This window comes from Passer montanus, unplaced genomic scaffold (genome assembly GCF_014805655.1).
Source record: "Passer montanus isolate IOZ18808 unplaced genomic scaffold, ASM1480565v1 scaffold18, whole genome shotgun sequence".
NCBI lineage: Eukaryota > Metazoa > Chordata > Aves > Passeriformes > Passeridae > Passer > Passer montanus.
This window is the reverse complement of record NW_024365381.1, coordinates 13,244,480-13,461,186: the sequence shown is the minus strand read 5'-3', so window position 1 is coordinate 13,461,186 and position 216,707 is coordinate 13,244,480. Positions and strand designations below refer to the sequence as shown.

General features: G+C 42.8%; 6 protein-coding genes and 1 non-coding gene across 42 annotated transcripts; 5 read left to right on the top strand and 2 right to left on the bottom strand.

Moving 5' to 3' along the window:
- Nucleotides 1–2,452: 2,452 nt before the first annotated feature.
- LRP4 (LDL receptor related protein 4) lies at nucleotides 2,453–86,191 on the top strand. 6 transcript variants are annotated; one of them, XM_039705417.1, is made up of 39 exons: nucleotides 2,453–2,653; nucleotides 42,976–43,122; nucleotides 53,761–53,877; nucleotides 55,471–55,584; nucleotides 56,027–56,143; nucleotides 58,550–58,678; nucleotides 59,023–59,142; nucleotides 59,273–59,398; nucleotides 61,649–61,774; nucleotides 62,224–62,358; nucleotides 62,523–62,648; nucleotides 63,680–63,910; nucleotides 64,161–64,317; nucleotides 64,668–64,885; nucleotides 65,798–65,974; nucleotides 66,492–66,617; nucleotides 67,321–67,529; nucleotides 68,145–68,226; nucleotides 68,842–68,947; nucleotides 69,729–69,930; nucleotides 70,312–70,501; nucleotides 70,752–70,883; nucleotides 71,546–71,686; nucleotides 72,387–72,473; nucleotides 72,679–72,850; nucleotides 72,933–73,095; nucleotides 73,331–73,556; nucleotides 74,912–75,215; nucleotides 75,474–75,692; nucleotides 75,989–76,123; nucleotides 76,369–76,477; nucleotides 76,809–76,953; nucleotides 77,443–77,556; nucleotides 77,866–77,989; nucleotides 78,997–79,064; nucleotides 79,688–79,775; nucleotides 80,302–80,443; nucleotides 81,004–81,072; nucleotides 82,865–82,993. In XM_039705417.1, the coding sequence occupies exons 1-38, from the start codon at nucleotides 2,569–2,571 to the stop codon at nucleotides 81,046–81,048; spliced, it is 5,454 nt and encodes a 1,817-aa protein (XP_039561351.1). In that variant the 5' UTR covers nucleotides 2,453–2,568; the 3' UTR covers nucleotides 81,049–81,072; nucleotides 82,865–82,993. The 6 variants fall into 6 exon arrangements, 4 of the variants coding, with proteins under 4 accessions (XP_039561351.1, XP_039561349.1, XP_039561348.1 ...); XR_005627101.1 differs by lacking the exon at nucleotides 81,004–81,072 and having other exon boundaries at nucleotides 80,288–80,443; nucleotides 82,865–83,000; XR_005627102.1 differs by lacking the exon at nucleotides 82,865–82,993 and having other exon boundaries at nucleotides 80,288–80,443.
- A 1,972-nt stretch (nucleotides 86,192–88,163) lies between these two features.
- Nucleotides 88,164–141,104, top strand: CKAP5 (cytoskeleton associated protein 5). 6 transcript variants are annotated; one of them, XM_039705080.1, is made up of 46 exons: nucleotides 88,164–88,292; nucleotides 96,974–97,065; nucleotides 97,599–97,792; nucleotides 98,883–99,089; nucleotides 102,168–102,339; nucleotides 103,269–103,401; nucleotides 103,982–104,085; nucleotides 104,457–104,570; nucleotides 104,765–104,869; nucleotides 107,451–107,540; nucleotides 107,643–107,807; nucleotides 108,590–108,718; nucleotides 109,471–109,653; nucleotides 110,563–110,676; nucleotides 111,874–111,984; nucleotides 113,126–113,218; nucleotides 113,773–113,958; nucleotides 115,626–115,720; nucleotides 117,050–117,107; nucleotides 117,189–117,314; nucleotides 117,639–117,778; nucleotides 117,939–118,113; nucleotides 118,636–118,749; nucleotides 120,835–120,963; nucleotides 121,562–121,756; nucleotides 122,394–122,529; nucleotides 123,239–123,327; nucleotides 124,142–124,252; nucleotides 124,536–124,658; nucleotides 125,490–125,639; nucleotides 126,026–126,229; nucleotides 126,891–127,026; nucleotides 127,803–127,996; nucleotides 130,140–130,312; nucleotides 130,523–130,546; nucleotides 131,416–131,589; nucleotides 132,027–132,147; nucleotides 132,835–133,014; nucleotides 133,447–133,634; nucleotides 134,026–134,101; nucleotides 134,898–135,086; nucleotides 135,197–135,331; nucleotides 135,601–135,684; nucleotides 135,778–135,937; nucleotides 137,570–137,724; nucleotides 138,741–141,104. In XM_039705080.1, exons 2-46 carry the CDS (start codon nucleotides 97,009–97,011, stop codon nucleotides 138,990–138,992), a joined length of 6,243 nt encoding a protein of 2,080 aa, XP_039561014.1. In that variant the 5' UTR covers nucleotides 88,164–88,292; nucleotides 96,974–97,008; the 3' UTR covers nucleotides 138,993–141,104. The 6 variants fall into 6 exon arrangements, with proteins under 6 accessions (XP_039561014.1, XP_039561012.1, XP_039561016.1 ...); XM_039705078.1 differs by having other exon boundaries at nucleotides 138,738–141,104; XM_039705079.1 differs by lacking the exon at nucleotides 88,164–88,292 and adding an exon at nucleotides 90,216–90,234 and having other exon boundaries at nucleotides 138,738–141,104.
- LOC120500561 lies at nucleotides 132,195–132,305 on the top strand. Its single transcript, XR_005627128.1, has one exon. It is a non-coding gene; the product is annotated as a small nucleolar RNA SNORD67 (small nucleolar RNA).
- Nucleotides 141,105–142,113: 1,009 nt separating the features above from the next.
- Nucleotides 142,114–151,806, bottom strand: F2 (coagulation factor II, thrombin). Its single transcript, XM_039705528.1, has 14 exons — nucleotides 151,651–151,806; nucleotides 150,606–150,769; nucleotides 149,683–149,707; nucleotides 149,436–149,486; nucleotides 148,851–148,956; nucleotides 148,634–148,764; nucleotides 146,734–147,030; nucleotides 146,257–146,370; nucleotides 145,856–145,979; nucleotides 145,216–145,383; nucleotides 144,712–144,885; nucleotides 144,417–144,595; nucleotides 143,136–143,206; nucleotides 142,114–142,408 (listed from the first exon to the last, which is right to left on the bottom strand). The coding sequence occupies exons 1-14, from the start codon at nucleotides 151,727–151,729 to the stop codon at nucleotides 142,265–142,267; spliced, it is 1,827 nt and encodes a 608-aa protein (XP_039561462.1). The 5' UTR covers nucleotides 151,730–151,806; the 3' UTR covers nucleotides 142,114–142,264.
- An 8,285-nt stretch (nucleotides 151,807–160,091) lies between these two features.
- ARHGAP1 (Rho GTPase activating protein 1) lies at nucleotides 160,092–189,559 on the top strand. Of its 3 annotated transcripts, none has more exons than XM_039704978.1 (14): nucleotides 160,092–160,225; nucleotides 164,521–164,704; nucleotides 165,483–165,575; nucleotides 170,713–170,742; nucleotides 175,913–176,000; nucleotides 176,238–176,369; nucleotides 176,836–176,922; nucleotides 177,522–177,620; nucleotides 178,321–178,428; nucleotides 179,682–179,758; nucleotides 180,148–180,225; nucleotides 180,773–180,901; nucleotides 181,052–181,155; nucleotides 181,569–189,559. In XM_039704978.1, exons 2-14 carry the CDS (start codon nucleotides 164,566–164,568, stop codon nucleotides 181,746–181,748), a joined length of 1,344 nt encoding a protein of 447 aa, XP_039560912.1. In that variant the 5' UTR covers nucleotides 160,092–160,225; nucleotides 164,521–164,565; the 3' UTR covers nucleotides 181,749–189,559. The 3 variants fall into 3 exon arrangements, with proteins under 3 accessions (XP_039560912.1, XP_039560913.1, XP_039560914.1); XM_039704979.1 differs by lacking the exon at nucleotides 160,092–160,225 and adding an exon at nucleotides 162,749–164,117; XM_039704980.1 differs by lacking the exons at nucleotides 160,092–160,225; nucleotides 170,713–170,742 and having other exon boundaries at nucleotides 164,456–164,704.
- ATG13 (autophagy related 13) lies at nucleotides 187,491–211,992 on the bottom strand. 24 transcript variants are annotated; one of them, XR_005627058.1, is made up of 20 exons: nucleotides 211,753–211,891; nucleotides 205,525–205,651; nucleotides 204,620–204,700; nucleotides 203,896–204,015; nucleotides 203,342–203,388; nucleotides 202,875–203,015; nucleotides 201,670–201,710; nucleotides 201,037–201,133; nucleotides 200,597–200,695; nucleotides 199,783–199,873; nucleotides 197,327–197,425; nucleotides 196,097–196,207; nucleotides 194,831–194,964; nucleotides 193,519–193,636; nucleotides 192,732–192,809; nucleotides 192,313–192,429; nucleotides 191,722–191,850; nucleotides 191,109–191,153; nucleotides 190,086–190,519; nucleotides 187,491–189,992 (listed from the first exon to the last, which is right to left on the bottom strand). XR_005627058.1 is itself a non-coding variant. In XM_039704953.1 (20 exons), the coding sequence occupies exons 3-20, from the start codon at nucleotides 205,591–205,593 to the stop codon at nucleotides 190,442–190,444; spliced, it is 1,695 nt and encodes a 564-aa protein (XP_039560887.1). In that variant the 5' UTR covers nucleotides 205,594–205,651; nucleotides 207,933–208,008; nucleotides 211,753–211,887; the 3' UTR covers nucleotides 187,491–190,441. The 24 variants fall into 24 exon arrangements, 23 of the variants coding, with proteins under 23 accessions (XP_039560887.1, XP_039560889.1, XP_039560888.1 ...); XM_039704953.1 differs by adding an exon at nucleotides 207,933–208,008 and having other exon boundaries at nucleotides 187,491–190,519; nucleotides 211,753–211,887; XM_039704955.1 differs by adding an exon at nucleotides 207,933–208,008 and having other exon boundaries at nucleotides 187,491–190,519; nucleotides 205,525–205,606; nucleotides 211,753–211,887.
- On the top strand, nucleotides 211,807–213,852 carry HARBI1 (harbinger transposase derived 1). Its single transcript, XM_039704981.1, has 2 exons — nucleotides 211,807–212,513; nucleotides 213,058–213,852. The coding sequence occupies exons 1-2, from the start codon at nucleotides 211,844–211,846 to the stop codon at nucleotides 213,432–213,434; spliced, it is 1,047 nt and encodes a 348-aa protein (XP_039560915.1). The 5' UTR covers nucleotides 211,807–211,843; the 3' UTR covers nucleotides 213,435–213,852.
- The last annotated feature ends 2,855 nt before the right edge of the window (nucleotides 213,853–216,707 follow it).

Below are 216,707 nucleotides of genomic sequence, written 5' to 3'. Positions count from 1 at the left end.
CATGGGCTGAAGTGATTTCTGACATTTCCATAATCCTAACGTTATTTGGTCTGAAAGAGGCAAGACCAAAGCATATGGTTAAATTTTACCAGCATTATTTAGCAACTATTCTGGTTTTACCATAAATATCCATTTTACACTGCATAAATCTACTTTACAATTATTCCTCAAAGATCCCACATGTAATCAGGGCTATATTCAAAGTATTTTTCAACATGTAGATAACTGAGAAGTTTATAATATAAATTTTCATCTGTTCAGTTGCAACCTATTTAGGAGATTTTTGGGAAAGATAATACTATGTGCTTCTCTAACATTTCACCAGGGCATTTAAATATTACTCATAAGACAGAGAGACAGTTTAAGGAAGTTGAGGTTAGAGAGGAAAGTGATTTGCCAGAATACAGTGCCGGATGCACAGGACTGGTAAGCACACTTTAACAGAGTGGATAAAAGCATCTATTCTCTGGGGAGAGAAGAACTGAAGAGCTAACAAGAGAATTTATTTGTATTTAGGACAACATTTTTCAAGAGGCTTTTGTTTCAAACACAGGGAAATACTCATCTTAATAGCTGACTGTTCCATGATCTAAGTAGATAATTATCAAGTTCTTGTCTGTGCTTTATCACACTCAGTACTTCAGCACCTAAACCTCTAAAAGCTTCTGTGAGCCTGAAGTCAGAAGGACTCCTCTGAGTTATACTACCTGATGATCTAGCCTTTGTAAGAATATAAACTTCAATGAATTTTGGTGATGTTGCTCTGTATTTTAGGGAGAGACAGTGAGGCTTTTGCATTCTAGTCAGTCAGCTGTTCAGTGTGAGGTTATTGTTTTCTCTTAACTTTAACCCACTATTCAGAATTCTTCCCCTTCAGTCATCTTAAACTCTGATATCTTGGAGTTTATTACTTTACCGTCATGGCATATACTTTCTGTGCCTCAGTCTGTCACTGGCTCCAAGTTAATATTAGAATAGAGAAGTTTTTTAATCTCTTCACCTCAAAAGCCTCTCTTGACTACCTGTATTTGTTGTTATCTTCTGCAACTTTGCACACATTTCCTATCTTGCACTAACATGGATCTATTCCTATCTTGAGGCAGTGGTTCTGCATATAAAGAAAAAGTCTGCTTTTTAAAAATTTTGGTGGCCATGTACAAAAGAATTTAAACATGGTTTGCTGCTTACTGTTTCTTGTGGTATTACTGCTCTTGGGAGTTCTCCTCAGTGAAGCTGTGTTGGATTATTTTCTCTTTTCACTGAGTACAATTTGTCAAGACTCAGTCCCTGTTTTAATTTTACGTTGACATTTTTAATAATACTCCTTGTCTTCACCATTTTACGCTTAATTAATAGGAGTGGCATAATTCAATCACATGCTGTGCCATTATCTTACTCTTGTGATTGTTTAAGAGATGGGATTAATTGCAGCTTCCTCTGGAGTCATCTATGGGAAGGCTTTAAATAAGACTATTTCTATTACTGGCCCTTTGGTGTCAATTTGACAAAATTCTCATCTTCCTCTGTGGTCCAGAATTTGGACTATCTGAGTCAGCTTTCTGTTCAAGTTAATACTTTGAAATAAACTGAGATTAATTATTTAACAGTTCCTTGCATTGTCAACCCTATGCATTAAAATGTCAAATCATACCAAAAGGATCATAAAACTGGCTCTAAGGGTGACCTCCACTGAAAGCCCGTCTGCTTTTTAATGCAGCACAGAACATAAGCCAATTGTCCAAGAGTTCGTTTCGACTCCTGCAGGAAACGACACAATCTTTTTGTAGGGTACCTGAGATTCATACATAGTTAGCTATCTTCGCCGCGGCTATTAGGAAAACACCAAATAGCAGAATATTGTCACGAACGGAGGGGAAAATCAGATGTTTCTCATAGGTAGCAACATGCATGCTACGCAAAGGGGTCGTGAACATTTCCCTTTTGAAGGGAGTTTGGCAAACGGGGACGGGACGGGGAGAAGGGCTCTGCGATTTGTCCTGGGTACAGCAGGCTGGCACAAGTCGGGAAGCGGTGGCAACGCGCTGGGATGGAGGATACCGGGCAGCCCTGCTGCGGGCAGCCGAGAGCCCGGAGCAAAGTTACTTGGCGATACTGAGGGACTTGGGACAGGGAGACACGACACCGACGGCCCCGAGCACCGGTGCCGCTTTAGCAAGGGCTTCTCCGTCCGCGGTGAGGGAACTGTACCGGAGGCTGAGGGGGTCTGGGGGCTCTGGGCGAGCCCAAGGGTCCCGCTGCGGTGACGGCCCGTCGGGGTGAGAAAAGGAGGTGCGTGCCTCGCCGCGGAGCCGCCGCCGCGGGGCCGCCTCTGCCGCGCCGAAAGTTTGCGAAGCGCCTCGGCGCTGGGGGGAGCGGGGCGGGGGCTGCCCCGGCGGAGCTCCTCCTTCGGGGCCGGGCCTGGGCGGGCGGAGCGGGGAAGGAGCCCCCGGCCCCGGAGTGCCGCGGCTGCGGACGGAGCGAGCGGCGGTCGTGCCGGGGTGCTCCGCGCAGGAGGAGCCCGCGACGTCGCTGCGGGCGGCCCGGGCACGGGGCCGGGGCGCTGCCACCATGAGGCGGCGCGGCGGGGGTTGTCTCCTGCCCGCGCCTCCGCAGCTCCTGCTGGTGCTGCTGGGAGCGCTGCTCCGCTCCAGAGGTAAGCGGCTGCCGCGGCACGCTCTGCCCCGCGGCAGCGCGACGGGGCGGGCGCGCAGGTTGCCTCGCAGGCTGCCGTGCCCGGCGTGTCGGGACAGCCGCCGCTCCGGAGCAGGAATGCAGCCGCGCACCCGCCGCGACGGGCCCCTTAAAGGTACAGCCCGGCTCCGCGGTGGCGCCCCGGGCTACCTGCCTCGTCTCGGCGGGGACTCGGAGTCGTCCCGCAGCGCCCTGGCACGGCGGGGCCGGAGCTGGAGTACCAAAAATAGTGATGAGGGGAGGGTTTCGCTGCGCTCTTAGCGAGCCGGGAGGTAGTCTCATGAAGTCTCGCCATGAAAACTTTAGCTTCGTGGTTGCTCTATCAACTGACATCTGCTGTTTCTTCGTCTTGTGCTGTGGTTCTTGATTTTACATGTGCGCCCGGTGGAGAAGAAAACCGCTTAGATAAACGGTTCGCAAAATTGTTTATAAAGAGTTACAAGGCTTTTGGGGGAGGAGTGTGAAGAGGAGATACGTACCTCATTTCTTTCCCTTCACTGCTTTGGCAGCTGCTGTATAATTTCACCCATCCGTTTTCTCCTGTGCTACTCTGAAATTACAGGAAGCATTTGCAGTAGTGCTGCTGACCTCCATCATTCTACAAGTATTGCCCCTGGGGCACAATCATAGGAAGTTTGGGTTTCAAGTAATATTATTTCTCTTCTAACAAAAAAAACTAATTGCAGGCAGCTTTGAAGAATGTGCTAAGCCAGCTTGGATAGACTGACTGGAGAGGGCTGTAGTTCTGCATATCAGAAAGCCTGCTTTTTAGGAGCCAGAAGTGCTCTTGAGTTCCCAAATGCCACACAGATACTTAACTGCCCTCTAGGAATGAGAAGGATCTAAAAGATAGATCTTGGTGTAGGTACAGATCTGGATGTGTTTTATTTTGGCTGTTACCCAGGTGTTCCTAGTTAATGTGTCTGGGCTGTTAACAGCCATGTGGGGGATGTCTGATTGTAAAATGCAAGTTTGCTAGTAGGTGGTTGTTCCTTGATGTCTCTAGGATGCTTTTTTTTTATGGCAGCTTGTTTCTCTTTCAAGTAGTTTTCCCATTAGTGCACTTTTGTGTATCCTCTTGTCAGATGATTATAAGTTTATGATTGAATGTGCCAGCTGCTTCCAGAAGTGAATATCCTCTTTCCCTCATCAAAATATGAGGAAGTAAGGACACAATTTTGCAATAAGGACACAATTCCTGAGCAATCTTTTTCCTATTTGAAGCAAGGAAAAACATGAGGAGAGATCGGGATGGAGGTGGCAGAGAAAATGCCAAAATTTGTGATGAGGCAGTGTTCTTTCACTTAGCAAGAACATTTTCAAAGTTGTCCCTTAGAAGTACCTGCAGGGGTGGTGTGCAGCTTAACTGTCAGAAAGCATTCACGGAAGTTGTGATGCCAAATAGGTAAGCTGTTAGAAACACTTGGTCATTTACTACTCTTCCTCAGAACAGGAGAGCGTAAAGCAAACAAGTCTGCAAGACTGACCTTTGACTCTTTTGTAGTGGATAGTGGCAGATCAAACTGGAGAAGTCCGTGCCAAAAAATCCCCCAAAGCAAACCAACAAAAGAGGTCTGCAAGTATCTTGAGCACTTGGAAAAGTGCATTGCAGGTAAAAACAGGTGTAGAGAGGGAATTTAATGCTAATTTCCTGCATTGCTGGTGGCTGGAGCAAAGAAGGACTTGGTGTTAAGGTGGTCTGTGTTAGTATAAATACAGAATGTCACAGAACCCGTCTGGCTGATGTGTTTGCTGTTTTGACTCCTGGAGCTCTGCCGGAAAAATACATAGCTAATATCAGAGCTTCACTTCTGAAACATCTTAACTATGTTTTATAGTTGGAAACCTGAATGTGTTACTTCTGTGGAAGTATATTTTGCAGTGGGAATCACAGTTTTGACTGCCTGTGCTTGGCATTGCTGTTGGTTCTGCAGCTATTAGCCAAGTGCAAAGCGCTTATTTTCTTACTCTCAACTTGGAGCTGATAATGTTGTCCTTCCTGGGTGTGCTGAGAGTGCCAGGGTTTGCTGAATCATCAATTTGGATGATATTCACAGATCTCTTGATCACACTGAATTATCTTGACTTTTTTTTTTCCCCAAAGTGATGATGGCACTGAGTAGCATTCCCTGTATTTCTAAAATGAGGAGCAGCATGCTGCAGGCAGTGACAAGTGATGGGTTTTTTGTTTTGCTTTTGACAATTCTGTCCACTAAAACATAGTGGAAAAGCATATGGCATAAATCTTCCAGTATGAAGTTAGCGTTATTGTTTTATTTAGTGTATATAAGCAATTTTCTTTTATATTCTCTTTCTAGAAGCTTTCAGTTGTGTGCTATAGTACTGTTTTCTGCAGTAGAGAAACTCTTCTTGTATTTTGGGAGTGTGGGTGTATGCAGCAAGAAAATTAATAGGTGCATAGTTGCATAAAGTGTTTGCATTTCCAGAATGTCTTGTGAACCTTGAAGAGGGATATTCTCTTCCTGTGGGCCACAAAATGTGATTGCAGAAAACTGGTAGTTGTTTTTCTACATTGTATTCCTTGAAATTACAGAAGGAAAAAGTGTTTAGAAGCAAACATTATGCAGTTGTTTGTAGTTCAAGCCAGAAAACAGTACATGCTGTATGTTAACTAGAAGAGAAATCAAAATGATTTGTATTTTGTTTTTACTTGTAAATGCTCTCCAGACTAGTGAAATTAACATTAAAAAATAGTTAAAACATTAATTCTATGAGAATGATCTGTAGTCTGATAGTGCTCTTGAATCTTCGTGCACTCTTGTGAAATAGGCAAATATTATCCTTGTTTTGTAAATGTGGGAAGTGAAGTAGAAATTGTCTTGCCCAAGGCCAACTCCATTTGCCCTAGAATGCAACTTACTGTCGAACACAATAGAATGTATGCTTCATAACACTTATAAAAGCTGATAAAGAGATATTATCTTAAAAACCAGTCAAGGTTTTAAAAATAGGTTTATATAGTAAGTGCATGTTCTGCAGCTTCATTGAATTCCTTTGCTGCTTGTGACTATTTCTCTTTTTAATAATTTATATTGCTCTTGCTGATGGTCAAAAGATCATAAAACCACAGAAATTTTACTGACCCTTTTGGAAAGGGTGAATTGGTAAATAAAGTGTTAATAAAAGAAATGTAAAAAAAGGTGGACACTTAATTTCTCTAGTCCTCTGTTATTTCTGGCTTAGCTACTCATCATGTTTTCTTATATGGGTTTACGTGGTCAGATGGTATAATGTAGGCTTAAACTGACCATCTTTTAAGACGTCTGGCTTTACCTGATAAAACTTCCAGAGCTGGAGCTCTGGCCTACAATAAACCCACTCCTTTAAATGCCATACTGTATTTAGCAGCTGTGTTTCACACAAATCATGGCAGAAAATACTAAATGTAATTGTCATCCACGAATCTCATGTCCTTGATGGTTAGGGTCTTATTTTGTGTCTGTGGTGTCAATAGTTCTTTGCCATTATTGTTAGGTTAGGTATTACTCTTTTATGGGATTTTGTTGTCTCTACTGAGTGAAAACTGGACACTGTAATACTCCCTGAATCTCTTTCTTTTTTCTTCTGTCTGTGGATTTCCATTTTCCTGTACTTTAGTAGGTGTATGGATGCAGGGGCTTGTTATTCTGTAGACTTGTGGTTTATTCATGCTGTATGTCTGGTTGCTCTGGGAATGTTACCTGGGAGTATTTGACTGCCCTCCTGTTGTGAGTGAATTCATGTTCAGGTTTTCAGCTTTCCAGCCATGTTTTTTTGCCTCTCTTGTGCAGAACTGTCTATTAGATGCTGAAGTGTTCCAGCTTTTGCGTTTAGTCGGGGGGACTCTTGAGCTGCAATCAGTCTTTCTGTGAGCAGCAGATCTCCTTGGCTGTTGTGACCCTAGATGACAAGAGACTCACTGTGTTAAGGGCAGGAAAATAAGTTTTCATAAAGACTTAATTCAACAAACATCAGCTCTATTTGATGTTGAATTTTGCAGTGCTGAATTGTGAATGACTGAATTTCCTCATATCAGGGAATTAGGTAATTTAATGTAGAAGACAAAGAAGAAAAGGGAATTGAAGTATCATGAGCCCAATTCTGATGGTATGAGATACATTAAGCATTCTGGTATAAGCATGTTAGCACACCTGTGGGTTGAAAAGTAGTAACAGAAGCTTTATCTGTCATGAGGTTCTTAGGTGATTAGGTTCTTCTCGTATTAGCCACCAGTCAGCAAGTCACAAACCATTAAGATTAACAGACAGTAATGTAGATGCATATTCAGTGTTTGCACTGCCAGTTGCAGTTTTGTCAAAAAGTGTATGGCCAAAGACAGCACAGATCTTGTTTCTCAAGCGTTTGTATGTTGATAGCAACTTTCTGGTGTTGCATTACTCAGAAGTAAAAAGCACCAGATTTTTTCCTTGAATAGGTTAGAGTTAGAATAGAATTCACCTTCCTGTACTGTAGTGATGGGGTTGTGTAAAGAACTGTTGTCCAGCAAAGCTTCCAGTAGATAATGTATTTGCCTGAAAACAGCCCCCATGGTCTGTAGTGTCAAGGTGGAATTTTATGCTTGGAGTTAAATCTACCTGCAGTGAGATGTTATCATGACTCCAGGCAGGGGAGACCCTTCTCCTGGCTACCAGCATGGTGACTTCCTCAGTATGCCCTAGCAGAGCATAGTCTTCTGTGTCTCTTTGTTACTGCCTGACAGCCCCTCCCAGCTGCTGGAGCTTTCTGTTTCTATTGCATAGCAGCAGTTCTTTAATCAGAAATCTTGTTAGTATTCAAGGATAATTGATCCGACTCCCTGGTAGGGGGTGGGGACCCAGCCTTGCATCCTTCTCCTACTTGCCACCCCCAGTTTGACCCCTGTTGTCTCTTTGTTTCCTCCTGTTAAGTTTGTGCCAGTGATATGTGTGTGTGCTGTTTTTCCAAGCAGCCTGAAGTTGGCTGTAACCAAGAGCAGCAGTTAAATAGAGCCCGATTTCCCCGCTTCCTGGCGTTCAGTTGTTCGGCTCCATTTTCTGGTCTTCTGTGTTTTTGATTTGCAGAGAAGGAACTTACTTGGTGCCCCCGGGCATCTCTTAAACCCATTAGAACAAACTCCATTATTTCACTGTACTTAGAAATCCTCCTCCTTTAGCCTCAGCATCCATCAAAATAATGTATCCTCTGTAAGGCCCTCTGGAAAATGTTTAATAGGATCTTTTCAAACTCAAGGAGAGTTCCAGTTGGAAAGGGGGAGGGGAGAAGGCTAATGGAAGATCTGACTGTGACTTGCAGTAAGCCTGAACTTGGCCTGTGTCAGCTCTCCCTTCACCTCCATGCTGAACAGAGCGGATCCAACACTGGGATCAAAGCTGGAAACAAAAGGCTTTGGGAGAAAAATTTCCCGTCTGGCCAAGAGGCAGCCACACAAAAGTGGTGCATAATTTATCACTCAAGGTTTATTTCTGCTGTGCTCCTTCTGGAGAGAGGAGGAAAAAAGAAGTGACTCTCCTGCTGTTTTGAAGTGGATAAGTGATGGCTTTGGAGATTTGAGGCAGGAAGGAGCTAGAGATACCATGGAAAAACCTTTTCAGTGCATTCTGTACCCAGCTCCTCTCTTCTCGGTCAGACATTTCTCTTGAAGGGAACCCTATTCTTGCATTTCGAAGTTTCAGGGAGTGAGGACTTCTAACTTCTCTGGTGATTTCCAAATCACAGTGGAGTGGTGTTGCCCTTGGCAAAATCAAGTTCTTTGACTTTCCAAGGTGTTTTTCTTAACTTAAGGATTGGTCTAGGTGCTATGACTCTGTAACATGAAGGAAGAGGCTACGTTTGCCCCAAAGGCTTTATAGTCTTAATTGCATCTGACATCGGATAAGGATCAGGGGTGTGATAATTCTACTGGGATAGATAAGGTCAATATTAAAATCATATTGCTTTCTAATTAAATTTCCTTTAGCTTTGATTTAATGGGAAAAGCTTCCAAAGTTTTTCATTCCAATCACTTCTTAGAACGAGGATAGAGAGAGATTTTGGGTAGGAGTTGGCATCAAAGACTCCTGAAAGCTGGTAACTGTGTAAATAAGGATGAGGAAGCAAATGCAAGAGTAGTGTAAACCATGAGAAGAAGGTAAAGGGATATAGGAGTATAGATATTAACAGAAGCAAAGATAGGCATTTTGGAAATGAGAGCCAAGGACTTGAGCTGGCAAAGGAACAGAAGAGTCGTGTAAGGAAATCCAAGTGGAGTAATTATGTGGGATCTGATGGCAGAAAGAGTTGTTAATTAGGTAGGATAAAAGATGGAAATTTTGAAAGTGAAGATGAGCATTGAGCATAATTTAACTGCTGAGACAGGGGAAGACTTATTTTACTAATGCTTTAAAGGAGGCTGTGACAAATTGTTAGGAATCCATGACAGTAGAGTCCCTGACCTAATGGAGTGATTTTATTAAATATTAGGAGCCTAGCGATGGAGTCAGAAATGGAAAGGGAGATTATTAGCAGAACACTGAGATGGTGAGCCCATGAGATAGCTCCATCACCACCTCTGTCTGCAGTGGTGGAATGTGGAATCTGTCAGCCTTGGGAGCACATAAGCTAGAAGGATTTTTGAGTGGGATGTCCTGGAAGGTATTTTGGCAGACAGTATTGTCTGGAAAAGTGGGAGGGCAGAACTGAAGTGAGAAGCTAGAACTTTGGAGATAATTGTTTGGACGAAAGCATAAAGTGAGAACAGGAGATTACTATGGGTTTGGTAAGAAGTCTGGATATAGAATAAAGTATAAGTCTGGTGGCAGAAAACTGCTCCTTTCCTGGAAAAGCAGCCTACTTCTCTTCCCCTTCCCCATTAAGAACTGCTGTGTGAAAGAGTGAGTTATTATAGTGAACAGTTAAAATGTAGACACCTGATGTTCTCAGCCTTCTTCTCTGAAAGGCTCATGAGAAGCATTCTGGGACTGTGCAAGGTTAGAGGGAAATACACACTCTGCTCCTTTAGCCTGAATCTCCAGCTCCATCAGTTCATTTGACTTGGTGACAGCTGGTAGTGCTGGGAGAGGTTCTTGCTTAAGGTGCAGCCATTCAGTGTATCAGAACTGTCTCGTGGGATCTCGGAGTGGAATAAAATAAAGACACACCTTTCCTTCTTTCTTTTTTTTCCCCTTAGTGCTCCCACCCAATTTTAGTTCTGAATTTCCATAACTGCTGAATAATCAAATCCTTTCTTTGCAACTCTGAGGGCAGGGGAAAAAAAAAAAAGAGAAAGTCTTGGGGTTGTAATTTCCTGCTTTTCTTCCAAGCTTCTGAGGATGAACCAGGAGGTGGGATAAGTCTCTGAATTAAAACTGCATTTGTTAAGAGGAAGCCAGCTTTACTGCTGTCCTTTCTTTGTTATTCAGACTTTGCCACTTCTTCAAGCTTGACAAATTTAAGAAATTAGGTTTTTGAGGCCTCAGAGACTGTATTCTCCTCATTGTGATTTTTGAAGCCTGCTACTCCTGAAAAGCCTGAATTGAGCTTCTTTTGGCTGAAGGACATGCTGCTAATTTGTGCTGCCTTTACAAAAGGGGCCTTGATCAGCACCTATTAGTACCTATTAGAATGAGGAAAAACATAATGAGTGTGTCTGTGAGAGAAATCTAGAGAGTTTGTGGTATGGAAAAGGGGAGATATATTGGAGGCTGTAATAGCTAAGAAACAGGAGAGAATAGTCATTGGTAAATAGGAATGCTAGAGAACCACCTGCATTTCTGTCATGGATCTCAAATAGAAGTATTCAATGTTTAAATCTTAAAAGCATGATGCAGGAATAAGTGAGAGACTGGGTAAGGAGTTCTTCAAGAGCAAAAGTCATTGCATTGCAAACAGACCCAAGTTAAATACAAGAACAGAGCCGGTTGAGCTCAGAGCTGTATTCATGCAGCGATGAAGTGGTGAAGGGAATTTTCTTGGGCATTGTCTTGGAGACTGGGAAGGACTCATTTGTCCAGTTGGTGTGGTTATGGCCCTTTGCTATCTTAGAGAAGGCTGCCTCTGCATCTGACTTCTTCCATGATCCAGTGACCAGCAGCTGCAGGAGGGTATTGACTCATGAAGAGCTGGTTGCTGAGCAGTTGTCTCCACCACAAGGGTGGCAACCTCATGTGTTCCAGGTTGAACTGTCACCACTCATGAATCAATACTGTCTGTAGGCCTTTGCTCACTGCATTGTTGAGTGTATGGAAGAATTCAGACCTGCAGTCAGCATTAGCTTAAATAACAGAAGACCTTCAGGCCTTTTGGGTGTTAGTTGTTGGTTTTAGGGGGTTTGTCTTTGTTGTTTGATTGTTTTGTTGATTTTTTTTTTTCCAGCCACAAGGTACTTTTATCTGGGAAGCAGGTAGATCCCCTGCCTGTGCCTCAACTCCTCCAGAAAGGCAGATTTGTCATCTTTGAATCTTTACAGTTATGCTGAGTAATTTCTATGCTACCAGTACTCAAGCAAGAACAACCCTGGTGTTCCTGGAGTTCTGCAACCTTCAACTACAAACTTTAGTTGAAGTAGCTTGCTCACTAACAGGAGAAGCCTGTTATTTCTCTGAGGTTTCTCTTGTTTGTGACCTGCCTTCTGTGAACTGGAAGAGGAGGAGCTGTAATCTTCTGTTGCTCTTAGTGCAAATTCTAGACTAGAACAAAATAAATTGCTTAGGATTAAGTTTTCTAGTCAGTTGTCCCTAGAAAATGTTGGGTGGTTTTTTGGTGTTTCTTTTGTTGCCTTGTTATGGTTAGTTCTTTACCCATAAGTCTAGAAGTTCGGGAGCAAACTTTTAAACTTGAAATGAAAGTCTAAAAAATAAAAAAAGGGGATAATTCCTTACTACTCTGTAGTAACCTTTTCTTGGTTGGTTGTGCTGGAGAAGCAAACTTGGTGATGGTAATATGGAAGAATAAGAGAAACTCAGATTTTTTTTGAGGAAGGACCCATGAGCGGTTTTTGTGATGAGATGCTTTAGAGCAGACTGGCAAGAAAGAGGGGGTGGCAGACACTTGCCTCCTTTAAATGCTTGGCAGAACCCCACTTAGCTTAATTGAATACTCAAGGTGAAACCTAACAGTTACAATATAGAAATAATGGGAGATACAGGGCAAATGAGACCTACCTACAGTTCATCAATTGCAGGATAAAAATAAACAGTACTCAGACAGTAGCCTTTGAGCAAGGAAGGGAGTGAGGCAGAGATGACATCTTTGGTATGTACATCTTGCCTTACCCGCTCAGGCGAAACAGCCTCTGAGCTCAGGCTTCGATTAAGTGACTGGGACAGCTGCCAAAACACCTATGTTAGCTGGCTGATACACTGCCGTGCATTGGTCCTGCAGGTTAATCTGGGAAAGGCGTGGAGTGTTATCTGGGTTTGTCTTGGGTCTTTTCTTGAGCAACATTGTAAACAATATGCTTTGCATCCTGTGTCAAGATCTTAAATGTGGTGGCAATGCTAAAATTGCTTCTTGAAGTGTTGTGAGGACAGAGGGCCGCTGGAATTACACCCTAGAAGACCAGGTAGCCTAAGGAGCCAGCTTTTCTGACTGTGCAGGCTGCATACCAAAGTCTCTAACGTGTGCTTTATGGCTCCATGCCCTTTAGAGACAAGCAGAAGTGGTTCACAGGAGCAGAGTGACAGTAAACTCCATAAGGAGAATATTATCTGTTGTGGGATGGAAACTGAGGTAAGGTGGGTAGACAGCACAGACCCTCTCCAGCCCCACCGTAATGAGCCTCAGGAACCTTGCATGCTTAAGGCTTTGTGTGGCTGTGCTGGCTGCGTTACTGGCCTTAGCAAGTAGGACATGTTTGAACTGTTCAAACCATTAGAACTGAATACACTGCTGAGATTTTTCTCCTATACTAATCAAGAGTAAATTAAATATTTGACTTCCACAAGAACAAACTCCAGAGCTCGGATGTTCTTCCATTGTAACCAAAGGGAAGTCAGTATTTTTATTTTCATATGTGCAAAGACATGAAGTTACTAGATCTAGAAATCTGTGTAATGATTGCTACAGAGTAGGACTGGGAGGATTTCCATTGCTGATCCTAACAGCAGCAATTCTTTTTATGCAATCTTATCCAAAGCAGCAAAAATTGTCTCTACCTAAAAGCACAGGAGAACCTAGGCTGAAGCCAAATGAAAATGCTATCCATGCCTATGAAAACATTGTTTCTGGGGTTTGACACTCCTTTTGAGGCTTGGGAAGCAAATAATTTAATTCGAAATTCACATGAGAAACTAGTCAGAATCTAAACCAGAACACAAGTTTCTATAGCAGAAAAAAGAAGTCCGAACCTGTTAGCCAACTAAACTGCCACAAGTTATTGTGCAAAGTTATTCTGCTGGCACTTAGTGCCAAGTGAAATGTGCAAAATGAAGTCAGACTTTTACGAAATTCAGAGCTGGCATGTGCAATTTGGGTTGCAGCTTGGATACAGGGAGAATACCATAAATGATAAATGTTGGAATGAGAAGTAAAAGGAGAGGCTGAGAAGAAAATTTTATAATCTTAGGAGTAAAAGACAAAATATATTAGAGCAAGGAACATTTATCTTACTAGAAATAAAATGTTATTCTTTGGAACATTTTCATTTCTATCCTTGGACTCCATGCCATGTATCCCTTTCTCTTCAAACCTCTGTGGAGACAGGCCCTTCATGTGTTGAATCTACTTCTGGATGAAACTCAAATGTGCTGCTTTTTACATGTGGGTAACACTTGCAGAGCTTGTTTTGCCAATAAAAGTGTCTTTGAATTGATTGTGGTGGGATGTGGTGCGAGTTCTGATGTAACATGAGGCTCTTTGCAAGTGCAGATTTTGATGAGAACTCATCTCTAAAATCTCTAGTAATTTTATTTTCTTGTTGCTGTTGTGAATTGGCTCCTTTCTTTCTGTGGCCCATTGTTGTATGGATGATGTTTGTAAATGAAATGTCTTCCATCTGGTTAAGAAATTTGATTTATCCTTGGAGGCCTGAACTGCAGGAAATAAGCAATGTTCCAACTGTCCCAGTTATCATCCACTTGCCTTTCTCCAGATCCATGTCTTTAGCAAGGATCTTAGAAGAGATGATTCATGGATCATGAATTGCATTTTGCCAGTCCTCTGTTCCTTCACATCTATCCGTTTAGTCCTCTCCTCCTGTTTAAACTTGGTAAATTAAACACACTGCTTAAAACAATTAAACAGTGGGCTGGTCTGTGGAGGTGTGGTTTGCCTGGACACAGTTGGCAGCTTGTTTCAGGTGGCACAAAGAATGCAGCTCAAAATGACTTACAAGGGCATGTTACTGGTTCAGAGTAGGGTTTAGTATAACCTTGCTTTATGGGAAATATTGTCATCAAAATACAGTTTTATGGTAATATATATAGCCCATGTTTTGGAATAGCAGAATTGGAGAAGATTTTGCTCCTGTTCCCCTTTCTTTTAGCTGAACTTGATTTCTCTGAGAGAAATGTTTTTGGCAGGGATAGTAGGATGTTGTCACTGCTGAGGGTTGTTCTTCTCTGCCTGCAGTGTGTGTGGCTTGGCCTCCAACTCCAGGGCTTCCTTGGCCCAGGGGTGTGGTTTCTTGTTGCGCCTAGTCTGGTGTAACTGTGGGTTGTCCCTGAGAGCAGTCTGACTCTCTTGTCCCTTTGATAGGTCTGTGTAGATATCTGCTGGATGAATCAGTCCAACTTGCTGGTTTGTCACAGAACTGGTCTGCAGAATGGTGAAACCACAGGTTGTGTGGTATTGGCAAACTGAAGTGAATTGCTCTTCATTGAGCTCATCAGTATAGACCTGATGGAAGGACAGAGGGAGGCAAGACCAACCATTTTTTTGGCACTGACTTGCTGCTTCTTTGCTTTCCCCTGATAGTAATTTGGAAAGGCTTTCCCTAGAAACAAGGAGAGGTGAGAATTCAAGCCCAAGATTAAATTTCTGTGGCTCACATAAGCATAGGCCTTTTTATTCTATTGTTACTTGTATGATAGTGCTGTATTAGCATCCAAGTGTGGTGAAAGATCAACCCATAGATGTTGCAACTGGTGCAGTACATTAATTGGTGATGCCCTTTGTGGTGGAAACTTCTATTCATTAGGGTTGCAAGAAAAGACTTACTATCTTATTTTAGTTGGGCTACCACAGACTAAAGTTGTGAGATGTTGCCAGAGAAATGGTCACTCTGAATATGAAAAACTTCATTGCCTTGCTAGCGCCTTGATTCTTCTTCCTTAATCTTACCTTTTAAATGACTGATTTGCAAGCTCTGGATTAGAGTTTTGCTTGCTCTCCCCACCACTCTCCACTGATGTAGTGTGATGATGTGGTTTCAAGCCCAGCCTGGGCATGCACACTAAAGAAGGCACAATCCACTCTCTTCCTGAGCCAACGTGGAAGTGGCAGTGGTGATGCAAAGTGTCTGGCTAGTCACAGGAAGACAGAGCTAGCTGTGGGAAAGCATAAGCTGTCTAAATGGCCATTCCTGTTCTCCCTGAATGAATATGTGGCAGGCTGAAGGGGAAGATGTACGTAGGATGAATCTTACACATGAATTGTCAATTGGATCACGTAAAGATTCACTCTGATGGAAATCAGAGCTTCACAGTGTTACATGCAGCATGTGCATACAATAAGAACAATCCCTACTCTGAAGAATTAATGATTTCTACATGTAGTAAATTGATAGATGTATGAAGTAATGAGAAAAAAACCCCACAATGAAATACTGATTAACATAGTAAATAGAGGCTCCACTTAAGCTTTGCCTTTTAGTCTGTACGGTGATGCTTCTTCCTGCCTTTCTGTTGAAACTGCCTTTCTCTAATTGTTGTCTTTCCTGCTCTGATACAATGCACGCAAGATTATCACAATTAGACATGTTTGTTGTGTCTGGGATATCATGTTTGATACTGGGAGAGTGAAAATTATTCTCAGATGTAATGTCTAAGAGGATTTAGTTGCTCTTTTTGCCCTGAATTGTTGCATTCCTCTGTTATCTGCCAGCATATTCAATAAACAGTTGGCACTAGTCTAATGAGGAGCATCATATCTAAACCCAGCTCACAAAGATCTGTTCTGCGTCCGTGACTCTTCCACTCTTTCCCCTATCCTGACTGTAGGATCTCTTAGGGTGGATCACAAAATGGTATTTAACCATGTAATCACAAAGGTCAAGAAATTTGAGAACACGCTTAACTTGGGTTAGAAATCCAAGTTTTAACCCTAGATTCCTGGCTTGGGATAGTTTAGCTGTTGCCATCTTTACCTAATAATTATTAAATGTTCATTTTTGCTGCTTTATAGCAGCAAGGTAGATTGCTGGGTAGAATTCTTAAATACATAATTAGCTGTATTATTAGTGGCTGTATTTACCCAATAGGTCAAGTGTTCTTCCCTGCACCCCCTGGAGATCAGCTGTACAGAACGTGGGTTGGGAGTGTCACCTTTGCAAACTGTTACATAAAGATTCCCTATGGTTGCTGGGCCAGGTGTGCTAATGGCTACGTCTGGGATTTTTTTTACTTTTCTCTCAGGATGGTTGACAACTTTATTTTGGAGTCTACAGACTCTTTTCTTTTGAGGATAAAGAAGTTAACCATGGTGACTGGTTGCTTAATAACTGTTGTTTTTTTCTACACACTGAACTCAGTGGTTTTTTTCCCAGATTAGAATGTTACATTTTTAAACATTTACTTACTCAAGTGTAGAATGATCTAATTCTGTGTGTTTATTCCTTTTCATAAGAATTTTCAGCACAGTAGCATGCCTATCCTACTGCCAAATGTACAAACACTTGGTAAGCAGACTGTAAGAAGAAAATCACGCATGACCCACTGTAGTAAATACATTTTTAAAGCCTTAAACAGGAAATGACCCCAACTACCTCTGTCAGTTTGCCTCTGAGGCCATGGTTCTGCAAGCAGTGAAGCAACAGAAGGAATCAAACTGGGCTGGCTTAGGAAGAGTTGGAAGATCCTTCAGGTTTGCATCTTTTGAAGCTCATTGCCTACTGCATAGCTTTTGCTTATCTGTTTTGTTTTTTTTTTAATCAGACTGCACAAAGCTATGGCAGTTTATGGGGATTGTAGGACTGGCAGGAAGAGAAGGAGGGCAAAGAGCTCCTGAGGGTGGGACAACTGATGGATGTAAAATCACCATCCTGAGGCTTCTTTCCCATTTTGAGCAAACATCATTGTGTTTCTAGAGAACCTGAGACTTGTGTTATCACTTAAATATAGTTTAATCAAGACTGCTTTCTGTCCTTTGCTTAGTGTGCACAGAAGCAGGTTTCTTTCAGAGGGATACCTGGAAAGAAATCAAGAAACTAGATTACAGTGTGACGGGCAGAACATTTTATCTTCTCCATGGAAAACAGACCTGTTCCTCTGCGGACTTGATACCTAAATCATTGTGTATGTATTCAGTCTGCAAACTGTTTCTGCAGTTTTAAGGAGGGGTATGGGAATGATTTCCCAAATGCTGTTGCTGTTTGTAGTTCCACATTATCAAACTGCATGTTTGATAATGTACAGTAAAAAAATGAAGGGAGGGTAATGAAACTCTAAGCAAGCTTCTCAGAATCTGACTTAGTGGACCACATTCAGTCTCAGAATAAAGGGCCAGGAAATGGGAAAGCTAACTGAGCTCAGCCTCTGAAGCTGAGATGAATGCTGTAATGACTGTAATGCTGTATAGCTTAATTTGGTGCTGTGACTTAAGCTGACCTGATCTTGACTCATCAAGGCTAAAGGTACCAGATGTTCTTACTTAGAGAATGATCCATTGGAATAAATGTCATGTTCTTACTGTGTCTGAGAATGATAGCATAAGGTACCAGAAAAATTCAGCAAATTTAGTCAACATACAAACTACACACTAAGGGTGTTTTTCCCCCCTCAGAAATACTTCTTTTTTTCTTTTTTCTTCCTGACTGAAAAAAAGGTAATTTTACTGCACCACTATTGAAAATAACTCCTCCACTTAGGAGTGGAAAGAGAGGGAAAAAAGCCTGTGTTCAACTGAAAAACTCCCAAGAACTTCTCAAGGTAGACTGTAATTACTGGAGGTAAAATTCTGCTACGAGTAGACAAGTAGCCCTGTGTTCTGTCACTTGTCTACTGTTATCCAGTCATTTTAGGTAGCATTTATAGCACTGATGGGCTTGGGTTGCTCTTTGATCAGAGGAAGTACTCTATATTTGGCTGAATAATATTGTGTTGCAATGCCCACAAATTGGCTCAAAAGCCTGATTCAACTTAATTTGTCTGTTGTACCCTACTCCCCAAAGTATGGTGGAATAACAGAAGGAAAATTGCTCTTGAGTCATTGTGGTAAGTGCATCTGTAAGACAGGAGACATCACACTGTCTATTCATGGGTTTTGGCCCTGAGATCATGGTTCTAGCAAAAGGAAGTATGCTTGCATAAAGGACACAGAAGAGTTTAAAAGGTTTTCAAGTAGGAAAAATTCTTCTTCCAGGGCTGAATGATGTATCTTCTTAAATGGTTTCTGAGCTTTATGAGGAATCATTTATTTGGATAAGCACTTCAAATCCTGGAACTTGGTCCAGGAAGTAATATCAGAAGCACTTCTTAATATTGTTAATACAGACTGTTCTCATGAGAAAAATCCACAGGCATCTTTAGCCTGCTTCTGTGTGGAAGCAGTGGTTATTTCAATATGTGTGCATATCTTCTCACCCAAAAAAACTGGTCCCAGAGAATAGAAGTTTCATGAAAACAGGCAGCACAATAAAGGGAAGGGACCACAGGAGCAACCTGGCTGTGGGTGAGGATTCTACATGAGTTTGCATTTTGTTAGACATGAAAGAATCCCCTCCCTCCATTTGGCAACAGATGCATCAAAATTGTCTGTTAAGAGACGAATCCATCTGAAACTGGCTTTGTGAATCCTGTTTCTCATGTAGCTATTGAGATTATTCAGGTGTGCAAGTTGAGGTCTTACTGGACATAAGCCTATTTCCAGGTCCCCAAGCAGTGGCAATGGTCTGACTGGTTAGTTCCTCAAGCCAGGAGATGTTTAGCCCTCTCTCATTGGGAGGCAAAGGCCTTTAATAGGCTTTAATTGGATTGCACTTCGGAACTCAAAAGCTTTGTTTGGTTTAGGATGTGGCTGCTTGGTTAGAGTGTATTATTTCTGGAAAGAAGCATGTTAAACCTGTGTTTTGAGCTAACTGGTTGCTGGCTATTTCCCAAATATGAATGAGGTTTTGGGTGTTTTTTTTAAGGTTTTTTTTTTTTTTGATGTTTAAACACGTGAAATTTTTGGACTGGATGTTATCAAGTTAATGTTCTGATAATGTGCTTATCCCCAAATTAAGGGTCCATGGAGGCTGTGCTCTCTTGTATACCAAGAAATTCTAAGCAGAATATCTGAAATAATTACTACTCCCAATGATCTGCCTTGTCCCTCTTGAGGGGCTGAATATGAAGTAAAATATTGCTGAATGTCACAGTTTACAGCCTGGCAACTTTAATTTATTTTAGCATGCTGGGTTATAACTGGAGCTTTAGGAACTGTGCAGAAGTGTCCTGAGGTAATGTATTGCCAGATAAGATCCTCTGGATTGCTGGATCTAGTCTGATTAAACTGGAAGGACGCTGCAGGCATGACTCTCTTTTCCCTCTGGAGATGTTCCTCCTGCTCTTCAGGCTGTGTTACAAGGCCTGCATGCCCCAGCCTGGCCAGGGCAGAAGATAGCTGAGGGCTTTTGCTGAGCACAGGGAAAGGAAGGAAAGGTGTCCTATTTCCCCTAAACATCCTCGGTGTCTTGAAGCACAAGAGAGACATTTTGTAATGCAAGTTGAACCAGTTCTGATGGTTTTTCCTAACTAGTTACATCAGAAAGGCCAAGGATCATTAATTCTTTTGCTGATTTTTTTTTTCTTTTTTTTCTTTCAGCCTTCCTCCCCCTCCACCTTTTGTCTTGCTTTTAGTTCACCCATCTGCATCTGGTCTTGCCCAGGCAGCTGCTGCTCTATTTGTATGTTCCCTGGGGGAGCTCTGGTGCTCCTTTAAGATCTCCTGTTGCTTTGGGAATTCACCTTTTAGACATGGTGCTTCATTAGCCTCTCTCATTTATTTAGTACTGTGAGAAAAGATTTCCCCTCCCAAAAAGCAGAAGAACGAGTTTCCAGCAGCATGTGCTTGAGAGAAGAGTGTCTCTATGTAAATAGAACAGGTTTAAAAGCAATTGGCAAGGGAGCAGCTGGAGAGGTTTTGAAGGAATATTGTTTGACCGAGTTGGCACTGTGAGGCCCTTAGGAGGCTGAGGCTGAAGAAATCCCCCCTGCTCTTTCTCCATGGGGAAGGTTTGTCCACTGATGAGTGACTGCACTGCCTCTGTGCACTGCTGTCTCTTGTCCCCTGCCTTGGTCTCAGCACGGTTGCTCCTTTTTGTTGCAGCTCGTTAGAGGAAAAATAGCCATTTGGGATTTTTTCAACCATTGGGTTCTGCATTTCCTCATCTGCCGCCCCTCTCCCCTGCCGGGCGTTGTGGGAGTCGTCCCCTCTGCAGGCGATGGTGGGAACGACTCCGGCCTCACTTATCATCAGTGACAAATCAATGGCAGCCTTCAAAAAGCTGGCCCCCAGGATCCCCGCTCGGCCCAGCTCTGGAGCAGTGGGAGGCTTCCCTGGTGGATAAAGGACTCCTTGCAGCCCTGACTTGTTGCCTTAAATCTAACTGAGGAAACCTTTTCAGTCTCTTCATCAGTGGCCCCCTCCCCTCTCGATTTGTCTTGGGGAAGGTGGCGGCTGGTGGAAGGGGGGCACATGGGGAGGTGGGGGGAAATGAGAGTGGGAGAGCATTGGGGTTTGTAACACTTTTTTCTGTTTCCTTTTCACAATAGCCTGGCTAGTGCATGCAGAGCTGGGCTCACAAAGCCTCCCCGAAGTGCCTGGAGTCCCGCAGGGCTCCTCACAGTGAAAGTTTGCTGTGTGTATTCCTACCAACAATACAGCTGGGCCCAGCAACAGGCTCCAGCTTTGGGCAAATATTTCTACAGCTTTTCCTTAATCGCTTTTGCGGGAAGGAGGGTGAGTTGGGTTTGAGAGGTAGGAGGGTGAAAGAAATTTTGTATATGCAAAGGGGACAAAAATGCTTATGGGTGGACGGATTCTGTGGTCTGGGCTTCTAAAAGGAACCTTTGTCAGCATCTGTGCTAAAGCTAGAGAGGGTTTGGGGGGCATCAGTGTTGGATCTGAAGAAGGGAGATTAAGGCAGACAGCGCGTAGTGGTTTCAGCTCTGCCAGTCTAGTTTTTTTGTTTTCCTTTAAGAAGGAAGCATAGCTGACAAGCTCTTTCTGTGTAGTTTAATCCAAAATGTTGGTGTAGACTGAAAGTACAGCCTTTTTTGTGTATGTCTAGTTTATTTCTGCTTTGCTGTTCTGTAGGGATTATGCTTGATTTCTTATTCTCTTTACCTGTGAATTATCTCTGTTTCTAGTTTATTTGATCTGGTTCACAGCTCAAGGCTGGAAGAAATCAGAGAAGTGATGTCCCTTTAAAACAAATTATTTCACCTACACAGTCTGAATAGGTTTTGGCTTTGGCTGTTGCTTGAACCCACTGCTATAGTCCTGGGATAGACTGGTAGGTTCTTATTGATGTGCTGGTTTTGTCTCCTGTTTCTAAAGCTGCAGTGGAGATACCTAAGCAGCATGAAACTGCTTGCTTGGGTCAAGAAGAGATCATGTGAGCCCACTTCTGTGCTGCATTATGAGGAAAAAATAGCCAGGACATTTCCTTTAAACATTGCTTTCCACCTCTACAGGGCTGGCAGCAAGCTTGGTGTTCCTACAGTTTGGAGTTACATTCTTACATTAGTTAAGCTGTGTTGCATATCTGTTAAAGGTTCAAATGTCATCTTAGACCTGATGTTTATATTACAATAGGAATGATACCAGAAGCATAATCCTTGTTCCAGGTGTGTTATGTCAGAAATTAAATTTGGGCAGGAGGTGCTTACCTGTGTCAGTGTTCTCCCAGAGCAGGGAATACTTTTGCTCTAAGATCATGGTTCCACAGATGCTTCACACTGAAAATAACTAGGGGCTGCACACATGGGGACTGAGCTTCCTGCACTCTCTGTCCAAGGCCATATGCAGGATGAGCGAGACTACTGTGCAATGGTAAAGCTGAGAGTAAAGTTCTTAGCATGGATATAACCACTGCTTTTAAATAAGGGATATCCTTGCCTTTCATTTGGAGATGAGCGCAGAATATGAATCCTTATTTGTAGGAGGAAATTCCTAATAGGCCAAATACAGATCTGAGGAAAAAACGTAGAATAACCCATCTGTCCTTTTGTAGATGTTCAAGCACCTTTACCCTCACTAGCATTTGGTGACTACACCTTTGTTTTCTATTACTGATGATATAGCGTTTGTAGAAGCATTCTATACATAGAACATCACAACTAGTAGTGAGGCAAGGTCTGTACGAAAAGAGAGCCACTTTAGTTAGGCCAACTAATGTGGCTGGAAAAACAAACCAGATTTATGGAGCAGTTTGTCCTGAGAACTAAAATAGAAGCCTAAGTCTTCAAATTAAACACAAGTTGAGAACAGTAGCTTTGAGTTCAGCTTGACTGTGTTAGTGAATTTGCTATTATAAAGTTCCTTCTGGAGCAGAAGGGGGATGATATGTAGGAAAGGAGTTAGCATATTAGGGTCCAAGCCTACTCCAATCCTTGCCTGATTCTCTCTTGCAGTTGATTAAGGTGTCCCCAATTTCTAACTTTCCAGGCTGAAACTTGAGGGACAGAGAGAAGAGTTTCTGCTTAAAACTGTCTAACTTAAGTTAGAAATTATTTGGTGAGTTTGGAGAATAAGGATGGAGAGTGCTTCCCCCCCTCCATGTTTAAAACCTTGCCATAGTACAGAAAAGTTGGAGGATATTAGGGAGCATCTCATACTCTAGAAATAAATTAAAAAAGGAAAGGAAAAAAACCAATCCAAAACCAGAAGAAGCTTAAGGATTCTTTGGTTTCTGAAATTGACCCATGAATAGTGGAGTTGTAAATATTTTGCAAATATTCAAATATTTCTAATATTTTAAAAACTCTCAATCAGTATTTGTATGTGCTGAATAGGAGTTAAAAACCCTGCCAGCAAAAGCCTCTTTGATGCTCACTGTGGTGGACATTGACTATCCAGTCACACAGACTCGAGTTACTCAGGAGCTCTGCTCCAGTTACTGCTCCCTGCAAAGGGCTCCGGAGGAACTCTGGTCCAGAGAATGCCTTCTGAGAGCTGCCCTGTGGGCTGAGGGCTTCTTTGCTGACCTAGAGGCCATGAGGAGGAGGAGGAGAAGGCAGCTGCAGGAGGCTATTTCTGTGTGCCACAAAGCGGTGTTGAAGATTGTGTTGCAATGCAAGAAATAGCATGGAGAGCTGAGTCTGTCATCCCACAAGGGATACATGCAAAACCAGTGCAGCTGTGTGCTGTAAAATATCAAATAATACGATCTGTCTGCCTGGTCAAATTATTCCAGGTAATTTTACAGGGTTAACTTTTTGGTAACTAAGTGATCTGGATGGAAAAGAGGTATTCTTTTGCCATCAGCATGCACCTGGCTTAAACTTGTATATTTGTATTCAGTGGGAATAGAGAGAAAAGTGACTGTGCTGGCATCTGATTTGCACCAAGACTGAATTTATGGACATTTTTCAGGGGAGGAAAAAAACCAGTAACATTTAGAACGAAGGAGTAGCAGAAGAGAATTTAGGATTATAGAAGTAGGGAAGCTTGTTAAGAGAGAAAGAAATGAGGGAATGTGGGTGTGTGTAAGGAGGGTTCTGGGTAGTAGATGTGAGATGGGACACTGCCTTGTGCTCTTTTTCTCCATCTACTCATACCTGTACCTCATCTCCCAATCTCATCTAGCCTGTACCTTTTACTCCCAAGTCCCACTTTCCTATAGTGGCTCACCCACAAAGCAACTTTTGTCTTTAACATTCTTTTCTGTAGCCTGTCCTTTTTCTTAGGAAAAGGGGACTTGCTGGTTTGAGAGGCCTGAGGCTGACCTGCTTGGCACAGTGTTTTACCTTCATATCACCTGTGTTACTCCCCTTTCCTTCTGTAGTGTTTTACAGGCATCCAGCCCTTCTGCAAACCATTCTTTGGCTTTTTGAGTTGGACACTTGGAAACAAGTTGAACACTTGGATTTCTGTCATGGGACTCTGTCAGAGGTCTAGAAAACAGAGCTGATGATACCGTTTAAAGAAGTAAGATGTGAAGGTGAATTTGGTGTTTATGAATTGCTTGACTGTCCTGGTGATGAACACCATATAATAATTGTGCATTGAATTCAGGAGTTTGTGTTGCAAATAATACAGATATTGTGTGGTGCCATAAAAGGGCAGAAGCTGTACAGGTGAACTTAATTCTGGGATTTCATTAAAGCTTTTTCGAACTTGTTTATAATGGATTTTAAATGTTCTGTGTAATCAGTAACAGCTGGATCTTTCTTCTGAAGTATGCTGCATAAGATACTGTCTTTGCCAGACTGTTGCTCGGTTCTGTGTACCAGGAAGCAACCCTTTTAAATCCACACCTCTGAAATGAAATTTACTAAAATCTTCCATGCCTTGGCCCCTCATTTCCTTTCAGTGGAGGGAGAGCTGGTGTTGGGGGTGTGTCTCCTAGTATGGTGTTTACTGCTACCTCTGGGTAACCTGTTCCTCATGAACCATTCAATGCATTCAGTTACACTACTGATTTCCTCCTCTGTTGAGGAGTATATTTGTATATAATACAATATTTTTACTTGGACTTGTCCCATAGCGGTTCCTTTCTCTTTCTGCTCCTGCAGGAAGAGAAGGTCCAGGTCTCTCGTAATGCTGTGCTTGCAGCCTCTTTCAGTCTCTTTTGACCCATTCCCTGTTGAATGAGAACGTTGAGTAAAGGCCACAGGTCTGCAGATGAAAAACACAGGGAACATGAGTTGAGATCCATGTTAATTTCCCTCCGGAAACTGCCTCTCTGTAATTACAGTTCCAACATCCTCCAGAAGAAAAGGGCCCTGTCCCCCACTACAGCCCCCCTGGCAAATTTGATGTTCCTTGCAGCAGGGAAACCAGGCGTGGAGCGGAGCAGGTCAGCTGGGGCTTGAGAACGCTCTCTTTTGGTGTCTTCATTGCTGAAGGGGGGTGGGGGGCTCTTGCTGTTCTCAACCCCCTTCTTGCCCCTTCCCTCAAACGTCCCAAGTAAATACAATTTTATTTTATTATATTGCTGCTGATCTGCTGTTGTTTTTGATACAAAAAAGGTGGAAGGGGCAAGAAGGAACGAAAGAGTCTGGCGACAGGAAGAGATGAATTGCTGAAGAATGACACTGGCAGGGACTATTGTTCATTTTAACGCTGGAGCAGGAGCAGAGAGAAACGTTCACACGCCATTCTTGGGCATCCTGCTGGGCAGGCTAGGAAAGGGGCATTCCAGCTGGTCGTGAGATTTGGCTGGACAGATTGAATTGGGCTGAATAGAATGCTCGCTGGTTTTTATTATTATTATTTTTTTCTTATAAAGAAACCCACTGATTAATTGCAATGGAACCCGATTAAAGGCAGAGTCTGAAACCCACACAGACATTAGACATAAAGCTGTCAGCCTACCAGCATGTGATGACTGGGCCTTAACCCTTTACAAGGCTAATGGGGGAGGGGGATCCTCACCAGAGTCAACGTTACTCAGTCTGTGTATACATGTTTGTGAGAGACAGAACTTCTGTCATTTGGGGAAGGAGTTGTGTGCACAGCAGGAGACCTGTAAACAGACTATATCTCATGAAAGACAAGGGACTAGAGAATGAAAATAGGGTTTAGGGTCATTTTGTTAATGGAGAGGTTGTATGTGGAATTGCTCAAATGTTACTGGCTATATTTTAATAGTTTTGCAGAATTCAGTAGCCCTTGTCCACCATATCTCTCCTTCTGTGCAATCCTGAATGTGACAGTAAGAAAAAGTCTCCAAAAAGACCTGTAAAGTTCCACAGATTGCATGGGGAATATTGCAAAAGAACTTGGTAGAAACATGAAGAACATAAAAACCAGGTGAGTATATACAGGAATGCTATAATGTGTGTGAGAACAAAGCTGTAGTTGAGCTCAGTTTGGGAACTGGTGTGGAAAGTGGATGGCAGCTTGGACATATATTGTGTCAGCAGGGATGGGATGGAATTTCAAAATGCTTAGAAACCCCTTTCTAGGACTAAAAACTCATTTCTATTATATATTGATTTTAGTTTTACACATTTTGAAAAAATTCCATGTTGTGATACTTGTTGTTTTCTTTAACCTGTTTTTTTTTTGCTCATCTGATTTAGTGTCTGTACATGGTTCAATGCTCTCTGCTCATTCTCTTCTTTAATACCCTGTTTGTAGCTTGCTTCTGTTGAGAAGCACAGATGATTTATTCAAATAGACTCTTCAAGCTTTGAAAGGGGTCTCTGTGTTGCAGTGTGAGGAGATTGGTGGGGGGGCAGATGCTCTTGCCCCCCAGCAATGCTCAGCTTCAAGTGTGGCACAGTAAAGGATGGCACATAAGTCCTCTAATGAGTGTGCTCTCCAGTCGTTTTATCTTTTTCTACAGCACCCTGTGCACATGTGTGCCCACTGGCTTGGAAATGTTTCTGTAGAGAAGTGGAAAGAGTGGAAATACGGTTGGAGCAAACAAAGGTCCTTTGTGGGTTCTGGGAAAATGACAGAGGGCTTGCTTTTTGGTCTCTAAAGCTCCTCATTCCTTCCAATTCATTGAATAGTTAAGGTTGGAAAAGGCCTTTAAGATCAATGAGTCGAACTGTTAAGCAAGTACTGCCAAGTTCACCCCTAAACTATGTCATTAAGTACCATGTCCATGTGCCTTTTGAATACCTCCAGGAATGGTGACTCTACCACTCCCCTGGTCAGCCTGTTCCAATGCTTGACAACCCTTTTGGAGAAGAAATTTTTCCTAATAAATCTGAACTAGGCCTTCCCATGTGTGACTTGAGACTACTTCCTCTTGTCTTATTGCTTGTTACTTGGAAGAAGAGACTGACCCCCATTTCACTATAACATCCCTTTGGGAAGTTTTAATGGTCTCCCCGAGGCTCCTTTTCTCCAGGCTAAATACCCCCAGCTCCCTCAGCTGTTCTTCATTAGACTTGTGCTCCAGAGCCTTCTCCAGTATCATTGCACTTCTCTGGTTGTGCTCCAGCACTTCCACGTCCTTCTTGTAGTGAGGGGCCCAAAACCAGACACAGCACTTCAGGTGTGCTCTCAGTGCTGAGTATGAGGTGACAATCACTTTCCTTGTCCTGTTGGCCACACTGTTGCTGATACAGTGTGTATCAGCAACAGTGTGTGTCCAGGTGGCCAAGGATGCCATTGGCCTTCTTGGCCACCTGGACACACACACACACTGGATCATGTTCAGCTGCTGTTGACCAGGACCCCTGGGTCCTTTCCTGCTGGGCAGCTTTCCAGCCTCTCTTCCCCCAGCCTGTAGTGCTGCTTGGGGTTGTTGCAACCCAGGTGCAGGACCTGACACTTGACCTTGTTGAACCTCATGCAATTTGCCTTGGCCCATGATGCAGCCTGTCCAGATCCCTCTGCAGTGCCTTCCTGCCCTCCCACAGATCAACATTCCCACCCAACTTGTCTGCAAGTGACTGAGGTGTGCTTGATTTCCTCATCCAAACTGATAAAGACAATAAACAGGACCAGGCCTGATACTGAACCCTGGGGATCACCACTGGTGACCGGCTACCAGCTGGATTTAACTCCAGGCACCACCACTCTCTGGGCCCGGCCATCCAGCTGGTTTTCTAGCCAGAGAACAGTGAACTCATGTGAGCCACGAGCAGCCAGATTTCCCAGGAGAATGCTGTGGGAAGCCGTGTCAAATGCTTTACTGAAGAGGATATAGATAATATTCAGAGCCTTTCACTCATCCACTAGACAGGTCTCATTGTCTTAGGAGCTTTCTCTTGGAAAGTTGCTTCTCTTCCCTTTTTTGTCCTAAATCTCTGGTCACTTCATTCAGAATGCAGGTTGTGCCTTCACTGGCTTGGCTTCACAAGAAGGAGCTGTCACATGGGGGAGTCTTCATGCTCAGTTCCTGTTGGGAAAAGAGAAAAAAAGTCAAAATGTCATCTTTAAACTCTTTCTATGTAGACATTTTTATTTGATCAAGGGTTTGAGTATTCATGGAAGACGGGCATTATGCTAAGTTCTACAATTCATCAGTAAAATGAAGAACAATGTGAACAGACAGGATCTTGCATTATTTTTACTGCATCCTATTCATGAAAAAGAGACTGCTTTAAAAGTTCTTCCTGCAGACAGCTATGTACCACTCCCTTTGAGAACATGGACCTCTTGAGATCCTATCAAGGGATACTGGAGATACTCACTCTCAACTGACCAAGGATGGCAATCAAATTTTGTGGTAACTCAGCATCAGTGTAGCCCAAGGAATCAGAAATGACAGTTTCCTGAGATTCTTATTCTGTATTTTGAACATGGAGATAGGAAGGTAGATGTTAACCACTGTAGTGAAAAAAACCCTGTGAGCAACTGGGACTTAAAATGTCTGCTGTTCATGAAGCTGAGTGTGGAGGGGAAGGATGGGGGAGTCACAAAAAAATCTGTACTAAAATCTCCTTACTCTTTGGTCACTTCCTATGTCTTATTGTTTCTTTTTCTGCTGTTCATCTGTGGCTTCCCTTCCTCTTCCCCACCACCTACTAGCCCTGCTGTAGTCCTTTCCTGCAGCTCTGTTAACGTTTAACAAATTTCCCTCCAGTTCCTATGTTTCTTTTGGCTGTAGCTCAAGGCAAACTCCCCAGATCCAAAACTAATTTAGGGCTCTGAGCAACAGTAGCATTTAAATGTTGGCTTTGTGCCATCAGGCGGGCAGCCTCTTCACTGAGAAGAAATCTAATTCCAGTGTTTATTAGATTAACAGTGGCCTCAGGACTGGACTTCCTTTTAATGTTGTCCTTTTAAGAATTGTAAGGCTAATACAGGAACTTGGGAACCCCCAGGAGGGTCTCAGGAGCCTGGCTCTGACCTCTTTTTTTGGAAGCAGGACTTGGATCTGACTTAATTTGGGTCAGATGGCATAGGGGAGCAGACTGGTGAGGTAGAGCAGGAGGTGTTGACTTCCCAAGCAGTGTGTGTAAATCCTTCCATGTTTGTGCAATAGTGGCTTTGATTTCCTGCAAGTTTGTTTCAATAAGCTCTCTGGGGTAAAAACCTAGGTATGGAAGGGCAAATTGTGCCCTGGTTAAGAGGTGGACTGGGACTGGGTAGGATCTGTTTTAATTTCTCAGTTTGGCCACAAGCTCTTTGGGAAGTCACTTAAGGCTCAGGTTTCCAAGCGTGAAGACTGCCTGTGGTGGGAGGTATGAGTATTTTGTAATACTCAGAGTCAGTTCTGAGGCTCTTTGGCCAGCCATGTAATGATAGTTAAATGTCTGATTTTCTACTGATTTTAATTGCCTTAGGCACCCAAATACTCACAGTTCTGTGCTGTTTAGCTTCCGTTTTTTGCTCCTGTTTTGAAGATAATACTTCTCTGCTTTTTAAGAGGTGTTAAAATTGCTAGAATTAGTAGAAAAAGGCAACTTGACACTGTAATAATAGAGACCACCCACACACCTAAAAAGATGTGGTTCCATGACTGGACCATTTTACTTTTTGTGTGTCTTCCTCTGCCTTCCTCACTGCTGTTGCTATTATTTAATTGAAAGTGAAACAGTATGAAACTGGCTGTAAGGGATTCTCTGGTGCTTTTTGCTATTGTGGTTAATTTTTCTGGAGTGTGAGTATAAATGAACTGTGGAACCTGGAGGTTTGTAGAAGCAGCACCTGAGACTTCCAGTTTAAACAGAGGAAGAGTTTGATGACCATGTTCTAAGTGTTGCAAAGCAGTCTGAAGTCCAGGTGCTGTGGGAGATGTAGGTCGGTGCTTCATGGGCTGCCCTAAAAGCAAACAAATGTGGGTGGGCTAAATAGGGGGTGATGTACAGTATAGCTGCCCTGCAGTAACCCCAACACTGACATTCTTGTTCTTCTTGTTGGTAGTTTTGTTAGAAAGAACTTATCCCACCTGAGCCCATAAAACATATTTGCATTAAACTTGTGTTTTTGAGTGCGCGTCTGTGTGTGTGTATGTGTGCATATATATATATTTTAAAAATATTACTGATAAAGATTTCTTTTTTACTTTAAAGTTAATCCAGTTCTCTGGTAGGCTGCACAGTTGCTGTGATGTCTCTGTGGTTGTGTGGTACCTCTCTTTGCCAGACCCAGCTCTGTTCTTCCAGCTCAATCTGGCCAGTTAATAATTGCCCATTTGCCCCTCATCCTCTGAGGGCAACATAATATCATGTGTGGAGTTATTTTTTAGAAAACAACATACAGAACAACTCTTTGTCCCAAGATAGCTCCATTTATCTTGTGGTTTGTGCTTTTGAAGTCCTCCTGCCCATGGGACTACAAAAACGATCTCCTGCCTCCTTATTGCCACAAAACCACATTGTGTATCCTATCCCTTCCCTGGAGGACTCCTCTGCTAGGCTGAACTCTTGTGGTTGGCTTCCCAGTCTCTCGTGTGGCAGAGCTGGAAAGCTACAAAGCTCAGATGCTCCACTGCTAACATGAGGGCCTCTTTAGAGAATACCAAAATAAACTCCTTAACATGCTCTCTCTGTAAGAAAACAGTCTCTATCTTGTCCAGGAACCTGGTCTTTTTTGTATCATGCTATAATGATGGGAAGAATCTGACTGCAGCCTGCAAAAGCCAAAATGTTTTTTTTTGAACTGGTTGATCTCTTTTTGTGCTATGTGCCTGTACAACTGCAGTCCTGTTAGAATCTAAAGTTCCTTGAAAAGGAAGACTTTTCAATGCTTCCACTTTTACTTTCTGAAAAGAAGTGTATGGCTATCAGTATTGGTGTGTTCTGGGACTGAACAGAACAGAAGTCTTGAAAAGGTTAAATAAATAAATGAGTTTTGGGTTTTGGAGAGAAGTTCTGGAGGGTAGAATGTCCTTACAGCTCTTCCAGTGCCTGGAGCATCTGAAAGATGAAAGAAGCTGGCTGATAATTTCCTGTGGGACTAAGTTACTTAGAGTAGTTCAGAGAGCCAGTGCCAGGTGAAGCCTTGAAGACAGAATAAAAATGGCTTAGAAATTGTGTTGAGCAAGGTTATGGGTAGTTTGTAAATCGAGAGAGCACTAGAGAAACACTGATGCAGTAATTAACAAAGATCATGAGTGGTGCGGCAGAAGAAGCTAAAAGCTCAAGGGGCTTTTAAATCAGAAGGAAAAGGATTTTCCTTTGTGGTAAGGAAGTGGCTGGATTCTGAATTTTCCAAAGCACATTTATCCTTGCAATCCAGATCGAAAAATGCCACTAGTTTTTCTTAGATCCCTGAAGCCTCTGAGCGCAACTTCTCAAGCAAAGATGGTAATGGTGCTGCCTCCTCTTAACTGCCATGTTTTGACTACTCCATTTCCTTTTGCCCCACCTCAAGGCACCTTAGCTGCTCATGACACTGCAGGTAAATTAGTGTAGTTTACCCAGTAGATTAAAACAAATTGGCATTAATTCCAGTTTTTGTTAGTGCTGTGACCTGTAACTGGTTCCTTAAATAGCCTTTGTCATGATTGGAAGCTGTTACTGTTTAACACTATGTGTGGACAGGAAGACGTATAGCTCTCCTGTATGAAACTGAAAATGAGTGAGGATTTTTTTTCTGCTTGTTTTTAGCTCAATTCATATTTTGTTAGTGGTGAGATGACAGCTGTGCCTTTCTCAGCTATGAAGCAAGGAATTCAGTGAAACTCAAGGATGCATACATCTTGGAAGAGGAATGGGAGCAGAAGCAGAATAGATGTTGGAAAAGCACTGATTGTTTGTTTGGCTTCAAAGTTAATACTTGTGTTACTTAAAATAAGAGAAGTGAAGTAGAAGAGGGATGAATGCATGTATTCAAATTAAATCTTTATTTTCTCATATTGTAGTTATGAGTGACAGATGCCAAGCTGGTTTTCATTAGGCCTTGTAGGTTGCTTGCATTCTTCTCCATTCAGTGAAGGGGAAGGATTGCAAAGTTCCAGAATTTCTGCAATAGCTCAGAGATTCTGATTCTTTCAGGTTGTTTCTTAGAAGTGACAGAGCGCATATCCTTACTGTGACTATTATAAACCTTTGATGATCATGTAGCTGAGATAGTGTAAGGATCACTTTAGGATAATTACTTCAAGGATGAGAGAAATCTGTCTATGAAGTAATGGAAAAGTCAAAGGAAAGCTCACAGAACTTAAAATGCCAGTGTTTTCTGCCCCATAACTGGGAAAATAAAGTCCAGTGTTTCACTTCCACGAACTTTAATATAGCAGAACATTTTCTGACTGTTCAGTGACCTTCATTTGTAAGTGCTGTCAGGCTAGTGACACTCATAGGCAACTGTACTAGGTGAAATGCATCAGAAGGACCCTTTTCCTGTGGATTATCTGCTTAAAACAGCAGGTTGCTTCTCTACCTGGCTCTTAGCAGTTGCTTCTCTAGCTGGCACGTAGTCATTTTGAGAGTCACCTGGTAATGTTTCTGCTATTGTGCTATTATTTTCTAAATTTTAGTGTACTGCATGATTCATGATAAATGAACAGTAAATTGTTTGCAACCTTTATGGAACAGGAAAGGGTAGAGGTTGTTAGTGTGTGGGTTAAAAAAAACACACTGAAAGAAATGGAAAGTTATGCGTCTCATTTTGCTGAAGTGACTAATTTTTGCAAAGCATGACGTAGGCTTAAGGTAGTATTTTAAAGTGTTTGTCTAGCATGTGTGTGTATTCTGAAAGGGCCTGAGTCCTGTAGTCCTGTGCCTGTCAGGCCCTTATGGTCCAACTAAACATTCCTGTAGTGTTTGAGCTTGGATGATGATGTCCTTAAGTGATTTATGTGGTAACAACCTTTTGTCATTCTATTTCTCATTGGACAGTATTTCATTTATGTTTTGATGTGCTTGAGTGGAGTGATCCTGCATGCCAGGTAATTTAGTGCTGGATAAGTCCCTTGGATTCTTTGTTGCAGTTCTCTATTGACATGCAGTTGCACAGGAGCCTGGAGCTATGTAAGAAAATGCTGCTTCATATTAAAATCAGCAAAGCATGTTTCTTGATGGCATCCTTCAGGTATCACTCTGCACTTCATAATGTAAAATGGATGACATGCTCTCTGCCAAAGAGAGAAAATCTACAGGTAATGAAATGCCAAGACTGAAGGGATGCTTTTAACAGTAACATGAAAAAAGTTCACATGGTGGGAAACCAAAATGTTCCTGCTCCTTGGAATCCAAGTAGGAAAAATTATTTGGTCCACAGAAAAAAATAGACGTATGTGGGTTAAAGGTATGTAGGAGGCTCAATCTCTTCCAGTTAGGGCCTTGAAGGTAAGAAGCAGAATGTCAGAGGTAGCATACTGCAGCTCATGGCTTTCTGAGGTCTTTGCACCTTCATGGATTCTTGGTAAAACAAACAGATGCTCCCACTATCTAATATTTTTGTCCACACTGTAGGGAGAGTGGGAGAACCATCATGCCAAATTCTGATCTTTTGAAAGGCTCAAAGACTTTTTTAAAAGGGCTATTTCTGTTAACATAGGACATGATGTTTGAAGTAGGCTAATATGGTGCTTGGTTTCTTGGATGTCAGCAGTGTTTGACAGATGTGTGGAGCTACAGAACAAAACCAGCATTTTCTACTCTCCTGCCAGTTCCAAATGTTTGGGGAACCTTGTAGTTACAGAAAGGACGTTTGCCATTTAATGGCTATTAAATATGCGAAATGTGCCACTGTATGGTCATATTTCAGCCAAAATATCTAGAAATTAGAGTTGAGGTGTTTTACCAGGTCCTTACAAAGTAGTTCTGGTGTTCCCAGGAAGGAGCTGCATAGGATTCTGAAAAGAAGGCTGAGGGAAAAAGTCACAGAATGGGTTGGAAGAGACTACAGCAGCAGGTATTCTGGTCCAACCCCCTGCTAAAGTGAGGTTATCCTAGATCACATGGCACTGGATTGCACCTAGACAGTTTTTGAGTACCTCCTGTGAGGGAGACTCTGCAACCTGTTCCACTGCTTGGTCGCCTGCACAACAAAGAAGTTCTTATGCTTGAGTGGAACTTTCCATGCATCGGTTTCTGCCTGTTGCCTCTTGTCCTGTTGCTTGGCACCACCGAGCAGAACCTGGCTCCATCCTCTGACACCTTCCCTTCAGATACCGACAGACATTGATGAGGTCCCCTCTCAGTCATCTCTTCTCAAAGCTGAACAGGCCCAACTCCCTCAGCTCATAGGAGAGATTCTTCATCCCATTAATCATCTTCATAACCCTCCACTAAACCCACTCCAGGAGCTCCATGTCTCTCTGGTGCTGAGGAGCTGAGAGCTGGAGATAGCACTGGAGGTGTGGTCACTCAGATACAGCTTTCTCCTGTCTAGCCTCATGTGTTAAAATTCCTCAGTCCATTTGAAATAGTTGTCATTTACCTGATACATCATGCCTGCTTTTGGACAAGAACTTAAGGTTGAGATTTTGATGTGTTTAACATCGTTTAATAGTTGAAAGGTTCCTGTTTCTGTACTGAGACTTCATGTGTTGTCCACTGTGAGCTACTTCCATAGGCAACTAAGAAGTTTCTCAGGAAATAGAGGGTAATATGTTTCCTATTCAGAAAAAAAACCTAAAACCTCATAGAATCGATAGTTGTTGCCTTTTGTCTGATTTCAAGAATTAAATAGTCAGCAGAGAATAAAAATATACCATGTTGGTTCAGGCTTCAAACAGAATCTTGAGTCTTGAGGGCCATAACACACTTTTGATAAACGTTTGGTTACTGTGGTTAGAATGTGATGCCTAATTTCCCTGTACAAGCCTCAGTATGGACCTTAATCTTGCATTCCACTTCTACAGATGGGGGGAAAGTTTCTTCCTCCATGACATGACATTTATGCATAATTAGCTTAAAGTATTATTTTTGGCTGCCATATTGTGTCATAGCAGAAACTAGTGGCTAGTCTTTTATTATTACTCCTTGATTTTTTTAGTCATTGCTACATCCCAGCCTTTTCTCTTAATTTGCTCAATGTGTTTCAAATTAATTTCCACCAGATGCACTAGTTTAAAAAAATATTTTTTTAAAGGTTGAATCTTAATTTCCTGCCCATAATTCTAATCTTCTAAGGTCCCTTCTGTATTATTTCTTTTTCCTCTGTTGTGTTTGGAGCAGAATATTTCCTATTTTGGTATCATTTGCAGGCTCCTTTAACTTGATACTTATTCTTTTTTCCAGATCATTAATGAAGTTATTTAATGGGACTGGATCTAATGCTGATCCCTGTAATACCTACTAGCTATCTCTATCCCCTGCAGCTTGACTTGCTGCCATTTCTCATTATCTTTTGTTTATGGTCCTTCAGCTGACTTTTTTGATCTGTGTTTGCTGGTAACCCGGCCAATTTGAATAAGATTTTGAGTAGGATTTCATGGCAGTAATAATGCACCTTCTGTTCAAAGACTCTGTATATGTAGAAACAGATTAAACATTAAGCCTCAGTACATTGTGGTGGCATAATAGTGGTGTACCTACTTGTAGAAAGGAAGAAGTAATTTTGTCAAGTTCTGTAGAAGATACAGTTAGGACAAGTACCTACAGACCTCAGTTATAGTCACATTGATTATTGCAAGGTGTTAATTTATGACTTTAAAATTTTGGAAGAAGGAACTGTAAAAATTGCTTCTTAATCATTGAGTCTCTTTGTGTTCAAATCAAATGCTTCTTCAGTGTATTTTTTCTATAGTTTCTGTAAATGCTTTCCTACTCCCTGGGTGCAGGTAGAAGTTTTCAGTGGGATTGCTGGTCTTTAATTCTGTGGGATCAGAATTAGGATCCAGAGATTCAAGCACATTTTTAAAGGCCTCCTATTTCTCTCCCCATGCAGTGTTTCTGAAAATACAGCTTCTGTTCCAGTCTCACTGTCAGTCATACACCCATTGCACCAACACTCGCCAGTTTGCACTTTGTTGTACCTCTACTTTTCTTCAAGTCCTAATTAGCAGATGCCCTGTGGAATTTATCTTCGTTATGCTTTCTATTCTTTGTGCTCACATTAAGTGTAACATTTTTGAGGTCTAAGGTGTGTAGTTGTGCAGTTTAATATGGTAACTGAAGGTGATTGTGCTTGATAATGTGCCTCTCCCTAGCACTTAGTGCAGTCACATGTTTAATTGAGAACAAGCTGGTTCAGGATTGGGGTTAGCCCTGCTTTTTCAAATGGAAAGGGGAACTTCTAGGACCAGGAAACTTTCATTCTCACTTGGAGACTGCCAAAGTAGGCACCATATTCCATTACCAAAAAGCTGTAACATCTTCAGTCTCTCCTCTGGTTTATGTGGTTTTGTTGAGGGTTATGTCTTTTTTTTTTCCCCTTCACCTTTCCCCTATCACATACTTCCTCAAACAAAACTGTAACAATTCTTTTTAAAGCTTTGAAAACTTTTGGATTGCTTTTCCTAGTGATGTTAACTTTAGTCTAGGCAGGCTTCAACAACTTGAAGACCATGTGGGTACCAAATCAAAACTGCTTCAGATGCTTCTGTAATGAGAGTAGAAAAGAACTGTTGGCTTTTATCACTGCATGGTGCACCTTCTGACATCAGGCTGTTGTGCTGTAATGTTGCCTTTTCTGTGTCTGCCAGCAGAGCTCTGAGTTTAAACAATGGTCAGCAAATCCTTCTTCTAAAGCTGGATTAACTGTACTTTTTCCTTCAGTGGAAACTGCCATTTGGATAAGACAGGAATCCAAAATTTTCATTTTCCTCAAGACAGGCAAGCAAATAAAGCCGAGGTTCTTTGCTGTAGGAATTTAGGGAAGTGCTGGACAAAGAAGGAAAGTGTATCATCTGAACTATGCTCAGGACCATCTGACATATCCCCTCATCAAGATAGATGTCTATGTGATGGGAATGCAAAGGAGAGCCTGGCCTGGATGTGGAGGAAGAAGGATAATTATTTTCTGACACAGACCTTCTAGCAGTAGGTGGGCAAGGTATTAAGAAGGCTATTAAAGGCTATACTGCAGAATTCACTAATTTTAACCCAAAGTAATCAGTCAGATGCTCGTGAGTTCTTGAAATACAGAAGAAAGAAATTCAGTGCATCTGTTGAAGCCAGGGCAAAAATTCTGATGCCTATTCCAGATATGTTCAAAAATGCATCTGGGGATACCCTTGCATGCTTTCTCTGTGGTAAAGACCCTACAGCGTTATACCCCATCACTATTAGGACTTTAGTTCTCGCCTTTCACCTTTAATGCCATTAATCACATTTTATTTATACCGTCCTAGATTTCTTTTTTTCCTCTTTGTCACTCTAAGTGTCAAATGTGTCCTGTATTTTCATCTTCATTCAATATCAACTTATACCTTCTGTTCTCACAACATTTTTCTGTGGTAGAGTTAAAATTATAAAATATGGTATTGTCATATTTTTGGTTCTGTCTGTTGTAATGATGAGGTTTGCAGAAAGATCTCTGCCTTCCATTGAAAGTCTTCTGTAGGCCAGAATTAGATGCTTCTCCATGGAGGGGGAGAAACCCAGATCCATATGTTACTCAGTGCTGGACCAAGAGAATGATTGATTGTTCTTTCCAGAGGCTTCTAATTCTGAGCTGAACAGTCTGCAACTGTAAATAATGCCAAATCTGTTTGTAGTTCTGGCTTTTCTAAAGCTATTGGTGCTGTTTTCCTTGCAGCATGGAAGCACTTAAGAGATACTTAGCCATGGTTTTAGCTGTGCTATCCAATGTTACAGGTACATGAGGAATTGGAGGGTGGTGCAAACAAACTGATGGCTGTGAACTTCTTACTGCTGATTTTAAAAATAACAATAAGAGGTTCTGTGTTAGGATCAAAGGGAAAAGATACAATCAACAGGGTGGTGTGGAGTGGGAGTCTCTTTTATGTAGCTGATTCTTTATACCTGGATAAAAGAAAATGGGAAGGCAGCATGTCATTGACCATTAAAGCAGCATGGCATTGACTATTAAAGCCAGATTCTTTTGCAGTTGTTCATTGAGGAAACTTCATCCATATGTGAATATAACAAAATTCTGATAGTGCTGGAATGCTACTAAAGACTGATAGAATCTGTTGTTCTCATCAACAAAAGATGTTTTTTACAGTGAGAACAATCATGCTACCTCCCCAGAGACATGACAGAGTCCCCATCACTGGAGGTTCTCAAGATGCAACTGTACAGGGTGCTGGATAGTCTCATCCAGGCTCCGTTCTCCACAGAAGGTTGGACCAGGTGATCTTTTGAGGTCCCTTCCAAATTGGGTTGTTGCATGGGTTGTTGCATGATTCCATGTTGTATCAACAGCCTGTCAATGGTTGAATTGCTGCAAAATAGTGTTAAGAACCACCATGTTCCCTTATTGAAGGGAATGGGTTAGAATCTTTCTTTTTGGAATAAAGCATGCCATCAGGATTTAAACAAAACAGTGTTTTCACTCTCCACTAGAGATTTACTGTTTCTGTCAAAGCAACAGCTATGGAGCCCAGTTTGGTAATTATCCTGTCTACTTAAGTTTTCTTTGTCATGTCAATATTTTTATCAATCTGTAGCAAATAAGGGGTTGCTCTGTAATAGCTCTGAGGGTTGCAAGTGACTTTATCAGCAAAATGAAGTTGTGTATATGATTAGATTTTGCTTTATGGGGCCATGTTGTTTGGCCTGATGGAAGAGTTGCTGGGAGGTGAGGGAAGCAGAGTAACAACCTATGTTTAAGCAGCCCTGCCCTCGCTTGCCTTCCCCCCAACCACCTAAGAAAAAAGAAAAAAAAAAGCCAAAAAGGCAGAAATAACAGAATGATAATTGACTTCTGCTTTTCAGCCAGAAATGACATAATTACTTTGCCAGCTTTAGACATAAAACTACATAGATGCTAACTATTGTTTTAAGAGAGGTGGTGGCAACTCACCCTTCCTTAGGAGGCATTTAATTTATCAGATAAATATGAAAATGTGGAGGATATTTGGAAGCAATCTGAAGAAACTGAGCATACCATGCTAAATTTAAGGTGATGGCAGATGTTAAGTATGAGGCCTGTGTTTAGACTGACTTCCTGTTTTTAAAATCTGGAGGTTGTTTGTATACTTTGCTAGAAAACTGTTTGGTTACTGGATCCTGCTGGTATACATCTGGAGGGAACCAAACTACAGACAGTGAAGATAATTTTTTAGTTGTTTGTACCCATGGGCAAGTGAGAGTAGGAAGTTTTTTTGTGATTACATGAGGGATCAGAAGAGGCCATGAAAATTGAGTGATATCAGCTCAGCATGTGGCAGTATCTCTGTTTAGCTTTTTTGTATCGTTTTGTATATATTCCATTGCTAAAATATGTCAGGGTTTTTCCTCCTACATAAGTGAAAATATTTTTGAATTTAGAGTTAGTAAAATGTCCAAGCCTGCCATGTGCTGTAAAGTTTCAGGAAAAATATTTGTCATTACTAAGCCCAGAGGTCCCTCTTGTTGTTCCTGCTCCAGAATAATGTGTAGAAGCACAATTAGATATGTCCGCTTTGATTGTTGGTCCAGTTGCCTGAACAGCAAGCAGATTTCCATCCTGTTCCTGGCCCACTGACTAACTGGGATTGAAATGTGACACTGGAGCTTTATGTGTGTTTGGTCAGCCTTGTATCTCACTCTTCCAGTGTTTAATGAGAGTTTGAGGTAAGAGAGTAGATCTCCTGCTAGGGCTTCTCACACCAAGTGCACCGTTTCCGCTTGGAGTTGGAAAAAACATGCTTCTCATCTTGATCCTTCCTGACCCTCTACTGTTACAGATACAGTTACAGGATAGTGTGACTGGAGCTCTGAGCACAGGGAAATATTCATGAGACACCAAAGGTGAAATATTATCCACAGTAAAATCATTGAGAAAATTCCTGCTACCTTCAGGTGTGCCAGCTTTCAGTCACCTCGTTCTTTTGGCTGGGAAAGATTAGCCATCCAGGATTTGCTTCTGAAACTGTTCATAGGCTGAAATCAGTGTACTTTCCCAGCAATCATGTGCATTACTTGACAAGTGCAAAACCAGGGTAGATCATGACTTATAAATGACTAGAAGGCTAGTTCTCCTCAGGGTCACAAATCACAAACCATTAGATCTGCACTGGTTGTAATTTGAAATAGTCGTGCAAAGTATGCTTACATAAAGGCACTACAGACACCAGCTATGAGAGAGAGTGTGGGTATCTGGGTCATAGCGTGTCCTTCAGCTTTCAACAATTTCAGTAGCATGGTAAAATCACAGAGCAGAGATGATGGAACATAGTAACTTTAATGAGGTGAGAAGAACAGATTTAGTGTGTGTGTGCTTATATGTAACCTAATATTAGTATCAACTTTGAAGAGTGCTGTGTGCTTGACAATACAGCAGATTAAATTACAGTTTGCAGACTGGGACAGCTGCACTAATTCTTTCCTTGCTGTTGCAGAGCTGTACTGCCATGTTGCTCACAGGGAAGGCCAGAAAAGCTGGTGAAAGGATTAAAGAACAAGTCTTCAGAGGAGGGGCTGAAGGAGCTAGGGTTGTTAGCCTGGAGAGGAGGTGGCTCAGGGAGACCCTGTCACTCTCCACAACTACCTTAAAGGAGGTTGTAGGGAGGTAGGTGTCTTTTCCTCCAGGTACAAAGTGACAGGATGAGCAGAAATGGTCTCAAGTTGTGTCTGAGGAGGTTTACTGGATATTAGGGAAAATTTCTTCACAAAAGGGTTGTCAGCAGTGGAGGACAGGCTACCCAGGGAATGGTAGTCTCCATTCCTGGAGGTATTTAAAAGGCGTGTGGACGTGGCACTTAAGAGATGCAGTTTAATGGTGGATCTGGCAGTGTTGGGTTCATGGTTGGACTTGGTGACCTTAGAGATCTTTTCCAACCTAAATTATAGTGGTCTTGTGTACTCCAGCAGGAAAGGGTACTGGAGTTTAAAGTAGCTGGGATGAGTGTTTTGGGGTGCTTTTGAGGGTAATGGTAGAAAAATACTTTGGAAAAGGTAGTTTAAACAGCAGCTACTTTGGTTACAATGTACAACTAGTTCTGCCTTTTTAAAAGGCAGAAAAGGTTGTAGCACCTACAACAGCAGAAGATGATTTGTCCTGAGTTTTCTGTGTTGTTGGTTTGCAGAAACCTGTTCGATTTTTGCAGGTGGTTGTGGTTCTTCTGAATTTCCATTCGTTTATTTCTGATTTGTCCTGAGTTTTCTGTGTTGTTGGTTTGCAGAAACCTGTTCGATTTTTTGCGGGTCGTTGTGGTTCTTCTGAATTTCCATTAGTTTATTTCTCCTAGTCTGAAATGTTGCATAGATGATGAATTGCTTTTCCTTAGGAATGTCTGTTGCTTTTTTTGCCTCTGGCTACATCACTCACTTGCTGTCCTTTTGAGCCAGCTGTTGCCCTGGCCATACCTGGTAAGTCCTCCGAAGATGTGACTGCTCTGGCCTCTTGCATTCCTTATTCACCTCCTGTTCTTTTAGCCTTTATCCCTCGTTACACCTGATGATGGTTGCTTTTCTGTTGTATGTAGTAATACTTTGATATGTATTTTTTGTACTAAACCTTTCAAAGGTAACTTATAGTGGACATGAGTGAAAGAATAAAAGGTTTTCACGCCCATGACAGACTGAACAGAAATCCCACAACCAATTTGTTGGGTGCACTTCAGCTTTGAAAATAGTTTGCAGTTAAGGCCTTGCAACCTGCAGTGTGGCATTTGCAAGCAGGCAGTGGAGGCTGGCAGAAATCTCTTCAGCTGGTTTTGTGCAGAAGAAACACAATGTAATCCTTTTTCAAGGAAGTGCATTCTCTCTGAAATTAAATCTTTGCTTTACTCGCACAAGTGGATGTCTTCACTGGAGGGAATTCTGCTGTTCAAAGAGTTGCAGAAGTGTTACATCCATTTTGCAGATACTGCTTTTTTCCATTAGAATGGAAAAGAAGGAAATTCTGGGCCTTGTTTTTTCTTTTTGCTTAATTGATAGAGCAATTGACTGTGGTTAATCACAGGTACACCAGATGCATGAGTGAGATCAGTGAAATCAAAAAGCCTGAAAATAGTTCAGTATGTATGTGATTACCACTTGGGGCAGGTATTTCTCTATAATTCTTTCCTTATGATCTGTTGTTTAATCTAAGAGCTTTAGGTTTGTTTGAATTGCAGAAAGAAGGAACCATGGAAAAAATCCAATCAGACTGGGTTGAGGGAGTTGATGATTGATAATCATTTGTTTCACAATGATATTGATTATATAGATTGTCTACATAATGTCAGACAGAAGTTCAAGCATGACCTTTTCCTTTTGGGGCTGGGGAGTGTTACAGCCTGTTCTTTCTCAAGGCAGAGATTTTAAGAGAATCTGTGGGATAATATCCTAAATAGTTGCATTTGCACAGGGGTGAGAGTCAAGAGTTATGTTAGAGTATTGTTCTGAAGGTGGAAAAGGAGGGCTGGGAGATCCTTGGGCTAAGTTTAAGGCTGGAAAAATATTCTGATCAGGTGGACTGCATTTCCAGTTTGTAAAGCTGAAAATCCTCTTGCTCTCATAAATGTCAGTTATGCACAGCCTAGTGTAACAGTTTAATGTTTACAGGTAAATAATAAAATATATTTTTCCACTTTCACTGGAATCTAAAATGTCTAAAATAGTGACATACAAAAGGTTTGCGTCTCAAAAGTTTAGGGTTTGGAGAAGACTCTTCAAATAGCAAGGATTCTACTTCAGAGAGTTTTCCCTTGTATTGTAGTGTCAGAACTAAATGAAGAGCAGCAGCAGCACTGTGGTTTAGGAGAGGACTGACTTTGTAAAATAAAAGGGTTGTTCTGATACCTGGCATTCCTTGAATATTTGTGATTATTTTTCAGCTGATTCCCAAGTCTCTTTTTGGCAGGTTGCACTGTGCTTTTGCCTTCAAAGACCCCCTTTCCAAGAAACTGTGCATAGTAATTGATCTCCAATTGCAGCATGTGAGGAGGGTGATTATTTTCCTTGGCAGTCCAGGATGTGTTCTTACACAGTAGTGTGTACACACTCTCTGTGTGTACACAGAGAAAAATTGATGTCACGTTGTATTTAATGTTTACTCTAAAATAGATGGGATTTCTTCAAAACATCTTTCTTTTTTTTTCTTCCTTTACAGGTGTTACAAGTAGCACTGAGTGCTCCTGTGGGCGTAACCATTTCACCTGTGCTGTCAGTGCTTTTGGTGAATGCACGTGCATCCCTGCTCAGTGGCAATGCGATGGAGACAATGACTGTGGGGACCACAGTGATGAAGATGGCTGCAGTAAGAATACCATCCTTGACTTGTGTTTGGGAAAATTGAATATCTTTTTCTCTGCAGGTGCTGCCCTGTTTTACAGGCACATCCTACCATTTGTGTGACAAAAGTTTTTATTGTAGATGACTGGCTCGGAGTCAAACAAAGCTATTGTCCACTGATATAAAACACAGTTAAAGCCCAACTTCAGCTTTTTTTGCAGCTGGTTTTCGGTGGTGGTTGGACATGAATATGTTAAGAGGGAGAGGAGAGACAGAGAAAAGCACCTCTTATTTTTCCACCCTTGCAAAAGCACTGTCTCTGAGTTAAGTTATAATTTTTTTTTTGCTGTAAATATTAATGGAAAATAAACAGTGTGAAGAGGCATATTGAGGGTGTCTGCCCTCTTAAGGAACATGCTAGTTTCTGTCCTTGCTGCCCTGTGAAGGGAGGGAAAGGCAAGCACCGAAATAACATTCACTGGTCTTGGGAAGTGCTGAGAGACATTACCTTGCAGGTACTGTGTATCTGCATAGGGTTGGCATCTGTGTAGCTGAACCCAGCTAGGTGAGAGTTGATGGGAAATGTCATTCTGAGTGGGTGTAGCATGACAGAGCTGAATAGAGAAAGCCTCTTTCCGTGGAGACACGAGTAAGTTCCTTTTTCACCTCATCTCTTTGGATTCCACAGAGCATGGTAGAATTGAAGAGTAGAGAAAGAGGCCTGGTTTCATGAAACTCCTGTCTTAAAAGTTGTCCTAGAGCTGAAAATTTAAGGCTCCTGTCAGTGGACATGAAAGAGATTTATCTTCCTCTGCTGGATCTTTCTCTAACCTTTTCTGGTTTCTGCTGTTGATTACCGTATGGAAAGGAGCTTTCCTAATATTTTAAATATTGTCTTAAGAAATCTCCCACATTTAAGGAAGAAGAGATGTCAACCCAGCTTCATGAAAGTTTCCCTCCTTCTCAATTCTTGTTTCTTAAAATTTTGTGAACGTTGAGCAACATGGAAGACCTTGAGTCTTGGGGAGGTGAGGCATATCCAATAGCTAAACTGGTTTTACTGGCTTTTTACTAAGCACAGAAGAAAATTCCTTTTTTTTTTTGTGGGCTCAGTAACGATTTAGATAAGAGATACTTTTTAATATGATTTTCCTAGTAATTCAACAACTTCCAGCACCAAAAACTTCAAGCTAAGCAGACATGGTAGGACTTAGGGATGGGAAAGATAATATCTTCCATAAGAACTAGCAGGAGGTGCTAATAAGAGTTGCTTCATACAACAAATGCTTAAACTGTGAATCTCCTTGCCACAAAACATTGATTCTGAAACTTCGAACCTTCTCAAACAGCAATCTGACAAGTTTATGGATGCATAATCCACTAAGGGCTGTTAAAGATGAATATGCCACCTCTTGTTTGGGAAGTCTTTGTGTTACAAGTACAGGCAGATTTTGTGTTTTGAGAACATATTTTTTCATGCTTTTTTCCACTCTTCTCCTGGTGTCTACTGATGCATCATGTCTCTCTCTATGGCCTCAAAGAGAAGAATCTATTGGTCTTGCACAGTAAGATATAATATATTAAGGAGATACAGTATATTAAGGGGCTCTGGCCTGTATCTATTTGAATGGAAGCTGTGCAAACTAGGAAACAGTACTGAAATGTGAGCAATCTGCTGATATTCTCAGGCACTGGAGGTTGGGAACAATATAAAATAGAGGTAGACATATAAGAGACAGAATATAAAGTGATGCAGAGAATGTGGAAACTGGGTTTGACTTCTGCCTTTTTTAATTTACAGTTTCTAAGAAGGTTGGCCTCTGCAGTTAAGACAACAGAAAAAAATCTCTATAAATACATTGGCAGCAAAAGGAGGGCTGAGCAGATTTTCACCCTTAGCTGAATGTAGAGGGTAGCGTAGTGTCAGGGAAATGAGAAAAAGGCTGCATTACTTAATGCCTTCTTTGCCTTAGTCTTTACTGCCAAAACCAGTTGTCCTCAGGATACCCAGTTCCTTGAGCTGGAACTTAGTGACAGAGAGCTGAGTGAAGCCCCCATAATCCAGAAGGAAATAGTTTGAGACCTGCTATGCTAATTAGACACCTGTAAGTGTATGAGGCCAGAAGGGATGCACCTAAAAGTAATGAGAGTGAAAGAACTTGCCAAACCACTTTCAGTCCTTTAGCAGCAGTCCCGGTTAACTGGAGAAGTTGAATGGAGATTGACAAATGAAGCACCGACCTACAAGAAGAGTTGGAAGGATTGTCCAAGGAACTAAAGGCCTGTTAACCTGACCTTGGTACCAGGGATGGTCATGGAGCAGATCATCCTAGTGCCATGATACAACATGTGCAGAACAATGAGGGGTCAGGCCCAGACAATGGTTTTACAAAAAGCAGGTCCTGCTTAACCAACCTGATCTCCTCCTATGACAACATGACCCATTTAGTGGATGAGGAAAAGGCTGGGTTGATGGGCTGAGATCAGTTGTGCAAGGTTCAACAAGGTGAGGTGTTGGATCCTGCCCATGGATCACAACAACCCCAGACAGCATTACAGGCTGGAAAGCTGTGCAGCAGAAAAGGACCTGGGGGTGCTGGTTAACAGCAGCTGAACATGATCCAGTGTGTGTGTCCAGGTGGCCAAGAAGGCCAATGGCATCCTGGCCTGTATCAGCAGCAGTGTGGCCAACAGGACAAGGGCAGTGATTGTCTCCCTGTACTTGACACTGGAGAGGCCACACCTGAAGTGCTGTGTCTGGTTTTGGGCCCCTCACTACAAGAAGGACACGGAGGTGCTGGTGTGTGTCCAGAGAAGCGCAATTGAGCTGGTGAAGGGTCTAGAAAACATGTATTGGGAGAAGCAGCTGAGGGAGCTGGGGGTATTTAGCCTGGAGAAAAGGAGGCTATGGAGACCTCATTGCCTTCTACACCTACTTGAGTGGAGGTTGTAGTGAGGTGGGAGTTGGTCTCTTCTACCATGTCTCAACTGAAAGGATAAGAGCAAATGGCCCTAAGTTGCACCAGGCAAGGTACAGATTGGACATTAAAAAAAAACTTTTCACTGAAAGAGTGGTCAGGCATTGGAATAAGCTGCCCACGGTGGAGTCACGGTCTCTGGAAGCATCTAAGAGGTGTCTGATGTGGCACTTGAGAATATGGCTTGGGGGTGGTATATGTTGGACTAGGTGGTGTTGACGGTCTTTTCAAACCTTCTGTGATCTTATTCAAGATACAACTTGTGCTGTAGGTCTCTGCAGTTTAGTGATAGAGGAAAGCTAGCATGTACAGAGGAGGACTAGGTTTGACAAGATGGAAGGGGAGATAAGGAGTGCCATTTATACAGAGTAAAGTGATTCAAGGGGGAAGGACTAGAATAGGGGCTGCCTTTTTAAATATTGCATCCTGGTAGAATAGATACAAAGAGAACTTTTTCAGCTGACAGCCAGCAGTACTTGAAGTGAAATTTAGTGGAAAGAAGAAAGCAGAAATAAAAGTTAACATTTCTGTAGCATCCTTCACCCTGTTTCTTAAGCGCGTGACTTCAGTGCACACATTCAAGGTTGCAGTGGAGGAGCCTGAGGAACACTTACTCCTTTAAGCTTGTTATATCTTGCTCTGAGTGGCTGCTCATTATGAATCCAAGAATGATACTATTCTTAGCTTGTACAAACTAGATCAGCTCTACAGTGTAGGTTTGTGGTAATTGTCTGTACTGTTTCGTGTCTTGCTTAGTTATTATAGCACCAAACATTTTTGCCAGAACAGGTTGTTTGCTAAATCCCTCTCTTCTGCTTGGCTTACAGGCTCCTGCCTTTTGAAGGTATACTCGTTTGTGGGGTTAACCTTCCATTTTCTCTGCTTGCTGACTGTGCCAAGCATAAACAGAGCAGCAGGAGTGCAAGAGCAGGGGTGGGGCTTGAGCCCCTTGGAACAGCAGCTTGAACTTTAAATCAATTTAAACTTCTCACAAATCAGCAGTGATGCACGCAGTACATGAGAACAGTTGGTTCACTAATTTTTCTTTCCTTCCCTGGCTGTTCGTCTGTGACATGCATAAAGTTTCCTAGTTGGAGTGAAATTTTGAGCTTCTCTGTTTTGAACTTTATTTATTGTTTTATTTTTTGACTGAAATTATTTATTATTTTTTTTAATACAAATACTGAGCTAAAGATTTGGGTTGTTCTGATGAAGTCATCCAGCAAGCCCTAGATATACTAAAGGCCTACTTTAAAAATTCCTCAAAAAACACAGGGCTAGTCTTCATGCTGGAGTGGGCCCAGTTGTTTTTTCTGACTTACAAACCGCAATCTGCATCCTCTTTATATGGAGTCTTCTGAGATGCTAAAGCTATTTAAATTCTTTTCCAGCAATTGTATGGATGTGCAGCTCTGAGTTTTACAGGCAGGAATTATAATATCAAGTAGATGTCTCTGACTGGAAGAGTGAAGAGATGTGTTTGCAAGGAATCCCACCTTTCCACTGATCTGCTGCAAGCTAGTTTTAGAGTTACAGGATTTTCTTTTTTCTCCTGTGAATGTCCAAACTTTCCAGAGAAATAAATCTGCAATCATACCTTTTTAGAGTGTGCTTTTTTTCAGTGTATCACATGCTCATATGTATACTCTAATCCAATACAATGAGAAGAAATGAGTTCTGCCTACTTCCTTGGAAAGAGGAGAGGAAAATGGGAAGACATTGGACTGCTGGACTCCTAATAAAGCAAGAGACTGAAACAGGGTGGGGGTTAAGGTGAAAATTACTTTAGCAAGTCAAGATTCAGTCTTGCACCTGTGTCTATACAGTATTGCATATATGCTTCAGTAGTTGACTGGAATTTACTAAATTCTGTATTAATGCAATTTTCTAGCCTTGAATTGGTAATCTGTAATTTTGGTTAAAGAATAACAGCTTGAAATGCAGTGTGTAGTGTAAAAAAAAAGAAAGTGAGATACTTGGTATTGAGTGGAGTTACAACTGTGAAAAACAGGCGCAGACATGGGGAAACTCCTTTTGAGAGATTTTCAGTTTAAAATATGGTGTGTTTTACTTTGTTTGTATTTTTAATATTGTGTTGCACACTATAAAAGAAATAAGCACTTCCTGAGTTGATTGCACTAATTTTTTCCTCAACTGTCACTGTTTCTGCACATGCCAGGCACTTTACATTTGTATCAGTGTCCTTGGAACATCTGCCTCTCCATGGGTATTTTTATTAGTTTTGGGAGAGCCCTGCCTCTGCTTACCTGTGACAGAAATGGTTCTCCTTGCAAATTTGAAGCCCTGCTGTGATTGAAGCCAATTATTCCGTGACATGTTTGCTTCCTGCTCTGGATCATGTTTACAAGCCAGAGTGCTGTAGTAATAATAGCAATAAGTAACCTGCCAGCTGTCATGCCAGCTCCATAGACTTCGCCTGGTGTCAGCTCTCTGGCTTGCTGACAGCGTCTGGCTTGGGAGCGCTCAGTGCACATGCACAGGGTAGTTCAGCTGCCTTCCTGCCTTGTGCCAGCAGAGACTGCTTTGGGCTGTCCCTAACGAAAGCCGCATGCAAGAAGAGGAATGGTTTTCATTCTGCCCTCCTGCATGCCCTTTGAAGTCCCCATGGTGTGAATGAGTCCTACTTCCTGTGGCAAGGGTGAAAGGACAACTGAGTAAACTTGGCCTGAGGACTGATACATAGTTCTGTTTCTCATAAGATACACCAAATCTCCCCTTAACCATCCTCCCAGAAGAGCTTTCTGGCTCTGAATTTTGGATCTGTATCATACATAATTAAATTGTAAATGTGTTATTTTTCTGGGCACAGATGTGCTTGCTTACCTCTGTGCACAGTTGTACAATACTCCTTCATTTGAAAGGACTGAAGAAAAATTTACTTTTTACGTCAAAGATTACTGAAAGTGATCTATTGCTCTCATCTCATGGAGAAATCTACACAGTTCCTGTTGAGCTGCAGCTCATTCAAGCCCAGTTGAGGGTTTCTTCCTTGCCAGGCAGGACTGTCGCTATCACCTGCTCATCAGCCTCACAGAAACATTTTTAAGGTGAGGTTAGGATAAAAATCTCACAGGTCTTTTAATAAAATTAATGGAAACTTTGAAAGAATAATTTTCCTTCTGCCATTCGCTTAAGCAGGAGCTCTGATGCAAAGGCTCAGGTGAAGCTTCACTTCTAAACTTCAAGTTTTAAAATCTAGGAACTCTTGTCACGAGTTCAGTATTCTGTTGAAAGCACACCAGTTCCCTATCTGCAATTTTGTCATGTTACTGGGTCTGGAGTATGTATGTTTCCTTTAAAAGGCACCAGAATTAATGCAATGCCCCCTCAGGCAGAGTGCTTCTGATCAAAGGACTGTGAAAGATTGGATGCTGATAGTCTTTACATTTTTAAAATTTTTTTTTTCTTTTGACCCACAACATCCTTAAATACAGTTCAGCAGTGCAATAACATTTTACATTAAACTGGAACTAGATTTTCCAAGATGTTTGTTAGTAAAATGCAATGTCTCCTTTTTCTTCCTGAGGGTGGACTAACCTCCTTTATTTTTGTCCCTGGACTTTTTGCCTGCTGTGCTGCAGATCTCAGCAAACAGATCTGTTTGAGGGTATGTGTGTGTATATATGCACGAGTATGAACATAGCTGGGGCTCAGGCTGCACTTTTCTAATATAGGTAGTGTGATTTTTTTTTTGTATTTATTTTTTAAATTGACTTCTCATTCTTGTGAGTGGGAGTTTGTCTAATTAAGCAGCCAGTATTGTTCAAGCCTCTCTGCGTTCCAGAATTTTGAGCACCAGTTGCTTGCTGTCCTTGGGTACAAAGCAACCTGCTCACCACAAGCAACAGGGATAAAGTGTTGAAAGGACAGTGGGACGTGATTCAGTCTGTGTTTCACCTTATAAACTTCCCTTTTCCCCTGCCCTCCCCCTTCTCCTTCTGCTTGGCAATAAAAGAGTGTCCTGTGTAATAGGAGTTGGGAGAGGGGGAGGAATAGCAGGCTTATGATAGACCTAGCTTTGCTGAACCATTGGATGATGTCCAGTGTGACCATGCAGAGGGATGAGCTCAGGGAAATGGTTGGAAGTTCAAAGGCCTTTTTGTATTGCTCACTGTCAGTTGACAGATGTGCTCTCTTTAGCTGTTGCTGCCCAGCCTAGTTCTTCCCACTGACTCCCCTTCCTTGGGTTTGCTCCCCATCCTGCCTCTGGCTCTGCCTGGAGAGGCAAGTTAGTACCTGTCTGTCTGGGCATTTGCCTGCTTTCAACTCCATCCTGGGACTTGCCTTGGCTCATCTCTCTTAGGGAAATATTGTTTCTTTGCATTGATAAGGAGAGATCAAGCTGGAATTGAGCAGAGAAGGGGGGTTGAGGCTTAACTGTGTTTACTGTTGGTATAGCCTAATCCTACTGTGAGTGCTGGTTAAAGCATCTTACTACAATCTATGATTCCTTTCTTATCAGGGGAAGCAATGCCTATGAAGGACTTGCAGCTGTTTCAGAAACTAATAGATATCCTTCATTTTACAGGTTGGAAAAGGGAGGACAAGAGGCAGAACTGTCCCAGGGTCATGCATCAATATCAAGATGGGATGAGAATATGGGGATTCAGTTTCTAGTCTTCTTGATGCTAATCCAGCTTGTTCCTCCAGCAGGATGAAGAGGTCTTATTCCACCTCTGTCAGTGAAAAGAGTTCTTGCTGCTTCATTTGTATTTCATGTGCCTACCTTGTGACTATGGCTTTTAAAGTTAGCTGTATGAGTAAAAGCAATACACTTACCAGACTGTATAGCTGCTCCATTATGTCAGAACAAGACATAGAGATGGTTGTTTGAGTGTCCTAAGTGTGACCTCCTAACTTTTGAATTTCCTCTTAACTTGAAATTTCCAAACACTTTGGATGTATTTACAACAGTATTAAACATTCACTGTGGGCTAGTGATATGGCCTTGGCTTTAACTCTATAGAAATAAAGGTCATCAAAATATGAGGTGATGAATGGCCAACAGAAGAACTGATTAGTAGCAACCCTAGAGCAAAGGGCTGTGCATTGAAACTGGAGCCTGATGTCCTTAGAACAAATAGAAGGAAACTGGAATGTTTTTGTGTAAGCATTGTGCTTTTTAGTGGGAAGAAGGGATTGAGAGGGCAGAGCTAGAAAGAGGGGGATTAGGAAGATTGCCCCCATGTGAAAGCTGCTCCCAGAATTTCTTGCATTTTCTTTTGAAGCATCTGTTTCTGACCATTATTAGATTCAGGTTACAGGTTTATGTGGATCCCTGCCCTGATCCCATTGGCAGTTCCTCTGCTCTATGAGACATCATCCCTCATTCATTAGTTTGGGTTTTTTGGTCTCAAGTGTGTTTGTGGTTTTTCTTCCTCCTTTAAAGGAGAGCTCCTGTAGAAGGAGATTTAATCCCACCCTGCCCCCACCCCAGTGTTGTCTGGGCTAGCACACACTTGCTCTCTGCTGGGTTAGGGAATTTGGTCCTCCTTTGTGTATGGCAGTTTGTGTTTTGCTCTCTTCCCCTGCACTTAAAGCTTGATTTTTATATCTAGGGGCAGTATGAAATTGGCTGAACTGTTCCCTGTAGGGGTGGAATTTCATTTTATGTTGTTAGCTCATGAAGGGATGCAGCAGTTCAGTGGGATAATGGTATCTGCTCTGAACCAGCGCTAATGGCTTAACCCTCTGGGAGCCTGAAGAATTCTCCCCTGGAGAGTGAGCATGCAAATTCCCTTCCAGGTGGCTCCTGTGCAGTCCTTTGGTGATTAGTCATGCTAAAGCATATGCTGGGAGGATGGTCTTAGTCCTGAAATTGTAGCTGAGGCCAGGGAAGGTTTTTCTCAGCGTGCAGTGTTTGGAAGTTGTTCTTAGGGGAGAGAGGTCTGATCTGTGGGACTGATCGTCTGAGTCCAAAAATGTCCTGGTTTTATTTGGAAGCAGAGTTTGGAAAGTGGAGAGTTTTCTACTTCTGGTTGCCCTGAGGAAGAAGACAAAATTCCTTCTTCATTTTGCTGCAGCAAACCTGAGAAAGTGAAATATAAGAAAAGGGGTCAGCTATTGGAAGATCAGGATGCTGTCAAACCTGTAGAGGGAAAATACAGATTTTTGTGCTTCCATCTCCTTCATACCCTTCTAGGGCCTAGAAGTAGCTGGATATGAGATGGATAGATGTCTGCATGGGGTAGCCTGGACCTGATGGGAAGGACCTTTTCCCAAGGGCCAGTGCCAAATTCTTTGAAGGTTGAGAACAATTACATCTGTAGTGATGTCCTCAGATACAGAAATGCCTGCCACACTACAGGAACAACTGAGAAGATGATCTGAATTTGTGGTTAGAAAAATACATGTTAGAGAAAGTCTGAATTTATCTGCCCTAATATATTCTTAGAGAGGGGGGCTTTTAGGACAGGCCCTTGGTGAAAAATGTTGGACGACTTCCCATGGAGAGCAGTGAATGATTTAGTGTGTATAATACATACTTCTTTAACAGGACACTGGTGGCAGTCCTGGGCTAAGGGGAAACTGAGGGTTGAGAAAGCTGTAAAAACTGAAAATGTGACTATTTGTTCACCTTATTAAATCATCCTGCTTTTGTATGTGGCTGCTGTCTTCACCTTCCTTTTTTACCCACCTCCCTCCACTCTCACTCCCACCTCCAGGATAGTGTTGGCAGGAAAGGGAGTAGCAGCATAGCAGAAAAGGGCTGGCCTGCCTGGTGACAGATGGGAATTGCTGTCGGCAGGCTGGGCTGGGATGAAAGGGTTTCAGGCAGTAGCCTTTCTAGCCCTCGCCCCGTCACTTCACCGAGCAAATGCTGTTCTTTGGAGAACACACCTGTCAGGAACAGTCTCGTGCAGCCCCTTGCTTACCACAGCTGGCAGCACTTAAAAGCATTCACCTCTCGGAGTTGAGTGTTCCTCTCATCTGTGGGGGAAAGAACAGGAATGATGTTCCCCCTTGAATTCCAGCTTTATGGCTCCAGGCCTCTTCAGACACTGTGGATTTTGTGGTTCCACTCCATTGCAAACAGACTCTTGTGTAGGCAAGCATCATCCCATGTCTGTCCCCTTCTTCCATCTCTTCTGGATGGAAACCTTGAGCAGGCTTTGGATTCTGTTGTCCACACCTGAGGTACAGAAAATTATCCCCATCAGTGGATTCCTGCTTCTCAGCTTCTCCTTGCAGATTTCTCAGGTAAAAAACCTGACAGAGTCCCTATGCTGAAACACACTGTAGCATGTTACTTCATAAAGTCAAAACATTGCTTCTGATAGTTCTCACTCTAAGGAGCTTGCTGTGTAATAGAAACAGGATGGACTGCCCTGGGAAGCACGCAGGAAAGATGTAGATAGTTTAATTTTGCTTGTTGTAAACCAAGTGCAGTTATGGGAGGACAGCAGGCTCAAGGATGAAAGAGGAAAAAGGAACTCAATTGTGACAGCTTTGTTGTGGAAAGGTCAGTGTTTCTCTGGGGAAGAGAAACTGCCAAGGTACAGACCTACCCTGATCCCCTCTCTAAGGAACAGCTCTTCCTGATGACTTGAAATTTTGTCTTTTGTTTCTAAGAGATTTAGCTTTATTCCCTCAGGAGGGAAGGAATTTTGTTTTCAGGAAGGAAGCTGGTTGCAGCTCCATGAGGTGTTTCTTTGCTCTTTCAGTGCTGCCCACATGCTCCCCCTTGGACTTCCACTGTGACAATGGAAAATGTATCCGCCGGTCGTGGGTCTGCGATGGAGACAATGACTGTGAGGATGACTCTGATGAGCAGGACTGCCGTAAGTCACCTGTCTGAGGGAAGAGGGTGGGTGCAGTGCCTGCCTGCTGTGACTGGGGAAAGTTGACCCTTTTTAAAACAGGAATGTAAGATTCTATCCACTGAATTGGACCACTGGCTTGTAATAAGCTATATTCTGCCTGTGACAGAGGTGTGTACCTGTAAGCCCTGCTGCCTTGGCACCTGGCTTGCTGTTCAGCTGCCTGTCTTGGGGGAGGGGATGCTTCTCCATCCAGCTGTAGAACCGTTTATGCCCTGCAGCCTTGCTAGTTAATGTCCCATGAAGCACTTCCCTGAGCTGGGCTCTTCATGCCCTCCCCTGTTAGTGGAAACACCTAACCCCTGCCAAATCCTACTGAACTGCCTGTCTGGCTGACTTCCTGTGGCCTCAGGTTCCACTGTCTGACTTTTCTGCGGTGCTGGCCTGTCACCAGCATCCTGTCCCTTCAAACAGGGCTCCTTGAGGAGAGGGAGGTGCTGTAGGGATACTGCCTACACAGTTGTGTGCATGGTGCTCCAGAGTGACTCTGTTGGAGGAGCCCCATCTGAAGAAATGTAGGAATAAAGCTCTTGACTGTAAAGTATTCCATGTCCACTACATGCATGGAAATGAGTTCACTTCCTGATCAGTTTATCCCTGATCTTTGCCTGCCTTTTTGGGCAAAGAACTGGGAAGTAAAGTTCAGGGGTTGACATCCTGTGTGATGCTCTGAAATGCAGGACTAAGCTCAGTTTTCCAGTCCATTCAAATATATTAATGAAGGAAAAGATGTGTAGGTCTGAGTCTCTTTGGTTTTCTGTTTTTCATAAAAACTTGAAATGCCCTCATATGTAAGACAACAGTTGAGAAGGGTGTGATCAAAAGATTTGGAGACCAATGAAAGGAGAAAGACAAGGTTCTGTGCATGAGAGATTCCTGGAGGGGTTATTCAGGCTAGCAGTAACCATAGGAGGGTTTCTGTTGGACTGGAATCCTCAGGTGCTAAATTTGCAGTCCCTTTCCTTTCCTTACTTGTCTGCAGACAAGCTTCCTTAGGAGGCTGGCAAGGAGAGTGGAAGTAGGCTGCAAATACTGAAGTGTTTACAAGAAGAAGTTCAAATTTTCTCTCTCCCTCTTCAGTGAACATGTCCTTTGTTTTGAAGACAGCTTTGACATTATTGTGAAAAGAGGGTGGAAATAGAACACTGCTAGCAGTTATCTGTTAGATAATGATAGAGACTATTAACTCATTTAAAAAGAGGCTTGGATTACCTTTTTTCTGTGTGGGATTATCTTGAGTCTGGCTTGGGACAGAGCTAGAATACATACCAGCATAGGATGGGTGGCTTCATCTCTCTGTTCCAACTACTTCCTTCAACCTAAACCTCAAGTTTTAGAGCCTGCTGTACTGTTGGTATATGAATGGAGTGGAAAAGAGACACTCAAGAAATCCCCCAGTGGCTCTCCTGGTATTTGTTAGGAGAATCAACTCTCCAGCATCACTGTGTCCTTGGAGGATGATGTTGCTTGACTTGTAACATGTCAGATATTTGGTGTTCTGCAAGCTAAATCCTCTTGCCTTGCCTTCACCTTATCCCTGTTATGTCCTTGCAGCTCCAAGGGAGTGTGAGGAAGATGAGTTCTCATGTCAGAATGGATACTGCATTCGCAGCCTGTGGCACTGTGATGGTGACAATGACTGTGGGGACAACAGTGATGAGCAGTGTGGTGAGTTAATATAAATACTGCCCTCACAGTACTTTAAAAGGAGTTGTCCAGACTGTGCAATTCTAGGATTCCCAGAACATGGCTAAGACTCCCAGCTGGCTTTTCTGGGCTGAACTGATGGGATATTCCAATCCAAGGGCTGGCTATTTAGGATCTTGGGCTATGTGCCTTACCTGCCAGGCAAAAAAAAAAAAAAATCGCTTGAGACCTTTCATTCCTTAACGTGGCATTGTGAAGTCCCCTTGGATTCCTGTTGAATCCAGCACTCTGTGTTGTTCAGTGAACAATGATGGTTTTGCTCAGTCCCTGCCTGACATGGGTATGTATGGTTTCATGAGCAGTCTTGTTTGTGGGTGCCCTAGGAGCTTCAGGAGCATGGTGTGGTGCTTTCCTGGGTACTCTGTGAAAAGCCAAGGCTTTGTTTGCATTGCTGTCTCTGCAGATATGAGAAAGTGCTCAGAGAAGGAGTTCCGTTGCAGTGACGGCAGCTGCATAGCTGAGCACTGGTTCTGTGATGGGGACACAGACTGCAAGGATGGCTCAGATGAAGAGAACTGCCGTGAGTGCTTTTCTTTGTAATCACAGGAAATAGCCCTTTGGACCTGCTCTTGCCTTGGGTTTTGGCATGTTTTCTGCAGCAGAGATCAAAAACAAGTTAGTTCTGCCTGTACTGGCAGCTATGCTACCTTCTGCTGCCTACCCCAGAGGGCACAAAAGAGTGGTGCCTCTCTTGTGTTACCTCGCAGGCATACGTCATCTGTGCTGTGCTGCTTCTCTTCCTTCCCATAGCTGTGACCTTGAGTCAGAGCTGGAGGTTTATGCTTTACTGAATATAGCTCTCTATAAAACTGGAGGCGTTGAAGGGCAGCTGGAAGGCGAGAATACTATTCCCTTCTTTTTCCTCTTGTCTGATTCCAGACTGAAATTTTGGAAGTGGAGGGGTACTCTGCTTATTGAAACCACCCTCAGGTACTGCATATTGAAGAAACCTCCTACCTGCCCAGTCTCTTTTCACTTAAATGCTTTTTGCAGAATGTTGCCCAGCAAGTGACTGATGCTGAAGGAGGGGGGTGGTTTTGGGGCAGGAAAACCCACAACAGTTGTTTCCTTCTTCACCTTCACAGGCTTGTAGCAAGTGGGACAGGAGTTTGTGTCCCTTTCTAATCCACACTGCCTCTCTCCTGAGTCTGTGAGCACTGTCCATGTCTCTGGAACTTGCAGTGGTCCCTTCCCCCTCCCTGCTCTCAAAGGCATTTTGCAGAATTTGTTCTAGATAGCAGGAAACTTCAAAAGGCTCTGGGAGGGGGATGAGGGCCGCCAGCTCCTGAAGGGCAGGGGGAGTGGATGCATGGGGGAGGTGTCTTTTATCTTTCCAGATAATGAGACTTGGCAGAAAGCCAGGGGCTGCAAACATTTCTGAGCCAGGAAAGGACTCTAAGAGGAAGCCAGCCTCTCTCCCTCTCCTTTCGCTCTCTGCCTTTCTCGTTCCCTTGCCTGTCACTTCAGCGAAGGCCATGAATAGACCCTCAGGAAGGCAAGAGAGATGTTCCAACGTTGCCTCCTGTGGGAGTGGAGGGGCACCCAGAAGTGGTGTCCCTGTTTCTCTAAGCTGAAATGCTATTTCAGTCCTAGCTGTCAATTGTCTCTATAAGACATTTTAAGTAACTTGCTAAGAAGTTCAGTTTGGCTACCTCCTGTTCTTTTATCTTCATCCATGTGGTTGTCATTTTTTTCTTATCTACAATCATGTTTGTCATTCATCTGGGACAAGGTGGGATTATACTCCTCTTTCTTGTCTGGGTTTTTTTCTTTTTGTTTCTTTTGGGGATGTGTGTGTTATAATTGAATCATATAGCATGATAATGTAAGTCACAGATTTAATTTTCTCAAGGAAACTGAAACACTCAGGCTCCTTTGATGAAGGACACATAAACACACATTTTCATATCAAGCCACTGACACTCACTGAATTAAAGCTCTTAGCTCATGCCTTCAGGCTGTGCCTATTTCTTCAAGTTGGACAGGCAGGTGTAGTTCACTTCCAAGACTACTCTTTCTTTGCAGTCTTTCTTTTCCTTTTTGTTTAATAGATTTTTATTCAGAACTCCTCAGTTGGGAGACTTGTATATCTGAAACATACAGTGCATTCTCCAGATAGTATGAGAATATGTGTCAGATTCTGTTGTGTGGGACTCAAAATATTTTTCATGCCTTCCCACTTAGTGTACTGTTGAACAGAAAACAGTAGGCAAATCCTTGACTATTCGTTTGTTTGGCTTTGCCCAGGGTCATCTCTCTGGCAGTGCTCCTTACTGAATAGGCATGGTTGTTTTGGCCAGAGTTTGAGAGGAAAGGGAGGGGGCAATCCTCAAAGGTCAGGTGCTGGCCTGGACACCCTGCTGCTTGCTTGCTTCCTTGGGTCTTCAAGTGCTTATTTTTGTTAAAATTTTAAAGCAATCATTCCCTAGTTTAACCTTGCATTCTGACATGCCGCAGTCCTTGATATGGAGCTATCCCTAAGGTTTCTTTATTTTTCTGTTTTTCCATCTACCTTTTTTCAGATTTATTAAACAATTTAAACAACTTTTTGGCACTAACACTTAGTGCTTTGAGCATAAGATGGAAGGTGACACTCTTGGGTCCTTTTTGAGGCTTTCCCATCAATTCTTCATTCATATATTTTTGCTTCTCTAGAATTTAACAGCTCTTGAAAAGTTCCATCTTTATAGCCTAATATCCTATGTAACTTTTTTTAAAAATTGTATTTGCTGGATTGTCTGCATGAGTGTCTTTATATATGAGTTTAACCTGCTTTTCAATGAAGCAAAACCAGCATTCCTCTGTAATACAAATCATGCAGAGATAAGCAGCAATGAATACTTGCCAATTCATTATGGGACTGAAAAGGTTGCCTCTAAACTGTGCCTTGTCACCTCACATATTTTTTCTTTGATTCCCTTGTTAGCATCAGATGTTCCAGCTGCCACCTGCAGCTTGGAGGAGTTCCAATGTGCATATGGACGCTGCATCTTGGACATCTACCACTGTGATGGTGATGATGACTGTGGGGACTGGTCTGATGAATCTGACTGCTGTAAGTTAGCACAGGGTGATGTCCATGTCCAAGAATCAGAGCTGCAAACCTAAATGCATTTTGAGTTGTCTGGAGAAGGGGTTACAGTGTAGATGGTAATCTAATGTTCACACATAAGCTGGCTCCTTCATTATTAGGGGTTTTGTTTAACTCTGGAAAGTGAGAATAGTGATGAGAACTGTGTAGTCAGTGAACTTCTGCTTACAAGAATTACTACAGTTTCCAGAAGAAATCTACTCAGGACCAAATACCTTAATAATGGGTGGTAAGGGTGAAACTGAAGAGCTTTGGGGATTATTACATTGGTCTGAGTTTGCTCTTTTTGTGTTTTATCATCTCTGCAGCATCTCACCAGCCTTGTCGCTCTGGAGAGTTCATGTGCAACAGTGGCTTGTGCATTAATGCTGGCTGGAGGTGTGATGGCGACTTCGATTGTGATGACCAGTCAGATGAGAGGAACTGCAGTGAGTGCTGGGAACTGGTGGAAACATTCTGTTTCTGTGGATGCCAAAGAGTGTTTGGGATGGTTAGCTTTGGAATTGGGTCTCTTCTGGTCCTTCTTGCTCATCTGATGTTCCTTTTTTGGGCCCTCAGCTACATCTATGTGCACAGCAGACCAGTTCCGCTGCAAGTCAGGACGCTGTGTCCGTCTGTCCTGGCGTTGTGATGGGGAAGATGACTGCTCTGACAACAGTGATGAGGAGAACTGTGAGAACACAGGTTTGGCCTGCTACTTTTCTGCTTAATAGCTAATTAAGTTTCCTACATCCTGACGGTAGTAGGTAGTAAAGTCTCTTTTGTATTGTTCCAGGGACTTGAGCCTAGAGTTTCTGTCCTTCCCAGAGAATGGGATCTGTAGGCTGTCTTATATGCTTGCCAACTTGTGCAAGTCTGTGTGCTTACAAGTTAGATGAAGGTGTTTTCTGGTCAAGTATCCTCCTGTCTTGTGCCTACACTGTGAATTACCACAGAGCTCTGGGACAATTCCATTCAGACTTGGAAACATCAATAATGTACCGAGTTACTACCTTTGTCACACGGGCTATACAAACTTATGCCTTCGAGGTAGTTCTGGATAGCTTTCCTGTTGCATTGTGAAGTTGCTGAACAATTCTACCAGACAGTGGAATCAAGAAGGGCATTTAATGGAAGAGAAGAACAAAACGTTTGTTTTAGAGGATTAAAGGTGTCATCTTCCCCCTTAGATTTTTGCTCAGGAGTTACTCTGTCTAGTATTCATTTCACATATTGCTGTTCCTTTGTGTGATAGTGGTTATGGGGAGCAGGAGGGTTTCAACACATCCTAGTGTTATGGTAGGATTCAAGGAATGTGTAGAATCTGCTCTTTTCCTTAAGGTCTTCAGGCTGCCTATAGGTTTTGTTAGGTTTTGTTGAGGACTAGAGTGTGCTGGTCCATGAATTCATCCTAGTCAGTGGAGCCCAGCCATGTGTACTGATCCTTCTGCATCAGTGTATTCTGAACAGTGGTTTTAGGGGTGACAAAATGGATTTTTGAAACTGTACCTCTTGTTTTGGGGCTGCTGAGGAGTGGAGAGTGGCTGTTCCATGAGGACAGCTGAGCTCAGAGGACCTGGAGAAGCACACTTTGTAGTCATTTGAGAGCAGCTGCTCTTGATCGGTCAGCTGTTGTGAGCATCAGTGTGGTGGTCCTGGAAAAAGCAGTTGTACTTAAACACAAGCTGGTAGCCCTGTTTCCTTATCCTCATAACAAAGGTATTTAGAGATACTGAAAGAAGCCAAGTCAAATTTCCAGAGCCACTGAAATTCACTATCTCCATATCAAACCAAGCACAATGTACAGTTACTGTAAGGTTATTTGTGCAGTTAGGTCTATGGTGAAAATTAAACTGTTTTTTCCCGGAAGTGTACTTGCTCATCTAAGCGACATAGTGTGGTGTTCCAATGTCTGAAGCAAGAGTTAAAATCCCCTTGGCCTTAGAGCAGAGTTATATTTTTATTGGCCATAGAGAAGATTCCTAAGATACTAGGCAATCAGCTGGTGTAAGGATCTTTATGTTTGATATGACAAATGAAGTCCAAGTTTCAGAATCCTTCATATACAGTATTCCTCTGCTCTGGAAAGTGAATCTGCATGTTGTCTGGTTTTATGTTCCCACTTGGTATGTCTGTAGTTCTTAACTGTACTTGTTAATCTCACAACTACCCTTTTCCACACTGTTTACAGGCAGTCTGCCAATCTGATTGTTTCTCTGCTGGGAACTATATTGTCCTATTATCTTTGTAAGATTATCAGAGGATGATGATTTAGGGACCGCTAATCAAGTTAGCTCAAGAAGTACAAGAAGTAAGAGGCAACAGGACAGTACAATTACTGCTGAAGAAACAATCAGATTGGCAAAGTCCCTACAAACAGTATTACTTTGCTTACAAGAATTCAGTACAGTCCCCTTGCCAACAGCAGAAGTTGAAGCGTGTAGGTCATGTGAAATCCTTTTGCCTGAACCTAGATTTCAGGGATGCATGAAAATCTTATTCCAAGTCCATCAAAGTACAGTTAGGGCTAGACAAGATGTTCCTTTCTAGGCAGGCTTAAGATCCATAGCTGTGCTGGTGTGACAGACCAGATTATGAAAGTGAGAAACAGACTCCTCATTTGCATATGCTGAGTAGGATTGTGGATTCTGGAACCGAAGGGAGCTAAGCCAGAACCTTCCAGTCATTTTAAGAGAAACTAGTCAGATAACTTCACAGTAAAGCTGTGGACGCAGACTGGCAGACAGTTTGCAGACCTCCAAATCAGCATAAAAATATGTGGAGCAGTAAGGACTGCTAGATGAGCTGAATTCAAAGGAAGAGGAAGTAATGGATTTGTGCTCATATGAAAAGTTTGTAGCAGATCTTGGAAAATGTTCTGTATTCTTTTCTTCATTGTGACTATTGTTCCATCAGTAAGCTGTGATGTGCCACTTTTCCCTTCTTCTATTGCAGGCACCCCTCAGTGTGCCCCAGACCAGTTCCTGTGTGGGAACGGGCGTTGTATTGGCCAGAGGAAGCTGTGCAATGGAGCAAATGATTGTGGAGATGGCAGTGATGAGAGCCCACATCAAAACTGCCGTAAGTCCTCCCAAGTTCAGTCTTAGACATAAATGGAGGCCCATTAATGTGTGGGAGTCTATCTGGTGTTACTGAAGAATGTGTGTAGGAAAGGAAGTCTGAGCTGTGATAGTGGGGACAAGTTAAAGATTGAGGAAAAAAACCTTGTTGGTTTTGTCAATTAAAGACTGCACATGAGGAAAGATGGGGAAAAAATTATGATCTCAGATATCACCATTTGTCTGCAGAGACACTGAATCCTAAAAACACGTTAATCTGAGCTCTGTTGTCCCATTCAGTTGTGGCCTGCAGAGGAGATCTCTGGCTGCAAAGAGGAAGCTTCCAGCACAGCTTGTGTCCTCCCCCTCTTGTTCAGCCTGCTTTGAAGGGTGACTGCTGCCTAACAGCTGAAGGCAAGAGCAGCTGCTTTGTGGTTTCAGCTCAGTTATCTTCACATGTTTCTTCCGCAGGTCCACGAACAGGGGAGGAGAATTGCAATGTCAACAATGGTGGCTGTGCTCAGAAGTGCCAGATGGTACGAGGGATGGTGCAGTGCACTTGCCACACAGGTTACAGGCTCCTGGAAGATGGCCGATCATGCCAAGGTGGGTTTTTAGAGCAGTAGCCTCCTCCCTGCTCATTTGGTATGTTTGAAAGTGGTGGCTATGATAGGGTGAAAATCAGAGTATGAAAGGAGATGCAATCTATCAGTGAGATTTTTGGGTTTGTTGATGATCTATCTAATGGTAACTTTCTCTGTAACATGCAGATGTGAATGAATGTGCTGAGGAAGGCTACTGCAGCCAAGGCTGTACCAACAGTGAAGGAGGCTTCCAGTGCTGGTGTGAGCAAGGCTACGAGCTGCGACCTGACAAACGTAGCTGCAAAGCTCTAGGTAAAGGGGAGTTCAACCTAACAACACAGCTGGTGTGTGTCTGTTGGTCCAGTTATCATAATTATGTCTTTAGTGCTTCACTGGCAGCATTGTGCTGTTCACCAAACAAACATGTGAAGGAAAGGAGGTACCTGGATTTGTGTTAGATATGCCCACGCTGTTGATAAATGTTAGTGAAAACTTTGTGTGATTTTGACCATGGAGAGAGGTACTACACTGTTTCCTTTCTCTGCCAGGGTGATAGCCCTTGCCTTTTCTTCCTAGTATTTTGTCATTCATTGTGACTCAGAACCAGGGCAAAACAAGCTTTCTGTCTCTGTTCAGGAAGTTTCTTGTCCTTTCCAATGAGTGAGATTGTATCACAGCTCCTTGTGGTTTGACCCTTTATGCTGGTCACTAATCCTGAATGCTGTAAATGGCTGCTGTATGGAGATCTGCTGGGTTTTTTTTAAAGATATCTGTACACTCTAACTTTTCCTCCTCTAATGTAGGAGGTGAGGAATTAGAAATTTCACTTAAAGACTTCAGATTTCATTAGGAATTCCCCTAGTGATATCCATAAAGGATGTTGATATTTTGGAGATGGTTTTTTGCAGTGGAAATACCTGCTGAGTTTATACCTGGCTGAGGCAGATTTCAACTGTGTCCTGTCTGTATTAGAAGGTGTAGTAGAGCATGTGTGTTTGCATGGCTAGGAAATGCATATAGGAAAAAGAAACTCTAGTCCAGCTGCCAAGTGGCTGTATAGTGATATGGCTTCAGAGGCTGAGGGGAGGCAGGCTTAGGTAGGATCTGGAATGATTGCTTCTTGCTGAGTTAATGTTTGCCAGGTTTAAAACTGCTCATCTTTGAGTTAGGACTATGTATAGAGGATGTAAAAACAGCTCTCTGAAGTGTTTTGCACTTGAGGGTTGATTTCTGCTGCCAGTACTGCAAAACTCTGTTCTGGGACTTGGTGCAGAGGGCATGGTAGGCAGGACCCAGTCAAATGCTGTCAAATACTCCAATGCTGTCTTCCTGTATTTTCTTAGGGCCAGAGCCTGTGCTGCTCTTTGCCAATCGAATTGATATCCGACAAGTGTTGCCTCATCGCTCTGAGTATACGCTGCTCCTGAACAACCTGGAGAATGCCATTGCCCTTGATTTCCACCACAGCAAGGAGCTGGTGTTCTGGTCTGATGTCACGCTTGATCGCATCATGAGGGCCAATCTGAATGGTAGCAATGTGGAAGAGGTGGTTTCCACAGGGCTGGAGAGCCCAGGTGAGTCACCACAAAAAAGGCAGTGGTATAGGGTGGAGGAAAGTGTGACCCAGCATTCAGAAAAAAGTGTATCTCCCTGAGGAAGGGTATAGGTTGGATGGAATGGGTGTTATGTGAGTGTTGCCCTGGAGTTAATCTTGGCTAGCAGGAGAAGAAACTGGGCCTCCTCTGAAGTGGACAGAGAAAGGGAACTATTTTTTCTGTGCAGATCCATGGTTTCATTCTGTGCTTAACTCTCTCTTGTACATAGGTGGGCTTGCTATTGATTGGATCCATGACAAATTATACTGGACAGACTCTGGAACATCTCGAATTGAGGTAGCAAACTTGGATGGCACTCACAGGAAAGTGCTTTTGTGGCAGAACCTGGAGAAGCCCCGAGCAATTGCCCTACATCCTATGGAGGGGTGAGTGAAAATATGAGAAACCAGGGGGAAACCCCAGTGGGCCCTCCATGTACATGCTTTCTGTTGAACATTGAAAACCCCATTCTTGGTCACAAAGGTTACCTTGGGGCTGAAGACTTGAGTTGGTACTGACAGTTTGGGAAACCTGGCAATGCTCTGACCCTTCAGAGCGTTAAAAATGCTCTGCAGTTTTCAGCAGGCTGGGTGTTACTTTTTACTTCTCCAATGGCTGTGACCCAGTCTCATGCTCGAGGTCACAGGACTGATGTTGCTTTGCCCTGACAGGGAGTGATGTTGAGTACAGTATGTGGGCCACAAGTTTTCTAGCTGTCTTTCCCTGTCTCTTCCAGTACTATCTATTGGACTGACTGGGGCAACACTCCCCGCATTGAGTATTCCAACATGGATGGCTCTAATCGGCGCATCATTGCGGATACACACCTCTTCTGGCCCAATGGACTGACCATTGACTATGCAGGACATCGAATGTACTGGGTGGATGCCAAACATCACGTCATTGAGAGGGCTGACCTTGATGGACGCAATAGGAAGGCTGTTATTAGCCAAGGTAAGTAACAGGCTTTCTCCAGGGAGTGCTTTCTGCAGTAAAGACCACAGAGTAGCACAGTGCTGATCTGAGTTTGAGACACTGGCTCCTGCATCTGTGCTTGTCTCCTGTTCTTCCACTGTGGTATGAATTCTCTCACTATTGAGGGATGGATTTTGCCATCTAGTCATCAGTGGCTGCATCAAAAGCAGGTTGAGGGTGGTGACTCTGCTCTTGTGAGACTCCACCTGGAATGCTGCATCCATCTCTGGGACTCCAAACATAAGAAGAATGTGAAACTGTTGGAGGAAGTCTAGAGGAGGGCCACAAAGTTGATAAGAGGGATTGGTGTACTCCCTTACAAAGATTGGAAAGAAAGTTGGAGCTGTTCAGCCTGGAGAGGAGAAGGTTGTGTGGAGACCTCATTTCAACCTTCCAGTATCTGAAGGGAACCTACCAGGAAGCAGGAAAGGGACTCTTCATCAGGAACTGTAATGTTGAGACAAGGAGTACTGGATACAAATTAAAAAGAAGGGGAAATTCAGGTTATGTATTAGGAAGACATTTTTTACTTGTGAGGATGGTGAAGTGGTGGAACAGGTTGCCCAGGGAGGTTACGAATGCCCCAGCCCTGGCACTGTTCAAAGCCAGGTTGGATAAAGCCTTGAGCAACCTGGTCTAGTGGGAGGTGTCACTGCCTGTGGTGTGGGGATTGGGGCTAGATGATCTTTAAAGTCTATTTCAGCCCCCTAATGTTCTGTCTATGATTATAGGACAGCAGAGAGGAATTGTCTTTTAAATTAGTGTGAAGTGTATTTGAGCAGCCTGAGTGTGGGGAAGCCTAAGGGGCAAAGAAAAGAGTATTCCTTGTCTCCCTGCTAGCCTGAGTCATGTTAGACACGATCATATTCCTGTATTGGATGTCTGTTGCAGGTCTCCCACACCCATTTGCTATCACTGTGTTTGAGGACAGTCTGTACTGGACAGACTGGCACACCAAGAGCATCAACAGTGCCAACAAATTCACAGGCAAGAACCAGGAGATCATCCGCAACAAACTCCACTTCCCTATGGACATCCACACGCTGCATCCTCAGCGGCAACCAGCAGGTAACTGCAGAGCGGGTAGAGACTCATTTGAGCCACAACCTGAAGCCATCAGGTGGACACACCCGTGCCTGTGCCCGGGGCTGTGGCAGAACTTGCTCCACCGCCCTCGCCCTCTGTTGAGGTCGCTCAGGCAGTATCTCGGAGTTGGGTGTTACCGCAGCTCCCCCTGCTGACACCGGGGCTGGAGGCCTTTCAGTAGGAAATACTTGGGGCTTGTTTACACAAGAGATGTTTTGGGATGGGGAAAAATCATAAGTGGACGTTGTAATGACTGACATCTCCCTTACTCCTCTTCAATTGCCATTATCTACTCTCGAAGTGCACTGAGTTAAATGTTCATTTTAAAATTGAGCCCTAAAAATGGAGTTAGTGCTTTAATTTATATGTTTCCTTATTTTCAATTAACTTCTGGGTTGGGAAGTTATATCCACGTGGTCTTGACACCTCAGCTAGTGTTTTTCCTCATTTCTTTACTCTTTGCTTTATGTGTGGTTGCTCTTGTCTTTGGCTACTTGAGCAGGGAGAAACCGTTGTGGGGACAACAATGGAGGCTGCACTCACCTCTGCCTGCCGAGCAGCAAGGATTACACCTGTGCCTGCCCCACGGGCTTCCGCAAGACCAGCAGCCATGCCTGTGCCCAGAGTAAGTGAGGTGGGACCACGTGCTCAGATGTTCAGTGGGTGGCAGAGGGCTGGCAGTGGGACTAAGCATCAGTGGTACTTGCTTCCAAGGAAATGCAGCTGAATAGACCGAGTTAGAAGTATTAAGGGTCCTGCCAGAGGATGCTTCACCTTTTAGATGCATTCCCCTGTTCTGTATTCTCACTGCCCTCACTAGGCTTCATGGATGGGGATGCAGACAAATTCCACCCTTGGTCCTTATTTCAGGGCTGCTATTGGGACCATGATACCTGGCACAGCTGATTGTTTTTCTGAAATTCCCACAATGGCTGTTTCAGTGATGAACAAAAAATTCAGTCCTCATCATTGCTGCATTTCTCTTAGTTTGCAACTATGTGAAAGAATTTGACCAACTATCTCCCAGATTCTCAAGAACTATTTTAAAGTAGCTATTTGATTTAGAGGGATGTCTGTGCCATCCTTTGAAGATTATGGTTGCCCTTGTTCCCTCAGCATAGGTTACACCCCAAGAGAGAGCTCACAACCACTCTGACCTCCCTTTCCTATCCTCTCCCCATGATATTTTGCTTGCAGTAAAAAAAAAGACCTGCCAGTGAGAGATGATGTAGGTGGTTAATGTTGTGGATATAGTAGGGAATTGTCTGTCTATCACTGTATTGTTGAACTTAGAGAAATTAAAAGAAGACCTTTCGACCTTTGATCAGGTCTTGACAAGTTCCTGCTTTTTGCCCGAAGGATGGACATCCGTCGGATCAGCTTTGACACAGATGACCTGTCAGATGATGTCATCCCCCTTGCTGATGTTCGCAGTGCTGTGGCTCTAGACTGGGACTCAAAGGATGACTACGTCTACTGGACAGACGTTAGCACTGACTCAATCAGCCGAGCAAAATGGGATGGATCGAACCAGGAGGTACAGTGTTCACTGTGGGTGGAGCTCATCTGGCCAGGAGACTCCTTGAGCATCAGATTTGAAGCCACTGGGATACACTGGCTTTTTAAGGCACTGCAGTTCATGGTGGATCTTTTGTTCATTAGTTTGCCTAGTTCTGACAAACTAATGAGATCACTGGACATTTCATAAACAATTTGGTGTATGAAGATCCTTGAATGGGGAGACATGAAGCATGGTGATTTGTGGGCTGTGGTCAATTCCTTTGTTGTAGCCCTAGAATCTGAAAGAAAGAAATATTAAATGCTCTGTTACATTAAAGTTGGAACAAGTGTCATGCTCTTTGGGAATGCTTTTTGCTCACAGTTCTAGGCTGATGGTACTATACATGAGGCAAACAGAGTTCAAAGTTTGGATTTGCAGTTTGAACAGGCACAAAAAACCCAGAAGCTTCTCCAAATAAAAGTCTTCTTTGGACTTCAAAGTCCTTAATGTTCTCTCTTTTTCAGCAGTGCTCTGCTCAGGCTTTTGCCTTTTGAAAGTTAACATCCTTTGTGAATGGCTAGTGCATTGGACAAGTACTTTCTCCCTAAGGTCTAATTTCACTAAGGATTTTTTCTTTTTGTTTTTATTTAGGTTGTGGTGGACACCAGCCTGGAAAGTCCAGCTGGACTTGCAATTGACTGGGTCACCAACAAACTGTACTGGACTGATGCAGGTACTGGGATCCTCTGCTTTGCATAGACTTCTGTCTTCCTTATTAGTCATGAAAACTGAAAATCAGCTGGGTAGTTCTGTCTGTTTCATTCCAAATTTGTCTAATTTCTGTGTAGCAGAAAGATGGAGTTTAATGTCATGTGCTTCTAACTGAGTGTAAATTGAGGCACAACCCTTAGTTTAATTCTCTTTGCAGTACCCCCAGTACTAATTCTATAAAAATATTCATCACTGTTGTCTTGCTGCTGAGCTTGTGATTGTGTGCATTTATGTATCTTCCAACAGTATATCTTGGTGTGCAGCAGGTCATACTTGGAGCATGTTCTCTGCTGGAGAGTCATAGTTTAGAGAGATGTAAGGAAAATTATTCTTTTCTAGCTGTTCTCTCATGGTATGGGGGCTTAGGTAAGATGTAGATTATATACAGGACTCCACATCAGCGACAGGCACAGAGCTGACTTGAGAGGATGGAATGTTTAAGCCAGATTTCTTACCTCTCTTCCAGCTAAGAACACAGATGGATATAGGGGAAGAATGCATTGTTGTATGGAGGTTTTTGTGCCCTAGCTCTTGCAATTCCAATTTCATCTCTGTTATTTTCTCTTGACTTTTGTAGGAACAGATCGGATAGAGGTGTCCAATACGGATGGGACCATGAGAACTGTTCTAATATGGGAGAACCTAGACAGACCTAGAGATATTGTGGTGGACCCTGTTGCAGGGTAAGAGAGTCTTTCTTCTGGGATGACTTAATGATTCTTGCATGTCTAAAGACTTTCTGGTTCTTTGGTTTTGTACAATTTTCTTTCTTACTGGTGCCATTGTTCTACAACCTGCTAGTGACTGAAACCAGAGAAGTGATTTTAGATGCTAATAGAACAAGCTAAGCAGAGGTAATTGCCTGTTGTGCTGTGGAGCTTGCAGGAGCTGGCTGGTGTTTTCATTTGTTTATCCTGAGGATGTAATAACTAAAGATGTGGTACAAAAATGTTGAGAATGGGCCCATCTAGTTATTTTCTATTTCTCTGTTGCACATATGTGTTGAATTTGTATTCAAGCTCCTGCTTATCAACTTGACTTTCAGTCAGAAGGATGTTCTCAGACCTTTTGGAGGTGGAGATAGGGTGGGTAGGAAAAAACTCACCAGTCATTGCTTTAGAAGTGTTGAATGAAAGAATGCTATTCTTTCCCTGAGTGGATTACTGGAAGACAAATACAGCAAGAGTGTAAAGGGCTAGTGGTGTACATTGCTAAATAATTTTTAGATCTTGACCTATTTTCTTGAATTTTTCTCCTACACATGGTAATTAGGCCAGCCCATGGGCAGTAGAAGGTATATAAATTTGAGCGTGATCTTAGATACATTACAAGAACTCAAGGCTGGACATGAGTACACTAATACTTTAATGCTTCTTCCTGCTGGGGCCTGAAGGTACCAGACTCGCTTGCTTCTCAGGCAGTGAAAAAGTGTGGGCATTCACTTCTGTCTGGGCTTCTTCTTAGGTTCATGTACTGGACCGACTGGGGAGCTAACCCAAAAATTGAGCGTGCTGGGATGGATGCCTCAAACCGCTTGGTGGTCATTTCCTCCAACCTGACATGGCCCAATGGCTTGGCCATTGACTACGAGTCACAGCGCTTGTACTGGGCAGACGCAGGCATGAAGACCATCGAGTATGCCAGTCTGGATGGAAGCCACAGGAAGGTAAGGAAGCTGTCTTTGAGGAGAAGGTCTGGGAGTCTGAACACAAAATGATGATGGTCCCTGCCTCTTTTTCCAATGGAAAGGAAAATTTACAAATCAAAGTACACAGTGCTTTCACTGAGACAAAAGAACTCCCTTTCAATTTGAAAGTGTGTGAGGGAAGTTTGAGGGCCAAGGTTGCCTCATCATTCTCCTTTTGCTGTGATTGTATGTTATGATGTTGAGAGGGAGCAGGGGAAGCCTCTTCTCCTTACTGAATTCATAGTCACTAATATATGTATAATTAATATATATAAATAAAATATATAAAATATATCTTTAAAATATTTTAATTTATATAATATAATATTTTTCTTTGGGTGATGGGGGTAATCTGAGCAGGTGCTGATTGGGAACAATCTGCCTCACCCCTTTGGACTTACTCTTCATGGCGAGAGAATCTACTGGACAGACTGGCAGGCCAAAAGCATCCAGAGCGCAGATAGGAGAACTGGGCAGTCTCGGGAAACACTGCAGGACAATCTGGAGAATCTTATGGATATTCATGTTTTCCACCGGCACAGGCCACCAGGTACAGAGGTCACACCCAAGCACCACTGAGCTGAGAGCTTGCTCAGGCTCTGCCATGTAGCATGTCTTTTCTTCAAGGAGCTGACCTGTCAGCCCCCATTGTCTTAAGTGTCTGTGTGGGGTATGAGAGCGTGAGAATTAAGTCTTGACTTGGTATTTGAGGGCATTCTAGAATGCATTTCTATAGCTGCTGCATTCCTTTTTTGTGCCAGTGCTACTAGCTCATGGATTTCTCATGTTCTTTTCTGTAGTACATACAGCATGCAAAGTTAACAATGGAGGCTGCACTCACCTGTGCCTTTTGGCACCACTTCCAAAAGGCTACAGCTGTACTTGCCCTACAGGGATCAATCTGCAATCTGATGGCAAGACCTGCTCCCCTGGTGAGTGCTCTCTGCAGTTTTTTATCAGAGCTACATTTTGCCTCTACTGTGTTAGAGAAAAAATTTCACTTTTATGTGCTTACTTGCTTTATGCCTTAAAAAACCCATTTGGTGCCTGTACCTTCAATTGAGTGGGAATTACTATGAAGAAACTTACTGATAAATGGATTGATGAAGGAGACATTTCTCTTGAAATTATGTTGGCCAAGTAAACCAAATGTCACATTTTTCCCATACTTTTGCCCTAATATTGAGGTGAATTCTTAAACTACAAGGTGATAATATTCTTTAATAGGTCTGTATACACTCCTCCTGTGGACCCTCTTCTGTGGATGATGGAAGGCACTTGGCTTGAGGCCATGATAATCCACTTTTCCTCCCTAGCAGGAAAAAAGATGTCTCCTAATTTCAATTTCCCACACATATTAGCAGAAGTAACTTTTCTGTGCGTCTTATGCCTTTCAACTTGGATGTAAAGAAGCATTAAGTGATGCTCAAAAAAGTGAGCTTTCTTTACACAGACTGTCCATAAGCCAAAATCTGTCTGAGACACTTTCCCTTTTCCACTGAAGTGGTTGTAAACTCTAGAATACTTGATAAATGATGCCTACAGTTGACTGAACTTGTTCCTCACTAATATCTGTCCATTGTCCACTCTGCAGGAATGACCAGCTTTCTGATCTTTGCTAGAAGGACTGACATCCGGATGGTCTCTCTGGATATCCCCTACTTTGCAGATGTTGTTGTCTCAGTCAATGTCACCATGAAGAACACCATTGCAATTGGAGTGGATCCTCATGAAGGTCTGAACTTCTTTCTGTATCTGACTGTGTTTGAAAGGCAACAAGTAACTTCCTATCTAAATATTTGAGTAAAGACCCAGGCACAGATCTTACTGTAGGCTGTGGATATGGGTAGGTTTTTATTTTCCTTGTATGTGCTGCAGATAATTTGTTTCCAGTAAGGAAAGGAATATCCTTAGAGGAAAAAAGAGAACCTAAACTGTGTGGAAAAACACTGCCTGCAATATTGAGTGGGGTCCCTGTGCATTTTGGATTTGAGAAAGTTCCTCTTCCTGAGGCCTTTTACAAATGTAGAGCTGAGACACTGGTTGTTCATGTATAGTAAACATCCCATGCTGTGCTGGGTGTAAACACTGTAGCACTGTAAGGTAGATGATCTCTTTTTGAGAAGTCAGAGGTGGAGCTCTACTATTAGTTGATGGTATTGGGTGTTCTCCATCCCTGTGTGAAGGTCAGACCTTGTGTAAATGTCCTACGTATTTTGGGGAAAATTGGAACAAGAAAATTTGCACTGTTTTTATCACTCTAGCTTAATAATCTTGTGCTGTTATTATTCCTGTACAATCAGATCCAGTTTGAATGGTGTAGCAGGTAGTTGGACACCTGGATCTGTTTTTTAAGGATTTTGCTATTTGGTTGTTGGGGTTTGGTTTGGTTTTGTTCTGGGCTTTTTCAAGTTTCTCTTTCCTCTTCAACCCAGGAAAGGTTTACTGGTCAGACAGCACATTGCGGAAAATCAGTCGCGCTGCCCTTGATGGCTCACAGTTTGAGGACATCATCACTACAGGTGAGGGAGATTTTGATCTCAGAACCTCTTGCTCCTTTGCAGTATGAAAAAAGAGATTCTCTGATACCCTGGTAGAATACATTTTTGGTGGAAAGGCAAGCAAAGACTAAAGCAGTTGCCTATGAGATGGACAAGAGAAATACTAGAAATTCCTGACTAAATTGGGAGAAAAAGCAGTGACCAAAATGTTTTGCTATTTTCTCAGGTCTGTTGACTACAGATGGGCTGGCTGTGGATGCTATCGGCAGGAAGATATATTGGACAGATACAGGAACAAACCGGATTGAAGTGGGCAACCTTGATGGCTCCATGAGGAAAGTCTTGGTCTGGCAGAACCTGGATAGCCCTCGGGCAATAGCTTTATACCATGAAATGGGGTTAGTGTTGTCAAGAGATTGTCTACGAGTTACACAGGACTTCTGACCTCCTTTTCCATAATACTTGCTCACTTCTCTCCAGGTATATGTACTGGACAGACTGGGGTGAGAATGCCAAGCTGGAACGCTCTGGGATGGATGGCTCTGCGCGTGTGGTGCTGATCAGCAACAACTTGGGCTGGCCTAATGGACTGGCAGTGGATAAGGCTGGGTCCCAGCTGCTCTGGGCTGATGCACACACAGAGGTCTGATTCTGTTCTTCAGTGTTGTTTGTCATGGGGTATTTGGAGGCTGCTTTAAAGCTCTTGAGCAAGTTGTCGAAAGAGCAAGGGGAATGTAAGCCTTTCTGAGAGTATGGGCTATGGAGAGAGGGGTGAACCTGAATAACATCACTTGCCAAGATTGTTTCCCACTTGCTACAGTAAGTGCTAGCAAGAGAAGTGTTTTGAGTATGGGCTGATGTTCTACTTCTTCCCGTAGCGGATCGAGGCTGCGGATCTCAATGGCGCGAACCGCCGCACCCTGCTGTCTCCAGTGCAACATCCCTATGGCCTCACTTTGCTGGACTCTTACATCTACTGGACTGACTGGCAAACTCGCAGCATTCACAGGGCTGACAAGGACACTGGTGCTAATGTCATCTTGGTGAGGGCAAACCTGCCTGGCCTCATGGATATTCAAGCTGTTGACAGGGCACGGCCCCTGGGTAAGTTCCTTCCCAGTTGGTGGGTGTCAGTGGTGGCAAGGGGAGTCCTTCAGAGCTGTCATTAGAAACAGTCCTTTGGTGTAAAGCAGGAGTGATAGAGTGACTTCTCAAAAATCAGCTTCTCTTATGATGCCTTCTTTTAAAGCATCACTTCTTCCCTCTTTAACTATTTTTGCACTCCTCTCTGTTTACCCAGCTCTGTAGGTCTAGTGCTGATTACTGCATGCTTTTTGACCCCTTTGTCCCATTTCCTTCATTGGATTGCACTTGAGAGCCTCATTCTCGCACACAGCAGAGCCACTTTCTTAGGACAACTGAACAAGTCATGCCTTATTAGGCTTCACCAGACTGTACTGACGTTGGACAGCTTCCCTTCTTTAACTCCAGAAGACTCTAATTCTTCTTAAACCGGTTGCTGAAATATTATTTCAAGTTCTAGTTTTGTTTCCCAATCACTGCAGGCTTCATCTTCTTGTCTGCCGCTTTGCTCTGAAAAATCTCTGCTGCTTTAGTTGCTCTTAATATATGTTATCCAACTATTCTGTGCCAGAGTCAATTCTTTGTTACTCTTTGGGGATCCTATAACACCCCATCTTGCCTCCTTGCTTTTCAGTGGAAGTTGTTGCTTTGTGCTGTGGTTTTATTTTGATAGAATTTCCCCAATACACACTTCTGTAGAAAGTTCTGCTGTTTTTACTGTGGTTACTAGCAGCATAACTTAAAGCTGACCAAAAGTCTAGCCACATTGTCTTCTTCCTACTCCCTGCACCTGCCTCCTGGGCTTTTTCCCTCCTAGTAAATGTATGCTGGGTTCTTTACAATTAAAAAGAAAAAAATTATATGACCCTAATATGTCAGGCACTTCCAGCAGGCTTCTCTGATGCCTTTGTTTACTTGCCACTGTGTGCAGCTAAGTTGAAACAGAAGCTTCTTTGTCAGCCTGGCCTCTGGTACTTTGTCACACTATTTCCCTACAGGGTTGGATCTTTCTGTCAGCATTACCATTTGTAGCAGTAATAAAGTTAAACTGCAGTTGCGTAAATCTGGGAGCACTTGGCTGTTTAGGAGCAGTTTTCCCTGGGAAAACTATGATTAGCAAGGAATGCAGGTTAAGATTTTTCTTCTAATGATCCCTCTTCTTCTGGACCCTCCTGTTCTCCTTGCCAATCATGCCCATACCTACCATGAGTCTTACAGAGGAGGGAGAGCGTCTCTGTACAAAGGGTTGTAGCTTCCCAGCAAGGCTGGGATGGTAAGGATGAACTCAGCTGCTAGTAAGTTGTGCATGTATGTAGCCTTTAAAGTAAAGCTTTGGTCTGTGAGATCCTAAAACTATGCTTTCCCTGTTTCTGAAGGCTTCAATAAATGTGGAGTTCGTAATGGTGGCTGCTCCCACCTTTGTTTACCTCACCCCACTGGTTTCTCCTGTGCCTGCCCCACTGGCATCCAGCTGAAGAGAGATGAGCAGACATGTGACTCTTCTCCAGAGACCTACCTACTTTTCTCTAGCCGTGCTTCCATCCGTCGTATCTCGCTGGACACCAGTGACCACACAGATGTGCACATACCTGTCCCTGAGCTGAACAATGTCATTTCTCTGGACTATGATAGTGTGGATGGCAAGATTTACTACACAGATGTATTTCTTGATGTTATCAGGTAGGTGCCAGTCAACTGCTTGGCCAGTGCCCAGGTCACCCAGTGACTTGTGCTGAGTGTGCCAGTAAACTGAGCACAGCAGTACTTAACACCTTGTCTTTGGTACATAGCATCATGCTGAAGGTGTGTTTAACCCACTGGACACGGGGGCAAAAAGTATTAGGGAGGTATTAGTATGCAGTGGCGATGGGAGATGGAGATCCCACTTTCCAGGAACTAGCAGTTCCTCACTGCTGTTTGTCATTGATTTTGATCCAGGCGGGCTGATCTGAATGGCAGCAACATGGAAACTGTTATTGGTCAGGGTTTGAAGACTACAGATGGCCTGGCAGTGGACTGGGTTGCCAGGAACCTCTACTGGACAGACACAGGGCGCAATACCATTGAAGTGGCTAGACTGGATGGAAGCTCCAGGAAAGTGCTGATCAATAACAGCCTGGATGAACCTCGAGCCATTGCTGTCTTTCCCAAGAAGGGGTAGGTATGGGGTTATTGGTGGGGAAGAAGAGGCAGGCTGGAAGAGGAGGTTGTGGGAGGAAGAAGACATGTGCCATGTGAATCTGCAAATACCAGTAAGGGGTTGACTCTGAGGACTTGTAGTAGTCAGGCAGACAATGAATTTGAAGGTTGGGCAGATAGCTGTGAGAAGCAGGCTACAGACAGCATTATATTTTTTAGACCTGAAGAATCTGGCAGTTTGATTCATAACTAAAACTTTCCTTAGGCCAAATGAAATGGTCTTTTCTTCTTACACTTGCCGTTTATCTCTTCAGGTATCTCTTCTGGACAGATTGGGGTCACATTGCTAAAATTGAACGGGCAAATTTGGATGGCTCTGAACGTAAAATCCTGATTAACACTGACCTAGGATGGCCCAATGGATTGACTTTGGATTATGATACCAGGAGGTCAGTGAAAGATTTTTTTACACTTGTATAGAGTTAAGGGATATAATGAATTTTTTAGCATTCTTATCTTCATTTTTTGAAGTAGCACTGTGGGTTTGGGTTTGGTTTTGGGGTGTTTTGGGGCTTTCTTCTATAGATTTTATTTCCTAGTCCATCTTATGATTCCATGATCTTGGTCAATGAATGACTAGAAAGTAAAGAGAGGTTGTATAGATGGAAACTCACCTCTTGCCCTGTGCCTTCAGGATATACTGGGTGGATGCTCACCTTGATCGGATAGAGAGTTGTGACCTCAGTGGGAAGCTACGACAAGTATTGGTCAGCCAGGTGTCACATCCCTTTGCACTGACACAGGTGAGAAGGTTTTCCTGCTGCCACCATTCTCCCTGGTGTGTTGATGAGTTTGTATAGTGGAGTTTGGGAACAGGGAATTGTTACAGTCTGAGGAAACCGAGATGGCTGAGGGGATAGTACTTAAATCTTCTCTGGAACTAACAAAGGAAGTTTGTCTGAACAGTGGGGTGTACACAGCCAACTTCTTTACAGTAAGAGGGTAAGGGTTTGAAAAGGCCTCTGTTTTGGGCCTTCTGCCACTGGGATATGTTTTTTATGGGTAAGGGTACCCATACATGACTAAATATGCTAATAATGGCTGTGATTTTTTTTTTGCTGTCTCCCTGAGCAGCAGGACAGATGGATATACTGGACTGACTGGCAAACTAAGTCTATCCAGAGAGTGGACAAATACTCTGGGCGGAACAAAGAGACAGTCCTAGCCAATGTTGAGGGATTGATGGATATCATTGTGGTTTCTCCTCAGAGACAGACAGGTAAAAAGAAGGACCTTGATTCAGGCAAATTCTGATTATAGACCAAAAGAACTCTAGAACTACTGCACTATTGTGGAATATCAAGTAAGGATGACATCCCTTTTTATCCTCAAACTACTAATGCATCTTCCCTTAGCTCATTCTTTGTCTACCTGTGACTTTTCAGCCAAGTGCATCTTAATGGTGTTCACCCAACATTGTGTTAAACCAGAAGAATGTGAGGTTTTTGGTGTTTTTTATCCCTGCAACTGTGTTGTCTGGGCTTCTGTCTAAAGATTTCCAGTACCTTCCTTTTAAGATTGCCCTAATCCAATTCAGTGTTTGGCTATTGTCATATTTTCTTAGCAATCAGATGGCAGGCATATGCCAAAAACGTAACTTACTGGATTTCTAGGAAGTATTTCTGGCTGAGCAGCAAAGAAGGTTGTTGTTCTGAGCCCCCTTTTTGTTCAGATGTAACATATTTAGAAAATTTTTTATTCCTTCCAGGTAGTAATGCTTGTGGAGTGAACAATGGAGGCTGCACTCACCTCTGCTTTGCCAGGGCTTCTGACTTTGTCTGCGCGTGTCCAGATGAGCCAGATGGGCGGCCCTGTTCTACGAGTGAGTTTACTGAGTGTCTCTTGGGTAGTAGCTTCCGTAAGTGAGCCACTGCTACTGCTTATGCAATGGCAACCAGAGCAGCTGAGGTTCTCCAGTGTATAGATCTTATGCAGTCATGTATTGGAACCAAGGCCAGTGGTTGTGAGTGATAGAGACTTCTTGTCCTTTCTGCTGGCAGACTGGGCTTGAGATGGGAAGGCTGCTCATATAAGATATAGAGAGTTTTGGAAATGGCCTAGACAAGCCTATCAGACTTGTTTATCTGCCCCACAAAATTGGAGTCCTACTCATTTTTCTCTGTTGTTCTAGTTCCTGGTGTGGTGCCCCCTGGTCCGGAACCAACCAGTGTAAGTGAGAGAAGTCCAACACCGCCTGGCAGGCTAGGTACTTCAACAACCAAACCTCTCACATCTCTGGAAACACTGGAAGGAAAGTAAGTGTTCTTGTTCTCTTGGAACAAGAGAGCAAGTGTTCTTGTTCTCTTGGGGTGTGAAAGTCCCAGCTTTTGCAAGGTTCCACATGCAAGCCCCCTCTGGTTACAATCATACCTATCCCTAGCCAAAAGAGGATATTCCAGCTCCAGACTTCACATTCTTAATGAATGAAACTATTATGACAAAGATGCAGTTGAGATGGCAAAGAGCCATTGTTGAGATGGTAAGAAACAGCTGGAGATCCTTTGTTGAAATGTGTGTGTAGTCTGACTGTACTGAAGTGTTAAAATCTGCCTTTAGTTCCTGTGTCATTAATTTGATTGATTTTTGAATTTCCTAATTTTGAGAACCTATTTCTGAGAGGAGGACAGAGGAGTCTGTTGCTTCAATTTAGTGAAACATCTCAGACTAGACCCACACAGCTGAGAAAATGGTTCTGTCCTGGGAAGGGGATAGCTTGCTTGGGGCAGAACAGAATCTTTGCAGCTCTAACATTTAATTTACAATGCAGGTTGTTAAGAGACTCTTTTCTGCTAATTCCCTACAGCCTGCTATTTATACAGCTCAGCAAAAGAGTAGCTCTATAGTATATGGCTGAGTTATTTACAGAGCAAAACTTGCACTTAGCTGAGTATGATTTATGGAATGGAAATGTCTTCATGCTGACTTTGAGACATTTTGATTTTTGCTTCTGCACTGATGCTGAAATTTGTTTCCTGAAAGATATGAGTACACTTACGTACCCAAGAGGCAAATCTAGAATGAATTGGATATAAAGATACTGCAGACCAGTAACTGATATATCCTTACACACCTCCTATATATTGTATGTATAATTGTCTCTTCTCTGGATGCAGAATACTGAAGAAGAAAAAGGAAGACCTGTGGTTTTTAACTGGAAAGGGAAGGGATATCAGTGCTAGCCCATTCCATCCTGTTTTTTGATACCTTTGTTACTGTTGATTCTGCTTTCAGTAAATAACTGAAATGTCCTTCTGTCTTTCAGCTGCTCTGACAAAGATGCCAGGCAAGGCTTGTGTACTCGTGCCAATGAGGCAGTGTTGGCCACCATGGGTGAGTTGCTTTTCTTTAACTCTTCTCCTCCAGGGTTGTTCCTCCAGTTGTGCTCAGGGCATTCCAGTCCATAGTGTCTGAAACTGAAATTTCTGAAACTCAGACTTGAATTACTCAAATGCCCTCTGACTAGAGCAAAATGCCTCTGTAGACATTCATTAACCTAGATGGGGACTTTACCAAGTGACTCTTTGGTCTGAAGAATAGTTGTGTTTTTTCTTTCATCCTATACCTCATCCACTGGGCTCTTCCCATTAATAGTACTCTATTTCACTGTCCCCTTTGTATTTAGTTGAAGATGGTTGACTGTAGTAATTGCTTCCCAATGCTGGAGTAACCTGCCAGCAAGGCGGGTGGGGGGGTCTAACTCCTCCATTACAACCCCGTTACAAAGATCTTGACACTTCTTGGTTTGCTGGGGCCTGGAAAAGGGAGGAAAGTTGACCATATGTTTGTTTCATATGAAGCCAAACAAAACCCTCTGCTAAACCTTAATGTGCTGACATTTTAGTTTACATACTTCTGTATGGGTAAAGCCCCAGCATCAGGCATTACACCAAGGTCAGTATTATCCAGTGAAATATAAAATGAGTACATAAATTACTCTTGGTATTCACTTTCAGGAGAAGGACTGCATGTCAGCTACATTATTGGAGGTCTTCTCAGCATCTTGTTTATTTTGCTGCTTATTGCTGCTTTAATTATATATAGGTAAGTGATCTTTTTTCCCTCTCCTGGCCATTTGTAAACTCTTGGGTTGTAGGAGAAGGTCTCCGAAAGCACTAAATCTTTCTTTATTGTCATTTACAGTCCTTTTTTCCTCCATTGCAAAGAGTGCTTGATGATTTTATTTGCAAGGTTTGAGTCCTGTTCCTCTAAAGTGTTGGTCATGCAGTTCTATTATTTAAAAGCTTATTGGCTATATTTTCTGCAGAGAGCTTATGAGTTATGGACAGGAATGTGAGATAATTCGTATCTCAGTAAATGTGTGAGCTCATGTGCTTTCTGACAGATAACTTCACAAGTTACTGCCATGATAGCCTTTGTGATTACATGGCAGTGCGTTGCTGTACTGGTAGCTAGTAAATGGACTCGTTGCTGAAGAGCCAGGTGAAGCCAGGATTCTGTCTTTGAGGGACAGTGGAGATGGCTGAAGCCATCCACTTGCTGAGCACTCAGGAACTTTGGATCCTGGCAGGGGGTTCCTGTGACTTTTCTGACAGCTCTCTCCCTCTAGACATAATAAGTCCAAGTTTACGGAGCCCGGCTTGGGGAACCTAACCTACAGTAATCCTTCATATCGGACATCTACCCAAGAGGTGAAGATTGAATCCATTCCCAAACCAACCATGTACAACCAGCTGTGCTACAAGAAAGAGGTAAGAACTGCTACAGCTGGGAGCCCAGCTCAAGCTGCTGTTGAATATTACAGGCCTCACTATGTGGAAGGATTGCAACTTGTGAGCATTTACTTTTAGGACACAGAACGACAGCTTCATTGAATTGTTCAGACTGCTATGGACATCAACCAGCAGCACTTCTTCCCCAGTGAGCTGTAGTGAATTTGACCTGTCTTTAGTTCTCTGCTTCTTACCCACTCTCACAGTGTCTTGTATTTCATTTGCATTGGGTGATGGCCCTCAAAAGTGCATGAGCCAATTGAAATTGTCTTCCTTGGATACAGGTCGTGGTTAGTGACTGTTGCACCAAGGCTGCTTTGGACAGTCACCAGGGGAACCAGGCAGCCAGAAGGGGTTTGGTAACAAGAAAGTGGTTCCTGGCTGTACATGGCCTGAAAGGGGGGGATAGGGGAAACAAATAGAGCCCTTATTAAACAGAGCATTTTAAAGGCCCTTCAGAGGTCCGTACTTTGTGCCACACGATGGAGAGAGTTTAATATATCTTGCAGCACTTAGTTTCTCCTCTCTTTTCTCCTCAGAAGCTTTCTTATCACTCAGATAGCTTCTCATCTTCCCTCTTCTGATTTCCGTCCACATCCTCATGTCAGGTATCACTACTCTGTGTGTTTGATCCTGCCTCACTCACTCAAGCTCTGTTGTGTGGCTCAAGCGCTGTCCATACTAATTGCTCTTTCTTGGTTTCCTCCTCTGCTTTTATGTCTTTAAACTAGCTCTACTGTCTGTCAGGAACATATAAGTAATTTTCTATGGCAGAATTTTTGATCTGGGCTTTGGCTACTCATACTCACTGATATTTTAAAAAGGCAATTTCTGTTAGGACTATTTGTGATTATCTGTTAGATCACTTGGTTCGTCTGGCAGGCATTGCAGACTTACAAAGGGAAGAGTTTTCCCTTACTGTTTTTCAAAGGTACTATCCAATAGATTCCCCAAATCTTCAAGCCATTTTAGCCTTGTCTATTAAGAATAAGCTAGGATTATTTATCTGGGCATCTAAATCCTTTCCGCTTTTTTCTTAATTCCGATGCTCCTTGATATATACAGATGTATATTTCCCCACTGCCTCCACTTTCTCCTCAGGGATAGATCAGGTGCTCCTTATTTCTTAGTGAGCCAAATTAGATTTCACTATTTTAATCTCAGTGTGGTCCCTTTTGCCTCTGTGTCCTGGATTAGGGCAAATCTGGGAGAAAACCTACAGAAGGGGCCCCCCAGAAAGCAAACCCACACAGCCCCTTCCCCCCTCCGGTTTGGGAAGGATTCCTCGGAGAGAAGTGGAAAGAACCTGTTTATTTGACAGGCAAAACACCCCCAGCACACAAAATGAATAATACCAGATGACAACACTTTCACCGATCTGAAAAGGATGACAAATTCAGAAAGTCTTTCCTGGGGGTGGTCGCTCTGTCGTTGCTCCCTCCGACGCTGGGGATGGCTGCTGCAGCCACCAGATGTAAACTCTTGGTGTTTCCCAGGTCCCAGTCCGGAGCAGGTTTGAATGGGTCCAAAAAGTGAAGGGAAAAAACAGTCCAGAGAAAAAAGGTCTGGACTGCTTAGTTAAACTAACTAACAGAAGAAAAAAAAAAAAAAAAAAAGCAGAAGCAGAGCAGGAGAGAAGCAGGAGCAAGAGCAAAGCAAGCAACAAAAAGCCAAGCAAAAAGCAAAAGCCGCACTATGTACTGCCCCGTCTCTCTGTCCCGCCAGCCGTGGGGGGAGCAGGCTGATAACAAACCTTGCTCTTCAGAGCCAGTCTTGAAGGCACAGTACATAATATCCAGCACTAACAGAACACACGATTGGGGATACAAGCATCATAATCTCACCCTAGGACACTCTGATAATTTTATTGTTTCCCTATAATCTCCTTCCCCCGTGCTGCTGTGAGACTTGGACTCAACAGTGGTATTCCAGCTGTGCTTTGCTGAGAGGTGAATCTAGAATGACTGACTCAGATGTAAAGATTTGCAAACCTAGAATTGATCTTCTGCCTACTTTTACAATGTTTTCTGTCTGTTTCTGCTTCCCATTTTGTTTGGTGGGGGTTTTTCCCTTCTTTTTTAGGCTGTGTTCTTACTCTCTTCTGTCAGTGAATATGTATAGTTGAATGAGAAGAGCAGTCTCATCCTCATTCTGCTTCCATGACTGAAGAATCATGGAGTTCGGAATGAGAGCCCTTGCAGGAAGGGCTCATCTGGGGGTGGTTCCTAAAGAACAAAGAAAGCTTAAAATGGGTTCTGTCATTGTGGCAGTTAAAGCCAGTGTCTGTTTACATGGAGGTCCAGCTCTTTGTCTGCTTCCCTGTCTTCATTCCAGCTCTGCATTGCTCTTTGCCATATTTTTCCATAGCCGTATTTTTTCATTCATCTGTCTTCTCCCTAGACCGGTCCTGACCACAGCTACACTAAGGAGAAGATCAAGATTGTGGAGGGAATATGCCTTTTATCCAGTGATGATTCCGAATGGGATGACCTTAAGCAGATTCGGAGCTCCCGTGGAGGGATCCTCCGGGACCACGTCTGCATGAAGACGGATACGGTCTCTATCCAGGCTAGCTCTGGTTCACTGGATGACACGGAAACTGAGCAGCTGCTGCAGGAAGAACAGTCTGAATGCAGCAGTGTTAACACAGCAGCAGCCACTCCTGAGCGGCGGGGCTCACTCCCGGACACAGGCTGGAAACACCAACGCAAGCCCTCCACAGAGAGCGAGGTCTAAAGTACACGTGACTTTGGAAACAGTCGTACCCTCCCTACCCTCTGCTCTGCACAAAAACCACAGGACTCTGCCTGCCTGGCAAGGAAGGGCACAGAGACCAGCCTCTCTTGCAAGGGGCCTAAGACTGGGACTGCCTTTCAGCAAGGAGCTTGGGCAGCTGTGTTGTTGTGTTTGGAGGAGGATGGGTGGGTTGGTTGGAACCCAGAGACCCTTTTGACTCATTTTCACTGTCTGTGGTTTATTTATATGTTCCCTTTTCCTGGAAGTTGCCACATTAACTTTTGCAGTGACTCGTCTGCCCTGAATCTGGTTCAGAGTGTCTGTTCCCTGGCAACCTGGAAGTCCTGTGTCATCCAGCTCACGGTCAATGCCCATGAAGAGAGCAGAGCTGCCTCATTGCTGGCTCGTGGTCACAGAAGTACCCCTGGTCATTCCAGCACTAGCAGCACTCTTTGAGGCTTTGTGTTGAGGGGTCTCTGACATGAGAGAGGTCTTGGTATAGATGGGATATAATTTGGGGCTCAAGAGGACACTGACACGACATCAGGTCACCTTGTAAAGACATAAAGAGGATAACCACAGTTGCCAAGACTCACTTCATGAGAGCATCACTGCTTACTTTCATATCTGCTACTAAAAACTTCAAGGAATGCTCAGAATGGAGCACTGTGTCTGTTGCTGGCAGTGGACACTGCTCCTGTTCTCCCCTTTCCTGTTAAAACATGTTTCTACTCTGGAAAAACAAGAGTCAGCAAATGCCCCTTTCAGAACTGTTCCCTGTGCGTACTGGAGTCTGAGTGCTGAACTTCAGACAAGAAGAAATTGGTATTTTACTTAGCTCTACAGAGCTAATGGGGGGAAATGGATCTCAGTAAGACCTAAATTTTACTATCTTTGCATAACTGATATATAAAAAAAGAAAAAGAAAATTTGCTAAGTCCCCACTAGTCCCAATTCTGCAAGGTCCCAATTATTTTGGCCTTTAGGACCTTTGATTACCATAATAAGGGAAAAGAGAAAATTCCTAGGTCGAGTCTTTCCCAAGGGAATGCTTAGTGCTGACAGTTAGGAGCTGCTTTATTACTAGGCTGAGCCCATTTGACCTAGAATGGGAGACAATAATCAGGAGCTGCAAGGGCCATTCTAAGTAGTTGTTTATCAGATAGAATTGCACTTTAAGTTCTTCTGTTACCACTAAATAGCTCTCCTTGCCAAAATAATTTTTCCCATCAGCTTCATGAGCTGTAGTTCTCTGGCCTCCAAGATTCTTACCCTTTAGGTGAATGTCATCCTACCCTTGCAGCCAAAACCCAGCAGCATTTGGAGCTGGGTCCTGCATGCTCCCAAGGACTATTACCACCTCTTCATACTCTTTTGTCATCTGTTTGTTCAAAAAGAAAAAAGAGAAACTATTGCTTGACACTTCTTCAAAAACAAAATGTATATTAATCCCTCAAATCACATGGTAAAATATTAAGCATTAAGCCAGATCCTTGGAAGCAGAACTTCCCTGTAAAGAATTTCTCACTGCAAACTTTGTAACCTCTTTTATCGTGTGGAAAGAGGTCAAGTACATTCCCATCCATGGTGTAAAGAGAGCAAAACATACACTGGGGTATGGTTCAGAGGTAGGGGGAGGGTACATCTCCCATGCAATATTTTTTTCAGCTGATTAAAAAGGAGAATCATCCTACTCTGCTTGAACCTTATTTATATGCTAACAGGCCTGCTACCCCTGAAGAACACAACAGTTGCCAGTAGTTTGCCTGTACTTTTCACAGTAGAGGTAGCTTTGGGATAGATAGGGGAAGGTTGCAGCTTCGACCTGGCTAGGTGGCTTGAGACTCTGTCCCTAACTGCACCATTGGGCTGACTGGAGTATATTCCTGTGGAAAATGAACTGGAGCTAAGGCTTGGATCTCCCTGTGTTAATGTGGGACTCTTCCCTATTCCCAGAGGGATTTATTTTTAATTTTTTTTTTAAATTAGATTTTTATTTAATTATTTATTTGACTCCAGCCTTGGAAGCATTGATTTTGTTGGGCAGAGGCACTTTTGGATTGAGGTGTGGACTTGACTGGGAACTGAGAAAGGAGTGCATATCACTGACATGGATGCTGCCCATCTAAGCCACTTCACGCAGGGACAACACCAGAGGGCTCAAGCATAAGCAGAAGAATCAATTTGAGCAGAGACCATGTGTAGGGGCAGGGGCATCAGGGCTGGGAGTGGGGAGATGGGAGAGGAAGGCTCTGACCTGTATGAGAGCAGGGTTTCTCTCAGGGTTTTGGAATGGGTTGTTCTCTTTTTTCCCGGTAGCTTATGTGACCCTGCACCAAAATCCTGAGGTGGGACAGGAGTGAAGGGAAACATCTGCCCAGACCTGTCACTTAAGTCAGCCTGTCAGAGTAATTGCTGTCCAAGTTGTAAGTGTGGAAGGGAAAGGAAAAACACAGTCAGTCTTTTCAATAACTCATGGTGTTTGTGATCTCCACCTTGATCAATATTCTCTGCTGCTTCTTAGGAGAGACCCTGTGCACTCCAGCCTAACAACCTTTCATAACTGCTCTCTGCTCCCTTCCTCAAATGATTATGGTGAAAAGGAGCAATAAAATGTCACACAGCCTCCTCTACCAGTGAGGTGGGCAGAAATTCGTGTCTTTTTTTCTAGAGACAGCCCCGGTGAGATGCTGCCTTGGGGATGCATCATGGTTCCCCATTCTGGGGAACAGAAGACCCTCATTGCACTTAGGATGTTAAGAATGTGGAAAGGCTACTGGAGGATGATCTCTTGAGCACTGATTTACTGTGTAAAAAGCAAACCTCTCTCCTGTCTGTCTCGAGCTAACGTCAGTGATTTCCGTGTGTTCCTGTGTAATGGTTTTAACGTTACTCGCTGGAGACATTGGATTTTCTGGAGTTATTTAACCACTGTGTTCAATATTTTAGGGGTTGATGATAATTTAATATAAATTTAGCTTTTCTTAACCACTCTGCCTGGCTTTTGGTTGTGAATCATACATGTTATTTGGACTCTCCTTTGAAGGAGGAACTCCCAAACCTGTTCAGACAGAACCTCAACTTTGCTTCATTTGAGAGGAGCAAGAAGATAGGAACAGATTTGGGTTCTTAGAAACTTGATTGTAGCATACACTATACCCCTGTGATTCTGAATCAAGGACACAATATCTGTACGCACTTCTGCAGATTCTTTCACACACATAATACCTCTCACTCTGCCCCAGCTTGCTTTTTCACCCCCTCTTTAACATTGCAACAGAAGGGGCTGTTCATTTTGGCATGTATTAGGACTGTAGAGATCTCAAGCCTCTGCTGAGTGGAAAATAAAGTTCTGAAGAAGGGCTGCTTTTTCATTCTGTAGGGGGTTTTGTTTAAGTTTCTGTTGCCTTTTTTTTTTTTTTTTTTTTTTTTATAACCAAGAGTTTAAGTAGTGCCAAAGGCTGAGTAATGAATGAAACATCCACTAATACCTGACACTGCAGTACAGGTGCTAATCTTGTAACACATTCTGTCCCTTTCTGATGAAAGAACTACCTAAAACATTTAAAACAACTGTGTTTCTGCTAATTTCACAACTGAAGCACAGTGCAGAAGCTATTTCAGTCAGGTCATGAAAAAATTGCCTCTCTTCCAAAAAACTGATGGTGCTCATGTGGCATGGTGGGGAGAGAGCAGTGTAAGATTAATTGCAGTTGCGTGCATGGCATTCTGCTGTCCCTTGTCTTCTATTCTGATCACCCAAAAAATGCTTAAATTTTTTAAGGTGAAATGAAGAAAAGGAGAGAAAACACACTGTGCTCCAAAACCAGTTCACAGAACAGGTCAGGGTGGAGAGGACACTGGGGGTCACCTGAGCTAAACTCCCTGCTCAAGCAGGGTCACCCCAGAGCACCTGGCACAGGACAGTGTCCAGACAAAACCTGTGATCTCCAGTGAGGGAGACTCCATAGCTGCTCTGGGCCATCTCCCAGTGCACGGTCACCCGTACAGTAAGGAAGTTCCTCCTATTTACAAATCCTGTGATCTCCAGTGAGGGAGACTCCACAGCTGCTCTGGGCCATCTCCCAGCGCACGTCACCTATACAGTAAGGAAGTTCCTCCTATTCGTGTGGAATTTCCTGTACATCAGTTTCTGCCCGTTTCCTCTTGTCCTATGGCTGGGCACCACCGAGCAGAGCCTGGTTCTCCTCTGGCAGCCTCTTCAGATACTGACATCTTGTCTCAACAGGGACCCCTTATGTGAGGACACGAGGCTTGACTCCATTTTTATCAGAAGGCTGATTTATTATGTTATATATTATATTAAAATACTACATTACAACTATACTAAAAGAACAGAGAGAGAAGGAATCAGAAGGCTACCAAGACAAGAATAGAACAGGAATCAACAATAAAATCCTGTGACTGCTCACAGCCTTGGCACAGGTGGCTGTGATTGGTCACCAATGGAAAACAATCCACATGGACCAATGGAAGATGCACCTGTGGCACTCCACAGCAGCAGAGAGTTATTGTTTACATTTCTTTCCTAAGGCTCTCAGCTCCTCAGGACAGGAAAAATCCTAGCAGAGGATTTTTTCATTAAATACCATGGCTACACTAACAGACATTGATGAGGTGCCCTCTCAGTCGTTTCTTGAGTTGCTGCTTTGCAAACTCACTGAGCACAGCAAAGAGCAGGCCCATTCCTCTGTAACAGGATCTTCCCCAAAGCCGAATCCATCAGCCCCGAGATGCTTTAGCCCTTTGCCAGCGGGTCCCGCGGCCTGACCCGGCTGCCCTAGGCAGGACCCGCAGAGGGCCCGGCAGCTCCCTCCCGCAGCCTCCCTGGGGGCGCGGCGGCAGCGCCCGGGCCGGGCGCGCTCCCACGGGCGGGGGCGCCGCCGCCTCGGGAGCACGCGCTGCGGCTGCCGGATTCAAATGGGCCAATAAGAGGCGCGGGCGCGAGCGCGGGCGGGGCCGGCAGCGGCCAATGGGCGCGGCGGACACTGGGAGGTGCGGGCGGTGCTGGCGATTTCAAACCCCGCCGAGCAGCCGCCGGACCGTGGCCGGCCCGACCCGCCGGGCCCAGGTGAGACTCGCCGTCCTTGTCCCTTCCCCGGTGAGCTCGGCCCCTTTTCTGTCCGCGCCCGTGGGAGGGTGGCTAGGCCTTCCTCCGCCGCCAGGCCCAAGCCTCCCCGTTTCTCCCGGGGTCCGTGTGGAGGCGTAGTCCCCGCGGTGCGGCATCTCCCCGCGGGGATGGCCCGGGCCCGCGGGCTGCGGCGGCATCCGCCCGCAGAGCCCGGCGGCGTGAGGACTGCGGCTGGCAGCGGCGGGAGGCCGCGGCCTGTGCGCCGCCGGGGGAGCGGAGCATCCCCTAAGGGAAATGCGGACCGAGCGCCTTCTGCCCCCTGAGGCTGCGTGCAGGATCGGTTCCCCCTCCAGAATGTCCTAAGCAAAACATTCTGTGGGGTGATGCTAGTCTTAAAACCAAAAGCGCGAGCTGATCTCTTATTTCTGCAACTGTGTTGTTGGGTGCGGGTGTTTAGATTGCCAGAGCCCCTCAGCAGGAGGTGCTTCCTGTTGAATTCTCTCTGGTATATGCGAAAAAGAGCTGGGTGGAAATGTGTGTCCCATGCTTCTGCACACACACCTTTCCCATATTTCATTTGATTTTGTTTCTGAAACAGATAGTCTTCTGATTCTTCCAAAGACAGTACTTTTCAAGTTGGTATGCAGAGGGTTTTCCTCCTGAATCTGGAAATTTTTGGGTCGGAAGACAGAGGCTGAGGAATGACACTTCTGTGTGCTTTAAGCAAACCAGGATTCTGTTCTAAGAATAAAAAAAAAAATTAAAAATCTTATGTGCTACAGTTTTCTAACTGATTTGTGTTTGTTGTATATCATCTATCTGATTATTCTGCGGTTTTTACTTTTTGCTGCTTTTAGTGTTTGATTTTCTGCTATTTCTGCTGAACTGCAGTGCAGTTCAGGTTGCTTTGTGCAGGTGAGAAAGGGATGAGTAGTTGTCGGGATGTTGAGCTACCAGTAATGGGAGCCCTTCCTAATATATTACTTTTGTATCAAAGAAGGTGATGCTGTAGGCTTTCAGTGACTCTATTAGTTTGAAATTGTAAAGCTGCTTAGTTCAGAATGCATGGAGTCTTGAGTGTTGGAGTATTCTAAAGGTATACTCACAGAAGTCTGTTACTAAAACTTTGAGACAGGTTCACCTCAGAAGGTAGAATAATTGAGTGTAAATTGCCTGTATAGTTTTGGCTCTTTAGTATCCAACATGAGATCAGTTGATTGTACAAAATTTAGAATTTGGTTTGGTTTTCTTGCCTCAGGCTTGGCCTTTCTTTAAACTTCACTGTTTTGGTAGCTTCCCCTCACGCTGAACTTCCAGATTCACAGTTTGGTTTTTTTTCTACTTCAAGAACTGTGATAGGGCTAAGCCTTATAAGCAACGTGGAGAGAGTGATCTATCAAAGCAGAATCACTGGCAAATGGCCTTTAGGTACAACAGACTGTCTCTGAACAAATGGTTGCAGATGTATTGAAAGTAATTCTTGAGCAATTATTCAGTGGGAAGCATGGCTGGTGCTGGCGGAGCCTGGAAGAGGCTTCTTTCTTCAGCTAGCTAAAAAGATGGCTGGAGAAATACAGCCTTACATCACATAGCTTGATGCTCTTCTGAGGAGGAAGCAAGTGACATCCAGTTCCCACCATACCAGCTTCTTCAGTTGCTATTGTCGCTATAGAAAAGGCATCTCAAAATGTCAGACGATGGGCTAGAGAGATTGCTGATGAATCAGCTCCACCAGAGTGCTGTCATTACACATCTTGCAGCAGCATGAAATGCGGGGATGGTGTGGTGCCAGGCTCTTCGTTCCTATCTCCTTTGGAAGGCACTGTTTCTCCTTCCCCACGGCTGGCCTTGTTCTTGCTGTCGGGTTTCAGAACCGCTCCCTCCTTCAATTAGGGATTGCTGGATGATTGGTGGCCTGGGATAATGTCTGCTGCATGCTCGGGTATGACCGCAGCTCCCTCTGTTAGAGTAGTAATTGTTCTGACGGGCATGGGCGTTCGGGTATGACTCATGAGGACAGCAGGCCTGGCGGGCCAAGCTGCTCGCCGGCCCGGCGGCCCCTTCTTTGCCGAAAGGCGGCACCGCGGCCGCCGGCAGGGCCGAGCGGCGGCGGCGGGAGGGAGCGCGATGTGCCTGGGGCTGCTGCGGGGTCAGCGCGGCGGGGCCGCCGCTGCCCTGCCCTGCCCGCCTTTGTCTGGCCCCGGCGCCGTGGGGCGGGGGCGGCGGGCGCAGACAATGCCGGGCGGGCGGGCGGCCTGCTCGCGTGCCCGGCCGCGGCCTGCGGCCACACAGCCGCGGAGTGCGAAACGCCGCCGGGCTGCGGGCAGAAGTGGAGGGGGTTTTCTTCGGGAAGGTGCTGGGGATGGCGGGGGCGCCGCTAGTTGCAGAGGGAAGCCGTGCTGGAGGGAGCTTCCCTTGGAGAAGGAGGGAGCTAGTGATGTCTCCGCGGGAGCTTTCCTTCATCAGCAGTTCAGGCCGTCCTTTTAAAGAAAATCACATGAGCCTTTTCATGCCTGAGCTTTATAAAACCTCTTGAGGGGTGGGGGCCTTTGCAGCTTACGAGCAGAGTCCCACTGACATCTTTCACTCCCAACTGCCCACCCTTAGAATTGTCAGTGCATGCCTGTGCACTTGCCCGTGTGTTGCCCTTTTCCCTTTTGCCCTTCTCGGCTCCCTAAGACTGGCTTCACTCCAGGCTTACCCATGCAGTTACAAATTGCTTTTAGTCCTAGCTGTAACAGAAGGTCAGTTTATTTTGCATTTTCTCTCACTTTCATATGAATGGAAAAGAACAGCCCTGGTTACTTTCAGAGGCCATGTATCAAAATGTATTTTTCCAGATAAGTATTTGTATATCTTACCAGTAGCTTTGTGCTATTAAAATTTCACTGAGTTAGGACATGCAAGTTAAAGCAAGCAAGAGAGAATTTAATGCTGTTTGTTTTTTAATGTAATTTCATTGCTGCTGAAACAGTAGCTTCCCTTTAGCATGCATTTCTCCTTTTTGTTATTCTGAGGTCTTTATTTTTTTAATCATGAGTGTATATTTGTAACTCACAATTCATCTGTCAATTGAAAATGCCAGCCTTTAAAATTATGTTATGATTACTTGAGTCTTCAAAATTTTTTCAGAGCTACTTTATGTTGTGTCTAATGGGAAGGTTTGGCTGGCAAATAAAAAACCGTGTTGGGCTAAACTTCTAAGAAAGTGAAACTTTGTCCTTTCAGAGACAGTGAACAAATGTGACCCAAAACTGCCATTAAACAAATAAACAAACAAATAATTCTTTCTGCTGAGAAAACTGTGGCTGGACTACCAGAGATCTGTCTGCCAAGAAGTATAGTTTTATCTGAAATATGACATCTAAGCTAGATACACTCCTGATTTGTGCCCTGCTGTATAAGAACATTTCAAACTGATTTTTCCTTTAAAAAGACCTGTCTTGATTTTTTTGAATTTATTCTTGAGTAATGCTTTTGAGAACCTTTCAAATTATGATATATTTGATTATGTTCTTGTGCAATATTAAGATTCAATAGGTGAAATAGGGACAATATTCATAGGTGAAATACTTTTCAATAGGGAGAAATAGACAATCATTATCAATAAACAGCTGGTTTTGTTTAGCATAAAATGGCTTCCTAGTTTGCTGTTGTACATCTTCTGTAGAAAATTGTCTGGAAGCTGACACTTCACAATAAAATACAGTGATAGGTGATCAATGTATGCTTCAGAAAAAAAAATCACATTTTAGAATGCTAATGGTGTAGGGACTTTTCCTTAGCATACTATAAGCTGTGATGTTCATGTGATTCAGCTCTGCAAATTGTAGCAGGAAAAGCATTTATTTAGAAGTTGAGTAAGAGCTGTTCAGAGTACTGCATGGTGAATCCAAACTTTGATGTTTTCATACTTTCTCACAATATTTTAGTGTGTTGATACATTTGTTTCCCGAACTTGTGTATATTCATTTGGGAATTCTCACTTTTACGTTTGAATTTCTTGCATTTGTGCTGCCTTGTACATGCTTTCCACTATTGCTGCAATTTGCATGATCTCCCTTCCAAAGATCCTCCTCTTTCCTTCATGGTCTTCATTTTCTCACTGCTCTGTAATATAAAGCTGCCCTGCCAAGACCTGTCAGGAAAGATTTGTTATTCATCTTCACTACTGATTTCTTGGGTGACTTGCTTTTGGAAATGTTGCATTGACCACTTTTATGACAAGTGTCTCTCACAAAACTTACTTTGGCAGTTAGGTTGCTTCAGTTGCTTGTTTTCTGGATTTTACCAAAATGAATGTTCTTTCTGAAATACCTAATTCTGTTTGTTCCAAGTTGTGGCAGAAAAAAAAAAAAATCTATGTAGGTCAAACACTTCATTGCTGAAAATTCAGTAGTAATAACAGAATTTAGCTGTGTTATTGTATAATGAGGCCACTTGCTATTTGGTTGTTGAGAAGTAATGGCTTGAGGTTTACATGTCTTTGCAAAGAAGCTTTTAAGAAAAACCTTTTGTCAAATGTGGGATACTCTATGATCACACAGAATCCACTGACTTAATTGAAAAGAGAAACAATTGTCTTTTATTCTGTTAAATGCAAGATGTAGACAGTACAAAATCTTGGCATCAGGGCAGACATGAGCAGTGATGAAGCTAGAAATACTGGTTTAAGAAGGAGCTTTCCCTCTGTGACCATGGAATACTTTCTGAGAAATTGTCTGTTCTAAAGGGATTTGTAAATTACTGGGGGGAGTACAATTTTATCACTATTTTTAGATGCTAGATTCAGTGCAGAAGGGAACTTAACCCATTGTGTAATTGAAGTATCGATTGTAGATCATCGATATATGTGGGGGACCTGAGTTGACCAGACTGAAAAAAACCAGGTGAAACACTGCTTCATGGTGATTCAACTCCCTTCCCTATGTCTCTCTTAGCGTGTGTGATTCCCCCCCAAGTGAAGCACATTGTGATGTGGGAAGGGAAATTTGAGATGCTGTAGTGTAGCTATGATATCTTATGAAAAATCCTCTGCTAGGATTTTTCCTGTCCTGAGGAGCTGAGAGCCTCAGGAAAGAGATGTAAACAATAACTGTCTGCTGCTGTGGAAGGCCACAGGTGCATCTTCCATTGGTCCATGTGGATTGTTTTCCATTGGTGACCAATCACAGCCACCTGTGCCAAGGCTGTGAGCAGTCACAGGATTTTTGTTGTGCATTCTATTCTATTCTTGTCTTGCTAGCCTTCTGATTCTTCTCGCTGTTCTTTTAGTATAGTTGTAATGTAGTATTTTAGTATAATATATAACATAATAAATCAGCCTTCTGATGAAAATGGAGTCCTCGTGTCCTCACATAAGGGGTCTTTGCAGAGACAAGAGCTGTAGTGTATCACTACTGTACAAGCAAGAGGTTGTACCTTGTGGCAGTGAACTGTTGTGTATGTGTAAGGATAAAACTAATTATAAATCAGTATCAGTCTGGTAATGGACAAGCCTTTTTAATGGAGTTGCTGTTGACTTTAGGGTTTGAACTGAATTGAGGTTTGTAGTACTTGATTGAGGACTGTCCTACAGTAAGGCTTCTTTCCTTGGCAGGGCAGGTCTCTGGAGAGAAATAATGTTTCTTTTTATTATTGAAGTAGGAAGTTCATGCTTTTGTCTGTTTTCTAAAAAAAAGTATAGATGTCGAGTACAGGTGCCAAAATTTTATCCTGGTGTTTCTGTTGCTGGCATGTGTTCATGCTTTCTTCCCCTTTTTGTTCAGAATAACTACTATCCTTGTATTGTTCCTTGTGTTTTTCAACAAAAAAAGTATAAAGAGGCAATAGCTTGAATTAGTTCCAAGTTTCTGTTTAAGAATCAGAGCTGCCTAATTTTCTATAGGGTTCATTCTGCTTGTTCTTCACAAAGGTGTGCATGACTTTGGGAAGAGACCACTGCATCTATTTATGTTGTCTGCATCCACACTGAGGAAGTACTTCATTATTTCTATATTGGTGCATTCAAATGAAGATATTCCTAATGCCAGTTTATACTGGCAAAGCTGTCTTTGCTGACAGCACTTGGCTGCAGAACTAACTTGAGGGATGGATAATTTTACTGCTGGAAACTGTTGGCTATAGGGCATGCCTGCATCCGTTACTAGGAGGACTGTTTGGAAAGCTTTTCATATGAGTTCAGTCTCATTTCTTGCTTTTGCAGAGAAGTCATTGTCTTCATAGAGTTAGATATGTTTTACTTCTGTATTTGCCATGAGCATCCTGCTTTTGGATGTGGGGTAGTGCTTTTTGTGTTGCTTCAGTGTGCTTGTTCGGCTTCTGTTTTTTGTTGGGTTTGGTGGGGGTTTTTTGTTGGTTTTTTAATAGGTAAAATGCATTGAGTTTGAATCAGGTGTCTGTTGATTTCTATTTCATTTTGACCTCTCAGTAGGCTGAAGGAGGCATAAGAGAACAAATGAGAGGTTGGGGCAGAGAAAACATAAGCAGGAGTTTCAGCACATGAAAGCAGATCCATTGCAAAAGGCTGATGGGGTTTGGATGCAGTAACTGGCTTGCCATTCTGACCTCGTATGATTGTTTGGGATTGGTATGGCCTTTGAGTTCTATTCTCACTGTAAATTTTAATTTGGAGTACTTTTTTGTCAATTCCTGACATGGAGGAATGCTGTGACTAGGGTTTTGTGTTTTTTTTGTTTATTTAGTAAGTTGAGCATTAAAAAAAGATAGTGAAACAGAATTAACAGTTCAGTAGAATGGGTTTTAGGTAGCCTCACTTCTGAGTACTTTGCTTCTTACATAATAAGCAGATTCTTTCATTCTCAGTGGTTTACAGTTGTTTGGCCCTCCCCAAAAAAGTGTGCTTCTTTAGAAGCACGCTTGTTACCACTGTGCTGATGTCAAGAAAATATATCCACACTGTTGTTTTGATGAGAAAGGGAATGAGAAAGGCAAACCATAATAACGCTTGGATACACTTGTTTATGTATGTAGTCAGTTTGTGTTCTGACATTGACTCTTGTTTTACTGCCATTGGGCAAATTAATAGTTTATGCAATTATAGGGAGAGCAGTATTAACATCCATAGGAACTTGTAAATATTTAAGGCAAGCTTTGTGTAATTTGCTGAGGCTGTGTGTATCGGTGACAGGTAGGGATTTTGGAGTTCTTTGTGTTTCTTATGGATTTTCTTTTGTAGTTATTGGGAGGTTGGGTTGTTACTTAAGTATCTTCTGACTTATGCAGGAAGGAATAAAAAAGATTGTTTTTACTGTATGCTGTTGCTGGCCTAATTTTGTTGTCAGGTTAGCTGTATGTCTTTGTGTTGTGTGGATGACAGAAGCTTTGAAGTACTTGCTTATATTAATTTATATGAGTGAAAATATGCCCCTAATTCTAGGGATTAATTGTCTACAGAGACCCTCTGAGTGAATTAGGTGAAATACTTTGTAGGCCAAAGGCTGAATTTCTGTTAGGAACATTCTGCTAGTGTTGTGTACTTATATGCTTGTAGTGATAAATTGTTGTGTATGGCTGGGTTTTGGCTTGGTCTATGAATTCAGACTGGTGTGTTGAAATGTGTTACTCCCTCTCTGGTTTGATATTGTGCTTATAAATAACACTGGGAGCCCTTTCTACTGCTGCTGCTATTTTCATTTTGCTGACCTCTCTGCATCAGACTGGTTCTCTCATTATTTTCTGAGCAGTCAGATTATTTGTACAATAAGTCTGAGATGGGCATTGAGCCTAAGATCTCATCTGTCATACCCTAATAGTCAGTGTTCTTATTTTAATCTAAAGGAAAGGGAGAAAGGGGAAACCACTAAAACTTGAATGACTAAGGATTTAAACCCTACATGTGGCAATAAATTGATCTCTTGTTGACAGTTGCTGACGCTGGCTATGTTAGAATTCGGGCAAAAATGGCTTTTGTTCCTCTTGGTGAATCTTCATTTCAATTGTGCTGTTTGTAAAGTTGTTAAAATGACTGTCCTTACACTTGCATCTGATTATTTTTTGACACTGATTCATGGCACCTGTTGCTAAAAGCATGTGTCAGTAAGAGCCAGTTTTTAGTGTTGATGGGAACTCATTTTGGTTTAGTGCCTTAACTGTAGTACATTCTTCCTCAAGCTTAGGTGAGGTTATATTCCACATGCCTTTTCAGCTTACTAAAAGTTTCACCTATTGAGACTTGTAGTGTGAGAAATACTACAAATTGCACCACTCTCTAATCTTTAATGGCTTCTGGTAATTTTCTGGAGCTAAAAAAATAGTCGTCTGGTCTTCAAAGTGTGCATTAAATATAATTACAACCTTGGATTGCATATTAGCGATGAGATTTGCTACAGAACTGGGGAGTCGTATTGGTTTTGGATTTTTTGTTTTGTTTTTTGTTCATTTGTTTTCTTCTTGGATTTTTTTGTGTGTTGTGGTTTTGATTTGGTTTGTTGTTTTGGTCTTTTTTGTTGTTGTTGGGGTTTTTTTTTGTTTTGTTTTTTGTTCATTTGTTTTGTTCTTGGGTTTTTTTGTGTGTTTTGTTGTGGTTTTGATTTGGTTTGTTGTTTTGGTCTTTTTTGTTGTTGTTGGGGTTTTTTTTTGTTTTGTTTGATTTGTTGTTTTTGTATTTTTAGGTCTAAATATGTATTCTTCTGTTTTCTAACTTGTCCTTATCTCCACAGAAATTACTGTAGTTTTAGAGAGAGTCTGATTTACAATGGGGGACGACAGTGAGTGGATGAAATTGCCCGTTGATCAGAAATGTGAACATAAGGTAGGTAATCATGAATTTGGTTTGCTGCGTATGTCTGCTCATGATGATTTTGTAGTGTTTCTGTAACTAAATACTCTGAAATTGGGTAATCTTGACAGCTGCACAGGGAGAATGTTAACAGATCTGAAACTGCATCAGCTCTATCCAACCTAGAGGCTGAATAACCTCTATTAAGCAGATTTTAGTAGCGTTGTATGGCGTAAGCTTGTGTGCTGACAGATAAGTACACTCATTCACATGGAGAAATTACTCATCTGTAGCTGAAACTGTTGCTGGGCTCCCACCTCCTCATTGGTGTTTGCTGGAACTTATGAAGAGCAGGGGGAAGACTGGCATCTTTCTATCCAGATCATTCTTGGCTGGAGAAAAACAAGCATTTTGTCCTGTTGCATGTCATTCATATAAACATTGAAGAGAAATCTGCAGGTGACAGCTTGCTGAGCATACTTTCAAATATGATTGAAGAGTTTTGTGAGATTGGCGAGTTAAGGTTGTAATAGCACAACATTTAAATGTCCAATTTCTGGTTCCAGCTATGGAAAGCCAGATTAAACGGTTATGAAGAAGCCCTTAAGCTCTTCCAGAAGATAGATGATGAAAAGAGTCCTGAATGGTCCAAGTATCTTGGATTGATAAAGAAATTTGTGACCGACTCCAATGCAGTGGCTCAGCTGAAAGGACTGGAAGCAGCGCTTGCTTATGTTGAAAATGCTCACGTAGCTGGGAAGTAAGTAGCCTTTTCTTGCTGCTCTTAGGACAGTTTTATATGCCTCTCTGAGAAAGGATGCAGCTGCATGTAAATCGTGCAGTGGCCACTATCAGGTCTGATCTCTACTGTTAGGAGCAGAACTTGCTAATCTAGAGAATTTGCCGAACGGCAGGCTTTCCTTGTGGATGGCCTCCATGTGCATATTAATTTATCACAACTTGCTTGCAGTGGTCTAAAAAACTATTGAAGGCACTAGTAAAAAATTCTGAAAGGGTGAAAAATGTGAATCACTAATGTGGTGGTCTAAATGCTGTGAACTGGAATCTCTGTTCTTGTTTGATTGAAATAGTCTTACCTGTACAGGAGGGAGCCTTTTTTCAATGGGATGTTTGTGTAATTCATACATGAAATGAGATACACTTACGTTTATGTGACATTGCATCCAGCATAACCAATATGAATCTTCATACCTGCCAATTTCTTCACTGGATGTGTTTTAGTTCTTCTGTGTTGTCTAGCTGAGGAAGTAGACCATACTCCTGAGGGTGAAATAAAAGAAATAGGGCAGGTTAGTGCTTTGGTCCACTGACTTTGTGACCTGATGAACTGAATAAAGGTCTTACTTAAAAACAAATGGACAAACCCAAAGCTTTGTTTGAAAATCTAACAATCTTGCACACTCCTTGATTTAAAAATGGTGTCAATGATTTAGTTTATGTGAAGGTTGGAAGTGTATGTGAAATACTGTGCTGGGATTATGTACTTAACATATTGCAACATATATAATTCCAGTACATGGCATTTATTTGTGAACCTCAACTAGGGAGTGTTAATGCAGTCTTGAGAATGTCTACTATTCACTGTTGTAGTCTGGTATTAGAATGATAATATAATTGTGATCTGTGTCCTTTTAGTAAACTACATGACAAAGCCATCCCTTAAAAATAGTTGGGTTTTTGTTTCAAGGTTATTTTAGGATGTAGTCCCTTTTATGTGAAGATGTGTTGGGTCTTAATCTGGATTTGGTGCTGTGGTTTTTTTGTGGCTAATGATGTAGAACACTTAATTCACATAAATGTTCCAAAAGTAATAGTCTCTCATCTTTCAGGACGACAGGAGAAGTAGCATCAGGAGTTGTAAATAAAGTGTTCAATCAGCCAAAGGCCAGAGCAAAAGAGCTCGGTGAAGATATATGTCTAATGTATATAGAAATTGAGAAAGGAGAGGCAATACAAGAAGAATTATTAAAGGGTCTGGACAACAAAAACCCAAAAATCATCGTAGCATGTATAGAGACACTGAGGAAAGCACTAAGGTAAGCTTTTAGTTCATGATGTTGTGGTTTTCTTCCTTGCTTTTTCCTCACTCCAGCAATATCTGGAGTTTAATTTTATTGCTATCTTTAGCAGGCCCTTGTTATTGTTGAGTAGAATGCATCTTTCCTGAACTGGTATTTTTTGACAGCAACAGTTGACAACATCATGGGATTTGTTAGATGTGAGGGTTGTCTGTGTTGTACTAGCCTCATCTGGATCTCTTTCATTCATAATAACTGTTTACCAAACTTCCAATTTTCCCAGCCTCTGAGAGAAGGGCAAGATTAGTGTGTCTTGTTCCAGACTGTGAAGCTTCTCTCCTGAATATCTGTAATAAACTCACTGATATGAAACCTAAAACATAGTTTAGTTTTTTGTTCTGCCTTTTTTTTTAACCACTGTTTTCCTCACTGTTGTGAGCATATTTAATTGGGTACACAGTGTGTGTTTTTAGAAGAAAGGAGAAAAAAAACAAGTTCATTGCACAGTAAGCTTCTATTGTCCATATAATAATTCCTTTATTGAAAAGGAGAGCTGCTAGTGCTCCCTAAAAATCAAATCCAATTTAAGATGATGTAGTAGGCTTCAGTATTAGATTATTGTATTTGTCTTGGTTTAAGGCAAGTTTGGGAGATAACCTTTAAAAGGGGCTTTTTTACAAAAGCAGATTTAATTTCTCTTCTTTCTTTTAACTGGTTCGGGAGAAAATATTTTCTTGGAGAAAAAGTGGAAAGAAATGTTTATTAAACAATAGAAACCAAACAATATTAAACAATAAAACTTCTCATTGCTCTAAAAAAAAAGCAAACTCAGAACAGTCCCCTCCCCGGGTTGCAGCTCGGCTCACTCAGTCTTTGATCAGTCTCTCTGGTGCTGGAAACGCCGCGGCCCAGGCCTGGCCAGGGGGGCCACAGGTGGAGCTGCCGGTGCTCTTCTGGGTGTTCAGTCTAGAGCAGGCTTGAACAGGTCCAAGTAAAAAGGAAAAAAATCATAGCCCAAGGAACTTTGTTTCTGCTAGATAAAACTAACTAAAAGCAAAAAAAAAAGAGAAAAAGGAGTTTTGTTTGGCTGTCCGTCTATCTGCAGACAACACAGTCCAGGAGCAGGAATGTGGAGGAGTGAGAGCAGTCTGAAAACAAACTGCGCGCTTCTTCTGTCCCCTCTTCACTGTCTGGAAGAGAGTCTTAAAGGTGTAAAACTTATTATTCAGTATAAACAGAAAAAGATGATTGGGGATAAAAGCATCATATAGTCAACTCAGGACTGTGGTGGTTCCATATGATGTTTGTTTGCTGCCTTTGAGTGAAAAATACTGGGGCTTTATGAAATTCTTATACTTGGTGTATATATCATTTACTGACCAATAGGCTTTTTTTAAAGGAAACAAAAAATTTTGAAATTAATGCACAGAACACTTCTTTCTGAGTAAAGCAGCTCATGTGAAAACTGTATAATGTATGTGGAGAGTGCCTTATGTTATACATATTTTGGAGAACTTGCTGAGGCATACATAGAGATGGTCTTTGTTAAACTGATGGTTTCAGGCTTTGGTAATATCAAAGTAAAGTTTTGGGCTTAACACATTACCTATGCTTCTGCTCAGTGAATTTACTGTCCTATATTTGAGAATGTATTTTAGCTATTTAAAATTGCTTATCTGGTTAAATGTCCTTTTAACAGTGCAGTGTAATTAGAAACCTGCATAACCTTCCACAGTATCTTTCAACTAACTACTTCTGTAAAATGTACCACATATGTTTATTACTTGCAGTATTTTATTATCTTCGTGATGTTAAGGTCAAATACTCGCATTCCAGCCTTTTTGCTTAAACTCCATCTTCTGCTTCTGAGCTGTGTTGCTACTTAAATTTTTCTTATGCTTTGGTAGGCTTTCTGCGTTGATAACAAAATTTGTCTGTTGTACCTAGGTGGGTAGCTTGAATGTATAACTAGTTTAATTTCTGGTGTTTTCTATCTTGTGCTAAGGTTTCTATTCTTTCTTGTTATGTAAATTAGATTATATTAATTAGATACAAATAAGCTTGCATAGGCATTTCTCCAAATATGCTCTCTTTTTAAGTCATGATAGAAAAATTGAATTATTGGGCAACTCATTTGTTAACATATTTAAATCATGTTACTTCCAAGACCAGTTTTGAAGGTGTTTATACTGAGTATTTTTTAAAATTGATGTGGAAATAAAATTATGTGCACTAGAATTTCTAGAAAGCGAGACATGTAGATTTTTGTTCTTGAGCAGGCTTTTTTGCTAGCTTTTTTATGTGGAACTTGAATTGGAGGGAACCATAAGAAAAAGTGTGATTGATAGAAAGACGGATTCAGAATTAAGAAATGTTTCTGAATAAAAAAAAAAATTACTGCTTTTGAGGTGATATATATATGATGCTTTAGTAAATACAGCAGCTAACTTTCACTGAGTTTGAAAAGAAAGTTCTTGTGTTCTCATTCATTGGTGATTGAAATAGGAAGTTTTGTGTATTAAGTGCAACAGCATGTAGAATCTTCTGTCAAGGAAGGGTGTTTGGCTGGGGAAGCTTGTTTTGTGTGTTCCTTCAGTGGCACATAATTCAGCACATGTGTCTTCTGTGAAGATGACCCAAGCTCACTATAATTATCTGGTCCAACAAGTGGAAAAGTGACTAATGCTTTTGCTGCAGTTTGTTTCCAAGGATAGACAAAGGAGATTCTATTCTGACTTAAAAAAAAAAAAGTAGGTCATACAAATTTTCATCTAAGGACAACTTCTTTCTTCCCTTGTCTTTTTTCCCCCCCGGCAAGGGAGCTGATTTAAACACTGGACTGGATTAAGTGCTTTGAAGTAATTTGAGAGGCCTGATTTTGTAATTCCAAACTGGGTGTGGAGGTTCATTTTGATAGGGCATATATTCTTTAAATTTTATGTTAGCATCTCAAAATAATATCTGGCATAATTTGAGTAGATGTAGAATGCTAAATGTGCACTGGAAGACTTTCATTGACTGTTTTTTAGAAAAAGAGTTATTTGTGGATCACTCCCTGTTCATGGACACTGATGCTATTCTCTGTTTCACTGTCAGTGAATTTGGTTCAAAGATAATCTCACTGAAGCCAATCATCAAAGTATTGCCAAAACTTTTTGAATCTCGGGAAAAGGCTGTTCGAGATGAAGCCAAGCTCCTTGCTGTGGAAATCTACCGTTGGATAAGGGATGCTTTGAGACCTCCATTGCAAAACATAAATTCTGTTCAGGTAGGCAGGAAGTATTTCTGTATCCAAACATTTGATGCTCATCCTCCCTGATTCTGTGATGTTGGGCACTCTTAACACCAAAACTGCAATGTATTTTTTTAGCTCCATTTAACTCCCCCCAAAGTGTTGGTCACTCCTAGTCATCTGTAAGGAAATCATAGCAGTGTTTGGTTGTTCTGAACATACATGAAGTTGTGGGGTGAACCTTCATATTGGAACTGAGGATGGCAATTGAGCAGTAGAATGTAGCAGAATGGTTGCCCTTATAAAAGACCCTTGCACTGAAAGTCTTTGAGTCAATAATTTTCAGTCTCAGTTTTCTTTTTCCCTTAAGTTTTTTCTTCTGTGCATCCCTTCATACTTATTCTGATGGTGCTCAGGTTGTGGCTGTTTCCCTTCAAGAAGGAGCATTGAATTATCATAGATAGACAATTTTAAAATTTTACAAGCTATGCATCCTTTCCTCCTACCCACTTGAGTTAATTATGTTCAGGTGGAAAGCAGTAGCTTGCTTTAAAAGGGCATGGTTATAAAAAACCAAACAGTTTCATCAAATGTAGCTCAGCATGTTTGTTTCATCTTAGTTTTAATGTGTAATAATAGCATGGCTGAAAAGGAAAGCTTCCTTCATGATAAGCCATTTTTATTTCAAAGTGTCTACAGAGAGGCCACACCATTCTGACAGGGGCCACTGTTCTGACTGTTCTACTATTAGTTCTTATGTAAATGCTTTGCAATAACATTCTCTTCTTTGACTAAGTATATCCACAGACTTTTGAACAGTGAATGTGAAGTCACTCCTTTAGTGGCAGAAAAAAGATAGTGAAAGGTAGTGCTGTCCTGGCTTTGAAATGGGAAAACTGTAATGGCTTGCTTGTCTTGGAGTATGTCCATAATGTCTCTGATACGATGATTTTCCCTTTTGGCAGCTAAAAGAGCTGGAAGAAGAATGGATCAAAGTGTCATCAGCTGCTCCTAAGCAGACCAGGTTCCTGCGTTCCCAGCAGGAGCTGAAAGCAAAATTTGAGCAGCAGCAGGGACTTGGAGGAGATGCAGATGGAGGTAGACTGTTTAATCTGTGAACTCTATTGGCAAGTATATTGTATATAGTTGGTGAAGGAATGCATTAAATTGTAAAGAAACTTCTACTCAAGCTGGTGCAAAACGTGGAGTGCACTACACAAGAAGAAAATGTCTGAGGCAGAAACTTTATATGAAAGAGTATCTATCTTTTTAAGTAGCAAATTCACAAGTGCTGATGGCACTTTCTGAGCAATGAGCCTTAGGTGGTGCTGAAGTCAAAATTTTGTGTCACTGCTTGTCACTATAGGACACAAGACAGCGCGACGCAGACACACTGCTGCTCTTGGGCAGGAAAAAAGCGAGTGCATTTTCTGACTCCTACATTTATAGATTTCCAAAGGTGACAGAGGATTGGAGGGTGAAAGTGCCACCTGTCAAGGGCACTGGACAAACTAACAGTCTATCAAGTTTTTCCTCCTCCATAAAAGAATGCAAAACAATAAGTTCTTTACAGGAAGTGTGTGAGAGTTTCATACAAGAATGCAAACATCAGAAGGCTTAGAAAATCTTAAAAGATCAGGGTGACAACTGCTTATATATTTCTGTCTCCTGGTTGCAGGAGATGATGATGAGGAAGAGGCGGTACCACAAGTAGATGCATATGAGTTGCTTGAAGCTGTAGAAATTCTCTCCAAGCTTCCCAAAGACTTCTATGAGAAAATAGTAAGCATAAACTTAAATACTACCTGTTAATTCTTTGTATCGCTGATGAGTCTTAAGACTTAGGGGCAGTTCTGCAATGTGTGCTTTAGTGCCACGTGGATAATAACAAACTAGTTTTAATAACATTTGGGCTATCAGAAGTAAGTTTTAAAGTTCGATTTAGCAGCAAGAAAGCTGTAATTTTAAGGGGCTGAGGTGTGTCCTGGGAAGGGACTGTATTTCATATTTCACTGCAGTTACTGATGCTCAACTGTAGGGAGACCTTGGTTTTCTCAGGATGGAATAAAGGGTTTTAATCTAAGGTCTGTGGCAAGTATGCTTCTCTAGAACTGTTTCTCTTTATAGATTAATGTAAATTATTTGCTCTGCAGGAAGCAAAAAAGTGGCAAGAAAGGAAAGAAGCTCTAGAGGCTGTTGAACTGCTAGTGAAAAATCCCAAGCTGGAATCAGGAGACTATGCAGACTTGGTGAAAGCACTCAAAAAGGTAATAAAACTCAGAGTGCACATATAATTTAATATTTTTATAATTTATTTGTATGATAGTTTAAAAGTTATAGTTGATATAATATAATGAGTAGAAAATTACTAATTGGAACAGTTGTGGAAATAACCCAATTTGTGGCCCACTGATTGCTGTAAGAAATTTTTCCATTTCTCTGAAATTGATTTTCTCTTCAGGTTGTTGGAAAGGATACAAATGTTATGTTAGTTGCTTTGGCTGCCAAATGCCTTGCTGGACTAGCTACAGGCCTCCGAAAGAAATTTGGACAGTATGCAGGGCATGTAAGTAACTGGCTATGTACTTTTTTCCTGATTTTATTTATGCTGGACACCTTTTTTCCCTTTCCCTTTTCCCTGTCAAGCCTTGGTATTTATCAAAGGTATTCTTTGGGACAATTGGGAATGCTTACCAACCCCTTAGAAGAGTAAGCATTGAAATACTTGCCTAGATCTTTGTAGCGTAACTCTGAAAGGACCTTTTTAATTCATATTCAGCAACATGAAACTTTCTGTTGCAATATAAGTCTTCTGTACTAGGAAAATTTAATTGTTTTGCCATTAAATGAACTTTATTTACATTACCTTGTCCTAGAGACACCCCTACAGGAATGCATTTGTAGGCCACAGTGGAAAAAACAGCTTCTAAATCAGAGTTCTACTTAGCACCTTCATGGTGTATGTTTTATATTGGTTGGGTTTTTTGCATGTTGGGGGAAGGTAGGTGGTGGGTGTTTTGCCTTGTTGCCTGGGTTTTGTGGGGGTTTTTGTCTGCCTTAAATAGCAAAAAATTCTGAGATTTTTGGTACCAAAATGTTCTGGTGCTCCAGTTTAGTGCTGTTTGTTCTCTCCTATGGTGCTCTTCTCTTACCAGTAGCTAAAATCAGGGAATACAGGGAAGCTTAACTAGTATTTGGAAGCAAAGAGAGCTTTTAATAAGTTGCAGTTCTCACTTGTTTCTCAAGCCTGTGTCACTGTGTTCTTTAAGCTGTTCAGTCAAATTTTTTGTGTGGTATGCAAGAGTAATGGGGTTAGAGAACTGATGTGCCTGGCTGCTGGTAGTGTTGTCTCTGAATTGGGAAGTTGCTGAATCTCACTGCTTCAGAAACTTTCAGGTCTCTTGAATGCTGAACAACAGTTTGCTCAGTCACTTTCATTCTGAAAGCTGTCTGTAGTTATAAAAATTATTCTGGCATTTGTTTTATAGTTGATTTCTGAAGGTTAACCCTTATTGCTACACAGTTAGTGTTGAAAAAGCCAAGCTTCTAAAACAAGGGTGTAGCTCTGTGTTTGCCAAGCAAATGGCATTAAGAAGATGACTTTTTCAGTAGTGTAATGGCAGCTCTGAATTGCATAATCTCGGTACTTATTTTAGCAGTTCACTTGATTTGTTTGCTGGATTTATTTACTTGTGAGGAAGATGCAGACTTCTGAGAGTGGGCATTGAAGTGTTACAAAACAGAAGTGTTGCTAGAATTGTATGATTATAAGCTGTTACTTAAATATAGGACTGCAATTCTAGTGTGCAATCTGTGTTCCAACAGGAGTGGTGAAATCATGCTTAGAATCATAGTCCTCACTATAATTGAGTACATATGTGCCACCTTCACCTCTGACTGCATTTGTACCCCTGGACTAATTTTTCTTCTTTCCCTCTCACATGGGCTACGGTTTCTAACTTCCATGTTAAAAAATTGTTCATTTTGCCTGGTAGTATTTTCTAAAACAGAGGTCTAATGATTTAAAATATCTCCTTGTGACCTTGTTCTCTGTGGGGTTTAGGGGTATCTAGCACCTGCAGTAGCATGTTTGTCTTTGTGGTGCCATCTGTATTATCTGAAGGTTTTTTGAGTGTTGAAGTCTGTGAACTGGGAATTTGGAGGTTGCAGTCCAAGATACCACCTGAGCCTAGGTCACAGTACGTCACAAGGGGTTGGGATTCCATAGTCAGCTTCTGAGTAGAAAGCAAATCTGTTTTTTGTTATGCAGGAGTGTATAACTTTCTGTAAAGCATCTGACTGCTTCCAGATGAACTGTTATATTTATGAAAATTTTGAGACTAGCCTGCTTTCCACAGTTAAGATCTGCATGTTTCTGGCTCAGTGACAGAAGTCCTTACTCTTACAGAGCCCGTACTAAAATGGACTTGTTCACATTACTGGCACATCTGCAGTGTAGTTATTTTTACTTTTTTTGAAGTTTTATTTGAATATTTTATTTGGTTTTATTTTGTTTGGTTGTTTTTTTGTTTGTTTTTTTTTATCAGTGACTGTCTGAGCACATAGACTAGGTAGAAATTGCTGTCAAATTCCAGTATGGCATAGTTTACTGTCAGATGTGATTTTTCAGGGTGGTAGATCTGAAAAATATTGCTGCAGAGAGGATTCCAGTTGCTTTAGAATCATGATCTTATCAGCTGTGGATCAGATGAGGACTTCTTTATGAGCCATGCTTAATGCTGTCAGAAAACTGGGAAAGAGGGGACAGGTTAAATGCCTTCTTGGGTTCTTAGAATACAACAGCATAGCACCCTTTATGTTGTGAAATCGTTCATTTCCATTCTATTGCTCTGTATTCCAGCATAATTCCATAATCTGTAATTTTTATGAATTTATAGGTCTGCCTTTGGTTATGAAATTTTTTAAACATCTATATTTGTTAATAGAGTGACTGGAATGAGTTTAATGTTGGAAAACAGCAAGAATAAACTAGTTCAGACTGCTGTTGGCTGTTGTGTACTTCTGGATGGGTACAGTGGAGATGTCTGAATTACAGGCTTCTCTGCAAAGTACTGTGTGGTAGACTATCAGGCTTTCCAGTTATGTTAGTGAAGAGGGATTTGACATTTTTGTTCCCTTTTCCATAGGTTGTTCCGACAATCCTGGAGAAATTCAAAGAGAAGAAGCCCCAGGTAGTGCAGGCACTGCAGGAGGCCATTGATGCAATCTTTCTTACAGTAAGTAAGAGTGAAAATTTCCCCACTGTCTGAGAATTGGTCATGAGCTTTGATTTACTTTTCTCTTTACTGAAATAATGACTTTTTTATTCAACACTGTAGACCACATTGCAGAACATAAGTGAAGATATTTTGGCAGTCATGGACAACAAAAACCCAACAATTAAGCAACAAACATCCCTTTTCATTGCAAGAAGCTTCCGACACTGCACACCTTCTACTCTGCCAAAAAGCCTGTTAAAACCTTTCTGTGCTGCGCTTCTCAAGGTAAAGCAGGAGGAGTTGATACTTCTCTGGCATTGACTTGGGCACTGTTGTTGTGAAACCTTGGATTGTTTGGGGAGAAAGACCTGAAGATAGTGCAGAGACCAGAGAGTTCTTGTGTGCTGTGTAGCCCTCAGAGTTGGTTTTGGTTGATGTCCAACTTGAAGGTGACTGTCAGAGGAACAATTTGGTTTCCTTTATCTTAGCTTTTTTGAAGCTGTAGACTCACTAAATTTGTAGTGGATTAAGACAGTGATTTACAACTATTATTCCAGACACTGTCACTTGCATCTTGCACAAATCTCTAAGTTTTTGTTGGAATGCTATTGTTTAGTATGAATAAAAGAACAACCATCATTGATTCATATATGGCAGTGACACTAAAGCATTTATCTATGTAAGTGACATTGATGTATATTTTTTTCTTATTGCAAACAGCCCTTTCCTTGGTGTAGTCAATATCCCTGGCTTAAAAAATTGAGGTTTTTACAAGATTACAGAACTTTAAACTCTTTATGAACTTTCGTGATGTTTAAAGCATGACTGTTCAACTTCTTGTGGAAAAAACCCACATATGAGAAAACAGTTGTATCTGAGAAAAAGTAGACTTGGTCAGTACATAGGAAAACAGAAGTGTAAAAGGCTGTTGCCTTTTTCTTTCTGCAGTGGAATGTCAAGGATTACTCTGTAGTAGATTTAGATTCTAAATAAGGGGAGGGGATTCGTATAGAAAATTTTCAGATATGAGCCACAAGTCACATGACATAAATTGTCTTTCTCTGTAGCATATCAATGATTCTGCACCTGAAGTAAGAGATGCTGGATTTGAAGCGTTAGGCACTGCCTTGAAAGTAGCTGGAGAGAAAGCTGTGAATCCATTTCTAACAGATGTGGACAAACTAAAGCTTGATCGCGTGAGTATTGTTATAAATATGGTAAAAAAGGCTCCATTTATCCATTTAAGATGCATCTTAGGCTAGAGAAGGTGAAAAATAATGCTTTAGCCTAGTTAATTTCAGCACAGGTTTTTGAATGTGTATTTTTTACTTAAATGTTACTGGTGTTGCAGGGAATCTGAAAATCTCTTCATTGTTACATAAAGTATCTGGCTGTATTATCTATGGGGTGGGTTGTGAGGTTTAGTTGTGGCTTTGGTTGGTGCTATATGGAGTTTTGTTTGTTTTTTAACACTTCCTTGTCTGAAACAAGATTTTAGGTCACAACTATATGGTCTAATTTTGTATTACTACATAGGATTTGGTATTAAAGGCTTGCTTCCCAACTAAGTTGTTATATTTTTGCATAGGCTGGCAGGTATTTTGATTGAATGAAAGGTTTTTTAGTTTGAGATGCTCAGACTTCGTCTTCAAGCATCTATGAGTATCAGTAGGATGTCACGGTTTTCTTAGTATATAAATGCAGTTCATTTTGAATTAGGAGAATTATTTTGGCAATACGGCGGTGGTTGATGCCACTGACTGGTTAACCTTACTTTTGAAGGAGCATCAGATAATAATATTGGAAAGTAAACTACTTACTCTTCACATTTTTTCCACAGTAGTCAAGTTTGAGCCACTGCTGGTAAAGGGACACTGTGCATCCAATTCTGGTAGCTAAACAGCTTCTTTCTACCCCCCCTTTTTTTTTCCCCCCCACTGCTTCACAGATTAAAGAGTGTGCTGAAAAGGTGGAATTGGTTTATGGTAAAAAAGCAGGAGGAGCAGCTGAGAAAAAAGAAGGCAAGCCTGTTACTGGAAAGACCACTGCTGTTCCAGGGCCTGCAGGAGATAAAGAAACAAAAGATGCAGCAACCAAACCAGGACCAGTGAAAAAAGCATCTGCAGTGAAGGTGAGAGGTTGTCTGACAATCACTGTCTGTGATTGCATCAAATAGTTACTTACTGCAGATCCAAGGTAGCCTGAACATTTGCCTCTACTGAGCTTTCACTGTCCTTTTGCAGGAGCAGGTGAGCCTAACAGCAAAAGGAATCTGTGACTTTCTGGGAATGTAATGAAATCTCAGTTTTTAATGATACAAACTGTCTTGACACTTACGTCTTAATACCAGACTTTTGATTTTGAAAGGGTGATAAAAGACTGGAGGTATTTAGAGGAGCCTCAGATGTTATAACATTGATGTGCTCTGTGATAATACTTGGCTGAAGTCAACATTTCTTGTAACTAGCAAAGTTACTGGTTAAGTATTGGGTATTTTTTCAGCATAATTTTTAGTTTTTTAGTTTGCTCCTTTGTATATTTTGAAGTAGTTTGAACTATTAGCCTGTATTTCTTTCATATTATTCTTTGGATTTTAAAAATTGACTACAGTAGATGTCTTTGTAATGTTACTTAGTTCTTCAGGTGGAATACCTGGAAGTGAATTGAAGAACAGATAAAATTTTTTTTTGATACTCAGATAACCTGAAAAAGAGACACCAGTCACAAGTTTAGTATCTAACCAGTATCCATAGGAAAACATACAGATTAAGTCATTATTTCCTGAACTTTCTCAAATATGTCATTCTTTCCTTTTTCATCTTCCATTGTCCTGTTTTGTTTTGTAAAGCCTGTAGTCTAAAAGCAATATATTAATTAAATAAGCTCTAGCTGATCTCGGCCTGCAGTTGTTATGCTATTAGAGAGATGTATTTTTCTGACATTAGAATATAGAAGTATAGTATAGGAAAGATAGCAGTTCTTTTGCTATCTGAGCTAGAGACCTATTTGATCTTGGCTAACTTGTCCATTTACTTTCTAGGCTGGGGTCCCACCGAAGAAAGGCAAACCAGCTGCAGCTGCAGGTACAGGAGCTGCTGGGCCTAAAGGCAAGAAGGGTCCTGAGACCAAAGAAATCTTTGAGTCAGAGCTCTCTGTGAGTATTCTGCTATTCTCTGAAATACAAAGCCCCCTGTAATGAAAGATGGTAGCTTTGGTTAGTCAGTTCTTCAGGTACCACAGAGTTTTTCACTGGGGTTTTTTGTTTTTGTTAGAAGGGAAAGCAGTATGTATAAATTTGTAACTGGTGAAATGGGACTGTGGTAAATACACCTGTTCTTCAGGCTGTTGTTGACACCAGGCCATTTAAGACATAAAGCAATAAATCATGCTTATACCCTGTGACAGGGGTGTATTGTTGTCCCTGACATAGGAAGAGATGATTGAAAAAAACAGCGATACTTCATATGTAATTTAGGACACGTGATTTGCTGAAGGAGTCTGGTATTAAAAGCCTGAGAATACATTATTCTGGAGTTTACATTGAAATCTGAAGTGAAAAAAAGTAATAATTAAATGAACTAATATGTTTTGTGCTGTTCGTACTAAGTTATATTTCAAAAAATTACTGAATTCTGCATGCTAGCTGACCATATACCTACTTTCTTGGTAGGGAACTGGACAAGCTCATGAATCTGTGGCTCAAACAGTACCAAAAAACCTATTAAAGCTTTGCTAGATGTATCTGCAATATATCTAGCATATGGTTTGGACTGTCAATCCAAGCCACAGTTATATTTGGAGTGTTGCTTAGAGTGAATAACTTGTATTGTGTATCCAGCTTATATTGTTAGTTTTACAGTAGAAAATGAGAATACAGTTCCTGAAGGTGATGCAGACACCAGTGAAACCACTAAATAACATTCATCTTCCATTTTGATAAAATGGAGACAGAAGATGGGTCTTTTGTCTGCCCTCATCAACTTCTGATTTGTTGTTGTCAGTGTCTACTCAGGCTTGATCCAAAATTACCTTGCAAATTTTAGATTGCCTCTGCTTGATTCTTTAAGCAGATAGTTGGTGTTCAAGATTAGTTTTAACTATCTGCAGAGTTTGTTATACTTTCCAGAGATTACTTTTCTGTTGCAGTACAATTTTAGCAGCTTTCTAAACCCATAAGACTCCTAAACCACAATCCATACTAAAATCTTTCAATCTGCAACAGAACCCTTTTCCTATTTTGTAAATGCACCACAGTACAAGGGTCAGTCCAGTATATTACCTGTCCTTAAGATTGCTGCCCCCCTCTGAAGGGACCCAGTGGAGTATTAACCTTGTTCTGATCTGGCTGCAGATAGAAGTATGTGAAGAGAAAGCTGCTGCTGTCCTTCCAGCTTCTTGTATCCAGCAGTTGGACAGTGGTAACTGGAAAGAGAGGCTTGCCTGCATGGAGGAGTTTCAGAAGGTATGTTTGGAACAGTTGATAAGAGAGGCAATAGGAGAAGGAGAAAACAAGTAATAATTTCTTTAGCTCTTTAGGCCTGATAAGTCTCCTGAAATACTGACTATTAGTGGTTATATGTCAGCACTTCAGGTGGACCAAACAATACTTGAAAAAGCCAAATGGCTTTTATGGTTTAAATTCCATAACATTGGTGTAGTAAGTATTTTACCTTAGACAGTTGTGCTTTTGTCAAAAATAGTTGTATTTTGATTGAGAATACTTAAAGGTATTTTTAAAACTCCAAATAATTGTAAAGCTTGGTCTCAAACACAGCTAGGTTTAAACAAAAAGTTTTGCAACAGCTAGGCCAGATCTATTGCAAAGAAGTTCCTGCCGTTTGTGTGTTAGGCGGCAATTGATTATAATCAACTATTTATCAGTTGAAATTTTTATGTTTAAAGGCTTATGAAGTACTAGCAGTCGTCACAGCTAGTGGAAAGTGCTTCATGTAGTCACAAACAAAAAAGAGCTTCAACTGTAGGTGTACAAGTAGTTCATACCATTATACCAGTACAGTAATGACTGAGCTTTTAGAATGACTGAGCTTTTAGTATTTTAGTGGGAAAAGTGACTAACTTCAGTTGGGAAATGGTGACTGGCTGCATTGAAATGCTGCTGCAGAAACCTGCTTTATTAAAATATTGCCATTTCTATTGAATGACTAAGTCTAACAGCTAAACCCCAGTCATTTAGATCATAGTCGGGCTTAATCTCTGCCGTGTAGTCAACATTCCAACATGAAAGCTCCATAATATACTTTATCTTAATAACAAAAAAGCAGCTTTTTGAGGGGAAGGTGGGCTGTTAGGGGATTTTGTTTGTTTGTTTTTAATTAAGTGTTATATTTCTAGCATTGGAATGGCCAATAGTGATTGTTAACGAAATTTGTTAAAGAACATTAAAGGAGTACTGATGTGAATGCTATAGGTTAAATGTTGGTTCAGTACCTCAGACTCCTTGTAAAAGTAGCTCTTTAGGTAAATTATTATGCTGAGAATTTCTCTAATTCAGTATTAAAAAAAATACTTTGAGGACAGTTGAGAATTTCTGTTAGTTTTGTATAATTTGTGACCCACTGACTAACTTAATGTTAATCCTTTAGTCTGTTGAGCTTATGGAAAGAAGTGAAATGCCTTGCCAAGCCCTAGTAAGAATGCTGGCCAAGAAACCCGGTTGGAAGGAAACAAATTTTCAGGTAATACATTATCCTTTAGTAGCTAAATAGTCAATTTCTGTTGATGTAAAGCAGTTTACAGCTAAAAGGCTGTAATTTCATATGTCACTGTGGCCACTTTTCTGTCTGTAATCAATGAGAAAATAAATTTTCAAATTGGATTTTATCTCTGAGAGTTGAGACTCTAGATGTCATCTACGGTATCTAAATATTGTCTTTAGGTGTGTATGTATACATGTGAATATATATAAGCATGTGTGTATATAAGTTCTAAAAGTAGATAATGGCAGCTCAGTGTTAATGGTTGTGTGTGTGATATGATAGTTTGTATTTGTGTGTGTACTCAGTTTTTGTTTATAGACACACAAAACACCTGTGCATGTGCACAAAATATCTGTGTGCATAACTACTTCTCCATATTCAAATGTGTGTATATATGTACAAATAAAAATTTTGTCCATATGTTAGTATTTACCCACAAATCCGTATAATTCTTATATGGATCCATAGATATATAGAATGAGAAAAAATACACAAACACATGAGTAACTTTGTTGCTGTTTTGGACATTGCAGGTGATGCAGATGAAACTGCATATAGTTGCATTGATTGCACAGAAAGGAAACTTCTCCAAAACTTCAGCACAGGTTGTGCTGGATGGTCTTGTAGACAAGGTCGGTGATGTGAAATGTGGAACTAATGCAAAAGAGGCCATGACAGCAATAGCAGAAGCATGTCAGTTGCCGTGGACTGCTGAGCAGGTGAGTGAGCAGCAAAGGTGTTCTTTGAGTAAATAAAATCAGAAATAATATGTAGGGTGTCTTTCAGTCTGAGGAGTAAATCCCAAATCTTTGATTTTTCTCTGTTGCATGAAAGTGATTTGTTTGCTGTCAAGATGCTTCCTGAGGCAGAAGTTAAATATATATTCCTCTGAAGTTGAAAATAGAATCTTAGGATGGTTTGAATTGGAAGGGACCTTAGAGATCATCTAGGTCCTCCCACTAGGCATAGTTAGGGATACCTTCTACTAGAGCAGATTGCTCAAAGCCCCATCCACCCCTGGCCTTGAACATTTCCAGGGATGGGGCAACCACAGCTCTTCTTTCAGTTCAGACCCATTCCTCTTGTCCAACCACTGTATGCACTTTTCAAAAGTTTTCTTGGAGGACTCCTTCAAGTACTAAAAGGAGTACCACAAGCCACAAAATCAACCTAGAGCCTTATCCAGGCTGAAAGATTCCAATTCTGTCAGCCTTCCCTCACAGGAGAGGTGCTTCATCCTTTAAATCATGGTGGCCCTGCTCTGTACTCCTTCTAATAGATCCATGTCCTTCTGGTGCTGAATGCCCTACAACTGGATGCAGCACTTCTGGTGGGGTCTCACAAGAGCAGAGCAGAGGGAATCCCCTGAGAATCCCCCCCTCACCCTGCTGGCCACACTGCTTTTGCTGCAGCCCAGAGCACAGTTGACTTTCTGGGCTGTGAGTGCACATGGCTGGGTCGTGTCCAGCCCGCTTGGAGGGGCTGGGTGCTCTCTCTTGCGCACGTTCTCTCCACTCATCCCCCAGCCTGTGTTGATACCAGGAGTTGCCCTGACCCACATGCAACACCTTGGCTTGTCGAGTCTCTTCAGGTTTCCATGGGCTCACTTCTCAGGCTTGTCCAGGTCTCTCTTGATGGCCTCCTGTCCTTCAGGTGTGTTAACTCCACCACTCCACCAAGCTTGTTTCATCACAACCTTGCCCTCAGGAAGCCCTCAATCCTTTTATCCGTCATTTATGGTGTTAAATGGCACTGGCGCTATTATGGATCCTTGAGGGGTGCTGCCTGTCATTCATGTCCATCAGGACTCCGAGCCATTAAGCACTACCCCCTGGATGTGATCATTCCACCAGTTCCTTACCTGCAAGAGTTTACCCATGAAATCCATGTTTCTCCAATTTAGAGAGAAGGATGTTGTGGGAGACCTTGTCAAAGGCATGACAGAAGTCCAGATACATGGTGTTTGTAACTGCACTGATGTAATTGCTCTGTCATAAAAGGCCATGATGTTGGTCAGGGAGGATTTGCCCTTGGTGAAACTGTGCTGGCTGTCTCAGTCACCTCCCTGTCGTCCATGTGATTCAGCACAGCTTCTGGGAGGATCTCTTTTATGATCTTCCAAGGCACAGTAATAATGAATAATTATCTAATGCTTTTTCGAAAAAAGCAAGTAAGAATCTGTGAAAAAGGTGTCTCTGGCTACCTCTAAGTACTTCAGGAACTTCTGGTTCACTTCAGTTCCAGTTGTATCCTGCTGCAGTGATACAGTTGCTTTTTCCTTTTCTGTAACCCCAGCTTTTTCTGTTCACTTGCCCTGTGTTTTTTGCAGGTTTCTTGACACCTGGTTTGCCAGTGGAAGTTTACACTTAATTTTCTTCTATTCCAGGTTGTAGCTATGGCTTTCTCTCAGAAGAATCCTAAAAACCAGTCAGAAACTTTGAACTGGCTTTCAAATGCAATTAAAGAGTTTGGCTTTTCTGGGTAAGTATTTTAGAGAAATGTGAATGAAGATGTTTCTAATACGGAACTAAGGTTCTGTTAATCTAAACTCCAGTTCCTTAAACTCTGATGCTAGCCATGTTTTTCTGGCTCTTAAGTGTATAATTTAAAGTATCTGGCATTACTAGTACAATGGGATCTGATTGCACTTCTAGCTACTTTACTCATCACTCGATCTTCTCTGAAGAGCATTTGTCTTAAGGTACTTACAGGTGTGGACTGGGGACAGAGCTGTGGCATTGCATGTCTGTTACACTCCTACTTGGATACACCTGCACCCAGGTGGACCACTATACATTTTATAATCTAAAATTAAAAACCACAACAACTGAATCTGACAACCTACAGAAGAGTGCATAACCAGCATCCCTGTTAATCTCCTTGGGAGACATTGTGAGGTTGATTACAGGTGGATGATGTTTTAGCTGTTATTAACAAAATAGCTGTTATTAAGTCTGGCATTGTCAGTGTGAGAAATTATTTCTCCATCAGAACCAGGGATAGCGTGCCTTAATTTTTAATCACTAGTCATTTAACTGAATGTGGTTAAGCATGTATAATAGAGTTTTATCCTGAGTAAAAATCTCTAAGCAAGGAAAACATCAAATATCACTTTATTTGACTACTTGGGCAGTTACTATGCCTGTCTTGAGATATTTTGTGGCTTTTAAATAGATAGTGACATTGATTAAGTCTGGGAAATAAACTCTTCTTTAGTAAATTCCACGAAAAATAAATATTTGCAATCTGGAATGTATATAGATGTGTTATGAGGATAGCAGTGTTTGAGGCTGCACAGATAATATAGAAGATACAGGAATTTAAACCTTCCTTTATTTCTCTTGTAAATATACTTTTGAAAAATCTGTCTTTTTCTGGAAGATCATGAGACTAACAAAAAAATAAAATTAAAAAAAGACCCACCACAACAGTAATATACCCTCACTTTTATTGTGTAGTCATGTTTCAGACTTAAAATGTTTCTAGATTCATTCCTCAATATTTCAGTCCTAGCAGTCACGTGGATTATGTAGTTTAAGAAACTTTCCTGCTGTGATTAATAGCAGGCTTTTGTATAAATTGTTTATTGATTGATTTTCACAGTAGGCTATTCTCCCATCTGATCTTTCAGTAGTATTTAAGCAGCTACTATCTACACTGTACCTGTAATGATATTTTATGAGTATGCATGTTTTCTGCATCTGTGTAAACCTGTCTAGGAGTATCTTTTTTATTTAACATACTGTGATGATTTTGTTTGTTGGTGCTGTTTGTTGTGTTTTATTTATGGGAGACATCTTTTTTCCACAGATTGAATGTCAAAGCTTTCATCAGCAATGTGAAGACAGCTCTTGCTGCAACTAACCCAGTGAGTAAATTTAGAATTTTAATCCTGAATTATTATTAGTCCTTAATTTGAAGACTGAGTGCTTTTTCCTCTTTTTGGCAGGCTGTGAGGACTTCGGCCATTACATTGCTGGGAGTAATGTATCTTTATGTGGGACCTTCTCTGCGAATGTTTTTTGAAGATGAGAAGCCAGCCCTTCTCTCTCAGATAGATGCAGAATTTGAAAAGGTATGAAGTGGAGCTCTCTTGCTACCAAGTGTCATTAAAGCTACTTTGAAACTTCAGTAGCTGGAGTTTGTAGTAATACTGTGGTCTAACCCTTGGGCTTGTAATTGAACAAGAATTAGAAGACTGTGCATAAAGGCTGTAAATGCATTATGAGTAGTCAGGTTTTTTTCATTATGAACTTTAAAAGTTCCCAGGTTTGAATAGTATAATGGTTTAGAAGTCTGCTGTCCTGATGCAGTGCATTCATATCATATAAGTGGTTATGGTTTTAATGTCAAATTAAAAATTGTAAAATTGTTGTTTCTGATTTTGTGTTGCTTGCAGATGCAAGGACAGACAGCACCAGCTCCAACTCGTGGCATTTCCAGGCACAGCGTGGGAGGTGGGGATGATGGTGAAGAAGAAGAAGAACAGGAGGAGGTTGGGAATGATGTTGTGGATCTCTTGCCAAGAACAGATATTGGGTAGGTTTGTATTCTAGTACCTGAAGATACACTGCCACTGCAGTTCAAAACTTTGCATTTCTAACTGCTTTCTAAGCAGAAATCTATGGTCTTAAAGCACTCAAATACTAATAGAGATATCACTAAGTAAACAGGCACTTTACCTGTTTTTCTCTTGCAGTGATAAGATTACAGCGGAATTAGTGTCTAAGATTGGGGATAAAAATTGGAAGATCAGAAAGGAAGGTCTAGATGAAGTGACAAGCATAATAAATGAAGCAAAGTTCATTCAGCCAAACATAGGAGAACTTCCAGCTGCTCTGAAGGGTCGTCTCAATGACTCCAATAAAATCTTGGTATGTTTTTTAAAATCCTGTTTCCAGCTTAAAACTTAAGGTAGTCATGATTCCTGAACCTTGCTTATTACTGTGTGGTCACTTTCAATGTCATTAAGTCAGCAGTTGGAAAATAGTGAACTGTATGTTGCCAGATCATATATTTGCCTATTTTAATAAATATTTGCCCTTTGTTTCATTTTAAAAAAGCTTCAAATGAAAGGAAAAACTACCTTTACTTTTAATGTAATATAAGGACATCTTAAAAGAATTTGACTAATTGCTTCATTTGTGACAAAAGTGAATTGTCCCTTATTTGAAAAATGTTTTTACTTGAAATTTAATTTGCTCAGAATATGAAAGTATTTTTTGAATTTTCAGTGTGATGAATTTGAAGCCTGGAATAGGTTTCATTGAGCAGGCATTCTAAAGTAAAAGCTTTAATATATAGCAGTATCTCTTTTCTCTGTATAACTGGGAGTTTTTTTGCATGAATGTTTGTAACACTGCTGTATTTAAAACCTTTTTATTCCTTATGTGCAGGTGCAACAAACACTGAGCATTCTTCAGCAACTAGCAACTGCAATGGGCCCTAATATCAAACAGTATGTGAAAAATTTGGGGATTCCTGTCATTACAGTTCTAGGAGATAGTAAGGTAGGACAGACATCATGATCTCCTTGCTTTTTGTGTATCTAAGCTATGCCTGAAAGGTGGTTGGTAGTTAAAACTTCCTTGGAAGCTTGCCAATGTTTTTAATAAGTTCTTTCCTGAATGATGAATCTGGCTTTTAAATGAATGTGGTGACTCTATGCGTATTTCTGCTGCTGGAAGTACAGTATTTTAGACACTGAACAGGTTTGCTTGGTAAAGTTCCTTGTAGAATTTTTAGTTTATCACTGTGGATTCCAGTAAACATTGTTGTTGTCTTTGTCGTTGTGTGGGAGACTTTGAACTGTAGGTAGACACAGGACATTTACAACTGACACTGACGCTTGTATAAATAACACCAGTGTCGCGTTTGCCAGGATGCTGTGTCAAAACCAAGCTTAGGACCATAGGAAAAGAGCTATTTGAAGCGATGGGTAAAAAGGCTTGGGAAGGTTCCAATATCTTTTGCCAGAAGTCATGGGCAATTATTATCAAAGGTGGCATACTTCAGCTGTCTCTGCTTGGAATGTGAGTAGGAAAAAGAGCAGAAGCTGGATCTACCTGTCATGAACAGTGGAAAGACTTAGACTGGTTCTAGGGCTAGATAAAAATTCCATGGTTCAAACTGTTTTCTCTTAAGTGTCTTCAAGAGCTGAGATTTTATGTGACTGTTCAATTTTTTAAACTCACCAATTATCCTGAGGTAACAACAGTGAGCTCCTTTTGTAGGATCATAGAATTTTTTGGGTTGGAAGGGAATCCCACTGCCAATGCAGGGACACTTTCCACTAGACCAGGTTGCTCAGAGCCCCAGACTGGTAGGAGAGTTGCAAGTTTAAGGATAAGACCAATTGGTTGCAGGTTTAAGGATAAGACCAATTGTAATTAAGTTACATTGTTAGTAAAATGCATAACACTGACATAACTTGTAAGCACTATAATGCTGACAGAAGATGGATGCTTGTTTGAACACTCTTACTGTGGTAATGTTTTTTAAAGTACTTCAAATGCAAGATTTAACTAGTTTATCAAATTTAAGTTTTTGAAGATGAGGATGGTCCATTTTGGGTCCTACTTCAGTATGTTTATAGTGGACCTACTGAATAATTGAAGAAAATAATCAGCTTGAAGCATGAGTGAAGACACATCAAATTTGGGTGATGGGAACCAAGACCTTGTCAGAGAGGCTGATGACCATGTGTTTATCTGCAGCACGTGATTTTTGTTTTCCTTAATGAGATAGAAGATGGGAGAAGTTGGTAAAGCAAGGATGCTGACTTCTTGTTTACATATATGCTTAGATGTTACTTCTGAATTTATATGGGTCATACTTAACTAAATGAGTCTGCTACATTATTAGCTTTCCTCAGAAATTCAGCCTACAGGAGAAGGTCTTATGTATAAAGTCATATTTGGACTGATAACATTTTAAAGAACCATGGTTGTTAAATATTCCATCTGATTTCTCATAACTTCATGTAGCTGCTTCAAAAAGGGGTGCTGTTCTAAATTTTGCTTGGAAAAAACAAGATGGAAGTTGGTAGGAATTAGGGGCTCCCTCATTCCTGATTTTGCTCGTGTATGCTAAATGAGTGTCTAATAGAAGGCTCTGAATTAGGGGCTCCCTCATTCCTGATTTTGCTCATGTGTATCCTAAATGAGAGTGTCTAATAGAAGGCTCCATAATTCACTTGCCTTGATTTATGAATGTGCAGCCTGTTTAAGCACTGTATAAGTCACTGACATTATTATTTTGGCCTCTTTGAGAATTAGACTCCCAGAATTGTCATCAGTGAATGGTAGCATATAAAAGTAATTTTAGAGATACCCTTTCCCACTCCTTATTTAACTTATTTCTAAAAAATTATGGTAGATGAATATAATGTCTGATTGGGGGATTGCTGCAGCTGATATCACTGAAATGAAATTCTTCTGAATCTTAGACTTCTCAAGCTGCAAATAAAAAAAGATGTCAAAGCCTGTGATGTGGAAGCTTTTTGCTTTCATAGGAAGGATGACTATTGCTGCTTCTTTCGTAATCTTCTGACCCCTCTTTAGGTTTATTCTTTATAAATCTTGTTCTTGCTGCAGAATAATGTTCGTGCTGCTGCACTGGCAACTGTGAACGCCTGGGCTGAACAAACTGGCATGAAAGAGTGGTTGGAAGGGGAAGACCTTTCAGAAGAGCTCAAAAAAGAAAATCCTTTCCTAAGACAAGAGGTAGGCTTCTGTCAAGTAAACTTCTTATGTGTGTCAAATCAAAATAGCCTTATGTGCTATGGATTGTTTATCTACGCAGACTGAGTTGACACAATGCTACCATTATATGGGAAAACAAGTAGCTGTGTTTGTTCTGACATAAAATTGTTAAACCTTAAAAGGCTAATAACAAGCTTTCTTCCTGAATGATAGCTGTCATTTGGACTTCAGTGCCTCTAAAAATGTAACTTCTGTCTGTTTTGATTAGCATTTTAAGAGCTAGTTTGTGAACCCTCAAATTCACCACGGGACGGAACTGGAGACATTAAAAAGAGTGGCTGAAATTCTATTCTTTTCAAAAGGAAGAAATAGCCTCCAAAGAGACCAGGCTTAAAGTATTAAGATAGTTGTGTGTTAACATGCTATACTTTTAATTTTTGTAATTGCTGATATGAAAATTCATGTTGTTGAAGAATATCTGTCTGAAAAGTGTTTGGGTGGGGTTTTGCTACTTACATTGTAGAATGTAATAGTATGTGAAGGACTGCTATTCAAACTCTTGTGCCTTGACACAGCACTGTGAACACTTCTTTAAAAGCTTTTATTTTAAAACTTTCAGCTTCTTGGTTGGTTGGCTGAGAAGTTGCCTGCCCTCCGTTCTGTTCCTTCTGACCTGCTCTTGTGTGTGCCTCACCTGTACTCCTGCCTTGAAGATCGAAATGGGGACGTGCGCAAAAAGGCACAGGATGCCCTGCCGTTCTTCATGATGCATCTGGGCTTTGAGAAGATGGCAAAAGCCACTGGCAAGCTGAAGGTACTTCTGTTACAAAGATTAGATCATGTGATCTTGAATGTATGAATATTAAGTCCTATTCACAGTCTCATGACATGCAGTCTTGAGTCATGTAAGCTTGTCTGCATTCAGTATTCTCAGGAAGACTGAAAATAGTATCAGGAGCTGTGAGCTAGAGGTTTCTCTGCTTCAGAAATGATTACTGCCATTGCAAGCTTATTACTTCAAGAGTTTGCTATTTATTCACTCTGATATTCTTCCGAAAAAAAATCTACTTGCAGATAGCTTCCATACCAGTTCCTGTCCCACTCTGTCTTTCTACTCATATTTTAACATGATGTCTAGCAGTTTGGTTTGGCTTGTGGACCCCTGAGTGGGGGTGACTAGGCACTCCATTGATGTCCAAAGACCACTCACCTAGAGTGAGTTTACATATTTCCCATAGATCTTGCAGAAGAAACTTTAAGGAAAGATGTTTTAACTTAGAAAAAAAGTATCTGAGAACGATTATGTGTTAAGATGACCATCCTCCAAGGTGCTTAACAGAGCATGGATTGTTTCAAACTAATTTTGGTTTTGTTGTCTGTAGCACATATTGGAAAGATTAGTGATAGACATTATTAAATCTATCACTTCTTTTTTGCACTTTGTTCTCTAGCCAACTTCCAAAGACCAGGTACTGGCCATGCTGGAGAAAGCCAAAGCCAACATGCCAGCCAAACCAGCTCCTCCTGCTAAAGCATCTTCCAGAGTGGTAGGAGGAGCAGCTTCAGCCAAATTCCAACCTGCATCAGGTAACCTCTCTGACATTTTGGGAAATGACTGAGAAAATGGTGGATTTTGAAGCTTTTTGACATGCCAGAGGAATAAACGTATTTATATGGAGAAGAGGTATTTAGCATAGTTAGGGTTCTGGTCTTTCTTGCATTTGAATCAGCTTCCAGTGTAGGAGGGTGTTTCCTTTCCACACAACCATCTGTCAGCTTCTATTTGAAAACTTGAAAATATCTACTTGGTATTGAAGCTAAAAGCAAGCTGGGCTAAAGGGGGAGATTTTTTTTCTAATATTAATCTAATTTTAATACAATTTTTTTAAATGTTTTCACATTATTCATTATCTGGACTATTTCCTTGGTGTAGTTCACTGTGGGACTGCCAGAATGCTTCTGTGATGGGATTAGGGGACAATTGATTTGAAAAGCCAAACTGCTGGGGCTAGCTTACTCAAGCCAGGTTCAGCTACAGCTCTAGACATTAGCCTGCATAGTATATATGTCTGCATTTTTAATTGTTTTGAAAAATTGGCTAAGTACCATAACCTTAATTAGGAAGACTTTGTATGCTAACATGGAATTTAAGGGACTACTTGAGTGGGTCTAAAAGCCTCAGACATATGTGTGGTTAAGCATAATGTATCACAAACATTTTTCTTATGTCCTAAGAAGAGAAAACTGATAACCTAAAATGGGCTTCTAGATAATTTTAAATGGTCTGTTTCTCCAGCATTTGCTGATGATTTAGGGTCTAATACTGTGGAATCCAAGCCTGATCTCAAAAAAGCCAAAGCAGGAGGGCTTTCCTCTAAAACTAAGGTATGTTGATTGCCTTTTGTGTAAAATCAGTTTTATTAAGTTCGTAGCTGTGGTTTGTTAATGTGTTGTAGGCAGAAGAGTGTAGTCCTTGCTATGGACAACTTTTCAGAAAAATCTTCATGTTTGTCTGAACTCTGAAATGACAGACATTCCCATATCATTTACCTGATCACTGCTTTTGTCATTACCTATTTAATTACTAAAGTCTGTACTGTCAAAAAACAGTCTTATGAGAAACTCAGTCTGTTCTAAATTTTCCTGACCTCTTTGATTTTGTGCTATTGAAAATTCATTCTTACTAATCCAGGTCCAATGTTACACTTGAATGTTAATTTTGAACCCATGTATCAAAAGAAATTAATCTCTGCCTTAAAGTATGATGGGTAAGAAGTTCTCAGTCAAAGTGCAAAAAGGGAAGGAATATGCTTAAAAACATCAAAATCTCAACTGATTACAGTCAATTTTTGGTTAGGTTTTTCTGTTGTTTTGTGTTACAGTAATTTTTTTTTGCTGTTAATAATAAAATTTGTCCTATATGTATATAACTAAAAATAACCCAAATTGTTCTACAGTCCCATTGTCTGAAGTAGTGCTGTAACAAGAACATTTGATGTAGGTCCATATTCATGCTAAGAATGAGCAGAACAAACCTTGAAGGACATTGTAGGTATGCTGAAGTCAATGCCGTGTTCTGCCAGAACTCTGCTGGTAGAGTGAAGACCTTTGTTTTTAGACAGCTGTTTATTCTTAAGAGTTTCCATTCTAAACCTTCTAACACATTCTCAGCAAAGACTTTTCTATGGCTTTTTTCCAGCAGTCAGATGTTAATAGCAATATGTCCAAGGGTAATGCCTGCCTGTCCAAAGCTAATACAAGGCTCAGCAAAGGCAGTTCAAGTGTGACAAAGAGCCAGTCTATCAAACAGGTACCACCTTGGGTTTTAGGGCTGTGTGTGGGTGACTAGCACACTGGTTGAGAGTGGTGTGTCATAATTCACAGGGTACTACTGTGCACACTGTCATGGGTATTGCTTCCACAGCAGCTGAGCACACACTTTTAAACTTCTAAATCAACATTTTTCTTTCAGCCTCTCTTTGGCTCTTGAACACATATGCAGCATGAGGGTGGCAAGTATCTAATGCTTGCAGTTGCTGGGACTGAGGCATATGTATGGCTTGTGTTGCCTGCTAATACCTTGCTTCTCTCAGGTACAGGGAAAGAAGGTGCTAAGCAAGCCTAGTCTGAAGGAAGAGGATGATAAATCAGGCCCTATTTTCATCATTGTCCCAAATGGGAAGGAACAGAGGATGAGAGAAGAGAAAGCTCTGAAGGTGAGAAAAATCAGAAAGTGTTCACAAGTTTTGAAGTGGAGGCTTTTAACCCATTCTTTAGTTTTTAATTTAGAATTTAACATGCTGTGGCATGTGTTAGCCACTGTCCATCTCTTGGAGTCTGATTCTTGAGTTTAACTTGGTACATCAATTGTGGTGTTTCTTTTCTGATTTTCAGATTTTGTGCATTTATACACTGTTATAAAAACCTAAGGCCTTTTAAAATTTTTCAAATTGTGAAGTATCATTATGCTTAGTAAATTCTTATGTGTTAGCCACTGTCCATCTCTTGGAGTCTGATTCTTGAGTTTAACTTGGTACATCAATTGTGGTGTTTCTTTTCTGATTTTCAGATTTTGTGCATTTATACACTGTTATAAAAACCTAAGGCCTTTTTACATTTTTTCAAATTGTGAAGTATCATTACGCTTAGTCAATTCTCTTCAGGTACAATGTCAGAGTTCTAGGGTACATTGCAAATGCTTTAATATACTTATTTTGAGCAGCCCCACTTAGCAATTTGTAAGGAAATTTCTGTTACTGAAAAGATGAATGTTATTTGTAACTTGCTAGTAAGTAGGCCTGTCTGGAGCTTAAAAACAATGACTTTTAAGTGATAATTATTAAGATAATAGCATAAGGATAATCAGCTCATATGTAGAGAACTTGTCATGTAAAAAAAAGGGGCAAACAACACTGATTTTTCATTATTGGCAATAAGAAGGCTTTGAAAACAGATTCTAAAGCAGATTTAAAAGATGTTCAATCAGCAGCATGTATGAGGAAGAAAAGGTATTGCTTGCTCTGAGTTCTAAATGCTGCCTTTTACAGGTGTTAAAGTGGAATTTCACTACTCCTCGTGATGAATACATTGAACAGCTGAAAACTCAGATGTCCACTTGTGTGGCCAAATGGCTACAGGATGAGATGTTTCATGCAGACTTCCAGCACCACAACAAAGCACTGACTGTTATGATTGAGGTGAGTTTGGATCTGTGGTAGAAGATGAGGCTGACAGAATTACTCTTTGCTATGAAAGATACTGCTTGAATTAAAATAAAATAGAAATTCTCTGAGGAGCCTGGGGTCGTTGTTTGGTGTAGTTGAAACCTAAACATACGTAGAAATCATTTTCAGCGGTATGATGAAGTTGGTATTAATACTGTTTCTCAGGAGAAGGGAAAGTTTCCTCACCAGAGACTTCTCTTAGAATTTTAGAAAGCCATGTAATTTTAAAGTGAGTATGTATTGTTCTAAGAATATACCATTAAATATAGATTATCTTATGAGACATAGCTGAGCTTATTTTCTTGTTGAACGGTGTATATATGTTTCATTTATGTAACTTTTTTTTAACTGCCTTCAAGCACTTGGAGAGTGAAAAAGATGGAGTCATCAGCTGCCTGGATTTGATCCTAAAATGGCTTACCCTGCGGTTCTTCGATACCAACACAAGTGTTTTGATGAAAGCACTTGAATATCTTAAATTGCTTTTTAATTTGCTGAGTCAAGAAGAGTATCACCTCACTGAAAATGAAGCATCCTCTTTCATCCCATATCTTATCCTAAAGGTACAATTTGTTTTTCAGAAATTAATGTTATTTTTCATGAGGATTATGGCTGGATACCATCAAACACTGCAATATGTTCATTGTAATTATATTGTGGAGTTAAGTCCAGTTGGTGGCTTGTGTGAGATTCAACAGGACATGTTTATTTAACCTGGAGAAAAGGAGGCTCAGGGCAGGTCTTGGTGCTCTTCATAACTACCTGAAAGGAGGCTGTAGTGAGGGGGAAGTTGATGTTGTCTTGTCAAGTAACAACTGAATAGAATGGGAGCAAAAGGACACAAGTTGTTCTAGGGGAGGCTTACGTTGGATATTTGGAAAAATTTCTTTCCTAGATGGGTTGTAAATCACTGAAACGTGCTGCCCAGGGAAGAGGTTTAGTCTCCATCCCTGGAAGTCTTTAGAAGTCATGTAAATGTGACACTTGGAGACATGGTTTAGTGGTAGACATGGCGGTGTTGGTTTAACAGTTTCACTCAATGATGTTGTCTTTTGTCACTGTTATATTGCCTATTTCCCTTAAAAGCCATTGACAAAAAAGGGATTTTGCCTTGAGAATATTCTGGCTTTCCTAAGACTATTTAGAATAGTTGAAAGTATCATGAGACTGTATAAAATATTCTGTATTTCTTCCTCTCTTTTTTTTACATTAATTTTCCATTAGGTAGGAGAACCGAAAGATGTCATCCGTAAGGATGTGCGTGCCATTCTGAACAGAATGTGTCTCATCTATCCAGCCAGCAAGATGTTCCTTTTTATCATGGAGGGGACTAAATCAAAAAACTCCAAACAACGTGCAGGTGGGAAATGGCCTGTTGAACTGCACATGTGCAAAGTACTTGAAATTGCTTTGGTTTGCAAAAAACCCAGTATAAGAATGTTGGGTGGGATGTGAGATTTGCATGCACATAGCATTTTATGCAGATGTTTTTAAGGGTTTAAAGGATGATATTTTCAAGTAGTATCATATTGCTTTTTATTTTTTGGTGTCTTTGTACCTTACAAAGACCAGTAATCAGTTAAGTTGCTATGGGTATTATGAGTCCCTTGAGTAGGCTTGTTTTTTTTAGTGAAACAGTGCTGGTGAGAATGGTAACAGTACTATTTCCTTACCAAGGGAATCAGTTAATCTGAGCAAGAACTGTCTCTACACTCTACATCTGTCTCATCACAAGTAATGTCTGTCATAAAGATGTGGCATTTGTAGTTCAAACAACTTCCTGATCACTTTGAGAATATTTTATCCTGATATAAGCAGGAAGTGAAATTCTATACATAATGTAGTATTGCAAGCTCACAACTGTTTACGTGAATGTGATGTTAACTGTAGCATTGCTCATATATGGTTATGGGAAATACTTGATGTGTAGAAGGGTGACTGACAGCTTTTATCTGTGAAGTAGTCTGCTGTAGCTTACTATTGATCCTGTAAATCCCCTGGAGTATATCCATCATCAGCTTTATGATTGGCAGTTCTCTACAGTGAATGTTCAAGCTGTGCAAGCAACACAGGAATTGGGAGGGCTCTCTTCCCAGCAGCTTTAAAGTTAAATGTTCATATGTTATCTTTCTTTAGAATGCTTGGAAGAGCTTGGATGTCTGGTTGAATCATATGGCATGAATGTATGCCAGCCAACTCCAGGGAAAGCCTTAAAAGAAATGGCAACCCACATCGGTGACCGGGACAACACCGTGCGCAACGCTGCACTGAACACCATCGTGACTGTCTACAACGTCCATGGGGACCAAGTGTTCAAGCTGATTGGAAATGTCAGTATAACTGCAAATAAGTTTATGGGGGATTTGGGTTAGCATGCTGTGCTTGGTTTGGTTTGTGGGATTGTTTGTTTGTGGTTTGGTGGTTTGTTTTTTCTTTATGTCCTTACGCTTCTGTAGGGGACTAGCACTGTTTTGCTTGTGATTGGTCATGGTACATCTTGCTGTTGGTAACAAGAGCATTTTGTAGTTTTGAAAATAACTTAATACATCATGGATCCTCTGATGGCTATTTGGTTAATCCCAGGTTGTAGAATATATGAAATCATGGAATGGTTGGGAAAAAAAAAAATTTAGATCCAAACTCCCCAGTGTGGCCAGAGACACTTGAACACTTCCAGGAACAGGATATGCTGTTTCATTGCCTCAGCCACTCTCACAATCAAGAGTTTCTAATTAAATCTAAATTGATCTTCTTTTATTTTAAAGTAATTATCACTTTTCTATCACTGTGTGCTCTTCTTAGAAGTCCCTCTCCAGCTTCCTTGTAGGCCCCTTTTAGATACTGGAAGAGTGCAGTGAGGTCTCCCCAGAGCCTTCTCTTCAGTATGCTCTCTACCCCAACTCTCAGCCTGTTTCCAGTAAGAGGTGTATGAATATAAAAAAAAATGACTGACCTTCATGGGAATTAAATTGTTTATAAAGAGTAACTTCCGTTATAGTCAATTGTACAAGTAACACATCTGATTCAGAGTATTTGGATAACTTATTTGGCCAGAAAAGGCTAGTTGTTGGGGCTCCAATAAGTTCTCAGCTTTTTTTTATCCACTTGCTTTGCAATTGAAATCTGGTGAGTTTTGTTACTTGCTTCATCTTACTACATTTGATTTCAAGTGTCAGTACTATGCCACTTTATATTGCTGCTGTTTTACTCTCTGAAAATTATGCTTAACCATTATTATCTAAAATGCAGTAAAAATTAAAGATGGCAGAACTCAGTTTCCAGTGTCCAGCAATGGAAAGGTAGTTCACTGTGTTTATGGTTACTGTGCATATCAGATTAAGTACTCTGAATTCCAATGTGAATCAAGATCAGTTAGATAATTTTTTACAGTTCTGTTTGGATTTGGCCTTGGTAATGTTTCTAGCAGCATTAAAACTGATGGGAATGTGATAGATATTTTAATGCCTTTGCAGCTATTTTGTGTTGTGTCATATGCCATAGGGCATACAAGCTATTGGATGGGTGCTTCATGGAATATGACAAAGCTGCCCTGCCTTTTTTTTTTTAATATTTCCAGCTTCTTGAAAAGTTGAAATTTAATGTGACTCTTACTTTCTCTGGTAACTATTCCCATGAGAGATAATGTTGCATTTTCATTAACATCTTAGATTTCCATCCTATTTAACTATTGTTCAGAGTGCAATCTGCTTCTGCCTCAGTTTTATATAGTCAGTTTGCTTTTGAATTTTCAAGGTAAAGGAAAAACTGTAGCACCTGAACAATTCAGCTCTTTCTGACCATGACTTCCTGAGCCTTCAGTATGATCCATCTATGGGTTCTCAGGAAGGTTTCTAAATCACAGGGATGCTGGAAAGTACGTCTCATGAAATTGTAAAGCCTACTTTTGTTGAAATAAAGTTATTGGTAGTTTTCGGTGTGGTAGATGAGCAGGTAAATGTGAATCTTTTCACTACCTGAGTTGGAGTATTAAGTTGCCTGATCTGGTGTTCATATTGAATTACGAGTACATTGAACAGGACAATTGTCAGAAGAACTCTGGCTTCTGTGGCAGGATCCAGAGTGTTCAAGCACTGCCTGGTCTGCTAATAGGGGATATAGAAAGGTGGATGGGGCTTTTTTTGTTTGGGGTTTTTGCAGCAACATATGCAACAATTAAGAACATGGGATAGTACCATAGGTTGAATTCAAGATTGTTTCTTGAAAGTTATGTGGGCTAGAAATAGGTGTATTCTGTATTACAGCTTGTCAACATGGTTTAATTATCTCTTGAAGTAGCACCTGACAGTCCAGAGTGTTCTGGTGAGTTTGCTGCTAGGAGGTAGCATTGACAGCTCCTACCTTTGTATTAGAGGACTTCAGTCTGCACTGATAAGTATCGTGTGAATCCTGTGGGTGACTGAGATTTCTAAAACCCATACAACTCAGGATGAGTGAAAACACTGTGTGTTACAGCTTTCAGAGAAAGACATGAGCATGCTGGAGGAAAGAATAAAGCGGTCAGCCAAGAGACCCTCTTCTGCTCCAGTGAGACAGGCAGAGGAGAAACCCCAGCGTACTCAGAACATCAGTGCCCATGCCAGCATGATGCGCAAGGGGCAAGCTGAGGACATGTCCTCCAAACTGAAGTATGTAATGTTGCATTATGGTCTCTACCTGCATCATTTGTGTGCTAATATGTCAGACAATGTCATTTTAGTTCTTGTATCATCATCTTCGCATGTTGTGAAAAATGGCCAAATAATATAAATCTAAATGTCTGAAATTTTTTTGTCTTGTCTGTCTTGAAATCTTTCTAAATGGTCTTGTGCCTTTTTTCACTGCTTCTCCATGGACAGAATTATGTATCGCACTTATAGGATGTAAGTACTGCCCACTAACTCCTTGGTAGCAAGGCTCTTGTATCTTTCCATTTCTATCCTAGCCATCCCTTCCTGAGGGTGATGGGTTTGCCATGGCTAGTTCTAGGTTATTTACAGGTCTCTGAATTAAGGAAAAGAAAGAAAACAGGTTTCTGTCAAGGTGACTGTAGATCAGGCTGCAGACAGACATGGCACTTCCCCATTAAGCAGCTGTTCAAAATATTGGGGGAACTTCCAGTGTGTTGCACTAAACTTGGTATTTGTGCAACCATGTTCTAGTTGTGTTAGACATGAAGCACAGAAATGGATAAGCATGTGTGAATTGTACAGCCTGGGGCAACAGTACCCAAAACAAAAAGTTCAGAAACTATTCCTTGCCACCTGCTCATTATTTAAGAATTAAAGTCTGTGCTAAGAAGTATGTATTCAGATATTTCCTTGAAAAATCTGATATGCAGCATAGGTCATGTGGGGATGCTGTGAGTCTTAGATTCAGAGGAGCTTGTGAGGTTGCTCCGTACATGTGCATCCTGTCCATTATTAAAAAAAGGCAAAAAAAGCCACTCAAACTTTAAAGTTGTATTCTTTGCTAGTACTGTAAACTGTGCTAGTTATCCCAAACCATTCATACCTGGCACTGGATGGGGCATCTTGTGGTTTACAAGAGAAACTAGGAGGGCAAGTAAGTAGCAGCTGCTCTTCTGGCCTACAGAAGTTTGTTTTACTGAGGACATGGGCGAAAGGCAGGGGGAGTTAAGGGGCTTGAAAACTGCAAAACCTGTGTTAGTATGAGAGCTTTAGGGCTACCAGTGAATGCTGTTGCTAATATTCTTGCCTCTTAAACTAAAGCTCTCTCCTGGTTTCTGTAGCCAAAATCGCAACATGGGCAGCCACTCAGAAACAACACATACAGTTCCACGGGAATTTCAGCTGGATCTTGATGAAATTGAAAATGACAATGGAACCGTCAGATGTGAGATGCCAGCACTTGTACAGCACAAACTAGATGACATCTTTGAGCCAGTCTTGATTCCTGAGCCCAAGTGAGTTTAGTTTTACCTCCTAAGTGAAATTGTCAAGGCTGCCTAAAAATTATTTTGAGAAAGTGTGAATTGATACACTAGTTTCTACATTCAGACTTGTTTTCATAAAAGGGTAATGTCACCTGATTTGAAGAGATGGCGAAACAAAGGTCTGTTGTACTCTTCTGAAATCTGGAGAGCAGTTATTTTTAATGAAAAACATTAGTTCTACTTAGGCATTTTTATAGTTAGGGGATATTGAGTTTGTAAATGCATCATCAGTGTCTTTACAAATAGTGCAATAGATATGGTAAAAAGGAATGATTCCTTCCTTGAGAATCCTCAGTGAAGAATGAAATCCTTTTACCTTGTCTCTACTTCATCATTGAAATACAGCAGTTAAGTGTGCATTAAAGTAGCTCTTCAAAAAGTAATGAACCCTCTTTTCAATCCTTTAGAATTCGTGCTGTGTCCCCGCATTTTGATGACATGCACAGTAACACAGCTTCTACTATCAACTTTGTAATTTCCCAAGTGGCCAGTGGTGATATAAATACAAGCATCCAGGCTCTGACACAGGTAAGTGAATTAAGGTAGCAACTAATCACACTGTACCAGACTTTGCCTGCGAGGGTGATGAGTTGCACTGTGGTGGAGCAATCATGTCAGGTGACATGGACTCTGCTCAGAATCTCCCTGATGACAAAACTAAGTGCACAGGGGCCATCTGACTCGCTTTAGCAATAGAAATTCCACTTGAAAAATGTAGCATAAACTTAATGCTTTTTTCATTAGTGCTTCTGTGTTATATTTTTTGTTTTCTCAAATTATTTGTGCTACAAGTTTGTAAAAACCAGTTAGTCAGTGAGACTTTTAAATTTGAACTGCTTTAGAGATCCTTAGCAAAAGGATTGTCTTGCCTCATAGTTTTTGCATGGGTTTAGAGTGCCTTTAACTACTTAGAAGTTTTTATTTGTCCAGAAGATTTCATAAAACTAAAAATTCCAGAATCTATAATGCAGCAGTTGATGTTTTCATTTGTGTAGGGGATAGGATAGCCATTCTCTAAAATATCAGTAATTGATTGAGTTTGCAGCTAGAGAATTTGTATTGCTAATCCAGATTTGGGGTGAAAGCTTAGAATACAATGACCTTGGCAAATAGATTGGTCAGGGCAAAACCTTTCCTACAGAAAAGTATTTGTTGTTATTTTGCACTGTTTGCATTATGTTGACTTTACTAGAGCACTTTGTATTTAAATCTTAGATCGATGAGGTACTCAAACAGGAGGACAAAGCAGAAGCTATGTCTGGCCACATCGACCAATTCCTAATAGCCACATTTATGCAGCTCCGGTTAATCTACAATACACACATGGCAGATGAGAAGCTGGACAAAGATGAGATTGTCAGACTTTACAGCTGTATTATTGGGAGCATGATCACGGTAAGGCTTTGCTCTAAAAGATAAGGTGAAGAGTAAATAACTTCTGTGCATTCCATTCTGTGGAAGAATGGAATGTCTGTTCTGTACCTAGGTTAGCTTACTACTGAGTCTTTCTTACAAAGGTTTGTTGCCAACTGCTTATCAATGCATCTTTTGAGTGTAGGTGGGGAAGGGAAGAAGGTCTCTGCTTCTGCAAAATACAGCCACTAAGACTTCTATTAAGCTCTGTTTTTAATATTCCTTACCTTTTGAGTGCTGAGTTGGTAGCCTGAGTATTTTCAGAAATCACTCAGTAGAAATAACTTTCTTCATAGTTCTGTTTTTACTTTTGTGGGAAACAGGGAGATGTCATGGTTTGACAGTGTAGTCTAGAGAAGTCTCTATACTAAAGGATTATGTGCAGGGAAAACTAACACTTTCTTCAATCTGTAGCTATTTCAGATAGAGAGTCTGGCTCGAGAGGCATCCACTGGTGTTCTTAAAGACCTAATGCATGGTCTTATTACATTAATGCTGGATTCTCGGGTAGAAGATCTTGAGGAGGGTGAGCAGGTCATCCGATCAGTCAACCTCTTGGTAGTTAAAGTTCTGGAGAAGTCTGACCAGACCAACATCTTGAGGTAAGTAATGAAAAGTGCACAATTAACTGCTCTTCTTTACCTGTACTCTTATGTTCCTTGAATGGCTGAGTTTTAGTCATTTTGTAAGCAAAGACCGGTGTCTGTAGAATCATTCAGCTAGCTAATAAAGAATTATCACTGATTGTGATCAGAATTTGACTGCACAGCTGGAGGCAGGCTGAACAAGCCACCTTAGTATGGCTCTTTGTGCTTTAAAGTTCAGCAGACTGTCTTAAATTCTTGTAACATACTAAAAAGAGAGAACGAAAGAGCTGTTGCATATCTGCTGGACTAACCCCAGTCTCTAGTGTGCTATTCTGTGATGAGTTGGTATATTTTTTTATGTATCGTCACACTTTCTGTGTAACCTTTATAAATTAATTCCTTCTAGTGCTCTGCTTGTCCTGCTTCAAGACAGTCTTCTAGCAACAGCCAGCTCTCCTAAGTTTTCGGAACTTGTCATGAAGGTGAGCCTGTAGTAGAGATTTTGAACTTTTGTGGTTTCTCTGAATCATCTTACCTGAAAGAGCGGATGGAGTTAAGAAAAATTAGTGTCGATAACTTGAAATATTTCTTACAACTTCTATAATTCTGATCTTACTAGATGTCACATATAGGGACTTTAGGAGGGAGCTTAACAGCTGTTAATAATTTACAGAAGCTTGTGTACACTAATACCAACTCCATACAGAGGTGCAGTCCTGCATACAGTCACCTGTTGGGCTTGTTTGATTGAGCACCACGCTGTACTATGGATTCTAACAGTGCCAGGCTGGAGCTGACTTCTATCCTGTCATCTGTATTGACAGGCAGAGTGAACAGGCAAGAGTCTGCATTTAAAGCATGAGCATGATCTTTTCTTACCATACAACACCCTTTTGTAAGTGGTAAAATTTAAAGACAGCTCAGGTGTTCTTAATGAGGTTAAACCTAAAGAACTTGTGCTATGTGTAGGTGTACATAGCATATATATATATTATCCACTGAAATTTCTTCACACAAAGTATTCAGTCTCCAGTTATAGGTAGAGAAGTCAGTACCTTACTTATGCATCAGCTCTAAAGAAAGATCTGGATACTGTACAGCCAGTAACAAAGAGAAAGTATGTACCAGTGCAAATATAGCTTGAGCAGCAGACACAGTGCATGCCTGTATGATGTGCTAGCAGAGTGAAGTGGCTCAGTGATAGTGTTGTGTAACTTCTTATATAATCAAGTGCTTCTTTCTTGAGTTGTCTTGCTCTAAGTCGGCCTCTCATTCCAGTGTCTGTGGAGAATGGTGCGTCTTCTTCCGGAAACCATTAATGGCATCAATCTGGATCGGATTCTGCTCGATATCCACATTTTCATGAAGGTCTTTCCCAAAGAGAAGCTGAAGCAATGTAAGAGTGAGTTTCCTATTAGGACATTGAAGACGCTGCTTCACACCCTGTGCAAGCTGAAAGGGCCCAAGGTCAGAGCAATCACTAGTCACATTTTTTTTAACTGCATGTTCACGCAGTCTTTAGAGTATTTCCTTTTCTTTTTTCCTTTTTTTTAATTCCCTGTTTTTTCTCATTTTAGATCTTAGATCATTTAACAATGATCGACAACAAAAATGAGTCTGAGCTAGAAGCTCATCTTTGTAGACTAATGAAACACACTATGGAGCAGACTGGAAAAGCTGATACAGATACAGAAAAAGGAGCATCTCACATAGTAAGTAAAGAAGATGTGTACTGCATCTGATCTACTAAAAGTTAGCCATATCTAAAACAGCTTTTAAACATTTCTCAGGAGTCCTACAGCTTCATGATGTCCTTGCTCACATTTTGTGTCTAAAGTGGCTATGTAGAGCCCTGGTCACTTCAAGGTTTTCTTCATCTCGGAAGCTCTGTATCCAGCTAGCAAGTCTGAGGGTGTCACGGGTTTGTCTGATTTCTTTTTGGTTTTATTCACTTAAAGTCTCCTTTTGTTTATTTATTTAGGAGGAAAAGGCTTCAAAAGCCAAAGTCAATGATATTTTGGCAGAAATATTTAAGAAGATTGGCTCAAAGGAGAACACCAAGGAGGTGAGTGTCCCTTTCCTGCAAGAAAGAGAGCATGATACACTAGAATGGTGTATGCAGCAGTTGTAGTAATACATAGCAACTTTTCCCTCCTAGGGTCTGGCAGAACTGTATGAATACAAAAAGAAATATTCTGATGTAGACATTGAGCCCTTCCTGAAAAATTCCTCACAGTTCTTCCAGAGCTATGTGGAAAGAGGCCTCCGACTGATAGAAACAGAACGGGAAGGGAAAGGACGCATTGCTACTTCTACAGGTAGGTGTTGTAGCAAAACTGATTGGTTTGTGGGAAGCAGAAATAGAACAGTTACAGGTCTCCTGGTAGAAATTAGTATATGCATATGTTTATGGATTTCTGAAGCAAGCCATGTATTTTCTTGCTGCTTGAGTTGCTTCACAGGGCAGCATTTGTAGGAAGTGTGCATTCTGTGTTTAGAAAAGTAGAAGTTAGAACCACGCTAAATGTAGAAGACATCTGAAGGGCTTAGCAAACGTGGTTCTAATCCATATCCTGTAGTGTGGGTTGAACATTAGCCTGTTTCATGTGTCTGGTATCAAGAATTGGTTCTGCAAGGTATAAAGCTGGTTTAAAACAGCAGCATCCGCTGTCAGATTCTCCTTTTATCTTGTTACTAAAATACATATAGGATGCTTTTTAATAGTATTATTTTCTGTCAAATTGGAAAACTTATTTTAAAGAACATGAACTGTTTCTGCAGAATTTGTGATGAACTGGATGAATTACTGTAAAACTGTTTGTTGCTTAGTCTTTTCATTGCAGATGAATACAAAGGAGTATTTAATAAAATATTAGGGAAGTAATGTGACAAATTATTAGCTGATAGTAAAAGCTGATACACAGTCTAGCAAAACTGCTGCTAACCTTTATTTCTTACTAGTTTCATAGTGTCCTGTGAAACTTGAGCCTTTTTTCTGCTACTGCTCCTTCTCCTATCCCTGTATGGTAGATTCATTTAGGAAGATGGATGATACAAGATTCTTTCAGAACTTCCTAAATGTGTCCACCTATGTAGGACAGAAAATTCTACCTTGCATCGTGAAAGTCTGTACAACTGAGAAATATTAGTTCAGCAGTTTTCAAAACCAAATTTATGTGCCACAGTTGTCTTTTTTTTTTCTTCCCTAACTTTAAGTCTGATGTAGTAAAACATGCTGTTCCATATTGCAGCAGTGCTTTATTTAGAGCAGGGTATAAATGCTTAACCTTAATTCTCCTTTTATCTATTTTAAATACCCTTGTAGTAAATTAGTGAGAACAAATCCTTGTCCATGCTAAGTCTTAAAATTTGCAATTCTTTTTATAATGGAGAAGGTTTTTTGTCATGTAAATTCCTTTTCTAGTCTCTTGGTAGGGAAGCTTTAAAAACCTTGTTGTGTGCATTCCAGAAATCACTCTTTGAGACTGAGTTGGAGTAAAAAGCTTCAAGTTGCACAAATGACAGATAAAGAGGGGTTAGAATCAGTGGTAAGCCCAAAAGTATGACTGAACTAGAAAAAGACAACTCCAAGTATTTCCCGCCTTGCCAATTGCTCAGTTCTCTTGTTGGATGTTATGGTCACTGTTGATGCACGTCAGCATCTTCCTCTCCCCACACTGTTCTCTTCAGCTGCTGGCTTCAGCACTTCTAGAGCTGCATGCAGCCACTACTTAAATTTCTCCATTTTTTTCCTTGGTTTTCAGTTGTCACTTTTGGAAGGAAATGAAAGGCCAGATATATCTGTACTAGCAAGTGCAAATAACTAGCAAATAATAGGTTGGTTAATACTTCATCAATTGCATCTTATTTCAAGGAACTGACCAAGAGGTTTATGCGTTTCTGATGTTTTAAATTTTTAACTCTTCTCCTTCCTTCCCCTCATTGTCCAGGAATTTCTTCTCAGATGGAAGGAACATGCATTCCTCTGTCTACCCACACTGTATCTTCATCCATAGGAAACACAAATGGGGAGGAAGTGGGGCCTTCAGTTTACTTGGAAAGATTAAAAATCCTCAGGCAGCGTTGTGGCCTTGACAACGCAAAGGTATTGTACTTGACAACACTTGTAAATCCTCTGGAGAGGCACTTGATTCTGTCTGCATCACTGGTGTTATGTGCAGGTTGTTTCTACAGGCATGTAACTGATTATATTTCCTTGCTGGGAAGTTGAGTCTCAAAAAAGTTCAAACAATAACTGTTCTCTAAAAATTAAAACCTTACAGATGAAGAATCTGGAAATCCTAGACTTTCTGCTCTAAAATGACCATAAGAGCTGATGAAACTTTGAAGTTTTATATATTTTGGGTGTATTGATACTGATGTGCAGGAATGCTGAATGAGCTTAGTGCTGGAAACCTGTGGACCAAAATTTCTTACAGTTCTGCATGTTAGGAATCTAGTGCCAGTTCCTAAAATTTGAATTCAGCTATGTGAGAAGTGATGTTCACTCTAGAAATAGTGATTCAGATGCATCACTAGTTTAACCTTTGACACAAATTTGAGTATCAGTTTAGACCTCTGAGGAGGGGAAGTGTTTCCTAGGTCATAATAACAAGGTAAGTAACTCAGATGGAAATGTCAATAGGTAGAAGAACGGTGAATTGACACTTCAAGTCTTTGACAGGTTCAGTCTTGCCAGTCAGTTAAAGTTTCCTCTTCTCATTCTTCCAGAAAAGTAATTGTCTGCTGATGTTGCACATAGGCAGGGATTTTTCTCTTGTGTTACAGTTTAGGCTGTTCAAGGCTCTGGCAGTCTATCTCAGTAAACTCTGGTCTGCAGGGAATTTTTTGATCTTGAAAGATTAGTTTCTTTGTGATCCTGTTGACATAAAATTAAACATTAACTACTCAGATGATTGAGCATTGTAATTAGCTTTGCATGGTTCTGACTTTGACAGCAACTGACTTTATTGTTCCAGATCCACTTGTGTTGTAGTGCTCTTTCCCTTTCCTCTGTGTTTATTGCTTGTAGAGATGAAAAGCCATTGATTATGATTTGTACATTTTTATATGGCCTTCACCACTACATGTCTTAACATTCACTTTCCTCCCTCATAGCAGGAAGACAGACCCCCTCTGACGTCTCTGCTCTCTAAACCAGCACTCCCTACAGTTGCATCCTCTACAGATATGCTTCACAGTAAGCTCTCCCAGCTGCGTGAGTCCCGGGAGCAGTACCAACATCTGGACCTGGACTCCAATCAGACTCATTCCTCTGGCATTGGAACTACCCTGGCTTCACCCTCTTCTGCAGCGGCCAATATTGATGACTTGAAAAAAAGATTGGAGAGAATAAAAAGCAGTCGCAAATAGAGCTGCAAAGAGACGGTATCGCTGTTGCTTGGGGCTGTCTTCAGCTTTAGTTTACTAAACTAGAAATCTTCATAGTTAAATGGCCTCGTTTAGGCCTAATGTATACAAACTGGTTTATGTATAATACAGTGGATTTTGGGGGGTTGAGTCATTGTGGCACAAGTATTTGTACATAATCTGCTTCTCAATGAGCATCTCTTTGACTATAGAAGGCTGTCTGTGTATTAGTTTTAGTGTACAGACCTGTAAACAACCATCCTCTTGCCCAGACTAGTTTCTCATGACTTGGGGTTTTTATTTGTAAAGTTGTCTTTAAAATCTTTTCCTAGTTCTTAACTTAGACTTCTAGTGATTTCACTTTTAATTTTGTGAATTCTTCTCCATGTAATCCTTGAGCTGTTGATTCTGTATGGACACATGGCATGAAGTAACTAATTTAAGTGTATTTTGTAAATAAAGTTTGCATTAACTATACCAGCCTCTATAGGAACAACAGCAACTGCTGGTTAGAGGTCACTCTATTTCTGAATGTTAGTGACTGGGCATCTAGAAACTGAACTAAGCTGACATGAACCTTGGGGTTTGGATACACTGTAAGGAAGATGAGTGGAAATACACTAGCTGTGGGTGCAGTCCTGAGACTTGGCACTCTATGAGCAGTAGTACATTTTCTTATATAGTTGCTTTTTTTGTTTTTGAAATGTTTCTGTAACTTGAAAATTTTTCATTTGCTGAAATGTTTATTTTGAATTATCTAGTCCTTGTGATGCCTTTACCCAGATTGTGTGGTCCCATCTGAGGGAGTTTTCTTTGAGGGAGCCTGCTGCTGTTGGTATGGAATAGAGTAGCAGTGGTGTATGGTCAGTGGACTCATTTATCCTGAATTCATCTGGTTAAGCAGTGTTCCTCATTCAGGTAAACCTCGCTCACTACATTCTTTTTGCTCTTAAACATCAGATCTTACCATTTTATAATTAATACATCTAAGAGAACTAGTCTGCAAAAGTTGTAGTCACTTTTTTGAGTGAAGAGCCTTTTTCAGAAGGTCCAAATAATGAAGATTTAAGACAGACACACTGCATATCCTTTCTAGCCCTTTCATTTCTAGGGAGGTCATGTATTTTCACCTTACTGCTGCACTTCCAAGTGAAAACTGGTTGTGAAGTATAAATTGCACATCTGTTCCATAGCTAGAACAGAGTTATTGAAGGGTTGGACAGGCAGGCTTAAAATAACACACATCTCTGCTAGATTTTTAATCTGTTCCATGTAACTGCTGCTTTTGTTGTTTGCTATGTGGACCAGCAGTCTCTACATAAGAGCCATTGCTGAAACTCTTGCCTGATTACAGTAAAAACGTGACTTTAAATTAGTACTTGTACAACAGATCTATGCCAGAGCTTCTGCAAATGTCTGAAATTTTCCTTTCACAGGACCCCTAGGCTGGGGTTGCAGTTGACATAATGCTGCTTGGTGCTTATGGTGAGTTTGCACACTGATAGCAGGTGATCACAAGCATTCTCCATCCTGTGTTAACTGATATGATGCCATTCATTGCTCCACTGCCTCGATTTAGTAGTCAGTCTCCTCTCATAACCTGAAATGGGTGTGCACTTGTGGAACAGAGCTCTGTTACAAGTGGAGGTTTGGCCCTTTGGTAAGTGCTGTGGTTTTGTGCACTTAAGTGGGGCAGTTTGTGAATAGTTTGTGTTGGCTAGAGTTACACTAGAGTTACTGCCACTACCTCTCAATTACTAGCTGCTCTCTGAAATTTAGTGACATTTAAATTAATCCATATGTTCTTTACCATATTCAGCAGACATTCTCAAGAATTATTTGTTAACCAGCTCAGGATGTTAAAACAGCAATGCCTGCAAACCTGCATAAACTATTTTAAATATGAAGCTGATTCAGAAATGAAATACAGGAATAATTGAGTAGCAGAAGATATAGTTGTTTTTATGAATGAGTTTTTGCCCTGTGTCTTTGTAGTGTTTGGTTGGACTCAATATCCTGGGAGTTCTGAACTAAAACTTGTGCACATAAATTAATAAAGCCTAATCTTTAGCCCAGACAATATTTAAATAACATTAAACTGAATTTTAAAAATTATTCTTCTGTATTGTTTGTAACAAGTCAATATGAACAGTGACTTTCTCCAGAAGCTGTATGGTCCTGGTTCCCCTCTTTTGTCACAGATTATTTGATAGTAGTGAAGGGGTGAAGCTTAACATTTAAACATTAGAAGGGCTAAACATTTTCAGTGTTCAATATATGTGGTTATCAATGACTTTAAACAGTCATGAAACTTGAGCTGTTGAGGCTTTTTCCTTCAGATTTTTTTGAAAGGTTGGTTTTTGTGCTTTATTTGGGCAAAAATCTCACTATTGTCTTAGTAGAAAATTGGGCTGAACAAATTGGGTGGTCAAGAATTTGTTTACGGCTGTACTTCTGGGTCCTCAGTTCACAAATTCCTGCTAAAGAGGAGTTTATGAAAGACTGAAGCTTGTTTTTGGAGAGATCCCTAAACAGCCTTTATAATGCAAGCAAATAGGTGTAGTGCAGGATGTTTTCATTGCAGCCTTTGACAATGACCACATTGCTTCCTTCAGAATCTTGCTATGCAGTGGAATATACACAAATGAGGACCCAGCACCACCTACTGTGTAGGGACTTACTGCAAGTGCTGCTTAACGTATTCAAGCCACTATTCCTTTGTAGGATGAATTGCACACAGTGGTGCTGGTATTTATTGCTGGCTGTTACAGCTGTGAACATGGTTTGTCTGATCAAAACAGCTTCTAATTGCTTTACTTTTGACATTGGTGTTTTGTAGAATGCTACAGGTGCTGTAGGGTGCTTATCTCTGGTACATACATGGGTCAAAAACTAGAACAGAATATTAGTTGTCTTGAAGGGAGGAAGGGGATAATCTTGCTTGCTGTGACTGACAAGGCCATTATGTGGGGTCCAAAACCTGCTGATTATAGCTGGTGGAAGGGAGGGGAATTTCTAAGTACTACAAGTAGTGAGCAGTATAGCTAGTGCTGTGGTACTCCTGGCTACTGTCATGACTTAGATACAACTGCTACTAAACTCAGGATGAATAAAAGGAAGAAGATGGGTTTCAGAGCTTTTTATTTTCAAGAGCTTTTATTTTCCTTTTGTCAAGTTGTAAGGATACAACTTGTTTTACTTCAGGATCTTCTACGCTTATGTTTTAAAGTGGAACATTGTAACAAAACTGAGACCAGGCAAGGTAAATGCTTCATCTATCGCCCCTGATTTTCGATGACTTTTCGTATCCACTTTTTGAGGCGGAATACATGGGTGTAAAATCCGTATTTGCCATCTCGGTCACAGCCTTCTCCCCATGAAACTATTCCCACTTGATACCAACGGTTGTCATCTGGGTTCTGAAGTAAAGAAAAATTGGGATTGGCACAAAGAGCAAAACACCTTGATGGAATCAGAGAATCATTAAGGTTAGAAAAAACTTCCAAGATTTAAGTCCAACCTTTGACCAAACACCACCATGTTAACTATATCACAGCACTAAATTCACTCCTTCAGTGAAGAAATGCCTCCTGATGTCCAACTTTAACCTCCCTTGGCTCAGCCTGAGGCCATTTTCTCTTGTCCTTTGCTTGACAGGAAGAAGAGGCCGAGTGCCACCTAGCTACAGCCTCCTTTCAGGAGGTCTCCCCTGAGCTTCCTTTTCTTCAGACTAAACAAGCCCAGCTCCCTCAGCCACACCTCATAAGACTTGTGCTCTGTGTAGTTTAGCAGTTTGGTTTCCCTCCCTGATCTAAACCTTGGATGTGTCCCAGTCTGTTTAATGATGGATGCTACTTTGTGATCCAGACTGGCATCTCCAACAGAGTTTGTTGTCTCTACTCTTAAATCTCTAGTTAAGAATTGGCCATCACTCATGTGTCCTGCAGGTGATTCTCCCAATATGCTGAGAGAAATGGGGCTGGATGACTGCAGGATTCATCTCCATTGCTCACCTTGGGCATGAGCTGGGTTTGCTTCAGCCACTCAGCAGTGGCTTAACTCTGCTGCTTTTTTTTAGACTATGAATTTCGGCACAGAACAAACCTATCTTCATGTGTCTTATAAGCTTGAACTTGTTGAACATACCTTCATTACAAAAGGTCCCCCACTGTCCCCTTCACAGGCATCTCCTCTCTTTAGCGCGTCAGGACTGTAACCTGCAGGCAAGAAAAATGAACACTTGACTGTAGCGGCAGTGGCTGGTGTTGGTCATTGTTTCTTTAAGGTTTTGGGATAAATGGCATAAATGTTTTGGGACCAATGAGATTGTTTGTTGATTCTGTCAACTTGGACTTCTGTTTCTCATATATGTATGAGATTGACTGTTAGTGTCAGTTGCACTGACACCGTACAACAGCTATAGCTTGAGCTACTGTGCTTTTCTTGTCTTAGAAACTTGTTTGTAATAATCCATCTTCCTTCTTCATCTGTTTACTATAGAGATTCACTGTTATCCTATTTCCCCACTGTTATGAAGGAAAGAACTTTCACTTTCCTGTCACTGTAAGTTCTGCTTTTTCTCTCTTCAGCTGTCTTCCTAAAGTATCCCTATGAAGAGGAAGGGGATTTAATTCATTCCTGATGAACTGGATAGTATCTCTGCACCTTCCTATCACCTGTGTCTTCATTTTTTTCTGTGTGTCTGCATTTCAGCTGTTTCACAGAATGTTGTCTAGAAAGAGAATCCATAAGAGCTCTGTGTTTTCAGCACACTCGTGTAATTGGCTTCCATCCTAACTCAAGCAGGCACGTGCATTTAGATAAAAGCAGCACAAATTTAGTAAAAAATCTCAAGGCTTGCTTGTAGGAACTGATAAAGTCTACACAAATGAGGACTATAGCATAAACTATTAAACTGGTACATAAATCCATAGTTTCTTGGTAACTTGAATTCTGTGTCTACTTCCCTTCTCAATCAAAAAGGGTATGATGTTAGAAGATATTTAGGAAGGTAGGAGCCTTCAAAATTTGTGGCTATAAGTATGAATGGGCTCCAAAAGATTGAGACAAGCTAGTAGGTAGGATAATAGGTGTGCAGCCTTTAATTTAGGAAGTCAATGAACTGCTCTCTGTACTGATGAAAAGATAATTTTATTTGTGCTTAGTTCTCCCACAGCTACTGCTGCTACATTGTACCATTAGACTAGTGCCTGCCACAGGTTAGTGTTGCAAACTTTATTCCTGCTTTAAGTTCTCCAGCTTTCCTGTTTTCTGAGAGCTGAGAAATTTCTTATCATGGCACAATTATTCTTTGTGGAGGGTATTTGCAAATTTATCAGAAAGTAACCTTGCTGCATGAGTCACACCAGGAGCTCAGAGCCCTTGACTTCCTTGGCAGGTTGTGCCTGTGACTCCAGTGTTACTTACCTGCACAGAACATGTTGTCAGTGACTTTGACTCTGGTGGATGCCTTGCAGGTACTTTGATCCACAATGGGCACATTGACTTGTTGCAGAACTGTGGGCAAGTTGGAGGGGCTGGTGGCCCATGTTTCTTTCAGGTTTCCCCAGCCAGTTACCCTCCCTTTGTAACCTGCCAGCATCAGCCTGTGGAAGGAAGCACAAGTATAATTAAATGCATTGTAACAGCTTTCTTCTGCCTGGCACTCTCACTGCAAATAGCCTTGAGAAGTCATGTTTTTCTCTATCTTTCTTCTCCTCACCTCTGCACGACCTCTTTGGTAGGCAGGCAGACAGGATGGATGTAGTCGCTGAAGCTCATGGGTCTCTTTAAGTGCATGAGTGCAATGTCTCGGTCCATGTTCTCTTTCCAGTTGTACTTGGGATGGATGATGATTTTATCCAACAGAGCAATCTTCTCTTTATTCTTTTCATATCTGAAATAGTTATGAAGGAAAAAACTCGCTGTACAGTAGCAGCTGAGAGTCTTCTGGAGTTTATGATACTCTCAGCTTTGTACTCTCTGAAACAATGCTATCTTTACATAGGAGCACCCTTTTAGATTTCCCAGGCTTCTTTGCTCCCTTTCACTTCAACCTTCAGGATCAGCAAGAGCAGCAAATGACAGCCCCATTAGATCCTGTTATTGAGAGGCATGTAACATTAGTTAGAATACTTCTGTGGATACTGAATGACAGCCCAACTCCAAAGTATCTCGTTACTTCAAGAGGAAGTCTAGTTCCTTCTCACTTCATTCAGACTCTTACTTTGCTCTTACGTGCTTGCCAATCCGCACCAATATGTCATTTGTAGTTAAGTTCTTGTCCCAAGGTGGATAAAAAAGACAATGAGCAGCAGTCAGGATCCAGCTGTCACTGATGAGGCTGGCACCACACAGCAGCTCCTGAGGAGACTTTTTGTAGAGCATCACCTGCCTGAGAGATGAGGAGGAAGGAAGCCCTTAGCAGAACTAAATGGGTCCTGGTGTCTTGCAGAAAGTGCAGATCTGGCAGTGAGCAGGAAAGTATTGCTCTATACAGACAAAACTGAGTGAGTAGCTCTGTAGCAGTTTTCCCTGGACAAGTATATCCTATGCAGTAGGCCATTTACCCCATTTCTTTTACCTGAAGAATTTTCTCATCCTTTACATTCCAGCAAAGCTGGAAAGAGGAAGACATGATGATGAAACACACCAAAACACTTGCTTTCTCCGGTGGTTGCATACTTGATTCAAGAGGTGAGTTTCTTTCTAGCTTTTTAGTACTGCTCTGTCAACCACTTAGAGAAGCTTTGACTAGAATCTGTAATTTATGCATGCTACCTAAGATGGGAAAGCCCTTTTATTTCTATCTGCTTGAGCTGAAGAGAAGGAAGAATTACCAAAGACTGTGCAAAGACAATACTTACCAGGGGGAGCTGCCAACTTCTGCGTCATCCCCACCGACAATTCTTCCTGTGTAGGAATCCAACAGCTCCCTCTCACTTTTGTCTGTTATCTTTTTCTTCTCAAATAGAGGACGAGTACCACAATCTGAAAACACAAGCAATCTGGCTTTGCTACTCTACCTCATTCACAGTGGAGAACTCTTGTCTGCAGTCAGCTTGAGAAGCTGGAAGATCTTGGAAAGGAAGTGCTTAACTAGCTCCATGATTAGAACTGGATATTGACTTCTGAGAGTTGTTCAAGGAGTTTAAGTATCTTCCCCTGCTTTTAGCAGCTTTTGGCTAGCTTATGTTTCTGAGGAACAGTGAATGGGAAGAAGCTAGAGCCCTTCTGCAAACATTCTGTACCTAGAGTATTTGCTCACCTGCTTCACCTGAACCAAAAGTTTTTTCATCAAAGAAGGGTTTGAACTCTTTAGGAGTAGTAGAACGTCCTGATATTCCCTCAGACTCTTGGTTCTCATCCTCTAGCGAGCTGTCTGAGAGATGGAAAGACAAACAAGGCAAAAGGCTTAAGTGTAGTTGCCATAATAATCAGCAATGTAAATGTTCCTTTCCCGACACAGTGGGTCTGATGAAGGAATGATGTTTTAAAACAACAGTCGTCTTTTTAATGTGCCTCGTGCACCAGTGTGAGTTTTCAGGGAGAACAGCTGAGAGAGGTAACCGTGCTATGCAGCTGAGGCAGGTTAGTATATGTGATATGTGGACAAACAAGACTCCAGTGTGCCTGGTGCACGTACATCCTTGTCTGTTCCTCGCAGGCCAAACACTTCATTCTACTCCTGTTGTTTGTCACTGCCTCAAATATGTGCCTACCCAGACCTATGCAGACTTCTCACCGCAGTAGTGCAGATCACAGTAGTCAAAGTAGGGTGATTCCTCTGTGACACACCAGGCACCCTCGTCATCTCGGTCTGGATTCCGACAGTAATTCTCCCGCAGCTCCACTTCTGGGTCAATTTGTTTTCCATGAAGCACCTCTTTGGCTTTCTCAGAGTTCCATGGCAGACACTTGGCTCCAGACACAGTGACTGAGAGAGTCCCTGTGTAAAGCATGCCTTTCTCTGGTTCACAAGGCTCTGTTGGTGCAGGTTCTACGGCCCGTGGAGTAAATGGAACTGTTGTTCTGTCTTCACCTGGAAAGACAGAGAGCTGTGATTTAAGCCACAGCTGTGCACTCAGAAGTGCTACTAGCAAATAGCACCAGAGCCCCTTTACTAAAGCCTAGAGTTCCATGGTTTCTCCCATTATGTGTAGGAACCCCCACTGTGTTTCCATGCATGTGGTGGCTCTCTAAAATATTGCAGTGTCAGAGATGGTTCAGCAGTATGTGAAGGGAGGCTGGCACTATTTGTTCATCACACTTCTCTTTGTCACTGAGATACGAGGAACAATTTTGTGTTTCCTTCTGGGGCATCTTTGAGAACCAGCTCAAGGGATGGGTAGGTGTCTCAGGCATCATCATACTGCTGTATTAGCTCCTTCAACACCTCATTCTAAAATGTGTAACTAAGCCATATTTGGGGGAGCCTTTTACTGTGGTATTCTACTAAATTTGCAAATTTAACTTTTGCCAATGTTTCTAAATCTAATGATAAGTGAAAAATTTCCCTGAAAGACTTTTCACACTTTTTCTTGCAAGTGTCCTAATGACTGCAAGTTTTAACCAGCATTTCCTGAAGGAGTGGGTGCTCAATCTCTTTTGGCTTGGCCTCAGAGAGCTTTCTCCTTTTGCACAGGGGGAGTCCCCATGTGACTATTCACTGTGGTGCACAATGGCCACTGGGCAGGTAGTGCTCACCTTTATCAGTGGGTCTGCTTCTGTTTTTTGACTCATGTCAACATGATTTTAAAAGAACTGTGCACAAACCCAAGGCTTTTCTAATCCTGCTATAGCCATGTACACGCAAGTGTAACTAAAATATTGCAGGTTGGAAATTAACTGGTGAACAGAGGTAGCACAGATGCCTCAAAGCACAGCAGTATTTCTTCTGTTTGTTAGATTCTGCAGACCAGAGCAATGATAATGGCATTTGAAATTTCAAAATACCCCATGTCAAAATGGGTGCTGACCTCTAACTTTTGCTTATGAGTTGTTGCTTCTAGTCTCTGTTTTTGGAAGAGAAACTTCTACTGTGTGGGAAGGTTCTCTCCTTTACCAATTCTTCTGAGACAGAGGCCAAGCCCCAGGGGAGATGGCTGTGTACTAGGGAGAAATGGGAATGTTTAAGTGTAGGGGGATGATCTTCCATGTTCAGTTCAATGATGAGAGAAGGGCATCTTCTCTTTACTTGATATTGTGAGCATTAAACTTCACACCTCCACAGGAGCGAATGTTAAGGCAGGCAGTCAAGCACAAATTGTAGTTATTTTGTCCTAAAGGTAGGAATTCAGACCAAAAAACATTGACTCATGGCTGTCACAAATTAGAGATAACTGGGCCAGGATTTTGGGGTGACTGACTAGAAAGTACTGTAGTACATTCCAGGGTACTGCTGACACTGGTTTTAATTTAGATCTAGATTAGCATAATCTAGAGAAAACAGCTTGTTATGTATGGGCAACTCGGTGGCTTTTCTTCCTCAGCTCCTTTACCCTTTAAGATGCAGCTTCTCTACTCCCACTGACCTCTGTTCACGTAAGCATTCCCCCTCCTTAACCCTCTCCTTGACTGCTTTAGTGTCATTCTCAGTGCAGTGTTTTGCTGTGAGTGAAGGGCTCTGGAGTGCTGGGGCTTACCACACACAGGGATAGAACACGCCTCCCGTTCTACCGTCGGGTCTCGGGTATAGCACCAGGGGCCTTCTGAGTTGTTGTCTGGGTTCCTGCAGTAGTTCTCAATCAGGTTGGGATAAATGGTGGCATTAAATCTATAAGAGACAAAGCTGGTTAGGCTAGGAAGGAAGGAAGGACACCCCAGAGAACTCTTAAAGCGGTATTCAGAAGATGAACTTACTTAGGAATATGTGGATATTTGCTTGTCCACACTTGACATTCAGTCCCAGACTTGGTTTGGCTAATTGTTCCCCGATAGTTCTGGCCCAGCCCAAGAGCGCAGTTACCTGTCAAAATCCCAACACAGTGTAAGCCAGTCAGTGGAGCTGGATGTTGCATTTTTCAAGGTCATGTCCCTTTAAATTTTGCTGGGTGCATGAGCCTGCAATAGCAGGGGTATCTTCTTCCCGTGAGAAGAGCACACAGCCTAAGCTTTCTCTGCTTTATCAGAGGGAGCTGTCCCTGAGGGCTCTGTGCTTTGCTTTGGCTCAGAGCCTTTGTGAGAGGCTGCTCACACCTGACTGTGTCACAAGGATAAGGATATTTACCCCATGCTATTTCAGTGCACAAACCAGATTGTTTGTTGAAATGGTTACTGGGGAAATAATGAGTAAGAAATAACTTCAAATTCCTCCCCTGGTATTTTTCTTTACAATTAGATGGCTTCTCCAACATCAGTTTAATTTTTTTCTGTATAATCTCTGCAGGAAGCAAGTTCCTGGCACTCACTGTATCAAGGAGATTGAGGTCAGCATGAAGTTCATACCTTCTAGACAAGCATCCAGAACTGCCCTGGACTTTCCCAGGCCCTGACATACTAGCAAAATAAGAAGAAAGAGACACATTATATGAAAGCAATCCAAACATCTTCATTTGAACCAGTTTATCATCTAGAGACAAAACACAAGTACTTAGCCCTGGAAAGTGAGCTCTTAAAAGAGGGAGCCATCTCTCCAGGATGAGACAGTGCTTCCTAAGGGATAACAGTACTTGCAAGACTCAAAACAACTTACCTTGGTATTTTGACCAATTTAGTTCCTGTAAAAAAAAAAAAAAAAAAAAAAAAATTTAGGGACACAGAACATCAAACCTTTCTTGGCTACCGCTATTCAAACCAGTAAGAGATCGTCCAATCACAGCAACAGGAAAGACTAACCTAGCTCTGTTTATACCAATTACTATGGAGTCAAAGCAAAAAATACGATACAAAACCACATTCCCACACATCAGACTCAGGAATCGAGAGAGTGCTGTTGTTTCTAAAGAGATCAAAGATGTTCACAACCTTCATCAACCTGCAGAGCAAGTAGTGCAGTGGGCTACAGTGCAGAAGTCCAAGCAGCTGGACCTGGAATTTCTAAGGCCACAGATCACATGTAGGTATTGCTCATCTCTGCCATGCAGCCTGAGGCTGATTGCTTTTGAAGTACTCCAAAGAGGGTAGTATCTTGCTGGCTTAGGCTCCTAACTGTTTATCTGTTGCTTTTTTTGGTGTGAAATTCTGCAGGGACAGCAGCCTTGGGGCTAGGAGCAAATCCCAAAAGGATGCAGCACAAATTTGGCAGAGTGAGTCTGGAAACCCGAAAAAATGACAGGGTGTGCAAGAAAGTTTCAGCTCAAGGGAGTCTGAGGAACCCTACCTGGGAGTAGTCAGTGTTTTGACTACTCTGCCAGTGCTTCTGTGTGTCTGGGATAGCAGTTTGCATGTGTGGTACTATGCTGAGCTAGAGGAAAATGCTATTCGGGACCAATGGCACCTTGTCACTTCATGCATAGAGAGGGAGAGAAAAGAACCTGAGCTTGCCATGGGGCATGCACTCATCAGCCTCATCTCTGGTTCACAGAATTGAGTATTACAACGTGGCCCCTGGTGGTGTGGGCGAGCTGCTGGTGTCTCCCTACAGAGGCTGGCTGGGGAGTGTTTCCTGGTACGTACCGTCTGATCCGTGGATTCCAGGGCTTCGAAAGCCTCCTCATAACTGCATATCTCCTCCAAGCACTCTCGCTCCAGGTTTCCCTTAAGCATCTCTTCTAGAAATCCCTTATTGGCACGTCGGTGGCGCTTGAGCAGTGACAATGCCTGCCCCTTTTCCAGGAAAACTATCAGGTCAGAACACTGCCAGTCAAAGGGCTGCTCACAGCCAGAGGGCACCTTTGTCTCCCCTTGCAGTAGCCAAAAACCCCATGCAGCTGATGTGGTGATCCCACAGCCCAGCCTCCCCCAGGACACGATACAGAGAGGAGAAGCCCTGTCAGGTCTACACTTGATGATCAGAGCACACTCTCTGGAATTCATCCTGTCACAGCTCCCATCCTTTATAAGGAACAGAAGTGACAGGAACACTGCTTCCTCAGCAAAGCTACTCTGCTCATTTGCATTTAGATAGAGGCTTGTTTGCTCTGAGCCTGCTGCTGTCCCTGGCCCCAGCCACTGTAATTCTGTCTTGCAAGTCTCGGACCACTGTGATAAGCACAGATTGGTTCCATTTCATGTTCAGAGCCTCTGATTTGAGACCTGGAGACAGGTCTTCCCCTACACAGTAGTGGGTCTGAGAGAACTTAACCTCATGCTAAGAAAAGACATTTAGAAGTTCTAATAAAAGGAGCAGTGAGCAGGAAGGCAGAATATTTTGTATGACCTAAAGTTTTGATAAGGGACAGCTGGGAAGGCAATGGGGAATTGAAGTCACCTAGGTCAGCTGAGAAACTATCTCCAAAAGCCCCATGGTTATGTTAGACTTGATCCTGGACTAAGCCACAGTCCCCTCCCTGCTATTTCCCAGGTGACCCATAAAATCCACTGGCAGATGTAGCTGCGTCCTCTTATGTTCACTCCATTCTCAGCACCCTTTTGCTCCCAGCTTCAAGCTTTTAGCCTGTCCTGACTTGAGGAAGAAAACTTGCCACCTGTGTTACCCCTGGAAAGAACTATCCCTGTCTTCCTCCTGTCATCTACTGGTACTTCTGCCCTCGAGTCTTACCTCCAGCATGGCTCAAGGTGAGGTGCAGAAGGCTGGAGAGGAGCAGGCCCCTCAGTATGCTGGTTTTGGTCTGCGCCATGCTGTACAGCCCTGGCTGCAGGGGAATTGCAAAGGAAGCAGAATAAGCAGAGTCACAGCCCTGTTGGGTTAATATTGAACCAGAATGAAGAAACAGAACTCCAGGTCGTGGTGTGTCAGGGACAGTGGGACTCTTATCCCTCCTCTCTTGGCATCTCTCCCTCCTGTCAGAGCACCTTCATTTCCTTACTTTAAACTTCCTATTTCATATCTGGGATGATGGCATGAGTAGCAAAGAGACAAGTTTGTCCCTTGCTACAGGGCACAGGGAGAACTCGGGCCCAAGAGAGGTACCTCTGCCAGCTCACAGCCATCCCAGCCAGAGAGCTTGCTCCTTTTCCCTGGCTTTGCTCCCGTGCAGCCCCTGGCAACATCACTGCCTCCCCATCATGCTGGTTCAGGTCCCTGCCACTGACTCTTCTCAAAGGCTGTACTCTAGGAGCCTCAAACATAGGAAGAATTTGAGACCTCCTTAACCACTCCCAGTCCTTCTCTTTTTAGCTGCAAGCCCCCCTGATTCTCCCTAGTCCTCAGCTGTCTTTCCTTCCTGCAGTTAGCAGCAAGCTCAGCCTCAGATATTTTGGCACCATAACACACAGCTTCAGTGCTCCCCCTTCTCCCTTGCCCATGACAATGAGCAGAAAGGGTGCCTTTGCCAGCCCATTTGGAATTTAGATCTTCCTCCCAGTTAGGTTAGTTAGCAGTGCCGTTGGCAGTGCATTCTTCCCAATGCCTTATAATCCCAGCTGAGTGGAGGAGGATGAAGCAGCATGAAGGCTGGGCTCCCCCTTTTCTTCCCCCCATAGCGGAATGTACTAAAGTCCATCCAAAAGGAAACAGAAACTCTGACAAGCAGGGAGCTAGCACACCCAAAACCAGCCAGGAAAACAAGGGCTTCCAGGAACAGGGAGAGAGGAATGGTCTGGATGTCATGACATCAGCTATTAAGTCAAGAAGCGAACTACCAGAGCTTAGAAGGCTCTAGTGATTGCTACAGCAAACAGACTATTGGCAATACTGGAGAAACAGGACAACGTGGGGGTAGTCTTGGGAATTGCCAGCAGGGAACAAAAGTGCTTCCTGCCAGCAGGGAGCATATTTTGTGCTGTGCCTCTGTGCAGCTGATACATCTGTAATGTTTATCTCCATAGAAGGAGTGCAAATATTAGCATTAGGGTGGCTGAGGAATGACTCTGGACACTGGTACAAAGAGCAGTTGCAGAGGCTTCCTTCCTCACATAAGAGTATCTCCTGTTCTCATCCACACACATCTCTACTACTCGCTCCAGATCTTGGAGAGACACCTTTAGGAATGGCTGGGATTCCCTGGGTGGAAATGATCTGGGTGGAGAGTGTGTGAATGGGATTAGACACAACCCTAGAAATACCCATGTTACTTAGCAGGGGAAACGGCGTTTAGGCAGAGAGCACAGGCAGGGAGAGGGAAAAGCACAAACAAGAGTGGTGAGGTCAGAGCTGCTGCTGTGTCCCACACAGCCACCTCCACTCCTGACTGGAGGAGGAGCAGCTTTCAATCTCCTCAATCACTTTCATTTCTGCATCTCTGTCTCTTTATAATAACCAGGCAGCATTTACACTGTAGCTTAAGTCAAGGTTGTTATGCATAGATTTTTACCCTCTTCTTGTCTTTCCTTTAAAGGAAAGGTCTTACCACCTTCCATGGGATCATGCAGAATATAAGGCTAACTTTAAGCAACTCTATAATACAGCAGTTAAGCTTGGTTATCAGACAGGTATGAATATCTTGTAATACCTACCTGTGCCATCTTCCTTAAATGTTACTTCTGCTCTGGTTCCTACATTTATTTTGTTGCTTAAGCATTTGTTTGAAAAACCTTTACTGAAACTGATGATGATTCTGTCACTATCTCTGGCTGTTTCTTGTCCAGCTGCTGTTCTTCTTTCCCCCATGATACAAGACAAACCCACCTGTCAGGCAGCTAACTGTAACTGCTGAAACCTTTCATTTCTAGATTACTCAAGGCTACATCTATCACTTAGGTGTCTTCTATTTCTTCACCTTTTGCTTGGTAATTGGAGATTTTCACTACATCCTGGGACACTTTGCAGCCCTTTCTGGTATCTCACAGCAATGTTAGTAATTAAAGATCCTGACTCCTCACATCATGGTCTTTCTCATTCCATCATGTCCTTCTAGGGCTCCTCTCTGTTTCTCCCATTCGTGTGGTTAGCCTCTGCAGCAGCACAGCACGGATCAGTTATCACCTCTCCAAGGGTGTGACTTCCACCCCTCCAACATTTAACTCTTCCATTTCTGCAAGCAAATTTTTATAGTTTCATTTTATTTCTGCCTTCACTCACCCATGAATGATGGATGCTATTTTCTTTCTTAGGACAAGAGAGTTAAGATACCTTTACCATCCAGAGTTAGGGCTTGTAACACAGGAGTCTTGATCTCTTTCCTTCCCTGTGTTCATTAATCTTTTTAAGTAAAGAAAGCCTTTGGCAATTTATTTTCCTATGTAACTACTTTTTCAACTTCTAGGGAGCACAATAATAGGGTGTTTGGCCTTGGCCCATTTTCTTTGACCTTGGTCTGTGATGGATAGTTTGCTGGTTCAATAGTTGTGGCATTTATCAATCTGTTCCTAAAGTGAGTTATACAGTTTAATCAAAGCAACACCTTGGATACAATCAGAAAGATTAAACCCTTATCCCTTCACATGGGGATTTCCCTGAGGGCCAGGGAGCTACCAGGTGGGGGAGGACTTCAGGACCCAGAGAATTCCCTTGCAGCTTGTTCCTTTTCATTCAAACACCTTGGTCAGGTTTAAGCCAGTTTACAAGTTGGCTAGGGACTGAACCCCGACACCACCCTGACTGTGGTGTGTGGTTTAAATGTAACATTTGTGTGCATGCCTGACACCTGGTGTCACCCTGCCAGCAGGAAGGAACCCAAATCATCCAGAAGACCTTGGCACTTGTCACCCAGGAGTGTTGCAGCAGCACCCCAAAGCTTTGGTGAAGCCCTGCCAGCACAGTGGACTTCATTACCCAGCAGAGCTGTGTGCTTGCAATGGGTGACAATATCTCCAGCCAGATGGGTAATCCATGTGTCTGCTGTCCTGGAGCATAACCTTCACTGGCACTGAAAGGCAGAATGCTGTGTAACTGGTCCCCATGCCAGCATATGGCACCAGGCAGGCACACATCCTTTTCCTTGCTATCCTTCTTCCCTTCTCACCAGCATCCTGACAACTGCACCAAATGTAATGCACTGGCATGAGGGCTTGTTATGGATCCCAATAAAAAAGGCACTCAGAGCCCACAATGTAGTCATTAAAATACCATTTACTGGACATAATACAGGAAAGGGTATGGCATTAGATAATCCCACACCCCTTCAGATGCTGCAAACACCAAGGTATACAGCACTGCACAGCTATCCAGTCAGGCCACAGCATGCTGTATGGATCCCATCCATGCTGAGGTTCACCAGCACCATGGTCTTTAGGGCTTTTATAGGAATTTCCTGGGAGTAAACAATTTTATGCATCCTTTTGCTGTCAAGAAAAAGGTTGTTCATGTGAGAACATGCTGTTTCTAAGACAAAGACATGGTGGTGGCATCATCACCAGGGGCCCAAGGGAATCACCTATGGGCTCCTCAGAATTAGCCAGCTAAGCTTATCTTGCAGCCAAGTGATACGTGCAGCACAGCACAGCTCCCACCTACTCAGATCAACTGTCAGGTGAACAATGTTTCTGTGAAGACCTCCTATTCATAACTGCTCCTTCTACTTCTCTCCTGCTACCTTGGAATAAAGAAGCAGGTCAGCCTTTTAGGCAACAGGGGTCTGGGTTCTCCCTGCCCCTTCCCCCCATTGCTCCCCCTTCTCTCCCAGTTCTGCTGTGACAGAGGGCACATGAGCCCAGCTCCAGTGAGAACATTCCGCAGCTGTGTCAATATTTGAGTTTGGTTAGGCACCAAAGAGAGAACAGTAGGAAGCACTGCACCTTCAAATACAAGCCCCCTCACACGCCTGTGCTCCAAGCACTCAGGGAAGACTTAGCTCACATGCCCCTACAGAGAAAATAATTAAAAATTAGGACACCCAAAGGTTTATCAACTGAATTCACCTTCCATCTTCACATCACATCAAAGTGTGATGGATCTCACTCTAGCACCTTGTCTGCAAACACGTCATCAAAGTTAATGAAAAAAAAAATTAACATAGAAACCACTAAGAGCAGCTTTTAGGAGTGTCATATAACTGCATTCATAGCACCCCAAAAGGGAACTATGATTCCCTGGTGTCTTGTGCAGTGGGAATAAGAAACCCAGAGAATTTAAAGCTACTAAGAAAGACTAAATTAAAAAAATTAGAGGAATTGCAGATGTTTGAGAGGCATAACACAAGAGAGCAATAGCTAAAACTGAGGATTCAGCAAATCAAAGTGGTGTTCCTGTAAAACGTGGAAAGAGAGTGCAGAGTAGGCAAATCTGAAAGAATTGTTAGGTCTGGTATTGTCAGCTCTTCCTAGGAGGTCAGGTTCACATAGCTGTGCACTTCATTCCTGCAACAGGACTCATTTACAGCAGCATGTCTCAGCTGGCAAACAGGGACTGAAGAAGATGGAGCAGAAGGGATATTGGGATGTAGTTGTGGCAGCGCTGTCTTAATATTTTGGTGCAGGGATAGGAGAGAAGGGGAAAAAGCAAGAATGTGTGAAGAGAAACAAGGGAAAAAATTATTGAACGCAGTACGAATGTGGAGAGGAAATGGAAAATCTGATCAGGGATGAACTAGTTAACCTTTATGTGGAGAAGTGAGGAGCCTTTCAGCTGGGGACACTGAAAATTGCACAGTGAGATACAAAACTATCCTTTTTCTGTCCTCAGACAGACTGTCCAGTCACCATAAGCAAAGGAAACTGACAGCAAGCAAACCAGGTGACAGCAGAGAAGAAACTCAGCCCTAGCTCCAAGGCAGGACTTTGCTTCTGCTAATTGTGAAAAATGCTCTTCATATTACAAGCTACCTTGTAAACACTTGGAAAGCTGCTTACCAGTAATGTCTGGCACCAGCATGAGCTTCAAATGATCAGAAGCGTTGCTTAGCTCCAAGAGTAAAAGCCCAGGAAAGCGCTTGAATAGCAACAAGTAATTAAAAAACTTGAAAGGAAGGCACTGTTCAAAGTCACTGCTTTGAGAGTTTTCCTGCCTTCCCTGCAGTGCGCTGTCACTGACTGACAATGTACCACAGGCAGAACAGAAGCACTGCTCATTAATGCAGTGTTTTCTCTAGGAAGTTATTCCCATCAACAGCCAATGCCTTCCCTGTGCCAGGCCCAGCACGTGGCATGTGTAGGCTCATAACTTCAACGAGCAGCTACTGCAAAGACCCACATTTATACAGGCAGTTACCTCCAAGACTGCTAATTCTGCCTGGGGCTGAGGCACAGGGCCTTGTTGCTAACAGAGATGAGAGAGCTAAGTTTTATTTTGTTTTTTCACCTTGTTTTAATAAGTACAGAAGATCAGCCATGTATCAGTCTTGACCTCTACAACTTCTGCCACAGCTCCTGAAGCCCATCTCCTCCTGGATGATGACCACGTCACTCAGTGAGGCCTCATCCTGTGTCATAATGCATTTGTCCTCATGCTCAGAGAGGATGTTGATTATATCCTTTGCTGATGAACACATGGCCTCTGTCCTGTGTGCCCCAGGATCTGGGATCTGCCTGGTAAGTAGCAATGCAGTGACTGCTGGCTGTGATCAGCAGCCCAGCCTCACCCAGTGGCCTCAGCACCTCCACCACGAGCAGGGTGAGCTCTGCCACAAGCCCCCCCTGCTGGCCCTTCCTCTGTGCCTTCTTTCCTGCTGCCTGAGGTAGGCCCACAGCAACTGAGGCAGTCTAGTGGCGAGCCCCTCAGACTCCTTTTACCACCTTGTGGGTGAGCACATGGTGCACAAGGCTCTGGGGAAGGGTGTAGCCCATGCCACAGAGCTGGCATTTGCAGGGATTACCAGCCAGGTGGGATTTCTGATGGCACCACAGCTTTGTGGCTAGGGTGTAGGACTTGCTGCACTGCTTGCAGGTGAAAGTGCACCACCCCACATGCAGGCACATGTGGTTGCACAAGGAGCTGGAATTGGCCAGGTGACACCCACATATGGCACACTGGCACCCCTTGGGATCAGCTGGGCCAGTCCCAGCAGCCAAATGGATCTTCCTGTGCACGCAGAGAGACAGCCAGCATGCAAAGGCCTTGCAACACTGCTGGCAGGACAAGGGGTGCTGGCCAGTGTGCAGGACCTTGTGCTCCAGCAAGTCTCACTTGGGGCAGCAAACCTTGTAACACTGGGTGTACTGGAATGGCCACACGGCCCCATGGGCCAACGCGTGGCTCTGGAAGCTCCCTTCTGAGCTCTTGCCACACTCTGTGCACAGGAGGGGCTTGTGGCCAGGGTGGACAAAGTGGTGCTTCTTGGGGTGGCAGAGCCACAGGAAGGCTTTATCATACTCCCTGGAGCACCACCTGTGCTTGTTCATCCCCTTTTGGGACAGAGATTTTTATACAGGGGCCTGGGCTGCCAGAATAATCCTCCACCAGCTGTGTATACTCCTCCTGCCACTCAGGCCCCTCCAGTGAGCTGTTCCCCCCATGCTCTGCGAAAGCCACTTTGAAGGTTTGGGAAGCTTTGCTCTCCTTCTCACAAATCTCTACAGTCTCTCCTTCTTTAGGACTGACTGGGCTTCCTGCCCAATTGTCCTGCCACCAGAATCCTTCAGGCACTTCTGGAGTGGGCTGGCCACAGCAGGCACCTTGCATGGCTTGCCAACCAAGGGAGCACTGAATCAAACCCTGCTTGAGGGAGGCAACAGATCCAGGTCTCCAGGACTTGCCCGCCACCTGCCCATTTCCACTTTTTTATGCTGCAGATCTGGGATCCACAACCTTATCCAATTCTTCTTTGCACCTGCCACTGGTCTTAATGGTTGAGAGGGGCTCGACATGCTGATTCTCAGTCCCCAGCACTCCGGCTTGTCATGGCTCATGTTTGGAAGCTTCTCGCAGCCTGTGGAAATATTTGGTGGACAGCCTGCTAACAGGGTCATTGAGGACTGTGGTTTCATCAGCTACTGGAGACTTCAGGATCCCCTGCACGAACACAAAAGGCATGACGGGTGAATTAAGGCTGGCTGTTATGTGACATGATTGCTGCTGGATATGAGGAAGGTGAAGGCTGGAGATGGATACTCTGCTATGCGGTAATCCTGGGGCTCTGCCATGAGAACCATTACTTTTATGATCTTTTTCCTTTTTAAACTGGGGAAGAAGAACGAATCTCTGTTTCCTCACCACAGACAGTACCTGTGCAGCATTCCTATTGTTTCACTAGTATTTCTAGGACGTATTGCCATCACTGGCATAAAACAGGGCGACACGCTCCCTTCTCGGCTGGCAGCTCCTAAAAGCGATGCACGGTCGGGACCGCCGTCCCGCAGGGTTGCAGGGCGCACACCCGACTCTCGGGAAGGCCGGGCCGCTCATCCCACCCCCTCTGGGCCTCGGCACGCACCTACCAGGGCTCTGCGGGGGGCTGGCTCGGGTCCCCCGCGCCTCCGCAGCCGCCCCCTCGGCCTCGGGCGCTCCGTGCCGGCGGAACGCCGCGAGGGAGCGGCGGGCGCGCCCGGACGGCGGCCGGCAGTCCACTGGGCTCCGGCCGGGCTCTGCCTGCAGCAGCGGGGCCGGCGGCCTGTCCTGGTGCTGCTGGGGCGGGGGAGCGGCCCGGCGGCTGGGCTAGGGCCGGGGCTGAGCGGGCCGGGGCTGGGCCCGGGGCCCCGAGCGCTCCGCCCGGTGTTGCCGGGCTCGCCCTGTGTGAGGGAGCGGCTCGGTTCGTGCGCGGGGCGCGCCTGGCGGGAAGAGCGCGGCTGGTGAAGCGCCGCGGGCAGCCGGGCGGGGAGAGCCGGGCCGGCAGCCCGCCGTGTCCCGGTCCCCGCTGGTCGGGGCAGGCGGCGCGGGCACCGCCGGAGCGGCGCCACCGGGCCTGCTGCTGGCCGCTCCCGAGCTCGGCGGCTGCGGCGGGGCTGGCGCGGGCTGCCATTAATCCCGGTGCCCAGCAGCGGGGGCTGCTGCTTGTCCTGCCTTCAGGCAATTGGCGTATACTCGGGAACCTTTGTTGTAACAGTGTAAATAGTGAGTTCGTGAGTCTCGGAAGCAATCTTGAGGTTCGCTCGGGGATCTCCCAGGAGATGAGTCGAAGGGAACGGGAGAGAACAGCTGTGTGGTGGAGGAGGAGGGCTGCAGGGCTGTGTGTGCCCCGCTGCCTCCCTCACGTGTGAGTCCTGCGTGGGTCCTGCACGGCACCGAGAGCAGCTTCTGTGCTTTGTGCAGCAGCTCCGGAGAGGACGCTTGGAGAGTTCAGCACCTTTGCCCTCAGACCCTGCAGAGAACCAGTAGGAGGAAGCTGACTGCTCGCTGGAGTGGATTTCCAGCGGGCACGGAGGTAGCCTTCAGCAAACGGATTGAGATGAGTGGGGAAGGAAGGCTGCTCAATTAAAAAGCTGTTGGAATAATGACGGGCCGAAGGGCTTCCCTGAGCAGTAGTGTGTCTGTCCTGAGTTTACTTGTCATGGTGAGCCAGGACAAGGTCTGGCCCTCGACCTGTACATTCTTTCAGGATAGTACCAGGGTAGTGATGCTCTTGGTGGCATTATCAGTCTTGATGTGAGGGAGGCAAGGGGTGGGCTTTGTGGGTGAGTCTTGGTTCTGGACCTCATTCATGCACGTGAGTACCCTGAAGGTCTGCTGCTGAGTAACTGCTCCCTTTTCTTTCAACCTGCTTGTTTTTAACACTAGCAAAGTGCAGGGCCTTGATTGATGTGTACAGAAAAAGAGACATCTGTGCAAATAGGCTGAAACTGGGAGGAGGTGTGGATGGCAGCAGAGTCATAAAAATAATCCCGGAACCAGGACTGTGTTGCATCTGACCATTGCTTGTTTGTCTTGCATGGAAGAAGAGGCCACTTTGCTTGTGTAATTCTCTATTGTATGAACAGCTCCAGGGTGTGGTAATATATGCATGGACATATTTTGAAGTGTAATTCACTTCTGAACTAATAGTATGTCTGGAAGAGAAACAGGAAAAGGAAACTACCAAGCAGGTGTAGCTTAGAAATAAGTGATAGAAAAGTAGTGAAACTGAAATTGCAGAAAAAAAATAGTTTTCATGAACAGCAGCTACCAGGATTTCCTGCATATGATGTGAATGGTCTTCCCTGGGTAAATTCTGGATCTTATATAAGCACCTTCAGAATTCCAGAATTTGTGTGAAAATTGTATTTTAATGGTCTGAGTTCTCTCCTTTAGTGGAGTGTGCTGTTCTCCATCATATGTCTCTCTTATCTAGGAAAGTTAATTTTTATTACACAGCAAGTGTTCAGGTGTAGTGCATTTGCAGAAAACATACTTAAATACTCAGAAAAAAGGTAACAGTTGGCTCTTTAGAGCCTGACAGTAAGTAAATGCTTCTGCTGCCATGTGTTATTCTTTAAGTTTTAAATTTTTGGCCAGAATTTTTGTTTTTCAAAATCTAGATGTGTAGTTTTTCTTATTATTTGCTATATGGAGTGTACCACCTGCATCTTATTATGACATTTATGTAAAACAGATGCAGTTTTAAAACTGAATTAAATCTGTTGAAATTGTCCTTTATTGTTAAAAAACAGGAAATGTTTTTAACAAACACTTTACTCATTTTAACAACTATATCACCATGGTAGATATGGATTTTCTGTTTAATGACAGATCCTTAGGGATCATTTTTTACTACACAGGGAAGCATCTCATGCAGCTGCACTATTGGAAAGTGAAATGTGTATCCTTATATGAAGATCCTCAGTTTGTGTCTGACGTGCTAACTCCAGTTTTCTCCTCGGAGCCTGCTAGCTCCCAAGCATTCAGAGGACTGCATGTCCTAAACTGCTCTATGGTTATCTGATGTGAGAATCCTGTGCTTTTGCCTTTTGTATGTTGGGAAAGGGCTGGAGAAAAATTGCAAAACCTTCTGTGGATCTCTGGGTACTACAGTATGGTTCACAAGAAGGACCTGCAATCTAAGAGGTCTGCTCTGGATCCTGCTTCCATTAAAACCATGGAGCAGTAACCTACGGCCAGGGAATGGAGCTGGCTGTGAAAACTGTGTGAAGGTATCTGGAGAGGTTTGTCTGTTTTCCCAAGGGAGGAGGTCAGACCACTATCCACTGGGCTCTATCTCACACTTTTTGCAGTGTGGATCCTGCTAACAACTTCCTTCTTCCACATGGTGCCACACTAAGATTAATTTTATGCCTCAGGGGAAATCTCCCAGTACTGTCTCTGGACAAGTGCTGCAAGCTGACTGTGAAGCCAAGTGGTGAGTGTAGGGACAAGTGTAGGGACACTTGGTGACTTGCTGGCCCTGTGGCAGTACCATCACTGCTCTGTGGGGGGATTTGGATTTGGTCCCCAAGTTTTCAGGACTTGGCTTTGGGGAAGTGGTTGCTACTGGGCGTCCCCAAGAATCTCCCGTGAAAGGCGTCTCAGTGGATGGCAGCAGTCAAATGTGGGTCCTCTGTTCCCACTAGGGCTGGGAAGTCCCTGAGAGCTGTGAATGCTGAGAGGCTATCCTGGGGAGGCATGGATGCTTCCTCAGCATGGAGCACTGGCTTTTGGGGCTGCTGAGCTCCTGTGGGAAATGCTTTAAGCTCGCTGAGTCATAGGAGTCAGTGCCTGCTGTTACCATAGAAATCAGATCAGCTGCTAGGGGTGGGGAGTCCTGGTCCCTTGGCTCCACTGCTGCGTGGCTCCAGCATGAGCTCACAGTGCTAGGGAACCTGGTTTCTTGCTCCTTACCCTGTCGAGATCAGAGGAGGTCAGGCAGCTCTGGCAGCCCTGACCAGAGGGAAGGGAAAATAATTTTGCTTGGATCTTTGCATGGCTGCAGTGGTGGGACTGTGTATCTGATGTGCTGTCTTGATGACCTGCTCTCTGTCTATGTCATGATCTTTCATATTTTGGGAATCATTGCATTTATAAACAATAGCTTCCAGTCCTTTGGGAGCCCCAGAGAGGTGAAAACTGGTTGTGAACTGGTGAATAGCAGATAAGGGAGGACAGGAGGTAAATACTACACTTGGAATGTTCCAGAGGGAGAAGAGCACCACTGAATGTCCATTTTCCTGTGCTCTCAAAATGCATCCCCAGGCTTGGTGGCAAGTATAGGCCTGAGCATGGACGTGACACTTTCCAGAGCTCAATCTCTCACAGGTTTTGTCCTCTGTGCTCAGTCTGAGTAACTGTTTCATTGTTTTCTCTGGATGAATATACACATTCAAGCTCTAGGGATGGAAGATGCAAAACATTGTTGCTCCCTCTCCGTTCTGCTACAGGAAATAGCTTTACTGTGAATATACTTTTCACACTAAGGTGTTGTGCCTCCTCAGATCATCTTTGAACCCTTTGCTCTCCTCATAAAGCAAAATAAGCATCACTGTGAAACAATGCTATTGAGACTTGCTGATGCAAGGTGTCACTTGATTTTTTACAGTTCCTCTTGGCTTGCTGCCTGCTGACCTCTGAATTACTGTCCACGTGGTCTGTGTGAGCAGGCCAGATCTACACAGTTGTCCTTTTTAATGTTTCCTTGCTTACTTCCAGGAGACTGAATTCAGAGGATAACAGCTGCTTCCCAAGGATTGTCCCTAAGAGTTGGTACTCTTTGGAGGTCCTGTATGCTGTGCTAGCTCAGTCCCAGCTTTAATGTATCTTCTGCTTCAGATGAAAATGAGAAATATTTGCAAACAACAGAAATGCACTGAGCTGTCTGTTTCTTGGACCCTCTTAATTCTTTGGTGTGCTTATTACATGCTTGGTGAAAAATACTCATTCAGGCAGTATGGCTTTAAATGAAAGAGGTGATTCCTTGCTGCTAGCTATTGTGTAGAAGATAGGATTTACTGGGTGATGCTGAAAGGAGATGATGATTGTGTGTGCATTGTTCTCCCTGTTTTAATGGCTCCGCCTAAAAAATTCCTGTTTTAAGGAGCTGCTCACTTCTCTGTTCAGATCGAAGCACACTGAAGCACCCACTTCAGTGTTGTTGAGAGCTCTGGTTCTCCATTGTGGGGGGAAGGGGGGGTGATTCTTGGGAAAGCTTCCAGCACTGGGCCAACTGTGGAAAGAGCCGGGCTTTGTGCCAGCCGTGCGGAGGGAGGGGGAGCTCGGAGCCCTACAGGGAGTGTATCAGGCAGGGGCTGGTGCAGCCTGTCGCCTTCTGCCGAGTCCTGGTGCTGCTTCTGTTTCAGGAGAGAAAAACTATTCTGCCCAGAGCTGTGGTCAAGCAGAGACCCCTTGAGAGGGTTGGTACAGCTCTTGATGGCTTTTGATAGTAATTGGCATGAAAGAATCTGACATGTTGAGCCTCTGGCAAGGAGGAGGAGTTTCTGCTTGTATTAAGGGGGAGGGGACACAATCTCTGTATAAGTAAGGACTATTCTGCCCAGAGCTGTGGTCAAGCAGACTCCTTGAGAGGGTTGGTAGACCTCTTGATGGCTTTTGATAGTAATTGGCATGAAAGAATCTGACATGTTGAGCCTCTGGCAAGGAGGAGGAGGAGGAGTTTCTGCTTGTATTAAGGGGGAGGGGACACAATCTCTTTATAAGTAAGGATAAGGGAGTATTGGGGGCAAATCAGTGAGAGGAGGAAGTGTCTGTAGGGAGGTAGATTTGTGATCTCTGTGTCTCACCTAACAATCTCTGCAGTCTGTGTTGTAGACACAGCGAAACAAACTGCGGTATTTGGAGACCATGGCTACAGACCCACTCTCGGAGCTTCAGGATGACCTGAACTTGGATGATACCAACCAGTCCCTCAGCCAGCTCAAACTGACCTCCATAGATGATAAGAACTGGCCATCAGATGAAGTCCCCGCTTTTCCCAAATCAGGTAAGTATCCTGCTTGTTTGGGATCTGGGTTTTGGCCAAAAAGCAGTTGTTTGTCTTGCAGCATTGTGGTCATATCTACATATACAGAGAGCCCCAGCTCCATTTAAAAGCTTTATAGACACATTAAACTTGTACACACCCAAGTGAATCAGCCTCAGTATTGAACAGCATTAAAAGTGCAGAGCCAGCTGCTGTAAATAATCTCTTCTCAGTCCTGTGCTTGACTGCATTTTGGTACCAACAGAATAGATGTGCTGTAAATCTTTGAGTATGCTTCATTATGGTCTCTTGCAGGAGAGTTTGGCCTTCTGGACTGGAATGGTCTCAAACTTCCATCTGGGAGGTGGGGCTGGAGATCTGAGTGTTGCTCTGAAATCCTGTGCTGTGAACTAGGAACAGAGCGGTCAGGAAAATTAGCTCAAGGATATATAGTATGACCATCCATCAAGGGACTATGTTAAGATTCTCCTTTCCTAAAAAGCCATGATAGTGTCCTTGGGTTTTGTCTTTGTGAATATTTGTGACATATCTGAGCATTTGTTTGAGAGAGTGTACATTCTGAGGGACGCATATGGATCTCATAGGACTGAGAGGACTCTTCTGAATTGCTGCTCTTGTCCTCTCAGAATTTCAAAAGTGGATTTTCAAGGTGTATAGTTGCATACATCAGTCCCTCCCATGTAGAAGTGCCATTTTTTCTTATATCTCTATCTTTCTGTACTTGCCAATGTCCTCCAGATCCCTTCTTCTGATTACTTGTTTCTTGTGCTTTGTTCAGATGACTCCAAAGGCTCCCCTGAGCCTGTCACTCACCTGCAGTGGGATGATCCCTACTATGATATCGCCAGGCACCACATTGTGGAAGTAGCAGGTAGGAACCTTCCTGTTTTCTCCTTTGATGTCTTTGCAACTGGGCTGAGGAAGGACTTTTCTAATAGGGCTCTGGGGACATCTGCTGTTTGCCAAGCCCAAGTGGCAATGACAGGTGGCACAGAAAGATCACCAAACTTCTTGAATGTTTGTGATATGTGTAATTATCCGCTGACTTCAGCTAAACTTGGGTTATTTCTTGGCTCTTGCTGACTTGATTATATTATTGTCAGGACTCAGTTGCTTTTGCTTAATTGTTTTAGATACGGCTCTTTACTACATCCCGAGCACAAAAGTGGTTTTTGCTTGATAATGCTGCAGAAATTATGAAGTTAAGCAATACAGCTGCAAGGTCCTCAGCCGACTGAGTAATCCACAGTAGGTGGCATCACTCATACCTGAATGACCAGAGCTTGCCATCCTGTACAGAAATCTGAAATAGGGGGAATAGGCCTGTGTTCCACTGCGAGGAAAGACCTGTTCATTCAGGGTCACAAGCATTTGGATTTTCTTTGTGTTTTCTAGTCCATATTATTTTATTTATGCTAACCCTTGGTGATATACTGCTGGGACCTCCATGAGAAAGAATTTTGGAGCTATTTTTTAGGTTGCTTTGGTGAGCCTGAGTGAAGGGTAAGGCCAGTTTGTCTTGTGTTCCTTGTTTTTTTTTTTAAAAAGAAGCACTTCTACAACTTGTTGTGACTTGATTCATACTTCCTGCTTGACTATAGCCACCTCCTACCCCTCCTACTGCCATCTCTCTGTACCTTGGTCCCTGCCCCACATGTGAATTGTCAAGGAAGCAGAGGCACAAGCTGGAGTCCTCCTGATTCCTGATTCAGGGTTGTTGTTCTACAGCAGAGTTTGACCACAATGGAAAGAGTCTCAGGCACTTACTTGGGTAAGAGTTGTCTTGATATTCTTTTCTGTGCAGTTTTCTCAAATGAGCTTTCTTTTTCCTGATCTCTCATGTTCCATCTTTTCTGGAACAAAATTATAATGGAAGACTCAAAACATTGTTCATTATTTTCCTGCTCAGTTTGACAGGCCAGGTGTTTGACATTTGTTCTGTTACGCCTTATAGATTTGCCAGAAGTGTTTTCATTTACAAGTGTGTTGCTAAGCTTCTTTTCCATGAGGCTGGAGTTTCAGGACTGGGGTTTATAGAGGTCTGCACCCTGGTCTCTGCTGCTGAAACTGGAAAGGGACAGATGTGTGGACTCCACCATTTCAGTGGTAATAGTCAGAATATTTGGAATGTGAATGGCACAGGTAACTGGTGTTTGAGGACTCTGGGAAAGGGTGAGTTAAATGATAACAGCTGTTCACTTCAGGCTAAGCTTCAGACAGAGTGCTTAGCACAGTTTAGATCAGAGACATTGATAAGGCTGGAATGTCAGCCCATACCAAGGATGTACTTTGCTGCCTCCTGAGATAAACAGCACTCTTTCTGAGGGATTTCTGTTCCAAGGTAACATGACTTTTTCTTTGACAAGCTCTCTGAATGGAGTATCACTCCAATGGACGTGTGTGTCAGTGGCTGTTGGAACGTAGCCATTTGGCCATTTGACACGGTCTAGGGTAGCTAATGAAGAATTAGCCAGCTTCCTGCCAGGATTCCGGGGTGGGATGGTGGCTGACTGAGAGCCGTGCCTGCATTCTGAACTCTTCCCTGTTGTGGTTTAAATTTGTATTCCTAGTGAGCTCTGTGTGCCTGCAGTGTCTCTGTGTAGTGCGGAAACAGCTCAGAGAAGCTTCTGTTCTTAGCTCTTGCTGGCCAGTTTTCACGGGTAGCTGATGTGTCTGAAAGCATGTGATGGTCCCACACATGGCCTGTGGTGTGATGCCTTCCTTGGCACTGGGAGAGCTTGGAGCACAGATCCAGACAGAGGATTTGCTACCATGTAGGTTTGAGACTTGCTGGTTTCTCATCTCCTGAAAGGAGAATTTAGGAAGTTGATCAAAGAGGTCTCACTTGTAATCTTGGTTCTGGGCAAGCTGTTAAATTTTTTTGTGGTCAGTAGTTGAGAATTTTAACTGTTCAGAGTATCTGAGAGGGTAGTCTTCTCTGGATTGTTGTTGGAGGCCAACAATCTGGGAAAGTCTGGAAAAATCCTATTAGAGGTAGCCTGGAGAATAAAAATGTCACTGGAGAATTAATATGAAACTGTTCAGATGTGGCTCTGCTGACAAATTGCGTTTGTCAGCAGCTCCAGGTGCAATGAACTGGCTATGCTGAGCCTGAAACAAAATTACCCTACATCTCTTGTAAATATTAGCAAATGGCAGCAGATCAAGGATAGTTTTATCCACTCTATTGATTCATTAGCTTTCTGTCCCATGTCCTTCCCTGTTCTGCAGCTCAGAGCAGAAAGCTTGTGGCTAACTCTGTTCCTGCCTGCCCTGAAATATGTTCTGGGATGATGATGCTATTTTAAGACAAAAGCAGAAGGCTCGTTCCCATCCTCAGGCTGAACTCCATGATCCCAGTGTTATCCTGTGTGGTCAGAAAAGTAATTGCTTCTTGCTGGATGTGTGCATGGTGTTGATAACTTAATGAAAGCCCAGTTTTGATGGCAAAAAGTTAGCACACTCTTTTTCTAGCTGACCTTAATTCAGTCCAAGGCACGCTGGATTTGAAAATTCAGTCTATCTGACCTAAGAGAGGAAAGTACTGAAAAACATTTTGCAGAATTTGTTAGGAAAATAAGCTTTTGGAGTTTGTTTTTCCACTTAAAAATAGTGCAGCAGTTTCATGGAGACTCTCCTTTGTGCCCTATGCTCCTGTCTCTTCTGGGGACTAGGATCTTGTGGGAAGAGGCTGTCCATGGGAAAGGAGCAGGCATGCCACTGCTATCCCATGTGGTGGTGTGTTACACAAAGATGACAGCAAAAGGCATCCGGGCCACAGTCCTGAGGGAGTTTTCAGAACTGGAGTTATTGTTAGGAATCACAGTATTTTAGTTTAAGGAAACATTCTTTTGGTTCTGGGACTCGATGCTTTTCTGAAGGAAGATGTTGGTGTTCTGCTGGTCCTTTCAGACCTGCCTTAAAGTGTGTGTTTATGGAGTGTTTTGCACAGGCCCTGGAGAGGTCTCTGTTTTTGTTCTTGACTCTGAGTGCCTCTTTTAGTGAGCACTGTAGCAGTGAAATTCTTCTTTACACGTGGCCTGAAACTGAAAGAGAGGAGGCTTGATTTCATTGCACAGTCCACTTCTGCAGTGTGGTTTTTTCCTTGCTTACGTCACATAGCATTTGGAGGAAACACAAGCTCCTGGTTGAGGGCTGTTAAGGAACTATCCCAAGTTTCTGTTATGTTGAGAATTTCTGTGTTCTCCTGCCACTTCTTACATGGCAAAGGTGCTGCTTCCATCTTCTAGACGTGACATAGTCTTGGCCTTGAATTTAGCTCAGGCTGAATTGCAAAACTAAGGCAGGTAGTTAATAATAGTCTAAAGGAGGTTTCTGGAGATGGCAATTCATACTGGAAACCTCTGGCTGTGTGGGAAGAGCAAAACTCTTGTCAGCTCTGGCAAGGTGTTCCTTCCGCGTTCTGCTGCCCAGTCTGAAATACTGGTCTCTTCTTTATGGTCAATATGCAAAACTATGGCTATGAGGTTCATCAGCATTCCCATTTTACCCAGTAACTACCTTGCTTTCTTTTGGGATAAGAAAACAGGAGCCTAACATATATTGCCATATGAATTTCTCACTGCCATGGAGGGTAGAAGGTGTATCAGTGGTCAGGAAAGTGGCTGTCACTATATACTCCAGCTATGTAATCCCTGCCCTGTGATTTCAACACTTTGTTGGAGCTCAAAGCATGTTTCTGCTCGTCTGTGTGGGGAATCTGCTGCCTCACACCATTAATTGTCAATCTGTGAGGCTGTCCTTGCAGAAAAGCTATGATGCCAATATATGTAAGACCTGTAACTGAATTGGGAAAACAAGGTGGAGAACTGAGTGTACTTTCTTTTGTGAAGCAATTCCAGCAGTAAATCTATTTTCATTGGTGAATCTGGTACCAAACCTACCTAACAAACATGACTGCAGGTGCCAAAGCTGTAACTGGTGCTGATGATTTGTTGTAGGTGTTGGTGATTGACATGGGGAGGTAAAATCTATCTTGGAGCACCAGCAGCTCTTGTTTCTCTAAGCAGGCAAAGGTAGAAGTGGCAGACAAAACTTGTGTTGCAGGGTGTCTTTGGTGGCTAATGGACTCAGTAAAGGCCCATTAGCAAAGGGTAACAAGGGTCCTTTTCCCTTCAGGCATGATACATTGTTACTGGCTCCATTAGTAGAGACTTGCCTGCATTTCTGCTGCTTTTGGATGTAGTTTCCAGCTTTTAACTTTTTTGTTTGTTTAAGAATATTTTGTATGATAAAAAAATAAGAATTTCTTCTATAGAATTGAGTCCATCCAAAGCAAGCCCAGCTTGTGCACCATATTTTGATATGCAAGGTCAAGGGAAGGGAGAGTATCTAGAATTTTAAGTTTATAAGGGAGGCTAAGAGAATGGAGAATTTCTTCCTAGAGCTCTGTTCTGCAAAGGCTCCTGTGGGTCTGTGGAGAATATAGCTGTGAGAGTGATGGAAAGGGGCTGGGTGTGATAGTGCAATGCCTTCATAAACTATAGGAACCTTTTTAAAATTCGAATTGACAGTTCTGTTTTTTTACTCAGAATCTACTAATCATGAAAAAAGTAATGGGTGTGGGATGTGTTATTCATATGGTATGATGCCATTCTCTGTACACTTCTGAAGTTGTTCAGAGAACTTCAGAATTAATTGCAATTAACCCTTTTAAAAGTGGCAGTACAGCAGTTACCATTTTGGTGGCAGAGGAAGTGTAACAGTAAGGGCAAGAAATTTGCTTATACAGAGTTGGTTGCAAATTCAAAAAGGAGATTTGGTAATCAAAGATTGCTGTTATTGCCTCTAATTGTTAGATGAGGCTGCTTTTTGCAGAGGAGCATGGGGGAAAGATGAAATGGAAGGAGGTTGAATCCTGCAACAGGACAGCAGCTAAATGCATCCCAGTGGCAATCTGGCTAGGCTCTCAGACTTTACCCTCATGATTACTTTCTGGGAAAGGATGCAAAGCTTGGCTTGCTATAACTTTTTTTCTGTTCCTCCAGACCAGGGTGCACTTGATGGGGCCCAACCAGGTAGGTAGATTTTTTGTGGCACTAACATTTGGTTCTGTAGATCATGGTATTCCTTTAGCATGACCATGGCCTGTAGCTGGACTGTCTCAGGGGAGCCCAAACTTTGCTCAGCCTTAGGCTGCACTGGCAATTTTTCAGGAATCCAAAGGCTGCACAAAATTGTTGTCTGAGGGCTGCACCTCTGCCTCAGGCACAGCAGAATCATCTGAACCAAATTGGGTGTGTGGGCTTTACTTTGGGCTCTTTGGGGCTCATGGGTCTCAATGTAAATCCTGTTCCTGTCCTGTCATGGTGGTGGCCTGCTTGGACCAGTTCAGTTTGAGCTCCAGTTCATCCTCTTATCATATGTAGTTTGGAAGTTCATTCTAGGATTGCTTCCTATTCTTTCACATGATCTGCTGCTGCACTCATGTGCTTAAGCAGCTGGCACTTAAACTGGATTCTCCATCTGAAAGCAACTGTTATCTATTTCTTCTCCATTTGGCTGCAGAGATGTTGTTCTGGTAACTTGTTTGCCCAAAGCTATGCTTGACTGCCCTGGGCTTGCTGAGCATTTGTTAATACTCTCCGGACTTCAGTCCTAAGTCTCAATAATTTGGCTGCTGGTGCTTTCATGCTTCTCAATGTACATGAAAACTTCTATTGGTGTGAAATTCTTACTGCTAAGACCTTCACACAATTAATGGAAATGCTGATTCTCATTTCCTCATTATGTGAGTCTTCTCCCCCTTTTTCTATGCTCTCAGACATTCTCACATTCTGCATTCTTTAATCTGACCCTCTAGTATATTTTGTATCAATTAAAGCTATATTCACTTCATGAGGCTTTCTGATTCTGGCAGTGTTTGGATGTTGGGAATATCAAGGTGGATGAATCATGTATTAAAATACTTCTGCTTTGATCTCCTTACCTTCAGGGCTAAATCCACTTGGGAATTCAATAGGCAGCTAAAATCTACTATGCTTAAACGTTTCCCAGCTGTGCCATAAGTTTAGCACAGCTAATTGAAATGAAATTACATTTGACAGGTTTTTTACTCACAGTGGCTCTGATTAAACATGCTAAGCTTTGTGAAACTTGTATAGTTATATTCCAGTATTCTGTAGTGGTGCTCTTTCCTTGTCCCTCAACTCTGTTAACTTTGCTGTTTTAGCAGTAACACTAGCTTTTGGTGACAAGTTTTATCCATCTGCATTGTCTCAGTATCAAAGTACTAGGATATTCCCATATGAATCTTTACACCAGATGGGCACCTAACTGAGGCAACCTGATGAGAGGAATGAGCAGTCTCTAGACTGCAGTTAGGCTGCCTCAAATCATGACATAAATGCTAAAGGATATATTTCAGAATATGTAATGGATATATTTCTGTTTACCCAGAAATAGTAAATAACAGGATTTGTATACCAAGTATGTATTTTCTGTGTTGGCTGTGTAAATTCATTTAATGCCCTGTCTTGGGACATTACTGCCATCTTGATGTGAATTTCTGCTGTGATGTGTTCATATTCCTGAAGGTTTCAATCTGAAACATTTGCCTCAGTATTTTAATTTCAGCCCTTTTAGAAGTTTGGCCTTGCACTCATGGCTTGGAAACACAGCAGTGATTTTCCTTGCCCCTTGTCTTAGAAGTGCCCTGGAAATGCTGCTTTTCAAGTGAGAGGAAAAACACAGTTCAGGCCTTAAAAGTGCCATAAGAATATTCAGGGACTTATGTCCATCAGTGCTGCAAGTTCATATCTCTTTAGAGGAGCATCTGTCTTGTCTGGCTTTAGATATTGGCTACTGTCTTGCTCTTTGTTGTTAAAAGCAAAATAATCTGAATCACATCCTTCAGGGAGGTAGTTTAATTCCCGTGTACATTGAAAATATTTTTTAAGTTGAGGTGTTCTGTGAGTACCAATAATGCGTTATTGGTTTGTTGTTAGCTACTGAGCATTCCTCATCTGGGAGAGGTAGAAGGCAGCCTGAGAAGCCAAGTGATTACTTCATGGTCTGTAGTTGTGTTCAGTGGAAACTTCAGCTATTTGGAATTGCAAACAAAGGGTGAAAACCTAGATACACAAGATTAATACTGCAAACAGGAAAGCAAATAGTACAAGAGATGGAGCATCTGGGAAAGATCAAACCTGATAAGAATCTGTTCTGTAGGAGGCAGAGGGGCCACCTGAAGGTAGTTTCCTCCAACAAGAATGCATGGAATGGGCTTTAGGTTCTTGTTTATAAATTGGAGCAACTAATTATTTAGCTTTGGTGCTGAATTTTTGATTTTGTCATGTCTTGAACAAGGAGACTGATCAGATATATGTCAGGTAGAAACAAGATTGGCAGTTGATGGTTTTGAAAGTTTCTGTGTTGACAGGCTGAGCTCAGTGTGATGAAACTGGAGCAAAACCCAGAACTCAGAAGAGGGCATGCTGGTTCCTTTGTAGGTCTCATGCATAAATTCATTCTGATTTGGAAGGCAAAGCAGGCCACTCCTTTTTCAGTCATCCTGGGCACTGTAGATTATCTTTTGATGTACTTGGTCCTGGAAATTGTCCAGGGAATACATGCCATCTCCCCTTTGAAAGAATCATAGATTGTCTGTTTATTCTTCACCAGCGATCCCAGACTATGTAAGGAACAAGACTGTAGATGTTGCATAGACCTTGCTGTAGGCTTTTATGTCATTTCAGAGAAAGCTATTTAAGGTATGTTGTTCTGGAATTGTGATTTGTCAGGTCTGATAATCAGTGCCCAGAAGCCTGAGCTGAGTGTATAGCCACCCACAACATGGCATGAGCATGGTACTGTGCTGCACACCACAGAGGCCTGCCTTGATTAAACTTGAAGTCTGCATCTGGCCCTCAGACCATCCACTCTGGTGTGAAATGCAGCCTCAGTTAACTGAAGATCATCTGTTCTGAATTTAGCATAGAGCTACATATGATCTGCAAAGATCTGTTATCTTTCTGACCTTTCTCTTTTATGACTATAAAACTCAACAGATTCTCAAATGCTGCATCTTGGTGTTTTATACAGGCAGGACCCTTTGTCCTTCAGATAGAGACATATGAGTTGCACAAGACCAATGGGAAGGGTCACAATATGCCATGTTCCTTGCCCAGGACTTTGTAACCTGCACTTAGTCTTTTAGACAGCTCAATTACATTAGACCTGGCCCTAAAGCTCACAATGACCTACCAAGAAACTGGGTTAGGCAGAGAGTGGGCTACCATGGGATATGCAGTGTGATGTTGGTCTTGTGGCCTGGCTGTGACTGTACCCAGTTGTTCCAGATGAGCCTTGCATCACTCTCCTAGTCCTGCATTCCAGGTCATGCGTCCTCCCCAGTGCCCCGATCTCCGCATGTGAATGTCAATGTGATGGCCTGTGCCACCCCGCTCCTGGTCCTACCTAGTGCTGCCGCAGTGTCCTTAGCTTTGGTAGAATTTCTGCCTTGTGTGCATCAGCAAATTCTGTGTTGTCCGGTGACTTGAAAATGGGACTTGCAAGGTGAAAATAAAAAGAATAAAGTAGCAAGAGAATCTGTTCTGGCAAGATGAGGACAAAAGGGGGCTGGTGGCATCTTAATGTCATGGCTGGTGTGTATGAATTCTCTGGCTGCCATTTGTAGCACCAAGTGGTCATCTGGTACTAACAGCATTCCCAGAAATATCAGGTTTGCTGTTCTGAGACCTCAGTTGCTGCATGGCAAGTGTAGCCAAGTGATAGTTAAGGGCCAGAGCCTGTGCATAGGTGAGAAAATGGCTGCATGAATATTATAAATCCATACTGGGAAAATGATGTATTTCAAGAGGAATGATGTATTGCGGGTCAGTCCTGCATAAGTAGTGATCCTTGCTGCTTTTCTGTGCTGTGGTCTGTGTGAGATGGTTTACCATATGGGTGTAAGGAGGGTATTGTTGAGTATAGCCTCAACAGCCCCATTCACTTTTGCACTCTCTGCTTGACAAGAAAACACAGGTTTCAGAGCAGGGTGAGTAGCTAAAAAGGTGGGAAGACTTTTACCCTTAATACTAAAGGAACCATTTCATGTTCACTGCTGCTAATAAGAAGCCATCTTTGTGGAAATGGGTTGGATGTTGTGTTTGGGAGAGAATCAGACTTTCCCTCAAACTCTGTATGTCTGCGGGATTTGTGACCTGGTTCTCACTTATGCAAATCTCTCTATTCCCCAGCATGTCTCCTAAGCTTGGCCATGCTTGGTGTCTGCTTGGGCTGTGTTCATGGGGCTGAGATCTCTGCTGGCAGAAGTCCACTGATGGTTGAAGACTTGCTTTGGGGAAAACTTGGCTTGTTGTCTCTGAAGCCTCAAGTGGTGGCTGGAGTGTCCTCCATGACATGATGGTGCTTTATGGGTTATTTGGCTCCAGTGTGATGGGGACTGTTTTCTGCATGGCTTTTACAAAGAATGCTTTGTCATGCTGCACTTTGCAGCTCCTTCTGTCTCAGGCTGGAAAAATCTCTCTGTGGATGGAAAATCTAGGAAGCGGTGAAGAGCTTATTCTGCAATCCTTCTGGAGAATCCGGCAGCCCTGCTTGGCCCATCTGTAGAAGAGACTTTTCTTTGGAAAGATGAGAAATCATCTGGAACTCATCCAGAAGAGTTCTTATCTGGAACTGCTCTTTTTCTAGGATTTCTTTTGTTTCCAGGGTATGGAATGGCCTGTGTTCTGTGTGCAGAACTAAGCTCCAGGTGAAGCAAAAAACAGGTGCACCAGACTATTAGAAGTTAGTCTGAACTGTGTGCAGGGTGGAAGGAATTATTGTGCAGGTGAGGGGCAGTTTTCCCTATGCCTCCCTGGACGTGTGTGCATCAGGAGCAATGCCCAGGCACAGCTTTGCAGGATTAATACTCTGAGCACTCTGCTCAGTACTTGGCTCCATCCCTATGTGCCCGGAGGCATTCTGGTTTCCAGTCCTTCATCTCCATTCAGGGCTGGAGCAGGGAATCTGTTCTTGATTCTCATTGTTGACTTGCCAGGCCTTTGGTGTTCAGGTTTCTGCTTCCACACTAGGCCCATGATAACTGCTGAAAATCAGATTTAGCATTGCTGGCAGCTGTGCCTTGTTACAATGGTTTCTCATTCTTTCTTTACCCCTTGCTGCCAATGCCACAATGAAGTATTTAACTCCTTGTAATCTCTGGCATTTTATCTGCAGGTGATGACAAATATGGAAGAAAAGTAATTTTGTTCAGTGCCTGCCGGATGCCTCCAAGTCATCAATTAGATCACGTGAAACTGCTGGGGTAAGTAGAGTCTTAGGCTGCTGTTAATTTCTTAAATCTGACCTAATTCTCAGCTGCTGGATTCCTGGGGACAGATCCATCTGCAGTAGCTTCTTTAGCTGGACGTGTCCTCCCAAGTGCTTACCTCCATTGCTGGAGATGCAAATCCTCTGTTATGGCACACAAAAAGAGTCCCAAAGGGAGGAATAGCCTCTCTGTAGTAGAGCACAATGTGAGTTCCTCAGTTCTTTGTTCTAGGTACCTGAAATTCACACTGGACCAGTATGTGGAGAGTGACTACACTCTGGTGTACCTGCACCATGGCCTGACCAGTGAGAACAAGCCATCCCTGAGCTGGTTGCGGGATGCCTACAGGGAATTTGATCGCAAGTGAGTAAAGCTGCAGCAGCAAGGATGTTATGTGCTGTTCTGTAGCCTAACAGAGGATCTTCCCCAGCCCCCCTGTGTAGCTTGGTGATCATAATTTACTGTCACTTACTCTCCTGCTTAAGGAGGTGGATTGTTGTTTAATGCAGACTGAATAATAGGTTAATCAGCTCCTTCTGTGGTTACATCCTTTAAGCTAATGGGCAAGCAGCAGGACCTGGTGCAAGTGTGTCAGACCCACAGTGTAATTGTAGGTTCCTGGGAGGCTGCTCACTGGTTTTAGATGAATCTTGGAATACAGGGTAGCATGCCCACAGCTACAGAGCATGGGAGAGCAGAGGTCATGAGTGCTGGGGTGTGGTGAGGCCCAGTGCAAAAGGCATGAAGCAACCCTGGTGCCTTAATCTTGTGGAAAGGTTAGTTCCTCTGCTTAAAGTGCAGCTTGTCATTACTGGGCTTCTCTTGACAGGTACAAGAAGAACATCAAAGCCTTGTATATTGTGCACCCAACCATGTTCATCAAGACCCTCCTGATACTCTTCAAGCCTCTGATCAGGTAGGAAGGAAGCACTATTGGAGGCTCACCTGCATGTTCACACTGCAGGGGAACAATGGGGCCTTCTCAGAGGGGTACAAGCTGAGCCCAGGCTGCCAAGCCTGTCCTGGAGTCTCTCTCCTTTTTCTGTCTCCTACTTCTGAGCTCAGAAATGCTCACACACCAGAAATACCTCTTTAGGAACCTACAGAGTTTGCAGCTCTGTGATACTCCTTTTCTCTCCAGCCAAGTAGAATTAAAAAGTTGCAGGCTCTGTAACTCAAATATTTAATTTATTGTGATACTGAAATAATAACTCTATGAAATAATAGGGAGTAAAATCTTCTCAAGCCTACTGCTGAACACGGGAAGGAGAAATCCACCATTTGAGGGAGCCTGCTGCTGCTAGGGCTTCTAATGTATCTTGGAAAATCTTTGCATCTCCTGGTAAAATAGATGGAGTGAGAGAGCTATGTGGGTGGCATTCTGGTCCTCAGCCATACCTACCCTTTGCCCCACTGATGTTTCTTGCAGCCCTCTGCTCTCCTTTTCTGTAAGAAGTCAGTTCTGTTACTGGATTTCCCAATTCCTCACATATCTACCTTTCTCTTGTTTTTCAGCTTTAAATTTGGACGAAAGATTTTTTATGTGAATTACCTTAGTGAGCTGGAGGAGTATGTGAAGCTGGAACAGTTGGGGATCCCAAGCCAAGTACTGAAGTGAGAATACTGTCTGTCTTCCCCTTGTTTAGGGATCTGTGAGAGGGGACCTTTTGTAAAGAGTGGCAAGAGAAGGAAGAGATTGTTCCACTCAGGTTTTGCAGGGTGTGGTAACACGTTGGCTTCAAGACTGGTTTCTCTCTGTAGTCCTTCCTGCGTGTCCTTGGCCCCAGTCCCCAGTTCTGTCTTTGAGTTAAAAATCCTCCTGCAATGGAGCACCAATCCTGCATCTCCCACTCACTCCCTGGGGACTTTCTGCAAGATACTGACCTTAACAGTGACCTGGAGCTCATGGTGTGCATCTGCTGTTGTCTGGGACCTGCTTAGCTCATTCTGCACTGCTCAGCTTGTCTTTGAGGCTTCCCAAAGTTTCCATAATCTCAGTCCTACCAGATTGCTTCCCTGTCCCACACCCACATATGCATCTGTCTCATCACAAGCAGTGCTGTCCTGGCTTCCTGCCCACGCTGTTACTCAGCTACTCCACCTCTTGATTACAGATAGATACTCCTTTTTTCCCTGCTTTTTTTTTTCTGGCAATCAGATGTTTGTTCTTGTGCTCTAGAGCTGCCTGTGGTGGTTTTGCATAGGTGTAATTGGCTGTACTAGTCTGGTGCTGCTACCAGTGGGTGTGCAGTGCTGGGTTCATGCACTTTCTGGGAGGTGGAGTGCCTTTTTACTAGTCTGTATTTTGCTGCAGGTATGATGAATACCTGAGATCCCTGCAGAAACCTTCGCAAGTGCCCCAGAAGCCAACACCCCCACGCCCACCACTGCCACACCAGCAGTTTGGAGTCTCCCTACAGCAGTGAGTATTTCTGGACTGTGTTGCTTTTGCCCTGACTTGCTTTGTATGAGGTCACTGTATTTATTACTGAACAACACCAGAAAATGGCTGAGACATTTCTGGCAGTTCAGACTTCCTACTAAACTTTAATAATTTTCCTGAGGAACTCTGTGCTCGTGTCCAGATCCTGACTAACTCAGTTCAATTCCACCCTCTTGATCCCTGGGTTAGATTATTTTTGCAATTTAGGGTCACTAAGGGAGGAGCAAAATAAGAGCCATGGGGACAGCTTTATGGCACTAGAAACTTCCTTTTAAGCAAAAGAAGTCTGTAGGAGGCTGACGGGGTTCTCTTTAGGACTATGCTACTTTGAGCAGCGATGCAGATTTGTTTCTCAGTTGTTTTCCAAATCATAAATTCTATTTTAAAACCACCTCTATTCAGCCCTGTAGTGAATCCCACTCCCCATTCCTGCCCAGTGACAAAGGCAAACACAGACATTGGCAAGGGCTGGTGATACTGAGTGCTGAAAGTATTTTTAACTCTGAGTGTGGTTTTGCCTCCCTGGGGAATGAGGAGGAGCCAGTACTGTGTAGCTAGACACATCCTCTGAGGCAGTCTGGGAACACATTCCCCAGCTTCAGTGCCACATTTCCAGCTGGTGTTTGCCATGGTGCCGTGGTGCCTGAGCTCGTGGGCAGCCTGGGAGGGGTGAGCAGCTCCCAGCTATCGAGCGGTCTGGACAATCCAATGGGAGGGTGGCAGCAAGCACCCTGGCATCATGAGGTTTTCCCTGACGACCATTTTGTTGATAAATCTTCTGTTACAGGAATGTGGTGGCCAAAATTTTTTTTCTCATGTGTCAGCTTCTTTCTGCCCTTGCTCCTGTGGGGAAAGAAAAAGGAAGTGTAACCCTTTTCACCTGATGCATAACTAGCATCCTTGCCTTCTGGGAAACCTTTTGCCCTGGAATACAGGGTTGAGATTTTTACAGAGGATGGAACCCTTTGCCTTGGCATATACAGGTTGAGATTTTTACAGAGGATGGAAAAACATTCCTGCGGTCTAGTAATGACCTTGTATTTGCGCCAGTGAATGATGTAACATGATGGGTGAAGAGGATAGAAGGCCAGAATAATGGCTGAAACAGGGATGGGGATAGCAAGATCATATGTAGTACAGCTTGTGTGGTAAATTCAAGAATTGGAGGCTGCATGTGGGGTAGGACCAGTCCTGTGTGCCAGTCATGTGTAACCTGTTGTTTCTTGGTGCAGTCTCAGGGAGAAGAGCCCTGATCAGTCTCCTGTTCCTCTGGTGGTCAGAGACACCATTGCTCACTTGCGGGAGCATGGTAAGTGTTTGGGGACACTGCAGTCCCATATCAGTGACCTCTGTTCTGTCCAAGCTCCCATCAAGACTGTGGTAAGATAAAGAAGAACAGCAGTCTAGAATAGGGTGTAAAGCCTGACCTAGGTGACAGCCTTCAAGTGAGATTGTGGAGGGCTTAGGAGACCTCCTTATTTTAGGAGTCTGTGTTCCCACTTGTGTAAAAGTAGCCAAATGCCCCTTGTATCCTTTGTCTGATAGTGGAAGCAGAAAGAATTGTTGTACTCTAAAAAAGGGACTTGTTGATATCTGTCTGAATGCCCCACAGCATGGATTTATAATTGTTAAGGCCGGCATTTTTAGAGATTCTCACATGGTTGATTTTTTTCTTCTCCATCTGCTGTCACTTCACAGCTCTTAATACAGAGGGCATTTTCCGGAGATCAGCAAATACACAGGTTGTCAGAGAGGTCCAGCAAAAATACAATATGGGTAAGTGCCCAAACACATCAGAGCCCCTCTCATTCCCTAATTACTACTGTGCAACTGCAGCTGTGTAGGAACTAGTCCATCATGGATTTTCTCCTTCTTTGATAGGTCTGTAGGTGCAGCCTCATCTTGGGGTATGACCTGAATTGCAAGGGAGAAGTATCTGGTACTTCTGCTGTGTGGAAAGCATATTCCTTCCCACTCATATTCCTCTTATTATCCTTTTTTTTCCCTGAAAGTTTCCCTGTTTCTTGGGGTGAGATGTACCATCTTACTCTGGTTATACTGAAGGGACTTAAGATGACCAGGATGAAACTTAGTCATGTTTCATTTGATGACTTCTAAAAATGTAGTGTTGGATTCAGCACTGCTTTGTATATGATTTTGGGACATATTTTTCCACTCTGCTAGAAAATGTGGTACTTCAGGATTCTATGTTTTTTAAAGTACCTCTTCCTTAGTTTGGACTGTGGCCATCTTGTCCTGTCCTTTGTCTGGAGGAGGTGCTGTTTTGGCCAGTGAGCATTGAGTCTCTGCTCTACTTTCTCAGGTGTACCTGTAGATTTCCAGGAGTATGAAGATGTCCACCTCCCTGCTGTGATTCTCAAGACCTTCTTGAGGGAGCTACCTGAGCCACTCCTCACTTTTGGCCTCTACAGCCATGTTGTCAGCTTCCAGAGTGAGTTGTTGTAACAAGTGCTACTCCCTGAATGTTGCACTGGCTAAGGGCAAAGATGTCTTAGTGGAGACATGCATGGGATACCTTGTGACTGCCAGCAGGGCCTTCATCAGGATGGCTGCTGAGGATTGTCCTGTCTCTCTTTTTTAGGTGTGGAGGAGGTGAAACGTGTGGAAGTTGTTCGCAAAGCACTCCAGGATTTGCCGGAAGAAAACTACCAAGTGCTCCGTTTACTGACAGCCTTTCTGGTGCAGGTGAGCACTAGCCTAAGCATTTGCTTGTCATAACGCTGGGAGGTGCAGGCAGGCCTTCAGCCTGAAAGGTGCAGGCATACAGCCTGTGTGGTCTATACCAGGGAGGCTGGAAGCTCCCCAGGGTTCAGGTAGAACTACAAAGTAGCTGAGTAGAAGAGGGGGTCTCACCTCTGCTTTAAAGTACTTGCTCCTGCCAAGAAAGCCACTGCATGGCCATTCAAGAAAGAGGGAAGATCATGAGTGGTGATCTGGACTTGTAGAGATATTATCTGACAGTGCTCTTGATCCTGTTGTTATGATATAGCCTGGTCAGCTTTTCTCCTCTTATTTTCTCTGTCTGTGGCTTTGGGAAGGGTAGGCAGCTGCTGTGCTATTCTCTAGGATTCACAGTTGTCTCTTTCCTTCCCACACAGGTCTCTGCTCACAGCGACAGAAACAAGATGACAAACACCAACCTGGCAGTTGTGTTTGGCCCAAATCTGCTCTGGGCCAAAGATGTGGCCATCACTCTAAAAGCCATCAATCCCATCAATACCTTTACCAAATTCCTGCTGGACCACCAGAAGGAGCTGTTTGAGGCTGCGGAGGCCTGAATCCAGGCCAGCCCACACCTGCACACTGTGCCCACCTTCCCCCTTCTTTGTCTTGGAGCTGTGACCAAGCTGTCTCCAGTACAAAGGGACCACTGATCTTCTGGGTGATGAGCAGAGTGAGGGCTGTGGAGATGATGGTGAAAGTGTGCAAGTAAGTGAGCAGGAGACCTGCAGCTCTGGATGGGCAGGGGAGCTGGTCTCCCAGCTGCTGAGACTGGAGTCCTAACCCACCTGCGCAGCTCCTCCAGGGCTCATCACCAGTCTTCTGCCCTCTCAGATGATCTGCCTTCTTTTCCTCCTTCCCTTATGTGCAGTTTTTCTGCCCTCCTGGTCCCTTCCTCAGCACAGATCTTTTTGTTCAAGCTCCCAATAGCCCCAGCTCACCCCTCCTTGCCTCAGCTGGGCTGTTTGGGTTAGGGTGGGCTTGCTGGGTTTTATGATGAAGACATTCTTACTGTGAGTGCCATTTCTCAGCACTGAGCATGCGTGCTGCCTTTCCCCAGGGACACTAAAGCAGGGAAGGGAGCAGCAGGAGCCCTTGTGCTTCAGGTAGCAGCATGTCCTGCACTTGCAAACACCACTCTAGACCCCCTGCTTTTGACAGGCAGGTGAAGGACAGGCTCATGTCAATGGGCTGTGTTACCTGTCAGACTCCAAAGCAATGAAGGTGAGTTTAGCCCAAAGCCCAGCTCCTCTGGGGTCACCCACTCCAGATACTATTCAGCATTTGCTGGACTGCAGTGGGTGACTTGCCTCTGTAGTTATCCAGCTCAGGTGTGTTTGTCCCTCCAGCAGCACTTCCAGCCTGGCTGGGAAGGTTCATGCCAGGCTTGGCTGTGCATGCAGGCCAGCTGTGACCCTTTGACAGCTGGTGAGTCTGAATGGCAGGAGCAAGTACCCTGGTGGCACTGAGCTGCTGAACACCATGAGGATCACCATCTGTCCTGGCAGCAGCACAAGGCCTCCTCTTCTGGCACATGTACCTGTGTTGACTGGCACAGGCTGCCTTGACTAGTTAGTTGTCTTTTTGAGCACAATGTTCCCCAGCACAGTAACAGAGAGCATGGCCTTGTTGGAAAGTCTGGGGACTGGGGCTAACCCTCACCATGGAGTGTACCAGGCCTGGATTACAAATTTCTGCCCAGGTGCTGAGCACTTGTGCCAAAGCTGTGAGGGAACAGCTATTCCATGCCAAGGGCCTTTGCTGTGTCTCCTCCTGGGTTCATACTTTCCACCCTGGCATCTGGTCAGAGGCATCCTGTATGCCCTGGGCACAGCTGGAGACATCATGTTATCTGCAAGGCAGGCTCAGAGTGGGGTGGTCCTGGCACCTCCCTGGGGCAGCTATGATACTGGCACAGCATCTCTGTTGGGTTTGCATTGCCTCATTCCCATTGCCTGAGCTAAAAGAGATCCTTCTCCTCAGCCTGGGCCTGTCTGGGTTTTAGGAGGGAGCTTCTAGCCTTACTTCACTGGTGTGATTTACCTTTGTATCTTGTGCCCTGTGTGCCTGGGCCAGACCTCTCTGCTGCATCTGGCTTCAGGGACAAATCTTTAGGACCAAGCAGAACTGTTTTTTTAAAGCTACTGGATGCTAAAGAGAATTTGCTTTTTCATAATATTTTAGCCTGCCTTTAAACACTGACCAAGGGTCGGTGCCCCTGGTGTAGTCAAAGTAAGTGGCATCTGCTGCAGGAATTAAGGAGATTGCTCTTTTTGCTAAACTCTGGAATGGGGATGGGTGCAAACGTAGGCAGCTCTGCAAGGCAGCGCAGGTCCAGGCAGCTGCCTTGGAGGAGGCACACCAACGTGTGGGTGGGAACAGTGCACAGGAAAGTGAACATTACTAAGACTTGAAGCAAGAGAGGTTCTAAGATAGGACTGGATCTGATCCTTTCTAGATACCAGGAGACTTTGCCCTGTGGAGGCTACCAGGCTGCTGACTTCTTCAAGTCTCCCTCTTCCAAGTGTAGGAACTTTCTCTGTTTGGCCAGGATGTGAATTGTCTCATCCTGAACAATTCACAGCAGTAGCTAAGTAAATGTTTTGGAGGGAGAGATAATCTGCTCCTAATGCACTTGTGATCTCTCCTAGAGTGAGTTAGCAGGTCTCATGTGCTGTGGAGGAGTAATCTGGGGTGGACTAGTGTGGAGAGAGGTGTACCTCCCCCAGTGTTTAAGGGGCAAGGCCGTGGAGGCTGAGGGAGCCCAGTGCAGCCCCTCTTTCCCTGCAAGCATCCTGCTCTGTGGAGGCTTTGGTAGGGGGAGAAGGAGACTTGGTGCTCTGACTGTATCTGCAGCTGACACTGGCGTCACCTTCATCTCTGTAGAGGAGAGGCAAGCCCAGTTAACTTCTGGGACAAATGCCCAAGCTCAGCAGCCTGGAATCCAAGTGCCTGTGTGCATGAGGCCTGGCCCTGTGCACACTCTGGGGAAGGTGGTGTGTTCTGGCCTTGCAGAGCAGCAAGGACTGTTCCCTGCCCAGTAGCCAGAGGAGCAGTGCTGGAGTAGCTCCTGTCCATGGGGAAAGTGGAGGGAATACTGCAAGCATCTGAGTTCTGGCTGAACTTTGGTGGTTTATTTTAGGGGTTTTTTGGGATTTAGTTTGGGTTTTGGTTTGTTTTTTTTTTAGCGAATTCTTGAAATGACGTTTCCTTTTTTAGCAAAATAGAGGCTGGTTCATCCCCTGCTGGCAGGGATAAAAGCCTGCTCCAGTTCAGTGCTTGCAGGGAGCAGATTCGGAGAGTGTTCAGGGAACTACTACTGCTCATAGTGGGAAAGTGCTTGCAAATCCTGGAAGGGACCCACTGTAAATATCCCCTTGCCTCTGCTGCTCCTTGTGCTGCTGAGGGCCCTGGAGCAGGCACAGTAACCAGGGTTGCTTTTGCAGTCTGTTCTCCTGAATGCCTTGTATTGAAATATTCCTCCTGTGAAAGAACTGGCCCGGGCCTGCCTGCAGCCTGTGTCAGGTGGGTGGTTACCAGAGCCTGCTCCTGCCAAAGCCAGGGGGTTAAATTCCCTCCTCATATGGGCAAGGTGCTGGCTGGGCTGGGTTTCTCTGCCTTGTATAGGTCAGGGGTGGTATACAGTTAAGGTGCTGGTTTGTGTTGATTTTCTCCTTGCTATAGAGCTGCCCAAGGGTCTCTTCCCTGGCTTACCTGTCAGGTTAGCTATTAGCCATTTCTTCCTGTGGGGGTACTTGTTCTGCATCAACCTCCTGCTTTTAGCACCTAGAACATTCCCCTCTGCTAAGCCTCCTGCTGTCTTAATGGCCTCTGATCACTCCCTGGCCCAAGCTGTGAACTGACACCAGAGCTTCTGGGTGATGCAGGGGGTCTGGGGCCATCCAGATGCCTTGTGTGCTGACATGAGAGAGCTGAGGGCCAGTTTGGTCCCAACTTCCTTTTTTATGTACAGGGGCTCCTGTGCAAAAATTTCGGCTTTGCTTTTGTTGCTGGTGTTCCCTGCCTTCTTCTTTGTTGATGTTCATCAGGTGCAGGCCTGAGTTTTCACAGTTCACACTGTTTATTTTTTTTTAATCTGCACCAATCTTGTATTTCACAGTTTGCACTTTTTGTATTTCAATAAAAATCAAAATGTAATCTCAGATCCAGACATGTTTGTCAAGTGGCAGCAGCAGTGACACATCTACAAGAAACAAGTAGGGCTGTCTATGCTGCCAGCCACATCCATGCTGCAAGGAAGGAAAGAAAGTATGAAATGCCTCCTATGTGAGTAACTGAACAAATACTAGGTTACAGGAGCCTTGGCTGGAAACAGAAGTAAAACAAAAATTAAGTAGTATAGGTTTGGCTCTTCTGAAGAGGGCTGTTCTTCCATGTTAACATCTTCCTGTCATGATGAGCAGTCTGCCTAGGATTTCCAAGGGTGCCAAGTGGGAGTCACTTTAGGATTAGCTGGCTAAGTTTATCCTGGGACTAGGTGATGCACGCAGCAGAAGCCTGCACCTTCTCCTTTCAATGTATGTGGATTGCTAACTTGATGAACAGTAGTCTGGTTAAGACCACCACACTCCCCTTGATCCATATTCAGTTCACTACTTTTTCCTAAAGACTGTTACATTGTAACATTGTAACATTGTTACAGCAATTTGCCTGTTACATCAGTAAGCTTTTTGGCTAGGATGCAATAATTAGGAGTAGAATAGAGAGTGCTGGGGCTAAAACCATCAGCACTGGGCAGTAGCCTGACTGCTGGGATGTCAGGGTGATGTGTTGATGCTGATGTCTAAACTGTGCTGCCATCAGTTTTTACTGTACCAGTTAAGGGCTTCCCAGTGTTGCCAGTTCCCCTTCTGCACGTTGACATGGCCTCTGTAATGGGGTCAGTGTGGTTAACATGCCAACTGTACAGCAAGATCTCAAACTTCTCAGTGCAGCAGCTGGTCCTGGCTCTGGGCTTTGTCACAGTGACCTGCCTGGCATTGTGCTGTAGCAACATCAGCTCAGAGGAGCTGGAGAGCAGGTGCATCTGTCCCTGACAGGGAGCTGGCACTGGCAGAACTTACGGTAAGTGCAACCATGGGCAGTACTGAACGCAGTGTGAGCACCATTGCAACCGGACACGTGCTCATGAGTAGCTGCGCCCTGACTTTATGGACACTGTTCTGAGAACATTTTTTATAAATACATAAAGTAGGCTCACAAAGTGATGGTATTTATTGTTCATGACCTTGGTGGTTAATCATACTTATGTGATTGTTTACTTTCTTGCTTATTTCCTGATGTTTTTTCCAATCTCTTGTCTTCCTGGTGACATGGTGTAAATAATGAAAGCCCTGTAGTAAGCCCCAGATCCTACAGGATGGTTTCTGTTGGCAGGATGGCAGAGTTTTGACACTGCACCATGTCTTTTTTAAGTTCATGAAGTGACACTCATAAATACACACATATACATGTATATAATCTAGACAGCTTGGTATCTGTAAGATTCCAGCAGTATGCTCAGTTTACTGTGTTACCTTCTGAAGATGTGATTAAGAAAAGATTGCTTTTATTAGTTACCCTTGTATTCCAGGCTGGAATATTCCCTTCATAGAAGCTTCTAATACACAGAGTAATTTTTCTTTTTTTTCCCCCATTTCTGTCATTTTTTTCACTTTATCTTTTTTATAATAACTAGACACCCTTTTACACTGAAGCTTAAATCAGCAGTTGTTATTAGTACATGGATTTTTATAATCTTGTCTTTCCTTTAAAGAGAAGGTGTTGGTACCACACCTGGCATTATGTGTTAACTTTTACCAATACTAGAATATAGCTGTTAAGTTTGGGTATTCTTTCCATATTTTATTAGTCTCTGCTATCTTTCCTGTCAACTCAAAACATTCTTATACTTCTTTAAGTGTGTAGTAGCAACTATGTACAATGCAAATTCTGTGGGTGTATTTTCCCCTTTTTCCTACCCCTTTCCTCCGAAGACGAATTAATATTTCAGTTTCCCAATTCACTGGTGAGGTTTCCAGGGTCAAACACTTCCTCCCACCTCCAGGCACCTGTTCTGTCTGTCCCTCTTTTCCTTCCAGTAGGTTGATCTCAGTAAGATCCCACTGACCTCTCCAACTATTATGCACCAATCCATTTTGCCCTCTCTGATGGAGGCAGCAACTTGCTCTGTCCTGCATTCACTGACAGGCCACTGACCGTCCTGTTTACTGGACAAAAACAAGCATGAGCCTGAAAATGTCCCAGACCTGTTGCTACACAGAAAAATGCAGAGAGTGTTGCTTACACAAAAGTTTTATTGGAAATTCTTTGAATATTTGAAGTACACCGGAGACTTTCCAAAACAATACACTTGAGGAACCTTCCCCTCCACCCAAAGTATCTGTAAATCAGCAGCTACATAGATACTGTCCTTAATATTGAGCTGAGCAGAGAGCTGCTAAAATAAACAGCCTTCATAACACAATCTGTGGCAGGCCATAGAAGAAGCTAAGTCTTTACTGAAGCAGAGCATTTGTGCAATGGTCAGGGAACTCAGAGCCCAGATGTAGCAACTGTGTTTTGAAAGTGAGGACTGTCTAGAGAAGAGGCAGGTAACTCAACCCTGGAGAATCTCTTATTGCTGTGGCCATCCAGCTCAACACTAGCAGCTTATATAGGCAATTTTCCAGCCTTCTGAAGAGAAGAAAACGTGCCACAGTGACATTTTGCCTTATGAGACGTGAGAGCTGTAGCCACGTTAGCAACTCCATCAATAAAGGAGCACAAGTACAAGCCCTGACCTCCTGGGTGGGATTAACAAGAATGGCAGTGCTTCCTGCCAGCTCCACAGCTTGTCAGCAGAAGAGCACAGCAGGAGTGCTGGCTAGGTGAAGTTTAACCTCAGCTATTCTCTATTCATACGGCGTGAACCAGCCCCTTGCCTCACCTCTGCTGCTCTGCAGCCCACATCGTATCACTTTAGACAACCACCTGTCTATGAGCTACTTCCTACAAAGTGGCTAACCAATTTCCTGAGTACAGGTGACAGGCAGTTGATCCATTAATTCCTTGTGTTCCAGCACCCTTCTGCAACCCTTTCCACCTGTAAAACAAGGTGGCCCGTGGATGGGTATCATGTATTTGTTACAGCCCATGTAACTGAAGTCCTGTTACAAACTGTTTGATCTTGGAACCTTTCTTAAATGTCTGTGCATCTTACTTTGCATGGACAAAGCAATTTCCATGTGAGGTTGCTAAGAAGTTGAATCAGTTGAGTAAAATAAAAACGTTCTGGTGGGTAATTTTCCTTCAATGAAGCTCTTATCTGGAGTTTTAGGACTTAGAAGTCTTCCCACCAAACATATCTCCCAACAAAAATTCCCATAAAGTTCAAAGCATTGCTGTGCTCTGGCCTTATAGTGAGCTCTGCTCTGAATTTGGCTCCTTGCTCCAGCAGTGGCACAGAAATAGTGTTCCAGACTGGAGCTGGGGTTCCCCCATCAGCTGCAGGCAATCTCTTCCAATGAAGAATGCAGCTAAGCTGAAGAAGCTGCCACACTGCACCAACTAGAAGGCTGGTTATTCAGCCCACTCTGAGGAAATGAAGATGGTTTCTCAGTACTCAAGCAACATAACTCCACTTAAAAGAAACAAGGGGGAAAAGAAGTGGTTTTGGACAGTTAGGGGTCTTGCAGTTGCTCACTCTAGTTACATGGGGCAGGAGGAGAGAGAACCACAAGGAAACTCACCTTATCCAAGTTTCTGTTTAGTGTCACTGTTTCTCCTCCCATCCTTACATGAGGCAGAAGACATGCAACAGCCAAATCACCCACTGAGCAATTCCAGCCAGTCACACTGTCAGTGGCTGGATTATTACAAAAATAAAATTTCAGCTACTAAAAAGCCAGCTGATTAAAAAGTACCATAAGCTTCCCAAAAAAATGTGCTTCTTTAAAGAAGCTGCCTTCTGAATGGCCAAAGAACACTACAAATTCATCCATACCTATCAGAAAACAGCTTTTTACCAAGTCCCTGCCACTCCATTCCACTGATGTGTGCATTTCATTCTATCAGTGAGCCCTGACTGGATGTAATGGACACATAGTCCCCAAAACAGAGTATAATATTAATTAAGTCTGTCTTAGAAAATAAATATCTTGGATATTTTCCTGCAAAGAGAGACTAGCCTCACTGGCTAGGGTTCCATGGCACGCTTGCTCTCTGCAGTGATCAGGACAGAATGACCCGCACTATAACATGAAAACAGAACATCTTTTAAATATAGGTTTCTTTAAAAGCAATAAATATTTTTTAATTATTAAGATCATCTATTAACCATAAAGCAGGAAGGCTTGCAAGGATTAGAGGAAAAAATCTTGGACTAAGACTCCTAGTTACATAACCCTAAAGAAATAGGATTCCTAGTATTTACAGTTGTGTTTCAGAAGCAGAGACTATGAATTCAGCATCATCACAGCTGCTACGTGCAGGCTTGCCAACAGTCAACACTCTTAAACTCAGCATGGCCGAATGTCAGTGCACTCAGGAAGGACATGTGGAAAGCATTCCTGTAGTTTCACTCCTGCTTATCAGCCACCTAACAGAGGGCCTTGCACTGGGCAGAGACCCAATTTTCCTTAGAAGCAGGAAAAAAAAAGGTAACTTGGATTATGCAAGTCCCAAAGCTGATGTCTCTTCCTGTGCTCCAAGCACGTACTCTGAAGTCAGGATGAAATGCCCAGTTCTGTGGAATGGATGTCCTGGACTTCAAACAGTTGAATTTGCTGAACTCACAGACCCTGTGGAAATAAGCCAAAGCTTTCTATGCTTTAACAGGATCAGAGACTGCAGGAAAAAGTCTATTAGCAAGAAGGTCTACCTAGGGAACTTACACCACAGGACCCTTGGAGGAAGCATATGACAACTTTGCACAAAGCCCCTCCATACAGACACAGACTGAAGAGAAAGTAGGTTTCCATACACTGGAGTTTGACTTCCTGTGTCCCTACTGAAGTCTTAGAACTGACAGTGAGCAGGAAAAGCAGTCCAGAACTTTGTGGTGGAAAAGTTGAGGAGATCCGCAGATGAGCTGTATCTGTCATTGAAGAGAGAAAAGAAAGCTCACTTGGTGGAAGGAACTAGTTGATGTGAACAAAAGGCAGAGCTGGGGCGATAGAGATACTTGTTGATGTCATCTCCAGGATGCCTTGAGGAGGAAAAATTGCTGCAGCAGAACTGGGAAACAGCTTCACTGCAAGGTTTCCACAAAAGCATCAAATTCTTTGACGTTTTTCTCGTGGACTGCCAGCTTCTCTGGTAATGAGTCCTGGAAGGTAAGGAAAGATATGGATCAGGGCTCATTCACAGCAGACAGAAGAAAATTTTAAACACACTAGTAAAAAAAAAATCTGTTTCTGAGTCATGCAGTCCCTCACCAATGCTCTGGGCTCACCTTTCTACGTGCACAAAAGCAGGAGCCCTCTGGCAGCAGTCAGCAAGTGACCCTGAGCAGGGCACTCTGCCCAGAGTCTGTTTGTTCTGCAGGAACAGGAGGTGCACTGGGGCCTCACCTTGTGCAATCCCCACCAGCTGCAGCACAATAACCCACTCACATCACTACCTTCATCAAGTCACTTGCTGCTCTCTGGTTTTCATTTTTCTCCACAGTATGATACAATGCCAGAGAGCCTAACAGAGCACTCACCCAGATGTGACTCACCAGCCACACTGGAACTCTAACTCTGCTCAGGCTGCAAAGTCAGGCCTGGTTTGCCACCAAGTGAGACACCCCGGAGGCAGGATTAGTTTGGGGGGTTTCAGTGACCTAGAGCCAGCATGCTGCAGCAGCCTTCAGCTTCAAGACAAACACACCAGTTTTAGAGGGTCAGGTGTACCAGAAATAAATCTGCATTTACTTGGAATATATTAGTGATGGACTCCCTTTGGGCAGGGTCTCTGTTCTGAAAAGCATAAGAAAGACATGGGGCATGTTAGAGGGGGTCCAGAGGAGGGCCACAAAAATGATCAGAGGGTTGGAGCACCTTTCCTGTTAAGACAGGCTGAGAGACTTGGGGTGATTCAGCCTGAAGATGAGAATGCTCTGAGGAGACCTTATTTTGACTTTTTAGTACTAAAAGGAGACCTCTAAGAAAAATGGGAACAGACTTTTAGCAGGGGCTGTTGTAATAGGACAAGGGAAAATGGTTTTAAATTGAAAGAGAGTAAATTCACACTAGATAAAAGAGCATTTTTTATGAAGCTGCTGAGAAATTATAACAGGCTGCCCAGAAAGGTGGTGGATGCCCCATCCATGGAAATATCATGGCCAGGTTAGATGGGGCTGAGCAACCAGATTTAGTTGAAGATATCCCTGCTCATTGCAGAGGGGTTGAACTAGATGACCTTGAAAGGTTCCTTCCAACCCAAACTATTCTGCAATTCTATAAAGATACTTTTTCCAACTAGAAATAGGGAGAGCATTATACGGTACATATGATTTCCACAAATAGAATTTTCAGGATTCCATACCAAATCCTCTGCCATGGACTGTGCTCCAATGTCAATGGAGAGGCTGCTGAGTTGAGGGGGGTTCTGAAATTCACGGTAAAATGTCCCCAGGTCCATTGGAAGAATGTCATCTTTTGAAAATGCTGGTTTCTACAATCAAAGACACTGCTGTTAGTTCCCAGAGACACTGGCTTTCCTTTTGTTATAATCTCAGGTAAAGTCATTACCTGCTATCAGTAAACATCTTGGCATTACAACTGTTGCTGCAATAATGCATATTAAATAACTGAAGAACAGCCAATACCACTTGCTATCACAGTAGCACTTGAGCAATTGGAAGAGAACATTTCTTTGGAATCTGGCTCCTCTAGGTGCTAAGAGAGAGGATGCCAAGCCCAGATGTTAGTAGAGAAGTGACATGGTATTTCATCTGTAGCTGTTGATTCCTGGTACTAGTCTTTGCAGTTCTGGGACTCTGGCCCTACAGTGTGGTACTGTGACTGATGTGTCTTTATCACTCCCACTGAAAAGTACTCTGACATCATTTGGCATCACACCAGCACGTGAAGCCCACCTAAGGTGCAGTGTAAGAGCTCTGATGAGGGCACTTACAAAGTCGATCATAACAAAGTCATCATGGGTGTTCCCTGTGCTGCTGCCACTGGAGCCCTCCGAGTGTAAGCTGCCTTGTAGAGGAGATTCCGTTTCTGGGGATTCAGGAGGATTGACCTGCCCAAGAAATCAAAGATGGTGAGTACTGATCTTACAGTCATGTCTGTGTGTGCTTTGGCAGTGTGGGGGCAGTTTGGAGGTTGGACAATTAACATTAACTAGAGCAGGGGCAGCAAACACATGCTGTTATTTGCATGCGTAGAGAGCCCAAGATTCAACACGGGAGACTTCTTGAAACCAAACAAATCTTAATAACTAGTTATTTTCTCCAAAACCAAGGTGCATTGAAGGCAGAGAATAGCATGGATGTTTGCATAAGGGATGCTGAGAAGGCACATATACCTCTGGAAGAGTCTTACCATGGGGTCGTTATCTTCCAGCTCAACATTCTTGGGAGCAAACATGGCAAAAGGAATGTCTAAGTTGGCCATGGTCACCTGAGGAGATTTAGCAAACAGAATTTCACTAAGATGCTCTGCTTACCTGGCACAAAAAGGATACTGATCATCTTTGTCAGGCCAGCTAAAAACGGCCCAAAATCATGTCAGCAGTTAGGCAGGAGGCTGACAACCTCATTTAAAAGGCATGAAATCCAAAGATGATACTCACTTAACCTAATGCAGATACATACTTTGAGATGGGATTGCTTCTATACATATCTTGCATAATATAGGCAAGGATTAATGAACTGCTACAACTTGAAACAATTCTCATTCCTCATCCAAAAGGCCTGGAACTGCAGCCCTAGGAACCAAGCAGATCTCTAAGCTGCCCTAGCTGAACTTAAATGCTTGCTTCTAGTGATGAACTGGTCTACTGCATGTTTCTTCAAGGAAGGGAGGCTTGGGAGATTTCCTAGTTTATGGACCTGTGGTAGTGGCAGATCATTTTGAGATCCAAGTGGAGTATCAAATCTGCTATTCTCAAATAGGGTGTTAGAAAGTAGATAAAGTCAATGGCTGTCAGATCCCAAAAGGATTTTATGAAAACAAAATACTTGGTAAAACCTTGTAGGGAAATGCAACAGGCAGAAATATGCACTCTCAGTCTCTGAGGTTGCCCTGGCATTGGGGTGCTTTTTGCTCCTCTGTGTATGAACAGATGGGAAATGAAAGGTGCTCTATGAGAAGATCTACTGCTTGTTACCTGGTTAATGGGTTTGTTGACAAAAGCTCCCACCTTCCGGATAAAGATGGTCTCCAAAAGGTCATGTGGGGAGCCACATTTTCCTTCACTGCTGTTGGATACTGTTTCTGTGTCCTCACTGGGGGAGGAAAATACATAATTAGTGACTGCTGAAATAAACAGGGTAGATAAATAACATTTTTTTATGAGACTTCTTTATTTTTCTTGGTTTACTCCTGGTATTGGAAGAAGGACAATAGAAATCTCTCTTTGTACCATACCTTCCTCCTCAGGAGCACAAAAGGAAAATGGACACTTGTGGAATCAGATTTTTGTTTAAAGCTGGACAAAAACTATTTAGTTGAATGTAAAGTTGCTGAAATAGGCTTTTCTTCTGGGAAATGAGCTTTTAACTTGTGTGTGTTCACAGCAATTCCTGTTCATCACTACTATTTTTTCAGTAACACAGTAGTCACAGATCTCTCAGGAGGTGAGAAATCTCCCATTATATCTGTCACTCAGTTTACAAATGCAGCGGATCTGGTACATGACAACAGCCACTCCCAGTATGATTAATTCACTCCATGGCTATTAGGTACTTCCATGACCTATTTGTTTTGGTTTTTTTCCTACCACAGATATTCAAAACTTAAAAACATAGTTTTGTCCCATGGAAAGAGGATTACCTATAAAGGATTGAAGAGGATTACTGTTCAAGTATACCCAAGAAAGTGCTAGTGCAACTGAGTTTTAGTTTCCCCAGACCAAAAATCTCTGTGACTCATAACTATGTGACCCCAAGAGAGATTTCTCAAGAAATAAATATGGTGATCAAAAAACCAGAAGGATTTAATTAGCTATGAGGGAGTTGATTTAGGACAGTTTGAGGTTGCATTGTTTCCTTTTAAATAGCTTTGTGCCTAAAGTTTCTTACTAAAACGGTGAACAGATTTATGGTAACTACAACTGGCTTTGGTAACAATGCATATTAAGTCTCTAGAGAATTTAAGACTCATTTTTGAACTTACTGCATCTTGTTTTACAATCAGCAAAACCAGCAGAAAGATTGAAAAAATTATAAAATTGATAATAAAGTTGACACAGAAGAAGATATATTACACAGAAGAAGGATATTACATAGACTGGGAGGTTTAAATAGATGGGCAAGATCATTGTTTGCAGAAAGCCCCAGTCAGAGAAACCTGTAAGTTAATTTGAGGGATGGCATTACTTATGCTACAAACAATAGATTAAAAGGGGAAACAAAAAGTTTTATCTCAGTAGGCTTATAAGTGGGTTAGCAGAAGTAATGGATCATCTAAAACCAACCTACCTGCTAGAAGGAGTAGCTGCTGAGTAATGGACTCCATCCAGTGGGGTGCACATCCTCTCTTGGTCAGCTTGAGTGCCATGTGCTGGCTGGCTAGGAACTGGGGGAACTCCCCCTTCTTTGCCTGGACCAATCAACTGAGATAGAAAGGAACAGTTGAGTTAAGAAATCTCAAACCAAAACCACAGTGCAATACAAAGTAGATTCCATCACACTGGGCATAAGTTGTGGGGGTTTTGGCATATGACTGGGCTCTAGCCCCTATAAGCCTCAGAGTGATGTCATGTAGGAGTGTATTATCACAGTACAAACTCACTCTTTACTCCCTTTCTACTCTACTCTCCACTTCAGGCCTGTTTTACCCTGCAGGCCTGTACTCTTACAGTCTCTGGCTGTAAGTCCTCTGCTTCATGGGGAGGAATGGGGAGAAAAAACCTTATGTCCTCTTGCTACAACCCCATGGCTCCCTCCAGCTTCAAGAGAAGGGGAAGTGGAGAGGGAGGTGCTGATCTCTTCTCCCTGGGATCCAGTGATAGAATGCATGGGAGTTGTCTGAAGCTGCATCAGGGGAGGCTTAGACTGGACATTAGAAAGCATTTCTTTGGAGAGAGGGTGGTCAAAAACTGAAGTGTTCTCTTCCTAGAGAGGTGGTCAATTCTTCAAGCTGTCAGTTTTTAAGAGGCATTTGGACAATTGCCTTAATACCAGGCTTTAACTTGGCCAGCCCTGAACTGGATGTTGGATTAGATGCTCACTGTAAGACCATTCCAACTGAAATTATTTTATTTTATTTTATTTTATTAACATTGTGTCAGCAAAACTGGTGCAACACCAATATCACAAGCAGAAAAATACTTCTGTCAACTTGGCTTATTTTTCTGATGAACCCATATAACTATGTCAATATGAACTGCCAGGATATCCTATGTCTAGCCTACAGAACTGTGCTTGGACAGCTACAGGGGCAGCAGCTCTGTAAGACAGGCAACGTTTGGAATCAGTGACAAGCTGGTGCAGGCAAACAGGCCTGGTGCCTGCTCTCTTGGTGTAGTTTTTCCACATGATTCCATACCCCAGGAAAGTCAGGGATGCTGAGGAGCCAGTTCCCAACTCCTGTGGGAGCTGTGCTTTCTCTGTGTTTACTTTACATTCTTTCCATTCCTGACAGACAGGCTACCATGCATGAATTAGTTTCAATGCCTCTCTCAGGTGTACAAGTGACAAAAATGGCTGCAATACCAGCCACGCTGGTTCTGCTCTCTACAATACCTGGTGAGGGTGTGCAGCATTCAAGCCACCAGCAAAGAGTACAGGATACCCCATGTCAGCTGATCCAACTCCCAGGGCAGCAGGCTGATAGGAAAGACGAGAGCTGGAAAGCTAAGAAAGAAGAGAAAAAACAAGGGCAAAGGGAGAGGAGAGAGGAAAGGGAAGGGGAATGCCCCACAGCCTGAATAATCACCAGTCACTGAAGAAGGAACAGGAAAAGTCAGAGGCACAGCATTTCAGGCTGGCAGAAGGATGCTAGATTTTCACTGGAATCAATAATGTAGGTTATTGTTCTAAAAAATTCTTATTCCTATGAGGACTACTTGACAGTAGTCCAGGGGACTAAGTCTGAGCCTTGACAAGAAAACAAGATTGGCTTCCTACACATGTAGGAGGAGGCTGTGCAAGGTATGGCTGACATCCAGTCTCGGGGAAGCTCTGCCAAACAGGCCTGCTTCAAATACTGGTGTAGTGGGTTACATGAATGCCATTGTGAACTTACTAAAAGAGTTAACATTTAATGGTTTTTTATCCCAAAACAACTTCATTATCAACTGTTTGAACCTATTTCCATTAAAAATTAAAACAGCTCATCTTTCAGACCTGTTCAAATAGCTTCAGTGAAAGAATACATAGTCCCATAAATGTGCCAGGTAAAGAGAACTGGGAAGCTTTAGGAATTAAGTGTTGGAAGCAGTGAAACCTAGGAGAAATTCCTTATACATCCCAGGCAGAAATCTACCCAGTCATGTTAGATAAAACTTTCCTGTTTTGACTTGCCTGACCTCAAGAGGAGTATTTCTTCCAGAGCTCAGTGGGAGCTCCAGCAGCACCAAAGCTGATGCCCTTTACAGGGATCAAAATGAGGACCAGCACTTTGATTCACATGAGGCTAGTTAAGCTGAGTGGAGCTCTAATGACTACACAGGTTCTAGGGACATTGGCTGTTAACAGAAAACACTCAGAGTTGTGCCTTACTAATGTCTTTCACTACAATCCTTGACAGCTGTTGTGTTTTTAGGGGTGCTTGTCCTGTCTTTGGGAGACCTTCATCTGCAAAGGCATTTAAGAAGCCATGCTCTGTAAAGTGTCTGGCTCATTGTGGGTTCACCAGTTTTTCCTCTGCACAACAAACACTCCACATTGTCAAACTGGTGTGTTCCTGTATTTGTTTTGTCATACCAGAACTTGTACTCTGGCTATGTATAGCACATTCTATTGACAACTCACTTGATGTGAAAAGGCCAGCCCCATCACTGGGACCTTCAAGGTGTCCGTCACCACAGGAGGAGGTGTCTGAAAATGTGCCTTTGTGACAGTAAAAACACACTGTGCACAGACACAGACAAACAGAGGAAACAAGGAAAAGAGAGAATGAGGGGGGAGAGAGAAAGAGAGAGAGAGAGAGAGAAGGACTTCAGAGAGGAATTATGAAGAGTTGGATGAACTGAATGCTAGTGAAGAGGTTTTGGCTGGAGCAGCCACACCTACACAGAGAGCAGAAATCTCAGTATTGCCAGAAGCACATTCATTTTGTAAATAATTGACTGTTTTTCAATCTGAGTGAACCACTGAACACAGGTAGTATTTTAGACTCCAGTACCCTGACAGAAAGTAACTGCCAGAGACTCTGTTCCACAGTTAATTATAACTGATGCCAGCAAATTAGCAAGAAAGCTGAGCAGATGCCAGAAAAAGTCAAGTGCTTCTTTTATTTTTAAATTTACAAATTACTTGTATTTCACCACTCTCCATCCATCCATACTCCCTATCCTCCAGCTTTCTGAGGGATCCTATCTAGACAGGTCTGTGCTGCACCCTTAGAATAGAGGGGACCCAGACAACAGTGCAATTCAAACACACTGATGTGAAGTGGGAACTCCATCAACAGGAGCAAAATGCCAGAAATACAGTCTCACACAGGGTGCTAATGCAAAAAGGGCAATCCAAACCTGGTTCAGTCCCATACCTCCTTTCATAGAAATTTTGGTGTTTTCACTTGTTTTCAATGGTTTTCACTTTGAGGAAAGCTTCAGCTTCATTTCTGGGTATTACCCAAGGCCAGACTCTCCTGAATTTTGGGCTGCTTCGCAACACATATACAGAGACGTGCAAGCTCACAAAGTGACAACTGTTTCCTTGTATCACACAGGTTAGGCCTCACTTTTACTGAAAAGGCAGGTAGAGATTCATACAATTTGCCTAAAAAATCACACAGTTCCTAGTATTTCCTAGTCATTAACCTGGAAAGGACATGTAGAAAGCTGGAGAAAAACAAGAATTCCTTCTTTCCCTTTTAATTTAAAGACCATTCTGCCAAGGCAGCCTTACAATTCTAACTGTGGTAACAAAGACTGGCAGTTGCTTTACAAATAAGGGCACAGCATATGGCAACTACGAGCCACAGAAAAAGCAAGAATGTAGGCTCATACTTAATGTGAATCCTCAAGGTTCAAGTGGTTTCACAAAGCTTTTCCCCCCTCAGTGACAGAAAAGCTTCATGACCCCTGGGGAAGTGTCAACTTCAATGTAGTTACATACATTACTACTGTTAAGTAACACTGGCACAAGCAAGCCAGTGGAAATTTCCTTATGAAATCTTTTGTATTTACCCCACTTTAGGAAAACACAGGGCACAACTCAGCCACAAACTCATTTCCTGAACTGTGTATTGCAGAATAAGAAAAGCTTTATTCCATCAGACTTACCGTGAGTGCTGGCTAATTAGTTCAACATTCCCTGATGCCTGGTCACCTGAAAGCACTTTGGCACAAAAATGCTTCCTAAGAGAAGCTCATTTCTAGCTCGTTCATATAGCAGAATACATTCTGCTAAACCAGGCATGTTATTTCCTCTGAAACGTCAGAAAGACCCATAGCAAATTCTTTCAGTTTGGGATAACATTTCAGTTATACTTCATTCTATGTTTCACATTGACAGTGAAAGAGACTTCAGAGTCTTTAGATTGTCTTTAAAGGTCAGTAGAGCCATCTGCTTGACTGGACAACAAGGCAGATCAATCCTGAATATTTAAAGCAACAGGACAACTGCAACTCTAGCCATCTTCAAAATACAGAACTGTGGAGTCAGATACATAAGACAGTAAAAGAACTTGGGAGTTTCTGGGTTTTTATACTCAAAAGGAAACCATTATCTATTTATTTTAAAACTGAAACTTAAATGAAATTTGCATGGGCAATTTTTTGGCCAATACTTATTCCTGCTGCCCCAACTAATTTTAGATGGTCCAATAAATACAGCGTTTGTCTTTTTTCTGTCTTCATCTAGCATTTTCCTGGTATTTCAGTGTTTCTTTCTCAATATCAGTCTGTTACTCCTACTTAGGCTGCCTGGCATCAATGTCTTGAATTCCTCCTCTTGCGGTATTGGTATGCAAATGTGTAAGTACACTGCTGTCCTCTTCAAGCACACCTCAACCCAGCTAGAGGAATAGGCTCTTTTAATCCTCAGTAATTCAGTCTTTCTAGCCCCTGGAATTCTGTTAAAATTAGTATCTAATTTTGATAGATTTTACTCAAGAATGTAATGACATAAATAACCTACACACTAAATTTTAATTAGCACCAGGAGGATTTCTGTTTGCACAATAGCTGATGTAGGAATCTGCAAACCATTCTTACAGCAATTGTTCTATCTAGAAGTAAAAAGAGCCTGGTTTTTCTTACCTGAGATGGAGGAGAGGTGGAAAAAGATGTGGTACACACTTCTTGGGAATCTTCTACTGAGGGGTATACTGCACCATTGTCCTCACCAGCTCTAAAGCAACAAGAAAAGACAAGTTTTCTAACTGGAAATATTCCTTAAAACAAACAAATAGTAAAACACACTGTGACAAACACTGCAGGGAGGTTGAGAGTATTTGGGTGTAGTTGAAAGGAGAATTATGAAGGGCTCTCATCTGCTTGCCAGAACTCAGGAAAACAAAGTGGGAAAACTTCAGTTTTCCTCAGGTGTTTGTCTTCTACCCCATGCAAAATAACAGGTGTTTCTATCTAAAGCTTTTGTTATACCAGCTGGCTTTGGTGTTTACACAACCATTGTCAATCAACACCACTGATCCAAATCTGAATGCCCTCACATTCATTGTAGGGAAGACAAACCTCTCATCTCCAAACAGAAATTAAACTTCTCTTCCCCCAGTGGAAATATCCAGGGATACAAGCATCTACACGTTTAGTTCTGCATCCAGATTAACCATTAAACTTTCAAATTCCTGAAGGCAGCCAAGATTAAATATCCTTTGTGTCCAAGTGCTTCTGTGAAGAATTTGGGGAAATACTGGAGCTTGCTGCACTCAGCCATCTCAATGTGAGAAGAAAAATGTCACACTTCATCACATGTTTAACTATGCCAATATGACTGACACTAATTCTCCAGTGTCCCTTCCCATGCTGTCAACAAATGGTGGAAAAGGCTCTGTATTTGGGCATAATGGATGCCTTTACCATGGCCCATGACTTCAACTCAGTATTTCCTCACCTGTAATTGCAGGGATGCATGGGTGAAGAGCTGGGATAGGGACGGTCCACAAAGTGATCAATTATAATCCCCATGATAGGAGGGGTCCTCTCAAACTGCCTGCAAGGCAACAAGCAATGGTGTTACTGGCTTTTTCTCTCTACTCTTCCCAATTTGTGGTGCCCTCACAGAAAACCCTTGTGTCTATTAATGGGACCAGAGCATCTTCACAATTTAGTCCTCCAGGCATGCATCAACAATTTGGAATTCTAGAGCCTGGCTCAGGGCTACCCAAATACTCCCCTTGCTGCAAGGCTTAAGCAAGAGAGAGAGAGTTCTTCATGACAGAGAATCTCAGCAGGAAAGGATAAGCAGAGGGAAAGATTTGGGGGCTCAGAATATGAGGCATTTTAACAGTAAATTACTGTAAAACAGTTTCTGGCATGATCATATTTTCTCACCTGGTTGACATGAAAGCAAGGTTGATTCTGTAGGCACAAGACAAAGTTATGGTGCCCACTGGGGTACCCACTGTCCCAACACGGACTGTCTGGAAACCTGCAAAGTTAAGGAATAATTATCAGTTTCACTGATTATTTATGTGCCTTTTTTTTTTTATTCTGAGCTTATATTATCTTATTTCAGTAGTCCAACCATTATCTCTTGCAATCTGAACCTCAAAAACACATATAGAAACCATAACAAAACAGCATCTCTAGGTTGCCTTGCTGGTAGGCTTCACCTGCTTGACCTGATGTTGCTTCCAGGTTTCTTGGTCTAAAATATTGTTCTGAAGTGCTTCTTGTTCCTCAGTAGATCATGATCTCCTTTACCAGTCCTGCCCCTTATCAACATAATCCCATATTCTTATTTCAATTCTGTGTCACTAGAGTCAAAATGGCAGTCACCTGAGACTTTGTCCAAGTACCACCATTATACTTGTCACTTTGTGACACAAGGCTGCACTGGCAGAGCCAGACAAAAAGCATATGTAAGCCTCAGACTCATTTTCCTTATGGTATTTGGGATAGTAACCAAAAGGCAGTCAGAATGAAACACAGTTCTGCTCTTGTTTGTGTTTTGTCTAATCATACCTTCTCCCAAGCCACTCAGCTGGACTTCACCAAAATAAATCCTGAAGGAAAAGGAAAAAGAAAAGCTGTTAGATCCAGTAGGGACATAATGCTATACATATCCTTATTCCTTATTTAATTTTGGCAGTTGGAAGGCTGGAACTACTTTTCTTCTTCAGGAAAAAAAAAGCCCAAAATAAATGGCTGGAATGTCCATCTCAAAAAACTTTACAGCTGCTTCAGAAGAACAGGTCATGTAAAAAGGAGAAAGACAAAATGGTAGTCAAATCAGAAATTTATCTTTGATTTTTTAAAGCCTCTGTAGTTAAGTCTACAGTTCAGAGCAAAAATGTGAAGTGATACAAAGTCCACAGATAGGTCTGAGTCTAAAACCTGATGCTCATCACACAACATAAAAGATTAACTGTGCTGTAAAGAGATTTGCTCTTAAGTACATGCCAAGTCAGCAATGGAGGCAAAAATGAGAAAATGGCTGGAATTTCTTTTTGAGTTCTCAGCTGTGCAAATTATAACAAACATGAAATTTACAATCATATAAATTAGCTGTGCAAACATGTCAAAGACTCTTCTCACAGCCAAACACAGTGTCTGGAAGATAACTATGAACCACAAGCCAGGCAGACTCACAGGCTAAACAGAGTTGAACCCAGTATTTGGATGAGTAAACTGCAAAAACTACAGGAACTGGAGTTGAGGATGCATCTTTAAAATGGGCTAATAGAGTCTGAATCTGGTTGAACCCAGTATTTGGATGAGTAAACTGCAAAAAACTACAGGAACTGGAGTTGAGGATGCATCTTTAAAATGGGCTAACAGGAGAGAGTCTGAAGCTATGCTGCAAAAGTACACACTGCAGTTATGTGCAATGTAGAGAGGCATTTATCAAACACAAGCCAGACACCAAACAACTGTTTGCTAGTAAGCAATTTATCAGGGATTGCATGTAGAATTTTTTTTTACTCTTCCTAACATGGTAGGCAAACACTTCACAGCCTGTGCTCAGCTTTTCTTTCAATGGCTCAAGTGAAGGCTGTACGGTGATAGATACATAGAGCAAGCTTTTCTTCTGTCACTGTTCAGCAGTACTTCTATACAAATAATTTCATTTTATTATTACTCATCCCTTTTTAACTACATTTGCAGCTACACTGTGCAAGTCTAGAGTCTCTCTTGTTTGCATTTCAAATGGGAAATTTTTGCTTTACCTGTACAATATTACATATTCATGGCCTTGTTTCCTAGAGAGTCTGTAGGCTGGAGTTACTCTGGTTATAGCAAGCAAAGACTTCAGCAGTAGAGACAGCCTGTTGTATACAGTGTATGAAACTTTGATTTCTTTGTCACACCTAGAGAGCACAAAGGAAAAAAGTTAGTCTTTTGTCCACAAATAAGTTGCCTGGGTTTGGGGTTCTTGTTTGTTTTGGTCTGCAGTTGCTTTTGTTTATTTTATTTAATTTAAAATTACTCCGGGCCAGTTGTTTAATTTTATTGCCAAAATGATAAGTAAAGCCTTCTTGTGGCTACCTTTACTGACCAACCAGCCAAGAGTCCTGCTTCAACTTAGTCACCTGCTGTAGAAGAAGAAATTGCTGAAAAATGCCATGCAGCCATCACCACTGATCAGCATGGATCACTGCATCAGCTAAGAGCTACAAACAAAGAATGCACTTACTTTTCATTCATTTCTAGACACCAAATTTCCAGTTCCATGGAGTCTCCCTGGATCAGAGAAAAGATGGCAAACAAAGGCTCATTTCAGAACACAGACCTTTTCAAATCTCATTAGTGATCAGCAATGGCCACACCTCTCAATGATTTCTCTCCTGGCTCCCACTTTCTTGTGATGCAATGATAGAAAAAGGTGCATTGGAAGTGTCCTTGCACAATTATGTCACCTGAGGGAATACCTTCTTCAGAATGCCTAAGTTCTTCATGGGCTAAGAAATTAGTTTTTTAAAATTTAAGAATTTAATTTTCTTAAAATTACTTTCTTAAACAATTTAGATTTTTCTGCTGAGTAATTTGTGTGTTTGGCCTCAGATTTTTTCCATGAATTGCTTCTGTTAAACAACACATTTATTTTCATTAGCATATCACCTAACAATAAAATTTAGATAGTCTCACATCATCTTGCATTAAAGGGCAGGAGGTCTGGTAGTTGACTTAAGATTCAGGCAAAAAACCCCACAAAGAAAAAACGGGCATCTGTTTTGACTCAGTTCTCACCTCTGAGGTTTTGAGAGAAATCTCCACGCACATAGACCGTCCAACAGCGGGCAGCTGTCCTGCCAGGGCTTTCTTTGCTTCATGAGTAACCTCTGGTATATCTTTGATTGCCAAATTGAACTGCAGAATCAAAGAGATGGTTCAATTTTTTAAATTTATTTGAAAAACTGCCTGATGGTACATGCTTACAGACCCATATATAACATACTAGGTCAGTGTCCACTGAAATATTTATGAAACAGAAAATTCCCAGTTGGGTCCAAGCTTTTCATATTTACAAAGATTCCCTTGGCTGCTAATTCAAATGTTTTTCTTAATCCTGCTATAAAATCCTCCTTTTCCCTCGGTCCTATCTTCACCCACAGAGTATCTTGAGTCTTTTCAATTTACTAAAATGTCTTGAATTGCAGAGTAGCAAACTTCTTACAGATAAGAAATCATCACCCCACCCCCAAGCAGATCTTGCAAATCTGCCTTAGCTGGCAGGAGCTGCTGAGAGGCATCATTTCTCTTTCCCCTCATCAGCCTGTAAGAGTCCAGAGTGATTTGTTGCATGTGAACAACAACCACCAACGCCCTGCAACATCACCAATGAACATAACTAAATATAGTACCTACTCTATGAATAATTATTATGGTCTGCACAAGACTGTCATAATCACGTGGTGTTCTCAGCACACACACACACAGAGTTATGGAGCTGCTTTAAAAAATACAACCTTACCCAGTCAGAACCTGTTGGGGAGGATGAGGAGCGGGTACAGATTTTCTCTCCAAGTCGGGCCTGGACAATTACTTGTACTGTCTGGAATAGAAAGAAAAGGATACTTAGTAATGTTCTGGGCTCAGCACCAGTTCTGAACCTCAGATCAGAGCCTGAGCTACACAAGCTCCAAGTGAAAAAGATGAAAGGGTTGACCAGGATGTAGAGAAGTAAAGTTTGCTACACTGTTCTTCAGTTCTAATCAATTGAAATTATTACATGCAACAGGCAAACGCATTTTAGGTGACCTTCCCCTGTAACAATATTAAGAGACAAAGTCAGTTTTGCAATCAGGACTTACAGTTTTCAATAGAAAATTCAGAAAAATTTACAAAAATATCCCAGGCCTGGACAACTAAACTAAAGCCAAAATCAATCTGTATATTTGGACCAAAGCCATTGTCAGATTATCTACTTGCACCTACGTATGAAGTGAGGCCAAATTTTATAATTACATATCAACATCATTCAAAAGAACATTCTGGTATTATTGTTTTTGGATGGAATATAAAAATTTAGGTAGGCTGAAAGAGTGGAGTCCAGCAGATAAACTACCTAACAGCTGGTGGTTAGACATGCTGCTAGAAACCCCAAGCTGACAGAGGTGTGAAGTGCCTATGGCTGATTCTAAAGCAGAATGTTTCTGGAGGATGGAAGAGGATTAAATGTGTCTGTCTAGTTGTTCTCAGGAATCTCTTAAATTTGACATCAGCTTTCTTGCTTTGTTCTTCAGCAAAACAAAACAACAAAAAAACAACAAACCCAAACTTCAATCTTCTTACTCTAGCCACACCAAGTACATAATTTGTTTTGTGGCATTTTTTAAACAAGGAAGAAGAGGCATTTGTCCAAAGGAGAAAAATTACCTTTAAAGCAAAAAATTTGATGAACTTGTCCAGGTCCTTCCTGTCCTGGGAACTGAGATCAGTGTCCATTGCATATGACAATCTGAAATATAGCACAGGTCTGGGAATGAAGTCTTCTTCCAGCTTTCTGTTTAGATTTCAAAATATTTTTGCCATTAGAGGCCATCTCAAAAGAAATTATAAGTATCAAAGAGCTCTACCTGTCTAAATCTGAACATGCTAAAAACTTTGGGATGTTAGTGTGCAGTATAAATGCACATTGACAGTTTATCTGGTCAGTACAAAGACTAAAAAAATTTAAAAAACCAAAAAAGGCTCAGAGTTAAAACCTAGTACAAGTTCTACAATTTTGCTAGCTTAATTTAAAAAAGCAAAACAAACAAACAAAAAGAGCAGAACACCCCAACACCACAATGACTGCATTCTGTGCCAAGCTAACCACCAGACATGGAGGTCTCTGCTTCAAACATAACATATATTCACCTATCAGCACTGGTCAAAACCAAGCCAAATTGTTTTCTTGAGCCTGAAATTCTTAGAACAGTATTTCAGTGGTATTTCAGCAGAAATCTATATAATAAATCATTGCTGGAATAGGCTACACTGCTTCTTTACTTTCAATAAATAGTACTTGAAGTAAAACTATACAGCTACAAAATTTACCTACAACCAACTGAAAAGAAAAATTTTTGTCAAGAAATAGACCAAAATCCTCTGTTCACTTCTCTTGGAAGCTCTGATAATAAATACTTAGCTTTCACATTGACACTGCCTTGTTTTTCAAAATAGAATTGTTTCTAGGAACACAATGAACTTGCACAGCGTCTGAAGCAGGGCAGGGCAAGGCACTAATCCTATTTTTGTCACCATCATGTCACATGGCCTGGGATAAATCACAATTCTTCTGTCCCTCAGTCTCTTCACACGTATAGAGAGACCATTGGGGAGCAAGGCCTTAATTAGCAGCATTCATTGTAGTTTTTGCTTGTAAGCCTTCAAAGCATTCATTCACTCTTACCCCCGTTGCATTTTGAGACAGCTAACGAGCCTGAAGCAGCCTGTCAGACATCCTGTATTTACGGAACGTGCTGCTCCGCGCAGGAATGCCGGCGAGCCGAGGTCAGGGAGCACGGCATTCCTGCACAACGTTATTCCGTGTTCACTCACTCAGCAAAGACTGAACTTACAGCAAGGTATGCTATTTATGCAAATTAAAGCTTGCAGGGCAAAAGGGCCAATAGCCCTGTTCACACAGAAAAGACAGAATCTTTCATGACCATGCACATGCAGTACTTCTATTTAAAATCTTGCACTTAGTGACAGTAAAGCCCAATGCTTTAGGAGCATCAATCAAAAAGGGCTGCAAGATAAGAGTACTGCAATTTACAGAGCATTTTATAGAGAACAGTGCTGCTTTCTGAATGACTCTATAAAAAGAAAGCTGGACATACAGTATAGTTAAAAGTTCCTGGGCTACATTCATACCACATCTCCTTAAGCTGTACTGTTCTCATTACAAATTATAATTTAAATTGAGAACTAACAACACAAGTGATTCAATATCAGATGCATTTGCAAATTATCCTTTGGATATTTTAACCTCGTTATTAAAACCATCATGCCTTCTTTCCCTGCATTTACTCCACTAGACAGATTACAGACCCTTTCCACTGTGGAGGGTGCAAAAGGAAGTCAGCATTTAAAGTGCTTGAAGCAGTACTCAAATTTAAAAAAACCCAACTCTTTAGTACAGACATGTACCACTACAAAAAGAAACCACAAATCCCCCAAACAAACAAAGAAACAAAACCCCTGGCAAGAACAACCTGTTATTATTATTTTGACTTAAGTACAGCACTGTAAGGGCTGAGGAGATCTGAAATCTTTGACAAACCTGGCTGATATAGGCAATAAAATATTGCATTAAAAATATGGGTTTTTTCAGTGAAGAGAATGCTGACATTTAAATACTAAAAAAAAACCAAAACAGGTCATACTGGCTTTTAATGTGAAAACTTGTATATGACCCTGCAGAAAGATGCAAGGAAGTATATATCCTGATATTGTGGGAGAGCTATCAAATAAAGCACCCACATTTGCCTTTTGAGGCTGCAAAAAACTTCTGATATCAACTATTTCAAGATACTTGGGGACTAATGGAAGGTGTTAGGCTCACTGGTCTGTTAGGCTCACTGGAAAGGGAACAAAGATGATCATCAGCATGGCTGCATGTGCAGTACAGGAATTTGTTCTAATGACCCAAATATTTCCAGAGGGTTTAACCACCAGAGGGTTCAAAAAATGAAAGCCTCATGGTTCTGTCCTGCTGCAGCAGAACTGGGATTCTTCCTGGAAGATCTGAAACTACCTGTAACATTCATCAACCATTTGGAGATTCATACTGTTACCTCTCAAGCTCCAAATGCCAGCAACAGTTAACCCACCAGAGTCCAAAGCAGAGCAGAAAGTATCAGGCAAGGTTTCCTGGAAAGGAATAAATAATTTCATGGGAAAACTGGGACTTTGGAACTCAGCTCCTGAAATGTCTAAGGACTCTCATCTCCTAACTTTTGTAGGAGGGCCTCTGGTGATTGACTGAGACCTTCTAAGGCTTACAACAGTATTCACCTTTAGAATCAGTCCTGGGAAGAGTTAAGATGGAGCTAGAATTACAGCAAACTTTTTATTTATAAAAATTCTTTGGTACTCTCAGGTTAGCTGACCTGAACAGGAAGGAAATTCTTTAAACTTAGTTTCACCAAACTCAATCAACTTATCTTGTCCAGTAGGTTGCAATGCCAGCACAGCTCCTTGTTACGTGCTACTGCACAGGCCTATGCTAAACTCAAGGATAACACTGGCTCATTTCACGCTGAATAACAACTAGAAGGAAATAACCTTTGGTCTACGTTAGAAAAATACAGATGACTGATTTCCCCTCAATCAGGTAATCCCTTAAGTAAACTGATATATTCACCAGCACATGATGCAACAAGCATCTTGTCCATATGGCTTTTTGCTTTGTCTCCTGCTTCCTGCAACAATCATTTCTATACTATTGCTTTTATTTATATGCCTTTGTCATCACTTCACTGTGAACAGAAACATCAGAATCAGCAAAGGAGAACTGCCACATGTGGCTCTTTTGACTAAATCCTTATTCCTTCTCCCAAGGCTGAGACAGATTTTATCCAACAGTTTAACATCTAAGCGTTGTGCCTTACATGCTCTACTGCTATTACACCCTCCTTCTCTGAGGAGAAGGACACATCAGCCTAAGGTGATGGCGCTGTTCTTATGATGCAAGGAAGTGCAAGAGCCCTCCCCTTAATGCCTCGGCAGAGGCGAGAGGAACTGCAGCGACAGGCACCTCGCTCCCAGCCGTGCTCCCAGCCGACACCTGTACCCGGCACACAGCAGGCGCTGGAACACCGGGGATCACCGGCATCACACTGCGTGTTCCACACATGGGAACTGAGCCAGTACATCCCTCTGACACCTACAGAGACAGGAAAGGAGCAGAAGCATCTGACCCACACCGGGCATTTTTATTGCTGCTGGGAAGGCATATAGAGGCTGCTTCCATCATCTCCTATATTTCTCTCTGAGCCATGGCTGGTAAGCTTAGAGTTATCTTGCTTTCTTTTCAACCAGACATTCATCAATGCAAAAGAATTACTCATGGTTCTTATGCCAGAGTGAAAGTGAAAAGACAAGTGGGAAGAAACCAGAGTGGGTGTAGCTGTAAGGAGAGGGCTGTGGACAGCTCTCATCCCAGATGTTTGTTGCCAGTTACCGGCCTGTGCGCCCCAGACCGCACTCCTTGCCTGTACCACTCTTCCAGAACTTCTTTTTTAATACAGGACCAAATCCAATCTCCGAGAATGTCCTATGAGAAGTTCAGAAAAGCCTTGTTGAATCATGCAGTAAACATGAAGCACAGGGAAGTTTTTGAAGCTTTTAAGAGTGGCTAGAACACATCCTCCCTTCAATGAACAAGAAGCTTCACTGCAAGCAGGTGATTTGAGCACACTAATAAGCAACTGTAAAAAGATCTTCATAAACACACTGCTCTGTTTCAAAACTGGGCCTACAAGTCAAACTCCAGTATCCTACAATTACTTAAAATTCATCTCCATTTTGCCTTCTTAGTAGATTAGTCAGAAACCTAGGGAGAAGTAGCAAACAGTTCTAAGTTTTAGAGTGTGATACTCTCATTCTTTAAAGTTTATGGATTTTTAAGAGAAAATTCTAGCAGAAAAATTGTTTCATGTAATATAAACATTCTGATGTAATCAAAGGGTCTGTAGTTCACTATATGCTCAGGTTTTGGCTGATAAAGAGGTAATTTTTCCTCCTGATTAGGAAACAGATTCACTTTATAACCAATAAACAACTCTGCAGCTTAGGAAGTACCTTATTAAAGCCAGCACTGCCAGCTCCACTGACTTAGAAACAAAATTAAGTAATTCCTGTTGACCAGCAGTTACATTCTGTACTTCCCTAAGGTCTAAAAATGGTATCAGTCCAAAGGTCCATCCTCTCAGCTTGTTTGTCAAGCCAAAGTATACAGACTAAACCAGAATCTGCTTCTACATACCCTGCACTATAATCACCAACACAATCATCACCTCTCAACTACAGTATGAACACATGTTCAGAAACGTTAAGATTATACAATACCATTAAAGCAAAATAAAGTGATCCTGTACAATCCTTCTGGACATCTACAGACAGCCTGGCTCATCTGAAAGACTTATTTCGTGCCCAAGAAGGAAGGGTCCTTCAGGTCAGGCCACTCCTGCAACAATTTGGAGATGCTCTAAACTTTATTTGGACAGCCAACTAATTTTCAGCTAAGGCAGTAATTTGCCGTGTTTTTCTCCCTTGGTATGTGCCTAGCCACATCGTTTTTGGGATTTCTAAGTAGGCAGCTTGTAGGCTGAGTCCAAAGAGTCCCTTTTCTACCTGTTCATTGACATGGAAGGCGTCTCTGCTCCCAGCGAATCCACGGGAACGAATCTGACTGTGCCCTAACAGCCACAGCTCCCACAGGAAAGAAAGATACGACCACCTGTAAACCTTTGCTCTTTCCCAGCATACCACAAACTCGCATCTCACAGGAAGACTATACAAGACTATGTAATGGAGCGTGGGGTCTCAGATTCTACTATTTCCAACAGGCTGCGAAACATTTTGATTTTAAATGACCACGTGCTGAGATTACAGCGGGCCACCTCTTTCCCAGGCTCCCCTGACAGCCACCAGTCGTTAGGAAAACGAATCGCGACCGACACGCGGCTGTCGGGAACCGACCCCCGCGAGCAGCGAAGCAAAGTAAAACGGAGACGCGAAGCCGCAGCCAAAGGTTTAAGACCCACGCCGCAGCCCCCTCCCCTGGAAGGGCCTCCCGCAGGCCCGCGGAGCTCCCAGCCCTGCCCTGCGGGGCCCGCGGTACCTGCGCGGGGCCGGCAATGCTGGCGGCGCGGCGGCTCATCCCGTGCGGGGCCCGCTCCGCCGCCGCGCCGGCGGCGGGGGCCGGGCCGGGGCTGCCGCTGCCCTCAGAGCCGCGGGCTGCGCCGCGCCACCGCCATCGCCGTCGCCATCGCCGCTGTTTGTTTTCATCCGCTGAGGGCGGGGGGGAAGGAAGGAAGGAGGAAGGGAGGGAAGAAGGGAGGTGCCTGAGTGTCCGCAGCGGCACTTTCCACACGCAGCCGCCGCTCCCCGCCCGTCCGCGGCGCGCTGAGCCCGCAGTCCGGTGCGGCAGGAGGTCGCCTGGCCTGGAAAAGCGGGGCAGCGCCCGGCGCCGCTCCCGCCGGTAGCCCCTTGCCCGTGGCGAATCTATCGCGGCGAATGTGGGGCCGGGCCGGCGGGGACCGCCTGGGAGCGGCCGCGGGGCCGGGAAGGGCTGGGACGACTCCGGCGGAGGTCGGGCGGCCCGTGGGGTCCGGGGCGCCCGGCAAGGGCAGCGCCCGCCGGGGCTGCGAGAGCGCCCGCCGGGCTGCCCGCCGCTCCTGTGTGCCGTGCCCCCGCGAGGGTGACTGGGGACGGCTCCGGCTCCCTCTCTGCCACGGGAGGTAAATTCCTGTCAGCGCCAGGCAGAGTTGTCGGCTCCGCGGTGAGCCCACCTGGCTGCCCGTGTATTTAAAAGCAGAAAAAGAAAAGTTAAAAGCTTTGTTGGATGAATCAGACTGAAAGGAAAATGGTAACGGAGTCTGAAAAGCTCACCAGTAACAACTGTTCTGAGTATCCTCTTTTGCTTTATGCAGGTGAAGCCTCTGGGAAAGCCCTGTCAGAGAGGAGCCCCAGGCCGTCAGCCATGGCCGTACCTATCGCGGTTCTGGACTGCGACCTCTTGCTCTATGGCCGCGGACACAGGACTTTGGATCGCTTCAAGCTGGAGGATGTCACGGATGAGTATCTAGTGTCCACGTACGGCTTTCCCCGACAGTTCATTTGCTACCTGGTGGATCTCCTGGGAGCCACTCTCTCACGCCCTACGCAGCGGTCCAGGGCCATCAGTCCAGAGACGCAAATCCTTGCTGCGCTGGGTTTCTATACCTCTGGCTCCTTCCAGACTCGCATGGGGGATGCTATTGGCATTAGCCAAGCCTCGATGAGCCGCTGTGTTGCCAATGTAACCGAGGCACTGGTGGAAAGAGCCTCACAGTTCATTCACTTTCCTAAAGATGAAGCTACTGTACAGACCCTGAAGGATGACTTTTATGGGCTGGCAGGAATGCCGGGAGTGCTGGGGGTGGTTGACTGCACCCACGTGGCAATCAAAGCGCCAAATGCTGAGGACCTGTCCTATGTGAACCGAAAGGGTTTGCATTCCCTGAACTGCCTCATGGTGTGTGATTCCAGAGGAGTCCTCCTTAGTGCTGAAACGCACTGGCCAGGCAGCCTGTCTGACTGCGCGGTGTTAGAGCAGGCAGCCCTCACAAGCCAGTTTGAAACCGAGCTACATAAAGATGGCTGGCTACTTGGTAAGTCAACTTTTCATCCTTGTTTTCAGTAGAAAGTCAATTATATATTGTCTCCTTACTCTTGGCACAAGTCATATGTTTACTTTCAATTGCTTTCCTGCAAATTGCTTTGAGATTTATGACTCAATTTGGACAGCCCTTATCTTAGAAGCTTAGAACAGTAACTTCTAATCTGTGTTTTATACAGTCTGATTATTGTATGTATTAATCCTCATTCATTCTGTTCATAGCTTTCTTTCAGTATTCCACATCTTTCCATGCTGAATTATGTAATTTTTAATTCTAGGTACTGCCCTAGTCCAACTGTTTTCCCCTGTTTTATGCAGTAGTTTAATTCCCTTAAAGTTCTTCTGTGGAAAACCTTCTTGTGTAAAACTGAACACCTTTACTTTGTCACATTTGTAAACCAGAGTTACTTCTCCCGTGCCTTCTCTTTTAGCCAGAGGAAGAACTTATTCTCTATCTGCTGTACGAGTAAACCCAGCTGAAATCTGTGGCTAACTGTAGGTGTGTAAGCTGTCCTGCTCCTTTTCCCTGCTCGCAGGTGACAGCTCCTTCTTGCTCCGGACGTGGTTGATGACCCCTCTGCACATTCCCGAGACGCCTGCGGAGTACCGCTACAACATGGCCCATTCTGCCACCCACAACGTCATCGAGCGCACCTTCAGAACCATTCGCTCGCGCTTCCGCTGCCTCGACGGCTCCAAAGGCACCCTGCAGTATTCTCCAGAGAAGTCCAGCCACATCATTCTGGCCTGCTGCGTGCTTCACAACATCTCCCTGCAGCATGGGCTGGACGTGTGGTCTGCACCAGCCACAGCACACATGGAACAATCGGAAGAAGAATACGAGCAAATGGAATCAGTGGACTCGGAAGCCTGTCGTGTTCGTCAGGAACTTTTAATTACTCATTTTAGCTAACGTTGTCACACGGAAAAGGCTTTTAACAGTTCATCTGGGAAGTTATCTGGAGCAAACATGCCCCTTCCTGTTCTTTAATCCTGTAAAGATTTAAGCAGACGTGAGATGAGAAGAAATATACTCTCTTCATTTTGGGCAAATTTCTGAACTTCTCTCAGTCTTGCTAGAGATTCAGGTTTCATTGGTACATTTTTGCTGTCGTGATGCTTAGAGGCGCCCCATTCACTTGACTTGGAACAACGACTAATGTGACAACCATGGGAAAATTAGGGAAATTGTCTTTTATAGTGAGGGAAAATCTGTAAACCTTGCACTGTTTTACAAAGCAACAATTCTATTCCACTGTGTAACTCAAAACACTTATAATTGATTTTTTTTAACAGTATTTTGCACAAATTAAATTTCCACATGAACTCCTTTTTACTGTGAATTCATGAGCAGCAAAGCAAACATTTATATTTTTGTTTGCAGGTATAAATTCTTGCTCAACACCATTTTCCCGTTTTGCACATCTCACAAACCCCAGTGATTTCTCTGAAAGCTGGCAGCTGTGTTCTGGGAGGAGTCTGGCATTTTGCTGGGAACACACTAGTGTTTGCACATATCTAGAGGGATTGAACATTCTTTCTTTCCCAAACAGGCTGGAGAAGATGTTAAGCTGTGGTGACTCTTGGGTACTTAACAGACATCAGGAAACAGGCTAGTGGTGGTGGGGCTGGTGTGCTCCTGCAAACTGGTCATCTTGTTGGTTGCTGTAAAAGAAATGCCAAGGACTGACTGGGTCACAGAAATTGAGCTGATTGCAAAAGTTCTTCCCTTAGATCGAAGCAGAGGTGTGGAAAGGCTGCTCTAGCACTGCTGGCAGTCTACTTCTTCACTGGAACAAGATGACTGATGCACGCAGTTGTTGCTGGCACAAGGCTGGGCAGTTTCCTGGAAATGTTCTCTTTCTAAAAGGCACAAGTGTTTCCAAGGATCTCATGACAGCAGTCTAAGAAAACTTTGTTTCTTAGATTTTATTGTTTACTGGGCAGTAAATGTAACAAAAGTGGTAGGAAATGCAGAAAACTACAAAACTGTAACTGCTCAAAGTAGCAGTGGCACTGCCTGGCATTGTGGATCTGTCCTTTTAGAGGAAGCGAGCCTGGATCATGTCCCACATTTGATGAATAAAAGTGTACAGGACACATTTCACAGTGCAGGGTGGAGATGCAGGGTTAGATACACTCTGCCAGGTTTGCAGTGGCAGTAAGCACTTACTATCTGACAGAAAACCAAGCATGCTTGATGACATGTAAACAGGACATTGTCAGAAGCCTCACTGAGGGCTGTAAAATGTTATGTACAAAGATCTCAGATGTAATTCAGTTTTCTTTACGCAAGGTGTTATACAAGGACAGCTGTTGGTCACTGCAGCAAAACCCCTGCTCCTTTTACCTAGGAGAAAGCAGACAAGCATTGTTTTCTAAGAAAGGCATTTTTAAGGTAAGAGCTGCTGCCGTTTATGGTGCCTGATGGCTCATAATCACATCTGACGGTGTGTGCTAAAAATACTGCTCACCAGACCAAAACACCAGCAGACACTGAATGAGCTGTGTGGGTGGTGGTAAGGTCAAGTGAGACTTGGACATGTGTAGGTACAAACATTGTCACTTAATGACAAGCTGGAGTTTCTCAATTTACGCTATGAATAGCTCTTCCCAGCGTGTGCTGAGGCCAGAGCAAACTCCGAGTGCAGGCACTTCCTGGAACAATTTTGCTGCTCAGTTTTGTCTTCTTTCAGCAACTGTCACCTGTGGTAGAGTTTAATTTCAAAACTGATCTCACTGCTTGTCAGTTTGGGCAAAAACTGCATCAGGGCACACCAGGCAGAACCAACCCACTGAGCACTATTCTTACCTGAGTCAGATGTCAGTACCCTTCTCTTCACTCAGGAAATGTAGGGAGCAGTTTCCACCACAAACTCCTAAGCAGCTTCCTTCAAAACCATTCGCCCAGACTTTTTTCTTTTTCCTCAGAAAAGACTTTTTTTCTTTTCCTTCCTGAGGCCAGGTTGCTCAGAGCTCCCTCCATCCAAGCAGTCCTTGAACACTTCAGGGATGGGGAATTCACAGCTTCTCTGGACAACCTGTTCCTGTGCCTTACCACCCTCACAGTAAAGAATTTTTAATCTAAAACTAATCTAAACCTACTTTCTGTCAATTTAAAGCCTTCACCTTTGTCCTGTCACTACACACTCTTGTAAATAGTCTTCCCCAGCTTGAGGAAAGTTCCCTTCAAGTATCGGAAGGCAGCAGGAAGGTCATCCAGAAGCCTTCTCTTTTCCAGGCTGAAAGAAATGCGAAAAAAATTTATTTTCTGCAAACTGCTTTGAGATTTGTGATTTGATTTATGCAGAAAATCACGCTGTGAAAAGCCAGTGTCCACAAAGGAGACAGAGGAGTCCTGCAACTTTATTTGATTTGAATAAAAGGAGAGAGTTCCCTGGGCCGTACCCCGCGGGGTCCCTCAAGGTTTTGGAGGACGCAGCCTCCTTTTATCCTGAACTCCGACTGCGCGTTGCCCTCTTCCTTTCCCATTGCCTGAGCTATGCGAAGGTCCAGCCTTCCCGACCCGCCTGCTGCCCGGCCCCTGAAGTTCAGGAGCTCGAACTGTTGGCGACCGCCTGCAGACCTGCCCGGCCCCTGCCCTGCTCCGGCCCGGGCCGCGCTCCCAGAGCCGGCGTTTGTGAGGGCATTGACATCCATTTCTCCTTCTGCATCCGCACCGCCCTCATCCTGGAAATACAGAATAGTGACTTCCACTCTGTTCTGCACCGTCTGACTATTGCACGTGTTAGTTTACATTCGTTCTGTTACGAGCATTTTTCCAGTAGCCCACACCTCTCTAAGCTAAATTATGCAGATTTTAATTCCGGGCTGGGGCGCTGCCCCGCACTTCTCGGGGCTCGACTGCTCTCGCCTGCCCTCCGTCGCCCCCGGGCGGCGGTGGAAGACCTCGTCGCTCGGCTGGCGCTGCCTGGCGGCGTTCTAGCCTCGGCTGCTCGGGCCTTGCTCCCGCGCTCGGCGCCGCCGCCGTTGGGGCCCGCTCGGCGCTCGGCTGGCCCGCCTGGCCGGAGCTCGGCGCGGCCGGTCCCGCGGCGGCGCCCCGGAAGGCGGCGGTACCGATCCGTGCGAGGCCGCGGCTGGTGGAGCGCGGTCGGGAGGGACTCGGGAGTCGCTGCCGGGGCCTCTGCGCGGCAGTTCCGGACCGCGGCCTGGCGGCGGGCGCGGG

Coding starts and splice junctions, on each gene's coding strand:
- CKAP5 (XM_039705078.1), top strand. CDS start 97,009: ATGGGGGACGACAGTGAGTGGATGAAATTGCCCGTTGATCAGAAATGT. Junction 120,964..121,561: donor ATCCTTTCCTAAGACAAGAG/GTAGGCTTCTGT, acceptor TAAAACTTTCAG/CTTCTTGGTTGGTTGGCTGA. Junction 133,635..134,025: donor GACCAGACCAACATCTTGAG/GTAAGTAATGAA, acceptor AATTCCTTCTAG/TGCTCTGCTTGTCCTGCTTC.
- LRP4 (XM_039705414.1), top strand. CDS start 2,569: ATGAGGCGGCGCGGCGGGGGTTGTCTCCTGCCCGCGCCTCCGCAGCTC. Junction 70,884..71,545: donor TGGCAAGACCTGCTCCCCTG/GTGAGTGCTCTC, acceptor TCCACTCTGCAG/GAATGACCAGCTTTCTGATC. Junction 73,557..74,911: donor TGACAGGGCACGGCCCCTGG/GTAAGTTCCTTC, acceptor CTGTTTCTGAAG/GCTTCAATAAATGTGGAGTT.
- F2 (XM_039705528.1), bottom strand. CDS start 151,729: ATGGCGCAGACCAAAACCAGCATACTGAGGGGCCTGCTCCTCTCCAGC. Junction 147,031..148,633: donor GTGTTCTATCCCTGTGTGTG/GTAAGCCCCAGC, acceptor CTGTCTTTCCAG/GTGAAGACAGAACAACAGTT. Junction 146,371..146,733: donor CTGTGATCTGCACTACTGCG/GTGAGAAGTCTG, acceptor TCCATCTCTCAG/ACAGCTCGCTAGAGGATGAG.
- ARHGAP1 (XM_039704978.1), top strand. CDS start 164,566: ATGGCTACAGACCCACTCTCGGAGCTTCAGGATGACCTGAACTTGGAT. Junction 176,001..176,237: donor GATCACGTGAAACTGCTGGG/GTAAGTAGAGTC, acceptor TCTTTGTTCTAG/GTACCTGAAATTCACACTGG. Junction 179,759..180,147: donor TGCTCACTTGCGGGAGCATG/GTAAGTGTTTGG, acceptor GTCACTTCACAG/CTCTTAATACAGAGGGCATT.
- ATG13 (XM_039704959.1), bottom strand. CDS start 205,593: ATGGACACTGATCTCAGTTCCCAGGACAGGAAGGACCTGGACAAGTTC. Junction 204,701..205,524: donor TCAAATTTTTTGCTTTAAAG/GTAATTTTTCTC, acceptor TTTCTATTCCAG/ACAGTACAAGTAATTGTCCA. Junction 192,810..193,518: donor TCAACAAACCCATTAACCAG/GTAACAAGCAGT, acceptor AAATCTCCTCAG/GTGACCATGGCCAACTTAGA.
- HARBI1 (XM_039704981.1), top strand. CDS start 211,844: ATGGCCGTACCTATCGCGGTTCTGGACTGCGACCTCTTGCTCTATGGC. Junction 212,514..213,057: donor TAAAGATGGCTGGCTACTTG/GTAAGTCAACTT, acceptor CCCTGCTCGCAG/GTGACAGCTCCTTCTTGCTC.